This window comes from Dryobates pubescens, chromosome Z, assembly GCF_014839835.1.
Source record: "Dryobates pubescens isolate bDryPub1 chromosome Z, bDryPub1.pri, whole genome shotgun sequence".
Lineage (NCBI taxonomy): Eukaryota > Metazoa > Chordata > Aves > Piciformes > Picidae > Dryobates > Dryobates pubescens.
Window position 1 is genome coordinate 116,043,181 of NC_071657.1, and position 273,882 is coordinate 116,317,062.

Genomic DNA, 273,882 nt, shown 5'->3' on the forward strand with positions numbered 1-273,882 from the left:
GAGGAGGATAAGGAGGAGGACCACAAGCAGAGCCAGTGCTCCAGGTTCCACCATCTGCAGAATTGAGGGCTTGAAAATACTGACTCAAGTCAGTGGGTGCCAACTCACCAAAGCCTGTACCGCACCCTCTCTTTTTGGCATACCTGAAGCAAACACTGAGGAGGTTCAAAATGAGCACTGTACAATCATTAAGATCTACAAAAGGGCTTGCAAGACTCTGTCAAACTGGGTGCTGCAGCAGGAGTTTGGGAAAGACTGGAGTTGGTAGGGTACTTTTGGAGAGAATGCAGTAGGATCTAAGACATTTGGGCATTTTGCTCCCTGAGATTTCTGAGAGAGTATAACATTGGCTAGAAGGATGGACAGACAGACAGCAGTCATGGCCACAAGCACCAATTTTCTCCTACACATTCATCCACCACAGATGCAGCTTAGCAACAAAGCTCTGAAGTGAACATTTAATGGTAAAGCCAGCTAACTCCCCAAAACTCCTACTTCAAATACTCCCCAAAATATACAAATACATATATTACACAGTAAGGGTCAGCAGTAGGTTTCTTGCTGGGATCTGGCCTTGGGGAAAGGAAGACTTCACAAAGGGGAGCAGAAGGAGAAGTAGGATAAACAATTTAGTTTTAGAGATGGAGTGGGGTACAGGAGAAAGGCATTGAAGAAATAATCTAATCAAATTTATACTCCATGAGCTAGCAAGGACTCCCCTCAATAGGAAACAGGCCATGCAGAGCAGAGATTTCCATCCAGAACCAGGAAGGTTTCTCCTATGGACTTTAAGAGGATAATGTGCTACAAAAGGGGTTACAACTCTACTGAGCCCTGTTATGTTCATTGCTGTAGTGAATCAGAAAAAAAGCCAGCATGGATATCAATATAATATACTAATGTCAGCTGCTTTGGGTTTTCCCACTGCACATGCTCGCATCATAGTGAGAAGGACACTAGTCCACCACCACATCCAGGTGTAAAACAAGCAAGTGGACAGGCCACTTCTTCTTGGGAGCTCCAGGACAGAGAGGATATACAGAACCTGAATGTGCAGCGAAGTCACAGAAATGGAAGACACCCATGTCTCTTGGATATGCTGGGTCTGCCAGAGTGAAGATGCCTATTAGATTCTTTTGTATAGCTAATGAATTTGGTAAATATAATTATGAGGAGTCAACCCACATCCACATGTATAGCTCATGTGTCATTGGTCCTCGTTGGATATCCCATACAGTAGAGGGCCAGAGGGCTGCCATTGCCCAGTGGCAAAGCAGCAACTCCAGCCATCTAGGTTCATGAACGAACACCTTTGATAGCTGCATATTTTCCCCTTGTGGTTTGCCAGCAAAGGAGATATGTTCTCAGACATTCCCAGCTATAAAACAATTGGCAGTTCTCTGATAAATTAAATGCCTTGCTCATGATCCTTCCCTTTCAGTTATCCAAAAGTCAGATTGTTATTTTCTATAATGGGTAAAGGCTGTCTGCCCAAGGGGCAACTTGTGATCTCGTGAGCTTGCCATGTAACTAAGAAGTAATTGGTGGTTTAGGGATACTCTGAAGTCTTGTGTTTTACCTTGGAGACATCAGACAAGACAAGAGAAATTATTTCTAATGGTGAGCATATTAATCACAGGAAGAGGGGGTTTTAAGAGCTTCTGACAAATATCAGCCTATAAGGGGTTTAGATAAACCTGTCTTCAGACATATCAAGATCAGAGTAGGTGACTGACTTTCTTCACCCCTGAAGTTTCTTCCCAAGCTATTTACTACATTTGCTAATATTTTCTGGCTTCCACTTCTTTCTGGAGATGTTCAGATACCTTTCAATAGCACAGGAATGCTCATGACCAACAATTCCCCTTTCAGTGGCATCAGCCTAAAGCAAGCTAAAGTCAGGTAGCAGAGGTCATACCCTTCATAGACACCCAGCTCAGTGACTGGAGCATCTCACACAACCTCTGTCTGGAAACATTTCTGAGCCACCCAGGACCTCATCCACAGGGACCAGTTTGCTGCAGTCTCTTGCCACCAAGCTGTACTGCTTAAAGACATAATAAAACAGACTCCTGAAAAGAAGCCTTGACTGTACAATTTTGCTACAACCCCTAACACACCTGCTAAGGCAGCTATCACCCGGCTGTGTGCTATCAAAGGTGTAATAACACGGCTGTATCCTGCTAAAGCTCCAGGGGAAAACTTGAACAGAAAAGCCTTCATAGTCTTAAGGCAAGGAAAATATTATTGCACTCTCATAAAGCAGCTTCCCTTCCTCCAGAGCAACCATCTCAGGTCTTTCATCTCAGAGGGCTCTTGACATTTATTATTTTAGAGCTTTTTTGCATTGAGGAACTATTATTTTTGTTCTTGCTCCGAGATCACTCCTTATTGTTAGTTAAATAAATCAAATTGGTGGAGAAAACAGCAAATGCTTAGCAACAGTGTATTTCATCCAACCGTCTGATCCTGAGGATCCCAAGTATTTATTCAACATGGAAAACCTACTCAGCTGGATTTATATATATATACATATATATAGGTACACAGACATATATATATATATCATAGCTATGTGCACATTCACATGATGGCTACCATCAAGTCTCTCTCTGCTGCTGGAGATGATCATGTTTCTTGAATACAGACTTAAAGGCTGTCTCTTTCTTAGGTAACAAAGAGGTAAAGTCTCAGAGTCTTCCACTGATTTAATTTCCCTCAGGAAATTTAGGTTTTGTCAGCAAGAGTGGCAAGCACTTCACTGGGAAAGGAAAGGAAATGAGATTGTGTTCCATCTGCCTCACTCTGTGCTTCTTCAGCAAAACTTCTCTGCCAAACTTTGGCAAGGATGACATGGATGGTGAATCCTTAAGAAATTAATAATTCTAGGTATCTGGGATACCTGAGAAGTCCTGTACACATTCCTGGATATATCATCACTTCTGGAGCATTCCTTAGTGCCAGATAGCTCTCTGTTGCCTTTCAAATGCAAGGGCTGTGGTTTCATGGAGCAGATGAATATTTGTTTATTCACCCTTTGATTAAGACCAACTCCACCGGCAGCCAGTGGGCTATTCCCTTTTGGATCTGACCCATTTTGGGTTCGGGTTTCTGCAGTAACCATTCATGAATGCTTTAAGGCATGTTTTTGTTTCACATCTATCTATTCACATAACAAATTAGCACAGTCTAGTCTTATGCAAATGGGAGGTTCGATTTCCTTGTGTACATTGAAACTCTTCCTCTGCCTTTACCAGCCAATGTGCAGCTACTGTTCTTTCCCTGCTAGAATGGGTTTTCATTATTAACTGCAGGCTGTAGAATTTAATACATGTGAGTACAATCCAAGTAATCTAAGCATGTGTTGTACTATATACAGAGAGTAAAACACGGGGACATCAGAGAGAGAAGGGGTATAGGGAGAGAAGAGTTGGGATCAGATTCATTTTCTTTTGCATGACAGAAAGCAAAAATAAATAGGAAATAAAAAGCTTACAATGTGATAGTTTGAGAAGAGAGTGTAAATAATTATCTGCACTGAGCTCAGACACAAAATTGCAACTCACCTCAGACTCTTTTAAAGAGAGGTGGAGAGTACCCCTCACATGTGAGAGCAGAGTACAGGGAAAACAAGATGTCATTTCCTTTCATAAGTACCTAGAGATCATAGAATCATAGACTCATTTTGGTTGGAAAATACCTTTAAAGTCATTGAATCCTACCATAAACTGTTAAGTAATCCAGCCATAAACACTGCCAAGTCCCACTAAATCATGGCTCTTAGGGCCGCATTTACATGTGCCACAAAGCTCATAGATCAGTTTTCTAGGAAAAACAAACAAACAGCAACAGCAAAATGTTTATGATGTCCACAGCAGGCCTGGAGAGGGTATAAATGGGAATAAGCAGGAAAACTTTATAAAGTCAGGAGAGAGACTGCAAGAAGACAATTCCACAGCAGACGATGGAGTAGATCCTACAGACCCTAAATCTCAGCTTCAAACTCTGACCTGAAGTCTCACCTGAAGTCTGACCTGAAACAGTCAAAGCTATTTTCTGCTGTTTTCACTTGATTTCAGTCAAGTTAAACTGGGTCCTGATTTCCATGCAACATTATTTTTGTCAGAGGATTTGTAATGTGTTCTTTGCCAGCACAGTTGAAATGCCGTAATAGATGCTATTCTGATGACAGCCATCAAAACAGGTAGATAGATTAACTGACAGATAGACAGAAAGAGTTTGAAAAAAAGAAAGACATATACAGAGAGAGAATGAGAGAGATGGATAGATAGATGAGCAGGAAGAACTGGGAATATAAAAGATTATATAGATAAATAGGCAGGTCTTGGCATAAAGCGCTTGCATCAAGGTGCAGTTGGCAGGCCTGATTTAATGCATCATTTGTTCAAAGTGCTCATCTCCCTCCCTCTAAGTAAAACGAAGTTGTTTGCTATGTGTTACAGAACAAATCTGTGTGTGGGCTCCCTCAGGGTCATAGGATTGCATGAGGTGACAGGCCTGATTCTGCCAAGTTCCCAGCACCCCCACACCCCTCAGAAACGCAGGGTGAAGAAATGATGCCCAACATCAGCACCTGAAATGCTAAATGTCCCAGTAGCCCTGGCCAGTGGTAGAAGGAGTGCCAGAGAGCAAGGAGGAAGGAAGGAGGGTGGATTATGACTTACCTACATCATCTCATAACCTGCCTCAAGATGTATTTAAATTATAAATAAGTAGTAAGATTCTTTCTGTCAACACATTTCAATTTAGGACTCTGGGTTTGGCAAATAGTTTCCCAAGAAAGCTTCTTACAATACCCTAGATGGTGTGAACACATAGGACTCATGGCCACTCTTCTGCATCACAGAGCACCTTTTCCAATTTCACCTGAGAAATACTTCTTGCAAGTTGTTTAAACTTTGAGGCTCTCAGGAGGCTGCCTACCCTTGATTTTCATTAAAAGCAACTATACATTGTTTCTGTGCTGTATTAAACTCCAGCATAAATGCCTTTTTGTCAATCCAATACCATGGCCCAATGCAATGTTTGAACAAAGACAGCTTTATGCAAACCTTGGAGCTGGGGGAAAGAAACAATGCAAATAAAATGCTGTAATTCTCCTACTTCACTTTATTTTCCTTGAGTCCTCCCATTGCCAGTCACTACCTGCTGGCCCACCTCTTCTCTGTTTCAAGGTAGGGGTAAAATTCACCTAGATTTCAATGACAGTAAACATTTTTGCAGCCTTGGTAGGGACTTGACTAGTGACAGGGCTCAACTGTAAAATTAATTTAGGAGGGAAGAATTTGTTTTTCCCTACTTACATCCATGAGCCAGGATCATTCTCTGTTGCCCATAACAAAGATTCAATTTTTACACTTAGGATGGTGAAGCTGAGTGAAAGCTTCAACTCATGGGAGAAGCCCTGCCTCCAAATCTGTTCATGAAGACCCAGAGCCATCTTGAGTGAGCTCTGCAGAAGCATGCTGGAAACCTAACCAGAGCAGACAGCCCTTTGTGGTATTTCAGCACATCCTGCTTCTTGTCCTACCTTGGAGAAGTGAAAATGAAAATATGACTATACTTTCCAAAACCTCAACATAGTTTTGGTGCAAGGGTGGGGAAGGCAAAGTTGTGGTTTTGTTTGCATTGCACATCCAAGAAAGTTCAGATTTAGTGTGATTTTTTAACTTCTACATCAATGCCTGATTAGTGTTTCTGAATCATCCCATACAAGGCAACACTGGGGATTGGAACATATGTAACCAAAAAAAAAAAAAAAAGAAAAAATCATCATTTCATAGCCAAATTTACTTAGTTGTTGCAGTGGTTGTGTCTTTGTCCACTTCACATGGACAGATAATCCCATCAACAACATGGAATTGCCTACTACAGTTTGAGGAGGAAACGCTCCAAGAACATTAGGTTTTCTCCATGCTCAGAAAGCTGATGGTCCAGCCAGGTCACATAAAATCCTGCATTCACTTCATGGCAACAGATTTTTCCCTCAGCCCTGTGTGACAATGTTTAATTAACAAATGCTGACACCTGAGGAAAGACATGAGCGGCTGGAGATGTTTGAGGTGTCTCACCAAAAGTATTTTCAAAAATGTCACCAGTGGTGACTCACTTCAGTGCATTGCTGCATTTTCCAGCAGCGTGGCCAAGCATAATTGTGGAGGAAAAAGAATGACAGAGTCAAAGCAAGGCAAAATGGGAAGTTCGAAGCTTTTTATTTGGCTTTAATGAAACATACAAACCAACAAGATTATCTGAGTAAGCCAAAACATTTTCTTCATCTGAAAATAAAATGTTGAGTATCATTTGAAAGACATTTAAAACTTTTAGTTCTTTCTTATCTTTTTTTGGTTGTGGTGTGTTTTTTTTTCATTTGGTCAATCCTTCAAGGAACATGCCACTTGGAAATGAAAAATGCCAAAAAAATTAATAATAAAATGATGTGATTTCCATAAAGGAAATATTTTACCCTAAAAATATCTACTTGTCAGGAATTTTAAACACTTCCCTTATTTATTTTGGTCACAAATTTCTTCAGGAAATTCAAGCAGTGTTTTAGTCCCTGGTAAAAATGTACTATTTATTAAAAATACATACATTCCCCTCCACACCATGCAGTATAAAATGCTGATTGCTCATTACTAAAAGCTGAATTTAATAATTAAGTAGGAGACAAGTGTTCCAAAACATCACCAGTGCTCTGAAAAAAATACCCAGCAAGTAACAGACCCTGTATCAAACCAATCCATAATGAGAGTGTATTTCATGACCATTATACTAAGGAAGGGGCTCACAGATAGCACGATGTTCACAGGCAGAAATTCAGGATCACCACTGAGCTTGTTAAACTCTACAATATTATTTGCACACCAAAAAAAAAAAATGGTTCCATGTCAAGAAAAAGTGGACAATTCCTGACTTTCACATTGCCCTTTATTGTCCTTGTGGCAGAAAAAATGGTTCCATGTCAAGAAAAAGTGGACAATTCCTGACTTTCACATTGTCCTTTATTGTCCTTGTGGCAGAAAAAATGGTTCCATGTCAAGAAAAAGTGGACAATTCCTGACTTTCACATTGTCCTTTATTGTCCTTATGGCAGAAAGTTTGGAAATGTAACCTGAAATAATCACACTTCCTACAGCCATTTGGACATTTCACCTAATAGAAGCAGCTCTCAGTTTAGTATTTGGATATTTGTCTACTTAAAAGCATAGTGACAGGTAAGGGAAATACTGGAGTGTTGCAGTTTTTTTAACTTCTGGGGGCAAATTTTACTTTTCCAGGTTATGAACAATACCATTAAAATTCTTATTTTTTGTTTAACAGCATATGCTGTTACTATAAACGTGCTGCACAAGGGCAGGTTTACTCTTACAACAGGCTTTGGAGTACTTCTGGCTAGAACAGCCATGTGTGTGTGTGTCATATTGGATGCTGGATATTTTGCCCCTAGGCTAAGGGGCACAACCCACGTATTTCTGCATGTGCTGAAGCACAGTTACCCTGACCACCCTATCAGCCTATCTCATTATCAGCACCTCCATCTGCCTATATATTTTATCTCATCCTTCTCTATTTATTTATATTGCCATGATATCTGAGATCCTGCCTACACTCAGATGCCAACATCTAGAGCTGGTGTGCCGCACGGGAGGGGAAAGCATGAGGAGCGGGTGCAAAGCTCAGCCTGGCTAGACATAGTTGTATAACAAAGGCAGATGTAAAGCACCATCTTGCTTCTGCAAAGTGTAAAATCTGTGTGGGTTTGCCTTTTTTTTTTTTATTTTTTACTTTTGCTCAGGGGTTGTTTTTCTGCAAGGTGATTGCGTGGGGAGGTACAAAAAGGTATGCAACTCACTTCCAAACAAGCTGAGAAATATTAAATTTTTTTTTAAATCATTTTTTTTCTCTCTCTCTGATGTTTCCTTCTCAAAGATTCATTCTCCAGATGTGTGCTTTGCTCATCTCTCTGTGCTAACACGGAAAAGCAACAACTAATTGTGGTTTTCCTGAAGATGCTGAAACATCTAAAATGAATACAGGCTCGAGGTCAGTGTCCTGGAAGTGTCAGCTTTCTTGCTCGGAGGAAGCTGGTGTGAGTGGTAGCTCGTGAATCACTCTCAAGGCTGTATACCTGAGATTCTCAAATTCTGCCTGAAGGAGGGGAGAAACGTGGCTCAAACACTATTTATCACCCCTGTCTTTCAACAGCACTAGCAGAGTCATCCAACATCTGCAGCACTCTGAGAGACTCCCATCCGTGTTTGCAAAGAAGGTCATGCAAAGGTAACTGAGCATTGCTGCTCTTAACCATTTCTTTTGACACAATGGATTGTTTCCCCCTTAAACTCTGAGCACAGCCTGGATGGGTTTCCATGAGAAATATTTTGTGCCAGTCTCTCTAGAAACGGGAGATAAAAGGCAACATGAGAAAACTACTTTGGTGGGCTCTCTGCTGGGGTTGTCATGGTAGGAACAACCAGCTCCATGCTGGCAAAATCTCTGCTAGCAAAAATTTAAATGAAATTACAATGTCGGCGTTATTCTTAGAATAGCATGTTTGATTCACACTGTGTCTTACTTGTAAGACCCAGATGACCTTACAAATATCAGTGAGTTATGCCCCACATCAAGTAGGTGGAGGTATTAATAGTAGTAGATCAAACATAACTAAGATATTAGAGTGGGATTTACACCCCTGTGTTCCTGGATTATAGAAGAGCAGCTGAAGGACTTGTGAAAATACATATCTTGACCCTCTTCTCTTTCCCCACCAGTACCCAATGCCTTGGAAGAATCCAATACCTAACCAGACCTTAACAGCCTTTCAAAAATCTGCCCTAAGACAGACAATGCTCAACCTATGAGCTTAGCATGACATCTACCCTTCAGGATGAGCCTTCTGTAACCATTTTAGATTAGTTCCTGTATTGCACATAGCTGTCCTGGTGCATCTCTTAGATAAGAAACTAGGAAAAACATGGGTGAAATGCTTCCACTATGTTCATTTTGGGGGAATGTCTGTGGAGGTCTATCAAGGGAGAGGGATCTCTCAATTTGTCAGTAGTCTTCTACAACAATTTGATAGCTGAACTGATAACTATGTAGTTGAAATTCTTTAGATTTATATGTCCAAAAGAAGTCCAGCTCTTCACTCTGTGTGTGCGTACACACACACAGAGACACACACTCTGTTTTTACATGGCATCATTATTACTGTTCATCATCTTGCCTGGACAGAAATGTGCAATCCCATTCATGAATACCAGTCAATATGTCACTCAGATAAAATAAAGCTTTCCTTATATTGGATATCTCTATAATGTGTCTAAAGATAGAAAGGGAGCATTAAAATGTCACAATCCCTGTTAATGATGGGATTTATGAAGTCAGGCCATGTTGGCCTAGCTTGATTATTGATTACAAACAGAGCAGATTAAGCCTATGAATGATTTGGGGAAATAAATTTACCCATTGTTAGAAGATGAGGAAGGGTTCTATTCAGAAGCTGAACCCAAAAAATTGAAGACAGATACCATTCATTTTTAATTTTGTGGTGAATTTTTTATTATTTGTAGGCCAAGCCAAAGTATTGTGATCAGCTTGACCCCCTGAATTTTATGACTAATTATTTTTTTCTTGTTTGTCTTTTTTTCTTTTTTGAGTTAGGTTTTTATGAAGAGTACCTTTCACAAAAATAAAATAACATCTTGCTTTGGAAACCCGAATGCAAATACATTTCCAAAAGAGAAACATTTTGAAGACATTGACATTATTCATTTGAGAGTCAATTTCTCCACAGCTTTTTTCAGCCACCTCCAAGCCCAGTTTTTAAAATGAAACTCTACCCCTTTCACATGCTACTTTTTAGTAAATCTGAGAAAAATTCCCAGCTGCAGGGAGACTACAAACTTGTTTGCTCCACCGGCAGCCCAGCTTCTGTGAGAAGGAGCCAGTACAGTGCCATAATCTAACACTGTCTTCAGTAGCCAAAATTACTCTTTTCATTACTGATTTCTAGCTTTCTAAGACTGGCTACTGAAATAACCCACTGATTTCTGCACAGCCCTGATTTGTAGGTTAGCATGCCTGCAATTTAGAAGATCTATTAGGACTTTATCCTCAGAAAAAAGCATTTCTCAGACAGCGCATCACCTAGCTCCTACCATAGCAAAGTACTGCAACAATAAGTAGGTGGATTTTGGCACTTCTGAGGTCACTAATTGGAGTTGGATGGGGTGTATACTGATATGGAAGCCACTTCATTCTTTTCTTTCAGCTTTGAAGCTTTTAATATCACACTCAGAAATGTATTGTTATTCTTGCATAATGATGGAGATACAACACTTTGCATCTCAAATGCTTTCACAATGTTTGATGACATGAAGCTAATTATCCTCATTTTTCAGATGCACAAAAAGATGAGAACCTAACTATTTACAGTAATAAGCATTGGAGCCTAAACTTCTTTTCCACCATGCCAGATAAAGTCTTGAATGCTAATGTGGGCAAGGAAAAAAAAGATGTGTGTAATTAATTAAGGGTCACTTCATAGATTTATGTCTGCCATAATTTTGTAACTGGTTAAATGCACAAGTTAATTTAGGACTCAGAAGTTCTGACTTGATTTTAGTGCTTTAATAATGAAATAACACCCCTTTAAGATGTGTGAAGTATTAATTCTATGTAGCTGAGAATCAAAGTATTTATATGTTTGTTTACTTATACAATGTTATTTCAAGCACCTTTGACATCATTGCTGTGTCTGGGTGCCCTCCAAATGAATGCTCAGATGATAGATAAGAAATATTAAAATCATTTGTGTCTGTAATTATTGCTGCCGCTGCCAGAAGCCCTCTTGATACTGCATCTAAGACCAAAAAGAAAATCTGATTCATGCAAATCAGTTGATCATAATACAGCTAAGAAAGAATCATTGCAGTACCAAGTGCAACACCGACATAAAAACATCAGGAATGGTTTGGGTCTTGGAGATTTTGCTGGCATGACATTTTAGGAGAAGGTTTTTAGACAAGAAGTGATACAGACCACCTTTCTACTCTGCCTACTATAGTCCTTGCAAAACTTCTTGCTATCAAGTAGTGCCTGACCACTTTTAAACCATCCAGAAAGTCTTTTGTGCAAAGGCTGAAGACCAGCACAATCACCCTTTCCTTTACATGAGGACAAGTCTTGCCTATTTTGCACTGATGCCCAGGATGGGACTTAACTCATCTACCTCCAGGTACTGCCGAAGCCTGTATCTTCAGTGGAGCTACTCAGTGAAGAGAAATAGACACTTGCAGGATGTGGCTGACATCCTAAAATGGTTGTCTAAAATATGCATAAGATTCAAACCTTAGAAGTGCCTTTTCTGAATACTTATGGTTGAGAAGCTCAAGACAACTGCATCTATGTAAATGTCTTCTCTGTAGGATCAAAAATTGCCTAGGAAGAAACTGAAGCCTGAAGGAGTGGTCAGGCATTGGAATAGGCTGCCCAAAAGGAGGTTGAGTCACCATCCCTAGAGGTGTTCAAGAAACCTGTGGACAAGGCAATTCAAGACATGGTGCCATGGTCTAGTCATGTCTGTTGGGACAGGTTGGACTTGATGATCCTTGGGGTCTCTTCCAACCTTAGTGATACTGTGATACTGTAATAGAATAGAATTAACCAGGTTGGAAGAGACTTTGAGATTGAGTCCAACCTATCATCCAACACTAATCAACTAAACCATGGCACCAAGCACCCCATCAAGTCTCTCCCTAAACACCCCCAGTGATGGTGACTCCACCACCTGCTTGGACAGCACATTCCAATGACCAATCACCCTTTCTGTGAAGAACTTCTTCCTCACATCCAGCCTAAACCTCCCCTGGCACAGCTTGAGACCAAGTCCTCTTGTTCTGGTGCTGGTTGCCTGGGAAAAGAGACCAGCCCCCACCTGGCTACAACCTCCCTTCAGGTAGTTGTAAACAGCAATAAGGTCTCCCCTGACCCTCCTCTTCTATAGGCTAAGCAACCCCAGCTCCCTCAGCCTCTCCTCATAGGGCTTGTGCTCCAAACACCTCACCAACTTTTTTGCCCTTCTCTGGACACTTTTCAGCAACTCAACCTCTTTCCTAAACTGAGGGGCCCAGAACTGGACACAGTACTCAAGGTGTGGCCTAACCAGTGCTGAGTACGGGGGCAGAATGATCTACCTGCTCCTGCTGGCCACACTGTTCCTGACACAGGCCAGGATGCCATTGGCCTTCCTGGCCACCTGGGCACACCGCTGGCTCATGTTCAGCCTACTATCAACCAGTACCCCCAAGTTGCTTTCTGCCTGGCCGCTGTCCAGCCACTCTGACCCCAGCCTGTACCACTGCATGGGGATGTTATGGCCAATGTGTAGAACCTGGCACTTGGATGTGTTAAATCTCATGCCCTTGGACTCTGTCCAGCCTGCCAAGGTCCCTCTGCAGAGCTCTCCTACCCTCTACCAGATCAACAGGGGAGGTTTAGGTTGGATGTTAGGAAGAAGTTCTATACAGAGAGAGTGATTGCCCATTGGAATGGGCTGCCCAGGGAGGTGGTGGAGTCACCATCATTGGAGGTGTTCAAGAGGAGACTTGATAGGGTGCTTGGTGCCATGGTTTAGTTGTTTAGGTGGTGTTGAATTGGTTGATGGGTTGGACGCAATGATCTTGAAGGTCTCTTCCAACCTGGTTTATTCTGATTCTAACACCTGCCCCCAGCTTGGTGCCATCTGCAAACTTACTGATGATAGACTCAATCCCCTCATCCAGATCATCAATAAAGATATTAAAGAGCATGGGGCCCAGCACTGATCCTTGGGGCACACCACTAGTGACTGGCTGCCAGCTGGATGTGGCACCATTCTCCACCACTCTCTGGGCTCAGCCCTCCAGCCAGTTCCTAACCCAGCACAGAGTGCTGCTGTCCAAGCCATGGGCTGACAGCTTGGCCAGGAGTTTGCTGTGGGGGACAGCGTCAAAGGCCTTGTTGAAGTCCAGGTAGACTACATCCAGAGCCTTCCCCACATCCACCAGGAGGGTCACCTGACCATAGGAGGAGATCAGGTTGGTCAGGCAGGACCTGCCCTTCCTAAATCCATGCTGGCTGGGCCTGATCCCTTGGCCAACCTGTAAGCACTGTGTGATTGCACTCAAGACAACCTGTTCTATAACTTTGCCTGGCACTGAGGTCAGGCTGACAGGTCTATAATTCCCTGGCTCATCCAACCAGCCCTTCTTGTGGATGGGCACCATGTTGGCCAGCTTCCAGTCATCTGGGATCTCTCCAGTGAGCCAGGACTGTTGAAAAATGATGGAGAGTGGCTTGGCCAGCTCATCTGCCAGCTCTTTCAGCACCCTAGGATGGATCCCATCCAGCCCCATGGACCTGTGGGGATCCAAGCAGCTAAGGAGATCTCTAACTACTTCCTCCTGGATCACAGGGGAACTATACTGCTCCCTGCCTCCATCTGCCAGCTCAGGAGGCCAGTTATCTGAAAGGCATTCTGTCCTGCTATTAAAATTTGATGCAAAGAAGGTGCTAAGTACCTTTGCCTTTTCCTCATCCTTTGTTACTATGCTCCCCTCTGTGCCCACCAAGGAGTGGAGATTGTCCTTGCCCCTCCTCTTGCTATTAATATATTTATAGAAGGATTTTTTGTTGTCCTTCACAGCAGTGGCCAGTCTAAGCTCTAAATGGGCTTTTGCCTCTCTAATTTTTTTCCTGCGTGACCTAGCAACATTCTTAAATATACTAGGGGTTACCTCTAGCTGCCTGTAGAATAATTCATCAACTTCTTCATCCTGGTTGGGTGGTCTATAACAGACTCCAACCAGGATGTCAGCCTTGTTGGCCTTCCCTCTAATTTTCACCCACAGGCACTCAACCTGATCATCCTTGATCTTTAGTTCCATGGCGTCTAGAGCCTCCCTCACGTACAGGGCCACCCCTCCACCCCTTCTCCCTCACCTGTCTCTCCTGAAGAGCCTGTAGCTATCAATTACAGTTTTCTAGTCATGTGAGTCATCCCACCACGTTTCTGTGATGGCAGCTACATCATAACTCTTCTGCTGTAACAAGGCTTCCAGCTCCTCTTGTTTGTTACCCACACTGCGTGCATTAGTGTACATGCACTTCAGCTGGGCTGCTGGCTTCACCCCTGACTCCAGCTTACCTGTTGGGGCGACTGGTTTCAGCCCCTTCCCCCTTCAAATCTAGTTTAAAGCCCTGTCAATGAGACCTGCCAACTCCCTAGAACCTTTTTCCCTTTGGGGGATAATGGTCATGGTAGTCTTAGGCTGAGAGACTTGATGATCTTAGAGGTCTTTTCCAACTGAAACAGTTCTATGATAGTTGGCTAGATATACCTGAAAAGGGCATTTCTCTTGCTGGATATTTATCCTAGGCTAAGGATCTAACTCCAAGCATAAGGAAGCAGAGGAACATGCAAAGTTAGCCAGGTAACACAGCAAGCATAGTCAGAAACTTGTCATAAAAGACCTCAGAGGTAAGATTCAGTTATTTTCTGTGCCCAGAGTGAGTCTCACTGGCCAGCTCCCACAGACACTGACGCAGGTTTTGAAGATCAGAGGACACTAAACATGTTATTTTAGAGCAACAGGAGTATTGTTCCTGGATATTGTTTACAAAGAGAGCTCCTATTTCACACTGCTTGACTGATGAGTATAATTCATGATGTAACTTCATTCTTTGGATTAATTCTAGCCTTCATTTCACTTGGGGGCAAAGATGGACTTTTACTGACCACCTAAAAAAGTAAAAGGCTCAGCGCAAAAACTGACCCCAGTATAAATAAGGTGTAACTCTACCTTCTTTAGTTAGAATTCCTTAGTTATAAAAGATATATTAAAAAAAAGACCCACAGAGCAGTGCTAGATGAATATTGGGCAACCTCTTTTCTTCATTGCTTGAAGACAATGTGCTGTGAACATTTTGAAGGAAGCCCAACAGCCCTGACTATCAACTGAGTGTGGTCAAGATTACATCCCAGGTTTGAATCTCCTCCAGGGGGTTTCCTTTTGAAAAGCCTCACACTTCAGGACAGGCAATGGCATTTATTGATCATCTCTGACAGGTTGTCTGTTCCTTTGAGAACCAAGAATGGCTGACAGCCCAGGAAATCTAACACCCAACCCCAGCTCAGGGCTTATCCAAAGATGACAAATAAGGCAGGAGGGTTTCAATCAGCACCAGTGACTCTGGAGATGGAACTCAAGGAAAAGAAAAAGGCCTTTTCAGAAGCAACATCTTCCAGAAGACCAGGATCTGAATTGATTCACATTTCTGAATCAGCTGCTGAATCAGCTGAATTGATCCTGCTGCATTTATCAGGTACATGCTGCCTCTGCTTTGTTAAACACAAGAAGCAGAGCTAGCAATTCTTTGCTCAGGGCAAAGGCTAGAGACCATGGGAAAGTCTTGAGGATAGAGTACCCAAGACACAGGAGTGGACTCAAAAATGAATTAGCAGACACTTGATTGCATGGTCTTTTGAAAAGAGTGCATGCATTTTTTTATATATAGGGAAAGTTTGTCTTTCATCTCATAGCAGGGACACAGATTAAACTATTTTTCAGGTCAGCCTGAAAAATTATATCTGTGGATCCTCATCCACCTGACATATATTTTGATATGCTGAGATACTGTCCTGATTTGAGTTAGAACAGAACTAATTTTGTTTGGTGATTCTCTTCTCAGTAACTGCACTTTCTGAAATTAACAGAAGTGATAATGTTCAGCATTTCCATTTAACACCAAGGACTGGTGAGCAGACCAAGGTCACTGTTAAATCTTGGCTACTAAGTTGAAGGTGCAGAGTAAAGGCTGCACCTGCAGGGAGGAGTGAACAGGACAGGTGACCCTAAACTGACCAACAAGTTATTCCATTCCACATACATCATTGTGGTGGTGAGAGAAAGTTCAGTTCTCCCACACACACAAAGAAACCACAGCTAACTCAGTCAGAGAAGCAAAAATGAATATAAGCTATATTTACAAGCAGGATGAAATGCAGTGAATATATACACAATATACAATATTTACAATATGTACAGAAATATACAGCAAAGAACGTAATACAGAACAAAACTCCCTCCTCCAGCCAGGAGGGTCCCCCACCCTGTACCTCCTCTCTCCCCCTACCTCCCGTTTTTCCCAAAGAGGGTTATAGAGAGAGAAAAGGTAATTATTAAGGAGGAAATTCTGTTAGCTCAAAGCATATGCAAGAATTAGTTTCTTATCTGTTAGTTCAAGTTCAACTCCGTCCCACATAGCTGTTGCTCAGAGAGAGACAGAAACAGGCTGAAAAAGACAGACAGACTGAACTGAAAACTTGAAGTTGCATTCTACCAATGAAATTCGTTTAGAATATCTTGGTTTTGTTCTTCCACCAAAACATTCAGCCAGAGTGTTCCAGCAACTGTCCCTTTCTTAAAGGCACAGCCTAAAATGGTCACAATCATATTCAGTCACAAGGGGATCAAAAGGGTCAAGTTCTTCTCTTCAACAGTGGGCATCCAAGGAGGACTCTTCTGCTTTTGATCCAAATCCATGAGTTCTTAAATCCATGAGATCCAGAAACCAGTTCCCATATGTCCCTGAGTCCAGTCTATGACTTCATCAGTGATGTCAGTGGCTAACTGCCATCAGAAGAGGCTGGGTTTTATTTCAGTTTCATATATATTTGTATATGTTTTCTTCAAGAAATTTTAGTTTTCTAATTCATGTCTCTCTCCCCCAAATTCTTTTTCTGTTCCCCTTTAGGAAGGAAAAGGGGTTAACAGAGAGCGTCTTTCACTCATTCATTGGCTGACCCAGTCCTAACTCTTGACATGTGCTAGAGCAGGCCTGTGAGTCTACCACACATCATTGCTCCTGATCCATCCCTGCAGCTAGGGTGGGCACACATCTCTACACCCAGACGCTATGAAAAAGGATACAATACCCATCTAGGTAATGCAATCCATCCATGTTCTTAAGTCCTAGATCCACCAAGCTGAAAAATGGTCAAAGATTACATTTGAAATTTATTATAGAACTATCAAAAAAAAACACCTAAGAATCTGTATGATTGTTCTACAACAGGAGGAATATGTTTATCTGGATTGATCTCAGCACTTACCAAAATCAATGAAATTCTACAGGCACGATGGATGTTTTCCCTTCCCTGACACTGGATTCTCATTGGCTACAGACTTCTCACTGCCTTAAAGGAAAAACAATTTGTGTTCCTAACCCAGCAGGAGATTTATGGTGGAGAAGACACAAAATTTGGGTTGATAATGGCCTGAAGGGACAATTTAGTCAAAGGAAACCAGTTATTCCTGGGAGTCAGCAGAGAATTAAACTCAACAATTGATTTTAGCAACACTGGGATGAAGACCTCAGCCTCAAGATTAAGGCAGGTTTGAGTTAGAGTTATTCACCCTACACACAGTAGAGATGAATGACATCAGGTCAGAGAAGGGGACCAAGGAAACTAGAGGGAATGGAAAGAAAATTTTGTGAAAACACAGGATTTCCTCATCTCTCCAAACATCATAAATCACATCCAAGTTACCAACACTCTATCATAATCCATCATACTCAAGTAAATCAAACCAGACTGAGGTCTTCATGCCTTCTGACTTCTCAAAGACATACCACTTGAAGGCTTGGAAAGCCTGTTGACTCTTACCTATCTCCTAGTTCAAAAAACACCTCCCAGAGACCAGCTGCTTCCACTCAAACAGGTCAGGAACAGTTTGAGTAGATTTCCTCCACACCATGACATATCTAAAACACGCCGCTGGAGCCAGAAGCTGAGTAAGACATGGGTGTTGTCCACTCTAAGGGCAAGAGCTTAGAGAAGGGACATTTTGAAACAGTGATTCAGAGCAGAGATACTGGATTTGATGCTCAGGGTTTATGCAATAAAGCTTCAAATGAATATTCCTATGAGCTGATAAGGAGAGATGCACTTACCAGACCCTGCACCCAGCTTCTACATCCACTGATGCAGAAGGACAACTCCATAGAGCAAACATAACAGCCATTCCTGTGAGACACTCTCCATGTAGGAGGTTGTTCAGTCTGGAGAAAAAGAGGCAGAGGGTCACACTCTTCCTCTCTACCACTGCCTGAAGGGAGGTTGGAGTGCAGAAGGTGTCAGCCTCTTCTCCTTAGTGCCAAGCAACAGGACCAAAGGAAATTCATACAAGCTGTGCCAGAGGACATTTAGGATGGATATTAGGAAATATTTCTTCACTAAAAGAGTTATCAAACATCGGAATGGTCTGCCAAGGGCAGTGGTGGAGTTACCATCCCTGGAGGTGTTTAAGCAGCATGTGGACCTGGTGCTTAGGGACATGGTTTAGTGTTGACTCTTCAGTGCTGGGTTGAAGGTTGGACTGGATGGCTTTAAAAGTTCTCTTCCAACCAAGTATATTCTGTGTGATACACAACAGGGACAGATAGACATGATCAAATCCATAGGCTTTTACCTTCCTCTCCCATGATCCTTTTAGAAATGGTCTACTAAATACAAACAAGGTTGACAGGTTCATGTGCAAGCATAACTCTTTGTTGATGTGCAGGATTTTTTAAGAAAGCCACCCTAGGGAAGCTAATAGACAACAATGTACAAATTACAGTACATGCAGCATAAAATTTCTTATAGAAAGGTTATCAAGTGTCCAAACAACTTAATCAGATTTTCATAAAGGAAAACATCCTGCCTGCTATTAATGGAAAGACCCTGGGTGACTGTTCAAAAATCCATCATAGGTCCAGTCCCTCCTTCCCCATTTTTGGCACTCCCATGGGTCCTGTTCAATTCCTACTTGAGGATTCACCTCTTTCCAGGCTGAACATAATTTTATATTCCCCTCAACTTCCTGTCCCATACTGGTACTTTAAAAAAGTCTATTATGAAGCAGCTGCAATCAAGAATCATAGTTCAGGACCTGAGTCTATTCATTACTGTTTCCTCAGAGTCCCTAAATATAGTTTAAAATTTATCATAGAATCTATAAATCTGCTCCAGTGTGACTCTGCAGGAAGCAAATTCATCAACGAGCATTGCTGCATGCGTGCAGAAAAGGGATGACCTTCTGCAGCTATCTTGAGTGGAAGAACTTGACCTCTTGGAGAAAGGATGACTCTGGCCTCCCTGGCCAGGGGCAGTCTTAGCTTGTGGGAGAAGAAACCAAGAGTCTCGAGAAGCCAAGATCCTTCAACCCCTTCCTGCATTTGCAGCAGTTCATATTGCTTTCTTCTGACTTAATTCTTCAGCATGATCACAGCTGAGAGAGGAAGCCCTTCTGTGACAGGTGAATATTACTGAAGAGTGCACTTAAGAGCAGGACTGGAGTTGAAGGATTGATTCCTAACCTAGGATAAAGCAAACCAGGTCTGCAGACAGCAGTACTCTCTCCAGCCAACAGGACCACCTCTATTTATGCACTGGGTGATTTTTGTGGCTTAGTAAGAAAATAGTTTTCCAGTCAAGTAGTGTAAGAAGATTAATGTGGTTTTAATACAGAAATAGTTAAGTAAATGATTGCACTATAATATTGCAATACAGTACTAATTGGGAACTAAAGCAGTTTGTGGGCTAAGCCTGAATACACATGCAGCAGGTCAGCTAATTACCCATGTTAGTATGTGCAACACTGGCCCGTGAGGTTCACAGACGAGATTTCCCTGAGCATTTCAGTCACTTCTGTCTTCCCAGAGGATGGGTTTTCTTTAATTATTTCAGTGCCTCTGGAGTTGACAGTAACCCAGAGTGGAAATGTAAAAGGACAGGTTAAATAACCAGGTGTTTTGTACCTTAAAGAAAAAAAAAAAAGGAGTTGAACTTCAGGTCAGAGCCTTAATTTAAACTTATAACAAGGAAAATACACTTCTAAGAGTAATCCAATGTCCACCCAGGAGTCTGCATAGCCTCAGGGAATTATGTGAAACATATATTTGCTATACATGTGTGTTGTGCCTTGGTTTCTGTAGAGCTGTAGCTTAGATATCCACACAGGCACATGCAGAACATCACACAACCAATGAAGACAGTGACATCACCTGCCTTCCAGTTCTGAGTACAGAAGTACTTATGCATATGAATGACACACAGCATTTCTTTTGACAAGGTAAGAAGTCCACACTACCATGAAATCCATACACAGATTTATTTATTTTTAAACAGAACAATGTAGGCCAAAATTGTGCTTAAAAAGTGTGAAGATTAAACAACCACCACTGAAGTGTGAGGGAACACCAGATTAAATTATTCACCTTCCTTCCACCTCCACTGTTTGTTCTACATATGGCAGTCACACCATCTTCTTTCCTTTGCCTCATTCACAGCACAGAGAGGACATTACCCTTCAAGAGCAGCAGACCTGTATTTTGCTTACTTCTCAAGCCTGCACTCCTTCCTGCAGATGGTGATAGGTTTTCCATGGTGCTCAACCTGCATCCAAAGACTTCGCAGGTGAGGGATTTATCTTCACAACATCTCTTTGAGGACAGAAAGAGTTATCTGTTCTCCAGAATTGGTGATGGGAAGAAGTGAAAAAACTTCAGCACTGGATTTGCAGTTCAGGTTGAGATAAACTCCATATTTAACTAATTTGTTATTCTACAAGATTAAGTCCTCTGCCTTAAGACACCACTGCAAGCACTGAACATTTTTTACAAATCAGACTTCAGAGTATGAAATTAGGCATCACCTAAAGCAATGGTCACACCATTAGTGACTGTCCCCATCTGACAAGACTGAATTGAGTCTCCTGATGCCATATAGAACCACTATGAAAGAGGTAGAAATAAACATGACACATTTAAGGCTAAGTTAAGAGGGGCATTTACATAAGAGCTTCTGGTCTGTTATCCCAAACATCCCCCAAGCTCTTAAAAAAAAAGGAAAAAAAAGACAGACAAGTTTCTTCTAGTTGTCTTTTCATCCATCCAGATTTGTCTCCAGACTACAATTAGTCCTGAGTAAATCAGGAGTCCCTGTAACCAAAGCAGAGTATGACAACATGTGGTTTATGGCAATGTGCACATTAGAATCATTGAATGGTTTGGGTTGGAAGGGACCTTTTAAGGCCATCTAGTCCAACCTCCCCTGTAGTCAGCAGGGACATCTTCAGCTAAATCCGTTCTGACCAAGGAATCACAGAATGCATTGGGTTGGAAAGGAACCTGAAAGGTCACCTTGACTGAGCCCCCTCAGTCTCCAACTAGATCAGGAAACCATACTGCATGACCACAGGTGAAAAACTACTGGGAAATCACTTCAAAAGCACAGAGAATCACAGAATGTTAGGGGTGGGAAGGGACCTCCAGATATCATCTAGTCCAACCCCCTGCCAAAGTCTCCAGATGAGGAACCTGTTCAGTGCTCTGTCACCCTCACCATAAAGTATCTCCTCATGTCGAGGTAGAACCTCCTGTGTTCCAGCTTATACCTGTTGTTCCTTGTCCTATCACTGGGCACCTTCATCTTGACACCCACCCCTCAGACGTAAGCTGCTAATCTGAACCTAAATGCAGGTGTAGATGTATCCTAAGACAACTCATATTTTGAATGCAAAGGAGAAAAATAAGAGTTCTGTAGAAAGTATTAATTACAGCATTTCTCATTTTTTCCAACCTTAAAGCATTGAGCCTGGTAATCTTAAAAATATTACTTCAGTATCACATGTGCCTGTGTGCACACATCTGTACTGATACAGGACCAATGCAGCTGAGAAGTTAACTAAGGGAGATAAATCAAGGTGATAACACCGAAATTAATACTTAGACTCATAGAATGTTTGAGGTTGGAAGGGACCTTTAAAGGTCATTCAATCCAACCCCTCTGCACTGAGCAGGGACATCACAATATATTGATAAGACATCTTGTCTTTGAGTTATGAGTTTACTTCATTGTTTCCACTACCTACACTTCAGACAAAGACTAACTTTTTCTGAACAATAGTATTGATATAGCCAAACCCTTTCCACAAATTCAGTGGGATTTTAAATGGTTCTAATACAAGTAATTTTTATTCACTCTTGAATTTCATGTAATTATTTCATTTCTTATGTCAACATACAGGACACCTTATTTTCAAAATAAGGCAGCTTCAAATCCAAAATCCATCAGTTCATCAAAGCTGCCATATTATGTTTTGATTTCTATGTACAGTAAAAAAAAATAAGATGTCCTTAAAGATGATGACTTGGTCTAGTGGAAGGTGTCCCTGCACATGGCAAGGGGGTTGGAACTAGAGCATAGAGTCATAGAATCACCAGAGTTGGAAGTGGCCTCTAAAGGTCGTCTAGTTTAACTGCCCTGCCCTTGGCCCCCACCCCTGCTTCATCTTCTCAAAGCAGCTCCTGCTCCCACCCCATCATCCTCTGCCCTGCCTAAACAGCTTCTGCTCCACCACCACCATTTTTGCACCCATCCCAGAGCTGAGGGCAAGACCCTCAACCAGCCCAGATACCACACAGAGGAGCTCAGCCCCAGTAAGGAGGCCAGCCAGCACCCATGGGTGATATTGGAGTAGTCATCAACCCTATTCCTACCTAACCGGGGGGCCACCAGGCCCCCCGGCCTTTGTTGTCACCACCACCATCACCCAGTGTGCACCATGGGCACTCACCAGCAATGAGAGGAGGATCCCTCAGCCCAGATGGGCTCAGCTTGGGGCTTCTGCCTTTCCTGGCGGGGATTAAATAGGGGAGTGGGAGGGGAGGGCAAAGTGGCCACACCTGGGGTGGGAGGAGGCTCCAACAGAGCCCAGATGCTCCAGGATTTGAGGGGGAAAAGGGGGGGGGGAAATGGGGTGGGTGAGGGGGAAAAGGGGGGGGGAAATGGGGTGGGTGAGGGGGAAAAGGGGGGGGGAAATGGGGTGGGTGAGGGGGAAAAGGGCAGACTGTGAAACCAGTGTTATTGAGAAAGAATGGATATTAAAATAATATTCAAATATGAATTACTGACCTAATGTAATCAAAGATGTCCTTGCTCTCTGCAGCAGGGTTGGACTAGATGACCTTTAAAGGTCTCTTCCAATCCAAACCATTCTATGAGTCTATGATCTTTAACTAAAACAGGTTGTTCTGTCCAATTTGACCTTAAATATTTCCAGGTATGGGGCATCTACCACCTCCTTGGGCAACCTGGGCCAGTGTTTTGGTGCCCTCATAAAAAATTTCCCCCTAAATCTAGTGTAAATCTTCCTTCTTTTAGTTTAAAATCATCACGCCTTGTCCTGTTAATACAGACCCTGCTAAAAAGTGTCCCCATCTTTCCTGTAGGCCCCTGTAAGTACTGAAAGGCTACAGTAAGTTCTCTCCAGAGCCTCATCCTCTCCAAAGCCTTGTCCTCTTCAGGCTGAACAACGCTAACTCTCTCAGCTATTCTTCACAGCAGAAGAGTTCCAGCCCTTGGATCAGTTTTGTGACCCTTCCCTGGAACTGCTTCAGCAGGTTCATATCTTTCTTGTGCTGAAGACTCCAGAGCTGGATCCAATACTCCAGGTGAGGTCCCACCTGAGTTAGACTAGAGCTGCAGAATCACATCCCCTGACCTTCCAGCCATGCTGCTTTTGATGCAGGCCAGGACACAGTTGGTCTTCCGGACTGCAAGTACATGCTGCCAGCTCACGTCCAGCTTTTCATTCACCAATACACACAAGTCTGCTGGGCTGCTTTCAATTCCTTCTCCCCCATCCTGTACTGGTGGTGGGTGTTGCCCCAACCCAATTGCTGGGTCTTGTACTTGGCCTTATTGAAACTCATGAGATTCACACAGGACCATTTCTCAAGCTTGTCCAGGTCCCTCTGGATGGATTTAACTCTCATTGAATTACTCTTTAGGAGCCATTCCACTGATATGAATGGACTTTTGCTTGGATCATAAGTAAAATGTACGTTATCAGACAATATAGATAATCGAAGTGGAGACATGACTCAGAGAGCTTTCCTGCTCCAACCTGCCCAGCATCAGCTCTTTCCTGTAATTTCAGAAGTGAAGAAAGACAAAGCTGTCATTCCCAAGACATTTGCTAAAGATTGCAAGTTCTCAGACTTTCCTGCAATCCAGATTTTTCTCATATGTTAAAGGGAAGGAAGGAAAGAAAGAAAGAAAGAAAACCAAAACCAAAACACAAAATAAACAAACAACAAAGAAACCACCAAGCCAGCAATCAAAGCAATACAAACAAAAAAGGATAATATAACAATACCCACCAAGAAACCAAAATCCTTTAAGACTCCAAAATTCTGGAATATTTGCTCTGGGAGAAGAAAAAAAAACCAGAAACTGGTGTACCACTTATGACAATTTGTTAATTTAGCATCTTGAGCAGGCGGCAGGGGGTACATGATGTGAGAGATCCTATTCATCATGCTCCTGACATCAGAATATAAGAGATGTAAGGACAGTCTGGACAAACTGTATATGTTTCCTTAAGTATCTGCAGACAGAGTGTCTCCATTTGTGTCCTTTTTTGGATGCTCATTTTCTCAGTTGGCCCCAATCCTGCTTCGTTTCAATCAATGCCTCTAAGACCTATGAAATAACATAAGAAGGAAATTGCAAGAAGAAGGTGTTTCCAATTTTAAGGAAAAACAAAAAATGTTAGAGCAAGAAATTCAGGAACTGGCTCCCTCTAAAGCAATTGGAATTGTGTGTAATTGGAACTGTGTGAATCCTCCTCTGGTTTTCACCATTGCAGAGGTTCTGGAATCAATATCTTAGTTCAACTGCATTGTGTTGATGAGTGAAAGGAGGGAAAGGTTGCAGCATCACAAATTAAAAAATAATAATCTCTCAAGCTTAATATCAGCAAAGATGATTATTTCCTTTGATTAGTCAGGCTAATTGAAAATAGCTTTATAGTTCTCAGATGATTAATTAGGGGGCAACAAGATCTCCATTTGCATCTCAGTAATTCTTCATTCTGTTTTATTTCGACATTGAGTCTTTATGCTTAAAATATTCATTGAGAAAGCAGAAAGGTGATTAACATAGGAATTTAAATGTGTGCCATTTGTTCTGACTCCTTTTTTTTACACATTTTTGTCAACAGAATAAAAAGGAAAGAAAATACAACATCACAAAACGATTAGTGCCTGTTCCACTTACATCTGCTAAATCCTCCTTTACAGTAGACATTGTTTATCCAGGTTAATTTCAAAACAAGGGAGAAAAAGCCCAGATAAAGGTCAATCCCCTTTCTCTCCTACCCCATTCCCAAATCAAATGACTGTCTGACCTCTGTATAATCATCCTGAAAGTTTCAAAGTGGTCTTTCTTACATGAAACTTCCTTACTCATGTAAGCCGTCCAGCAGAAAAAGATTAGACCACACCACAGTTACCCTCTTCAGTTATCACTCAAGAGAAAGTGGGTTCAAAATAGCATCTAATAGATATGGTGACATTTTTCCACCCATCTGGCACTGAAAGGCAGGAGTACACATATTTCTAGGTGAAAGAAGTCAGTTATTTCATTCTGCATCAAAATAATTATAATACTACTAATAGTTCATTTGCAGGTCACAGCTGTTGAGATTTTTACATTTAAGGGTTGGACTTCTTGTTTGGCGTTTTTAAAGCATTTTCTCACAGCCTTGGCAACCTCTGTCTTATCACACCATACTTAAATCTTCAACAAATGGAGTGGGATGATAAGAAGTTTAACCCTTTGTTTGGAAAGCAATGTCCAACCCTTATGATGGTATAAAGAAGCTGGAAGAGTAAATATTGAAGACAAAAAGGAGGACCAATTCCTAAGGATTAAACCATCAGAAATCAAATTATAAAAGACAACTTTTGCTATTAACTGTCATAATATTGAGGAAAATGACATTATTCAAGGAAAACTCCTGCAGCAAGGGGCTGGCTGATGGCTTTGAAAATTCTGGGAACTGTCCTCTGTCTACCATCAAAGCCTTTTGTAACAGGTTCTGCCCCTTCCTCCAAGCACAGGGACAGGGTCTGGTCCATTTTAATCAAGATCTCATCTGTAGATCACCAGATTATACCACTGAGAGCCCAACAGGGCAGAGCAGAAAATGCTCTTCCAGGTCCAATCCGAAGTCTCAGCATTTTTCCTATTACTGACCAAAAACTAGCCAGGATCATAAGCACCCTTTGCAATTATCCCAGTCCCAAACTCTTCTCAACATAACTTTGTCACCATGGTGGCCATGGTTGACCGACACCAAAAGGGACCCATCCCACACAAGAACCCAGCATCAGGTGGGAGCAGCAGCTGGGCTGTAGTTTGAGGGAGCACACACAGGACAGTGCTGTTACAGTAACATGCAGTCCATTTATTTCTGAGAGGTTTTTTTTTACTTTGTTCTGTGTTTGTGGTTTGTTTTGGTTGGTTTTAATCAAGCCACTGCAAGCACTGCTTTGGCTGTCAGCATGAGCTCAAGAGACACACATTCCCATGCCCGTGGTATCTATGTAATAAATACCACCAAAACTAATTGAAACAAAAGAAAAAAAAAAACAAAACAAAAGAAAAACAGACTCCTTTTCCCACCCCCAAGCACAAAACACTTTTAAGTCAACAGAATTTAATCTAGTTTATTCTCAAAAAAAAAAAAAAAAGGGAAGAAAAAATATGAAAACAAAACAACAACAAAAAAAAAGAGCAGGTCTTATCACTAGCAGTAAATAAATTTGTACAACCATTCAGTCTGTATAATAGGATGAAATAAATCTACATCTTTCTTATTTTGGTGCATTGAATTATACATACAAACAACAATTACAGGAACTTGTTCACAATGCATATAGACCTGGAGAATGGCTATCTGACAACCCCTCGTTGGCAATGTCCGCATGTTAACACTGATTGCCCGACACCATTGGTACTTCCTATGTAAAAAGGCCCCTTGGCCAGAAATGAATGATCTTCCTACAGGTTTTATTTATTTAGTTATTTATTCAGTCAGTTAGTTAGTTAATGCATCATCAAAACCGTTCTAGCCAGCGCCCTCCCCCTCCCTGGGAAAAAAAAAACCAAATGATAAAAGAAAGAAAGAAAGACACAAACAAACAAACAAACAAACAAAAAAACAACAACAAGAGAAAAAAGAAGAAAGAAAAAAAAAAGTAAAAGGAGAAGACATGACTGGCAGTTGGTGCATTTGTTCGTAAGACCGCGTTTCCTCTTGGTCTGCATTGTTTGTTCTTCTGGTTTTTAAATTGTCCTCCTGTCCTCTTTTTTTTTTCCTTTTCCTTTAAAAAAAAAAGCAAAAAAAAAAAAAAAAAACCAAAACACCAAACCAACCAACTCTCGGAGTCCTTCATTCCTTTTTTTCTTTACAGCTCTCCAGATGCAATAAAGTCTTCCTCAAATGTACAGTATTTCTTACAATATAAGTTATATGCAATGTTCAGCGGTTCTTTATTATTTTTTTTAACTATTTTTTTTTTCACAGCACTAGAGATCCTGTCCAATAGGGAATGCAAGTTCTGAATGGCTTATTCACAAATGGTATCCAGATTCAGTGGGTAAGAATACATAGACGCCATAGTGAGCTCCTTTAAAAAGTGGCAAACATCACTTTTTTTAAAACTTTTTTTTTTACTTTTTTTTGTCCTTTTTTTGTCTTTTTTTTTCTTTTTTGTGATTTTTGTCGTTTTTTTCTGAGATTTTTTTTTTTATATTTTTTCTCTCTTATGCCTTCAAATTTTTTTTGTTTGTTTTTGTTTATTTGTTTTTTATTCTTTTTTTTTTTTTCCCCCCCTCCCATTTGACTCGGGACATCAGGCCCATAACCACACGCCTGCAAAAATGCAAGTATATAAAGTAAATCTCATTTTGAGACTGTAAGCATTCAGCAGGGGAGTCTCTCGCTAACCCATGGCAGTGACCATACTGGAAGGATGGTGAGGTCCAAAGGAGAGGCTGGATGGAGGATGCATCGGAGTCGGCGTAGTCAGCATGTGGCTGGAGTGACTGAAAGGTGAAATGTGGCTGATGGAGGACATGTGTCTGGAGAGGGCAGCGGGGTTAAAAGAGCTGCTCTTGGGAAAGTCTTCAAGGTTGTCATGGACCTTTTTGCACTTTTTGGATTTGCTAGACATTTTTCGGTTTCTGGTCTGGATTCCTTCTTTCTTCATGGTCAGGGGTCTGTTAATCTAAACAAAAATCAATTATTATTTTTTTTTGCGTTTCCATCCCTTCTCCCCAGATCACCGTAGGATTCATGTACCTCATGTCCAGGCAGTCCTGGGGGTGTGCCCAGGACCAGCTGCTCCCCCTCTTCCCCTCACCACAACTACACAACCTCTCTCCCCCCGCATCCCAAAATTCATATCCCACCTGAAAATCCCAAAGCCATTTGAAATTTATGAAGATGACAGAAAATTGCTGGCAGAGCCTCATAGGCAAATGTCATAGAGATATGAAAACTTTTAGCTATCTGCACATTAGGTAATTGCATCATGTTCAGGAAAGAAACCCATCATTATCACCTTGAAATACTTCCTGCAGACATCGTCTCACCCCAGGGCTTCCTGACTGCTCTGAAACCATTAATAGCAAAAGCTGCTGGGATTTCAGTGCTACAAGGGTTCCCAAACTTTCACAGTGGCATTAGGGAGCTGGACAAACTCTTCACAAAAGCAACAAACATTTATCTTACTTTCCTTCTTTGGAAAGATTTTGCTCTGACCCTCTTTCCAAATTTAGTTTAGCAGATATAGTTTAATTTCTTAATCCTTCCAGGTGTTTTTGGAGGTACTAAAACAGGTATCTGTGCTGCCCAGTGGATCATTTTTTCCTTTCATGCAGACTTCTCTACATGAAATCTAAGCATTATATTCTTCTGCATGGGCAAAAGCAGCTGCAACAACCAACCATATACTCATCAGAGTTGGGAAAGGGTAGAGAAAGGTCTGCCGAAGCTCCTGCAAGAAATTCCTGTTGCTGCAGAGAGTCAGCATCACAACATGCATTAGCACAGGTGCTATGAAAACCTCAAAGACCCCACTTGGGAAGGGATTTATGCATCTAATGTCCCTAAACATCCTTTTAAAAGCTTGGGAGCCTACGTGGGGAATTACACATGTCCTGCACTGACTCCTCCATAGAATTTCACCCACAGGAGAGCCCAGCAAACCCCCCAGGTCTGAAGACCATTTTTCATAATAAATGAGAGCACACAGCATTGCAGATGGACACTCTGCAAAAGGGAGGAAAGGAAGTAAAAAAAATAATCTGCTATCCATCAGCAAGTGCTATCTCGTCCCTGGTAATGGACAATGAAAAGAAGCTTCTACAAGGGTCCTGAATACATCTTCATCCACAAGATCTTAAATCAGTGCAAGAGGCAAAAACATTCCCTTCTTCCAGATTGCTACAGGGTTTCACTTGCTCATCAGCTCCTGTTTCCCCACAGCATGGATATCATTCCTGGATTTCTCTCCCCAGAGAGGAAGGAATAAAATATCTTCCTGTTAGATGTGCAGATGGAGGCATGAGGAGAGGAAGGACTAGGCTCATCTGCTCTAGTTTAGGCATCCCTAAGTCTGTCACCTCAGTCTGAATTAGTGACCTCATGCTCTCCATACCAGCACTGATGGGAAACTTCACTTTGTCCTAAAAACATGTAATAAAAGGCCAATTCCTCTACCTCTGGACAAAGGGAACTGGAGGGAGCAGTCCTGCTTGATAACAGTAAAAAGGAGGAATCTGCCCCTGTGCAGCCCAACAACAGCCCTGGGGCAGCAACAAGCAAAAAACTCAAATGCCATAGGCTTTAAATATAACATCAGCCATCTCCCTGGCTTCCTGTCCTCAATGAGGGAACAGGGATACATACACAAGGAAGGAAGGCCCTTTGCTCCAGCTGAATATCCGGGGTGAGAAATCCTTGTCTGGCCTGTTTTAATTTAGACAGTAAGGGCATGCCAGGAGGCAGCCCAAGTGGGCTCCACCAGTCAGCGCTGCTGAAGACCACCTAGAAATCCCAAACTCAGATGAGTCCAGCTCAGATTTGGGAAGGCACACACCACCCCTGGCCTCTCTAGCTCCCAGTGATGATTTGTATCATGACATTGAGTCTGAGGGGCAGACAGAACTGATTTCCATATGAAGCAGCAAAGGTGCAGACACAAAATCTGGCAGTGGCAACAGCCTAGTGTTGGAACTGGGACTGTGCTGACTCTTAGACCAGACACAGGGGTCCTGACCTGTGCAGCATGTTAGTCATGTCCTGCAGGACAATAAGCACTTCCTCAAAGCAATGTCCCTCACATTTCACTCAATCACTAGGAACAGATTAGCCCAGGCCATGATTGGATATAAGAGTTAAAGATGGGAATATTACTTTTGCGCAGGGTGGTGACAAAGTCATGGCCAGACCCACAACTGTGGTCATAGATAGCATCCAAGCTGCTAGCTGGACACATCATCCTATTGTACATGATCTCATCCTCTTGGCAGGTGTCGGACCAAAGTGCCGAACATATAGGACTGGGATAAATATCAGGAGGAGTGAGACCAGCACAGTCACAGCCACAAGCTGGAAATTTTTTCCAGTGACTTCAAAGGCCAGTCACAGCAAAGTTAAAGTGGTCCCCAAACATCAAAGACATAGACCCATCTCTGTTTCTGGGGTAGTGATACAAAAGACCCAGAGGGAAGACCCTCTCCACGAAAATTCATTGTGATAAAAATGACAAACACATGCTAAATAAAATGAACCAGCCCAATGCATGTATATGTGATTCATTAATTGCAGATGGAGCAGATTAATTAGGGGCAGGAATTATGCTCTTTGGTTTATCACAGGCAAAATATCAGCTGCTCTGCTCTGGGGATGCAGAGCCCTGCTTTAGGATATTGCAAAACAGGCCTTTTGTGAGGAATTTTACCAAATCAATTTCAACTCTCTCATTTCTATGGGAGAAGGCCAGTCTGTTGTACACCTCCAGCAAGGTACACTCTCATCCATCACTGAAGCAAGTGAAGCCTCATCCCATTGTTGAAAAGGACTGAAATAACAAGGACGAGAACCTTACATTCAACAGATCAAATCCAGGGGATAGTCTTAAACATTGTAGGTCTGATCTTGCTCTGACTGAAGACAATGGGATTTTGCCATTGACCTCAATAAGGTCCTGTCACTGAAGCGGATTTATCCTTCAGGCATAGTCATTACAATGTTGGGTTAATCTTCCAGGCTAGCTGTATCTTAGAAAGCACTCTGGGATGCCACAGGATGAAAGGCACCATATCAGTGTGAAATATTAGTCATTGTTAATACTGGTGTTAATGGAGCCAGCTCTTGTTGAAGTCAGTAGGAGCAGTGCCAGCAGCTTCACTAAACGCACCCCAAGACTATTATGATTATTGCTCGTATGCTACTGACAAATGGGTTTGCTTAAGCTGTGGGAATCAGCAGTAAAACAAACTGATATAGCCCCATGAGAAAAATAGCACCATGAAAAATCAGCCTGCAGTCATTCACTGCAATCATTCTTCATGTGGACTGAAAAAAAATGGGTAAGTTTCATCTTCAAATCAGTCTATTAAAAAAACCTTAATAATCTAAAGGTCCATTAAAAAAAAATCACCAAACCCAAAGAACAGACAAAATGGAGGAAGAGAGTTAAAAAGAAGCCAAGAATTTGGTACAACCTAGCCTGAAACAAGGTGAAAGCATCTTCCGAGAAGCCCAAGACCTTCTACCAGTGCATTGATGCAACATTTGTGCAAAAACATTCAGCTGTTTGGAAGGGACATGCTACCATGAGCCTCTCTATTTCTGACACCTGCCCTGATGGAGAACTAATGTAGATAAGATACACAAAGGGAGAAGGACCACAGCCTACACATACAACTCTCACATTTTAGCAGGCCAGACCAATTTTCACCAGCCAAGAAACCTCTGGCCATGTGCAGTCACTAAATTTCCTCCCTGCCTTGAGTAGTTTAAAGGATGATGCTTGTGCCATTCACCAGGCAGTCAGCACAGCTCCTGAGTCCTGCCTCCCAGCAGCCAAAAAGGAAAGGCATCTCCATGAAGCTACCACCACCTTACACAAAAACCCCACACCTCTTTAGTTTCTGAAGTACAGTGTGGCCTTTACAGTCACAGCTTCTGAAGTACAATGTGGCCTTTACAGTTACAGCCCCGAAAGCCATTTGGACTGCAGAATAATGTTCCAGCGCTCTGCATCTTTAAAGCTGAGAGTGATAAGTGCAAAGACCCTCAGCTGTGATGTTGCCCATTCATCACCACATTAATAAGCATCATCTTAAAAAGCTAAAAACAAAAGGAACTACCCACTCATAGCCAGATTTTGGTATCCTTGCCCAGTTATATTGCTACACACAGTATCTCAGTCCTCTAGGGGCTTTCTTTTAAGCAGGTCCCATTAATGGCATTGCTCATAAGGCAAGATACTACTTGACTTTGGTAAGTAGCTGTGCTGAGCTTTTAAGCAACTGTCAGTGTGTTTAATTAATGTGAAAATGGTTCCAATGTGCTCAAGGCCTGCCCCATGTCACGAATTTCACGGCTGAATTGGAGTTTCGCTAAACAGTGGATCTAGAGGTCAACCCAGGCCAACTAGGTTCACAATTTAAGTGTGAAAAAGAAAAGAATGTGCTCTTGCAGGTTCATTTCTGGAGAACTCCAGCACCCAGGCACCTTAGAAGAAATTCCTCCAGGAAGATGTCTACAATGCAGGTAGACAGATCTGAACTCATCATCCTGCCAGCTTTTACAGTCACTGGGAGAAAATGCACTGTCTTCAAGAATACAAGTAATCTTATCCAAACACAAGAATCTCCATCAAGCCCAATAAATGGCACCTGAGAAGAGCCTGGTTTCTTCAAAGGGCTTTGCTAGGATACAGGGGAAGGAGCTCAGGTATAGATCTCTTTATGGGTCTTCCAAGATACGTGATTTAAGTCCTAACACTGGTGGCTACCAGGCCAAAATGAAAACATTGCACAAGCAAAGACTCCTGCAGTGAAGCTGGCTGATCTTGTTCCCTTCTTGCCATGGCACTAGCAAACAGAATATTTTCTTGTGATATCCTAGGAGCTTTCACTCCATGTTCAATTCCTTTGTTTGCAGTGATCACACTTGAGAGTTTGATGACAAGTTTGCTTGCCACATAGGACTCAAAACATGCTGAAACGCCTGCCCAGTAAAGAGTAAACACCTTTGTTTTTTCCCCAGGACAGATGCCTCTCACAAAACAGGTGAAAAAAAATAGCCTGGTTGTTGCTTTTTTTCCTTTTTTTTCCCTACTTAATCCAAACTTGTTTACTCATCTCAAGAAACCAAAGACCTTGAAATGACAAATGGAAAGGACTCAGGCACCACAAGGGTTGGGTGCCCCATGAAACCCTATCTGCCTTTGATGTGTTTGCATGGGCAGACATGAGGGCGAAACATAGTCCAAGATGTCTAAAGTCAAACATAAAGCAAATGACCACTAAGAAAAAAATAATTATATCAAAGCAGAGAAATCTAAAATCTTTTCCTCCTTCTAACATAAAAATTATTCTAATGCCACATGTGGAATGAGACTAATAGGAGTAGTCTTAAGACTCCTTTATTAGCAGTATTACTCAGAAGAAGACTTTTCAGATCCCTTTAGTTCTTTCCCTGGGGCACATATCACTGATTCCTGCAAGCTGACTCTGCATGGAGATATTAGATTAAATCTGCCAGCCATTTCATTTCATTTTTCCTTCCCTTCCATGACAGATGCCTTAAAATTCACATCACAGGTTGAGCAGACTCTGCAACTCACTAACTAAATCAAGTCCTTTTTGGTTTAGGAACCGTTTGCATCTACCAGGGCAAACACAAGACCTAAATAAATCATCCTTGGGGACCGGTGGAGAGACAGCCACAAACCCAAGAAAAATCTAAATAGTTGCTGGCACATTTTGCCTTTTTTCCAGAGTCTGCATTTGCTGGAGGAACCAAGCTACATATACAAGGGGTATCAGCTTGCAGGACAGCATGTTGTCTTTTCCAACACACTGAGCCCAATCAGAGGTAGATAATGTCTCTCTGTGTTGATCCACTCCTCCTTTCTTGGCTCAGGCATGGGAAAGTTCTAACATTACCTGTGGACAGCCCTGGTTTATAACTCCCCAAGTTGGATTGGCAATGTTTGAGGGGATACCAACTCATTTCTCCAATTCCCAAGGTCTCCAGAGTTCTCAGCATCACCCAAGACTGGAAACCCTTGAGCCAAGGAAGCAGTTGTACCACGGAGCACCAAAACTGAAGCCCCATGCTTGAGTGTAGCAGTCACACTTACATTGTGCAGCTTGTAGTAGAGCCCACAGGCGTTACAGACCGGATCACCGTTGGCATTTCTCCTCCACAGGGTGGTAGTGGTGGTCTGACAGTTTGCGCAGGACGTGCCCGCCCTCCTGGCTGCAGACTGCAAGGAGGGGGAGAGACAGGGGAAGAGAAGGAGACAGGGAGGGAGAAAAAAAAAAAAGTTACCAAAAAAAAAATGCAATCAGCAAAATTGCTGAGAAAGAAAACATCAACCCTGCAGGACTGACGCACATCGGCAGAGGCCTCCAGAAACTGGCTTGTGAGAACAAATAATAATTCTGAAAAAAATCCCCAAGGTACTTTAATCCCAAATTATATACAAACTGAATCAGGTGCCAAAGGGCATCCGAAAAGTGAGTGCTAAACCTCTGATAGAACTCATCAAAATTAGCATCATTGGCACAGCCCATTCCAGAGGGGAAAATATTATTTAAATGCCAACATGTCTTTCCATCTTAATTCTCTCAGACCCCCCAGGGGTCTAATTCTGCAGTCAAGGCCTGAACCAACAATTGCTAGAGTCAGTGGCATGAGTCACACCAGCTCCAGCAAGCTGAGGGTGAGACCAAGGCTGAGCACGGTGGGCAGCTGCTTGCCCGGTCCAACCGCAAGCACAGCCTGGTCCCGTCAATTCATCTCAGCTTCAAAGGATACAGGCTCCAAATCGGAAATAACACTGTGGCAAGGAGTGAGAATCCCAACTTTTTAATTACACCCTTCTGCAGCCTAAACCTTCATGTTTATTTAAAGATTGCTAATGAGCCCAAAAGAAGAATTTACCATTTCATAAACAGGGAAGAACAAGAAGAAGAAGTCTACATGTCAAGGTGTATAAAGGAGTTTTTTTGTTAGCTGCAATAATGAGTTAACAAAGCCAAATTTAGCAAAGTTGCTCCCCTTTCAGATGCATGAATTCATTCTCATCATATAAAAACTGTAGCTTGAGCAAACAAATTGCCCTTCTGCCACTGAAGGAGGAAAAGGAGTTTGCAAACTTGTATGCTTGTTTGCATGTGTGTAAGTGCCCACAGCTCCTAAAAAAAAACAAAAAACAAAAAAAGACCTTTGGATCCCAGTCCTATCTCTTCTCCATCAATATGACACAGTCCCAGAGCTCTGATTTCATCGTGATGCATTTGCTTTCAGTGGGACTGCTCATGTGCTTAAAGTTAAAACATGTGCTTAAGCGATTTGCCAGATCATAGCAATGCTTGGCACCTTGCAGAACTGAGCCTTTAATGCTCTCTTTTGTGCTCTTACTGTTTCAAATTTACCCCTCACCCCACACAGCCGCACACTGTAGCACATCCAACATTTTAGAAAAAGAAGAAAAAGAAGAAGAAAAAGAAGAAGAAGAAGAAGAAGAAGAAGAAGAAGAAGAAGAAGAAGAAGAAGAAGAAGAAGAAGAAAAAGAAAAAGCAGAAGAAAAAGAAAAAGAAGAAAAAGAAGAAGAAAAAGAAGAAGAAAAAGAAGAAGAAAAAGAAAAAGAAGAAGACAAAGAAGAAGAAAAAGAAGAACAAGAAAAAGAAAAAGAAAAAGAAAAAGAAAAAGAAAAAGAAAAAAAAGAAAAAGAAAAAGAAAAAGAAAGAAAAAGAAAAAGAAAAAGAAAAAGAAAAAGAAAAAGAAAAAGAAAAAGAAAAAGAAAAAGAAAAAGAAAAAGAAAAAGAAAAAGAAAAAGAAAAAGAAAAAGAAAAAGAAAAAGAAAAAGAAAAAGAAAAAGAAAAAGAAAAGGAAAAAAAGAAATACCACATCTTTGGACACCATACAACAAACCCCAAATGCAAATATGGACACTGGCACAGTGCTAGTGTTAATACCAGCTCCTGTTAGGTCATGTTGCAATTTTAATCATAATTGAATGTGGTGTAGGTGGAGAGAGGATGGGTTGGTTTTGTTTTAGATAGAGTGGGATTTTTTTTTTCTTTTAATTAGACAAAAAAGACTGTCTTAGAAATAAATAATATGATGCTTGGGTGCACCAGGAAGCATCACAGAAAGCCTGATCGGACAGCAAGGGGCTCTCACCAGCTGCCCATGGGGACAGTTCCATTGTGCCTGGCCATAAACCACACTGAAACAAGCCAATCTCAAACCCACTGAGACCTCTAGCTGACTTCTCTGTGCTGATGGCAAGCAGGGTCTAGAAATGGCACATGGGTCTTTGGTTACAAAAATCATAGTGCAGACAGGAGAATCTGAAGCAGCCCACCATGTACAACCTTCACAAATGTGCACACATGCCTTGGCCTTGTCCTACTCCAGATCATGCCACGACCTCAAATTTGGTTCTCATCAAATTCACCAGGATAATGAGGGTTTCAAACACAGCACAGACACAACAGCTTGGAGAGCCACGCTCTCATCAAGACTTGGGGGACAAATCTGCAGGTCACTTCCTCTCTGGCTCCCACCAAGCAGCACACATGGCTCGGAGCCTGGATTGAATTTTTCAGTGTCAGTTTTGCTTTTATCAGACCCAAAAATCAAGCCTAAGGAAATTTCTTAAAACCAGTGATTTTTGACTCAGCCCACACAGGGGAAACATCCTCTTTGAAGATATTTGGGGTTTCTACACAGCCCTCACTGTAATTTCTCTCATGGCAAGCACATCTAAAAGTCGCTACCTTGCTACCTTCTAACAAACTCGGGCACTAAATAAACCAATAAATCACAACATCTACTGTGTTCTATACAACCTTTTCCATCTGCCATGTTTCCCCTAAAAAATGAGCACCCATAGCTGAATATTTTAAATTCTGTGATCTTTGGGTCCCAGACTGTGCCTTTTATGCCATACCAACTCATTCTGGAGACACCAGCAGTGGGCAGGAAACAATGAATAATAATGCTATTGTAACAGCTTCCATCAATGGCATCCACTGATGCTACTCACCGACCTGAACCCGGCCATGTAAGTCATGGGATGACTAAGAGGGAGCTCTATATCATCTGTATAACCAGACCTCATGGCCCAGTTGCATGTGAGCAAGGGCATAACTTCAAGATCACTAGCAGTAATGAGAAGGTGGAATTGAGGATGGTGCAGAAGGAACCAAGCACTGATAAAGATGCTTAATTAAGGGGCATTTTCAGTGTCTGGATTTACACAGGATACCTACAAAGCTGCAAGCATCATCTTCCTACAATAAGACTGCATGTTCATGGGCTTTTCAAGAAACTGGAGGTAATCCTTACAAAACCAGCACAGTTGTACACAGAAACAGAGAGCTCTTCATCCACATGGGAAGAGAAGAAAATCAAAAGGAATCTTTTCTCTCAAAAAATCAGTGACAGGGCTGCCACTGGCTTCAAAAAGGGCAAGAATAGTCTCCAGGAGGGCTCTAGAAGAGCAGTAACATGGTACCATCTGCCTGTTCCTGATGCCCTGCCAATATCTCACAATCTTCCCTCTTCTCCACTAAGCAAACCTGTCTGAGTCCCCTTGACCAGCAAGGCTCCATCCATCTCCACTAAAGGAAGCCTTTACAAAGACACCCATTGAATTTAATGAGGCTTGGGCTGGATTCTCAGCATCTAAGGATTTATTTGCCTTCTATCTCCAACCCATCAGAGTCCTGTCATTAGTTTCAGTGTGCCTGGAATCAGAGCCTACAAAACCAGCCCAAGGAAACCTGTGGCAGAGGGAGAGGAGTGTGCACTGGATCCCCACCCTCAGTCCCCATCCATTCGCCACCTTTCCCAGCTCATTTGCCTTCACAAGTCAGGAAAAATCAAGTGAAGCTACAGACATGCTCACACATCTACATCTACACACATGAAATACAAACACTGGCCCAGCTCTAGTGCCTTCTAATTGGTTGATTGGTTCATTGGTTGGTTCTTGAGGTTTTTGTTTGGTTTGGATTGGGTGTTTTTGTGGAGTTCAGCAAGGGAAATAAATATGGATACAAAAAGCACTAGAAATCTTTCTCTTGTTTTTTATCCCAGACAGTGATGGGGGGGGAAAGATATATATATTTTTATATATATATAGATATAGATATAAAATGTCCCCCATTTAGCAAAGGTCACATTCAAAGGAACTTTTTGCAACTGAAAACTTTAACTAAAATGTCCAAGGCTGGAGTGATTATGCAAGACAAGGTCTCTCTTTTATATTTTCCTTTCTCTCTCTTTTTTTTTTTTTTACTCAAGAATGACCTTTTACAATGTATTTATTTATGCAGTTCATTTTACATGTGCTGGGCTGAGGGTGACTCGGGACATTCTTTCACGGTTCCATCAGACACCTTTTGAAAGCTCTTCCCCTCCTTCCCTAGCCGCTTTCCTATTCTGCCTCCCTCTCCACTTGTTTGGATATGCTCAAGCTCCTGTGTGTTTGGGTTGGGGAAGCAGAGCTGTTGTTTAGGAGTTATCTCCAGGGCTCAGATATCCGGCAGCTTTTTCCTAGGAAGTTAACTTTACATATAAAGAGAGAACAAGGAGAAAGGGGGGGGGGGGGGGGAAACAAAACAAAACAAAACAAAAAACCAACCAAACAAATGAGCATATGTGTTTAAGAGAGAAGGGCCAGGGGGAGGACAAGAGAACAAGAGAGCTGCCCACAAAAAAAAAAAAAAAAGAAAATTAAATCCCAGCCTGTACTTCCCTCCCTAGAAAGCTTTTCCTTTTTTCTAACAAGGCTACGAAAGATGAGGGAGGCCAATGTTTCCCTATGTGGGAAAAGCCCATATAGGAAGGCACGGAGAGGTTTTGCTTACGGGAAGTTTGGGGTAAAGGAGCAAACCCACATCTTTCCCAAAATGAGCACAGTCAGAGAGAGCTGAAGCTTCTGTCTCTTGCAATGAACCCCTCCTGGGGCTGTAGCCTGTAAATATTTCCCAGAGCCTATGGGAATAACATCAGTCCAATCTTGTGGACATCTCACAGGTGAGGAAGATGAATCCACATCTAAGAGTTATCAGGCCAAGACCTTGAGCATCCTCATGGGTAACACAGGGCCAGTGAATAACCCTTCTCCCACCTGCAGGATCCAGCCATGCCAGACACAAGCCTCATACAACCAACTGGATCTATCCATCAGCTCAGAAACTCCATGGAGAGCATCTTTCCCTCCACTTTTTGAGCCAGTCCCAGGAGCCCATCCATGTCTTTATTCCTAACAAAACCAATCATGCCTCAATTCAAAACAGTCAATAACTTCCCAAGCAGGGAACATATTTATTTTTTTCCCCACTTGATATAATTTTCCCCTTGTGGTTTGCCTGATTATTTGCCAAATATGCTTCAACACATTTATTTGCCAGACCTTTTTGTGGCTTCCAGGGAAATCCAGAAAAGGGTGGCTGGGGATGCTGTAATGTGTTGCTCATACGTAGTACAGTTGTGAGAATTCCAACTATTATTTTGAATATTTACCTGCACATTTCCTATTCCTTCAACTTCTGTGGCCCTGGGCATACACTTAGTTTTGCCCAGTCACCGGGATTTGTCATTCCCTTGTGTCCTCACTCGCACTGACTCAAAGGGGAATGACACAATTTCATATCCCTATAGCTCACCTATGAATGACCACACCATATTCAAGTGGTACCAGGACCATCAGCCAAGCACTTTGCAGGACCAAGGTCTGTCTGATGTCCCAGTGACACACAGTACTTGGCTTGAGTTCACCTTCCACAACACTGCCAGCTAAGGGGGATGAGATACACTTGGGAAGGCAAAGACAACAGTATGGAGAGCCCAGAAGAAAATCCTTGGTCACTATGTCCTGTGCCTCTGGAAAGACCTATTGTCCTTGGGTTGCCATCCAGAAGCACTGTGAGGAGCTATCTGTCCCATGGAGACCTGAGAGAAAACATAGTTCTGCTTTGCAGGAAGCTCTGGATCTTGATTTTTTTTTTTTTAACCTATTTTGCAGTTTGCCAAAGGAACAGACAGCTGAGGCCCACAGCAGCTGGGAGCACCTCTCCAAGCATGCCACTTTTCAGCCCCTTGATGCAGTGGGAGCAGATTTCAGAGATGGCTGAGCTTCCTTGGCCATCCCAAGCTGCAGACAAGATGCAGTAGGTGCAGAAGAAGGAAAAGAAAGAACCAAAAAGAAGGAGACTCACCAGTCTTCTCTTGGGCTTGATCAGGGGTCGGTTCTGCCCATTCATTTTGTGATAGAGTCCACAGGCGTTACACAAATAGTGCCCGGTGCCATCTCTTCTCCACAGAGGGGTTGAGGTAGCCCCACAGTTTACACACTCCCTGCCTTCTGGAAACAAGACAGCACATAGTTCACTTAAGGAAAGCAGAGGTAACAGGGGCTGGGAAAAGCCCCCCTATGCCAAAAATCCCCAACCCCTTGGGAGACCCAGCAATACCAGACCCTGCCAGTCCTCTCCAAGAAAGGGTCCAAGGCTGGGGAGATTCTGGTGGGGCCAGATCCTGTCTCTCTCCCTAACACCATTCTGCAGGCAACATCAGGCCTGTGTCCCAGAAGTAAGGAAGAGGGATGGTGTCAATGGCAACCCAGACCATTGTCTGGCTTGAGAGGCACCTTGGAGAAGCTCTCTCTTCTCCCACAGGTTCCCCCTTTGAGGGGAGTGCTGACAATTTCCTCTCACCTCTGGATTAAGGGCATATACAGCCCTCCACACCCTGCATTGCCATAGAGACCAGACATACCTTGGCAGGCTTTGCAAGGAGCCTTCAACCCTCTCCAGCCCAAGATGGAGGGATACCAAATTTAAGTCAAGGCCATCCTTTCTGATGTGTATGAGAACACCAGGGTCACTCCTTGAGCACTGCCCCAGCTCTCAGGGTGGTACATGAGCTGGAGGTGCTATTCATTTGACCTTGGGTCAAACCACAGCAGGGACCCCCAAAATAATCAAACAATCAAAACACCTTCTCAGCCCCAGCCAATACACAACCACTCTGACAATACCTGCTATCGATTAATTTGCAATTAAACTGCCACCGCCCAACTTCTGTAAAGTCCTCTGGATTCTCCATCTCATCCACAGCCTGATGGTCCATTCCCAATATTTGGAATTCCAGACATCTCTGAATTTACTTGAGCCCTGATCAGTGTCTTTCCTTCCTTTTTAGTACATCTCTATCCTCTCCCTAGCTATCAGGGGGTTTGTGTCACCCGGCCCACCATCTCTCAGCCTGGAGGAGGGAATTGTGGGGAGGATGTGAACATGCTTCTCAGATACTTTCAGAAGGTTGAGTGGTTTTTTTGGTTGGGTGTTTGATTCATCATTTTATTGAGTATTTTTCTTGCACCTAGCCCATCTGAGAGCAGCAAAAGACCTCAGTCGACCAGAACAGAGCTAACTCAGCCCAGAGCTGGCTCCCCGCTGCCCCAGCATTCGAGTAAGAGGCATCCGCACCCTAACCACAAACGGCAACCGTTTTTCCAGAACCTTTTCACTAAACCCTCTCACACCCGTCAACACCAAAAAAAAAATTAGACATTTGCAGCCCTTTCTCCCTCTTTCATCCTACAAAAACACCTCCTCCCTCCTTTTCCTTCACCACTACCCCTCTTCTCTTGCAAGCTTCCCAGTTTGTAAAAATCAACTTAAAAAAAAAAAAAATTCTAATTGTTGTTGTTGGAGTTGGTTTTTCACGAACCACAGATGTGTCTCTCGAAGGTAAAGTAACAGAAAGTGGCAAAAGGAAAACAAGAGGCGGGGTGAGGAGGGTGGGCAAGCCGGTTTGAAAATACCGCGCAGCCGGTGCCCCGGCGGGTGCTGCGACAGTCGGGGGGGAGCACAGTCACAGCCCGGCTTGTACCGGGAGGACCAAGAATAAACCGATCCCTACCACGACAAGGCACCCGGTCAGTCCCGGAGCCAGGCGGGGAGCGGCTCCCGTTAATACCCCGGTGGTTTTGTTCCCCTCCGGTTAAAAGGGGGCAAGCCGCTCCGGGGCTAGTTGAGTCTCTGTCCCTCTCTTTTGTTTTACTCCATCTCTCTCTCTCCTGCTTTCATGTACAAAACATACAGGTCTGGGGTTTTTTGTCACTCTAACCGCATCCGGACTCTATTAAAGTTCCTGGCGCTGGATAAACAATGCAACTGTCGCGTGCAGCAGTCTGAAAATAATTGGATTAGCTCAAACATATCAGCTAAATAGAGACAGTCCCTGCTCAGACAGACAGAGTAAATGTCACCCTGGAAAAACCCTGAAAACTGATCTCATTCATGCCAGGCAACCCTGCAGCAGCCTCCTCGGAAAGAGGCGGGGGGGGGGGGGGAAGTCTTCTAACTAATCGCCCCTTGCACATACACACATCCCTCGCCTCACACTCTACCCCTCTCTGTACACAAACATCCAAACCAGCAGCCTTCAGCCTCCTGGAGCCGCGCAATTCCCACCCCTTGCTCCGCGGGGTGCGCACAGCTCCGGGACCCCCTCCCGGAACGGTGTGGCCAAGAGGATGCTTTTAGGGTCTTGCACTAGAGGTGGACAAAGACCCTGCACAGAACTGGATGGGGCAGCTCCCTGCCCGGGGCACACACACAGAGCCTCAGAGAAAACCTTCCCGGCACCTTCGGGCGTCGCATGGGAAGAGGCCCTGGGAAGAGTGAGGCGGAGGACAAGCGAGGGAAGTTGGCCGGGATTTGGTACCACTATTGAAATACAGAGCAGATACACTAATGCTGCGGTTCCCTCGGTTTCACTTCCTCCATAGGCACCGCAGCTGAGCGCACCTTAGGTGCTTGGCATAACCGCTCCCGGGGAGATTTGGGCTACTTGGATGGGGCTGGGGATGGGCGCCTGGGGTGGGACCCTCAGCCGGGGTTGGACCCTCAGGCTGGGTTGGACAAGGTGGGAGGTTTGGATAAAAAGTCAGCAGGACAACCTGTAGGGAAAGTAAAGCCGCGTCTGTGTGTCCCTAGGGGCTTCAGCCCCTGCTGCTTTCATCACATGGATGTTTGTGCGCATCCCTTTGTGTGCAAAGAGGAGAAGAGGGCACGGCCCGATCCCTTTGCTCCCCGTTTTCCTTCCATAGCTTCCTCTCTCGAGCAATGGGGATGAAGAAGCCAAAAGCCCTACCTGTGCTTGACCGTGCTTTCGGTCGCGATTTACACCCAAACCCAGTCGGCGATCCTCCTAAGAGGCTACTGGGGGGGAAAAGTCCAGAGCCATATTCTGGGACATACGGTGGGTAGGTAGTGATGGGGTGATGAGCAGAGGAGGTGGCTCCTCCTAAAGAGGCCATGCTGCTCCGAGAGTGAGAGGACTCCAACTTCATGGTATCAGCCAGGGACACCTGGTATTTGATGCATTCCTTCTCATCCTGCCGGGTGGAGCCGGTGGAGCCGGGGGTGGAAATGGACGGATCCGGGGACACATCTTTAGGAGGGGTCGGTGGGAAGGTGAAAAGGTGCGGGCTGGAGTGGCCGGCAGATAAAGTGGAAGAGGAGGCGGGTGGGTAGACGGAAAGGGGTCCCGGTGAGCTGTGATGGATGGAAGTCTTGGAGAAAGGGCTGAGGTTCCAAGGGGAAGCGCTGTGGTGGCTGCTCAGCGCCTTGCTCCCGTCCAGCCAGGGCAACGAGCCGTGCAGCAGCGGTGGCCGGCACACCTGGCTCCCTGCTCGGAGAAAGCACAGCGAAACTCCTGTTACACTCCCTTCGCCACTCTGGCAAGCCCCCAGAAGGGAGTACCAGGCTGTACTCCCTCTTCCCTCCTTTCCAAAAGGCTCGGCGTACCAGGGGAGCAAGACAAAATACATCTAATGCAAACCCCCAGTCCCCTTTACAAACTAAAACTTGAAAGCTGTAATGGTCCGAGGTAGCAGCCCGGATCCATCTCAGAAGCTGGTCTCCGGGTCGGGACCCCCACGGAGCGAGGATGTCAACCCTGGGACACGGGATCTGGCTAGTCCAGCTTCACTCTCTCCTTGTTCCAGACAATTCCATGCAGACTTTGAAGCGAAAATCCTATGTGAAATTGCCAAGCCCCGACTGCAGAAATCATTTCTTTATTTATTAGCTAGAAAATAATAACTAGAAGGCAATTGTGAGCTACAAACCCTAGGAATAATCTGGCCGAACGAAGAAGACCAAAATATGCCCACAGATGTGATAATAACCTTTCCCTCAGAGCTGATAAACCTTGCAAACTGCCCGATTCGTCTTTTTTTGTTGTTGTTCTTCCACGAGGCTGAATATAAATGTTAGATGGCTTTTTGGTAGTGATGTGGCACATGCAGAGAGCACCAACTGCCTCAAAAGTAATTCTCCATCCCCTTCTTATGACAAAAGTTCCTTTGCTTGTATTTTAAAATACAGACCTGGACTTTGCCACAAAACCCAGTGGATTTTCTCAGTCAAATTTGTGTTTGGGGTTTTTGGGAGGTTTTTTGGGAGGGAGGGGTCCCTGTGGTTATAAATGTAATTAAGGGATGGTACCTAATATTTTAAATTAATTTATTGCTAAAAAAAAAAATAGATACAAAGAGTCCAATTTACCCAAATCCAGAGCAAGTTGGGCAAATTGCTGTAAGCTAGAAAACGGTTATTCAACTGGAAGAGAGGGAGTTTGTACCTACTAATGAAGTCCTGGAAAGGTATTGACATATAGAGACATATAGAGGTATTGTGATCTGTGTGTATAGCTGGCTAAACAGACAGAAGGAGAGATGCAAACACAGATCTATAGAGGCACAGGTAGTTGAAGAGCTGGTGCAGGGTGGACTTGTATCTTTGCATGGGAGTTTGTGTGTCTAGAAAATCTCTTAGCCTGTTTTCACTGTGCATTTATGAACAATACTGAAAGTAGCTACTCTAAAGGAAGGGAAGGTGGATTATACGAATAGAAAGGGTCAACATTCATTATCTTCTCCAGGAAGTAGCATAGTAAATAATATTCAAGCTAGATCAGAGAGACCACATTTCCACTTTCTGCTGATATATTGGGGGAAAAGAAATGAAAAGAAAAGAAAATAAAAGAAAAGAAAAGAAAGAAGGGACAAAGGCTGCTGATCCCTAGAAATAATTGTTTTAAAGGGACTAATGGCAGAACAATGCAGTTACTGAGCGGAGCCTAATGCAGACTCGCACTCAACAAGTAGCTGAAGGCTGGGAGCAGCGCCCTAAACCAGGCTCGGCTCCAGCTCCACTCGCTTATCCCACTCTCTTCTCCTTGATGTTGGAGTGATTTCCACAGCAAACCTCGTGTATTTAGATTTCACCACAGAGGTCACTGTCTGTCTTCATAAATCAGCATCAGCTTTTTTCTCTTTTTAAAGAGTTTTCCCTTTTCACTACTATTTAATCATACAGGTAAGCTCCAGCTATAAAAACTGGATCTATCCAATTCTTAATCAAAGATGACACCAAAGCACCCATTCCTCCAAGGACTTGGGCCCCATCGACCCCAGATATTCCAGCTCCTTTCTAAAACTGTGAGTCAGGAACAAAATTCACACTGTGGATCATTAACTTCCTTCAGGACCCTCAGGAAAACACACTAGGTCTGATACCTAATTTCACCCAGAGATTTAGTTATTTTCCTTTATTCCTTATTTTTCACACACGCTGTGGTGCCATTCTGCGCGTGCATGTGCAAACTTTTCAACCACAGCAAAACAAGCTCACCAAGTGCGAATGAAAATAGCCCAAGCGTGAGGACAGCAGGGTCATTTTCACACCCCTGCTCTCCAGTTTGCTTTTCTTCTGCAGAGCAGCTTAATCGTGCAAAAACTAAACACCGTATTGAAAACCCTAACTGTTAACCTAATTAAAAAGATGGGGGGGGGGAGCTCAAGGGGAAAAGAGGGAACGAGGAAGAAAGCAAGATAAAGATGAAAGGGAAAGAAAAAGAAAGAGCAAGAGAAAGGGAGGAAGAGCACAGATAAGAGAGAAGGGAGAGAGATAAGAGGTGAGAGAGAAATAAGTAAAAAGAAAGAAAAATAGAAAGAGTACGAAAAGTCAAGGAAAAAGAGAAAGAAGGAAAAATAAAGAAAGTGAGAAAGAAAAAAAATATTAAAAACAAGAAGGGAAAGGAAAGGAAAGGAAAGAAAGAAAGAAAGAGAAAGAAAGAAAGAAAGAAAGAAAGAAAGAAAGAAAGAAAGAAAGAAAGAAAGAAAGAAAGAAAGAAAGAAAGAAAGAAAGAAAGAAAGAAAGAAAGAAAGAAAGAAAGAAAGAAAGAAAGAAAGAAAGAAAGAAAGAAAGAAAGAAAGAAAGAAAGAAAGAAAGAAAGAAAGAAAGAAAGAAAGAAAGAAAGAAAGAAAGAAAGAAAGAAAGAAAGAAAGAAAGAAAGAAAGAAAGAAAAGAAAGAAAGAAAAGAAAGAAAGAAAAGAAAGAAAGAGAGGGAGCAAGCAAGCCTGGATTTTGATGTATTTCCAGTAAACCAACCCCAAAATCCACCCGTGACGTAGTTTCCCCGCCGGCAGGAGAGGGTCTGCCCGATGGCAGCCGGGCCGGCGGGACTCGGGGCAGCTTGGAGCCGCCTGGCCCCGGGCCGGGCCCAGGGCTGGAGCCGAGGCCGGGGCCGGAACTGGGGCCGCCCCAGGGTCACCCCGGAGGAGTAGGGCTCTCAACGGCGATACTCACCGTGGTGGGCCGTGGGGTATCTCTGCACAGTGGCTCTCACGGAGTTGCCGTAATAGGGCGGGACGGGGTTGCCTTGTCCGTCGATATTAAAAAGTACATCCACTTCCTCGGCGAGAGGATACTGCGTTGGGTCCATGTAGGTATGGCCAAGCGTGGGGTGATGAGAGTCCGGGTGCTGCCCATTGAGCACAGCAGGGTGGTGGTGGCTCACCCACCGCGGCTGGTCCGTAGAGACCTCCATCTTCCGCTCTCGCTGCTCCGCAGCTGCTCTTCCTTCTCCTCCTCCTCAGCAAGACGCGGAGGGCTTGAGATTAGAGGGGCAGACGGTGCTGCGAGTTCTGTCTGCAGGGGTGAGGGAGTGTTCGGAGAGTTTGGGGATGGTTTTGTTTGGTTTAAAGTGGAGGAAGGGGGGTATGATGATAAAGGATCGATTTTTTAAAAAAATCTAATAATAAAAAAAGGGGGGGAGGGAAAACAAACAAATTCAGGGGAAAAAATTTCTACAAAGTGAGATTCCGTCGGTATCTTCCGCTCTTTTGCAGATGTTTCTATTCTTTGATCACCTGTAACGAGAAAGAGGAAAGGGAAGGAGGAGGGAGAGAGAGAGGCAGAGAGAGAAATGTGCTTGAGAAGTTCTGAACTTTAGCACCTGACTTTTTAGGCAGGAGAAAACCCATCCCATTCCTCGGCAGCCATCCCTAGGAAGCGCCTGCTCTCTCCTGGACCCACCTCTCTTCCCCAGCGCCTCTTTCTCTTTCGCTCTCTCCCCGGCTCGGAGCGGAGACGAGCGGCTCTACCCGCGCTCCTGCTGCCTCAGCTATCGCTTGATTTTTTAAATTTTTTTTTAAACTCTTTAGCTTTTTTTTTTTCCCTTGTCGTCGGGATTGTTTATTATTTGCTTCATTTGCACCTGAGAAGTTCCAGTGACTTAAGCCAGCGAGAACTTGTGCCATTTACTGCTCTGCAGCCTACAGTCACTTTGATTGCTCATTAATTATTATACAACCAAGAAAGGGGGGAAGTGGGACAAGAGAACAGGGGAGACAAAATCTGGGAGAGGGGGTAAAGCCATGGGGAAGGGGGGGGGCGTGAAGGGAAGGAACGAGGGGAAAAGGAGAGGGGTAAGGGGAAGAACAAAAAAAAAGGGGGGGGGGGGGGGGGGAGGGGGAAGAGAAAAAAAGCGACAAGTTGCTAAAGAAATTCCGCACAAACCTTGGTGGAGAAGCAGTATGTGACCCAGGAGGGATGAAGCTGAAAGTGCTTGGTCAGATCAGATTGTGCTCGCTCACTCACCCTATTTTTTTCCCTATTTTTTCCTCCCTCTCTGTCTGTTGGTTTTCGGTGGGTTTTTTTCCTTTTTTTTTTTTTTCTTTTTCTTTTTTTTTTTTTTTTACAGGGAAGGCATTCTTTCTGAAAGGAGCAGGATGGCGCCAGCCGGCTCAGTGCTTACAGACAGCTGTGGCGAGACGCAACTTAAGGAGGTTCCAGTGTCATAAGCCTAGGGGAGGCGGAGCCTGTCCCCGCCTGAGGAGGGGACCGCCGGGGCGCACCGGCCGCCTCCGCGCTGCCCCCGCCACGCACCCGCGGGAACCCCCTTCTTCCAACTTTCAATCTTCTTCTCCCTTTCCCCCCACTCTCCCACCCCCCACCCCTTTTTTTCTCCCCTAAATTCTCCCTTTTTAAGGGGGAAAATAAGTTTTCCCTCTGACCGGAAAACTCTGCAGGAGACGGCGAGTGGAAGAGACGGGTTCGGTTCCTCCTTCTCACAACCCGGGACGATGCCAAGAGGAACCAGAGCCTCCCTAGAGCAAGACTGGGCCGAGCTGGCGATATGCCGGCAGGTGCAAGACCCAGTCTGGGGGGCTGACTACTTTAGATCTCCTCTGCCTCACAAAGGAGGGAATGATTATTAGTTTTAAGGATATAAGCGCACAGAAATGGTAGCCTTTGGAAATAATACGATTTGGGGGTCATTTAGGGGTTTTTTCTTTTCCCCCCTCCCATTTCCACTTGGAGGTCCCAAAGGTGGGCAGGCTGAGACGTGCTGAGGTTAGGGGCAGAAGGGGGCTCCCTGGTCGAGATGGGGGTGATGGGGGGAGGGAATTGACACCCGGGGGCGCCCAGGTCTCGCCGACCCCCTGCGGGCTTCGCTCCCGCTGCGCCGCCCGCCTCCCAGCGGGGGCCGCCGCCGCCGCACCGCAGCCAATGGGAGGTGAGAAGGAACCAGGGCTCCGGCCTCGGCAGGCGCTGATTGGCTGTCCGCCCGCGCCCCGACGGCCGGCCCGGCCGCTGCCTTGAGCCAGGGCATCCCCTAGCGGCCCCGCCGGCAGTGCGGCACCGCCCGGGCACGGCGCGACTCGGAACAGCTTGGAATGGTTTGGCCCTGGTCTCCCCACAGCTCGGCACTGGCCAAAGGATAATCCCGGGGCTAGGGGACGGCGGGGAATGGCGAAAGGAGATCGGGGGAAAAGGGAGAAAAATACGTAAAAGAAAGAAGGGATAGGAAAAACGGGGGGGGGGGGGGGGGGGGGGGAGGTGGGGAGGTGGGATGGGGCGTGAAAGGAGTAAAGAGAAAAAAAGAAGAGGAAAAAAGAAGAAAGGGGGGGAAGACAAAAACAATAAAAATAAGAGAAGAAGGTGGAGGAAAGAGACGATTAAAAAAGAAGGGAAGAGAAGAAAAAGAAAAAAAAGAAGGAGAAGGAGAAGGAGAAGGAGAAGGAGAAGGAGAAGGAGAAGGAGAAGGAGAAGGAGAAGGAGAAGGAGAAGGAGAAGGAGAAGGAGAAGGAGAAGGAGAAGGAGAAGGAGAAGGAGAAGGAGAAGGAGAAGGAGAAGGAGAAGGAGAAGGAGAAGGAAGAAAAAGAAAAGGCTAAAAGAAAAAGCAAAAGAAAGGAAAAATAGAAAAAGAAAAATAAAAGGGAAAAGAAAAAGGAAAATGGAAAAGGAAAATAAAAGGGGGAAAAAAGAAAAATAAACAGGAAAAAGAAAAAGAAAAAAAATAAAACCTTAAAAACCCCGACCAGAACAAGTCACTCACTGGGTACCTTTGCTGTCTCTTCTCACTCCGACGAAAGAGCGAATACCCGGGTGTGAGAGGAAGAGCACGGGAGTTTTTATGGGGGGGGTGGTAATTAAAACCCGGGGTTTCACAGTGGCTGCCGCTCCGTTGCCCCCTCCAGGGCGGACTCCGGGACCAGCGCCGTTCCCCGGGGCAGCAAGGCCGGGCTGGGCTCAAACGGCCGCCAGGAAATGCCTCCTGGCCGCTGCGATCGGAGCCGGTCAGATCGGCACCTCGACGGGGTGCGGAGAAGCTGAGCCTCCAGACAGATGCTCCCGGTCCTTGCACCCATTTTAAGCCTCCAGTGCGGCCCATCAGCCGCTGGGCGTGGGGACGAAGCAGCACCGCGGAATTTTCACGCTTCTCGATGGGGATATACATAAATATATTTATTTTAGTTTTAAAATAAATCCCTACAGGGCAAGTATAAAATATGCAAGCAACCAGACGTGCGTTGGGATCTATCTGTGCAGCCCAACCGTGGGGTAGAACAGGGGAACCGGACCCGACTGGGAGCATCGGAGTGGGCGGACAACCCACTAGGAATGTGGGTGGCAGGTCCGATCACCCCCTCCCAGGACCATCTGGGAGATCGGGCTCGGCGCTGCCCCTCTCTCTCCAGCCCCGCCGACGCCAACGGGTCCGAGAACCGAGCTCCGCCGCCCCTGGTGGGGAACCCGGCACAGCTCCCGGCAGCGCATTAGGAGGACGGGGAAAGGAGGGAGATAGCAAGAGAGAGGATGTTCCTGGCCCTCCCCGAGCCCAGGGCTTTAACTTGCTTGGGGAAAGCTCGTGTTTCTCTCCACCACAATCAGAAGCCTGCAGCTTGGTTGTTTTTTTCCAGTGTGCTGTCACCTTTACCCATAGCAATTATTGGGGTGCACTGATGGGGAACCAGCGCGACCACCTCTCCTGATGCGCTTGCCGGAACGCTCCGCCGGCTTCCTCTGCTCCGAGCGGCCCCGCGGCTGCTCTCCTGGACGCCCCGAAGGTAAGGCGGTTGTCCTAACACCGCACAGGTCCCTTGCCCACCGCTCTTCCTTTTTGGGGAGAGATTTATTTGAGAGAAGGAGTACAATAGAGGACCATAATTTGCAAATCATTTATATGCAGGAGAGAGAACAAACTTTCCCTCCCCCTCCCCAAATTTAAGCATTTTAGAGACGTGAGCGTGAAGTATTTTCCCGAGACTTGCCCTTGTATTTCTGCTCCCCAGATTTTCCCAGACATTAAGTACATCCTACGGGAGAGAGTGACCTCCGTTCATTTTAAAAAGAAATCTCTTTTAACATGTGGATAGAGGGGGCTTAGTACTACCTGGGATCTTTGGGCAGGTGAGGTGATATTCCCAACCCCCCTCCCGCATTTTCAGCCCTGGGACCTACAGCCGTGGGATTAGAAGAGGGAAATTTCCATCCAGAGGTCACAAAACTGCTAAACCATCGAGAAAACGTGACTTTCCTCCTGTCCTGGGAGTAGGGGGAAACCACTTCCCTTCAGCTCTTTGGAGGGCACGGAATGGTTAATACAATTAAAAGGAAAAAAATATATTGTATTAAAATATTTTAATTAAATTTAAATAAAGTAAAACAAATAGCTACACCAAGTCTCATAATTGGCAAGAGGGGGAAGAAATGGGAACAGCCCTCAGGGCCCCGTCCTGCCCCGACGGGACGGGATAAGGGGTGGCATAGCAAGACCGTGCGTATTGCCAGCCCCTCGCAGCCACAGCCCAAATTTCAGGAGGAAGACACTCGCTTTCAGATCGAATTTTTTCACCACTTCCCTGCATTTTCACCCTGGCCTCGATAACTGCGATCTTCCTATCCCCTTCCTAGCTAGGATAAATTGTGGTGGTGACAGGAAAAATAACCATCCTAAAAAAAAAAAAAAACCAACAACAAAAAAACCCAACCCAAACACAACCCCCCCAAAACCACCAAACCCCCATAATTTGCCCTCTCTCCTCGGACTAATCTCAGATCCCCGGGGGGGTTGCGAGAAGCTCTGGCCTTGACCGTCGTTTTCCCAGGCTGGGGCTGCAGATCCATCACCTCGCCCCTTCCCCGCCCCGGCAGCCCCCAGCAGGGTTTCCAGTGACAGCTCGGCGTTAATAGGAGCCCATTGTTGGAGCAATTAGCCGCAAGCTCGCCACCAGCCGCCAGATAAGGCTCGGGGGCTCGGGGGTTAATTCTGTTGGGGGAGGGGGGGAATCCAGGATTCCTCCTATCTAGGGGAGGGATTGGGAGGGGGGGAGGGGGGAAATGGGGTTAGTTCTGGTGCTAAAAGGTCAGGAAACGCTTTGACAAAAGTCATTGAAAGTTCCCAAAAGGGGGAAATTAAAAAAAAAAAAAAATAAAATTAAAAAACCCCACCACAACCCAAAACAAACACAGCAAATACCAACAACAAAAATAAAAACTCAGGGAGATGGGGCCGTTACCCAGCCTAGCCCTCCCCTAAAAATGTGGAGTCAAAGGACATTTAACTTGCACACCCCACCCCTCCCTTTTCCTCCTCCTATTAAAATAGATACAGGGGAGGTTTGGGGGGGCCGGGAACCAGGGCCACCCGCTGCCGTTATCCCCATCAGTGCCCACCGCTGGACACCTCGGGGCGGGGACAGGCAGAACACCCCCAACATCTCCTCCCCCCTCTTCCTTCAGCCCCCTTTGAGACGACAATTGACTGAAAGCGGATTAAGTTACGTTTGCCGGGCTGTTGGGTGGGTGTTTTTTTTTAACAGGGTACCAGAATAGTACAGGTAAAGCTGTACAAACAGCCGGGAGCGACGAATCGGAGGGTTATGGAGAGGACACGGCCCAGGGCAGAGCTCCCAAGATTTTTCTTTTTTTTTTTTCTCCCTGTATACAGCAACTTTTGGAGGGAGAAGGAGCCGCCTTCAGCCGGGCCGGGACAACCCCTCCTCGGGGCACGGAGCTTGACAGTCCCCGGGACAGCCCCCGGCGTAAGGGTGGCTGGGCCATGGTAATGCTGCCGAGATAATCTCGGGTTAAACAAAGGCAGAGAGAAAAGGGAATATTGTGTTTTCTCTTTTTTTTTGGTTGTTTCTCTTGTTTACCCTTGGTGGATCAGGCAGAAATTCTGATCTGCTCCCCCAAGACCACTACCCTCACCCTCCTTCTCTCTTTATCAGTAAATTGACAATCAGCATCCCTCCACCCACGAGATAATAATAATAATAATAATAATAATAATAATAATAATAATAATAATAATAATAATAATAATAATAATAATAATAATAATAGTCATCATCATCCCTAGACTGGCATTTTTCCCGTCTCCCCTTTCACTCCACTTCGAAACTAGCCACATGGGTGGATTTTTTTCCTTCCTTTACTCTTTTAATTTTTTTTTTAATATATGCACATCTATTTCCATTCTCTTCTAATAATTAATTTATTTCTTCTTCGCGAATATCGCGAGGAAACATCAATACCCCCACACAAAGAAGCGCCGGGCCATGTAAATTCAGAGAGAACAAATCAACGTCTCATTACACCGGGTCAAATTTATTTCTCCCTTCGTGCACCATTCCCCAGATACACACACTTTTTCTTTCTCAGCGCAAATGATGCTATTTGATGAAAGGGGGAGGGCAGGGGAAGAGAAGAAATTCGAAAAATTAAAATGGAGAAGAGAGAAACTGGGACTTTTCTTTCCCCTCCTCCCCCCCCACCCCAGCCCCCCTTCTTTGAAGCTGAGAGGAGGGTGATTGCCCCGGGACACTGCAGGAGTCAAAAACCCGAAGTCTGAGAAAGATCAAAAACCGGCTCCACGAGTCCCAGAGGCGACCTCTCCCCCCTACACATCCCCCAAACTCCTCGGAGAGGAGCCTGGTAGAGGCTGGGAGGGGGGGCGGGTGTGAGTCGTGTCATCTCTCTACCGCTACCCCGTCCTGTTCCAGGATGGAAGGCAGAGCCCAGCTCCTTGCCCTCCTTCCTTCCTTTTTTTCCCTCCGCAGCACGGCCCTGCTTTCAACCTCAGCCCGGTAAGTCCTTTTTCTCCCTTCTCTTCCCCTTTCTCAGACAGCAAATGGCATGAATTTCTCTTGGCTCTTTTTCTCCCCTTCCCGCTCTCCAAGATCCCCTCTCCCCCGATTTCCGGCAGGGTAGTGGGTATCACTGTGCCCGTAGGAAAGAGCGGGCAAGGACATGTTTTTTACCTGATAAATTAATAAATGAAGAGAAGGGGGGCGGGGGGGGAACCTCCTTAACAGTCACTCTGAATTAAGGCATGGTTAACGAAATGCACATTGGCAAAAAGAAAGGGGGAAAGGGGAGGGGGGAGGGGGGGGAGAAAGAGGGGGGTGAGTCGTTTATTTTGGGTTTCTCGGCGTCACTTTCTCGCCCAGAACCCTTTCAGAGGGTTGAATTTAATGGCGGATTGAAGCCAAGTAAAAGCGGCATTTAAACCCTAACCACCCCTTTTCCCTCTCACCCCAAGCAGAAGATGAAGCTTCCATCATATTTAATGACTGGTTGGTTGGGTTTTTTGGGGAGTTGTCTTTTTTTTCCTTTTTTGTGTGTGGTGGGATTTTTTTTCCCCTTTGGGGAAATGGCGGGGGGGTGGGGGGGGGGCGGGGGGGTGTTGTTTTGGTTTGTTTGTTTATTTTCAAATGCAGAAATTGCCCTGAGACTTAGATAAAGCAGAGAATACAAATCGCCAGGTGGCTGGCGTGGTAAGAGGTGGCGGAATTAACACCAGTTTCCTTGGCGAGGGGCAGGGGCATATCCCTACCTCCCGGGATTAAAACCGGAGCAATTTATTCCTGGTAGCGTCTGACCATCGCGAGTTTAGAACTGTCCTTGCATCCCCAGCATCCCCGAAAATAAACCTTCCATGCCCACCACTCTCCCACCTCCCGGGTGTAACACGGCTGCCTCACACAGTGGCACAAACGTGGGGTTCACACTTACTGTCTCAGGCTCCCGGATAGTAGCTGGGGTGATGGGCAAGATTTGTGCTAATTTGTTCTAATGAGGGAACTATTTTACTCCAAATTTCCCTGACATGCCCATATGGGCACCTCTGAGAAGCTGTTCCACCTCCAATCACCGTCGGCTCTACAGAAAACAAAAATCGCCAAAACATCCCCGGGAGAAGGAAGCGCTTTGTCCCAACCGGGAGCAAAAGGCCGGGAGGGAAGAAATTTCCCTCTCCCTCTGTTCCTCCCCGAAAGGCCCTTTCTCATTTCCCGTGCGCCCTAGGCTGCCCGAACCCTCTTTGTCCCCTCTGGCTGTTCAGGTGACCGGAGATGCCAGCCCTGGTATGCCCGGAGAAGGGGGCACCAGTGTCCGTCCGGCAGGGGCAGCCGCCTCTCCAGCCCCGCAGAGCCTCGTCCCGCTGCGGCACGGCTCATAAATAACGGAAGAAACGAGCTGGGCCGGTGATATTAATTACATTAAACACCGTCACCCAGAGCCCTCTGCCACTGTATGTACACCTGGAGGTAAGAGTTGCTGAGATGGATGGGTGAATGGGTGGATGGATGGACGGACGGACAGAAAGAAAGACAGAAAGAAAGAAAGGAAGGAAGGAAGGAAGAAAGAAAGAAAGAAAAGAAAGAAAGAAAGAAAGAAAGAAAGAAAGAAAATTTTTTTTTCCCCTTTCTGTTTTGGAGCTACTTAGTGATACGTAACGCACAATTCTGGACAGTCCGAGCCATTTTCCTTCCTGAAATATCCCCCCTCCCAGTCCAGGGGGTGGAAAAAATTCCTACATGGAATGAAGGAGATGAGAGAGCTATATCCAGGGATGCCAGGAGAGAGGGGAAACTCTTATTTCGTCTTTCAGCACCGGAGCCCAGGACGGTCCGTCCCGACCCGCGGATCTTCCGGGGTGCAGCAGGCAAGGACCGGGAGCCGCTGGGAAGATGCGGGGCCGGGGCCCAAGCGGAGCCATGCCCGTCCTCATCTTAACCTGCTTTAACGGCCCACCGCCCTTCTGCGGCTAGAGTAGTTGTGGTTTGGGTTTACAAGGTCTAAAAAGAGGAATATATGCGGAACGGAGCAGAATATCGCCTTCGTTATATTCTAATGTAAGGATCATATGCTTGTTGTATATTAAATACTATATATATATTAGCATATATATGCATATAGTGCTAAATATATAGCGTATAGACCGACCTGCCATAACCTAATCAACATCGATGAGTATTATCCGAGGGAACAGCACAGAAACAGCTGCTCCCCGCAGACAGGGGCCCCCGCCCGCCAGCACGGACATAGCTATGCTCAGACATAGAAGGGATACGCGTACGCGGGACTGTGTATACAAAGGTATATGCGCATAGGTACGCTGTCAGGCAGGGAAAGGCCCCAATCCACTGCATAAATATACATCCCCTTCCGTCTTAAGATTAGTATTTCTTATCCCAGATATGACAGTGCCGTGTCCTACCTCCCATCCCCGACCCCATTCCTGCCTCATTCCTTCGACCCTGACTCCTTTAACCAGGGTTAAAACAAATTATTTCTCACTCGCTTCCCAAATTTCTGTTCCCTCCGTGGCCGGGGTGTGCCTTTCCCCAAGGTCACCAGGAAAATCCAGTTCCCACCCACCCCAAACAATAAGAGGGGGGGATTAGGTTGAGTTTCAAGCAAGTGGGTGCTGCCCTTTGAGCCGAGCTACCCATCCATCCTAATTCTCCCCACGTGGAGAAGTAAAACGAGGAGGCGAAGGAAATAAAATTAAAAAAAAAAAAAAAAAAGAAGAAGAAGAAGAAGACTAGTGGAAGAGGGGAGCACATACAGACTCCCAAACTGGAGCGTTCACTGACCTGGGCTGATGCTTTTTATTCAGTCCCGTTCCGCTGGAGCTCTCAGGGCAGAAGTGCGGGAGCAGCGGAGCGGCTGCTGGCATGTCGCAAGCTCCCACCGAGGGGGAAAACCTCGGGGAGCCGCATCCTCTAACCGCCCACCCTTGCCCTCCTCCTCCTCGGGGCTGGGCTGAAGATCAGAGCTCTTCCGGGTTGGGAAAGGGCAGAGAAAAGAGTGAGAGAAATATGATGGGCTATTTCTTTACACACCCATCCTGGGAATCACATGGGGCGGGAAGGTGGAGGAGGTGGAGGGGCGGGGGGACAGGGGCAGGACCGGGGAGGGGAGGGGAGACGCGCCAGGTAGTGGGGCTTGCAGAGGTGTGAGCGTGATGTAACCCGTCCCGGGAGCAACTGTCACTGCCGTAAGCTGCAACGCCTGGGAAGAGAGAGAGAGAAAGAGAGAGAATAATTAAGCTTATGATCATCCAAATAGCGCCGGGGCTCGCTCCGCTTGCATAGAAAGCTTTCGAGGAAACGCGGTGACATGAGCTGCCAGGGGCTGCTGCTTTTCCTCTGTCTCTCCTCCTCCTCCTCGGGAGGGACTTTTATTCACCCTATTTTCCTTTATTTTTATTTATATTTCGTTATCATTAATGTTCATATATGCCTGTGTAAGGCTCCGGGTTTTGGACAGAAATAAAAAAAAATAAAAAAATAATTCCACACGCATTCCCTGGCGCTCCTAGAGCACAGAGGGACACACTCTTGTCTCTGTCTGTCGTGTGTCGTCCCCTGCCCCCTTCATCGGAATGAGGAAGGCTCCTGACTGCGAGCAGGAGTGAGGAATCCCTGCGGGTAGACACCGACCATGGGGGTCTGTCCCAGCCCAGAGGTCTGTCCGTCATCCCAGGGTTTGTCCGTCGTGCCCCCACCGCGCCACTGTCTATACTCCCAAAGCTGGACGGGCTTGAACCCAGGGCCGATCTCAATGAGGAGTGAAAGAGGGAAGCTGCATCCCCCTGCCCTCTTCCCAATCCCACCTCCCTAAGGTGAAATGGGGGTTTTCGAGGTCTGAGAAGTGAACGGAAGATAAAAGCACCCCCCCGCCCCAAACTGCTCTAGGGCCGGAGGAGAAGAGGGCTGTGGTCATGCCGCAGGCTGCGAGGGATGCCCCAGATCTTGCACTGATGAGGAGATGGAGGGTCACACTGGGTGTGCAATTTTCCACGTTCACCTCTTCCACTCATGTCAGTCCCCAAAACCTAATGCTGCAGCCTCAGTGTGCCACTCTCTACCTTGATCTACCCCGTGGTTTGGTGATGTTGTTGTTATTTATTATTATTACTATTATTATTACTAGTATTACTACTGTGATTACTCATTTCTGCAAAGCTCCCGCACCCGGAGAACGGGGGGTTCCTGTCAGCAAAGCCGTACACCACCTCCCCTCAAGGAGGACCAACCCGGGGTGGAGGGAGTCTTTGCCACATAAACCCGTCCCAGGGCTTCCATCAGAGTGGGTAGCTACTTTCACGGGTGGGAGAAGTGGGAAGGGGGAAAAAGTGGGGAGAAGCAAGAGACACACACATACCCCTGCCTCCCCCCCATCCCCTCCATTTAACATCAAACCCCACATCCACTGCTGGAGTGAAATGCTCCCACTGGATTAAACCAGAAGGCTTTTGTTCCCATAGCTAAATAAATTGCCTTCAGCAGTCTCCAGACCCCACGAGCAGGACGGGTGCTGGGGGGGATGCAGAGCCGCCCTCCCCGGCTCGTCTCTACGGTTCCCGGCAGAGATGCCCGCGCATCGCGGCGGCGCTGAGTCCCGGTGCTCCAGAAACGAAGGTGAAAATTGATCACTTAGGGAAAAAAATTAATATATATATTAATGTTCCTGGAGGGATATTGTGGGCTTTTTTCTGCTTACGTTGGGGTTTCGCTATCTCCGCTTCTAGAGTGACTCTGTGAGGCGAAAGGTAACGCGATCGCCTCCCAATTCTATCTTTAGAAAACACATTCAATTAAGATAAAAACTTAAAGCTCATTAGAGCTGCGAAGGAGCCTTCCCGCCGCCAAATCCCGATGGAAACAGCTCGGGCACCCCAACAGCGAGGGGAGGCGGGTTCAGCCAATCTCCCCTCGTCCAGAAATGGGGCTTTTGCTAAGGAAAGGCTTCAGAAAATTAGTGTTTTGAAACCACGAGGCTTGAGCGGTTTCATTGAGCAGAGTGAAGACGACGAGGCTAAATCCTTGAAGGGTATGGGGGGTAGGGGGAAGGGCAAACACAGCTAAAGTCACTCAGAGTGTGTGTTCCCCACCACCAGGCAGGGGAAATTCTGCCCAAAATCGAGATGCAAAGAGGGAGGTGAGATCAACGTGGAAGAAGACGTTGTCGGATCCCTTCCAAACTGCTCAGAAAATAAATAAATCATTAATTTATATATATAATTTTTTAAAGGGGAAGGGAATTGGATCTGGGATGTCTGAGCATATCGTGAAAGCGGGGAGATAAAAAAAAAAAAAAAACAAAACACAACACCAAACGCTTGGGAAACCCATGGAGATGGAATTCCCGCACTATTATCTCTGTTCCCCCGGCTGGGACTTGACGGGGTGGGGGGAGAGAATTTGGGCACAGGCGCAGGCGCATCCACGCTCATAACACCCCCCTACCCCACCCCCTTTCATTCACCCTGCACCGTGAAGTTCGTTTCCATCTATGATGGCTGGCTATCCAGAGGTTAAACATAACTAATGAGGCTTTAAATGGCACCCGGGGTTTATCATAAATATCACAGACCTTCGCTGATGCCTGCAATATACATTAAACGCGAGAGTCAGGTAGCCAGAGGTCATTTATTTAAATACATAAATACATGTGTGTGTGTGTATATATACACACACACGCACATACACACTTCCCCCCACCATTCGGTGTATATACATGTGGAATATATGCATAAACTGTGTGCAACTATCTGTATACGCATGGAGTGTGTATATAAACACACACACGGTATATATATATGGTATGTCTGTGTGTATAGGGATTCCATATATATGGCATATTATATATACATATGGCATATATGGATTTTTTTTTTTCTTGTGTTTTCCACCCTACCCCAGAAGTCTATGATTCTCCCAGTACATGTGGCTAATCCTACGTCTTGCTCTCCTCTGGCACACATCTGGATGCTCACACATCGAAATAAATACCTCTGCATACACATACATCGATTTCGGCTCCGCCTGAACCCAGATTTGCAGCCGTACACTCTCTATATGCAATCCATAGGTTATTGTTAGCGATAACCGCTCCGGCGGCTGCGGGGAGGAGGTAAGGATGTTTTATTCGCTGGAATTGAACTGCCTTGTCTGTCGGGGAAAGAAAACGCACCTTTCTGTGCTCCCCACTCTGCAGAAAAGTTGTCAATAATCAATAATTCCTCACTCCCCGGCTGTCAAAACACCGTCTCAGATATAGCTGATTTTTAATATCACGGCCGCAATCTTAATTTCCAAGGCCGGGGAGGAAGCCCCCTTTGCCTTGATCCCCCCCAAATCAGCCACTTTGGCATTGATCCTGTGCTTTGTGTACGTGGAGTCTATTCGCTTTAAAACGATTTCCATTAAATGCAGCCTCCTACATTGGTAGAATCGACCTAATGACTTTGTGTGAATGGTGGTGAGGGAAAAGAGGGCTTGGGGTGGGGGAGGAACATGGGAATATTAAAATAACCCCCTCCATGCACACGCACACTCCATCCACATCCTCCATTCCCCCACATCAGGAGACTTGGAAATCAAGCCGAAGCCAAACAAACAGCCTCAGTTGCAAATTTCTCTCCATTACAGCCAAGGTGCAAAAAAATATATTTATACAAATATATGAAGCACGTGGAAGTGGGGAATTTTAATTAAATCTTACTGCGGCTCTAACAACATCCAAGTGATATTTCATTCGGAGCCCGCCTCTCGCTTGTGTTTTATAGCGTTTTCTTGCCTCTGACTTTTTTTCTTTCTTTTTCTTTTTTTTTTTCTTTTTTTTTTTTTTTTTTAATATTAGACGAGGTGCAGAATTATAAATGACTCTTCCCTTATCTGTGCTGCTCACATATCCAGGATCAGAGGAGCTGATTAAGAAAGAAGTCAGAGGCAACGTTGGATTCATAATGATTTGGAATAATGAATCCTTATCTCTGCTTTCCAGATTATCACCCTTTCAGCTCCCAATGTTTTGTTACATGGGATAATTTATTGCATCTAATACATCACAATGAATCTGATGGCGGAAAGCGATGGGCAACGTTGGGAAAGAAAAAAAAAAAAAGACACAACAAACCAACTCAAATCCGGGGGTCCTTATTTTAGGTTAGTTTTATCCTGGGGGCAGCGAAACTGGGTTCCCTCCCCCCCCCCCTCCCCCCTTATTTATTTTTTTAAACGTGGAAAATACAAGGTAAATCTGATAATAATAATAATAATTACTACTACTACTAATAAAAAGAAGTATGTGGGGGGAGGAGGCGATTTAATTAGTGTGTCACTTTCAGACCGAAATTAAGAACATCGACCGGAGCTTCTCCTCTCGCTGGCTGCGAGATCCTAATTTTACATGATTTATTTTTTATTTAAGAGGGAGATAATGCATCATAAACATCGAATAAAGCACGGAGCAGGCTTACGATAAAACACAATTTGCATCTCTTTCTCCTTCCCCCTCCCCCCACCCAGCCCTCCTTATTTTTTAAAGGGAGGGCTGCCAATAATGTTCAATTTTTCTCCCCGCCCCGTTGCTGAATAAATACATGGAGAGCAAAAAAATCGATAAGATTTCTGCTAACAGTCTCTCCCCTCTCTCTCCCTCTGTGTCTCTGCCTCCTTTTCTTTTTTTTTTCTTTTTCCTTTATTTTCTTTTTTTTTCTTTTCTTTTTTTTTTTTTTTAAGGCATTTCTCATAAACTGGAGCAACTCCGAGGGTTGCTTTGTATGCAAATGAACGCTGCGCTGTATTTCTGGCTGCAGAAATGAAAAAGGAGGGGGGGGCGTGCGGGGCATTCACCTGAAATTATTGATATTCCCGTGCCTGAGGAGGGGAAGATGTGTTGATATTTTGCTGGATTTGAATGGATTCGTTTGAGTCCTGGAAGGGAAGCATCAGCCGAGCTCTCTCTCCTCACCTGCCCAGGAAAAAAAATTGCATTTCAAACAGTTCCTGTGGCAAATAACCCTCTTTATTCCACTCTAAGGGATGCGGGGGAAGGGATGGGGAGGTGGAGAGAGATTCCTATAGCAATAGCAACCGAGCCCAGAAGTTCATCTCGATTGAACCACAGCGTGGGTTAAATCCTGTAATGGCTTAAGCCATCCCGCAAAAACCCGGACAAGGGGCTGGGAGATGCTCCTGCCCCGTGTTTGACTATCCCTCCACTTCATGTCTTGGACAGCACCGGAGAGAAAACGGTACCCAAAACCCTCGTCGTGGCCAATTTGCTGCGTCTCATTTGCTGGTTGTTTTCAGGGTCTTTTTAAAAATTACTGCTATTGTTCAAATTTTCCCCTTCAGCCTTTTTTTTTTTTTTTTTTTTTTTTTAAATATCTTTTTGCAAAGGCATTCCTGCCCCTAACATTTCTGGGTACGGGTATTGGCAGCTGTGTTCTCTCTTGGTTTAAGTTTCCCTGGCTCCCTCACATCCTTTCTTGGTTCTCACAGCACAGGGACGGTGTTTAATCATTAACCAGGTCTAGCACGGTCCTTTTTTTCCAGGAAGCGGGAGACACTTCTGAAAGGAGGTTGAAAAATAACTTGTTCTTTCCCCTTTGCCTAAAGGGAAAGGCTTCTACCTGGGGTCCTGGATGGGGGTTATCTTCCCCCACAACTGCCCACCCGTGTGCATGTTGCAAATGCCCGTCTTCTTGATATGGGTTCATCATTTTATTTGCAGTGGTTCATAAATCCCATCCAAATGGTAATCTCGGCTTCCTTATTCTTCCTCCACCCTATATTCCGTGCAATATTTGTCAAGGAATTTCAAGTATCAATTATAACCGCGATTTTTGATCCCCTCAATTTGAAGTGTAGATGATTTGATAGGAATATGCATGTATATATATAGTACTGCTTCTCCCTCAGATGAATTTATTGGACCACGTCCCACCCTCAGCTGAACATTCAATATTCCAGCATTATCTCCGCACTTAAACTCTCTTTCTCCATTTCTGTGCCAAGATAAATTTGCATAATATTTGCAGTTGTAATTAGCTGATGAACATCTCCCAGCCTTCCCCTTTGTTTTCCGCGCGTTTGGTCTTCAATTGATGCCACTTTTGATCTTTAATATTACAGTATCCCGATGGAGTATTTTATATCTTATCTGCAGCGCATGAAAGTCACACAGAAAGGGAGCGGGGGGGCGGAGGGGGGGAAACAACAAAAATGGGGAGAAAGAAGACGGAGGAAAAGGCTCCGAACCGAGCTGAACTAATCAGAGTTTCCAAAGGTTGCTTCAGATGCCTGAATCTGCAGTTACGGGGCAAACGAATAGGAATTAAAGCCATTTAAAAGAATAAGGGGCTTGCTCAGGTGAGGTACCGCCAGCATCTCTGCAGCATCCGACAAGGGTAGTGGGGACTCCGGGGCTGGGGACAAGGGATACCCGGGAGTGTGTCCTCCATATCCGAGCTTGGGGGCCTCGCGGGGAGGCACGGACTTTTAGGGATTAGAACACCAAAGTTTGTTGGATTTTGTTTGTTTGTTTGTGGAGTTTGATTTGTTTGGTGTTTGTTTTGTTTTTCCAAGATGCTTTTCTTGAATCAGGAGCAGCCCGTTCTGGCTGCCCGGTACACCCAACCCCCCCCATCCCGGAGCATCTCGAATGAGCAGCCCACTTCCCCTCTCCTCCCCCCCCCACCCCGGGTCACCTCCGCTCGCAGAGCCAGGAGTAAAGGATGTTATCACGTCGGGAGGGTTATTAAACCGCTAATGAATGAGTGTCTGTGAGACTCTGGACGGGCTGGAGAGACTGTGGGAGGGGGGCCTGGGGGGAGAGGAGGCAGAAAGGCTCGATCTTCATGCCAATCTCTGGAACAAATAGCTAACATTTAACGTTTACACCCTGCTTGGCGACGAACTGGCGCTCCACGGACCCCTGATCCAGGCTAAAATGTCCAGAAAGCCTTTGGAGAGAACAAGTTCCTAGCTATCAGGTTCTTCTGATCTCTCTCCTCCTTTCATAGGGCTTTGGTTTCAGGCTGGACTTGTCCAATGTCTGCTTTACCGCTGTGCGCTCCTAAATGAGTGTCAAGGAGGAGAATATCAAATAGCAGAGAGGTCAAGGCGATTTGGTTAACCGTTGGCTGGGCTGATGGCTTTAAACTTGTGTGGGAGGCTGGGGACATGGCAGGGGGGAGGGAAGGAAAGGGGGGAAGGAGTGGGAGTGGAGGGGAAATAAACTTGAGAGAAAGGAAATCAAGGAGGGGGAGGAAGGAAGAGGATAGGGGTGTGGAGATGGTGAGCCCCAAAAAGCAAGGTAAAGGGTTTCATGATGATGGAGGGCTATGGAAATCCTCAATGAAGGGTTTACTCATGGGTAGGCTGGGGGTGTCCCTGTCCACTGTGGGTGGGGAGAATTTTGGCAATGTGCATATTTTGGTGGCATCTATGTTTGCTTACTCCTGGGCGTTTTAGCTGGGAAGCTTCAGGGTGAGGGCAGGTGCAGCCCCAGGGTTTTGAAGACACAAGGGGGCGATTTTGTTGCATGTGGGTGGAGGGACCCCATGGTGTTTGTGTGCAGGGGAAAACCCCAAAATGCATCTGAGAAGGTGTGTTTGTGCAAAGGGTGCACAAGGGCAGGGCTGGGGTGATGAGTTCCTGAGTGTCTGTGGTCCTGGGGGTGATGCAGGGCATGGGTGTCTTGTCACAAGGGCTGTAAGGGTGGTTAGGGAGAGGCTATATGTACAGGTCTGTGTATTAGGATGAGAGAAGGATGTATGGGAGTGTTTCCCTGTGGTGATGGAGAAATGTCAGGATGAGGGCAGGTGAAGAGCCTGTGCATGTATGGAATGTATAAGTGGGGTTGTAAAGCAACTGTAGCTGTAGGTGAAGTGTGAGGTGTTAATCCAGTGTGGGTGCAGGATGATCTATGCAGGACTATCTTACTGTGAGTACAAGGGGCTTGTGCTGTGGCAAGGAGCAGGTGGGAGTGGGATGTGCTGGGTGCTGAACACAGGGAGGAACGTTGGGCTGTGGAGAGATGGTTGATCCAATAATGCTTTAGGGGGCAAATCCCATCTTCAAGTGCTCTTGCACTTCCTGGAATGAGGTGGGATGGGTGGCTCAGCAGGCAGCAAAGAAACCAGAAAGAAATTTTACTTCCCCTGTAATAATCATCTGCTTTTAAAAAAAAAAAATAAAAAAGAGAGAGAATTTCCTGGAAGAGAAAGTTTTCTATTACTGAAGTGGCCAATGAACAGAACAAATACTCGAGGCCTTTGCCAGCCACACTCCTCAGCTCCAAAACTGCACAAGCTCTCCTTTCCCAGCAATTGCTTTTTGCTCCTGACATTAGCAGAAAACTCACTCTAGTCCCAGGCAATGTAAAGCTCCTCAGCTGAATCAAGGCAAACAATTGCCATAGGAAATGTGTGCACAGCTACACATGGCTGAGCAGCACTGGGGGCTGTAACTACCAGGGAGTTTGCAATACCTAAAACCAAGAGGGAGTTAATTGTGATTTTAGTTCCCATACCCTTGACCTACAAGTTGTAGAGCTGAGAAGTGCAACGTTGACAGGAGATATTCAGGTGAAGCCACTGAAGCCCTCATTCTAAAGCTATAGTATCCATATTGCCCTGGCTTTTTGGGGAGTCATTTCCTTCTGCTCTTCATTTTGGAGGTGCATGAAGGACTTCAGGGGGGTTCACCCACTAGGCTGTCTTGAAAGAAGAAGGGATGCCATTGGGGAGAGCTAAATAAAGCCTGGTGAGGATGGGAGAGAGGACAAGCAAATTTCAGGATCAACTATGCATTTTTAAATTATTTTGAGATTTTTCTTTTTATTCATATGGTTTTCATTTGCTTGGCTGGTTGGGGCAGCATGGAGCCCAGTGAGCATGTGGCCACGAATCTTATGGGCATCACAAAGGTGTGTCCCCATGGAGAGGTGCCTCCTGTCTGTGTGTGTTTGGACCTGAACATAGATGTTGTGTGTGTGCAGGGGGTGCCTGCACATGTCCACACCAGTTCTCACAGATACCTTGCACTATATATATATATATATATATATATATATATTCTATATCCTGTTTATATATATAAATATATATTCCATATAAGTCTCAAAGCTATACATCTCTCCATCACGCCTGCATACATCCACATACATACACCCACTACACCCACTAAGGTTGCGTTTCCGGAGACATTCTCAAATAGAGCAGTGTAATTTCTCCGCTGATTTTGATTGACATGCTGTCCCTGGGATCATGTGTTAATCCCTTCTTCACTCAAGCCTTTTCATAACTCATTTCTCTCTGCTAGATGGAGACTCTGATGGTTACCGAGGCAACGATGATAGCACTAAGCCATTTCCCTCTCTGCACGGAGACCATTATTCCGCATGCATAGGCCATTTGCAACAAAGGTCGCCACAAAGTCATCCACAACACAGCACACGTTTATTAAACTTCTATTCTTTTTTTTTTTTTCCCTCCCCCTAACAGAGAAACTAGCTGGCACGTGTGCAATCTCTCCCCCCACATCCCCTTTTCTTTTTTTTTTTTTCCTGAGATCTTTGTAATATAGGTAATAATAACCATAACAGATATTATTGTACCCAAACTGTATATCACACAGATCTGTGGCTTAGAGTTCCTAGTCCAGAAAGATCATGCTTAGATGGTCAGGTTTTGCACCAATGATTTCTACTTGTCTTTTGTTCTCCTACCAAATAGTAACTTTAATAGCAGTTGCAGGAAAAAAAGCAGCCAACAGCAACCATATGAGAGCAATGTGAGGTGAATGGCCCACATGGAGATTTGCTTTGCAAGACCAAGCACCTCCCCAAACCGAATAAGTAAATAACCATTGGCAGTGACCATCCCCTCCCCAGAGTGATTTTAAATTCAGTTCAGTTTCTACCTGGTTCCTTACCTGGGCTTCCCGGCTCTGGATGTAAGGGGGTCCTTCTTGTGGTGTTAGGAGCTGGCTCAAGGGTGTTAAAAGCTCCAGTTGTACGAGGACAAAGGGTTAATGCAATACTGGCAAGGGTCTCACAAACCTGAGGTGCTCATTCCCCACCAGCCAGTCTTTGCCCATATGGGGCCACGCTGCTGGATTTGATTTCAGCCTCATCCTTTGCCTCTGGAGACCAAATGTGATGCGCCGCTATGGGATGGCTTTTAGCAAGCAGCCCTTTCCCACCGTATGTCTTTTTGTGGATTTGTGAATTTAGCACTGAAGCCAACCTCAACAAATGTATGCATTCGGTATCTGCTGGCCACCAGCCCCACAACCACTCAGTGCCTGGGATCGTAAGTCCTTGGCCTAAAGATTTTTATCACCTCTTTCTGGCTCTGTTTTAATCCAGCTAAACATCTCTGGAGGTCTACATTTCCAACTGTGTCAGGACAGAGACCCCCACCCTGGTGCAATGGGTTTTGCAGCTATGATGTCTGATGGCAGCAGAGTTGGGTGAGGGCTGGGTGGCTGGTCAGGCAGTCCCGCTGCACCAGGGTTGCTGCAGATGTGAAAGAAGAGGAGAAGATGGCCCACACTGATAAGCTCCCAGGAAATTTCTATGGTGCCTCCTACTCTTCTCTGTCCAGACAGCTCCAGCACTGCTCTAGGATCTTATCTCTCTGTATTGCGTCCCTCCTACAGTGTCCTGCTCAGCTTGGTGCAAAACATGCTCCTAATTGTACTGGCCTGGCCCAAAGCTCTGATCCCATCTGTGCTCTCCTACTCCCATCACTGGCTTCACTGGTTTTATCACCTGTATTTTTTAAATGCTTGATGTTGTCTCTTCAAAACCAGGCAGAGGTCAGACCAGCCCCACCTCCTTTGCTGTTTCTCCCTTTATTGTATTTTGGGAATTAAAAAATGAATTAATTGACAACCTGTAAACATTCAGCTTCTTCTCTTGGGTACACAAAGCCACTGAAATGACTGGGAAGTCCATGTGAGTCCAGCCTCTGAAGGTGCATGATGGAAGTCTTGAGCTTGAAGATCCACCTAGAGGAAAACATCTCCCAAGAGCAAGCCATCACTTGGAGACTGCCGCAATGGTTTCCAAACCAGGCTGTGTGCTTGTTTACAAAGTTTCTGTTTTGCAAGATACTAAAATAATTGGAGGCAAACAGGAATTTGGGTTAAACCTCCCAATCTGCCACTTATCAGAAGAATCACTTTCTCACTGCAATGCAACCACTGCAGAGGAGGGTGAAACACCATCTGTCCACCTGACACAGAGGAGCATAGTTTATGGTGCTGATTTGGCAGTGGTGTTCGAAGAAAGTACCTGCCCTGGATCTTTGGTGCTTGTTGTCCAAGACCTGTCACATCCACCCCTTTGAACTGATGGAGAGCAAGAGTGAGGCATGCTCTGCTACTGTGACAATACAGCAGGGGAGCCCAAGAGGAACTGAATCTGCAGGCAAAGTCTTGCTGTCAGGAGGAGGCAATGTCTCATGGCACTTTTCATTCTATTCCCAAACCACATCCAGTCTTTCCAAATAAAATCCCATTTCCTTTTCCCCTATTGCCTGTACCATCCAGCCCCCTGGCTGCTCTTGCACTGCTCTTTCTGTGGAAAGTCTCCAGCCTGACTGGTTTGATATTAAAAAAAAAAAGAAAAAAGGAAAAGAAAAAAAGAAGAAAAGAGTGGGAAAAGGTATCTATCATTATTTCTGCTCATAACAAGCTCCTTCAGCTCTTGCAGGGATGCTTGAGGCTGGGAAACCTACAGGGATATTTACTTGTGATGCAGCTCTGGGATGGTGCAGGGAATTTTGAGTGAAGTGTGGCAGGTATTTCCAAGCCCCCTGCACTAATTGATGGGCTCTCTATATACCATGCCAGATAAAGGACTCTTGTGCAGTAAATGCTGATGTTTAGAACATCCTGATAGTGTTTTGTTAACAAGAAGATAACGGGAGAGCAAGATACGTTTGTTTAGCTGCCTATAGATAAACCCAATACAGTCTTTGTTAAGTTTTCATGACTGATGGCAGGTTCTAAATGCGATAAATAATACCCCAGGTCCTGATTTGAGCTACTGTAGCACAAATTATAACCCACAGCACTGACCTGTGAGGGTGATGGAGGGGTCAAAGGCTACCGGAGTGAAGATCCGGGATTATTTTGGGGCAATGATCCCTTGTTTCTTAACCAAAAGGAGTCTGCTAAGGCTTTCCCAACATTGCTGCAAAGTCGTACCCACCAGAAAAGCAAGGGATGACAAAGATGTTGTCAATAAGGATTTTGTGGCAGCAGAAAGACAAAGAGGCTGCAAAAATTGATGGGGAGAGGGTGGCAGCAGATAACCCCAGTCTAAAATCAGCAGTGACCTTTTCTCTAGGGCTCTTCACCAGAATGGAGTGCCTCATACAACGCTACAGGCTTGGGGAGGAGTGTCTGGAAAGCAGCCTGATGGAAAAGAACCTAGGGATACTGGCTGATAGTCATCTGAATATGAGCCAGCCTATGCCCAGGTGGCCAAGAAAGCCAACAGCATCCTGGCCTGTATCAGCAACAGTGTGGCCAGCAGGACTAGAGAAGTGATTGTCCCCCTGTACTTGAAACTGGTGAGGCTATGCCTTGAGTACCATGTTCACTTTTTGGCTCCTCACTACAAGGACATTGAGGTGTGGGAGAACTTCCAAAGAAGAGAAATAAAGCTGGTGAAGGGTCTGGAAAACAAGTGTTATGAGTCTCACAAAAGGGAACTGGGATTGTTTAACCTGGAGAAAAGGAGGCTCAGGGAAGATCTTGCTCTCTACAACTACCTGAAAGGAAGCTATACTGAGGTGGGAGTTGGTCTCTTCTCTTCAGTAGCAAGTGACAGGACAAGAGAAAATGGCCTCAACTTGCACCAGGGAAGGTTTAGGTTGGACATTAGGAAAGATTTCTTCCACAAAAGGGCTGTGAAGCCCTGGAACAGGATCCCCAGGGAAGTGGTGGAGTCACTGTTCCTGAAGGGATTTAAAAGACATAGATGTAGTGATGAGGAATATGATTTATTAGTGGACCTGTCAGTGCTGGGTTAATGCCTGGATTTGATGATCTTCCAAGATCTCTTCCAACCTACAAAGATTCTATGATTCTGAGAGACTTTGGAAATGGAGAGTGAGCAAGGCTTCATCGTAAAATCAATGTCTTGCAAATCTTGAGCATCCTTCTTCCCTCCACCTTAGTAAGGCATTGAGTCAAGGCAGCACCTGCTCCCTCCCAGGTTTGCTTTCTTCAAGGTGCTTATTAACATTTCTTCCCAAACAACCTGCTAATTGCAAGGTGAGTTACTGTCAGCCCGCTTACAAAAGCACAGAATTGTTATTGAGAGGTGATGTGGTGGCCCTGGCTCTGAGTCATGGAAGGAGAAGTGGGTCCGTGAGGTCTGGCCACGATGCTTTCTGGTGATGTCCCAAGGGTGTCCCCACAGATGTGCCAGCCTGTGAGGCCAGGGTTTATGTTAGGCTGCTAATAAACTAGCAGCAGGAGTAGAGCTGCTCAGCAGAGGCTCTCCAAAACTTACAGCTGCTATACCTGTCATGCTTTAGAAGTTAGGCCATGAAACAATCCAATTTCTCTCAGCTGCTGAAAAGAATTATAATTACATGATCTTCAGCACCATCTTCCCTGAAAAGGCACTAATTTTCTTCCACTTTTTCTGTTCTCAAGTCATTTTTGCTTGATTCTTTTAGGAGAGGAGGCTGCAGGAGGTGCACTAGTATCCATGGCCTTTCGGTGCCTTCTTGCTATATCTCACCAAGCAAGAGCTTGGCTTGGTTCTCTGGTCTAAAGCCTCTGGGATGCTGGGAGTCTCAGATCCTTTTCTGATGGAGGTGAAACCAGAAAGCAGCCATGGCACCCATAAACTGGGGCTGGATTTTTGCATGACAGCCTGATGCCTGGCTCAACATTAAGTTTTGGCTCCCTAGGAACTAGAAATGAGGAGCAGCTGAATCCAAGTCCTGGTTTCCATTTAATAAAAGTATCACTGAGAGATGAAATAGGTCATTGGAGAGGTTGTGCAGGTTTGGTGTTTTTTTTTCCCTATCCCAACTCTTCATATGTGTATTTATTTGATGGGGATTTTTAATACTTTCAAGGAGATACAAAAGACTGGAAAAGAAAGCACTGATCTGGGGTAGTGTAATGTCAAAAATTATTTACCTTAACACTGCAATGGTTCCACTTCTGCCCAAGTTGATATCAAGAACTCCTTATTTCTACTCCCACTTCATGCACATCCCCCATCCAGAGTTGGGGACATGCCAACCCCCCCAGGCAAGAATGATCTGATATTCACCCAGCATTTTGCATCCCAAGGGTTCCTCACAAGCACTGCACATGGGGACTCCCACACGAAGGACAAATAGTGTTGATGCAATGCTGCCCTGGTTGAGTAATCCAGCCTGCAGGAGGTGACCAGGCTGGAAACAATGTTGGAAGAAAGAAGGGGGTGATTAAGCAAATTTTGGAGCTTTTCCCCCCTCTTCTTTAGTTTTTCTGGTCATCAATATCAATAGCTAGACCATATCTATTCCCATCCTCTGACCATATCCATTTCAGCGAGGGCAGAAGTAAGATTTCACTGTAGGTCATACAACCATGGAATGGTTTGGAGTGGAAGGGACTTTTAAAGATTATCTAGTCCAACCCCCCTGCAATGAGCAGGGACATCATCAACCACATCAGGTTGCTCAGAGCTTCATTCAAACTGACCTTGAATGTTTCCATGAATGGAGCATTTGCCACGTCTCTGGGCATCCTGTACTTGTGTCTCACCAGTCTCATTGAAAAAAAATTTCTTCCTTAGATTTCATCTAAATCTCCCCTCTTTTAGTATAAAACCATCACCCTTTGTTCTGTTGCAAGAGGCCCTGCTAAAAAGATTGTCCCCATCATCCCTGCAGGCCCCTTTAAGTAGTAGGTGGCAAATGGTCTACTCAGAGCCTCTTCTCTGGGCTGAACAGCCACAAGTCTCTCAGTCCTTCCACATAGGAGAGATGCCCCAGCTCCCTGGAACTCCTGGAGTATATGCTCTAAAACCAGATTAATTTCTAGCTATTGGGCCTCCCCAAACAGAAAAACTGAAAGAGGAGGGAGGCTTTGTACCCAAGGCTGGACTGTACATAAACACTCAAAGCCTGAAAATTTATGGATGGGGAAGCAACTCTTTTCAATAATTATGTGGGAAGATCCCAAATCTCCATTTCACAGCCATCTGCATTGCAGGACTTACACTGGGCTCCTGAGGGAGCACTTGGTCCCAACCTCAGAGCTGGCTAAGAGCGGTGAAGAGTTATGAATGAAAAACTAGTGGATCTTCCTGAGAAAACTTTGAACAGGTATCCAAAAATTGAATGTGTTCTTTTCTAATTAGGAGTGTTTGTTATATCTCATGCCGATCTACAAAACAAGCCACATGCCAGTTATCATTGGTACAAGCACAACAATTCTGACTGGAAAAAAAAAAGTATTTCCAGGCATGTAGGACACAAAAAGTACTAAAGGCATTTTAATGACACTTTAATTAATCTCTAGGCATAGGTTAAACACAGAATATCTAAAAAGGTGTGTATGTGTGTAGGGGGGTGGTGGTGGTGGTAATAACAAAAGTTAGGACTCAAATCAAAAGGTGCTTCAGTACCTTGCAAAAGCTATTAAACATAATTATATTAACATATCCCCACGCACCAAAAAATGGCAAAACAGGGACAAAGGTTGTGAGCTTACAAAATCAAGTCTTACAAAAAAGTATATCAAAAGAATGAGCAAAACCAAATCCAAATAAATTCAGAATTAAGGGAAGACTTAGAAAAAGAAATCCAAAGAAGCTGGGTGTGGAAAATTGTGGTGGAGGCAGCTGAACCACCTCCACTTGAAGGTGTCATGCAATAACCTAAAGAAAAAACAAGTGAAGATTTAGAAACACATTATCCTGACCTGGGACCACAGAAATGGAAATGCTTTTCTCAGATGACTCTTGGCTTACAGAGCTATCACAACCAGTTAGGAGACTCTCATTTCCAGTTTGCTTACCAGACTACAGTCCTGCCTATATGTGTACACCTGTGACAGAGCAACTGGAGAGAAGTGTGTTTTGGTTCAAGAAGAAATGAACATGATTTTGTGCACTTTCTGCCAATTCTTGTAAGTGCTTTGTTGAACTTACCTTGGTTTGTATACCAGTTGTGGCTAGGAGGTGCATCAAGCAGTCTTGAGGGGACCACAGATAGACATCTCATCATGCCTTTGGTTTGGAAGGACCGTGCAGAGGGATGCATTCTTCTGCATGTCTGTTACATGGAGATCTTGGCAGCTGAGGTCCACTTTCAGAATAAAACCTCACTATAAGCTGGTGTCTCTAGTGATAGGTTCATATAAAGGTGCCTGGAAAAGTACCTGGAGAGGTCTCAAGGATAAAGGAGACTCAGAGGTGTATTTTGCAACAAATGTTGCTATTAGAGCAAAGATTAGCTGTTTGAGGAGACCTCTAGCCTGGTAAGCAGAAGAAAGTTTCCCTTGTATTGTCAGGAAATTTTTTTCTGCAGATACTGACTCTCTTGGTCTCAGATGGCTCCACACCAGCCTCTTCATCTTGGAGGCAAGGGGAGCTGGGAGCTCAGCAGTGCCCGTTCGCATCTTGGCTTTGCCCCTGACGTGCTCTGTGACCTGGCACAAATCGCTTCACCGCCCTGCTTCGGTTTCGCTGTTTGTAATGCCAACAGAAAACAGACCAGTCCTTGTTCACAGAATGTGAGTGACGTTAGCCTGGCCCCATGATTTCTCCAGGCACATCTGATGGGAACTGCCACAGCTTTTGAGCCTTTAAGCCAATAAACTAATGCCCACATTAAATAGTGATCTGGTTTTGCTACCCTCTCTCAAGAGATTGTTGGGGGCATCCACTCACCTTGCCCAAACTCATACAAGTGTAGGAATGGCACGGTGGGATGTGTTACATCATGATGGCAAAATCTGAGTAGATGTCTCAGGAGGTCCCATTAAACGCACATAAATATTGATCAATAGTGTTCCCTGTCTGTGGAGTCTGTTGTCAGCAGGGAAGAGGCAGGTTGTTGTCTGCAGAAGCTTCTATGTTCCTGGATACCAGAAGTGTGGAAAGTGTTTCTCCAGGAGATGATAAGAGGCTTGGTCTTGCACAAAGAGGAAACATGCAGTGTCAGCCAAGTAAAAGTGAGGGACCATTGCAAGCAGCAGGACACTTCTGCTTGAGATAAGGGTTACTCAAAAAGGTGATAAACAGTTAAATTCCTAAGTCATTGCAGAAAACTGGAGTAACTTGGAGGAGGCAATGCCAAGAGCACACTCAGCTCTGAAACTATTTCGCAATGTCTGCATCCAAGGCTGGATTCATACCAGAATTCCTAGTAATATTATTTGGTAAGTGTTAACTCCATGACCAATGGACGTGGTCTAGAGGAGAGAAGAAAAACAAAGATATGATGCAGCTCTGCAGCCATTTAAGCTTGGCTTTGGTAAACAGAGCTGGTATAATACTCACTAGAGCCTCAGGCACAGGCTAAGGCACTGCCTCCTCCCTCCACCCACCTGCACACTGGGTGACTGGTACAGCTTGGCCTAGTGGGAGCCTGGCAATTAATCTGGTCCCCTTGTGTCTGCCCATGACCTTCCTTCCCTGACACCAAACCAGTATGCTTGGTTTTGCTCATAAGCACAACTGGACCATCAACCCAGGCCACCTGACATGAAGATTTGGGTGGGAATCTTCAGATCTGTAGCCTGTTAAAAGCCCAGAGAACATTTTCCAGCGAGCTGGTAGAGAGTAGCTTTGCCAACATGGGCACCTGGGTGTGGGAAGAATGCTGGCAGGGCGATGAACTCATTAAGGTGGAGCTCTGTCACCACCTCTCGAAGGAATCTGAGATGAGTCCATCATACCACTGTACCCTTGTGCAAGCGAGTGTAGGAAGGATCAGTCACTGGAGCTCCACACTCCCCTGCTCTACACACTGAAGTCAATGCCACCTGGAGAAATAGGAGCCCTTTCCATGTAAGCAAACTGATCCTGCTGCTATCAAGTGACTCATTAGCACCTTACAAAACTTAAGTAGACCATAGTGTTGCTCTCTAGTAGTGGGAGATTCTTGGCTTGAAAGGAGGATTTGATACCTGCCAAAAGCTCACCTTGAACGTCACCATCATTAGGAATAGCAGATCTGTCCTTGGACATCCAAGAAGCTGCAAAGTTATATCCTTGAAGAATTATGTTTTCCAAAGGCCCAGGGCACACAGTTGAGCTGGACCTGCATTGGGTAAATGACAAACTCCAAAGCCTGCAAGGCAGATGATGAGGGGAAAAGGTAGAATCAAGTTGTTCTTGTACTGGGCAAATGTAGCTGCTAAAACTGTATGTGTTCTTAGTAGTTTGTAACTTTCCACCTTTATCCCTTTCCCATCAAAGCCCATCAGAAGAATTAAAATATCCCATGATGACTAAATTCATTAGAGAAGAATAAATCTCATTTTCTATATTCACAGAAGCCATGCTAAGGAAAATGAGTCCTTGCCCATAGTGCTATGGAAGAATCTGTGTTTGGCTGGACATGGAGAAGAGACTCAAACCACTGGAAAGGTTACTGCCATATATACAGAGGTTGGCTGAAACTTTTCCAACAGCAATAAGGATCATGTAGGAAATACCTGTCTCTCCTGCACTTTTATTACCACAACAATGAAGAGGAAAAGGCATCATGAGGTCCTGAGTGTTGGTTTCATCCTGCAGTCATTGTGTGCTGTGGGTGGAAGAACCAAATGCACTTCACATTTACTCCTTTCAAGGCATATATGTTTTAGCAGCTGCTAATCTAGAGGCTACACAGAAAGGACAAATTTGCCATCAGTTGCCTTTAATATGCTGCTCCTGACTGTATTTCTGTTGACTGTGGCCCAGGTGCATTATTGCTTGAAGGAGAAGGCACATATGTTGTCTTCAAAATAGCTGAACAGCCATCTTAAACACATCTGAATTGGAATCACTGTAACTTGTGAGCACAGGGCAAAAATTGTCCATCCTTCTACCCCTCATGGGCCACACAGACAGACACAGAGAGCCAAATGGAGCAGGATCAGCCTCCAAAGGAGTTGGTAGGCAGGACATACTTTTCTGAACTCTAAGGGACACAAGGGTTTCGCAAAGTAGATCCCTTATGGTCTGAGTAAAATCAGTAAAACGATTGTGCATAAAGGTCAAGCAGAGGTAATGCAATGGTTGCTTGAGCTCATGGTTTTGCCATGTTTGCTATGAAAGCCCCAGGAAGTCTTAAAACCCACCACAGACAGGACATATGTATGACACCTGAAGTGCAGGTTCACTCAGTCTGAAAGACATTTCCCCATTGTAAGCTATCCACCAAGCCAGAGCATCTTCAAGGGTCTGCTGCTGACTCAGCTCAAGACTTTGTCATGGTTATCTTTCCTAAGCATCAGCTCATGTTAGATAGCTATGACACCTTCAGTACGATTCTGAGAGCATCCTTGTTCTGGGAATTTTTAATTTTTTTTGGCCAGGCCAAAGCAATCCTGAAACCAAACAAATGAAGCATTTAACCAGTGACAACTGAGAGGGCTGAAAGGAAGTGCTCCCTCCCAACCACTGCAAATCCAGCTTTTTAGAAAGTAGGTGGCACAAAAAGTCAACGGTTAGGCTGGGTTATTAGATACTGAGGCCAAGGCCTGGATTTTGGGCTTGACTGAGCATCTGTCTTAGCTGAAAGTACAGAGAGCAACTGCATCACTTCATCCTCAGCATCTCAACGCATGCAAGCTCCAAGCACTACCTTGGATATTTCACACCCCACAAAGCCCAGAGAAGGCAGCTATTGTATGAATTATGAGAGGCAAATTTTGATGTCCCTGAAGTAATATTAAGTAAGAAGCTGTTTCTCAGACAAACCTCACCAATTATCACTGGAAGCATAAAAGGTCTAGTAGCAAAATAAGGTCTCAGTGTCAGTCCAGACAGGCTCCTTCCACAGAAAAGCTCAAAATCAGCCAGTGAAATTCATGAAATCCAACACGGATTTGTGTTGGCAAACTTATTGGAAGAGGGTCAACTAAAGTCTGCAAAGCTAAAAGGTCTGTTTGATTCAAAAGTGCAGTAAATGGTTCCCAGCTCCTAATATGAGAACACAAGTGCGGAAGTGTAGAGAAAGGTTCATTTGAGGAGCAGGTTCAAGGACAGCCCCAGCACCGGGGAAGCCTCTCATGGCTCTGCAGTTTTATCCACCCATGTGAAGGGTATTGTTCAAGTTACTGAACTTGTGGGAAGGGCTGGGGTTTACAAGCTTCACATCACCTGAGTCGGAGGCCGAAGCAGAGCTGCCAGGGCAGGAAATGCTATCCTCCTCCTGCTAATGGAAACTGGGACACGGACCAGTCCTGCCCCCAAATGCACCAGTAAAGCCACCACAGAACTGAGAGCTATGGCTAGCTTTCCTGATAACACAATGGTTTTTCTCCCTTTGAATGCATGCAATGGTTACTATGTGGATGGAAGGATTAACCAATTGCACACTATTCCTCTAATTGCACACTCTGATTCCTAATTTGTTTCTGTATAAGAGGAAAAGAACCCTAAACCAAAACAAAAAACAAGCAACCACAAACAAGTGTCATTAGTAAAATTTGAATGCCAAATTAAAAAAAAAAAAATCCACATCAAATAGTGTCCAGCTCCACACTTGGGGAGGAATCAGCTTGAAGGAAGATGACTGAAGGTCTCCCGCACATAGCTAAGCAGCAGCAGCACTGGAGGCCTCAGGTGACACCAGCGTGTTGGGCTGGTGACACTCCATCACACTTGTCATTAGTCCCACAGTAAGCAAATGACAGGCACAGTAAGTTGTCAAACTCACACTGGCTTAGGGAGGAACTGACAGGCAAGACTTTCTAATTTATAACCCAAATTCCCACAGCTGACAGGTGATGAAACCTACATTTTTGGAAATGTGCTTTAAGTCTTATTCTCTCTCACTCTCTTAGGCACTAAAATCATCTGATTATTTTCTGTTTACTTTTACAAATCTGTTTCAAAGCCTTTATGGGAATGCTCACATTGAGAGGACTTTTTCCTCATGTTGTAAAAAATGCATGGAAGGTCTTCCACCTATCTTGGGTTTACTGCAGTTTGCTTTTCAAAAATATTGGCCTCTGTGGTCATAGCTCCAGGCTGCAACATTCCACCAAATCTCAGCTATCTGCACCTGCTTGGTGCTACCAGGTTTGAAAGCCAGTCTCCATCTGTGCAAGGCAGCCAATAGCTGCTGAGCTACTGTGGTTTCAGAACTGACAGCTAGAAGCCAGAGTTAGTGGTCAGGGAACAAACAAGAACTGGAAGGAAACATATGGGGAGAATGTCAAGGGGGAGCAGGCAAAGTGGGCACGGCAGTCCTATAGACTCTAGGTCTCTAGTCTCTCCCTCTGGAGAACATCAAAGGATTTAATGCAAAAGGACACTCCATAAGAATGAAGGGCTGTTGGAATGGACCTTTAAAGATCATTTAGCCTAATCCACCTGCAGCCAGAAGGGACATCAACTAGATCAGGTTGCTCAGATCCCGACCTGAAATGTTTCCAGGGATGGGGCTTCTACCACCTCTCTGGGAAACCTGTGCAGTGTTTCATCACAGAATCACAGAATGTTAGGGGCTGGAAGGGACCTTGAGACATCAACTAGTCCAACCCCCGCTTAGTGTAAAAACATTTCTTCCTTAGATTGAATCTAAATACCCCCTCTTTTAGTTTGAAACCATCAACCCTTGTTCTGTTGCAATGGGCCCTATTTTATAGGACAAGAGGAAATGGCTTTGAATCGTACTAGGGGAGGTTTAGGTTGGACACTGTGAAAAATTTCTTCTCTGAAAGTGTTGTGAAGCCCTGGAACAGGTTGCCCGGGAAAGTGGTAGAGTCCCCATCCCTGGAGGGGACATGTAGAAGTAGTGCTGAGAGACACTTTAGTGGTGGACTTGGCAGTGCCAGATTAATGGTTGGATTCAACGATCTTACTGTTTTTTTTTCCAACCTAAACAATTGAGATTCTATACAAAATCTATCCTCCCATCACCCAGTACAAATCTTACTGAGGTTGAAACATCACCTTTGAGGGAAGGCACAGTGCCATCAGCTGCCATAGCTCATGTTTAAAGGCTTCTGCTCACATCAGCCAGGTATGAGCTGTTTGCTGGCCATAAATCTCTCATTACAGCCTCCTCTGCCATACAGCACACACAGATTAATAGTAGCTTTCTACTTTTTAGGTTACAGCTGATCCAAAAGTCCCCAGAAGAAAGGGAGTTTCCTAAGTAGCATGACTGACAAGTCTGCAAAGAGGGAGTTTATTCAGAGCATTATCTAATTCATTCCCCAGCAAAGGAAACTCATCTACTTTTGAGACTTAAAACTTCTAAAGAAAACTGCTATGATCTAAAGAGATTGGCCATAAAACTATTTGTATTGAAAACTTAGCCAGCATGCCTTTAGTGAACTTCATTCATTAACATTCTTCCTGGCAAGGTTTCCATATCTCAGCATTCATTTTATACTTTAATTTGGTTAGTAGGTCTTTGTTTAATCGTCCTATTGAAAGGAGAACAAAGAAGGTTTAGGTGATACAGTGAAGTAATACACTATATTTTATCTCTGGAAAGCCCAGACAAAGTCAGCAGGCTCTGATACCCTCCGATTCAGGGCTTTTTTTTATTCCCTTTCTCTTCCAGGACATTTGGAATCACAAATCAGTTGCAGAGCATAAAGATCCTCACTGTATTTAGCTGCGGACACCTTCAGAAGAGAAACACCTTGTCAAGCAGAGAAATGATGCTTTGAGCATGACATACAGCCCCTAAGGAAGATTATCTCAGGAAAAGTGCATCCTCATTACTCCAGGGATGGATGCTCTGCATTTATATCTCTGCCCTCTACTAAAAACCAGTAGCCAAGATAGTTTTTTTCTAGTTCTGAGCTTTCTGCTTACCACCTCACTATTAACAGTATAGATTTTTCTGGGTGCAAAACTCATTAACAAGTTGTAACTTTGCCTAATAACTAGCATGATTGCAGTGAGCACCCAGCACTGTCAATTTCTCCAGCAACCTGCAGGCACAGGCTGCCCTGCAGGAGGAATTACAGGATGAAACAGATAAAAAACCCCTCCTTGTTTCACAATAAATGAGCTGCTCCCCAGCTCCAGTGTTGGCCACGCAAGTGGGCAGCTCCTGGGCTGGTGTAAATTGACACAGCTCCAACTGACTCCCAACTGACTCCAGATAATCATCTGGTCCCAGAGTAAAGTCAGGATTCAACAAGCTTTTCTCACGGAATAGCTTTTAAGCTTTTTTCTTGAATATTTGCTACCAATACTGGCTGCACTGCTCAGATCCACTGCATGCGGTGCATCAGTGAAGGGGGGAAATAGTATCTGTCTTCTCTTTATACCATGGGTGGATGGCAAGGTGACTTCTCCTCAGGGAAAACTCTTTATTTCTTTACTTTCTAAACTTTTAACCAGTTCCACTCCAACAACCCATGGAAATAGATGTTTTCCATAGGTAGTGCTCACCACTGACTTGGATGGTGCTGCTCTCTGAGGTAGGAAAACCATTCAGAGACATTGATGTCCAACAAGCCAACCAACCTGCAACCCACCCTCCATGCCCTCTTCCCCTGGACAGCAGTGCCCAAACCCCAAACCTTAAACGGATTCAGAGGAATACAAATGCCCAACCATAAAATTGAGCAGTGAATCAAGGGTACAGCCCTAACTCTGTCAGAGTTTATGGAGAAGAAACACAACCCATGAAGCTGGGTTGCAAAAACAAACATCTGGGGAAGCAGCTGGGCTTGCTGAGCATTGGGTGGTACAAGGAAGGTCCATGCTACATGGCTGTTAGTGGGGTAACTATTTTTGGAAGCCAATTATTCTTCTATACCCGATTCCTGATACACAGCAGCATCACTGATTCTGATACACGGCAGCGTAAGTGAAAGGGGAGGCAGGCTCTGCACGGCTACAGACCAAGGCTGGCTTCAAACCGATGACCTGGAGGTGAAGGGCCCCTTCTCCCGTTACTAATCCCGTCAGCCACACAAGCCTCCTGAAAATGATGCTTTGGTTTTACTGCCACAGGGGTCATTTATAAAATCATAAAACCCAGGCTAGGAAACCAACCCGGCAGCAGCCAGGCACAAGCATGCATAGAAATAGCTGAGCAGCCATCGAAATGGCAAAGTTCAGCCCTCCCCATGGCATCTTGAATAATTTAGTTGATTAAATGTGAGAAGTTCTGATTAAGGGAGGGGATGAGGAAATGGATAAACAACTTACCAAAAGCTATTTCTTTATTATTGCAACCAGAAATGACCAAAGACTCTGTATTTTGCATGTCTGCACATTACACGTGGAGGAAAAAACAAGAATCAGATTTGCAACATCCAACAATTTCAAATAAAACAAAACAAAGGAAAAAAAAAAACAAAAAAAGACCAGACCCAAGAACTTTCCCAACTGGCAATTTAGCAGGGACAGAATATAAATGAGGTGGCATTGAACAAAGAAGGTAACAGTGCAGTTTTAATAAACCAATTTCATCCATATCTCCACTGATTTGCAATTTAACAGTTCTATCAGCAAAGCTTCACTTCCCTAACGAGACTGGCGCTTTTAAAAACATGACTAATTAATTCTCATTAATATCAATTTGGATGCATTTGAGAAATAATTCTTAGTATCTGTGCAACAGGTGGAAGGACCATATCCTCCAACACCAGATGTTTCCTACTGTACGGTTTACAATAGAAATATCCCCAAATTAACCATCAAAGTCTAAATTTGTTTCGGAAACAAAAGGTGTCAATTATTTTCCAGATTTATTCTTGTATTTCCTTTAGCTCTGAGCCCCATTGCACTACAATATCTAACACTGACTTGCTTGGGTTTATTTATTCTACAATTTCCCTCCTCATTTTCAACAGGGAATACAACTTGCATGCACTTTATTGGTCTTTCCAAGAGGGATACACAAAGCTGAGTAATGCATCTTCTGGCCTCGATGCCATTCTGCATCTCCTCCATCTAAATGTGAGCCCTATGGATTTGGCAAACTCACCACCACTTCTAAAAAAAAAAAAATAAAAATAAAAAAAAGCTCATTTCCAGCTACAGATTAACACACTGTAGCTGCCATTAAAATTGCAGAGCCCCCCTGGCCTAAGCTCTCAATTCATAAGGCATTTAAGCACATGTATAACAAAGTGTGGGAACAGGCTCCTTGAAGGCAATAGGATTACTCACTTCTTAAGAAGTTACCACGTTTAAGTATCTGAATCGAGGCCTAATTATGGTGCTGGCCAACTTCTCGTGCATGCACCAGTGGGGCAGATCTCACCAATCCCTTAAAGCCATAGGGGACAGGCGTATGTCGTGTGTGGGCTTCTTAGTAGCTGCTAGGTTTGTACTCTCAGGCTAACAAAAATAAAAAGCCTCAAGCCCTAAAGAAAAAAAAAAAACCAACAACAAAAAAACACAACCAGTGGAAAAAAAAAAAAGAAAAAAAGAAAAGGTACTTTATAAATATCAGGTATTTACATGTGTGAAAATTGTTTAATGGGAAGTGTTTTTACACACTAATGAAATGTACAAGCAATGAAAAGGTACATTGACAAAGACTAAAAAAAAAAAACCAAACCAACAACAAAAAAACCAAAGTATAAAATATATTACAGGTCCACCGAAATAAATTCACACGGAAGAAAAAAATCGACACGATAGAAACCTTTTTGTTTTGTTTTGTTTAAAAATAGAAGATATATCACAAAAGCTTGAACGTGTTTATTTTATGTTAGTACTAAAAATCAAGGGAAAAAGCTTCATATATTCTCGTCACAAAAATATTTACCAGCCACTTTTTTATTTCCACGTTATGATTATCTGGCTCAGCAGGAGTAGAGGCTGAACTGCATCCAGACTAGAGAAATCGTTCCAGAAGGTCTCCTCAGTTTACAACTTACTGCAATTTACATTTCACCCTCCTCCTTGCACCTTACTGCAAAGGTTCGAGAGGGATTAATAATAAATTGAGAAAGAATAGGACAGGTGTCTGTATTTACAACATTCATCTTAATTGCTGCCAAGCCAGAGGAGTGGGAGCGGTACCACAAACTATCAAAGTCTTCATACCGCTCTGTGCAAATTTCCCTCAGTAGGTAAAAGACAGCATTCAGCATGTACCAAAATCCACCCCCCTGTGCTCAGATGGTCTGTAGAACGCAACAGCCCCTGACAGAGAGCATTTCCTTGCCCCTGTTTCACTCCAGAGCCAAAACCCCAACAGCCGGTGACGGAGGGTGCGACGTGAGCAGGCTGGATCTCCCCTGCGACCGAGTCAGGGCAGAAAGTGCCACGGCAACTGCACGACTTCAGTCTGCTGCAAAGCCCTCAGTGTGCCCTGTGCTTCCTCTTTTTGTGTTTTTTATCCTTCTTTTTGTTGGCACACTTGGAGCAGAACCACTGTATTTCTTCAGGTGGTGCAGTCGTAATCCCAACGCAAGGCCTGTGAAGGACAGGAAAATATCATTGTCATCTCAGTGGAGTCACTTTTGTTTCTTACCCAATGAAATGAAACTTTTCAGTGGGAGAAAGGATCTGGCCTTCATATTAATACAGCAATTATCTTAATGAATATGGTAATCAAATAGAAATATATAAAAAACTTTGAATTAAAAAAAAAAAATCAGACACTCAGATAAGAACTGTTATTTGAATAGAAAATACCAGTGCACTTTCAGGTATAAAAAGCTAGATTCAAAATGCTTTCAAATGCTTCTTCAGCACATCTACATAACCCACCCCCCCCAATTAAAAACAAAAGACTTTCTGATTTTAAGTAGTTGTTTTCTAAAACAACTAAAAAGTGATTAATTCCCTCCAGCCCTTTTACAAGAGCTGACATTTATATTACAGTTCACACAATGCTTCATAATTTGAACTGTCAGTCTGTGTACACTATGCTCATAATCCTGTAGTTCTCACAAAGTTACCGGCGTCAGCAATATTTCCCAGCAGTTTCAAAAACAACTCTTATCACCAGTGCCCATTAATTAAAAAGCAACTCTCCCTCACAGCTTAAAATCTGCTTTTTCAAATTCCAGAGAAACAGATAAAAGTATCTTCCAGATCATTACATCTGGCAGAGAAAGCTATTCCAATATTCCCAGCATCACGAACCACAAACAAATAAGAAAGGTTTTAATTATAGAGCCCAAATCTTCCAGGGAAGGACAGAATGGGATGGATGAGAGTAACTTACCAGTGATACCAATCATCGCAGTCATCACAACCTATCATTGGACTGCCATCATCTGGCTTGTTACAGCCAGGACAGATCCAGATCTGGTTACCCCACTCGTCTCGGATCTGGTGCAAAGAAAAAAGGGAAGTTAGCTGGTTTTCAGTGCTAAGCAGGAAGCAAACCTGACAGTTAAAGTTTCTTGCTTATCCAACAAAGCTATTTGGTGGTCATGGTGGTTATTTAGGGATTCTCTGATGAGAAGATCTTGGTGTTATGTCTTCATTGACTGCCCTACTCTGTACATGATGACAAAAGCATGCATTTTTCTGTATTGTCCTGTAAACCAGTACAGCCAGTTACACCACCTGACCCAAGTGCAGGCATTCACATATAGAAGCCAGGGCTTAAGGACACAATTCCTTCTCTGTCTGCACTATCACAGCTTTTTAAATCCTACCCTGTTAATAGCGAGAAGGAACAGCAGCAGCCTCCTGTGTATGATAACAGTCTTATATGTATGTAAAATATACAGGGCCGTATGTGTATATGTTGCTGTATTACTTATTAGCCAAAGTCTTCAACTTCAACAAGCTGATAAGATCAGGATATAAAAAAAGTTGTTACTCAGTAACTTTCCATTCCCCTTATGACATTTCTGTCACAGTACCATTTACTAAAGGGTAAAGGGAAACAAGAGAGGCAGTTCATTTAGAGTGCTAGGCAGCTGCTTACTGGATTTATCATATTCAGAGCTTTATGAATTTCTTTTTTCTGTTTATATCATGCTGGACCCATTATTTGTATTTTAAAATCTCAAGTGGTTTCTTCAACAGTTCTTTGGTAAAAACATACAAGCAAAATGTGACCAAATCCACCCAAAGAAGGGCAGCTAACAATGGAGAGTACAAATTGTCCAGCATATTACCCTGGTTTCATCATTCCTTTATGAAAATGTGCACATTATCACAGACCCTCAAAAACATCAACTGGTTTGTTCTCAGCTTTTGGGCATTTCCACATACCTACGACAGTAACTTTTTGCTATCTGTACAGCTTACAAACACGATATTAAAAAAGTAGATGAAAACCCCCAAATGCTCTTAGGTGAAAAAAAACCCCAAAACCAACCAACAAAACAAACACTACATGGTGGTCTGTACATCTCTCACCACTTTCTGAGAAATCAATAGGAATGTACCAGAGCTGCAACCAACACATCACTCTTGACTGACTCCTCTTAAAGCCCTGATTTTTTTTTTCACATTTTTTTGTGTGGCTTAGAACTAGAAAATAGAAAAACCAGGAATATTAAACTGGGAACAACTCCCCCCCCCCCAGCGATATGGAGTAGTCAACATCATACAATGAATGTGATTTTAAAACTGATTGATTTCAATAATCATTACTATCTATGCATCTAATCTTGCATCTGCAGAGTCATTCTAAGTTGGTAGAGAAGCATCTGGTCCACAGGTAAACTGTGTGTGCCTAGTGTGAAAAGGGCTGCTGTAATTCCTGTGGGGTAATGGAGATGCTGTGCCACGGTGCTGCAGAGGAGCGATGCTGCAGGCTATTGCACTGACAGCTACAGCCCTTCACAACTTGTTTGAGCAACCTGGCTGCACTCAGACCATCCTGCAGCACAGCCCTGGCACTTGGCAGGCACCCCAGGCACTCTAACTAGGCTGCTGCCTGCTTTAGGCAGTGCCAGGTGTAGGCAGCACTGCCTCATGTTCTCCCATTAGAAGATAAAGACCCTAACTCTTCCAAACCCTAAGTTTTCAGGGGGTGTCTATCTGCAGAATACCTGTCTTAGGCTTTCAGGGGCTTGGAGAGGGTGGTCTGTATGCACTGAAACCTCTGCTTGCTTGTTAAACAAGAGCTTGGGCTGCTGAATGAGAAAGTTAAAAATATTGCATAACTCCTCTTTCCTTAATGAGCCAAGGGTCGTGGAAGGAGGGACAGCATGTGATTACTGGATGCTATTTTTGTACAGACCTCCGGGAGTTAATGAGCGGAGCACGCTCAGTGATGTGAGATGCTATCCTACAGGGAGAGCCCACACTGTATCTTTTATTCTTAAACTAGAATGTCCTTCTGTCCTCCCCTGCAGATGGGAGTTGACCACCTCTGCCACACTGGCTCCAATCTTATCTCCAGAAGAGCTTTCCCGTGCGACTCGGGGAAAGCCATTTCATCATTCTGTGTCCTGGATTCCCTTCATGCAAGAGGATAATAATTATTCCCTTCCTCCTTAACCGCTCTCTCAGTTTTTTTGATTTATGAATGTCATCAGGAGTCTCCCTCCCTGTTGGATCCTAATGCAGTAAAGTTCTGGTTTCAACTACAATGTTGTAAAGAAAGAAATAACCTGAAGCCTACATGTCCTCTGAATTAGGTGCTAAGAGTCTTACCACTAGAAGTATCTGGGCAAACTCCTGGGTTTTCCTTCTTTAAACTCACAAAATCTCTAAATTATCTGCTTTTAATGCTAACTGAAGAAAATGGGATGCAGTACAGTATTTTGGAGATGTTTTTATCTTAGACTGAATTTCCAAGCTTCTGGACACTGATATGCAGGAATGACCCTGCATTTACACCTGCAATACAGAAGGTGAGGATGTGCATCCTGTACCCCAAAGATATGCACAGCTCGGTGAGGTTGTCTGGTGCTGTAACTAACTCAGGAGTGAAATGCAGCAGCTGTTTAAATAGAGACCGGTAACATGATCCAACAGTTTAGGTCCAGCAGGGAAGAGCATCTTTTCCATTAGAAACAGCAGGGTAGATTTACATGAGGAATCATGATAAAAACAGGAATTAAAAAAAAAAAGGAGGAAAATCATGCAAACGTTGCAATTAAAGCAGGAAACTCTGCAATAAAAGCAAGCTTTAGGTGTTTAAAATGGATTTTTAAACTGCTATCCACTATAGATAAGCAAGGCGTCACCAACCAAACTGGAATTCAGCCAGGACAGGGAAGGAAACAACATTGCTGCCATTGTTAATGGTATCTGCTGCTTGCTCTTCGATGAGAAACCGAAATTAACCAGAAATGGTCAGGACTTCCATTTTACATTGCATCTAAAGCAGAAATTTTCAGTAGCGCAGCAATCCTACCCTCAGGTATGTCCCAGTTTTTCAGATGGGAGACTTTTCTAATAGAAGGAAGACAGGACAAGAGGCAACGGATTTAAAATCAAAGCAGGTAAATTTAGGTTACATAGAGGAAAGAAGTTCTTTGCTGTGAGGGTGGTGAGACACTGGCACAGACTACCCAGAGATGTTGTGGATGCTCCATCCCTGAAAGTGTTCTAGGCCAGTCTGGATGGGCCTTAGAGCAACCTGATCTGGGGGAAGGTGCCCTTGCTTGTGCCAGGGACATTAGAACTAGAGGATCTTTAAGACCCCTTCCAACCCAACCTATTCTATGATTCTAAGTCTTAATGTCACCAGACAAAGGCCAAGTTCAGGGCACATGTCAAACAGACAAATGAACCAAAGACTTAGTGAACTATTTATGCACCTTCTGAGATGCAGTAACATTTGCTATTTCTGTATGCTGAGGAACTCAGAAAAGAGATTAGTGGCCTCTACACATTTCAAATGAGGGCTAAGTCAAATTCTTGATGTTGTATGAGGGTTTTGTACTTTACCTGACTGACAGCAAAATCTATGGAGAGTTTGACATTTGAGGTTTCAATTCAGATGCTTAAGAGAGCATCTACAAAAACATTTCCACCTCCAAAAATAAATGCTCTTGTTCAGTTAGCAGAAAACACCAACTGGGATATAACAGGACTTGATAGATGAAACTTAAACATTTAATTGGGAGCAAAGAAAATAATCCAAGTAGCAATGATCTGATTAAATTATTAACCCCCTCAAAACATGCATGGAAGCAAGGGCTGGATAAAGTCACTTAATAGCAACATCACGAGGGCAGGTACCATTAGTTTGAGATGATGAGCCACACAGGGGCTTGATGATCCAACAGATGAACGTCACTGGCACTGGGACAAAACAGCAGTGTGTGACTTACCACGTAAGTACTGACGGTCTCGGTCACCACGCTCCTCACTGGAGCTTTGGAGCCTCCTGCTGCAGAGACAGCTGGAGAGGGTGGTGGGATCAGGACTGGTGAGACAGTAGCCTGTGGAGGAGGAGGAGCTGGAGCTGGAGGAGGGGTGACATGAACAGGAGCTGGTACTGGTGACGGTACAGGTGGAGGTGTTTTGGGCCGGCTCACAGGAGTAGCAGGTTTGGCCTCTGGAGCTGGCACCACTTTGCTGATGACTCTGTAGGACCAAAAATAAGAATCATCAGAGGTGATGGGAAAGAAAGCAACGATCAGCCATTGACTAGGCACAAAGAAAATACAGTGCAGCTAATTCACCTCACCTTGAGTCAGCAAAGGGGCTGTTTCAACCCCACACAAGGACTGTTGTCATTGCTACACCCATCCACTGGGCAGGATAAAGCAGAGAGCCATTACAAAGTGAACACTGGGACAGCCTGAACTGCTCTATAGCTCGCTGTCATGTAAATATTCTCTGCGGCTTTACTAAACCTTGTTTCATTAAGTTTTATTACATTAACTCAATTTGTGGGTAATATTAGAAAGGAAAGTTAATCAGCTGTGAACAGCACTGATTTTAATCTTCAAGCCGAGAGACGATATCATCCTCTTAAGATCCTGCATTAGGGGGTTCTCCAAATATTTGCTAGTTTGGTATTTCTTTCCCCAAATGTTTATGAAATCAGCAGTGGATCTAGTCAGGACAAATAAATGACTCAGACTATATACTCAGCAGTTAAAACATTGCTACTTACTTGAGTAGCTGAAGTAGACAGGATGTAGCTCTAGTAAATACACAGTATAGAATAATCTTGCCCAGGAAGGGGGATACATAGAGGACCCGACGTTTACTAAGGAATGTTGACACACAGTGTTATTGATGTGCATGCAATTTAACAGACAAGGCAGAAAAAACCCTTACTGTAAGGTTCTGGATTAGAAGCAGAGAGAGAAGGAAAAGGATGTTTTAGAAAACAAAATGAAAACCCCTCAAACAAAACACAGGCTAGGTCTATTTGTTTTACCACATTTTGGTAAATCATTTAACTAACTTATTTATATTTGAAAGGTAACTGTGGGAGTGCAGTTGATTTGTGATGGGGCTGTAGGAAGAAGGTGTTTTAAAGAAAGGTTAGACATTCCAGAGAGGAGGATATCTTAAGAAAAGTGAAAAATGGAAACATAAATAGGAAAACCAGGAAGGAAACCAAATTCCAACAATTCCTGAGAACCACATAAGCCCAGCTCTACCATCAAAGCGAATTTTACACTCAACTTTAGAGTTTACAGCAATTCTATTATGGTATTGAAAAGGCAGTACCACTATGATGGGAGACATTGTCTGCCATAGGTTTGCTATTCCTGCCTAACTTGCCAACTGCAGTGCCACACCTACCTTCTGAGACCTACTATGAGGGACTAGGGGATGAGCAGAGCAGGATCCAGGTGTTAGATGACTTTCCATAAGACATTTCACATCACTTGATTTCCTAGTGATTACTTCAGGTACCTAATCTGGGTGCTCAGGCTTTGTATGTGTGTCAGAAAGGTGCTAGACTGTAAGTCAAAGTACAGGACTCCTGATTTGTGCTGTCTATAACTTGTTGAAGGAAGGAAGTGCCATTATCAGGCTATCCTGGGAGCAAAACACACATCATCACATCCCCCCTTCTTTCTCCTATTACTGGGCTACATCCAAAAACCTCACTAAGAAAGTTTTCTCTTTGGCTCTGGAATGTCTATGATGTGTTGTTTCTGGTTCAACAAAAGTCTTAGCTTGTGGCTCCCTGGGGCTTGTGGCTCTTCCCAGGCTGGCCACCTCAACTCAGGTGCTCCATCTCTGTATTCCTCCTTTCACTTCTCTCACAGAGAGCCCTGGCTCTGACACTGGAACTGACAACAGTTCCATGGTTTGCATAGTCACTCTCATAACTTGAGAGCCATTTCTCAACAAGAAAAATCTTTGCAAGAATAAAATCTTAGCCATAATAAACATGAGGAGAGTAACAAACAGCAAAATATTTGGCACAGTAAAAGTAATTTGGGTGGTTTCAAACATCATTACCCCTTCCCTCTTCTGTCCCCTGCAAGTAAATGAAGTCCTGCTATGAGTTCTTCAGTGAGTCAGCCCTCCCCTACTGCAGACTAGGAAATGTAACAGCAAATAGGATTTTAAACACAACTCTGCACATAGTATAAACAGTTTTGAAGAAGTATTAGCTAGTACAATGTGAATAAGAGTGATCATGCTCAGCTAAGATATGACATTAAAACACAGTTTCTTGGTCTACATAAAGTCAGCTTCTCCTCCTTCAATAGAGTCTTCAAGCCACTCTTGCTAATAACTGAAGAAGCTATGTGGAACATCACATACAAAATCTTCCAAAACTACAAATATTCATTAGCAGGCAACACACACTCATTCATTGGCTGTTTTGCTCCAAGTGTGCAATTAGGACATGTTCAGTATATAGGGCAGGTTGTTTATCTTGATTTTAAAGCTCAGTTATCAAAGCAGGAGATCAGCATTTCAGAGCACGCTTGGGCCTACCACTCCCTTGGGCTAATAAAGTTCAGAGACTTTAGACTCCAGAGTGGAGAAATGTATGGCTTTGTGCTACACCATTAGAGGTGATGGAGTAATCTCAGCGAGGGTGGTTTAGCCTGTCCTCTGTACTGAAGAAGGGGCTGCATACATGGCAATATGGAGGTGGGGAGATATGAAAGAGAACCAGCAGTCCCACGACTAATAATTAATGTTACTTCAGACTTGGAGAGAAACCTCATATCAAAACACTATGTAAATGATGCCAAGATTTATGAGCTATGTTTTATAGACAGCGAGGCACAGAGCACACTGCAAGTAGGCTGTACTCACCATAGAAAAGCTTCCACCCTCCTGGTACCTAGGTCCCTGCTAGGATGCAAACTCTACATTTGAAATTTCACTTCCTTCTCCACCCCAATCCAAAACCACTACAGTTGAGGATGGATTGATATTTTCTGAAGTGATCAAACACAAATGAACATCAACCACCACAAACAGACTCAGAGTCCTGAGACAAGAATGACATTTCTCTGCAGGCTACTTGCCTGGCAACATATCACAGAACACATTCTGCACTGAAAGGTAAGAAAGCCAGTTAAGAGTTGTTTTTGAATCAAAATCATTCCTCTAGAATGAAGTGGTGTGAGGAAACCCCAGGAAGAGATGCGGTATTAAGAGCTTCCATAAATCATAACTAAAGGTTACCACTCCCTTTAAAACAGAATTAATGTATACACTTTGGATTTAATTGTGTCCAACCTAAATTCACTTTGCATTTCTTTTTAAATGCTAGCAGGAATGGTATTTATCACAGAATCTTGGTGCATTTATAATTGAATGCATGTATTGATGCAACTCTTTATAGGTAGAATGAATGAAGTCCCATTTTCATCATTACACCAGGGCAATCACCTTGTTCACAGCTACAGATCCAAACCCAGAGGATGAAAATGAAGTGTCATCTTGCAGGCAAAGTGCAAATTCTACCAAGATTTTAGGTGTCATGGCAGGTCACTTGGTTTATAATTGGCTCTACATGATGTGAGCTACATGCTACATCTGGAGCAAAATGAGGCTCCAAGGTGTTAAATGGCTTCATATCTTTGGAACTAATTCATTTGATTTCATTCTGATGCTCGTGGCTGAAAGCCCCATTGACTGCTTCATATAAACACAGGGAAAAGACATGTGCATTGAGAGGAAATGGCTTTTCAAAAATAGGATATGAGCTACAGGGCTGAATGATTGCTACAGCTGATGAGCTCCAAAAAAATGCTGTATTGGTACTTTGAAAGGACTAGTAAAAAAATCACAGCAATCTGTTTCGCAGAGGCAGAGCTCCCATGAAGTAGTTTCTCTGCCCAAAGGAAAAACATTTGAAAAGTTCTACATCTTGTCTGAACCCATGACCCATTTTTAAAGCAAGGAACAGGAGCTAAAAGGCTCTTTGTAGGTAGGAAAATGACACCTTCAACTTCATTGACATATTTAAAACTAGTGCAACTCACGCGGATTATTAGAGTGATATTTTTCATCTATTAGTATTGATATTCTGTACTTATATAGGCTACTCAATGATAGAAAATTAAGTGGTGTAACTGTTTTATTACAGAAAAATCTCACACCTGGAACTGAGAATCACGCATCAAAGAACTCCCATCCAAAACAGTATAGTCTAAGATCTATGGGTATGAGCATCAAAAGCACCTAGGGGAATTAGGAAGATTTCCACACGGTTTAGATTCTTCACAGATTAGAGGTGATTCTGAACATTTTATTCCATCCCTGGAGGAGAATCAGTGAAGTTTAAGCTCCATAATGTAGGTTAATTCCCATATTGCTTTTAGAAAGGGAAATTTAGTTTTTATCTTTTATGCCCTGATGAATATTTTATTCTGTGCAAACAAGTCACATTGGGAACACAAGCTCCACAAATACCTGCTAAAACCAATTTGTGTGTTTACAGAGTACCAAAATGTATCAAACCTCCAGTGGAGCTCCCAGTAGTTTTGCAAGACTTCAGAACTTAAACTTGAAATTAAAATATAGAAATATTTTCACAGGATAAATTGTCTGCAAGGTAGTAAGTCTTCTCTATCAAGGGAAATTATCTTTGAACACCTATTGCAAGAGATTATCCATTTTTGTGGACAATACAAATGGCACAATCACCATGGAAGTCTGTTGATTTTCAATGGTGCACAAAAAATCGTAGAACCACAGAATTGTTTTGGTCGGAAAAGACCTCCAAGATGATTGAGTCCAAGCATCAGCATAAGACCACCATGGCCATTAGACCATGTTCCGAACTGCCATGTTCACATGTTTCTTGAACACCTGCAGGGATGGTGGCTCCACCGCTTCCCTGTGCAGTCTGTTCCAATGCCTGACCAATCTTTCAGAAAAGAAAAGTTTCCTAGTATCAAATCTAAACCTCCCCTGGCACAACTTCAGGCCATTTCCTCTAGCTCTAGAATTTTGTGATCAACTACTGATTCATTACCCACTCAATGAACCTACTATACTGATACCTACCCTACTGATACACCTAAGATCAGCTCTATACTTACGGCTGAAGTTTCTATTGATACACTTCAAATGCAAAGCTTTAACTGCAGTTTTTCATTTACTGAATTAAATACTATTTCCCCCTTCTACTCAAGGGTATCCAGCTCTTTCCAGACAATCATCAGATCCTTATTTGTACTGACTTCAACCTTACTGCCAAGAAAAGACATCCATGTTCTACTTCCTTGTGTGACAAAATTTTATATAAAATTATTAAATCAAACCAATCCTGAAATAGATCCTTCAGTATGTTCACTAATAAGCTCCTCCCTGGTTATATCAGCTCTCACACAACTCTCAGTTGCTATCTTCCTCTGAGCTAGATCCGTAATGCTGAGCATCTCCTCTGCTATCCTCACCTTTGTCAGCTTCTCTATGACTGTCCTGTGTGATTGTATTAAATGTAAAAACTACTTTAACTGAGTCTTGCAAATTCAGGACCCAATTCTTCTAGAACTTGGAAGGAAGATTATTCCATCCTTGACTTCAGAGTGTAGAGGCCCCTGTATTTTGCATCCCAATTCATTACGGTGATTTCCACTGCCATCAACCTGCTGCTGTTATCTATCTTGTTCTCAGGAAAGGAGAGAATGAACATAGGACTAGAAGGAAGGTATTTTTTGTTCTTGGCTCATACCTACATTATGTTTCAGCTTCTCCTTGTCTTAATTTCCATGGTCCTCCTTTTTCACTTCTTTTTCTATTTGCTCAGTATCCTTCACAACATTTAATACAGTTCGACTTCTGCCGAGCCTGACTTTACCTCCACAGTCTTTTCCCTTGAAGATGCAACTTTTTGGCTAACAGCCCTTTTCTGATCGAGATGATGCCTATTCTCAAGGTCCTTCTGGAAGGACTTATTCATACAAGGCACTCTGTAGTCATTTTGCTACAAATGCCCCTTTCCCACAGGCAGAAATCATCATTTTTGAATCCACCACTTTTGGTCTTCAGTCCAGCTGCCATTTCTAGATAACTCCTTTGGTTTACAGACATTTGCACTCTTGAATTTGAATTAGAGGTTTTCTACTGTTTATTTCTTCATTATTTGAAATGAAACAGAGTTCTGCCCTTGGCATTCTCCCTCTGTATCTGCTACACTAGGGGATTTCTCCCAACAGCCACACACACCTTTCTGCTGACGATTCCTGAATCTCCCTCTCATTCTTTCTCACCATTCTGACTTACATCTCTGCATGGTTCATCACCAGTCTGACAAAACAGGACTGAGCTGGAAGGGTGGCGTTGTGGTATCCTTCATCTTCTTTTCTCTTTTATCATCAATAACAAGCTATTCAGAGCTTCAATGTAAAAACCATCTGGCATTATCCCCTTTCTGCTGAGCTCTAAACAGCAAACCCAAAAGCTGGTAAAACATGTTTATGCCAATGAACTCTTTGCAAAGTTTCTCTTACATGTTCCTTGTTTTGGGAAACATTATGGGATGCATGATCTAGAACCTTGTCTATAAACCAGTCCTACATCTATCCTCCTTTATGGGAACTAGTGTAGAGCATGAATTTTGTTAACTGCCAGAAAATTATGCCAGCATGGCTTTGGAAACCTCAACAGCTGTATTTTCCAGCTTGTTACTGAGACATGCTTTTGAAAGAACCAAGTGAGCTTGTCAGTCCTGAACTTGGAGGCTCTGTATAGATAATAATCACTTGCTCACAGGACAACTTTACTTTAGGACCATCTTATTCTTTTGTGCCTATGGACGGCTACTTCTTTACAGCCCTCTTGTCTACATCCAGCTCCTTGGGTCTACAGATTTAGACTGGATGTTAGGAAAAAGTTTTTTTACCATGAGGGTGGTGGAACACTGGAACAGGTTGCCCACAGAGGTAGTTGAGGCCCTATCCCTGGAGATATTCAAGGTCAGACTCAACAAAGCTCTGAATAACTTGATCTAGTGAAGGATGTCCCTGCTGACTGCAGGGGGATTGCACTAGATGACCTTTGGAGGTCCCTTCTAAAACAAACTCTTCTATGATTCTATATAGTCTCCTCACTTTTGTTTAGAAGCTTCAATAAAAGACTGAGTGAGAAAGAAGCACCTCTGTCAAAGACCAGAACAAATCAGCACCTTTCTCTTGCAGTCATCTTCTGCGGAGACAAAGTCTATTTTTCAACCAAATATCCATCTGCCTTTCCAATCCTTCACACATATTTGATCAGTTTCTGTTGTGCTTCATAAGGGCAGCTGCTCATGATCATTTACACAAGCAATTCTCTTACATGTCTACCTGCCTGAAGTATTTAATTTTTTTTTTTAACTGTGGTATACAGTATATGACTTTTTATTTTGTTTTTATTTTGGATTTTTTTTTTACTCTTGAGCAATAAGCAGCAAAATCAAAGAATCTTGCAGCAAGCTGTTTTGTTTTCTAATGACTCAAGCCTTTTTATGGATTCACTTTTGGAGTCATCACCCAATGTGCCCAGCAGCAAAATGAAAATAGTTTGCCACAGCCTACCACCTACCATAAACAGGATGAATAATTAATCAGAGTGGATTCAGTAATTACAAAAAAAAAAAAAAAAAAAAAAGGAAGAAGGAAAAAAGCTAAGGACCATACAGGGAAATACAACTCATGCTCAAGGAACTAAAAATTCTTCTAAATTACCTCTAGAAATATAAACAAAAATTATCATTTACTTGTTTTGGTAAAAGGGATATGGTATTCTTCACTTTTTTTCTCCATGCAAAACCCACTATCCTGCAGCAAGGGAGAGGCTCGGGAACCTCCACTGAAGTGAACAAGACTCTTGGATGGATGCAAGACCACACATGGGGATTTTACTGCAGGATCACGGCCAATATGTTCCATTTAGAAGGAACAATCGGGAAAGGGATATGAATCATACCTGAGACAATATCTTCGTTAAAATACATTCAACATTTAAAAAGACATTGAAAATCAGTCCTCCAGCTCTTTAATTAAAAAAGCCCTACAGAACAGAAAAATGCAGGTAGGTATACACACACACACACACACACACAAAGATTTATGAAAGCTGTAAAGATCACTGGAATTCCTTAAGCACACCTCTGCAGCCTTGGAGAGGAGCAAGATCATTTTTCATTACTCTGCCTGCTCACTTAGGTGGTCCTATTGATCATATAAAAAATGATTTCACCATTACATGCTCTTTTCCACCTTACAGCAAAAGCTGGATTGACACCTAGAGCATTCATTCTGTTCATGCACAGTTAGCGCTGTCTTGCTCTGCTAAATGCTACACTGGAAAATAATTGGGATACCCATTAGTCCTGCAATAAACACAGACTTTCACTGCCTGGACTCTATTGTTTAATTCTCCCAAGCAGTGGTTTGCCCATCTACATTTTTCTCCCTGAAGTATCACTTTTTCTCTCCTCTTCAATTCCACCAGAAGTTCTCCTCCAGAGCTTTCTGTTGAATAAGCAACGTCTCACAGGGTAACCCACACCGCCCACAGCTGTGTCCCACAATAGCCCCATGCTACTTGCATTACGTCTTTTGGAGGATTTGGTCACGGTGCCTTAACTGCTCCAAACACTGCTCTTATTCATAAAAACAGAAGGAGTGGCTTCCAGAAGGATTCCTTTACCTGTTTCCCCACCACAAAACAGTGAAATAAATGGAATGGGTCAGGAGCTACTTGGCTGGTAATGCAAACCTATGGCTTGACAAGTCAATAAAAAGCCAATCCTTTCCTCCCCAGCCACATGGAGGAAGCCAAGGCTAGAGGCAAACCATTAAGGGCAATGAAGCTCATGAAGAGCCTGGAGCACATGACCTACAAGGAGCATCTCAGGGAGCTGAGGTTGTTCAGTCTGGAGAAGAGGAGGCCAAGGGGGAGCCCTTATTGCTCTTTATAGCTACTTGAAGGGAGGTTGGACCAAGGAGGGAGCCAGCCTCTGCTTGATGACAAACAACAGGACTAGAGAATATTGTTTCAGGCAGTGCCAGGGAAAGTTTAGGAAATATTTCTTCACAGAAAAGGTTATCGAACATTGGAATGATCTGCTTAGGGCAGTGGTGGAGTCACTGTCCCTGGAGGTGTTTAAGTGGTATGTGGACCTGGTGCTTAGGGACATGGTTTAGTGTTGACCCCTCAGTTTTGGATTGAGGATTGGGCTGGATGATCTTTGAGGTCTCGTCCAACCAGCTATATTCTGTGATTCTATGATCTGGATATGCCTACACAGGAGGTTAATGAACCTTATTATTCAGCTACTGTGGGCAAACACTGCATAATCTAAATTATCAAAGTCTGAGTAGCTCTCCACTAAATAGCACCCAAAGTTCAAAAGCTTCTTCATACTGTCTGATTTACCCATACAAGAACAATTCTATTAAATATTAAAGCTATCATAGTCATAGAATGTTTTGGGTTGGAAGAGACCTTCAAAGGTCATTTAGTCCATCTCTCCTGCAGTCAGCAGGGACATCTTCAATTAGAATAGATTTCTCAGAGTCCAGTCCAACCTGGATGCCATTTAGGTATATGGTTTTTGAAGAACATTACCCTATAATAAACTTGGCAGTATTCCACATGCAGCAGCTTAGATAAAGGTGGTACAGAACTTCAAAAATATGAATCACAGAATCACAGAATATTAGGGGTTGAAAGGAACCTCTAGAGACCATTTAGTCCACATCCCCTGACAAAGAAGGCACAGGGCAAGCCACACAGGAATGCATTCAGGTGGGTTTTGAGTGTCTGCAGAGAAGACAACTCCACAACCTCTGTGGGCAGCCTGTTCCAGTGCTCCATCACCCTTATAGTAAAGAAGTTTCTTTTCGTATTGAGGTGGAATTTCCTGTGTTCCAGCTTATACCTATTATTCCTTATCCTATTAATGGGCACCTCCAAAAAGAGACTGTCACCTTCGTCTTGACACCCACCCTTCAGATATTTATAGACATTGGTAAGTTTTTGTCTCAGCCTTCTTAAGACTCAACAGCCCCAGTTCTCTCAAGTCTTTCTTCATAAGACAGATATTTGAGTAGTCCCTTAATCATCCGTGTAGATCTCTGTTGGACTTTCTTCAACTGGGGAGCTCAAAACTGGACACAGTATTCCAGGTGTGGTCTCACAAGGACAGGGAACCTCCCCAGACCTGCTGGACACACTTTTCTTGATGCACCCCAGGATATCATTGTCCCTCATGGCCACAAGGGCACATTGCTGTCCAGTGGATAACTTGCTGTCCATTAGGACTTCCATGCAGCTGCTTTCCAGCAGGACGACCCCTAGTCTCTACTGGTGCCTAGTGTTACTCCTCCCCAGATGCAGGACTCTACACCTGTCCTTCATGAGGATTGCCTTTGCCCAGCTCTCCAGCCTGTCCAGATCTCATTGGATGGCAACACAGCCTTCTGGTGTACTAGCCACCCCTCCCAGGTGAGTAACAAACTGCTTTACTGAAATTGTTGCCCAACTGTGGTTGCACTGAAAATGATGAATTCTTATGCAGGCAGCAGTGACGAGCTAAACCATGTAAATTTATGGAAAATAAACTCCTCATAGAGTCCAGCTGTGGTGGGGTTGTAGCTTCAAAAAGGAGCTGCATTTCTTACATACTATGAATGCTTTATTGTGATAGAAGTTCTTAGATGGAGGATGACAGTCAGTGTAATCATAGAATCATAGAATTGTTTAGGTTGAAAAAGACCTTTAAGGTCATAGAGTCCTCAGAATTAAACCAGAAAGTCACAGGACAAATTCCCCTGTGCTTTTAGTCTGAAAAGTATGCTTCTGGGTAACAAATATTACACAGAGAGGTCACATCTACTGGTCACAAATTAATTTTGTCTACATTACCACTTGGTTTTGGGATACCCGACAAAGGATGTCAGTTAGCTATGCTGGTGGCTTGTGTCATCACAGAACATTAGGGGTTGGAAGCCACCTTAAAGGGTCATCTAGTCCAACCCTCCTCCCAGAGCAGGATCACCTAGCATAGGTCACACAGGAACACGTCAATACAGGTTTTGAAAGTCTCCAAAGAAGGAGACCACACAACCTATCTGGGCAGCCCACTCCAGTGTTTTGTCACCCCCACAGTGCAAAAGTTTTTCCTTATGTTCACATGGAACCTCCTCTGCACCAGCTTGCATCCACTGCCCCTTGTCCTATCACTGGACATCACTGAGAAGAGCCTGGCTCCATCTTCCTCACTCTTCACATATTTATAAACCTGAATGGGGTCACCCTGCAGTCTCTTCGAAGCTAAAGAGATCCAGCTCCCTCAGCCTTTCTTCATAAGGGACATATTCCACTCCCTTCATCATCTCTGTAGCTCTGCGGATAACATGCAATTAAGTGAGCTTCCAAACGAATATAAGTTGGGTTTTGGACTGGTAACAACCTACCAAATGATAGCAATCTCAGTCAAATGTCTGGGTAACAAATATTTTTCTATCCCTTGATAGTTTGGGATTTTAACTTACAATTCACAGGGCCTCTGATATACATTGACTACAAACACACAGACATACATATCTGAGCGTGAGTGCAATTTGGTTTTGGATAAAGTCACCTATCTGCTCACTTTAAAAATATGTAAGACAAAGGGCAACATCATTAGAGTGGCAGCTCTACAAGTTAAACACTCTTAAAATACTTTTCTTTCCCTTTCTCATGTCTGGTTTTCCAGGATCCCTGTTGACGGCAGAGCTATGATATGACGCAGTAGGAGTCCGGAGCAAATTTGGAGACCTGATTTCACAAAAGCTATATATCCTGCTTCTAAGTCACAGAAGCACTGAAACAACAAACAGCGACTGGTTCTTTGCCTTGTGGTCTGGCACTAGAGTTAGAAGCCATGTGTTTTTCTCTTAAAAGAGATACTTAAATGTATGATACATTTCTCTGAAATATCAAAAATTACAGCACCTACCTTTGCTGAAGTTTATGCCAACTGTGGTGGTAGCTGAAATGTCAACACCCCATCCAAAAATTTGCTTTTTAAAAATGTATGTGTATGAAAAACAATTGTGCTTAAGAAAATTAACTAGACAAAAAGAAACCATGATGCAGATCAATAGAAGTATTAAACCCTACTTATCATTTGCAGTTGATTTTAAATGCGGAAGTGTATACTAGCTGTGGGGTTTGTTTTGTTTTGTTTTTTTACAAGAAGATAGCATCTCTAGTTCCTTCCTATACTAACTTAGTTAGCAATCTACCTTGATAACCCTGGAGTGGAAAAAGAACCCAGAGAAAAATCCTCCCAACATATCATTCGAATCATATCTAAAAAGGTGGTCATAAATATTTTAGAACCCAAGCAAACCAATAAGAGCTAGGCCCATTAAGGATAAGATCTTTTACAACAAATTAAATAAAACAATTTATTGAAGCCTGGACTTGAGATAAACTAGATTTACTAGCTGACCTTTTATTCATTTAAAGAACAAAATTAGCTCTAATTGCATTAGAATGGAATCCAGTAAATTTCTTCTAATGTGGCATCCATGCAAGTATTGCTGCAATTGTTTACAACTAAGATGGAAATGCTTTGATTAGAATCTACTTTCTTCTTGTTTTACTGTGTAGTTAAAAGACTTGCAAAAAAACAACCCCAAAACTGAAGTAAAACAGTTTTGCCAACATTGATTTATCCATCCTTCAGTAACAGTACATTTCCATGTCCATTAACCTAAAATTATTAATAGCTGTCTCTTAGGTAAGTTTGTGGAGAATTGTGTTTTGTGAGACTCCATGCTTCAGCAGGGGAAGAATGGGAGGAATCCCTCCCTGAAGAACAAGATGCAGCAGAAACAACATGTGATGAACTGACCACAACCCCCATTCCCTTTCCCCTTGTGCTGCTCAATGGGCAGGAGGTAGAGAATTTGGGAGCTGAGAATGGGAAGAAGAGAAGAGCAAAGGGAAGATGTTCTAACATTGAATGTTACTTCTCATTATGCTACTCTGATTTGATTTGCAATAAATTAAAACTAATTTCTCCAAGATGAGTCTGTTTTACCCATGACAGTAATTGCTGAGTGATCTCTCCCTGTCCTTATCTTGACTCATGAGCCTTTCATTTTATTTTCTCTCCCCTGTCCAGCTGAGAAGGGGAGTGACAGAGCAGCTTTGGTGGACACCTGGCATATAGCCAGGCTCAACCCACCACAACTGGTGACGCATGACATTCTCAAACAATCCCATGTGAATAAACTCCAGAGACATGGTAATTGAGATGTATTATGTCTATATGATAATTAGCAGATATCCAGAACTTCATTACCAACAAAATGAAATACAAATGTAACTTTCTCTTACCATAACACATCACAAAATCTTTTCTTTCTACTTATTATGAGCTACTTAAAAGGTTTATGCCATTACTACAGTCTTTTCAACTAATAACTTTAAATAAAGGCTCCAGAGGTCCAGGTCATGCACACAAGTATGCAATGCTTTGCCTCAGAGCCACACCAGTCCTTTTCATAATGATCACAGCACGTGAAAATGAAAATATGCTCTGAGTTCAGGCTGAATATTAATTGTTGAGGATGAATGCCAAAGTATTATTAGAGTAGGACAGCTCCAGTGCAATTCCTGCTGCATTAGACTCTGGATTGACACACAACACAGAACAGCTCCCAGAGTCATGTGGTACAAATTTCCTCCTGGCCTATCCAAGGCAAAATTCTTCCTGGATTTTGCCTTGGAAAGCTATGAGAAATCCTAAAATTTATTACAAAGCTCCCTAAACTCTTGTTTGCCATCATCCAGAAGGTGCAACTGGGTGATGCAGCCATTACACTGGGGCAACTTTGGGATGCAGATAGGGTGGGCAATGAGGAGATGTTTAAGGTAGAAGAGAGAAACCAGCAAGCAAATAGAGACGGAATGTTAATGATTCAAATCTTGTTTGGTTATGCATCCTAAAGCAATCTCAAGGATTAATGTCACTTGGAGGAGATGAAGTTCACTTCCTAGGCTCAGTACAGATGCTGCAGAGAGGCACAGCACAACTACTTTTTAGTGTTTCCTAACAGCTGCCTCCAGAACTCTCCCACCCTTGAAGATCTCAATCTTGGTGTGTAATTCTCCTATAATTTGTCTAGAAACTTTGAACTAAGTCAGCTTTGAGTATCTCCCATCCTGGTGTTAGTGTTTAAACTCAAGGTTCTGCCCTCAGATTCTCAGTTGGAGGTCAGGGTGCTACTAAAGATGCAGAAAGGAAACTGAGATAGAACTGCATTTCCCAAAAGCCTACAAACCAAGATGACAGTATCTCTGACCCTCTATAAGCTGGCAGTGATGTATCCATATGATTTGCAACAAGCAGTAGGACTCTGAAGTCCTTTCTCAAAATCTATGTTGGTATGAGAATGACTGGAGCAAGATAAGAGTGAAAGCAAGGCCAACTCTTTGGCGACAAAATATGGCTTCAGAACTTTAATTTAGAATTTCTGCCTTGAAAATATGACTTATTTTTTCTCCATATAAATACTTGTACTCTCCTTAAAAAAGAGGAAGTTAAAAGTATCCTTAGCTCCTCAAGGAGAAAAATAGATTTGTGGGCTTTAAAAAGAGACAATCTGTCCACTTGTGCCCATTTAAATCTGCACAGCAAGACAGAAATCTGTTCTGAGAAAGGTGGAGCACAGAAATTTTAGATCACCCTCAAATATTGTGAAAGGAAGAAAATAGAAATGGCTGAAGAGTGAGAAAGAGTCCTAATAATTCAGCAACTTCGAACCAGTAAATGTGACAGATACATACTGAGAAGGAATAGGACAGCACAGAAAAAGAGAATAATCATCAAAATGTCATTTAACTGAGAAAGAAGAAAACTTGGTAACTAGGAGGTTTAGTTCACAATGGGTACAGAAGAGAAACAACAACATTGTTCTGTAGTTGTATTGCAATATTTAACATGATGAACAGAAAGAGAAAAAATCTGTCCTGGTGCTCACGTTTACCACCAGACCTGGAAGTGTGTTCTGTGTCATCAATAACATGATTAAAACCTGATTAAAAGAAATCCTTCACATACAACACGGGACCAGCCTAAAAAGCCCAGTGATGCATGGTTTCCCCAGCCTCTCCAGCCACCTGCTCATGCTGTGTGATCTCAGGATAGCGATCATCCTATTTATGTTCACACAGTACGAAGTAACTATTATTTGTACAGCAGCACCCAATAATTAGAGAGCTAATGAACCAACACTTAAAATGCGTTAGGTACACTCATGAATAATCATCAACAGTTATAATAAAACAGATGTGTATAAAGGAATTTCAACTGTTATGCTTTAAAACACAAAACAACTGTCAGCTAGAGGGTGTTATGAAACTTAGCTGTAGGTTACACTAGGGAAAACCATCCATTATGGAAACCTCACTAAATGTCACTGGAGGCATCACCTGAGTCTAGACGGAGTCTTGTACTCCACACCTTTGAAAGGCATGGAATGAGAAACACAGTGGAATGGATAGAAGATGATAGGTCCCGCTTGGAAAGTAGAAGAAAAAGGACAAATGTCCAAAACATTTTTGTTACTAAATGTTCTGCTTGATTTTTCATTACAGTGGTCAGAAGGTGTCATAGCTGCACAGATGCCATTTGTCACTGATCTTTAAGCATCTCCCACCAAAAAAAAAAAAAAAAAAAAAAAAAAAAAAAAAAAAAAAGAGCAATCACAAGCCACAGAGGATGAACTGTGGTCAGCATACACCTTGCAGACGGATTTATTGGTACTTACATTTTGTCTTGGCCTGCACCCACTCTTAGTGTCAGCCGAGGAATAACCGGTGATGGAGCTGGAACAACTGGTTCTACCTTTATCTGTACAAGGGAACACAATCATCAGTCAAACAGTCTCCCAAAATATATTAATTACATGAAAGCATTAATGGAGTTAACCAAACAAAGTATATTGGCTTCATGACATAGACCTATGACAGAGTGATCTCTGCTCTCTCACACTTTGTGTTGTGGTATGGGCAGACAGAGTTTGCTGGGAGCTCCCAGATACAGCAAATCACAAAAAGGTATTCTATACTAAGAAATCCATTTTAAATTTCATTGTATTTGTACTTACTCATACACTTTGTTAACAAATCTTCCAGATTTAGTATGTTTCTTAGAGATACAAAACTCCCCAGTATGTTTCTGAACAATAACATGAAATGCTCTGACTACAGTACTCAAACTTGATAGGCAACCATTAGTGTTTGTATTTTTTGTATTTTGTATAGTTTGCATTTTAAATTCAATTATTTCCCAGATTCATCACATAAATGTACTGTGACCTTCTAGAATACAAATTAGACACAGAGGAAGCAAATAAACCCCAAGCACCACCATTGAATACTTTATGAAAGTGCTTATCCACACAGGTATAACAACCACTTTTTTTAAATGCAATTAGGCTGAGGTTTCTAATGGCTATTTTTCAAATGGCCTAGTTTCCAACCTTAGTATCTGGTGGCATTTAGACCACGCTCTTTGAACTGGTATCTGCTAGAACTACCAACACCTGCTGAGCTAATAATGCTTTGCAAGACCTGCACAGGATCATCTTGGATTTTATATAAGACATTGTAGTGAGTCTCCATACATCAAGTTACTCAACTTACATCCCTATATACCAGAAGTGTATATACATTATATATATGTATATCATTATATATATGTATATATGTAAAGAAAGAGATAGAGACTGATCTCATTTTAAGCAAGCGCATCACCATATTTAATAAAACAACCACCTAGCTGAATCTGGTCCAGCAACTTCAAGAGACAAAAATGTGCACACTAAATGGAAACCTAAGCAACTCTCAGTGGGAGAAATCCATTTAAAAAAAGCTTCCGTGAATAAAGGGAGGGCAAACAATCAATTCAAAGCACAGAAAGCAGCGAAGGAGACTGCAGGCCAAAGTGGGAGGACTCCATTAGTACTTACATTGAGGAATGGTAATGACAAAGTCCTGTGCCATGCACCTTGCCCAAAGAATGGAAGCTGCTCATTAGGAGATGTCTGCTCCAGAGACAGAAGGGCTGCAGCCTGAGGAGTATTTGTGTTTTGACACAGTTAACCATGCTTTTCACTAAAGCTCTCCATGGATATGTCTTAGCCTACTTCACAGGCCTCCCTCTAAGCTTTTGTTTATATAGCACAATATTTATGTTGTGTCATTTCCCTGGAGTATTGCAAGAGCTTTTCTCCTCTGGAGCTCCTAATGACTGCAATGATTTCACTGTCACTTTCTACAGGTAAGTCTCTTAACTGCTTTCCTGGCTTCTTAACCTGTAGCATCGTCCACTGGATAAACACAGAATTGAACCCTGGGTGCAGGAAACTCAGTAACATGGCTTTGCACAGACTATGTCGCCTCTTTTCTTGATGGTTTCTCCTACTTCCTAGTGCCTCTTTTGAATTCAAAACCTCCTAGGACAAGCACTGCTACTTAGCTTCCAGCACACAGCACAGGAATACAACCATGTCATCTGTCCTTTGTATAAAGGTTCTTTGTGTTATTATTTGTATAATACAAAGATGTTCCAAACAATGGTGGTGTAGGCTCACATGGTGGAACAAAAGCACATAAACCATTTCTTTATGCTCAGATATCAACATTCCAGTCTGCTGTGAGAGGAGAACTGGGCTCTGCAACAATCCTAAATCTTATCCCTTGGTACAGAGAATATCTTTCTATATTATGGGTTTGTGTGTAGGGTTTGAATGACTGGAACAGAAAGAAAATTTAGGAACATTCACAGTTATAGCCTAGTCTTCCTCTGCATCGATGACAGGATTTTAGTTCATGAGTAAGAGCAGTTTACTTTGGGGCAGGTCTGGTAAGCCCTGCCCTGATGCGAGGATGGCTCCATTTCTCATGAAGCGGTTCCTCAACTACTTTAGTTTACAGCTCAGCGTATTAAGGTTAGCTGAAACTGGGTCAGCAGCTGCTCAGTGAGCTGCTCAGTCACTCCTCCAGCATGCCCAGTAATCTCCATAGTAGAGGTGGGGTGTAACTGCTTTAACGGTTTGCTTTTAATTGGGTACTGCATGCAAGGCAGCACCCCAGCTCACTGTCTCCCTTTCTGGCTCTGAAGGCAGCACCTCAACACTTACTTCAAAACACAGAGATATAGGCAAGCCATGTGAAAAAGCTTCTCATCCTCAGCGTCACCACTAAATGCAGCACACAGCCTTTAGCTTCTGCTTTCTGTCACTGATGCAGAGTACTGGTTGCTGTTCTGTGTTTTCCAGCAGAATGTTTTGGGTTGGAAGGGACCTTTAAATGTCATCTAGTCCACTCCTGCCCCTGCAGTGAACAAGGACATCTTTAACTACATCAGGTTGTTCAGATTATAGGGAAAACTTGATAAAAAGCTTCAACTCCCCAACAAGATGGGATGCATGCTTAGGAAATAACCATAACAATACGAAGACAATGGAAACATAAACAAAAGAGTGACTCAATGGTAAAATACAGCAGTACTAGAAATAGAAATCTGGTATTTTCTATGGGCATGAGAGGCTGAAACTGCATTCAGCCCACCAAGGCATCTTTCAGGTTGTGCTCATGCCTCTGAAGTGGCTGTGCTGCGGAAGGTTAAAGCATCCAAGCAGTAACTTGATCATTTGCTCTCAGAGCACAACTGCTGGCTAAATAAGTAATTGTGTGATCTAAAAGCTAAATTAAGGAAACATGAACTTTTAGGGGTTAAAATGAAAGAGCAGCATTCTGGAGTAATACTGGGAATTGGGGCCAGCAGAAGAGCATTTACAGTGGATTACTAAGCTTCCCAAATCACCAAAGAGGTAAAGTCCAGCAATATAAGACTCCTTTGTAGCTAACTAAAAATACATTGTCAGTGGATTTGTCCAGTTTTATGTATAAGCAATACTTCTTTCACCTGAACTAATACTAGTAGTCATATAAGCCCCTTATTGCCATGTGCTGCATTTTTTTTGCTAATCTTCAAGGATTTAGCTTCTTTGCCACATACCTCAGGGCACCAACTGATAAAGCTCTAACTCTCCATTTTTCCAGGACACCAGCAGTGCGGCCTTGCAAAAAATGAAAATCGCTCAAGAGATTTAAAGGAGAAATTTATTTTTAAAATCCTGACTTGCAGCAAAGAGGTGGATTTAAAAAAAGCTTATCTATCAGGAATCAGTTTAAATTTTAATTCTATCTGGGGACTCTTTCATGCATTCTAGCTTTAAAGTTTATCTTTTGACAGGGACTTTTTGCCAAGGTAATGGGCAGCTTTGTCAATTTAATTTGTCCCAAGTTTTTCTTACAGCTGAACTCCTTCTCCTAATGTATATGTTCAGTCTACACCAAAGCTTTACCAGTTGTATTTGTTTGTGCACCTGTTATATTTCTCTAGAGCAAACTATATAGACAGATTTGCAGAAGAAATGCGAAATCTGATGAAAAAAACCCACAAATAACTCATCTTTATTTTACATACATATGTATTTATCTTAAAAATAAATCCCTGTGGAAATGGTTAAAGAAATACTGACAACACATCTCAGTCATGAGGGGCAGACACAAAATGGGAAATCTATGAAAGTGTTGCTGCAGTCTAAAACCAGACTTTAAATGAACAGGGACAACTGGACCACTACCCTCCTGAACTCATCCACAGCAGATGAATGTTAGTTCTCCAGATCATCCTGATTCTGCACTGGAAACCACTACAGTATTACAGAATAATTCAGGTTGGAAAAGACCCTTGGGATCATCGAGTCCAACCATTAACCCTACTCTGCAAAGTTCACCCCTAAAACATATCCCCAGGCACCATATATAAACGCCCTTTAAACACATTCAGGGTTGGTGACTCGACCACCTCCCTGGGCAGCCTGTTCCAATGTCTGACTACTCTTTCTGTGAAAAAAAAATTTCCTAATGTCCAGTCTAAACCTACCCTGTTGCAGTTAAACATTTGTGAACTTAAAAAAATCAGTCAGCTTTTGAAATCGGCAGTTTGTCTCACGTCCAGCAGGTAGCACAACAGGGTACAGTAGAAAAAGGAAAGTGAGGAATGTCTCAAATCTGAGCTTGTATGAACTGCGTATTACACTCCAAGCAGGATGTAAAGAGCATCTTGGTAAAACCAGAACTTAGTGCTTCCTAATGCTAAGGATAGAGATTTAGGAAATCCTGTATCCAAGGTTATCATACATGGAGACAATCTCTTTCTTTTCTTCTTTCCTCTTCGCTTTTTTTTTTTTTATTTAATATTAACAATTTAATGCGTATTATAAGGTGAAGTGACAAAAAAAGAGAGCACGCCCTGAATTAGGGGAGCTGTTTCTAATGGGATTTCAAATCTGATAACATGCAAATATGCTGGTTTCATTTCTTAAATAGGAAATATATTCTCAAGATTAGGTGATACTGGAAAGAAGAAATTATCTTTGGCTGATGGAAATCGGTATGAGCTGCAGGAGTGGAAAGAGCTTGAACCCACTTGAAAACTAGCTCTTCTCTCTCTTGGGCATAGCACTCAAAAAGAAAGGTGACATTTGAACATTTAGACCATCATTTGAAAACCATTTTCTTACTTTAAACAAATTGTAACAAGACAGGGGTAGTTGTTCTAAGAGAACAGCTCTTCTGAACATCTCAGATAACTGGTGAGCCTGTTCATTTGAAGGCAGTCTGCTCCTCATTTCTGTCTGCTTGGTAATTTGCAGGCTTCTACAAGGTTTGGAACAGCAGACTTTTAAAGATGAAATGTGAAGTTTCTATGAAAGGTATGGGTTTGCTGGCCCTACTAGTGGAAATATACAGAACGAAATTGGTTCACTGCAATACTTCTTCTCTGGAGACTCAAAACCCACCTGGATGTGTTCCTGTGTGGCCTGCCCTAGGTGTTCCTGCTTCAGCAGTGGTTTGGGCTAGATAATCTCTAAAGATCACTTCCAACCCCTAATATTCTATGATTCTATGTATTTGCTCTGTGTGTGCTGTTGTTGACCCTGTGCCTCAGGTTTTCAAGTGAAAAGTGAGCTGAGGAATACCAAAAGGATGATTTCACATTTCAAATTCATAGAACTCGACTTCCATTGCCTTGTATTCCAAAGAGGTGGAACAACCCCTGAGACTCTTGGGGGGTATCCTCCTTGGAGCTATTATTCTTAAAAACCACCCAAACCTGGAACAAATACAAGAATTCATGTTCATTTTTCAAGCAAGTATACCACCTCAACTCATCCAAACAGCCTACCTTCTCATGTTTGTGTTTCTCTTTTTCTTTCTCTTTCTTTTCTCTTTCTTTCCTCTCCTTTTCCTTCTCCTTCTTCTCCTTTTCTTTGTCCTTCTCCCTTTCTTTCTTTTTCTTCTTCTCTTTTTTGTCTTTCTTTTTCTCTTTTGGTTTCTCTTTATCCTCAAACAGTTTTTCAGGAAGCATTGGAGACAAGGAAGGTAACATGCTGGGAAGCCTCATGGCAGCTGGTGTACTGAACAAGGGCAAAGGCATTTCTTTGGGAGGTAACACAAGAGGTGCTGATGGAGCCTTTATCTTATCTTCTTTACTCTTATCTTTAAGTTTCTCTTTGTCTTTCTTATCCTTGTCTTTTTTTCCTTTTTCTTTCTCTTTCTTTTTATCTTTATGTTTTTCTTTCTCTTTTTTGGTATTGCCATCTTTCAACTTAACTTTTGTGTCAGCATCCTCAAAGTCCTTTAGTTTGAATTTATAGGGATCGAGATCATCATCTTTGAGTAGTTCCTTCCACTGAAACTTTGCTTCCTTGTTCCCTTCCTTGTCTTTATCCTTCTCCTTGTTCTTTTCCTTCTCCTTATTCTTCTCTTTGTTTTTCTCTTTATCTTTTTCCTTTTGTTTTTCTTTCTTCTTCATTTTTGTCTTCAGCTCTTTTTTCAATTTCTTTTTCACATCTACCGATGAGGCCAACTTGGTTTTCTCCTCATAAACTTTGATAAGAGGTTCTGGAGTTGGTGGTGAAGCAGAAGGAGAGGAGAAATACGTGAAATTTGTGGGTGGATTGGAGGGTGTCCCCATGTTTGCTTTTCGAATTACCTCATCAATTGAGTCATCCATTGTCCATGAAATGTCTGAACTTGAAGTCCCACCTGAGGGAGGTATTGGAGTAGCTCCTGCCTTATTTGTATTATTGGCAGAAACAGAAGGTTTAGGAGTTGCAGTCTCTGAAATAGAAAGTCTTTTAGGACTGGTAAAAATTTCCCCTTCTGACTCAGAACCAGAGGAAAACTCAAAGGGATCTGGTTCTCGTTCTGCGCATGCGCGAGCAATCACAGCATCGATTGAATCATCAATGGTCTTGTCCATTACTGGTACTTTCTTAGTCTGGTTTTCAATATTTGGCTTGGTGACAGGCTCAGGTGGCATCTGTCCTTGCTTTACTTGAATGTTTTCCTTTCCTATCTTGTCACTTAATGCAGCCAGAGGGGTTCTGCTTGGCATTTCAGGCTTGACAGGTGGTGGCTGTGGAACATGAACAGGAACCTTTGGACTTTTGGGACTTTTAGGGCTCTTGGCGCGACCTGGTGACTTTTTTTCTTTGGATCCAGTTTTTGGTGAACGTATGGGACTTCCAGTTACCACTGGTGAGGGTGTAGTTTTAGGTGATTTTGTCTTTTGTCCTGGAGAACTTGTTTTGGACTTTGTTTTGGGTACAAAGGGCTTTGATTCTAAAGATTTGGGAGCTGGCACTTGCGGTTTTGCAATGGGAGCCAACATTGGTGGTTCTGGTGAAGGAGGGGCTAAGTCTGTACTGTCCTGAACATGAACTGGAGAAAGCATTGGTGGGACCTTTTGAGTATTTATTGAGCTAAGAGGCTCACGTGGTTCCAAAGCTCCGTCCAAGGTATCCCCTTTGGAAACACATAGTTTTGGCCGTTTCACAGGTGGAAATTCCTCAGCATCAGGACTTTCTAATGGTCTCTTGCTCAAGTAGTTCTCATCGTTAATTGCCTCATCCTCTTCCATCTCTCCCTCTTCTTCCAGTGGCACTTGCATGGCCTCTGCAGATGTACCTCCATCAGTAGGCACCTGTTCCTCTTCCTCTTCTGTAACAAAGAATATTTTAAAAAAGCATTAGGATAATTAAAAATGTGTTTTACAGAAACAAACAAGCACCAGAGCAAATGTTCACACACATCTCAGGCCATCACTGACACCTGGCCTAATAGTAGACCAGACAGCTGGTCTGCTTGGAATGAAAATGTGGCATCTCCTCTGTTACATATCAGCCACCATTGCAACTTGCAACTGGCTGGTGCCCTCATTGCAGTGTAATCAAATCCATGAGCAAAGGTGCCAATGGTGGCAGACCTTGTGGAGCAGGTCCAAAGTGCCAGTTCTACCTAAAAACATCCTGATCATTTCTTACTGTAGCTGTTGGGAATATGGTAACACAAACCAGCTTCATTCATTTTAAAAGGAGACAGGTTGAAGCATTTTTTGGCATAACAAAGTAGACTGCAAAGCATATGTGGAAGTAAAAATCACTGGATTTAGGTGTCTTTCCTAAATATCACACATTTTGGACTGCAGTTTAACTACTGGGAAACTGTCTTCTCAAACTTGGTTTGCTTTTCCTGAAGGAACACAGTCTGAAGGTTAAAGCAGAGGACTATGCCCCATTCAACCTGCCAGGTTGTCTCTGATCACATCTTAAGAGCTTGCTGCACATGTTATCTGTTATGAATATATGGGAACACCCCAGCACTGTGTGTATGCATGGTGGTTTGGATCAGGAACATGCCTTTGAAATGCATCCCCCCACCATCCCCACTCACTGTTGTTTTATTTACATCACGAAGGAATCCTGTGCTGGCTTCCTGCTGTAGTGAAACCAAAACAAAAGATGTGTTGCCAGAGGACTACATCTAACATGCTACGCTGGTGAGTGGGCATTTGGGCTATGACCAACAAACAGCTTCTGAAAGTAAGATAAACCTTGAACACGCACGGTGTCGACATCAGGCACCAAGTGTTTCAAGCTAGAGTAGACACCACCTGTGTGATTGCTCCATTTTTTTTCATTTAATAGCAATTATTTCCTTTTTCCTACATATAGTTTTCAGTCCTACACATGTAACATTGCAATGCAGAGAAAGGAGAAAAATCACTTGAGATCTCCCAGCAAATCCACAGTAGGTTTGAGAAGAGAACCTCTGATTTCCCCAACCACAGCCAAGCACTTTATCCTCTTGGATACACTTCCTCACTTTCAAAATGGAATTATCCAAGCAGGAAAAAGGATTCTTAGACTGGAATAAGAACGTCCACAGCGGTGTTAACCTGACACATTTATATTTGCTGTAATTACATCATTACACCTCTGTCTGTTCACATTCCTGTGTAGACAACCCCATGTCTCTGTTTACCCACCTGCAAAAACGCATGACATTTTGTCTAGCAGGGTTTCTGTGGACAGATATCAAGTGCCCTCAGATTCTCACATGAAATATGTAGTAAAAAACATTTATTATGTCAGTGGATAAAACCCAACTTCTTAATGAGCAGGTGGCTTCAAAGAAGCAAGCACTGAGACTTAACACCATTGCACCATTTTAAGCTTTGTAAGACAGCATTCTTCTGAAATACCTCTTTTTGAGGCGTTTATTTTCAGGTTTTCTGTGAGGGTGTTTCTCTACTGTAATGTGTCAATGCTCTGATTTAGGAGAGTTGAGTCAAGAGCCCTGGGCTGCAGCACAAATCTTGCCAGCATCACAAATTAAGTAAAATGAGCTAGCAACTCTGGCTTTTGCCAGGGCCCAGAGGATTTACAGCAGGCAGCCCAGAGAGGAGACTTTGCCTGAGGATAAAGTCTTAGCCTTCCGTGAAAAACAGAAATGTTAGGGAGTTAGGTTTTGCCTGGCTGGGCACTGACATTAAATTTTTCAAACTGCAAAGTTAGAGTATAACTGAGAAATCACTGTGGGCTGAGCCTGCACCTGCTACAGGGGAAAAAAAAATCTGCTTCCAGATCATGGAAGTCATTTCAATCTCTCTTTAAGCTGCTGCAGCAATCAGCTGCCTTCATCTGCTCAAAACTGTTTTGGGGGTGAAGAATTAACATTCATCAGACGTCACACAGCACTGGTTGCTACTGAGCAATTCCTTCCCAACCCCCTTTAACCTAGTTTGCCACTGAGAATTTATTTTCATTTACAGTTTTAAAGATAACATTTAAAACAAACACCATACTTTAAAATCAGGATTTAGAGAAGTCTTCTGCTTCAGCTGTAAGAAGAAAAGTGTATCCAAATTCAAAGATGAGGACAGACAGGGTTTGACCATGCAGACTTTAGAGATGGCAATATAAACCATTTTAATACAAAAAAACATGGAGATAAAAAGAGTCAATAAAGCGGAAGAGAAACTACAGCAACAGTTAAAAAAAAATACACTTACTAGAAAAAACAGAAAGTCATTTGCTAATGATTTCTGCCCAGTGTCTACTTAAATAGCCTCCCTGTGATACTGTATCTCATGGAATAGCACTGCAATATTTCATATTTTTGTAACTCTTTCCCATCCCAAGGTGCTTCTCATGTATTACCTGCATGGGATTGCAGAGTACCAGCAGCTGCTGGATCAAAGGCAAAAAAACAATTTCAGAAGAGGTTTGGAGAACAGGGGCTGGAGTTTTGTACACTAAAAAAAGAGCAATGCTTATTTTTTTTTTAACAAGGCCGAGCAAAGTTTGCAGCGGGTCCACAAAGTTTCTGTGATCTTGTGTGGAGATGCCTGGGAAGGGCAGAAAAGGTTAAAGTGCAGTTTGTAGAGGTGAGACTAGAAATCGGGGTGTCTTGGCTCCAGCTTTCATGCACATTCCTGCAAGCCACAAAGACAACTTAGTGAAGAAACAGAAGCATTACCTTCCCTTTTATATAGACTTGGATTCCCCAAAACATCTGGAAAAAATTGCCTGGGTCAGTCCTGAACAATCCAGGGCCTAAGGAAGTTCACAAACACTTAACTACTGACACACATTCACCACTTTTCAGACATGCTCAGATGACAATCTGGAATCCTATCGTGGTCAAATGAAACCCAAATTTCTCTTGGAAAAAGGCCACGGTCTGAGCCTTGGTGAGCACTGGTTTTCTGCCAGGCAGTGGCTTTCAAAACAGCCCCCACAGCTGTGGCCATGGTAGAAAATAATAAAGCACTTTTTTGTAGGGGTTTTAATTTAAGAAAGTGAAATCTCTGTCTTGCATTCAGGAGTTACAGGCTGGATTGCAGCCCAAAGGATTCATACCAGAGCAGATCAAAATACAGGAAGAAAAAAATCACATTTTAAGGGCTATCTGCTCAATTTTGCAATGAGCATTTAAAACCTTGTGGCCACTTTTTCACCTTTGTCCATCTCATTCGCTCCCTGGCACCTCTCGATGTGCAATACTTTGTGCTCAGGATTGCTTTTTAACTCTCTTTACTGCCATCCCTCCCTATCTCCAGCCACCTTATTAATGATCCCACTCTTGAGTTAGCATCTATAGGTCAAATGGGTATCACCTCAGCCATCTGCCCTAATAACTCTCTCTTGCAATGAAAGGAGACAAAGCTGTTTAGGAGGTTGCTTAAGATAACCGATACATTTTTTGGGGGTGGTTGTTAAGAGAAGTCTGTGATGGATCAATATTAATGCTCACATTGCTAGAGCCATGCAGGGCAATTGTTTATTATGTCAGCCAGGCCCCATGTGCAGAGTCTAGGTTCAGATGATGCTCAGGTTACAGGAGGGATGAGTTCAGCTGCTGCAGCCCCAAAGGTGATTCTGTCCATGTCTGAAATAAACCCAGCTGATAGCTATTAGCATGCTGCTTATGAGAAAACTGTTGGTTAACACAGCTTTCCTCACAGGCGTGTTTTAGGATGTGTATACCTACTTAACAAGGCAAGTTCTTTGCTTTCTTGAAAGGTTGATTTTGAAGTTAAAGAAGGAATCCACTTCTCTTTTGATGTGGGTCTGAAGTGTGATTTGGCGCAAGTCACATTGTGCTGTGTTGTGTGCATGGCCACAAAAAAGGTGAGAGGGCTGGAACACCTCTCCTGTGAAGACAGGCTAAGACAGATGGGTCTCTTCCACCTGAAGGAGAGAAGGCTCCAGGAAGACCTTATTGCAGCCTTTCAGTACTTAGACCTACAAGAAGGATGAGGGCAGTATTTCTAGAAAGGCCTGTTGCAACAGGATGAGGAGTGATGGCTTTAAACTGGAAGAGGAAAGCTTTGGACTAGATCTAAGGAAGAATTTTTTTTTTACCATACAGGTTGTGAAAAACTGGCACAGGTTGCCCAGAGAGGTGGTAGATGCCCCATCCCTGGAAACATTCAAGGTCAGGTTGGATGAGGCTCTGACCAATATGATCTAGTTGAAGATCTCCCTGCTAACTGCAGGAGGAGTGGACTAGATGACCTTTAAAGGTCCCTTCCAATCCAAAACATTCTGTGATTCCGTAATTCCTTTCTGAAAAGTGATGATAATTTCATCTTACAGAGGTGCTGTAAAAGCTGCACTTGGTAAGTACAAGGATCCCTATGTACTCCTTAGGATCTCTGGAAAGCAAGCATCAGAAACCCAAACATGAGTGATGGGGATCTGTCACCACTTCAAATGCTGTATAATTTCTTAATCTGAACAGTTCAGGCAAGAAACTGAAACACCTACATCTTTTTAAGGAAAAACTATTAAAGAAGCACAAAATTTCTTTCTTGGTACATCATGTCCCTGTACCACAGCAGAGACTCCAAACCAAAGGCTCATTGAATATACACCTTCTTAATTTGGCGACGGCTCAGTTTCAGGACAGCAGTACTCAACACTTCAGTAATGAACTTCCAAGTTCACAATGATTGAGGGACTATTTGTCCTTAAAACTGACACAGGGGTACAAAGGAACAGGAATCCTGCCTTTATTACAGAAAAAGAAGTGCAATCACCCGTACCATGCTACCATGCTCTCCTGGCTGCTTCATTAGAGGAGGCTGCACGCATTGCTCCTTCAACAACAGGTCAGGTGAAAGTGAAGGCAAGAAAAGAAGAGAGGCTGAACTATTCTGACTGAAGTGAAAGACACCTATGTACAGGCATTCTTCGAGCAAGAGAGCCTGCAATTTTTCATATACATATATATAAAAACACATACATAAAATTAAATTTGTCATCATCTTGGTCATTACCAGACTTTTTAATTGGTAGCTTGAGAGACAGATGATGTCCTAGAGAACATGGCACAGATGAGTCAGACAAGATCTCTGTTCACCACCTGAGTCTGCCAAAAACTTACCCTCCCTATTGGTTGGTATTTAATTTAAGCAAAGTTCCAATCTCTCTTCTGGACACTGAATTAATATTCCCCTATGTCACAGGGTGGCAATAGGATAAAAAACATCTAAAGGCTATAGACCTGGAGATCTAAGAACAAGCCAGTATTTCTTAGGTACAAGACAAAGCAGAGTCAAAACACACTTGCCTAAAACTGGACACCACCTGCTGAAGAAAGTATAACATGATGTTCCCCAAGTAGAAACAATCACAAATTACTATCTGAGAGATCATGATATTTCTGTGAACTGTAATTGGAAAATGTCAACCTCAGTGGTACCCCAGAGACTTTTTTTCTCAACTGGAGAGAGGAGGGAAAGAGGGGAGACCCATGGTGGGTAAGGATATTCTTGCTGTGTAGAGAGTGGAGAGGAAGAGGGAGTAGACACATGGGGGACACATGGTGGCATATAAGGAAGACACAACAAAGAAACTTTTTGTGATGAGGGTGATGAAACACTAGCACAGGTTGCCCAGAGTTGTGGCAGAAGCCTCATCTCTGGAAATATTCAAGGTCACACTGCACAGGGCTCTGAGCAACCCCATCTAGCAAAACATGTCCCTACTCTCTGCAGGGTGGTTGTACTAAATGACTTTTAAGAGTCCCTTCTAACCCAAATGATTGTGATTCTATAATGCTAGTAACAGAAGCCTCTTACCTCCAGTTCAATGGCTAATGTATTAAGCACAAAGCTCTGGGAGGAAACAGCTCCTGTGCAAGATTTTGGCATTTGGTATTTGACATTAACTTTAGAACAGCATATAAACAGTTACCAGCTATCACAGCAAACCCATTAAAGACACAGTTCTGAGTGAGTTGATGTTTCCATGCAACTTATACATGCCTGTTTTTAACAATTAAATTTCCACAACCATTTTTAACCAGAATTTGAATATTTTTTTTTTAATGGACTTCAAAATGGCCAAATAAAGATCTATCAGTAGATCATGCATTTCTTTCGTGCCCAGTTCCGCTCATATCAGATCTTTCTGCACCTTTGCACTGTATGGTACCCAGCAATTAAATATGGAATTTGAAAGCATCAGGGATTTTAAAGAAAATTAGGCCTCATGAGAGGAAATAATGTAGCAGCGCAAGCACTGAAATCTTCAACACATCTTTCTTTCTAAGCATAAGCTCCTTGGGACCACATAGATATTGAGCTGAAGGTTTTATACACAATCTCTCAAACACAAGAAAGGAAGTGATCCTTCCCACTCAACACAAGAAATCATTTAGTTAAAAAAAAAAGATACCAGAAAACTTCCTGCAGACTTGCAGCATACTTTTTCTACTGTCTAGATAAAGCATGAGATTAAGCCAAAGATGTATTTTGGGAAATGTTAGGTCACTATTTCAACAACTTAACTTCCCCATCATATCCTAATAAGTAGGGGCCTTTGACTTGTGTTAAAAGTGAAAAGACTTCTTCTTATGTCATGACAGGCTTTATGGCTTTACCTTGTAATAACAAAACAAACAAAATGTTCTTGTAGTCCATAAAGGAAATTAATGGAAGAGTGACAAAATTCAATCCTGATATCCAACAGGCCAGTATGCTGGTAGTCTAATGCCAAATGAACATACTAAGGTACTTGGCAATACATTTTGAGCTTAAAATGCCAGATTGTATACAGATACATGTGTGTGCATATATGCTATATACATAATAATAAAGATTTCTTTGCCATATGAACACACTGATCACCAATGCAACTCATTCACCAGACAGATGATACATCAACAGATTTCTCTTTCACTGTACAGAGGAGCTCAACCAGCCTATTACCAGACACTGACATCTTCCAACTGACACGTTCTATGGGAAGAAAGCTGGTAAGAGAGCACCATCAAGGAGCTCATCTTCCACGTCTCAAATTTTTCCACTGACGTTGCCAGCGAGTTCATTCCAGCACCTTATCAGTTATGTTCTAAAATGCAGAAACCACAAACACGTTAAAAAACACACAACAACCAAAGAGCTTTCAGGTGTGGCCAGTAATTTTGCATAAATAACTGGAACTTTGTAAAGAGAATCATAAAGATGCCTGAAGTTAAGCATCCAGACTCATTAGTCACATTGGAAAAATTTGGCCCAAACAGCTGGGTGGTGACTTTAACCATCAGTATTAGCAATGAATGAATTTAGAGGTGTTCATCAGGACTGAGAGACTTGGTGTACACATTTACCAGTTATCCCAGAAGCAGTTATTAACCTAAAAGCTACAAGTCATTGGCACCTCTTCCCTCCAGCCTTACAGACAAAATACATCCATTCATTTTGACATAGGATGATAGCAATAATCTGGTTCAGGACTCACAAATTTCCAGACCAATTCAGTTACCTCTCCACCCTGTGTCATAGTTTGGGCTGGGTGCCCTCTGCTACAGGGGTGTTTCCCTCCCGTGGGGAGGGGATCTGCCCCAACCCATTACACCCTGCTACACGCTTTCGATTAGGCATTTCTTGGTATGAAATCAATGCAGAACATCTGAACACCAGTGTAAGAATAAGATATCAATAGTTTGCCAGAAACAAACCACAACTACTAAAGCTGCAGTTATACTGAACAGTGTTGCTTTAAAAAGAAACAGCCCCATCTTTACTTATGTGCTGGTTCAAATATTTGTGCTGGAGAATGGGGAACTAATCGAGGCTAAAATAGGAAACATTATCTGTTAGTTTGAGCTCAATTCACCAGTCTGGTCTGTCATGATATGACAATCTTTTGGGATAGAACAAGCCAGAGTAAAGTCCTGCATCCCTTTCCTATATCATCACCTTGCTCCTTCTCCACAGTCAAGTGACTTAACAGGTTAATTCAGATGGAAATACATCTGGGAGTAGAATTAAATAAAAATAAAAATAAAAATAAAGTACTCTGTCCAGTTGGCAAAGTAAAAAGCTCACCTCAGGCTCATACAAGCCTAAGAGTGTGGGGGAAAATGAGGACAAGATGCATTACTCTCTGAGCAACAGATCTTGGCTGAGGGTATAATGTGCAACTTTGGCTTCCCATGCTGCTTTAGGATACTGGATTAGCACTTTCAAATACTTACTAGTGGTGGTCCTCACTATGATACTTTTTAGAATGTGCAATGTTTATGAAGCCCAGCTACCTGGGATTCTTAAAATGACACACCCAGCTTCCTGCTGACAGAAAAACAGCATTGGGAGATTGTTATCAGCTACACTCACTACCTCTCTCTCTGACTTGACAAAATATCGGTCCTGCATTTGAGCTGTATACAGCAAACAAAAGTCTGTTTCTGTCTAAATACAAAAAGGAAGACTTTATCTTGGCTTCGACTTTTTAATAGTGGCTCAACAGTTTTTGCAGGAGACATACATCCATGAATAAATGCATGTGCATAGTGATTTGATGCTAATGTACCTGGAGCTGTTATGCAGACTGTAGATGGAGAGTAAAAACAACCACAGAAGCATTTTTAGGAAGTGATCAAGGAAGCAGGTGTGTGAGAACCAGACAACTTCATATGAGCAGGGCTGTCTTGGTTCACACACTTTGGTGTTGCTCTGAATTGTCTGTGATTGAGCCCCTTCCCTGAAATCTGCAGACCAGAGTGTGACATGAAAATCACCACTGTTTGATCAAAATATACACCCAGGAACAGAAAACCTCCCTAACAAAATTTGGACAAACCTACCTTCTTTTTTGTTTTCCTTTTTATTCCCTCTGGGTTGCACAGTCTGCAACAGAATTGGGAACTAGCCCCTAAGTATGTGTGCAAGTGCAGAGGTTTTCTCTTTAAAGGCACAATTTTTACTTCTAAAAAATGAAATTATTAGCAAAGACAAGGTAATTAGGCAGTGACAATTCATAGAGTACAACCAATCAATAACAGAGTACATTAGCAAGACTGACAGAGGTGTGAAGCTGATGGGTTATAAATGGCTCTATACTGACCTGTAAAAATGCAGCATTTCCCTAACATTCGGCACAATAAAAAACTAAAATGCTATATAAGCAAGCCAACCTGAAATGACACCTAGTATTATAAATGGCCTAATCTATATGTTAATACTGTTGTATCACATAACTGCAGCAAGACTAAGATAACAATATGACTTTGGGGTTTCTATGGCTACATCCTGGGCTAACGTGCCTGAAAGGGCTTGCTGCTGACACCACACAAGCTTTCTGAGTGCTTCTCTTTGGTTATTTATGATATGATTTATGATAACGACAACATCTCCTATTTTCTCCCCTCGTCAGATACAATAAATTGCCATCGTTAATCACCGTTCTTGCTTCAGCTATGATTACAGTAGTATAATAGGGCCTAGCTATGGTAATACTGTATTTTAAGGTGGTTTCCCCCACACACCTTTAAAGAAATATGCACAAGTAGATCTTTCTAGCTGATGTCAGTACCTGCAGTATTTTTAATAATCTTCCTGGGAATATTTCTGGATGAGAATTCCTGTTACAACTAAGATTTGGCACCACTCCTTCTTTGCACAGATCAAATTTACGGTCTAAAGACTTAAAATCCACAGGGTATTAGCTGCATTGTACAATTCTCCAATATAATACGAGGGGTTTCTATGTATTTTTCTTGACAAAAGGAAAGCAGTCTTTCCACTTCCATAGCTAATATTCTGGGCTGAGCTTTCCAAACCAAGAAATCACAAATCTTACTAAAATCAAAACCATCAAACCTATATAAACACTTGGAAGGGTTTTACAGTGCCATTCGTTTTACATGCTACAGTCTTGTATAAGAAAATATACTGATGTACCTGCAATAAAATCATGTGCTAGAAAACCCATACTTCTACAAACACTTTAGGAAGCAACAGTTTCAAGGTCCAGCCTGACAGCATGCTGGGTCATCTCATTTAAACAATATTCTTACCCTGAAAGGTTGGACTAGAGGATCCTTGAGGTCCCTTCCAATGAATCTCCTAGCAGAGGAACAAACATTGGGGTACGTGTACTTCTGCCATATTAGTAACTTTTACCTGGCATTGCAGAATTAGTTTGAATCCTTCACAGATTTGCAACATATATGCATTTGGATATATGGATTCGGAAGTGAGAAAATACAGTGATTAATTAATATCTTATTTTGCAACTGAGCTCAAAACTCCCTGAAATATGTCCCAATTGTCCCATAGACATCACCTATTTCTTTTATTGTATTACTCCAGTCCTTGCCTTTTCTTCTTAAAAGTTCAAAATTAAAACCCCAAAAGCTTTGGTTTTGGTGTAATGCACCCGTGGCAGAAGCACTCTGGTTTAGGGCATTGGTACAAGATTTAAGAGTTGTATTTCTTCTCAAGAGTCTGAGACAGCAGGTAAGAGCCAGACACGATGGCACAATGGGGTATTTTGAATTGTATTAATGAGTATGTTTCCATTTATTTTGTTGCTATAAATAAGAGAATATGCCCTTCAACCCAGTGATCATTTGTGACCTGACTCATTACTGGTTTTGTGGCAAAAGTAGAAGAGATGGGAGGGGAAACGGTGGCACAGGGATGATGTTTGATGTGTAAGTGGCAGAAATGGGAACATTAAGACAGTGATCTCTTATCAAGTGATTAGCTCATCTCAAAGTTCAGAGGATAAACACAGACACTTCTCTACTAGGTGTGGTACAAAATCCACTTGGAGAGAGATCATCTCTACCAGACAAGGTCTGCAGTCAGCCACAAATTACCTGTGTCTGCCTGCAACTCACTTTACTCTCTCAAAAGCAAACCTGGGCTATTTTGGGTGTTAATCTGTTATGTACATGCTCACATGATAGAGCTTCTGCAAAAATGCATTACCAGAAGGAAGCTTTGGCTTCATCATCATCATCACAGGCTTTACAGTGGCCTTCCAGTACCTGAAAGGGGCCTACAAGAAAACTGGGGAGGGACTTCTTGCAAAGGCTTGTAGTAACAGGATGTGAGGGAATGGCTTTAAGCTGGATGAAGGTAGATTTAGACTGGATATTAAGGACAGACTCTTTACAATGAGTGAGGTGAGACACTGGAACAGGTTACCCAAGGAAGTTGTGGATGTTCCCTTCCTGGAGGTGTTCAGAGCTAGGTTGCACAGAGCATTGAGCAACCTGATCTAGTGGAAGGTGTTCCTGCCCATGGCAGGGAAAAGGGTTTGGAACTAGATGGTGCCATAGGTTAGTTGTTCAGGTGGTGTTGGATTGGTTGATGGGTTGGACGTGATGATCTTGAAGGTCTCTTCCAACCTGGTTTATTCTATGTGTTCTATGTATTCTATGTACCTGTATGGTCTCTTCCAACCCAAATCATTCTATGATTACTCCTGCTATGTAGGACAAAGGTGCAACTCTCTCATTGTAAAAAGGCTGTGAGTGTTTATATCACCTTCAAATAACTCCTGAGTTCAACAGCTCATCTGGCCATTAATTGCCTTTCCTCTTCTCTTTCTACTGCATGTTACTTGCGATTGCAAGGGCACATTCAAAACCAAATGGTAAGCTGCTGAAGGCAAGAGCCCTATCTGTATTTTACAAAGTGCTTTGGTTACTTCTGGGCACTACCAAAAAAAGCAACAATAAAGCATATGGTTAGAGACTTTTCCACCCACTTGATTGTCTTCACTGGATAAGGAAGAGAAATCAAGTATTTTCTCTGCAATAAAAAAATGTTTTTTATAGAAGTGAAAAACCTATTTTCAATACGTGAATTGCAAAGTACAAAAATCTCAACCAGATCCTGTGCTCTAGAATAAATTGAGAAAATTCTATCTATGCTGTTAGACAAACCCCTGATCTGTGCTATTATCCACACTGGCACAAGTGAATGAATTAAATAATAATTAAAAAAAAAAAAAAAAAAAGAAGTCCTGCCATTGACTGGAAACTCCCACTCATGAAAACTGAATTATTACATCTTCTAAGTGAAAACCCCCCCATGTGTTCATCCTCTCTCTTAATAGAATAGAATAGAATAGAATAGAATAGACCAGGTTGGAAGAGACCTGCAAGATCATCATGTCCAACCTATCATCCAACACCACCCAATCAACCAAACCATGCAACCAAGCATCCTGTCAAGCCTCGCCCTGAACACCCCCAGCGACAGCGACCCCACCACCTCCTCGGGCAGCCCATTCCAATGGGCAATCACTCTCTCTGTGTAAAACTTCCTCCTAACCACCAGCCTAAACCTTCCCTGGCGCAGCCTGAGACTGTGTCCTCTTGTTCTGGTACTGGTTGCCTGGGAGAAGAGACTAACCTCTGCCTGACTACAACCCCCCTTATGTATACACACCATACCCGGAACAGTTTACCAGCTATTCCAGCTGTTGGGACCAGGTATATCAGCTCAATTCTTTAAGGATACCTGCAGTAATAGGAATGCTTTTGCCATCCAGAGCAAACAATTGCTAACACAGAAACACAAACACAGTTCCAGCTTAGGACTTTTGTCTGGACATCATCCAAAGCCCTCACAAATATGTGCTGACAAGGCACACCCAGGGACTTCTATCTGAGTTGTCTTGGTACATACGTGAAACCCCACATTTGCTGGGAAGAATTCTGAGTTACAATATGAAACCCATAACAAATATAATCTTCTTGATCTAGCAGAGAAGGAAATCACTGATGATAAGGTTTTAATAAAGCTTGACAAGCCTCAAAATTAAATTTGCTGAGAAGGGTTCACCCCTGAAACAGATACTTTCCAGTGGTCTTCACAAAAAAAAAAAAAAAAAAAAAAAGGCCAAGGAAAGAATTAAAGAGAGGAAAATGTTGACTTGAAGGGGTTTTGAGTTTTTTTTTCTTACAGCTACAGATCCAATTAGTGATTCTCTTTGTTTTTCAGCCTTTCTGCTTTATTTCGTATGGGAGCACATGCGTGTCCCTGGCTCTCACTGTAACCCTGCTCTGCGAAAAGGTGCCCATAGGCAGAGAGAAACTAATCAGGGCAGTGATCACCTACACAGCAGCACTTTGCTCAGCAGCCACTTGAAACCGGATCGGACAGCCCCATGCTACGGTGGGTTTAAAATGCTGCTGTCAGCACCGCTGGAAAAAAAAGTGCTATGAGAGCACAGGGTGACTGTGCTGAGTAATAATTCTGTGGGCAGCTTCCCACTCCTGCAAGGTGCCCAGCACAGGAGGCTTCAGGAAAATTTAAACCACATCCAATTTAGAACCTCTGCTTTTTTTTTTTTTTTTTTTTTTTTTTTTTTCCCGCCCCCCCCCCAGCAACCTTATAATTTTTCAGGGACAGCTGCTAAAATCTATTGCTTCTTTTCATAGGACCTCGTAGATCACAGTAACATCTTCAAATAAATCTTACTTCCAAGGGAATTCAGAGGCTAAAAGCAGACCAAAGGAGTCTGTTAGATGCTCTCACACAGCCGCAACACAAACTGTGCTTATGCAGTTGCTGCAAGCCTTATAGGACAATTAAGCTAAGCAAAAAAACACAGAGAAAAATAATAAATGAGAGATTCAACATACTAGCGCCCTGCATGGACTAGGGAAGTCTGCATGGACATGCATGTCCTGCATGTACACTAGGAGAGCTGAGCATGAAGGTGAAATGTGCCTCTCACCACAAGAAGGACACTGAGGTGCTGAAGTGTGTTCAAAGCAGGGCAAGGAAGCTGGGTAAGGGTCTAGGGAACAAGCTTTGTGAAGAGCAGCTGAGGGAACTGGGATTGTGTAGCCTGGAAAAAAGGAGGCTTGAGGGAGACCTTCTGGTTCTCTACAACTATCTGAAAAGAAGTTGTACTGAGGTGGGGGTGGGTCTCTTCTCCCAAGTACCAAGTGTTAGAACAAGAATAAACAGCCCCAAGTTGTTCCAAGGGAGGGTGCCCGGGGAAACAGTAGAGTCACATCTCTGGAAGTATTTATAAAGATATATAGATGTGGCACTTTTGGACATGGTTTAGCGGTGGACTTGGCAGTGCTAGGTTAATGGCTGGACTTGATCTCAAAAGTCTTTTCCAACCTAAATGATTCTATAATTTGTGATACAGTCCTTATGGTATCCCTTGCAACTGACAGAAAATAACAGTGGATGTTTTTGTGGGAATATTAGTGAGGTTGTCTCTGTTTAGAAACATTCCAACCCATTTTTCTGAATAAATATTTCAAGTCCACCCATGCCATGCAATGCTGCACTTTACACAACTCATTCTTGAGTATGCAGCAGCCTTCATTTTGATGCAAGGTCTGCCCCAGTGCGCCCAATGACCTTGGCAAAATTCTTACAACAAAAATGGAACCAAAAACATACAAAATCCCCCATTCAGGACCTCAGGCTCTAAAGCTATTTTAGAATTAGCTTTGAATAATTGTCCCACAATAGGAGTTTTCTTGATTAATTGCTTCAGATAAGGCCTCCTTTTCCTTGCTGGCCTCCAGTGACTCCCTCTACTTCCCATAATGACTTTTGTCTCAGTCTCCTGTTCACTGGGAACTGCTGTGAGAAAAATCAGAGATACACCAACTCCGTTACCTGAGGATTAGCAGGGAGATAACCCTGTGTATTCCATTACTGACCATTATTTGAGTAATTATTCAAACAAGTTTAGGCCATGTGAAAGATGCAGTAGTTGTTTTGCAAAGCCTGCCCGAGCTGTGTATCTCAGGGATGCAACTCATGTCCTTTAACAAAACAAAAATGCTGTGCTGATTGCAAAGGAAAATGAGAAGTGGGTTTGTATCGAACTCTGCTTTAAAAAGCAAAAAAACCCAAACAAACACGTAATTAGGCTTAACTAGGAGTTAAGGATCTATTTTGGTCAAGTTTTTGCACGAGCTGGATTGTATCCATGCCTGATTACAGAAATTTTGCAGGATATTGCTTTTCCATCTGAATTGTTTTTAAAAATGGTGCTTGGCTGCTAGTTTTCTATCAGTTTGAGATAAGCATCCTGAATATAGGGAAAACAGGGATAGTGTAGAAACAAACAAAGAGCCAGGAACCAGCAGTCTTAATTTAAACAAGAAACTTGTGCACACACATTAGTCCTAGACTCAGAGGGCTTGATACTCTGATTTAAACTGAATTAATGTCTTTTAGCCAAGTAATATTTTTCTTGGGCATATGGGAGTAATGAAAAAAACCTAAGAAAACAAATTTAGTGAAGGAATTGGCTTCAGCAGGCACTTTTACATAACATTAACTTTCCACTCTGACATTTAAAAAAAAAATAAAAATCCTTCATTTTAGAGTTGTCAGATTCCCATGTAATCTCCATGTAGTTTCATGGACCTGAGACTGGTAAACTACCAGGTGACTTCCTGCTGAGAGAGAACTGAAAGTCTCAGGGACAACACGTGATGCTCTGCAAAGACCTCCAAAGAAGCTACAAACTAAAGGCAACTTCTTCATCTCCATGCATAAAGCATTTGCAGCTGATGCAAGACTAGCTATTTATTTCACAGAAGCACAGAATCATTAATGTTGGAAAATACCTCTAAGATCATCAAGTCAAACCTCTACCCAACACCTCCATGACCACTAACCAGGTCCCAAAGTGCCACATCTACTCATTTTTTGAATGCCTCCAGGGATGGTGACTCCACCACCTCCCTTTATCTTCTTCTTGCTACGCTTTCTAAATTGGTGTCCTTGAAACAGCCAAGCAAAATCTACAGCCTTTTAAAGGCCCATTGAACTTTCAGCTCCAGTAGATCACAGAGATTATTTTCTAGATGTAGTTTCCTCACAATTCTAAGTGCCACTCTGGTAGATGGACATAACCAGCCCTCACTGGCATCTGGAGAGGTAGTTTGACAATTTTTAACCTAGGTGGTCTGATTGTCTTCCAGCTCTTGGTTAATGAAGACAAAGCTTCCACATGGCTTCCCATAAACTCAGACCCTTACCACCTCAGCCTTCATGAGTTTTGGGGGGTGGAAGGGAGATTTATCTGTGGGAGTGTGCACAAACTGTTGGTGTTCTCAGGACTTAGGCAGAATGAAGCGTGCTCAGCTGTGGTGAGGGAGCTCCTTCCAAGCTAGGATTAAAGGCAGTGGTAGGAAAGCTTAGGTTTTAATGGATAAATAGTTGCAGAGTACGCTCAGCCAAACACCTTTGCTGATGAACAAGACTTGAAATTTGGTGAGGAGGGGATTATCTTCTTGCCATAGCATATAATTTTTAAGAACACCTCCCTATTAATCTAGTTACGTGCCAAATAGAAATCATCAGTTTGACCCAAATCCTATTAGCAACAACAACCTGTCATTACCTCCTCTCCCCAAAACGAAATAAGCTCTGGGATGTGTTACAGAGAAACAAACTGAAATGTGGGAGGTTATTCTGCATTAATTTCTCCCACCTCCCAATTCAAATTGCAAATTCATGGGGCAGGGACCTGAATTCTGTTTGTAAAGCACTGCCTTCAAACACACTGCTGCACAAATAAATCACGAACATACACAATACTGAAGGTTTTCTTTCCCATTTCATTGTTTGTTCTTTTTGTTCTGATTCGCTGTTTTCTCTCATCCTTGTACTTTCCTCCTATTGTTTGATCTTCACTGCTTGTCCCTTTCAAACCCAGAAAATGGTAGTTTTTCTGTATGACAGTCAGTCTACCTTTTCCTGTCTCTCACTCTAAGCTTTCTGTTTTGGTAGAAGTTAACAAAAAGTTAAAAAGGAAGAACATATTTACTTTTCATGTCACTTGGGATATTTTAAAAGTAAGAACTGGAAGAGAAAAGTGCACATTTTTCTTTTCATGTCACTTGGGATATGTTCATGAAGGAGACTGGTGGCTAAAGACATGACTGAATCAAAGGGTAAAGGACAAAAACTATCCAGGAAGTGCATGAAACATGAGACTGTAAGAAGCAGTAAGAAGGAGGAGAAAGAGGAGTTACACTAAAAAAGCATTTCAGGGGAAATGTCAAAAAGGGATGTTTGGACACATTGTTAAAGTGGCTATGGAACAAGCCAGAATGTGAGTAGGCAGCAGCTTCTTGCTGGTTTGGTTTCTCCATCAGACAGTGCTACATCCTTCAAGTTTTGGTCCTCAAACACCTGTTTAGAGAGACTGTTGTCACTTTTGAGTTCCTCCATCTCACATCTGTCCTTGCAGATACTGTGGCTTGATTTCTTATGCACATCCAGAAAAAGAAAAAATGCCCAAGGATGCTCTCAGATAAGAAGCTCTTCAGATGTGATGTATCTCAGCAACTATCAAAAAACAATTACCCTCATATTCTCCTGAAGCATTCATTACTTTCAGAAGGGATTTAGGTATTTAACTTCTAGATACATAACTTTTGTAGATCCTGCTTTATTATTCATGCTATAGTAGAAACTAGAAATAGCTGAAGAATCCCAGTGTGGTCACTATGTTATAGATTGTTTTGCTTGAAACGGTGAATTCACTGTCACCATGCCAAGCCTCAAGAATACATCTGTCTAGCACACTATAACCAGGTTGATTTAACTTAGAATCTCTTGGGATTTTCTGATTTCTAATACAATGCTCAAGAAGATGGCACAGCTTACAGTGATCAGGAGCTTGGGACATGGGGTGCTGACACCATCTAATGCAGACTATCTTAGAGTGTGGTTGCATGTTTCCCTTGCTTCAAGCACAGTCTTGCTCTGACATTTGTTCCACAGCATCCAGTGGCTGTGCAGCCTCGGGGTAGATCAGTTCAGTGAGCTGAAGAGAAAGCCAAATTCTCTTCTCCCTCCTCCCTGACAAGTGCAACTTTTAGCCTAACCAACTTGTTTATCTAACTCAAAGGGGGAGAAATGACCAGCCAGAGATGAGAGCTCCTCTTGGCAGCCTCCCACAGCTACATCTGATAAACCTTCTACCCAGCACACAGTAGCATTATTTCTTTTTCCTCAATGGGATCTTGACTCAGCAGAGATCACTCCTTTATTTATCTTCTAAATTTTGTTTTGTTTCCCTCTCTTTATACCACATTGTTCTCCAATAAAGTGGAAGAAAGAGAACCCTTTCCTCTTCCTCCCACCAAGAACTGTCACTGCTCTGAGCTGAAAGATAGCAGAAGAATATCAGATAGTCTTTAGAAGTCTCTCTCAAAGATGAAATACCAATGTAGTATACAAAAAGGACCTGCCAACACTTTTTTTTCTTTCAGGAAGCTAAAGAACCTTAACAAAGAATTTCAGATGCACAAATATTAGAGTTTGTTTCAAGTGCTCCATAAGACCCTGGCAGACATCACACTCTTGTTTTATTTCTGAAATTCTCCCTCTCCTCCATGATTTCTGAACTAGAGATACAAACAAAAAATGCTGGTGTACTTTGTGTACACCCAGGAACCCATTAAGTTCAGTCAGAATGACCTCCAGAACTGTGGGTGAAGTAACAAGAAAAGTAAAGCTTTGGGATTTTTAATACAGTAACTACTCACTTCCCTTTGCCATAAATTTTTTATGGGTCTCCAAGATTCATCTGCTGCTGTGGGATAAGTATCTTGTGCTCTGGCTGTTAAAGGTCTCCTACAAAAATCCAAGATTTACTCAGCTATCTGCACAGAAAGCTGTTTATAAAATCCAGGTGCCTTACACAGAGAAAGAAATCCAACCATAAAATTTGTGAGCAAGAACAAGGACACCTTCCTAATCCTCAGAGCAAGAAAGGTGTTGTTGAGACTTGCATCCATACCTTCTGCAAATTAGAAAAAAAAAAGAGGGGGACAAAAATAAAATCCAACACCCCCACCCCCCAAAAAAAAAGTCAGATATAGTCAAAATATAAGGAATTGGGAGGAGAAAAGTCAGCTAATAATTTTAGTCAAGACACCTGAAAACACACTACATCACCATGAGACAGTATTACCCTTATATATCCTAGCTGTACTGAATGACAAAGGGCCAAAAAAATATAATTTATCATAAGCTATATGATTAATAAGCTCTATGACTGCTCAAGAATAGCAGATATTTAGAGACACAAGATACTTGATACAGGATAAAAGTCTAAATTAATTCTTGATTGGCAACAATATTTTTGCCAAGCCACTGTTTTGGGAATTTTGTACTATTAAGACTAGGTTTTTCAGGACAAGCTGCTCATGGGATAGACACAGAAATGCACAGATGTGTCATTCATAAATGGCAAAGAATTTGCACAGACAAACAAAATCAGGAGTCTCACCTTACAGAGGGGGAAAAAAAGGGGCGGGGGGGTGTGTGTTCAGAAAGGACTAATGATTTCTGCATGACCATTGGTGGCAGAGCTGGAAATCAGAAGCATAGAATAAGTCTGGAAAACTAACACCTACCAGTTCACCTTCTGCTTAAGAGACGGTGTAATCTGGCTAATCAGATATTTTTATACTGTCAGAAAGAAAAAGAATCTGTCACTCCTTGGATTAGGTGAGGTGCCTTAAACAAAAAGGAAGTGGTGTTTGTTTATCTGCAGTATGATCCTGTATCTCTCCTGGGTAGGCGTAAGCTTCTGCTACTGAAACCATTACTAGTTTCTTCTGGCAGAAATAATAGTTTAATTCCTTAAAATTCATTAGCTGCTTTGGTCACTGGGCTATGACTGGTTTGGGAATGACCATCCTGCTATCCCTTTCAGAAAAGACAGTTCTTCATTTGAAAAGAAATCACAGAAGGGCTGTGAGATTTTAACATTCACTTTTGCTACCACATTCTTCTCTCTGCCTCCACCCCCTGCCCAGTGAGGATTAGGACGGGGAGAGGGTTGAATTATCTCTGGAGAACTATAAAAGATAGAATCGATTTGTGGTCAGAACTCCAAGGAAGTTCTTAATACCACCTTATCTTTGGGAGTAATACAGCAATGTTCCTCTGCTGAGTAAGCGTCTATCTTGGAAGCTATCCATGCCAATGTTATCTCTACAGAAAAGCAGCTCTGAAGGATAGAAAATAATGTATGTTCCCCATTGGTTGGAACAGAGTGGTGTCAAAACTTGTAATACAGAGTTTAAGCGCAACACTAGGTATTTCCATAACTTAGGGGAATTCAACAAGTTCACAGCTGTGATGCCAACATCAGGCCAAGATAAGATTTGCCCATCTTGTGTAATGAAATATAGTAACTGTGATGCTCTTCAGAGCACCTGCACAAACCTGATGATGTAACAGCATCAGCCTTGCATGTTAATATTTTTTCTTGCGTGAATTTGTGAAGCTTCTTTAAATAAATTTTCAAAACCCATCATCTTTAAGTATTTGTTGACGAAAGGCAGCAAAGTCTAGGTCTGTAGTGCTGGTTGACAGCTGGTCAAATATGAGCCAGCAGTGTGCGCACGTGGCCAAGAAGGCCAAAAGCATTCTAGAACAGTGTGCCAGAAAGAGTAAGGAAGTGCCCTTGTGGTCAGCACTTGTGAACCTGCACCCTGATTATTGGGTTCAGTTTTGGGCCCATCACTACAAGAATAACATTGAGGTGCTGGAGCATGTCCAGAGAAGGGCAACAAAGGTGGTGAAGGGCATAGAGAATAAGTCTTATGAGGAGTAACTGAAGAAGCTGGGATGTTTAGTCTGAAGAAGAGAAGACCTCATTACTCTCTACAACTAAAAGGAGGATATAGTGAGGTGGGGGTCAGTCTCTTCACCCTAGTATCAAGTGAAAGAATGAGAGGAAATGGTCTCAAGTTACACCAGGGGAGGTTTAAATTGGATATTAGGAAAAAATTTCTTTACTGAAAGAGTGGGTCAGGCATTGGAACAGGCCGCCCAAGGAGGTGGTGAAGTCACTGTCTCTGGAGGTGTCTACAACACATGTAGGCATGGCACTTTGGGACATGGTTTAATAGCCATGGTGGTGTTAGGTCAGGGGTTGAACTTAATGATCTTAAAGACCTTTTCCAACCAAAACAATATAAGGGGAAGTAATCTCTTATTAGACTAGTAAGAAGAGAAGTTAAAAATAGATAGTTTTGGATGCACCAGCTATTTGTCAGAACAGAGGCTTGTGTGCTTCTAAGTTTTTTGGTCTAAAAGGAGATACTTCCTCCTACCAACCATCTGATCCTGGCAGCAACATTATCAACACAAATATTGGATGGTCCCACCTCTAATAACTTAGGTCAGTCCTCCTACCCAGCTTCTGAAGCTTGTGATTCAAAGTTTGTGTTTCCAAGCCAGGCTTATTTAAATATGCAGGAATCTCTGAATGTTAATTTCTTGCCAGTCCAGGTTTATGCTTCTGTGTATATAATACTTTCCTCTTAATTTTCAGCCCTCGACAACTTGCAAGGAGAATACAGACAGAAAGCATCTTGCCACTCCTCTAAAGACTGCAGCCAAGCAGTCTCTCCCAAGCAAAAGAAGAAGTTTTTGGTCATTTGCCGAAGCCAGTAATTCTGTTCCTTGGACTCCCAGGATTTCTGCTATCTGATGGAATATTTAAGCAGAGACTTCATTCTCCCGTCAGAGTGCCGACAGCTCAGCCACTCCACTCTGGTGTTCAATGAGCTCTTGTGTTCTATTACAGAAGAAATGCGATTTTCTGCCCAGCTGGAAAATGATACTTCTTCCTAGTGCAGAGATTTGTACCCCACTCTAACCCCTCTAAATAGGTCACAGTCACATTTTCACGATACTACCAATATATCCTTTCAGAAAATGCAAAAGCTCATTGCACCCAGGGCAAAGACTATCTAGTGCAGAATACTGCAGACTGTCTCCTTAGCAAGGAAAAATAAATAAATCAAACTAAGGAACACATTACATCTCTCTATAAAACCTCTTCCTCTGATCTGGTGTGTTGGAATAGCCCTCCTGTATCTCTTCTACTCATCAGCTTTCCTATTTCAAGCAGGTTTGAAGGCTCCGCTCTACCAGTGACCAGCTTGGTGGTGCTTGACAAGACACAGCTCTGCGCCTTACTCCCATCCTCTATCAAATGAGGGATTATTGGTATTTTTCCTCAAGTGTTTCGAGCTCTCTGAGTGTACCGGGAAGCCTTATTTATTCCTTTGCCTGCCCCAAATGAAACAAGCTCTGTTGATCCTACTGGGCATGATGTTTAAGTGTTGCTGTTCTATATGGTGCAAGCCTGCCCAAAAAGTGGAGATGTTCCAAAATATTAGGAGTTGAAGTCTAGTAAGAAGTCTTGAGGAAACAAAATGCATGATACGTTGTTTAATTTCTTCAGATGTCTTCTGCGCATGCATTTCTTACACTGTCAAATACAGTAATTAATCACTGTTTAAGGAGCCCTTCAAAAGCACATGCTGTTCCCAGCTACCCTGGTGTAAATCTGGACTAAGATTAAAAGAGCCATGACAGTTAAACCCTCCAAGTGAGCCGACTGAAACTTTCAGTGTCAAAATACATTTGAGGCAAAATGAATCAAAACGTGGAGAAAGGGGATGCTCAGAATTGATTTTTCCAACAAGGCATTTACAGGCACTCCAAACACGATCTCCACTTCAAACATAAAATAGTCATTGTGCTGATTTGTTACAGTACAACTTGCTAACGTATTTGATTCCACATTATCTCAAACCCCTACTTATCCGAGGTCTCATCTTCTTAATGGAAGGGAATGTACAAAAGCAGAGTACTCACTTTAACACACAATATATTATCTATACAAATTGGTACTCATTCAACAGACAAACTTAAAAACCAATTAAAAATAAATTATGGTTGACTATCAATTTGATACTCTGCAGCAGAAAACACCACTTAAAACCTGATAGCTTATAAAGCCTCTCAACAACATTTCTTGGCATTATAAAATACCAGAGCTTGACTACGTGCTAGAACTCAGTAGAAAGCTCCCACGAGAAGAAACTTTTTGCTAGTTGGTTGTGACAGCTGAGACCTTACCAAATGGAAAACAAATACTGTACTGTAGGCTAGGATATCAATATTATAAAAACGTTTCTTGGCATAGTACCCTGCTGCTGTGTCAAAAGTAGAGATTTCTGCTGAAGCAACATGCTGGGAATCTCAAAGTAAATGGTTTGGAAGCAAATTTCACAGGCAACCCTGCACCTAAGACACCAATCTGGCAGTCAGTGAGTTCCAACTTTTGTCTTTGCTTTACCACAGCTGCCTATAAGCTAAGTTGCCCACAAAATAAATTCAGACCATTGCCTCAGTTTCCACAATTTTAGAGACTGCAGAACTTACCTGAGAACAGTAAAGGCAGTTCAACATGGGAACAAAATTTGCCAAACACACACAGATGTGCAACAATGCAAAGGGCTTTTCCACTCTCAGGCTTTCTGCATTTAACACACATACTAGAGGTATTTCTATTTATTTAGCTATTTCATGGAATCACAAGAATTGTTTCCGTTGGAAAAGACCTCTGAGATCATTGAGACCTAACACCACCATAGCCATTAAACCATTTCTAGGTGGTAGGTGGTTATAAATAATACTTTCTAAAGCATGTGGGTTTTGCCTTCATGGTTTTAAAGTCAGGGTCATATTCTCAAGAGTACTTCAGTAATTTAAGAATCCCAACAGCTTTCAGCAGAAATAGTAATTTTTATTTCTCATCCATTCAGAAGAGCCTATCTTAATTTGCCACCTCCTGTAATTAAAATCTATCAGGAGTTCTATCTTGCAATCAGAATTCTGCAACAAAATGGTAAATTCCACATCTCATTCTACAGCTTTTCATCAGGTTATTTGCCAGATCCTAGTCGTATAGCACCAGACGTGCCATTAACAACACAGCACACGGAACAGTTTACTGAATAAAAATTCAGGTCCATGGTACAGTGACAGATACTTGGATACTACTGGGCAGTTCATTTTATAAACAGAGGCATTTCTCTTGAAAGTTCAATAAGGTTGAAAGCCAAAACAGTGATACGGCATCAGGGATTTATCATCTAATAATAAAAGAGTGTTTGTTCCTCTGGATCTGCTCCTAACAAGTGGAGTCTCATGCTGAAAGAGCAGGTTCAGTTGGCATGCAGCTTTTCAATTGTATGCTTTATATTAAAAGAAGCAATTTAACTTTTGAGGACAAGAAAATTATCTTGAAACTGAAGTCCTGCCTAAGCTCAAGGCCCAGCTAGAAAAGAACATATAAAATTATTAAAAGGCCTTCAATTATTACTATAGCTGCAACAGTCACAACAGCTTTAACTCAGGGTGCCTATACATTTTAATTACAACCTCCATTTTCAGCAGGTTATAGCTTTCCCTATCATGCCAAAATTTATCAGGTCTGGTCTTTCATAGCCTTTAAAAAAGTGCTCACTGCAGCTCAAATCATGGGAAAGACCAAAACGAAAGGCAACTGCAGTTTCACTGCCCCATGGTTGACATGGAAGCCACTTGAGCAACCGTTCCAACCTCTGTTGGAGTTTTTTTGGGCTGAAAACTAGGTATAATATCATTGAACTCAAAGCACAAAATAATGAAAGTAAGACTGTTCATGGCTGTAAAACCATTATGAAACAGAGGGACACCATCCTCCAAGAGCTGCGTCATGCACACATGTAAATTAATTTGCCCTGCTTCCAAAACAAAAAATTACATTTCCTTCTTAAACAAATCAAGGCTGTAAGATCTTTAAACAACTCCTTAGCAAGCAAAAGTGAACAGAACTGGATTCCGCAGAAATGGTCTAGGACAGCATTTTCTGAACCTCAATTTTCTACTCATGTACTTCCCCTCCCCTACAGTCGCAAATCCCCTTCCACATACATGCAAGCTTTGATGCAAGGCACAACTCTGGCCATGTACAGAATAATCCAGTATGATAGTCTGCAGCCAAAATTAATCTCATGTATGCATTTTGTTTCCCTTTTATATATCCAACAAATTTCACATAAACCCATCTTGAGACAGTGACATAGATGCCTAACTCTCAAAAGACTGGAAGCACTTTGAGTTAAGTTATATATCTTTGGGTATGAGCCCAGCTGATGATCTGTTGGTTGTGGACGCCCTTGCCAGAAGAGGAAAACTAATCTGTTGTCCACTGGTTTACAGCAGCATGTCTGGGGAACACTTGGAAAATCAGAGCAGGCTGAATGACTTGCCCTGGCCAAGGCATCTCACTCCCATTCTTTCCTTTTCCTGGGTCTGCCCACAAACAAGCAGAGACTTCCTCTGTACACAGGACAAGCTGCAAACGCATAGTCAACTTTAAACTGGAAAGCACTGGAAAACTGGGCACACTTGTACTGATTACTTGTACTGCTTCAGCAGTGGGCTCATGCACGTGACACACACTGACTAAATTTTTTCTGTGCTTCTACAATGCTCCTCTGGACTCTGAAATATTCAATGCAAATTAATAAAATTAAAGGAGAAGAGAATCAATACGAGGAGAACCTACAAAACTATACATTAGTGACTAAATTAGATAGTAGGTGGCCGGATGTAAATGTCAAGTAAAATTACTACATTGTAGTATTGCAGTTTTGTAGATTTAGATTTGCCAAATCAAGCTCCAGCAAACCACTGCTCAGACAGCGCAACCTCACAGGAGCATAGAACCACTTTTGGTTGGAAGAGACTTTTAAGACCTTTTCCTGTTTACAGAATTCCGGTAAGTTAAATTTCAATGGTATTGTTCACTTGAAAAGTAATCTGGGAGTGTAACATGCTCGTGCAATAGCATGTTAAGATTCCATGTCCAAATTCATCACTGGTATTTCCTGATTTTTTTGAACTTAACAAGTATAACCTCATACATCTCAATATTTAACATAAGAGCAGCTTTGAATTTATGATTGTTTTAATAAAGAAGCAGCCTGAAGACCCCTGATACCAACTGAACTTCATTGTGGTAGATGCTATCCAGACTTAACCTGGAAAGCCCTCAATCAGAACAGTTTACAGATCAAATACGGAAGACATACCTAAGATGAAGGACAGGAAGTATTACTGTAATAACACTGATTTATGGAGGAAGTGACCTACCTAAGGTCATAAAGCGAGTTTGACCCTGATCTGCCCAATCCCACTCCACTGCACTAATTGCAAACCTGTTCTTTGCCTTTGTCCTGAGATGAGGAACTGGCACAGCTGGGCTGATGCTGCACCACAAGAAATTAGGGTTGCAGTCAGGCAAGGCAACAAAATAGATTTACAGCTGCTGCCAACAATGACAATTTTAAGGATGGGATTGCCTTCTCCCTTTGCCAATTTGTCTCTGTTTTTGTTGTTTTATTTAGAAAATATAGTTCCAACAGTCTGTGGGTGGGATCTCAAAGGGCTTTTGAAATGAAGCACAGGACTTTTCTTGGTTTTATTCTTATTCAGTACTCAAACCCCACATCTATACTGTCCCTTCTACACCCTCTCTCCAGAAAATTTAGCATATACCATTGTCCTACCACCCAGCTGCAAGTTCTATACATGTAATACCCTATTTATTAGCAGGATATGCTGGTGTATAAAGTATGGTTTTTAAGCATTACATCACACCAAGCTGTTAAAACACCCATTTCACAGGTGAAAAAATGGGAGATTGAATGATAGCAGAAGCATGCTTGCTGGATCTGCTGAAGGCTTGACACAAATTCAAAAACTCTTGAAGTGAGACTCTTCATTCACGATAATGAACTTGCAAGATCTGCAGCGAAACCTCTTAAAATGCTTTTAGGAGGATCCACAATACAGAAAACTGCTAAGATAAGTGGTCCAAGAAGTGGCTGAAAAAGATGAAGCTGAAGAACAGTAAAATGGGTCACATTTAGGCTAGTGCAGAAGTAACCATCCTTCCTTTAACTCTTATTTAACTCTCCTGGATGCTGATAGGGCATTTGTATTTAAAATGCTCAGTCCTAGGGAATTTAATACAGTCTTAGCTCTCGTTTCATTGGGAAGACTGATATATTTACGCTGCTAATGTAAATTATCGCTATGATGATTAAACCATAAGTGCCACAACGCCCTTTCAGCAGACACCCACAGCTTGGAAGCTGACAGGTGCCCTTGTTAGTTTATTTTTGTCTCCATCTCCCTGAAAGATAGCAAAAAGCTCTCACTTTGGGTCAGCACAGGATCAATTAAGAGCCTGTTTTAATTGAGTGGAAGCCAAGCTTTCCGTCAGAGTTACATGGGCTGTGAATTGGCTGATCAGACAAATTTCTCCCTTGTGTGACTCTTCACGAAAGTTTCTGTATGTGTACACAGGAGCTGGAGAGACTCAGACCTCAAAGCTTAATTGCTGGGCCAAGTTTTTCTTTCAGGTCATTTTCAGGTACCTTTAAACCTTCGATTTAAAACACTAAAACCAAATAAGAGGTCAAGCCTTCAAATGCAGTACATGTTAAATGGGAGCATTTATAGGGTTACAACTGAAAACCCCAAGCACATTTATACAGGGCTGCAAGAGAAAAGCAACTTGAGCTGAAAGAGGTGGGTAGGCTGAGAAGGGACCATAAAGGCAGTTTTTTGCATCACATGCATATTGTGACTTGTGATTTTTCTGCCTATCAAATGGTAGCAGGCACAGACCTGACAAGTAAAGTTCATCAAGGATTGAAATCACGACAGAAAAACAATCCTGAAAATACAGGGTTGTTATTCTCTGTTGGGAGTGGTGCAATTAGAAGCTGCTGGCATGGGGGAGAAGAAAGGACCACTGAAAAGACCATGCTTAGGAGCTCAGGGCAAGCAATGCATCTCACTAAACCAGAAAAGCACCAGGATATCCTTCCCATTACCTGGACAAAACCCCATTTCATCCCAGGCTGTTGGAGAACAAAACAAGATTTAAAAAAATAAATAAAATCACACAATGTAAAATCCACAAAGTTTTGCTCTTCCTTCCCTCCTCTCCCACGCCTCTCCCTGCAGCCTGGTGCCAGGCTCTGCCCAGAGAACAAAACCCAGGTTCTAATGACTGGTATTTTCAGAGGTGGACTCAGTGAAGGCATGCAGCCACGAATACCTTCTGTTGCAAATCAAGAGCAGGTGGCTGCCATTATTGTTTTCACCCAGTTACATCCTCCAGCCTGTCATCAGCTATAGAAGAAGCCTTTATGCTGCAGTTGTACTGTCCCATTTCCTGGCTTCTGTCAAGCTTAACAAAACCCAAGTACTAAACACATTTTATGCCTTGGAGTATCAAATGTTCTTTGCTATCACTCGAAATGGAGCTCTGTTCGTTTTCATTATTGCTTCATATGAAAATGTTAGCTCTATTCATATTCCATATTCAAGATGTTTAACCTGGGTTCACTGTATGAAAAGTCAATCATGTGTGCATAAATTCAATATATTTTCCCCATTTATTGCAGTACAATGAATATCTCACAGGGAGCAATGTTTGTGTACTGATTCAAAAATATTATCGCTTTCTTTTGCCCAATTTATTTTGTATTTATTTGAGGTGAGGCAGGTATAGTTGGGTTAAATAAGCTTTATCATTGCTCTGGGTTTATTATGTTTAGCAGAAGAAAGAAAGGCAGCGTGAGCGAAGGAAATAAAAAAATCCATCTCCGAAATCATGCCAGCAAGTGGGAAGAAACACTTTTGCTGATAAACAGGAAATATTTTATTTCTAAAGTTAACATTCTTAAGTAAAAAAACAAACACTTCAGCTGAATTTGTGGGTTTTAAAACAAACTGTGGAAAACACTAAGGGAACTAAATAGAAACCATCTTTCAAGATGGTAAAACCAGGACAACTGCAGACACTAAGGTATTAAACAAGCCACGACAACCAACACACTCAACAGCCGATTTTAACACTAATTAAACATATCTGTGATCAACACGTGAAAAAAACCCAATAGTTTGAGAAATGTCAGTCAAATGATTGTGCAACACCATAAACCCTTCACATTACTATTTCTATTTCACAAAGTCACACATGCTCCAACTAGCGTCCAGTGTGCTCAAAGCATCCTACTACCTACTAAAAAGCTAAATAACAGGAATTCTTGCTCCAGAAAATGAGCAGCACAGTCAGTGACTAGAGAAAGCTGGGGTAGAATGGCAGAAGAATGATTAATTGACTAAACTCATGTCAGAAATCCAGTAAATGTTGGTAACATCCTGCCTGGGTTCAGCCCTAACTCTGCAATTGCATCAGTTTTGTGCTGGTCATGGGAGTTTTGATCGAGACACTGGCAGGAGATACTGCTGATAGTAAAAAAAAAAACCATAATCAGAAAACATCGGTCTTTGGCCTTTCCCCCACCTCTCCTTTCTGCTAGTTTACTCAGTAATTTAAATGAACTCTAAAGGGAGTTTTCCATCTCTGCTGCCCTATGCTGGAAGTAAAAACTGGATTTCAGACACCTTTTAATATACAAATCGTAAGGTTTCCTTCTGAACAGAAAAAGCAATTTCCCTGTATTTTTTGCACCAAAAAAATTATAAACAACTACACACAGAGTTTCATTCCATCCATCTTGCCCATTTTATATTTTTTTTCACCTAAGGGATAAATTGAGCACAAGTTTTGGAGTACAGATTAACCTGCAACATGCAGTGACAGCAATCAACAGTCTGTAACAGGCGCAGGTTTCTTAAACATGCTTTTTTGTGCAAGTAAAATTAAGATTGTTATAGGCAGTGTAAAACAACTAGGGTATAAGGAGCACAAGTGACTTTGAAGCTGAAAAGTAAGAAGTAAGTGCTAGGTACTGTATCCCATTTCAGCATGTCATTTCAACAGCTGCTCAGCATAATGGTAAACACAAAATACCTTGAAAAAGGGGCACACAGGTAAGGAAAAGTCAGATGTTCAGCCCCCAACTTCTACCTGCAAAACACTTGATGTGATCAGGCAACACACAGCTGTTGTAACCAATTCATGTTGTAGAGAATGGGCACACGTCCTGGAAGTGCCAACAAACACTCAAAAAGCACAAAATTGTCCTTTAAAACACAGGGGTTGAGTCGGCAGTCACGCATTTTGCTTAAGTGTGGAGCATTAATGGAACTTAATATTCTTGCAAAGAGAGGTGATCTGGAGAAAGCGCTGCTCTAATTTCTCTCTTCTGTTTAGATTCGTACACCAACACCAAGACGTTGGCTAAATCAACACAAACATTATGCCATCATACTATTTACCTATGGGGGATGGGGACTGAGTCTTAACGGGGTAAAAGCAAGTAAGGAAAACTCCACTTCAAAGCAAAAACTAATTATGTGTTTTACTAATTACATTTAAAAAAGATACACAGGGCATTACCAACGAACCCTGCAAAACTGAAAACACAACTGTGTCTCAGGCTGCCTTGGCCTGGAAAAGAGCTCCTGAGAATTACCAAGGGATTCCTGCTTTCCGCAAACACAGCACACTAATATTCTCCAGATTTGCTGGCCCTGCTACGAACCATCTCAAGAAAATGTTTACATTAAAGTTGGGTTCAGCTAGGAGGTCAGCTAACTTTAAGGCTTTAAGAAATCAGCAGCCGTCTTGTCTCCCTGGCAGTGCAGGGGGATGGGGAAAGGGTGGTTTGTTGTTTTTTATTTTAAAGAAAAAAACCCAAATCATTAACTTGCTACACAGACAAAACCTCAGTTTTTCACCGTTTCATTCACTGACAGTGATGTGAAACTTTTGGGGCTGATTTAGTGTTTCTTTTTTATCCCTGTTTTTTAGGTACTCATCAATAAATTGTCAGCCCATTGCCAAAGTTTCTGCATTCTTCCAAGGTGCTTTTAGACTAAGCCACGACGTCTCACATTTTAAACCTATAATGAAAATACCAGGCACTCTCTCACACAATTAGCTGTGATTTTTATCAGGTTTCTGAGTTTGGAACTGCGTGCATATATCAAGTAAACAAGATAAGGAATTTATATTGTACATATGGAGCCTTTACTTCTTAAAAATTGCTTCTATGAATGCTGAGTGGACACCGGATGATTTTCTGTTTCATTCTATTCCACACAAGGATCAATACAATATGGTTTCATTCGAGCCAAGCTCCTAAGCTTACGTCTTATTTACATCTCGTAACTGATAAATGATAGCAATAAAAGTGTGGCATTCCACAGGAAGAAAGTGAGATTATACTTCACCTAATTGTTTAAAGTAGGAGAAACGGTATTCCCACTTGGAAATAAATGCCTTAAAGGTTTACACTGGTATAATTGTATTGCAAAGGTCTAACAACTCTGTGCTGAGCAAGAACAGCTGCAAATACAATGATAAAAAGTCATCTTCTTTCCTTTTTTTTTTTTTTTTTTTTATAGCAGCTATGTATACACGCAAACATGTCAGAAAAATACAACCTTTGTTCAAGGTTTGTAGAAAGAACCAAAAAACTCCTATGGAAGTGTCTGTGTAAGATACTGGTCTTGTGGGCTCTTAATGAAATCAGATGCATGTCAGTGAAGAGCACGAAGGCAACTGTTAATATTTGCTTCTACCACAAAATGCCTTCAGCAGATCCAGGGTTAGACATAGCGTACAACGTGAGATACAGGGTTGCATTGTGGCTGACTGGATTTTTATTATTGTTTTTTTAATATGCCAGAACCAGTTTCTAACAGCACACAAACTGAGGGAAAGGAAATACCTGTACCGTGTTCTCGTTCTGTCTCATTAACTTTAAGTTATCTCTGCGCTAAATGCAACTATTTTACCAAGGTAAAAACCATGAGCACGCATGCGTGAGCTACACAGGAGAAAAGAGAGGTAGAAACAGACAAGTGAAAGCCATCTTAGAAATAATTTGTGTACAGAAATAATCTGAGTAAGAGACTCATTAAGAGACTGAGGTAGCACAAGGAATGGATGCAAAAAACTTTTGGAAAGAAATTCTTACTATCCATTTATAACTACTGAAGTTAGCCCTTCTACAGGCTCTGACTCCTTCAAGCAACTCCTTTTCCTGCTCACTGAATCCCAAAATGATTTCCCAAGCTTTCACTCACTTTGACACAAAGGATACAGGAGACTGTTTAGACTCCTAATAAGCCAGGAGCCATTAGAGCTGCACAGTATTCTTAAACACTGGATGGCGGCAGCCAAGAAAACAATTCCTTGGAGAGGAAAACAACCAGCATGTGCCCTTATGTAGGACTCACATACTAGAGGAAAAGAACTTTTTTGGGCTGGCGTGTGACATGACTGTAAGATGCTCATTGTGCACAGAGGAGGTCCATTTCTCTGGAAAAGGGGCTTTTATTTCAGCCACCCAACCTCACCATCACCTGCTGAAGAACTCAGTGCTTGGCAAGTGCTGATGTTGCTGTCAACTGGTAATGACTAAGAAATGTTAGCGACATGTTAACTTTGAATCATCTGAAAGTTATGCAGAAAGGTTTTTTAATTCCATTAGAAATGTTCCTTTTCTTTTCTCCCCCTTCTACCAGGAAAAGTTGGGCACCCCTTAGGAGTTCCTTAGATGAGCACCATTTTACATGCACCTCTAAAGTCCAGTAATCTATAACTATAGCATAACAAGGGAGAGAGCACAGCACAGTAATTAACACATCACTACCATATTTCTTCCAATTCAGCAAATTTACAGCAGAAAACAATTCCATGTAACCCAATTTAATTACATTAAAAATTATGCAACTTATTTTATTAAAACAGGATTGATTGCTCTACAAAGAATTTAGATCCAACAATGACCTTCTGTGGTACTGTAAAAGGTGTTCAGAACCCAGGGAACATACAGTGGAGGCTCTAAACCAGAAACTAATTAGCTCACACACGAAATATTAAATCTGTTTCACAAATTATGTAAATCATATAAAAAATGAGGTGTAATACCAATGGCAAACTTTATTGTGCCAAAATGGAATAAGCTGTATGTATACCTGCCTTCAAATTAACTAAAGCAATTATACTGTAAAATCATTAGCCCAAGACATAGTTTCAAGTCAAGCTTTAATAACTTAATGCTACATGTATTTTCTAACCACAGAAAAAGCATTACATACATTTACACTTCCCACTAAATTTAGAGGAGGTTATGCTGCATTAAACCAAGGAGAACAAAATACCAAAAAAAGGGGAAAAAAAAACAAAAAAGGAAGAAACAAAAAAAAGGAAGAAAACATGAGGAATGTCAAAAATGTTTACTGCAGAAAACACAAAGAAAATCAAACCATCATTTCCTCTGGAGTTCTGTTGTCCCACAAAAAACAACATGTTACTAAGCTTTTGGAAACATTAGGATGTTTATTCTAACTTCCACCACCAAAAAACCATTAAACAACTCTCCTGAATGATGAGAAAATACAGCACAAATCTGCACAATCCGGGCAGTATTTGTAAATGCCAGTTACGAGGTCTTAAGGATCTCAGTGTCCTCTGGCCTATATTTCTTAGTACATCACATCAGGGTAGGTGGAAGAAACAGCAGCTCATGGTACAAGTGTCTCTGTACCACAAGGTGCAGGGCTACTCTCGAGATCCTACAGAATGGGTTTAAATGTTTAGCTTTTTGCAGATGTGATCAGAGACCCTGGTGCAGAATCCCAGCAGGATTTCCAGCCTGCTTTTCATCCTTATAGTTTCTGTGGAGATTGATGCATCTATGTAGGAGTGAAGGGAGTACATCTAAGGCAAGAATAAACAAGTTTTCTTACTCCACTCAGATGTAAACTTGTTATCGCAATTTTCAAAGCACCAGGGTGTGTAAGACAAAGTCCTCCGTGCCATTGTGTAGGAGGACAAAGTCTGGGGCTGTGAAACATCCACCTGTTGCCTTTCACAGGAGATGGCTCTACTGTATCTTCATGTAGCCTTATGCAGGTGTGACTTTTCAGCTGCTTTGGGATTCCCCCAGCATACACATGAGCTACTGAGTGATTTACATCTGAAAATGAGCACATATAAAATACCCATGTAACACTTTTCCTGGTTTGATTTAAGATGACTATGGATTTTTTAGGGGGTGAAGCTAAAGCCATAAGCACTACTGTGATACATATGCATGTGCATGTACTTAAAGATTACAGCTTAGCTTCAACAAAGAACAATTCAGACATTCTAAAATTTCTTCTAGCTGTTCACAGCTGAGGGGTTACTGTCAAACACTTTTTGGATTGCTACAGGATTTTTTTAATGTAAAAGAAAACAGCCTTTTGTACATCAACATTAAAGCTTTATATCTCATGAACTAGATGAGCTTTGGTGCTCCACACCCCTTCTGAATATTTGCTGGGGTAATGTAGGCAGAACCTAAACACTGCTCTAGGAAGGGATGTGGCTTTGCTCTCCTATAGGGGAGAAACTGCAGAGGATCTTTCAAAAGTTGAGTAGGAAAGGCAACAATTTTTCATCTGTTTCCAGAATACCCATTAATTTAAAAAAAAGTGATTTTCTGAATTTGTTACAGAGCTTTTAATACTGGAAATCCAATGTGAGACTGAACAGCAGTGTGGTCAGCTGGCCAAAGAGGTACAGTAACTACTTTTGTGTGTGTACTTATCTATGATCACTAATCCCATGTAACCAATACACACAGAATTCATATTTAGTAGGGACTGCTATAAAACCAGTTCAGTAACACCTTCCAACAAAGAAGAGTACAAAAATGATGAGCATATGCTGGGAAGAAGTACTTGGGATGAGGGAGAGAAAGGAAAGTATTACAGAAGGAAGAAACTGGGAAAATGTGAGCCATATCTGGGATCACCTGCAGTGAAAAGCAATGATGCCCACACAGTCAACTGAGAAAGGAGGACTGCAAGGCAGGATTGACGATTAAACCTTCTAATAAAATGAAGTTGATTGGAAAAAGTATTTCCTTGCCTCAAATTATTCTCACAGTAGTCACACTATGATAAAAGTTGTCTACTAAATATCAACTGGCTCTTGATGTTGCATGACCACCTCCCTCTCTGCAAACAGAATATATATACTGTCGTAATTACAGTGACTGATGGCATGTAAATATGTAATACTGTTTAGTTTTTGTCTTTAAGATGTGTTTTAGAAAGGAAAGTAAATTAAGTTTCTGGACCTGACTCTGGAACTTAGTTATGGAGAAGAAGTATGGAAAAGGAGACAGTCAAGGCAAGTCATTTTGTCTGCCTGCCACTCTAAATTTAAGAGGAAAAATACTCATGGGTGTAAAATGCTTTTCTAATTTGTCAACATAATTCAAAATTAGATCTTTGTCATCAAAAGAGCTGCAACAAAGCCAGTTCCCTGACAATATTTTATCTATGTCTTTCTGACTTAGTGCTTGAATCTGTGCATGGGCCAAATGTCACAGTACTTGCTAACCGCATAATCTTTTTCCTTTGAAAGTCATCATCAAATGCTCATTTCTGTACAGTTAACGGCACAGTCTTTGTAATGTGTTTTCTTTTTAAAATGTAAATCCAGTGTCTTGGGAAGGTGGGTTTTCATTTAGAAAAAACAACCCCACAAACCTATGAAGTTTCATTCTATGCCTTTAAACAGCAGTGTTAGGTATAACACATGAAAGGAAAAAGATGTCACCTGATTTGAAAATTCCTCAGAGTGTCCTATTTCTCCTTCTACAAACTTCTAAGACACTATGAAATATTTTCTGAAAGAATAAAATTTTAACCTTTATATCTGTGGTTTCAGCAGCCCATAGCCCCTCTTAACTTCATCTCTGAGAAATTAATATTTTTCAGGGAAAAGAAAGAGAATTAATTAATAGGTCATGAAGTACCCTAAAAATAAACAGCAAGAAAAACATCATTTCAGCTGTATCACAGCTCCAATTACTACTTACACCCCATTTTCCTGTGTTAGACTGTATCTTGATCAGCGATATTCCAGCTGGTTTTAGTTGAAAAAGTTTCCATTTCTATCTCTGCTAATGGTGCCACTGATAAAGAGGGAGAAATCCATCACATCTGCAGCAGAACTGAAACTCCATCGAGGGATATATACTCATATACGTGTGCATGCACTGAAACCGTCAAGGAACATATATATTTATGAACCCTTGTCCACACACATAACATCTAGAAATACAGGAATCTGAACGGGAAAGTAGAGTGCAAGAAGCATACAAGTATTAAAAAATATGTCAGGAAAAGGACTGTAAATCTTACGTCTCAAAATGCTGAATGGAAAGTAGGACACTCCTGCAAAGTTAAAGGAGAAACCTCCAGCTTGCTGTGACACAATATTTAATTCCCACTTCAAATTTTTCTAAGAGCACACTGCCTGCAGATACACATGCAACATCTAGACAAAAAGAAAAGAATATATGCAAGGTTAAACACCCTCAAGAAGTGACTGCTATGGTTCAGCTAATCCTACACTGTCCCTCTCCCTTGTTTTCTTGCTCTTCCAATTTACAGTGAAGTGCAGGTATAAAAATGCCTCCAGAGAGGTGGCAGGAGACTATTTCTGCATCTGTACAACTTTGGCAGAGGAGCAAGACATGACAAAAATGTGGTAGCCTGTTTTAAACAACCACTCTCCCCTTACTAGGCAAGCTGAAAGAGTGATCAAATTGGTGCTGATCTCTGCTGTGCCCAGGGACTGAAAGCAGCTGGGGACCTGCAGCCAGACACCACGAGACACACCCTGACTCTCAGCATTCCCATTCCAAACAGTGATCCCACCAGGGAGCTCAGCACATCTCCCCTACAGTCACAACCTGCTCCACCTATAAATTCTCAACATCAGTGTAGAAAAAAAACTCCAAACTGAAACTTATCTGAGGTTTTGCTTCTCTCTGCTTGTATTGAGGTTTTGGGGTGCTTGCTTCCTTCTTTTTGGGGACAGGACAGAGAGGAAGCCTTGGCCAGTGTTTAGAAACGGTACATAAACTATAAACTTTTTTTTCTTTTTAAACATTGCTACTACATTTGTAGAAGACAAAAACAGGAGCATGTAGCAAAGGCTTGGCTAATAGGAGTAAGCTGGAAAGCCCAATTACTTTGACAGGGTCTTTTTCAAATTCACATTCATCTTCCTAGCAAAGCCTGTCTGGCATTTGAGGATTCAACAAGTTGTAGTGTAACTGGGTACTTGTGTGTTCTTAAAATAAACATTTCTTCTCTTTGCGTGGAAATGTCATATCTTTCAATTTACATCTCTGGAAACAAAAGCCCCTGGAAAGGTATACAGAAAAAGCTGGAAAAAGCCCATCCTGGTTTGCAAACCTTAAGTAAGATATACAAAGGAAATGAACCTGTGATACTATTGCTGTAACACAAACATTCTCTGTCCAGCTCCACATTTAATTCACATTAGGTGCTTTTTTTTAATCCCAGGTTCTTCAATTTAGTGATGACAAGCCACATTAAAAATGAAAACTTAAATAGCTGCAGTGCTATACACTGTGTTGTGTTTAAGGCCAAAATAGTCTGCGAGATAAAGAAAGAAACAGTTTTGGGTTGGTTGGTTTTGGTTCCGCCCCCCACGATTAGTATCAATCTTTGTTGGAACAACAGGGGAGGGAGGAAAATTGGGGAGAATTTGTGATATTTATATAATTTTCTTTAGACATCAAGTTGTGATAGACAGTACTTTGAATCATCTTCCTGGATGTGTCTGTCTCTCTGCCCTTTACAGCGATCTTTGATTCCTATTTGCAATCACTTGTCAAACAATTTCTATGTCTATGTTAGCCTGTATTAGCCAGTGTGAATACTCTATATGTTTAAAGTGGATCCTGAACCAAATCCCTCAACAGGAGCAATTTCTATTTGATTTTTAAAAAAGAAACATTTAAGGCTAAATTTCAGAGCTTATGTCTGCCTTTTTATCCAATTAAAGGAAAAGTTAATGAGGTTATAGTCAAGCAACCATATGAAGGCCTGAGAATACACTTTGTAGCATTACTTTGTTCTGGGTTTATTTTTGAGAATGTATTTCAACAGAAACTCCCCTGTACATGCAGCACATCCCCCTCTATCCATCCCAAATGTTCTGTGCTCTTCCACAGGCAAAACCAGATTTCCCAAGCCTGCAGAGTTTGGTGTACAAAAATCCATATTCATGTTACCAAAGCACATAATTTAATTTGTGGACATTTTATGAACACCGTGGCCAAGGTAAAGCAGCTCCCAAAGCCTCCAGCCTGCTCTCCTGCCTTTTCTGTCCTTGTATTTCTACTGCATTATGCTAATAATAATGTTTTCCATTGGATTTCCTCCTGACCAAGGAAAGGACTGACCTGCTATTGATCAGCTGTCCAGTTTATTTGAAAGAGAAATGTGGTATTTGAATGAAGCCCCTGGCTACACCTGAACATCTTCACTCATGTACAAGATCACACACTGCTGGGGTAATTTTTGCTGTGCTGAGTGCTCCACAAACATGTTCGTGTTACACTGGAAGTGAAGATCTGGAGGGCTACAGCTTACTACATGAAAAGTTATCATTTGGTGAGGGGGAAAATGAACACCACAAGCAGCCTGTAAACACACGATGTAGAATTAGTGAAAAACAGCTTGCCAGACCCTGGGAAAAGCCACTATTCACAGCCAGGAAAAAGAAGCCATCCTATGCCATAAAAATGCTCACGGAGCTTGAGGTTAAGAACAAGGAAGCACATTCCAAGAGTTCTGCTTCTGCCCTTCAAATACAGTTTGACAGTCTTAAAAATACATTCTGCAATGATATCTATCCAACACAGCTATACAACTGTGTTGCTCTGGCACTAGTCAGACCAAACACAGGGATACTTCTCTTGGAGTCAGACTTCTTGGAATTGATTAATGGTTTGTACTGCTAGAGAAAAAGCAACAAAAAACAAACCCAACCAACCAACCAAAAACCCCAACCAACCAAACAAAAGAAAAACCCAACAAAAAGCCAAACACACAGGCTCTTACTATTCCTACACATAGCTAAGATGTTTTTGCCATCTTCATTACCAGAGAGGATGCACCTCTGATCTGACTGATGTGGTGAGCAACCACATGTCAGAACCATTATATGGGAATCTGTGGCACCCTATTGCTATAGCAACTGCCAATAACTAAGAACATCAACAAAACTGTTTATCCATCTATTATAACCCTGATTTTGCTTGTTTGGGCTGAGACCTCTGAAGAGATGACTGCCAAAATGAAAAATATGTAAATGTTTGGGTTTTTCATTAAAAATCCTAACAAAACATCAATTATTTCAAAACGATCATGCTCTTTAAGGTCAGGTAAGAGGCCAGGAATCAAGAAATCTTATGTGCTAATACTCGTTTGGCCACTGCTTTGCTACAAAAATTGACCTAAGCTGCTCCAGCAGTGTCTGGGAATGATGCCTGGTACTGCAGTGACAAGTATGATGAATGATACCTGGTATTGAAGTGACAAACATTTATAGGGTGATCTGAAGAGACTCGTCATTATATTAATGAAGTACCTTCTGACATTGTTTTGCTTTAAGACAAATAAGTGCTAATCTTGTACATATGTTCAAGGCAGCTTAACAGGCAAGCACACAATTTAGCAAACACTAAGTGCTGCTATAGAGTTACTGGACCACAAGGTTGGGTTTTGTCTAAAAGACGAAAACTCAGTGTAGTCTTCTAGAGCCACCATCACGGGCACTGCAGCTCAGTGCCCCTTTTTTCCCCCCCTCCTTGCTGCTCTCTATAAACACAGCTTTCCAATCAGGCTGTTTTCTCTAGTTTATCAGCACAGCTATGAAAAGGCACAATGAAGAAACTAAAGTCCACTCAGGAAACCTGAGCCAAGACGAGAAGGCCGACCTAGGAACAACTTCTGTGCAGCATTACAGCATCATTTCCAAATGAAAACTCTGGTTTCTCCTCCTTTGAAAAGTTTTTTGTGCATCAAAGTCTGGTGAAAATGTCACATTTTCCAGGAAAAAGCCACTGTGACCCTGTCCTGCTTCCCCTCCTATCGTCCCACACATTTTTAAACATTTCAGGCTGCTGCCATCGCAATTGGGACCCAAAAGCACAGTTTCAGAGAAGAGAAAACAGGAAAGCACCGAAACAGCTAAAGCTCTCAATAACAACTTTGGGTGCAAAAAAATACCCTGGTGTTTATATCATATTTTATTTTCTCCCTCTTCTGGGGTACATGAAAAGCATAAAAAACCAAGGACCTTTCTTGCCTTCAGTAAACCTCACATAATGTTGGTAGTTTTAGCATTTAGTTTCCTTAGGAGTGATGAGAAAAACTGTAACAGGTCTTTGCTATCTCTGTATTTTAAAGCTGGTCAGAAAATGGTTTCCTGTGAACAACTCTTCCCTGCAAGAAAAAAAAGTTTTCTGGTTTACCACAAAAAGGCAGTTTTCTACAGAAAGTAAAATCCCTCTCAAGGAAAGTATCAGTGCAATTCAGAACCTCATTTTCTTCTAAAGAATAGCTTGCAAAATTTTTTAGCCAGCTGTTACAGCTAAAACTGTACAGAATTGATCATCATCTACTGCTTCCTGCATTATCAAATCTTGCATCTGATGCCCCAAGATTGAGCTTTTCAGGGCAAAAACTGCTCCTTTGTATGCATACAAAGAACTCAGAAAAGGCTGTGCTAAGTAAGTTAGGGAACTAATGAAGTTATGGAAATATGAAGATCATGAACTATTTTTTTAAATTTTTTTGCCACACAGGCCATCTATTTATGTTCTAAACCCGTACCAACTATAACTCTAAAGCAAAATATTAAGCTGTTAATATTTTCTCTACAATAGAAGTAGGCTTTCTGACCTGGAACATACACAGAACAGTCACATTTACACTAACAGTCTATAAATGCTCTCTTTAAATCCTCTGAAGAAACATCTTCTGAAAGGCCAATATAGAATATTAATTTCCATTTTACTGACATGCCATGAAAAATAACCACACAGTGTAATCTGATGCATTATCACCTCAGAAGCTAAATGTGGTGTCAAATTTACTGAGCCAATTTAAATCTGTAGGAAGCTGGAACTCTTTTATTATTATTGTTAAGACAGCTCCATTTTGGTGCAAGTTTCAAGCTCTGCGGTGTATTTGAGGCTCCTCTGCACTGGCCAACAGCAAATCCTTTGGAAGGGAGTCAAGAGCAGAGAGAAAATAGTGTTACAGAGGCACCAGTTCCCAGGATAAGCAAAGAGAAATGGTTTAAACCCAATGGTGTGCTGCTTTCTTTGCACCAACATTTCTGCTTCTCTCTCCCTACACTTTACCCCCAACATTTAGCTAACTCTACTGTTGTCTGGGCAAAACAAGGGACATGCCAGCATGGATCATCCTGTTAGTAGCAGCATTATTTTTCACATGGATATTCATACATGGATGAAGGCAATCACAGAATAGACCTGGTTGAAAGAGGCCTATGAGATCATCCAGTCCAACTCTTAACCCATCACTGAAGGATCAACACTAAACCATGTCCCTAAGTGCCAGGTCCAGACACTGCTTAAACACCCCTAGGGATTGTGACTCCACCATTGCCCTGGGCAGACCATTCCAATGTTTGAAAACCTTTTCAGCATACCAAACTACTGATACCATCTTTTGTAACCCAGCAAAGCCCCTGATCTCCTCTCTGCCTCTTAAAGTAGCAAAGCAGAAGGCCCCATGTCCAAGCTTAGGTCACTCCTTCAAAAAATCATCTGCAAAATCAACAGTTATCAAACACAACTCCAAAACATCTCAAGCCGAGAAAATAATTAGTTCATGCTACAATTGCTACAAAAATGAAGAGCGACTAAATGACTGAATATAGCTCTGCACATGCACTGCTACAACAACTGCAATCATGACTGGTTACGCTGTCAGCCCATGCGAGGCAAAACCCAGTTCTAGTCACTCAAACTTCAAAAGTCATGGTAACACAGCTACCCTGCAGACACAGTGGAGCACAGTGAGGCCTGCCTGCAGCTGCTGGGCACTGCTCTGCTGTTACATTTTAGGAAAATAAAACAACCGGAAAGACGTGAATTCTCTTTCAGCTCAATTGTTTGACACCCATGAGGTCAAAGGCCCCTAAAAAGTAATGCATAAAGCAAAGTCAACAGGAGTTGGACTCAGACTCCTGTAGACTTCTGAATCAAGAAAACATCCGAGAGCAGTTTAGCCACAGAGGTGAGAAGCCCCATGATACCACACCAGAGGCAGTTTGAGCAGCTAGGGATCTGCTTGGTGACTTAATCGGGGAATGAGATACAGACTTGAATCCCAAGTGCAGATCCAAACAGTGGAGCTATGGACGGAGCAGAGAGCAGCTCTGACTCTCATGTCTTCTGCTTACCTAAGTAACAACATGCTGTGTTATGCAGATCAGCTTTTTGGAGCTACTGACAGCAAAGTTAGAGACCAAATTTTGAGCCAAAATGCAACGATCGAAGAACAAGGGAACTAAGAACGCTGTGTATCCATAAGGGGGAAGTGCAGGACCTAACGTATCTGGGCAAACACCCACCACTACCAAGGAATTGTGCTGACAAACAGCTTCTGATCAGCTCTAACCTTTGAAAGAGCCCTGACATAACCTCCAGGCTTGCAGCAGGGTCACAACACAGTGGTGGAAAGGAACGGGAGAGGGAGTCTTCAAGTTAGAGGAATCAAGCAAAAGAGAAAAAACCCAAAACAGACGTAAGGAGTAATTGACGGAGTCACTGAAGTGGTTTCAGTGAAAGGTGATCACCACCTTCTCCCAGCAGCACTTTTAATCATCCTTGATGCAATTTCACTAAAGCAAATTCTATTTAATTTCATTGTGCCTGACCAAGCAATGCAATTCCTACTAGCTGGACACTTTCTAGCCTTCACATCAGGTTTTTGCAATAGCACTCATTCCCTCAAATTTATCAGTGCATTTATCACAGCAGTTCCAAAAGCGCCAGCTCCATGAGGCAGAACCTGGTGCTCAATACTTTATTTGTATTCAGCAGATCGACCTTTGCATTCTGTCCTGGTACGCTGATAATTTCCCCTGTTTCCAGGAGAACTCCAACTGCCCTGCCACGCAATCACTCCCCTGTCTGACGAGCAGAGCACTTTCCTTCACATCAGCTCTGAAGCCTTGCATATTTATACAGCTTTTAGCAGTCCAACCAGCCTCAAGTTTAACCCATAGGCAGTTAATTTTGTTCTGCTACAAAAAACCAACAAAACTCAGCTATTTAGATTACTGGATTTAACAGCAAATGTCACAATTTTAATGGTTCTTTTCAAGAAAAAAAAACCCACAACAATTCACAAAAGACAATCAATGATGGATTTGAGAATCTCCAGATACAGGACGCACCTGAAAACCCCAAGATGTATCTTGTAGCAGTGAGATTTTTACTACCAATCTAAAGACTATCAGACACTCAATAAAAAAACAACTCCCTGAGAATCATTCCCTTGCAATTGTTTTACCGAAGCAGCAGGAGATTAATGATGGAAGGAGATAATAAATGATATTGATGTATATCAATATAGGTAAATAGTATATAGTATATAGGCAAATGTCTAAAAAAAAATTAATAATGATTCAAGCTCCTCTCATGAATCACTCAAAATATATCACCCATCATGTCAGTCCACCTTTCCAAAGCCAACATCTCTTAAAATTTGGGGTTTACACTTGTACCCTTTGCCACCTTCAGAGTAGAAAATGTGACCTACGTGGCATAATTCATCTTTAGCTTGGATTGGATCCAGGTCAAAGTGCTCTGTATTTTCAGCCCATTAGTCATGGGAATTAGAAGTATTATACAGTTGCTTTTAATTGGTAGTTCATGCTCAACCACTGCAATCCAGTCTATGATTGCAAAACTAACTAAATTATATTCTCAATAAAACATCATCCAGCCAACAAAAAACCTGTCCCAAAGCAAACTACATCTCACATGCATAAGTAAAACATAACTAGCTCCACACTCAACGATCATGGGAAAAATGTTGATGACCAGCCACAACTGGCCACTGGAGCAAAGCCCCAGCTCAGTGCCACGTTCCACCCCAGCTCCCTTTCAAAGGAAAGTCGTTCTCAATGCTCGACTGGTCAAACACAACATTAAGTAGCAAGCACTAAAAAGTTAATTGAATGTTTGCCAGGAGAAGTATGCCCCATTTTTATACTGGATAATTAATTTCTTTGTTTTTATAAGAATTTTAAAGAGTGACCAACATGCACCCTAGGGGTAATTATCTTCATTCAAGGGAGACTTCTGACTTTTTGTGACACAGGACTTGTGCTGGGAAACATTCCAAAATTATGCTCATGTAGGTGCTTGCTTTAACATTACACAAACTGTTGGATCTATTCTAATTTAGGAAACCAGTACTATTGTACACCCCTCTTAAAAGAAGACTATTTCAGTTCAAGGATCTCAAAAATTCATTGTTCTTAGGGGTATTTTACAAATAAGGTGACAGAGGTGCTGGTGAAGCACTTTGGGCTGGGGGCACACTGGAACACTATGGATGGCTGTGGAGAAGGGGCTACCTCTTCTTCTAGTCCTGTACTTCCAAAACTACGAGACCTGTCATTTCTCATCTCTCCAAACCCTATTACGTACAATAATGGGGCTTTGCTGTGGACAGTGTGAGCTACTGATGAAGATAAAACTGCAGTACTGGGGTTTTAATTTTTTTCCCCTTAGGTTACTATCAACCTTGTCAGGACTAATCGTTTTCAAGTATACTCAAACTGTCAAAACAGTGCCATATTTAGAGCCAGAAAGGAAATACAGACTATTAGCACCCAGCAGCACAGGCCAAAGCTTCAATGTACCCAGACTTCTGGTCTACTTTTTTTTGGAATAAAAACCCAGAATTATCTTTATACCATGACTATGCCTTTGCTGCTTAGGATGAACATTGATCTAATTTAAAACCTTAACTGTTCCTAGAACACTGCAAACTGTGAGTAATTTTCATTGCTTCTACAAACAAGTACTTCAAACAGTCAAGCCCCTGTACTAAAGAAAATACTGGTAAGCAAACAAGCAATATCATGCTCCTTTCTTCAGACTCTCCTGTGATTACTGCAGGAACTACTGCTGATTACAGCTGTGATGAAAATACACTGGCTATCTACACAGCATTTAAGTTCTTTAGGCTTTGCCATTAAAGATGACCAACTGTGAGAATGACCACAGTAACACCAGCTCTAAAATTTCTTTAAGCTTTCATCTGTTTTGTTTAGAAGTTTGTGCAATTTTTGCACTCTGATTTCTGATTGTCATCCCAACTGCTATGTCACCTAAACCTATCCCAGTTGTTATAATCATCAAAAATAGAACCAGGAGAGGAGACAAAGATAAACAGGATGATGACAAGAGTTTAGCTGCTAACCTGAACTAGCTCCTGCATGTCTCAACATGTCTCCACTCCAGAATAGTCAACAAGCACTCGTTTGGCATTGGCACCTCCAGTATTCTTACTGCTAGCACTAACTAGAAGATGTTACATGTCATCCTGGACAAAAAGATGTCAACCTGGACAGGGTGGAGAAGTGGGCTCAGGTGAACCACATGAGGTTCAATAAGGCCAAGTGGAAGATCCTACACTGAGGTGGGACAATCCTCATTATCAATACAGGCTGGAGGATGACGTGATAGACAGCAGCCCTGCAGAAGAAGACTCGGAGGTACCGGTGGACAAAAAACTGAATATAAACCAACAGTGCACACTTGCAGCCTGGAAGGTAAATTGCATCCTGGGTCACATAAAAAGAAGTGTGGCCAGCAGACTGGGAGGTGATTCTGCCACTCTACTCTGGTGAGACCCCACCTGGAATTCTGTGTCCAGCTCTGGAGCCCTCAACACAAGAAGGACATGAACCTGATGGAGTAGGTCCAGGAAAGGGCAACAAAAGTTATCAGAGGACTGGAGCACCTCTCCTACAAAGATAGGATGAGAGAGTTGGGGTTTTGCAGCCTGGACAAGAGAAGGCTCCAGGGAGACCTTGTAGTGGCCATCCAGCACCTGAAGGGTGCTTACAAGAAAGCTGGGGAGGTTTCCAAGGGCATGCAGCACTAGGACAAGGGGCAATGGGTTTAAACTAGAGAACAGTAGATTTAGATTGGGTATTAGGAAGAACTTTACTGTGAGGGTAGTGAAACATCAGAGCTGGTTGCCCAGGGAAATGGTGGAGGCTCCAACCTGGAAACATTCAAGGTTAGGCTTGATGGGGTTCTAAGCAACCTCATCTAGTTGAAGATGTCCCTGCTTACTGCAAGGGTGTTGGACTAGATGGCCTTTAAAGGTCCTTTTCATCACAGTGCATACTATAATTCTATGTTTAAAGAGGTTTTTCTTCACTGTCTGAGTACCTGTATGAAAGAAAATTTTAGCTATCCACATCATAAAAGGCCAACTGGTATAAAGGTGTCTGTTGACAAAGCATCTTGCTCCTGCTAGCTGGACCTTCTTCTAACTCTCAGCTGGAATTTTGTTGTGCACACACATACACAAATATCTGAGAGCAGACAAAGCTGTTGTGGTGCTGAGGGGCTCACAGTGTCCCACCAGCAGCCCACATAAAGAATTAACTTTACTCTGAAGGACCTACTGGTGGCATCTGATGTCTGAGGTCGGAGTAAGCTCAGGTTTATGTGCCGTCTTCTGTTGTAAAATAAAGCATGTGCACCTATTGATCAAATATGAATTACTTAAATGCAAAAACTTTCAGAGCTGTAGTCATTCCAGACACACTTATATCATGCTACTGCACCATAGTTGAGTTTCAGTTGATATTCCACTCTCACTGGCAATTTTCCACTAACAACAAAACCAAGTCTAGTAGATGCAACATTTCAAAATGCATGTAAACTATTTAGATGAATTCTTTTTATTGACAATCCCTGGGGAATGGAGAGAAAATGATTTGTTTTACCCTCAGAGCTCAAAGCTCTCGAGGGAGGTAATTCAATTGAAATTTCACATTCAGTCTAGCCAGGCAGCGATAAACAGATGCTTAAATTAGCTGCATTACACCATCATCAAATATCTTAAGAGGGGGAAAAAGTTTCCAATAAACAATGGGGGTGGAGGGAGCTTCCCAGTATTTTCAGAAGGAATGTTTTTCATACCTTTGTAAGGCTCCTGCAGTAGCTAGCACTCCTTCAGACACAGAAGCATCTGACAATGTGGGGAGCACACACACAAACACAAACCCCACCGGCATTTCAGAGAGATCTCTCACAGATTAGGCTACCTGCAGCCCCAGCACTTGCTTTATCTATTACACTTAAAAGGCAATTTGTCTTATGGTGTCTGCCACACCATGCTACCCCTTCTCCAGTTTTACCAAAACCATTTCTCTTTATTTAAGCAAACTGTTGCATAAAACACTCTCACACAAGGCAAGCAGATGCCACTGGACTGGTGCTGTTGTTCAGCATCTGCTGAACAACACAAACACCTCCCTATGGCCCCATCTCCATCCCCTGCTTCAACCTCCTGAGCCACCACGCACTCCCTCTCCCCCTCCTTCTTGGTCCTTCCCCACCCTGCCAAGCAGAAAGGCAGCCTGAGCAAGAAAGCCTGTGCCTTGCTCCTGCTCCAACTGCTGGGAATGAGAAATTTCTCAAAAAATAACTAAATGTTTGTTTGTGCCAGGGAGCTTCTCCTTGTTACTCCTGAGAAACACCTCAAAGAGCGTGAATAGTCCACAAGAATATTAATACAAACCCTATACAGTTCTCCCCACTGTATTTCCTAGTCCAAGAAGCTAAGGGAAATAAAAAGGGGGGAACAAATTAGCATTTTTTTAAATGTTACCACTTTTAATTTATTATTTTTTAAGAGCTATTTTGTGTTTCTCTCTGAACTTTGTGTGCAGATCCACCCTGGCTTTCTCTGCAAACCCCTTCTATTTGTCATGGCTGTGATTGTAACATGCTTTACAAACATTCAGAGGTTTCAAAAATCAGGAGGAACAAAATAATCAAGAAGTTTTAATAATCAAGACTTAATCACAGGATCACATGATGTTAGGGGTTGGAAGGGACCTCTGGAGATCTTTGAAACCAAACCCCCTGCCAGAGCAGGACCATATAATCTAGAGTAGGTCACACAGGAATACATCCAGATGGGTCTTGAAAGTCTCCAGAGGAGACTCCACAACCTCTCTGGGGAGCCTGTTCCAGTGCTCTGTGACCCTTACAGTAAAGTTCTTCCTCATGTTGAGGTGGAACTTCCTGTGCTGTATTTTACATCCATTGCCCTGGCCTATCACATGGCACAAGTGAGAAGAGGTTGCCCCTTCCTTCCTCACACCCAGCCCCCATATAATTATATGCATTTATTAGATCCCCTCTCAGTCTTCTCCTCTCCAGAATAAAAAAACCCAGCTCTCTCAGCCTTTCTTCATGAGGCAGTGCTCCAGTCCCTTAATCGTCCTTGTAGCCCTCTATTGGGACTCCCTCAAGAAGATCTCTGCCTCTCTTGAGCTAGGGAGCCCAGAACTGGATGCAATATTCCAGATGGGGCCTCACTAGGGCAGAGTGGAGAGGGAGAACCTCTGCTGGACACACTTGTCTTAATGTAACCCGGGATACTATTGACCTTCTTGGCCACAAGGGCACATTGCTGTACAATGGAGAACTTGCTGTCCACCAGGACAACCAGGTCCTTCTCCATGCAGCTGGCTCTCTAGCAGATCACATCCTAACCTGTACTGGTGCAGTTTATTATTCCTTCCCAGGTGCAGGACTCGGCACTTATCCTGGGTGAACCTCATTAGGTTCCTCTTTGCCCAGCTCTCTAGCCCTCGCTGAATGGCTGCACAGCCTTCAGGCATCTCAGCCAAGCTTCCCAGCTTTGTATCAGCAAACTTGCAGAGCAGACACTCTGTCCCCTCATCACTGTCATTGATAAAGATGTTAAGCAGGACTAGACTCAGCACTGATCCCTGGGGGACTCTTACCAGTCTCCATCCAGACTTGGTACCATTGATCACCACTGTTTGGATGCTACTGTATAGCCAGTTCCTAATCCATCTCACTGTCTGTTCTTCAATCCCACACCTCCTGAGCTTGCTCACAGGGATGTTATAGGACACTGTGTTACTGAGGAGTTTTCAGTTTGGTGCTCACTTGCTGTGCCTCACAGGCCTGCAGCCAGCCCTTTGCATCCAATACAAACCAAATGCCCTGAAGCAGAGGGTCAAGTTAGCAGAGGTCAGGCTCTCAAACACTGTGTGCTTTAGGGTTTTTTCTTTGTTTTGCTTCTTTTGAAGTTCACTGTCACTTTTCCTTATCAGTAGTCCTCCTCAGGGTGGCCCTGCCAGCTGAAGCATTTCCCTGCTGCAACAGGCAATGTTAAAGGGGAGAATGAGATTTACAATTCCAAATGTCCTGGACTCCACACAAAGCAAGCTGATGAAAAATCTGCTGCCTGTTATATTTACTTCAACCTTTAGTAGCGATTCCTGTGTCATAAAAAAACCCATATAAATTAATGTATACATTAAACTGATTGGAAGTTCAGTCTGGTTGAATCATCTTTTGCATCATCACGACTGCAAATTCCCAATTATAAATGGATATTCCTTGGATAGTACTCCTTGGATAACTTGGAAAGTACTAAGTTTTAAGCAAATCCAAATAACAATACTAGGGGAAAATCTTAAAAAGGCTGTCCTTGAGGTCAGCTGCCATCTAAGTTTTTAAACCACCTTTTGGACCAAGCATTTAGTATATGAAGGAGCAGTATGGAGCAGCACACTGAAAAATGAGGCTAAGAGATAGCAGTTACATATGGATAGCTGGATTTTGCTGTTAGTGATTTAAACATTGGGTCAGTATCCAAAATGTGTGTGCTGGATCAAATAAAACACAAAACATTGTATATAGTTTTTCAGTCCATAGTGAAAACAAGCTACATGTTAGATGACAACTCCTATCAGAAGATAAAATAGTGTACCAAAACATTTCTCCTTAAATCACATTACTTCCCATCACAATAGCTCAGGCAAAGTTCTCAACAGCAAAAGAACTGGAAAGGTAAAAGCTCCTTCCAAACAGAGGAGGCAAAACCATCAGATGACATGTATTTCTCTTCTCTTTCATGCTAAATACTCCAGGAAGGAGCTGTGTTGGAAACTGTGACAGCAGCAATGTGTGAGCCCAAGTCAGCAGCACAGGGAGCTCCAGATCACAGGAAAACCTTGATAGACATAACGACAGACCTAGTGCTGCAGTTCAAGTTCGCCTGACCCTTAGGTTACCACCACACTGCAGGCGACGGCTGTGGCGTCTTTCTCTGAAACCCAATGCATCAAAGTTGTTGGTTTTTTTAAGCCATAGCTGAGTTTCAGCTTCATTTACTTACAGGTTTAAGAACATACAGTGATTGCAGCAGATGAAAAAGTAACAAGGAAAGGGTCTTGAATCAATCTTTCCTTTCTATTCTTCTATCTTCCATCTTCTGTTTAAGCTTTTCTAAACGAGATGGACTCCAGGTTACTCATCTCCTAAAAAAGTAATAATAAACCTCCCCAAACCCACCGTTTTCAGGCACCTAATGCTTTTTAGTGCTAATACTTGCAAACAGAACTTCTGGCTTTAAAGAGCTCCAGGAATTAAAATAATGCCATGAGATCAGTCATTGAAGCAATATTTTAATTGGTTCTGACATTCAGGAACACTCCTTAGCATTCTGACCTTTCACTCAAGTGTGTTTCACTCCAATGAGGAGAGCCAGCTATTTATCACTTTCTTTGAAGTTACAAATGAACAGTAGCAAAACTTGCCCCCAAAGAAATAAGGGGAACATTTCCTACTAATCTTACGGAGAACAATATTCAGCCAGGAGAAGCATAATAAAAATTGCTCAAGAACACTACAGTGCCATAGAGGAATGCATCTAGGGAAAGGGCTACAAAACTATTATTGTGGTTGCCTTTTGTAGGAGAGTCTGGAAAAAAAATAATAATAGATAGCTGTTACATGCCAAGCTACATCATATGGCAAGACCTGCAAGGGCAGAACTTGCTGGCCAAATTTGTGACACAAGCATCTGGTCATATTACAAGCTTACTTAAAGAAGGGCGGGGGAGGGAAGGAAAAAGAAAAAAGGGAGAAAAGACAACCTGTATAGGTATAGAGAAGGTAAAAGTCAGTTAAGCATTTAATTCCCAAAGACAACATTGTAAAAGTGCATCCTTTCCCCACCCCATGCCAAAAGTGTTCCACTAAATTCAGGAAATTTATTGCCAAAACCTTCTAAAGTATATAAAAAACTTGGGAATAATTAGATACAAATGACTAGGACTTGTCTCAGCTCTATTAAAAAAAGTTTGGTTTAAGTCTTTATGATTCAGCACAAGCCTTTCTGGGAGAGGTTTGGGAAAATATTTTTTTTCTTTGGGCTAGAATATTCTACAGCAGTCCTCCAAATGACATTCCATACTTTCTGTGATACACTTGGAATTCGCCTATCACACACAGGGTAACAAACCAAATGCTCTATCAGCATACAGACCCAATGGTACCACACCTGGATGTCTGCACTCCTAAAATAAGTTACAGATCTTTTGTCATTCCCACTCCTGCTGACTCCTATTTTCATTTGTGTTAATTACCAAATTCTGAAGAATTTTGTCAGCTTCTGACTCATCTATTGGCTACCTCCTCCTCCTCCAACCTTCATGTGACACACCTTCCTTACTGTTGTCAAATGATTTATCATTTTTCTTGTCATCAGCTCTCTGGAAAACACAGAGCTATCTATATTCACATAGAGCAGTATGAATATTTTAATTTAATTTAATTTTAGTAGCCTGTAAATACAATACTCCAAATGATCCACATATATAATACACTACCTCCTTCAGCAGATTACTTCTAGAGCAAATTATCTAACAGATAAATAATGTTTCCATGTTTTCCCAGAGTGAATACATAAATATTTCCTGAGTGCAGTACAGTACCAGAAAATTGAGCAACAGGGGCAAAAATTCAAGCAAAACGTACGAGAGCACAAAGTCTGCAAAGGTTTATCTGACAAAAGTATGAATACAAATGCACACGTGAAATGTAAGAAGGTATGTGCAAAGCTTTACATTTTCCCTTTAGCTCTCATTTAAAAGTAAAGGTTGTGCTGACAACTTTTGGTTCCTGTACTATCTGCTGTTTGTGAAGCCAGTATTTTAAGCAACAGCAAGTTCTAATCCTAAATTGTTTATCTGCAGTCATAAAAGTATTACTAAAAACTTATTATTTCCAGTTTTACTTGGTTTTCCTAAACTTTATTTTTTTGAAGGTGTGCAATTCACTTTTTCAATCAAGCACACCTAGTTTCATATCAATTAAATACAAGCAGTACTGAAATCAATAACTGAGCATACAAACCCCTTTACTTCTACTACACTATAACTGACGTAACCAGTCTCGAATGAAGAGATGAAAGTTCTCCCCAGTCACATTTCTACCTCATTTCTCCCCGCTTTTTGAGTATCACAAGTCGTCCTAGCTGTTGAGGCAATACCAACACATTCATTTCACAAATGCGGGGTCCATACAGACACTTTAACGATCTTACTTTATACTTCTTTTACCTGCAGCTGCGCCTAGCATGCTTTTGAAACACAAGATTAAAATCAACCGTGAAAGAGAAAAAAATACAATGCAATTTATTTGTATATCTCATCCACATGACAACGTACCTCCTTTGTCTAATCGACTCCCGAGGAATACAAAAAAGAAAAAAAAGGTCAGGAGGTGAGATCTGAAGAGACGATGGCGCTCAGTGGGACGGAGGAGAGCAGAAAGCTCTCCAGACCGGGGCAACACAAGTGAGATACTGTGGAACCACAGGAAGGGGAAAAGGAGAGACTAGAGGTCAGATCCTGGTGGTTTTGCACATCAAACTCGCGCCAAGGCTGGTATTTTGCACAACCAGTTTCAGGCTGTAATCCCAGGACACCAAGAGTTGAGGCATGGATTTTAACAAGGCATGGTGCTGTGTTAGAGGAGCCGAGAATCTCAGGATCTGCCCGAGCCTTGCCCTAAAGTGGGACACAGTCAGGCAGGGGAAACGGGGAGCAAAAAATGTGAAAGAACGCAAACAAGGACGAGAAACGGAGAAAATTAAACAGAAGTGCAGTTTGGCTCTTGCTTTCTGGCCTCATAAATCCTTACTAGCAGAAGAGAAGTCAGATGGAACAAAGCATAAATAAAGTATGAGGTAAGTTTTCACCATTTTTCAGGGCAGGGAGAAGGAAAACTAAACAGACTGCACCTCTCCACCCTCATTGAGATGCAAACCACACGAAAGCGAAAAACTCATCTTGATGCACTGGTAGTTACGCATGTAAATTCCAGTGCAGGGAGCAAGATAAGCCTGAAGAATGCAGTTTCTCTCACCAGAAAGATTCAGCTTTGTGTAGAATGCTGTAGTCTAACTACTGTAACCATCAGGACGACTCTGTTTAATATCAACAAAGTGAGCAATGAATTCGCCTCATGCTAAACAAGCAGAAAACCCAGAGCAACCAATTCCCACAACCTAGAAACACCCATACGTGAAACAGCATCCAACTTTGCTTCGCTGCAAAAAAAATCCCTTTCTTTCCACTTCAGGCTCTTCTTTCTTCACTGGAGCGGCAGAGGAGTCTGAAATGAGAGCCCACCTGTGCAGCGCAACGTGAACCTCAAGTCTCCTCTCCTAGTGGAAAATAAAGTTTTATTTTAATAAGACAGGCTCGTGATGTGCCCTTGTAGCAGTCCTGTACAGCAGCACTGACAGCTTTCTCTTTCCTCATCTCTAGCTATAGCTATCTTCTTAAAAAATTTATTTTATTTTTTAGTTATTTTGGCAGCTACAGAGCAGAGAAATCTGCAGACAGCAGAACACTAGTTCAGCTATCTAGATGCAAAATTTTTTATTTTAACTATTAACAGCAATTATGAAGCGTTTCTTTTGAAAGGCCATAATTAGGGATGACAGACAAACAGTGGATGTGGCAGAAAAAGATAGTACCAGTTCTTTGATAGTATAAAGCAACCCACCAAGGCAGTGTGATAGTACTAGTTTTGTTCCTTTTGGAGTTCATCAGTTGTGAGCGATTGAATTCTGCCTCATGACTGATAAATGCATATTTTGATTTGTTTCCCCTTGAAAGCCAAGTACTCTTTTATTGGCAGGCTGATTAAAGTGGAATTAAAATGTTCTCTGAGGAAAGAGGTGAAAACTTGTCACCTTTTCTGCAGTGCTCTTTTTCCCCCACCCTTAGTAGATAAGGGTTTTTCTGAGTCACAGACACCGGATACTTAGGGGTAAATTAACCAAACTAGTCATGTTTTAAAAGGACAATTGTTCTATTTTTAAAGCTGTCATTTTCTGAATATTTGATTAGGGCTGTGTTACAAAAGATAACTTTTGCAAACAGTCTGCTCTCCACCCCCCCTTATTAATTTTACATTAGATTGCGACTCTCTTCCAGCAAACCCCACGGTGACTCCCTGCTCCACAGAGGCTTCCTGACTACAGTGAGCTCTGCAGGATTTCAGCACGACAGAGTTCAGCTACATCAGCAAACAGGCAGCCAGAAACCTCAGGCCCCAAGATGAAGTGCAGCTAAGCTTGAAAGAAATACAAATATTTAAAGACAGCACAGAGAACTAATAAAAAGCAGGGGGAAAAAAAAAATCAACAAAGCATTTACATGACATAAAGCTACTAGACTAAAATAAATGTGGCCCTCGTGAATTTGCTATACCAGAAGTTTACGCTTCCCTCAATTTAAAATTTTCAAATAAAGAGACTAAGTACAAAGCCCTGGAGAGAAAAATAGTGGAAAGTAATATAATTATGAGAGCAACATCAGCCATTGCGAGTGATATTGTTATTCTCCATCAAGGAAGCAATAACTTTGATGAATAATCCCCTTAATGAACACCAAGATGGGGTTCTGCCTCCCTAATTAAATTAAATTAAAAGTGTCAGGTATCAAACCTCCTTGGTAAAGATGGAGAGAAGCTACACAGCAGCTTCCCAACATGGTATTATCAATCCTGATTTTGAATTTCCAAGTATTAAAAATACAAAGAAGCAATTTTTGGGTGCTCCAGGGCCAGGAGGGCTAGAAAACATACCTACAAAAGATAGTAATGCAGTATTAGTAAAAGACCCAGAATTAGGTGACTTGTAGCAAAGGTGGGAACTTGCTCCTTAACTTAGTCCTTACACTCCCATGGCTGTGTTGCATGATTTGAAAGATCAACTGCAGAAAACAGAGAAAGCAAAATGAGTTCAAGCGAGCCATGCAGTCTTATCAACCAATTATCTGTACTGGATATAAGTCAGATCTTCATTATTACTTTAGTAGGATTTTTTGTGGGTTAATTTTCTTACTCTCTATCTGATGCAACAGAAAAATACAAAGCCTGAAGGAAAATAATCCCTATAATTTGCATTTTTAAATGCCCCTACATAAAATACATATTTAAGTAGATGCATCATAATGGCTGGAATTATTAAGTTACATAAGTATTTAGAGAGATTATGAAATACTTATTGATTTAACTGCATAAATATGTACCCAGGGAAATTTATATCACAAATGAAACTGGCCTAAGCCACTGTGTCAAAGCCAAAACAAAGACAATTATCTTGTCAATAAAAAAATGGAAGGTAAAAGTCAAAAAACTGCACTAAAAATAGAGGAACTTCATAATTATAACAGGTAACTTGGGGATAAGCCTCATAAATCCCTACACATCGACACCCAAGTGAATGGAAAGCAAACACTGATTTTGATTGTGTCCTAAGAATCTGTGAGGATTTAGGGAAGGAGAAGCACAAAGCTTCATTCCTGTTGAAGACCGTAAAGTTGTGTATTTTTTATTTTTCAACTATACCAAACTCTATAACCGCATAGGCCCCATTACAAACAACCATTTAGGGCATCAACACTACACTGACAGAGTCCTACAAGCTTTAAAAATTCATTAACATCTTGGCAAAAAATATTGCCAATGTATTTTACTGTAACTGTATCGATCCTAATGCACTTGACTTATCTATAGAGATAAAACTTATCTTGACCTTGTCGAATACAAACAGTCTGGACTAAAAACCTGCGATAGCCTCTCATGGGGAAAACATACAACAGATAACAGCTACAGAGATGATACAGGAGCAGTACATCAGTAGTAATGTTTCAGACAAAACAAGAATTTGCTTGAGTATTAGCCTATCAAGCTGACACTAATAAATAGGAAATGACATGAAAGAAAGCTTTAAAGAACAAACCTGTACACTTAATTAGAGTCTTCGTGGGCACAATATTAGTCCCCTTAGAAAATGCATACCTCTGGATTGTTACAACCCACTGCACAGCAATATGACTGAGTGTGCTGTGCCTTTTTTTTTTTTTTCTCCTGAGGCAATCTCTGCTCTTTGTGACAGCAAAAGACAGTTGCATTGCACTGCACTGACAAAAAGCAACCCAAACAACTTTTGCCGTTGTTATTCCAAGTTGCTGTTTCCAGCAGCAATCCCAGCAGCGACTGCAGCCAGCGGCATTGGCCTTGAGATGTGGATCCTGCCGCCTGCTGCCGGGCAGTCTGTGGACAGACCCTGAAGAATGCAGGGCCCTCAGCTCCTCACAGACTTGCAAGACCACGAAGGCATCAGATCTGCACCAAGATTAGGCTCTGACCCCAGGATCTCCCCTGGAAGCCCTAGAAGCAAAGAGCTGTACTGATCTGCACCATACACTTTGGTTTCAAACTCTTTGGTGCTCCTTTCCTCCCGACTGCATTTAGCTGATGATAACTTAATTAATATTTTCAACTACCAAAAAGAAAACTAAATAAAATACTCCCCACTATTTCTAAGGCAACAGAGAGTTTTTGAGATGTCTTTTGTGGTTGATTTTTAAAGGAATGTAAGAGTATCCTGCCAGTCAGAGGCATAGCGTATCCCTCGATCTTTAATGCAAACTTCTCCAGGTTGTTCCTGTAACTCAAGCAGTTATGGACAAAGAGTCACTTTCTGAAAGAAAACCAGAACATGTTTTTGTAATTAATCTCTATGTATTTGCCAATTTAAGAGCAAAACACGTCAGAATATTAATAGACTTCTATCTTCTAAATAGCTTTATAAGCAGTAAGAGCATTCTAACGTACTGTAAGCATTACGTCTTAAGATCTCTAGCACCTTGGAAAATTATTTCTTTCTGGCACAATGTTTTCTAGCTGGTCTTCATAAATTATAAAAATATTAGGATGTTTACAGATGTGTGGACAAGCAAACTATTTCTAGGTCACGGTAATTACTTTGTATTTGCAATTAATGAAAAATAACTATGCCTGCTCACTCTGTAATTAATATTTCAATATGCTAAACAGCACCAATGTGATACAATTTCTTGCAAAGATATGGAGGAAAACAAATGGAAGAGGTGAAAAAAAAATCTGCAAAACAAAATCAATAGGTTTCTCACATTATTAAATATTACAGGCTAGCTTATGTATTTTTAACAACCTGCAAGTACTGACAATCCCCCAAAAAATTATAGTACACATTTAGATGCAAAAGTAAAATTATTACGGTGCATTAATTCTGCTATTTCCTGAGCCACGAGCAGGAATTTTAAAGGTTTCCTATTTACTCCCTGCAACTAAATGAAACAAACTACACAGTCTTATATTTCCACCTTTAAATATTGCTTAGGTTTGAGAGACGGCAATAAAACTTTCTACATTTTGATAGGCAACAGTATTTTGCATTGACTGAAGGCAAATAGAGACAAAAATAATACAATCCACAGCAGTGGCACAAAGAATAAGGCTCCATTGCTAATTATACAGGGAACTGAATTTAATTACATGGAGAACATTAAACACTTTCCAAAAAAAAAAAAAAAGAAAGGCAATGGGACTTTCAAGTGCCTTTAATGCTCCAACAGTGCCCTCTGCTGAGGCATCCAAATAATGACGAATTACTGCATGAACATCGAACAGGACACAAAACCTGGCGTTAGTATTTGGGGATTGTTTCTGCTTAAAACTAGGCACCTTCACCAATCGAGTGAAGCCAGCTTGCTGCGGGCTTAACGGGCCCACGCAGCAGTGGGGCAGGCGCCCATTTTGCCATGAGATTGCAAGGAATCTTTTCAAAGACAGTCACAGTTCAAAGATGGTTAAAAAAAACAGTGTCTGAGGTCTGAATTGTTCCGTTCTCACTCACAAAATCCATCCAGTAAGGATATTCCCAAAGACTAATCAGTTTAGGATCCTGTATTAAGGCACTGCTTTCCTTACGATCCAACTTGCTTTGCTTTATGCATTACGACAGATACAACACAAACTAGAAACACCTCTGAAAGCAAACAGGCTACAAAATAATCTAAATCAAATGAAAAAAAACTGTTCCATTTTTCAATATATTTTAATAAGAAAATAGATTTCTTTTTTCTGTATGGCAGTGACCCCTGAAATACTGCTGTCTGCCTCCTGACAGAAAGCCAGCAAACTAAACACCATCTTAAACACCAAGGTACGTATTTTTCAAAATTCCAGTTCCAGGTGGCCAAGTGGAAAAGGGAAAGGGGAATGAGAAATGGAAGGCAAAGGATCTTAACATGACTGCAAAGCATAGCACATAAATTTCTGAGAGCTTCCACATCATTCCTTTTTTTTCTAAAGTGAAAAAAAAGAAAGAAAAGAAAAAAAACCACAAACCACAAATGGCACCTATTTCCCCCCTCCTCATTACAACCAGGATTTTAAAAGAATCAAATAAAAATAAACTCTTCCTGCAAGAGCAGATGTTCCTAATATGGTTTCAGTGCAATCATTCTGATTTTATGTATTTGTCAGAAGCACAATTTCAATGCTAGAAAAAGGGACGTTCTCATGACTGATATCTTGCACACACAAGGTAGGCAGTAGGCTCTCCTTTACAACCCCTTGGCCTTCCTGTCTTAATCAGGGAGAATAAAATGAGAAAAGAGATACTTGCTTCCATTTTAATGTTTGTTGGTTGTTTTTTTTGCTTTGACCAAAGTTTTAAGAATTTCAACTAATACAAATGAACCACAGTTTTGAAAGCCTGAGCATTGCCTTTTCCTCAAATTCACAAATTATTCAGTAGCTCTCTAGCGATTAACTTGCAGATAGTTTTTGTGCCTGCAAAAAAACTACAGCCACAAGCACGCAGATACTTCAGACTAGACAAATGGCCATGAATTGTGTAAACCTGTTTCTTACCAGCAGCTCCCTGAAACTCAGCTGCTCTCCACAGCCGACGATGTGTGCCCTGCTTAAGCAGAAGAGAAGGTGGATCGCGTGAAGTTTCAAACCCACATAGCTCTTAGTGACACCTTTTACAAAACTAAGGAGAAATGTTAATATTCCTACTTTCATTTTAAAAGCAGAAATTAAAAAAACTACCTGGTTCTTGAGAAATCTTACTTTCATGTGGTTTAAAAAGATAGAGAGCGTTCAGTATAAAAAAAGCAGGAGGGGAGTTGAAAGGAGGGGTTTTTTTGCACATACTGTTGATGACAGTAACTTGTGGAAGACTTCTGAGAGGTGGCAACTTATCAGACACTCGTCTAGATGGCTATGCTGGAGAAGGAGAGTAGGATGCTCACTCAGGCTTTCATATGGACACCTTTTGTGATCTCTATCAAGCACGAAGGCTTGAAATCAAGATGCTAAAACTAGGTGTGAACCTTCAGGGTTGTGAGAACCTACAGGTGCTGCTAATTTTAAAGAAAGGAGTACTTTGCAATCCCGACAGCCTTTTTATGTATGATATACTACTACCACCCCTAGGCATTTTGCATCCAGATCTACCTCTTTTGCCTCTCTTTTACACCAGCAAAGCTGGGATATTTTTGGTTAGCTGTGTCCTGGATTTGCTTAAACACAGCAGTACAGAAAAGGCTGAAATCAAGAGTGGGTCTTTTTGAGGTGTCAGGGAACTGGTCTCACACCCCACTGATTTAAATGTCAATTCTGTGTTGTGATTCTAATTTTCACAAATCTATCCTTTTCCTCCTCTCTGCACGGATCACAGCAGGTAAAGCTCCACAGGATATATATTTGAACTCACGTACACCTAAGGTTAAATGGAAGTGATAAAATTAGTTTAAGCCACATCAGTGCAATAACAACCACCCCTCACATTAATATTACACATCCTTGATATTGCATTATTACCATAAGTTTAGGCTAGACAAAAACGTTTAACAACTTGCTTAGTCAAAATGCTATGCAAATGATGGAAGATTTACTGTTAGATCCTCAAGGTCCATTTGATGTCTGTTTAAACCTACAGCCTTACTGCAGGATCCACCTGCTTTTAGGTGGTTTGCTTTTTGCCTTTCTGAAAGGAGTACTAGTTTTGTGCAATCTAAAATCTCAATCCATTGTCTTCCAGTTGTTTTAGACAGGTAGTGCCAGGAGAGATTAACTGTATTAAATTATTCCTTTGCATTCCCAAAAGGGAGATGTTTAAATTCAGTGTCCATTTCTAAGTAAACCTAACAGGCCGTGCCTCACAGAAGTTCTCCAGCACAAGCTAATCTCTGTCAATAAAATTTAAAAGCTGATCACATAGTTTTCTAAATAATCTCGAAAAAAAGAACTGTGAAAAGTTTGACAGTTCAGTGTACAAAATGCTACAGAGGTCTAGCAAGCAATAATAAGAGGAAAATGCTTTTTGCCTGTAAGTGTTAAATTGAGGCTTTTTTTCAGTGACACAGACGCTAAAAATGGGAAGATCAGGCCACCTTCTTTTCATATAGAGTGATTAAGCATGTCTTCAAACCAGTGAGCAAATAATCAAAGAGAACATATACCCCCACTTTAATACAACCCTATCTATTCACTCACCTGAAAATACAGATTTTCAGAAATTCTCCATTCGGGTGCCACAGAAGGACACATCAGCCACCCAAATGAATTTGTCACATGGGGTTTAAGCACTGATAACTTTCTAGAGTTTCCCTTGATCTATGAGCACCTCAGAAAACACAAGGCTCTCAGCTCTCTCCCTTCTCCAGTATCTACTCTGCCAGTCACTACAATAAAGAGAAAATGAGGGCTGGATCACTTGGTCAGGGTATGTTTAGCTTTCTCCTCAATGAAAATGACCAAGAATGCCTTAAATTTCTGTGTGCTAAGCTAGCAGCGTATACAGCCAGCTGCCAATAACTAGAATGTACACTGCAGCTTCCTTGATCACTATTTATTATTATAATGAATCTAGGCTAAAATAGACAAAGCAGATTTTTTTTTTAAAGAGTAAATTCTTTTTAACCATAGATTCATGTACAGGCTCAAACTTAGTTTTCATAGTTACATTCTCCACAATGTGAAAATCAGGGACAGCATTTTAGATCTGATCTTAAAGGCACAGTTTCTACATTCAATAAGCAAATACAAGAAACATCTTCCAAAACATCCTATCTCTAACAAATCACTAAATGGAGAACTTTTTACCTGTAGATTGCTTCTATAAAAGTTAATGGAGTTAGCACACTTAAACTTTGGTCAGTGAGAGAAACAAAGCTTTTTGTATGCACATAATGTTAGCCCAAAGAGATGCTTTTAAATTCAGGGATTAAATTATTGAAATGCACTGAAATTTGATCTCTCTCTCCCCTTAAAAAAAAAAAAAAAAAAAAAAAAAAGGCATTAAACAAACAAACAAACCAGCCCTAAAATGGGACATCTATAGAAAAGGAACAATAACAGCATATTATTTGCAAGTTAAAATGTTAGCCAAATTCAGCAAAGAATACAACCCCAAAAATTCTTACTTCAGAGTATAAATAATTTACATATATGGGTAGAAGACTCTTGCTAAGTAGTGATGGTTGTCAAACAAATCAAAACTAAATCATTATCCTCTGAAAGATTTCGAAAAGATGCAGGAAAAAATTCTGAACAGAGAGAGACGAATCATCAGAAATATAATTTGAAGAGGGGGAACTAAATCTCACTGTGAAAACTTTGCTTAGGCACTAAGAAAGTGTTTTCTACGATGTTTTAATGGAACATCCTACTTTTTTGTACATTAATATTGGATTTGTTCCTTTAGATTTACACACAGTGGTAACAAGTACTGTTAGTAATACAGTCTGCTCATTAGACCAACCTACTCAGAGCACTGCTGCTCTCTATAAGCAATGAAAACAGCAAGAGAAGATGCTCAATTTAAGATCATGAGCCCCAGTGGTAAGAGCAACCTTTGTCAGTCAGATCCAGGTTTTGTATTCTTGCCCACTGTACTGTCTACGCTTCAGAAACCTCATCTAGGATGTGACAGAAATGATGAAACAGGCTGCTTCAGTGGCAACCTTTTCTTCCCTTTTAGACATCTGCATAAAAGTTTGTCTATAAAAAATAAATTGTTCATTAAAAAAAACAACAAAGCAACCAAAACCAAAACACAGACTAACATACTTCCAGTAACAATGGATTTTAAGCATTTTAAGTAATTTTTCCTTGTTTCTTCTGTTCCTTGTATCCTCCGTATCTCACATTGGGCTTTAGCTATCAGGAAATGGGTGAGAGCCTTACTAGAAATTAGGATAAGGGGATGTAAGCCAAGACAAGAACATTTAATAGGAAAATCCACATATATATATATACACATATATATATATATATATGTAAAATAGTAAATATCTATTTATATAAAATAAAAATATGTATGTATTTTATATATAAATATATAAAATAGTAAACCCTCTATTTGATTTTTTAAAAATGCAGTTAGCACTGATGTAAAAGCAAGATACATTTGGAAATTATTTTCATGTTAAGGAGGCATAAACACTGAAACCTCTAACACATGCTGAATTTGGACCCTAGCAGCTATGGAGTTGGAGATAACATCCACCAAACAAATTAACAGTCAAAGACTCCTACACTGTCCAGCTATGCACGGAAAACCATTTATACTTTTTCAGAAGAACACAAACTAGGGAAATAAAAGAAAACCCCAGTGAGAAAAGACTGAATATTATTATATATTTATCCTTTCGCAAGAACTCTAGGAAAAAAACCCAAACATTTCCTGCAAGGGCAGCTGTCAGTTACAGTCACATCTCTGTAACTGCTACCACACACAGCTGGTCCAAAGCCTAAAACTAGGGATGGAGACACAAACTGCAAACATTTTAAGCCTCCCTCTCTCTCTGCACTTTGACTTTTTAAAACTTGTTTCCATTTTCAACTGCTTCTGCTCACATAGTATCTTCACATTTCTATAATAAAAGATATTATATTTTTGTTTGGATTTTTTTCATCCTGGGCAGTCTCAGTCTATAACCATCACTGCCAAATTCCAGAATTGTAAGCATCCACTTGGTACCAACAAGTGTGTACCCCAAACCCAAGAAACCTGCACATAGAAGGCAACGTTGTTTTGATATTCAAGCAAAGAGCATCTGGAACATTTTGTCTTGCTGCTTGAGAAAATTCTTGTCTCAAACTATTGTGCTGCCTCTATCAGGAGTTCATTAATTGCTAAAGCTGCTTGTTGTTACAGTTATCTAATGAATATTATCAGTATGTCCAGATATACATGCACTTCAAAAGAAAGACCCTAACAACTACCACTTCAACCCATAACAGAATTAGGATATATCAAGAAACAACCCCCCCCCCCCAACTACAAGATTAGAAGGAAAAGGAAAAAAAAAAAAAGGGGTGGGTGGGATATAATTGATCAATTTTCAGATTCTTCTGAAAGAATTACAAAAATAATAGATATCTGGAAACTATAATAGAAGCTTTAAAGTTCCGTATCTGTCAGTATCACAAAAATCTTACTTGAAAAGTCTTGGACAAAAAAATTAAACACACTGAAAGAATGCAGACAAGTGGAGAGAGCTGTCTAGTAAAGGAACCAAAAGAATATAATTTCAGCATGCTCTTCTTGTGGCATGTTCTAAAAACAAAGATGATCCCATTTAATTAATCTTGACAGAAAAGTACAGCGTTGAAAGCGTGGTGTGAGTGTTCATGGAAAACAAGAGCTGCATAAATAAATTATTGTGCTTAGAACAATATTAGCTGATCTTGGCACACAGGAAAAAAAAAGTATTTAATGTATTTGAAGAAATCTTCTAATTAGTAAGAGAAGCATGGCATACTCAGCAATGGTAACTACTAGTAAGAGGCATGTACTGGCAGAGAGAAAAAGCAAAGCACATTTAGGTCAGCCTTACTACTACATCCACAATACTGCACAAAAACAGTATAGACCTGCTTTGTCACAACCAGGTTCCATTTCCAGCTGGGAAAATGGCACACAAATTAGAAGGAATTTAGGCAAATGAAAAATTCCAAAATGCATGAAAGACTGAGCTTTGAGGGGGAAAAAAGATTTTAAAATTCCTAAACATGCCAGTTTAGCAAATAATATGTGTGTAAGCGTTGAGATGGGGGAAAAGAGTATATGAGATTTGCAAAATCACTAACAGAGAAAACCAGAACTCACTCAGCACCAACAGCACTTTGTCTCTTTAGTCCCTTTTGGTACCATTCAGGGGCACATCTATACCTCCTCTCCTCTGCATTAAGAGCGAAGCACATTTAAATAGAAAGACTGTGAGATACCATCTGATAGCTCTATTGAATCTATTTTATCTCCCTGAATAGTTTAACTATAGCAAATTGATAGTGACACAACAGTGAAGGCTACCATGCTACTTCCATTTTAAATCATGCCTCAGACACAATGGGGGAATAACCAGTATCTTTCAGAAATACAACATTTTCTGCATGGATTCCACTTAGGAGCTGAATTTCTGTGAGAAAGTTGCCCTAAGACTTCAGCTGCTTGAGTTCACAAAAGTATTTCCTTCCATGTTCCTTTTTTTCAATTGCAAAATGCAACTAAGTCATAAAAAAGCTTTTAAATCAAAGTTTATTGAATACATTATGGCACATCATAACTCCAGCTTTTGTTGCATGTGGAGAAGTGTTTAAAAATAGCACAACTTGCAGCTGTCTGAAAACTACATGTTCAATAGCCTTAAGTCATAACTTCTCTCAACTTGAGGCTTGGAACGATGCTGTAAAATTTTTGCACGTGTGGTATCTGAAGGGAAAAGAATGATACAGACCTTTTGGGCTTTTACACCTTGAGAATTGGTCTTTTCCAGCTAAAACAATTCTATGATTCTATGATTTTCTAGCTTACTGTGCTTTCAGTCTGGAAATTCCTCTGAAAACAGCAATTGATAAAATATATTGGTAAAAACACAACAGTGCCTTCAGTGTAGAAGTTTGAGCCAGCATGATTATTGGATTTGCATTAAGCAGCAAATGAGATATGATAACTATGATGAAAACCCACAGCTATGTTATTGGAAAACATCTGATTGAGTTTTAAGAGCGAAGAGGATATCTAGAGGACTGATGAATGAAAAAGCCAGCGGAATGTGTATTTTCTGTACAATTAGTTTATTAACAGACTCTGAATACTGACTGATCCCCTTGTTTTGCAGGGAGAAAGGACATCTCAGAAACAGTTTAAACTGGAGGTGGTGTAGCTTGCTGAGCTAGCAGAGCTGGTATAGTCCTTTAACACAGCACAGCATCTGGACTGAGGTATTTGCTTCACAGCTGAGATTCCCGCTCTTCCTTGGATATATCCATCCAGGGACATGAAGCAAAAAGACACGAAGTGTCTGAATAAGGAGTCTTTAAAGCGGACATTATTACACATGTGCTTGGTACAAGGGTATTGTGCAAGTTTTGCTCCAAAGCATTCTCCTATATTGATGGGTCAGAAATTTAGTTTGCCAAGCACAGCTGGGCTCAGATTCTTCTCAACAGTATGAACTAACCTGACAAGAGTGTCTTGTTAACATGGCCCTGCTGTTTCTCATACCCATGTTAAGGTGCTTAGCATTATCACCATTCTCTGTCATTGCAACAGACCTTAGGCACACACTTCAAGACAGGGCTTACATCCCTTTCACATCATGCATGAAAATCTGCTGTTACCAACTACACCACCACAAGCTGGTGGGAAAGGTCAGGCTTCCTTCAAGTTATTATGTCTCTTCCCCCAGCATCACCATGTCCTCAGCACCTCAAACTGATGGAGATGCAACTCAAGACAGAGCTGCAACAGGAATGGCAATGATGTGGCTGACAGCTTGGTGTTCCCTAATGGCACAGGTTCAACTCAACTGCAGAAAATGTTATTCACTACCATGGATAGTGTTTTACTTATTTTCCCTTCCCCAAACTCTAGCAACTGCTAGAGCCAAACCACTGCAGCATGTATTCCCCCCCCACCCCCCCATTTCCAAGAACACAGATTGCTAGAAGCAAAGCCCTGGACCTCATGCTCCAAATGGTGCTAGGTGTATCACCCACTAAGCTCTTGTCCTCTGGTAGAAATTACTGCACATTAACTACCTATACAACCTCCAAGAAATGTACCACGACTGTAGTTATCTGATCTCCACTGCTCAAATCCACCTGAAACATTTAATTTTTATTGCCTGTGCTCTTCTGGCTCTTCTCAACTTCCCTCATGAAGTTTCCATTCTGAAAGTCAGTGTGTGCTGTACCAGCAACCATGCTCTCTGAAGATAAGCGCCTTTATTTTGTTTTTCAGCAGGAAATAAGCCAGTAAGCAATTTAAAGTAAACTTAGAAATAAACACATTTAATTTTAATTAATGCTAGCCTTTTAGGGATGTTATTTTTTTTTTACTTGCAAATTTTAATGTAATACTTAAAGTATTTCACTTGTGGAATGCATTCTATAACTAGATCACATGTAGTAATATAAGATGCTATGTGGACTCGGATTAGAGAAAGCCTTGATCTTTCCTATTATTTCCTTTGCTACATGTAACCAAGTTATGCTGTTTTAATTTTAAAAACACATATTTTGCTGTGAATGTTGTAAATGAGACATGCACAGGAAAGGCAACATAAAAGCTAGAGAAAAATTACTTGGGTGTCACAGAATAAAAGTTTCAGCCTGCATTAGCAGGTGTGATATAACTCAAGATATAGATATATAGCTAACATTAAGGAAGTGTACATCCTAGATGAGTACAGTATGAATATGCTCTCAAACAGAAGTGGTGGAAAATAAAACCTTTACAATCTCCACTTCTATTTCTAACTTTCCTTACATTAAATAAGAAGGTGTAACGACAGCACAGTTAAGGTGCCTCACTTTGCAACGAGAGGAAACCAGGCTGAGTATTGCTCTGGATTTTTGCCAGATGTCATTCTTTGTCAGCTCCTGTAATTAGGAATCCAGCTCTCTGCATGAGGAAACAAGACTTTTTCTTTTTTCTTTTCTTCTCCCCCTCCCCCCCACTGCTTCATACAGAAATTGAACTGCCTCAAATACATTCATGTACCATGCTACCTATGACCAGGAGAGATTCCTGGTTTAACAAAGCTTTGACTCATTACAATGAAAAGGTTACAGCTGCTGAAAGAGATGACTACTTTTCAGAGTAAGAATGGTACTAACGCAGCTTTGACTGTTCAAAAAGTAACCCCGACCTTTGTGGGACACTGGGACACTAAATGTAGGAAAGGAAACAAAGTCACCTAATTCTGGAGAAGAGTGTTTAGTGTGTTATCTGATAGCTGGCTGTTCTCTCCCTGTTAATGTGATACTAAGTGGACATGACTTCTTGACGAGATCTCTCACTCTGAAGCTCGTTTGTTCCCTCATCTCACTGCCCTTTCATAAAAGATTATCTAGGAAAACAAAACGAAACTGCAAAACTGGACATTTAGAGGCTACAGTAATTTTGAGTAGTTTGAACTGCAGTCAACCCATGGCAACCAGGAAAAAAACCCAACAACAAAACCCAAAACAACAGGTTTTTAAACCATGTCTGAGCTTTTCTTCATAAACCCAGCTTCTAGAATATTTCCCTCAAGATGCTACCAAACATATTTAATCTCTTCCAAACAACATTAAAAGGTAATAACAGCTTAATGTGAAGATGTGCTGCACTGAGAAACAGACCTAAGCCAATTAGACTGCAGCAGAAACCTCCTCCACTATTTAACAATACTGAATTAAACCATTTTGATTTATTTTCACATAAAAAGAGAGTCAGCGTCCTGTGACTGCATTGATAGGAACGATGTGCACATAATTCTGGGCCTATTGCCTTGAACTAAGAAAAAGGAGGTGGTTCTTTCTGATGCAATGGCAGTACACAGAAGCCTCTGGCTCTGACTTCCTTTGCTCTTGATAAAAGCTTGGAGCAGTGAACTCTCAGGAGATTAGCGTACACGCACACTAGCTCCAAAAACTTTAGGCAGCATACATGTTCCTTTGAGTCTTGTACATGTGTTGTGTATAATGTGGTCTTTTTGATATTAAAAACTAGCTAAGTTGTTCTCAAGCTGGAAAGGGTTTTCCATTTAGATAAGGCAAATAGCTACTGCATAGAAAAAGCATATGTGTAACACTGGAGTCTGAAAACACCGCAAGTGTCAGTTGGTTTAGCAGGGGCTGATAAGAATGATTCCACTTTACAGAAATCCTACTCTAAGTTATTTAACCTCCACACACATTCTTCTGGTGGCACACACACCACTGTCAGCATCACCTTACTACATCACACTCTTGCACAGCATATTACAACCAGTTGTTCTTCTACCTTGCTATGTGCATCTAGTTACTCTAACAAACCTTTTCTATGCATTCACTGCTAAAAACTGCACAGAAATGATCTACATTATGCACAAAAGCAGACCTTACACAGATGTGAAAGGAAGGAAAGTACTTAGAAAGAAAACTATTTTGAAGGAAATTGTTGAAAGAATCAACATTACTGTTTGTCTCAGTTTCTCCAGGACATTCACAGCACCTGCAGATCAGATGTGGTTCTCCCTTCTGCAAGGACAGATTTGACACCAAGATGGACTCTACTCCCTGTCCTGAATGCAACAACCTTGCATTTATTTACCCTCACACACACAGTTCTAGCACTAACCTAGAAAACACACAGAGACTTCCGGATTTAGCCTTAAAAAAAGAAGACAGGCTTGCCGCACACATGCAGTCAAAAGCACCTGGCCTCAGCATCACTTCGATTCCTGCTGAAACACTGAAATTTTGGTGGGAGGACGTGGCGGCTGCTCAGTGGCACAGAACAGCGCTGTATGGTTTCTACTCCATAAATTTGAAACTGCTCAGGGCATTTAGGCTGGCAGAACTCTATAACCCAACTGGAACCCTGCCAGTGAGGTTAACATGCTCCTCCTGAAAAGTGAGCCACTAAGGCTTTCATCACCACAAGTGGCAAAAGCCTAATTTTTCAACTAATTTGAAATATGCCAGTCTCAATAGCAGACCAAGCTTCTCATAAAACACCATCTACTAATCATCTACGTTTCCTGCTCCATTGGACTTGCTGGGATGCCTCCTGTTACGAGTTCTGCAGCAATTCTGCTTGGCTTTCCCTGTGATCTAGAAAAATCATAGCACACTACAACAGGGCACAGGATAAATGTCCCCCCCACAGGACATACAAACCACTGAAGAATTCTAACTCAAATTTCTTCTTATATTCTTTACTTCTAATACCAGTGGAAGCATTTTGTCTTTGACCAGGCAGCAGGTCTAGATTTTAACATCCCAGATTTAAACTGGCATTCCAGCTGTATGAAGTAAGACATTTCTAGAAGACTAGAAGGTGCAGAAGACACCTCAATCAGCTCTCTGCATAGCAGACAGACCAAAAGAAACCATGCAAAGAGCTCAGCTTAGTGAGCTCAGGTGAGAAAGAATGTCTATGTGAAGGAAAAACCTCCTAAATAGATGGGCCATTTATAAAACTGTGGTTAACACTGAGGTTTGAAAGAAATGCAGTATTTCAGTTTGAATCACCTGAAGTTCTAAATAGACATTATACATAAACTGTACTCTGTGAAAATCAGCTTGTGTAAGTGAAGGCTGCAACTTAAACATCAAGATACTTATAACTTTTTAGTACACATAAAGTTTACTTTCCCCAAGAGTCCTAAAAATTACTGACTTGCCAATACATGCAATATTTTGATAGACTCTTCACATGCTGCTGTTTTTAAGTGTAGCTGAACACAGTAACAATAAAATTCCACCTTGATTTTTTTAGCTCATATCAACCAATGTGATTTTATATTTTTTCCCCACCCAAGTCCTTAAAACAAGTTAAGGTATGGTGCCAAGTGAGGATAAATGGATGGCAAAATACCACCAAAATCTATGTAGATTTTTCGCTTGTGATTCTGAAACTTCTTAAACAAACCATTCCAAATCAGGTTCAAGGATAAGTATTTTTAATTCTAGTTTTTAGAATTAAAACATATATATATATGTAAAATAAAAATGTATTAATATATGTGCATGTTTTGATCTCATTGCAAGCATTTGTTAGTAGAATGTTTTGTACAAACCCACACACCAAGAAAAGGTAACGATAAAGCCTGTTACAGAAAATTAAAACTGTTGTGTGTAAGAATGGTAAAATCCATCAATTCTTTTAAAAATAGAAATGTAAACTAGTTATCTCAGAGATTATAGATGAGCAATCATAAGTAGCAAAACTGTGATTTCATAATTGAGAGAAAGCCTCTTTACTGAATGTGTTGAAGTTTCTCATGCAAACCCAAATGCATCCTTGTTTCATATTTAATTTGCAATGGGATACACGGCAGCTGAGCTATGAGAGCTTTTCTGGCTGGTGCCTAGCTGCCTGCTGAGATGGGCTCCATGCTTAGGTTGCACACAACTGAAGACTAAATCCTCACGCTGCACCTCAGCTCTCTTTAAAGTTAGTCTGAACACACTGGACTTGAAAGGAAATGAAAAGTGAGTTTCTCTCCTTTCCTATGGCACCAGGACATCCTGTGTTTTAGTGATTGGTCAAGAACTATTATTTCCTCCATGCTATTCCCAGTTGTGACTGTCAGAGGGAATTAGCCTTGTCCACACACAGAAACAAAATACTTGTTTAAATGCGCTGGAACCAAAATCTCACATGGACAGAAACCTGGAGAAACTTGGAGAATATTAAGATTCAAGTATGCTGTACCTGAACGAACATGCTGCTCTAAACATTCAGAAATGCAAAGTTCATTTGCTGAGATGAATATCCACAAAAATCTATGCAAGATAAGGGGTATTAAAATTATTTGCTCTCCAATTCAGGATGGATTATTTGGCCAATCTGTTAAGCTGTACCTCTCAGACGCACAGAATCAGTACCATCCTCCTCCCCTCAGGGAAAAGAGCTTATAACGTTTGAAGAAAAATATGTTTCTTCCCAACTCTAAGGATACACATGAAACACAGAGTCTTCCTTGAACGCAACTGTTTGGAATGGGAAAGCAGCAGACATCAACAGGGCAAATGCAGAGGGCAAACAAGTTCACCAAAGAAAATAAATTAAGCAGAACGTTGCAGATTGTAAAGTGGCTAGAATAAAGGCCATTTAAGTTGTTATCGGACTGTTTTAAATGCACACATGCAGAGTTGAACTTCAATTTATCTCTCCATATAAAATACCACCTCTGGCAGCGTGGCGTCATCACTTATAACCATGATTGAAACATTAATCTCAAACCAAGTCAGAGAAATTTGTGACTTACTGTGTTACTACCTGAAGACCCTATGTTTTCCAGCCCTGGGCTAAATACAAGCCAGATCCAGCCCTGCTCAAGTTTGACATTGTTTCTCAAAAACACAGGTATGCCATGGTAGCTTTTGCTTAACCCATCTAAACAACAGACATTTATAAACAGCATGCAAATGCAATTACATTTGACCTACTCAATGCAACACACAGCTGTTCAGATGCAAACCCCAAACTAAAGAAAAATATAAAAATACTGTCAAGTCATCAGAAAGCCATTAATGCTTCTAATGAGAGCAACTGCAAAAATCAGAGATCCCAAAGACCCCACTCAGTTACAGATGAACTTTAATTATCCAAGCATCTTGCTACATGAACCAGGGTCATGTCTCCAGATGTCTTCTAATTTGAATTCTCCGTGTTACCCATCCAACTTTACATTTCTCAGGCTCTTGCAGAATGAAGTGGAACTGCCTACACACAACCATGAGCTTTCCTTTCCTAACGACTTACCCCTTCACTAATATTCCCTTTAGCAGAGAGTTGGAGAAAACAGGAACACGTACCAAAGGTGAAGACTGGAAGAAGACACTGAAGTTAAAAGCCTCATGGTAAAGTTATAGTGCTTATCTGTGTGTGGCAAAGGACAAATAATTCAAATGAGCTTTCTTAGTCATAATTTTAAAAATCAGAAGGCAGACTTCCTTGGTCTTCACCTGGACTCTACCACATATTTGTCTGCAGCAACTTGTAATGAGTCATTCACCTGATTAATGAGAGAGAGAGATACGGGTCCTGTAATCCACTAGTGATCTCTGTCTAGACAACGGATTGTTCTGATATCAACATCAAGGTTAGGCTCAGCTACACTCGAAAATGTGCATGTAAACACCACGAAATGCCTGCTCCTAAGTAGCTCCAAGCATGGATATTTTTCACAGGAGAAGATACATGTTTCAGACACTTCAAAAGTGTTTAACTGGAAAAAAAAAATTACTCTGCAAGTAACTCTTCTCTGGACAGTGAGGAAAACTACCTGAAGTGCCAACTCCTGAACTCCAGGCATGGACTATTCGCCATGTCCATGTAGATACTACTGCTAATTCGCAGCAAGAGGATGCTGGCACGGCTGGAGAAACATAAGGCCATATATCTCCAAATCAGATATAGTATAAGGTCTCAAAATATGTGTTCTATCTCCACATCCTTCTCAAATGATTCTCTCAAATACAGGACAAGATTAAGGCTTGCGCAGGTCCAGAGACATTTCTTGGAAAGTTTGACACAAATTCCTGTGCACAGTGGGCTAACAATCAAATCTGTTGTTTTTCTCCCAGTAACTAAAATATTTTTTATGTACTTCTTAAATGCCAAGAATGGTTAGCAATCACCATCACTTTCATTAAATAAAAAGATTTGTGGTGGCAAAAGTCAAAGAGAAAAAACAACAACCACCAACATCTAATGAAAAGAAAAATAGGAAAGGTTCCTATTTTTCAGTGCATGAAAGCACTGAAAAATAACAGTTACAGGGTCAGCCTCTAAAACAGGCCAGTTGTGCTTCTCTATTTTCCAGTTTTAAGCAGTGGCCAGACTTTCGATCTCCCACTCCCTCTCCCAGGGTCCCCAGAAATACTCACTGAAGCAAAAGAAAGTCTGAAACGCTTGAGAACAGCAACACACAGCTATCAGGCGATAACCTAATTTGAAACTTATGCTTTCAAAGGCACGAAGGTGTCTGATGATCCAGACGAAATAAAATCCTCAAGTATAGCAGTTGTAGACAGTGCAGGAAGCAATGGGGGCACTAAACAAAGTCATATATTGTCAGAAAAGGGAAAAACTGATCTGACATGATGAGTCAAGACAAGTGACAAAAGTTTTGCTGAAAAAGGATCAGTAGGAAATTAAAATCATGACAGCCTTTCTGTTGAAAATACACAAGACAATAGAATCCTTTTATCATGGAGTCCCATTTTCTCCTCCAAGTTTTATTATAGTCAGAATGGCAATTTTCACATCACAATGCAGTGAATGACTTTCATTCCCACTCAAAGTAAATAATTCACTGCAAAAGGCTGGCTGTTATGAGTCAACTTCTGCACTGCACCGTATTTATTTTGAATCCTTAAGAATCACTAACAACTTGTAAGTTATCTAAACTTGTATGTCTGAAAAGCAGAAAGAAACCCCAACAAAACATCTTTGTAGGAACATTTTAAAAGGATGATATCCCCTTGAAGAAAGTCACATTAGCTTAATTTCATTTGCTATATGCAACAAATAAAAATAGATAGCTAAAGAAATCCATTTTCCCCGGGCTGAATTTTTGCAGTTAGTATTACTAACTCCTTGTTATTACTCTTAGAAAGTCTGGAGCCAGCATCTTTATAAAACCTGCTTTCTGGTTTGTTTATCTAGGTATAGATTTAAAGAATATAGATTAAGACTAGATATGATTAAGAATTTCTTTACAGTACGGGCAGTGAGACACTGGGACAGGTTGTCCAGGGAGGTTGTGGATACCCTCTCCTTGGAGGTATTCAAGGCCAGCAACTTCTGGGCTTGTGGAAGATGTCCCAGCCAATAACAGAGGATTTGGAACATTTTTAATCCATTCCCTCCATTCCCTACTTCCAGCTTTCACTTCTCACAAAAACAGCAAGAGAGGGTTTTATTTCTTCCCCCACAAAGACACGAGTGATTAGGAAAACTTCAGTACTAGTCTCCTACAAACTATAAAATAGTGTATGCCTCCATCTCCACAGCCTATGGATCCCAGCTATGTGATTTAGTTTCTGCCATGGATAAAGTTTTACTATGGCACTTATTACATTGATTTTTTTTTCTCCCTCCAAATGCTGCAAATTAAATGAAGCTCTTTGATGAAAGGCTATTTAGCTTGACATTTTGAGCTTTTTTTTTTTTTAAAAAAAAAACCCTTCTTCATTAAATCCTTTCTTACAGTATTTCACTGGAAATTATGCATTCGATTATGATACAACTTCTCCAGAAAAGGCAAAGATACAGTTGTCTTCCCAATTACAGCTTTATCAGCACGCCTTCCATGAAAGTTATTTTTCTGTCTAATGGCAAGATTTAAACCAGCCACATTTTCTGTACACTTTTTTTGTTCCTGTCTCATATTTTCCTTTTTCTTTGAAACCTGCCTCTCCTATTGGCTCTTTCCCAATGCTTTTCTTCTGTCTGCATCTCAAGCTTGGCTGCTTTTCTCATTTTGTCTGTTTCTCCTGTTGCTTTCTCCTTGCTAGGCTGATGCATACATGAAGACTCATTCTCACAAAAGCAATCAGCTTCTAACACTCAGCAGACTGCACGGACGGCTAAAGGATGCTTGAAAATACTCAGCAAGCAGGCACGGTTAGCAGCCAGGAGCAAAGTGTTTGCAGTCTGGCAGGGGTTTAACTCTTCAAACTGGTTGACTACACAGTACCTGTTTGTTGATGGGTGGTAGTTTCCTAACCAAGTACACTGGAAAAGCTCTTGAAAAGATTATTGTTAGTTTAAAATCATTGCTGCAGCTGCTAGAACGAAGAAGAGTTAGTCTGTGGGGTTAAAATAGATCTGGGAAAGGGCTGAAAGGCTTAAAAACAAGAGAGACGTGTGTTATCAAAATGGTAAAGCTGATACCCAGTATCCATTTTAAAGCCCATCTTGTGCTAATTTAGAAAAGCAGTATTGCCTTTGTTTAACCCTTGAGGAAGCCAGAGATTGAAATGACACTGGTTTGAGATCCAAGACTTGCTACATTCAGTTCTGGACCACTGCCAGAGAAAGCACTGTTGGACTGAGGGGCCACTGACGATTTAAAATTTGATATATCTAGCGACTGGAGTTAAGACACTAATGCTTTATGCCACCACAACGCTTCATGTTTTACACAACTATAATTCTAGCATCACTAGACTCTTGATAACAGATGCAAAAATCATGTTATTTTGATTAGCACTTTGCTTCACTCCCATTTCCAACATGCTCATCAATTCAAATGTGATTTTTAGCAACTAATATTGCATGAAAAAAATAGAAATATTCCCAGCCAATGTATAACTGGACAGCTGAATTTCTATGCTTCCAAGTGGCTACTAGCACTAGGTTTTGGTGGGTAACAGGTACAAACATCACATGAACAGCAATGAGAGGAAAAGACAAGACTGTAAGAAGATCAACAATTTCATGCTTTAATCTGCCAGGGAAATAAAACACTGACAGAAAAAGCTACAAATAATCTGTAATTTGCTCTGAACTCGATGATCAGAAATACAGTGCCAGTGCTTAACTAGACTTGATGATGCTTGTTTCTACAACATCTTTAAGGAAAAGGAGTTGAACCTCTAGGAAGAGGGAGTGAAGTGGTATGAAACAGAAGTCAGGGGAAAAAGAAGTAGCAAGAAAAAAGGAGGAAGTTTGACTCTCTACGAGCTACCCCTCTCTCCTCACAAAAATTCTCAGCGATGGGGAGAAGACTGCCTCATCTTTCTGATGTACTCCGGCACAATCATAGTGCGAGCAATGAAGGTTTAATGCCAATGTAACAGCCTGTGAACAGCATTGCATTAACTAAAGCAACGATTTCGTTGGTCTTCTAGTCAGATAAACCTGTGACTTCCAAAAAAACCCCAAACCAAGCAACCAACCAAACGAGTCAGAAAAAGAAAACAGCAATAAAGTGATGTTTCTTTTTTTTTTTTTCCTCCTCTTTCTTTCTTTCTTTCAATTTGGGTTTTTTTGTTGTTGTTGCTTTTGTTCAGTTTTGTTTTTATAATACAGTGTTACTGTTATTACTACTATTGTTATTATTAAAAAGGTGGTAACACAAAGAGGCAGCAGGCACCACTAGAAATTCATTCCAGATTGCTTAAAAATAAGGTTACCACAGCACATGTAGGAATCACACTTCACTTTTCTTTCTTTCAGTTATGGAGACTGATACATGTTCTTAAAGCATCAGGACCCAGGGCTCTCAGCATTACCACAAAATTTAATAGTGATTATTATTAGCTGTGGAAAAGCATCTGGGCTTTCTCAACTGGCCTAGTTTCAGCACAGTACTGTTTTGCTTCAAATGCAATCAACAATTTCTATGACGTTGCTGTATTATTGCATACTCTATGTTCTTTTACATTAAAGCACAAGAAATAAAGCATGACCATCATGTTTTGCAACTAATTTATTTTTTTCCTCTTTTTTTAATCTGTCTTACAAGTCTACCATGACATTTTAGTGACAACAGCACTAAAATAACTCAAAAAACAAAAAGGAGACTAATTAAAAATAGGCAGACAGCGAACATCATGATACATTGGCATAAAATTATCCCTTCAGTGGCCTTTGTAAAAATAATGCTAAAAAACCCCAACATTTGCCATGGCAATACTGAGTTTTATATTTTGTTTTATAAAACAAATAAATTTTATATGCAGATTCTCACAGTGCAGGCATTTGGAATCTGTACCAGATGATTTAGTCAGTGCACGTTATTGAAATGAGGCACAACATATTTAAGGCAAGAAAAAATTTTCTACTTTCTTAGGACAAAACTTGTACCACTGAACCAAACTTACAACTGATACACATTACAGATCTTGAAACCCTATTTGCCTTCCTCCTTTTCCCCCACAACTTCAGGAATCATTTAGAGAGCTGTTTCAGCATTTCTTGTTATTGAATACTTAGGAAGGAAATGGCTCTTCTCGGGCTGGACAGAGCTTTGTGCTCTTATCAAGTCTTTGGGAATGATAACTAACACATCCCACAAGCTGCTGGGTAGACTGAATACTCTGAATGGCAGTGGTTCTAGAGTAAGTGAAAATAAGAAGTTAGTTACATGTGCAGAACTGGAGGACTCTGGAGAAGGAGGTTAGCAACACCTACTGGTCATGGTGCATACTGAACACTAGTTTGGTTTGTTTTTCAAATTAACAATAAAAATAAAAAAAGCTTTTTCTTACTGAAGCACCCAGCTAAAATTACCTGTGAAGAGATAATTCTTCTAATGAGATCAACTGATAAAATGTGATGATATTACCTTGTCCAACAAACCTTGTTCTGCTCATCCCCCTAGACTGTCACGGCTACATTACTGCTAAAATACATCAGTACAAGTAATTTCTGAATTCTATCAGTAAATAAATATTCCTAAAATGTGCTGAACTCTAGGCTTCAATACCAAATTGGAAATAACAAGTCATCCTGATGCTTCCTTTAAGTGACTGAAAGATTTATATTATACATCGTAACGCGCAGGAAACCTTCCTTCATTACCGACTTTAGTGCCTACTCAAAAACACTCAAATATTATGAGCTGCACAATCTTAGCAGCAGCATGGGTTTTTTTCCTACTCTATAAAGATCTGAAAACTACTCAAATAGCTTCTGCAGTTCTTCAATTCTGCAATTCTTACAATGCCTTCCTTTAATCACTGAAAGTAAATGCTTTTCTTCCAAATTTGATTTGGAATAATGTACAACAGCTTCTTGAACAACCTCATCTCTTCTAAAAAAGAAAGTAGGATACACAATTTACAAGGAGTATTTTCAGACAACACCTAATCCAACATTAAAATGGTCTTAGCTGTATTTTAAACCAACTACAACAAACCTGCATTCAGCAGCTTTATTTAATGCTTGCTTTAAATTTCCATTAGAAAAATATATTGTATTCATTTTTTTGAAGTTGTGTCTATAGGTCCTCTGATACACTAGCCTCAGGCATCAGAAGTTTTCCTGGTTCTCATCCAACTTTGGAAATAATATCTTCTTGCTTCGGGTGTTAAAAGGATTCATACATTATTTATAAGGACTGCTAAAATCTAACTCCTGGATCTAAGTAGCAAGAGAAAGAGTATAAAAAGTTACATACAAAAAAAAGCACAACTGTCCCCATTTCAATTTTTAGCCTCTCTTTCTATGCCAGGCTGAATCTGCATGACTCTCATCTCTCACTCCCCCTGTTCAGATACTTTTCCACTGCTGCTTTGAGTCTTGGTGGATTTGATCTTTCTTGCGTATTTTTCATGTATGATTTTTGAAGTTAAAACAAAACAAAACCCCAAAGAAACAAACATAAAACCCAAAACAAACAAACACCCCCCCCAAAATGTTGGGTAACTTGTTATTCAAAGATGCAGGATTGCTTTGACAGAACGGTGTTTATTTACCTCCTGAAATACCAATCTAAAGCATTTCAAGAGAGTAGCCAGAACAGGGTAGTTAAAAACCTTATTCACTTCTCCATGTCTTCTTCCTCTAGACTTTTCTCTTATTAATGCTGTCTACATATATGATATTTACATTTTGTGTGTCTCTTCCTGGTTTAAGAGAGTTCATTGTAAGATTTTAAAAACAACCCTTTTAACAAACTTCACAAGGGGGATATTTTAGTATCTCCTTATCAATCCAAGAAAATAGCTTTGCTTTGAACAGCAGTTTCACTTCCTGGGTTATATTAAGGCAGGAGACATTAAAACACTGTTGATTTTTAAAATAACAATGCAATTAAAGAAAAAACTGAAACATAAGGTGTTACAGAGCTTCAAAATACTCACCAGCATGAGCAAGTCCTCACGTTGTTTCTAGAAATAGAGCGTTTGTTCTGAACATGCTTAAAACCATTGTATCCGATGGCCCTTTAGACACTTCAGATACTTGTTCCTGACTGCAATTTCACTTAGTTTAACAGCAGCACATAGTAATTACATCTATCCAGCTGAACACACGCTTGCTACAGCTTAGTAAATCATTGAAAAACTGCCCCATGTGACATGTGCAACAGAATAGCAATGGATTTTGCTGACCCATCAAGGTGATGTCGTTTATGTTCATCTTTACACTGGGCAGAACTTTTTACATATATTTCCATGTGCAGCTTTTGAGATCTTAGATCTTAAAAAAGAGGAATAACAGAGCACAATAACCATTCTGTCCCCATGGGCACTATAAATTAAGTATCTTGTGAGGACTGCACATGTTCATTACACTCTTTTGGAAAATAAAGTTTAGTGTGAAATTTTTGTATGTGGTCCACAAACTTAAATATGTTTATTTCCCCACAAGAAATAGTTGTGTGATGTTCACTGTTTAAAGGGAAGTTAGTCTAGGTCATATTTCTTGAAGGTCTCTTAAAGATTAAAAAAACCCCACCAACTATATTGCTTTTTCCACTCTCACAGTTAACATTTGCAGGCTAACTGCAGCTTGTACAGTTGGTTTCACTGTTACAGTGATCATCAACCCCCTACTATCCACTGAACTTTTACACAAGAAAGGGAAGGAAAGCAGAGCAGTAATAAAGAAATTCTAATCAATGTTAGCAAAGACAATTAAAAGCAAGTGCTGTGCCTCTAAGTGACTCTTACTTCCTTATTTTTAATCTGAATTAATTTTAATTTGAAGAGTTTTGTGTTCTTGGGTTTGGTGGGTTTTTTTTGTTAAATTTGTTCAAAGGAAGAAGCAGCAGCTGTTAGGAGCTGGGAATGCTGTGTCAGTCTTCTCAGCAGTAAAGATCTTTACCATTCTGGCAGTACATATAAAAGGGAGGCTATCACATAAATGAAGAACTCATTCTATTGTCATCCAAAAACATAAAGTATAAATGCATTATAGAAACATGCATTTTGACACCAATTAACCTTTAAGGAAAGTAAAGGAGTGAAAAACCAACTTGCCACAGTACTGCTCCCTGTTTTGAAACTACGCCTGTGTGACACCCAGTGAGTCCTTTCTGAGCGACTGCTACAGGGCAGCACAACTCAAACTGCTCAAGGATGAGAACAAATATGCAAACACACAGAGACAAAAGCTTTAAGTAAAGGATCAGTTTCGCACCTTCTTGAGAGGACACAATAGGTGGCATATAATCAGGGATGTAGTCCTTCCTTTCTTCTGCATCTTTACTTCCTGGCTGGGGAAACTGCAGGACATTGTTCTTGCTGACAGGAAACGAAGGGATTTGATGTGCGAAAGTGACAGGTTCGATGTTGTGTATATAATCTTCAAGCTCGTGCAGGTTAACCCCCATAAGCTTGAAGGCATCACCTACATCATCCAAAATTGGATCTGTGCGGCCATCTGCAACAGAAAGAAAACAACAACAAAAGAACATTTTTGCAAAAATCCAGTTAAAAACAATTAACCTCAGAACCTAGGCTTAGAGATTACAGTGGCACTGCTCACCACTGGTACGGGAGATTCCTGGCCCACAGCTCTGCTGTTGACCAGGTGCTACGGTGTTCTGGGGTGAGAACACACTCTCATTGAAGAGTGTTTTGTTTCCAGCCATATCACTCTGTTTCAATTAATACCATTAAAGAACTGCACCTCAAAAAGCACATCAAGCAAAACCAAGGGAGCAGCAACAGGCAGCTTTAACTTGCAACAGCCAAGAACACCGTGAAACATCACTTTAAAAAGTTTTCAGTTCCTTAACGTAAATTCAAATGAATGAAAGAAGCCCTCAATATGCAGAAAATGTCTTTTTATCAGGATGCAACAGACAAAACTTTATTTTTCAATCTGGAAAAAATGTATTTCATTTTGTTGTATTACCTGTAGTTTACGGGTAGCAAAAAACCCAAACCAAACCAACAAAAAAGAAGGTATCTCATGTATCTCTTGATAACAGAAATACTTCACATAGTATCTTTCAAACAGATGAAATCTATGGGCTTGATAAACTATGAGTCACTTTACCTACCAGATAGATATACCTCCCAGATGAAACACTGGAATATTAAGTAGTGGTCTGATGAGAAGGGAGTATTTTACACTAAACTTGAGGGGCTGATTTCCTGAGATGCAATTTAAGTTTGACTCTACTGGCAAATTTTTCTTTTCCTGATGAAAAGTATGGTGAAACCTTCCTGGATCTTTAATATGATTTCCAAGAAAAGAATCCAAGAGAGGATGCAGTTTGTTCTACACATGTAATTTGGCTGAAAGATTTAAACTGTAGAGTACAGAAGTCTTCCAAGCGACTTGGTTTCCATGACCTGACAGAGGGAAATCCTGCTGAAGGCCTCTGGAGGGACAACTAGGCACCTGGCTTTGATAGTTAAAGCACCACTTGGATTCTCATCTTATCTTTTCATAATAATAACACACACAAAAAAGATGCCTTAAACTCCAAACATGATTTTTTTTTTAAAATTCAATAAACCTATACTGAATTATGAAAACTCTGTATAGTTGGCTTATGAAGATATTATATCCCTACATGATGATAAGCTGTGATTTACTTTAAAAAGTCATTATGGAAAACCAGCCCGTGCCTATTGAAGGAACACAATCACTATTGTGAAGTCCCAGCTTTGGAGGACAGGGCAAGGGGGGGTCTCTTTTGTTTGTCCTTTAACCTAATCTCTTCTCGGTTTATCTCGAAGCCGATGCAGTCGAGCAGGCTGGTTCTCACATCACTGGATGAATTCAACCCCCCGGCCAACTTATGCCTGCAGGTACATTTAGAAAATAAGAATTTTGTTCTAGAATTTCTTTTCTTAGTCTCACAGTGAAGATAAGGATAATACTCAGATTATGGTTTTGATTCTCAGCCCTGCAACACTGGCCTCTTGTTTAACTCTGGGCATGTTGCTCATGTTTTAATTCTCTGCAGCTAAAAGGAGATCAGGCCAAGTTAGCGCCTCTTTTGCCCATCTGCATTTAGAACGTGAACCCCATATGACAGGAACTATCTCAGATTTTGTGTCTGTATATCTAGGACCAGTACAACAGCAGTTTCTTCTGCAAGCACTAGGGATAGAAATGTGGAGCCTTGCATAAACATAACTGAAGGAGGATATCGCCAATCTGCTGTAGTTATGAGATCCCTGTAGTTATTAGGCAGATAGAAGAGTGCTTTCTCCTTAAAGTGAAATAAAATGAAAGTTAGGTAACTGACATAGCTAAGAAATTTTGCATTGTCATTTCTAGTTGCTCTTCAGACTACAGACTTGTGGAACCATTTTCTAAGGTGTCAATACTTAACAGGTACAAGTTGGACAGGCATTTAAAAAGAAAACTTGGGGAAAACTTTTCAACAAGGCCACCAGTAGAGAGCATTTATTCCCCAGACACTCCTGGAATCACTGGCTGTGCTGTCCCCAGGATGATGGGGATTCATACTACTTATTCCCAGGTGGGCATTGCCTAGACCTGGAAAATATCCAGATAGGCATGGACACACACTGCTCATATCCAGATTCCCTTGGAAGAAAACCCACATGCACAGGCAGGAAAAAGGCTGCAAAAGGTTTCCCAGCTTGACAACACAGGGCACAGGACTGCAAGATGCACCACATCCACCCCATTACTAGGGCTGCAAAAATGTGTTTTGAGTACCTTGCCCAGCATGTGCCTCTTGACACCAGAACCATTATGTATTCAGGGTGAAAGTTTAATCCAGTTTATCACTATGACAGGAAAAGACCTTTTCCTAGAGCTGCACATGATCTTTTTAACCTCCAAGAAAGTGTACCAATGTGATTAGCCAGTGATAAATGCTAAAAAGGACTTTGCCCTGCAGGTGCTTACCAAGAACACACGGCAGAGAAGCAACTACGACATGGAACTGAAGTGTGAAAATATTTAAGCAACCATATAATAAAAATCCAAAAACAAACAGGTAATCAAAAAAAATGAAGATGATTCAATTTTTCTGTATTTTTGACATTTGCCTCTAAAGAGACACTGCCAAGTTAGAAGACTATTTGAAGCTACAAAAATTTAAACCTGCAACTGTCAGAGGGATCGGTTAACCTCTTCATTTCAAGAGAGACACCTCAGTGGTAAAAGTGTACCAAAAAATTCAGGTCTGCATTCCTATCTGTGTTTAAATCGAAACAGTTATCAACTGGAAATATACACAGCACAAAAATGCATTAAATATAATTGCAGGTGATTTCTCAAATAAAGGCCTTATGCCTTTTTTTTTTTTTCCCTTTCCCCTTTTAAACAGGTTTTTCTCTGATTTAATGAAAATTTACTAAAAGAGCGTAAGTCAGACACATGAAAGAGAATGCTGACAAACACATAGCACAGGTCTCCCAGTCTTTCATTTAGTTTCAGGCTTTTTTCTATGACTATACTATGTAAGAAGAAGAAAAAAATAAATTAATTTGTACATATTGACCTTGTCTCAACATTCTTCAGATAGCTGTGCTACCCTCAGTTTAAAAATTCAGATGCTGAAGCCTCGTGGTGAAATAATTAATCCAATGTCACACAGCACATCAGTGCCAGATCACAAACAGCTTTGGTGCTTTTGGATTCCAGCTTCTTGCTGTTTTCTGTGCCACAACACTTCAAATACCATCTTCTGTCCAGAACGGGGAAGAGATAGAAGGAGATGGGAATAGTTCATCCAGCAAGTTACAACTCTTCTCTTCACCCCATGAACAGTGAACTAAGAAAACACCTTTCTCATGAGCTTTTAAGCTGTAATATCTCCCTGAATGGAAACTGTGCTCTGAAGCCAATATAACCACAGCAACCAGCAGAGGTAAATTAAGACAATTCCATGTCAAACCAGCTCACCAGAAACCTGTGGGAATGGCCCTGCAGTTATGGTACTCTCAGCTTCCCTAATTCATGAGGATGAACGCTGGGTGAGGAGAAATTTGCACACAGAAATGGATCCCCCAAAAAAGTACGGCACTGAAATGATGGGGAAATCCACATAGAGCTGGGTTCTTGGGTGGAAAGTTGTCCAGCCCTCCACCCTGCTGCTCAGCATCACCTGCAGGTAGAGTTAGCTGCACAGGAGGAAAATCTAACCAAACAGAACAAGGGCAGTGCACTAATGCCCCTTCAAGCAGTAAAAGCTGGCTTTTGGTTTGTACGGAACAGGAATTTTTACTAGCTACTGAAGACTAGTTATTCTTGAGACATCTCAGGAATTCCTCCAGCCAACAAGCTGAATAATGGCCATGTCATCCCCCCCCTAAAAAAAAAAAAAAAAAAAAAGAAAGAAAGAAAGAAAGAAAGAAAGAAAAAAGGGATAGAGTAGGTGAAAGTTAGGGAAAAAGTATCTTACTTTCCTCAGATCAGTTTCAGGAATAACCCCTTTACTTTTTTCAAATTCATGCCCACCAGCTCCTCCTTCCTGGCCCAAAGCTGATGTGAATCAGTGAAAATGTAACGAGTAAGTACAGAACAGAAAAAGATATTTTAGTTTCATGTCAGGTTTTTTCAAAGGGAGCAACTGCAGCTCTGCAATAAATACATTGAGAAAAATTAATGAGTCACTACCCATGCAACACATACAGTTGGTTATAAATAGTTCAGTGTTCACCCCCAGGTCCGCTATAAAAGAGATTTTATTTAAATTTCTTTTTAACCAGAAAATTATCAGGTAGAGCTCATCAATGTTTTTACTACAGACTCAGTCATGGATTCCTTGTGCTCCAGCACAAAACACAACCCCGTCACACATTAAATACTCATGTATCTACACCGAACAGTAATTCCAGGATAACTGTCAAGGAGACAATATACTGTCTCCACCCAGCATCACCAACAACAGTCAGAAGCACACACAGAAGATTATTTAGTAAGCATATATGCCTTACTTGATGGCACTTAAGTGGGGAAAAAGGGTCCTAATATAGTTACCACGCAGGCAAATGCTTTTTTTAGAATCATAGAATCAACAAGGTTGGAAAAGACCTCAAAGATCATCAAGTCCAACCTGTCACCCAACACCTCATGCCTACTAGACCATGGCACCAAGCACCACATCCAGTCCCCTCTTGAACACCTCCAGGGATGGTGACTCCACCACCTCCCTGGGCAGCCCATTCCAATGGCTAACAACTCTCTCAGTGAAGAACCTTCTCCTCACCTCAAGCCTAAATGTCCCCTGGCACAGCTTGAGACTGTGTCCTCTCATTCTGGTGCTGGTTGCCTGGGAGAAGAGACCAACCCCCACCTGGCTACAACCTCACTTCAGGTAGTTGTAGACAGCAAGAAGGTCTCCCCTGAGCCTCCTCTTCTCCAGGCTAAACAATCCCAGCTCCCTCAGCCTCTCCTCACAGGCTGAGGGAGCTGGGATTGTTTCCCATCAGCCTCGTTGCCCTTCTCTGAAGACGTTCAAGTATCTTGATGTCTTTCTTAAATTGGGGGGCCCAGAACTGGACAAGTACTCAAGGTGTGGCCCGACCAGTGCTGAGTACAGGGGCACAATGACTTCCCTGCTCCTGCTGGCCACACTATTCTTGATGGGCTTTTGTGTCCACCTGGGCACACTGCTGGCTCATGTTCAGCCAGCTGTCAATCAGTACCCCCAGGTCTCTTTCTGTTTGGCAGCTCTCCAGCTACTCCAACCCCAGACTGTAGTGCTGTTACTGGTGCTCAGAGTCTGCTTCTTTTACCAGTAACCTCATAAATGTCAAGTAAAAAAACCAAACTGCCCTTCTTTATTGGTAGCCAGCAATAAGTTAATTAGCTTGAAAACATCAACATTTAAGGTTATCAGGACATAAAGAATGTTATGGGCTCTGGATAGGTACTTGTTACAAGAGTCATTCAGCATCAGCACAGGAAATCAGATCATTTAAATTGATCAAAATCTAACACTTTGATAGAGATAATTATTACATACTTGTAAGAGTGAAGTAGCTAAAAAAAGAAAAATGAAGAAAACATACAAAGTAAATTTCACATTTAATTAGAAAAATAAAAACTTGGTTGATGTCAGGTGAATTGTCTCCTGTGGTAATTATGTGGCACTTGATGTCATGGTTTAGTAGTCATGAGGTCTTGGGTGACAGGTTGGACTTGATGATCCTTGAGGTCTCTTCCAACCTTATTGCTTCTATGAAAACACTGGTCTGCTGTTTGCATTCTCCAAAGCAGAGATTTGCTACAAAGAAATTACACTTTCCTTTACAGGAGATTCTGCAGTTACACTGGAGCAGGTTCTGAGCCAGGTCTCTCTTGGCAAAACATTCTGCAAAACCTGTCATTCTTCCTCCTAGTTATAATCTGGTGCTCAATAGATCAGAACATGCCTTTTTAATAGAAATGCAGTTGCATTATTAACATAAAATGTAATATATTATTTATATTTAAGATGTTGTGTATATATATGTATATGATGTATATATACACACACATATATGTGTGTTGTGTGTGTATATATTATAAAACCCCTTAGATTTAGGCAGTCTCTGTGAGGGGCAGGGAGTTGGACTTGATTATCCAGCAATGTGCTCATGGCCAAGAATGCAAATGGTATCCAGGGGTGCATTAAAGAGAGTGTGACCTGCAGGTTGAAGGAGGTTCTTTACCCCTCTGCCCCAGCGAGGCCACACCTGGAGTACTGTGCCCAGTTTTGGGCTCCCCAGTTAAAGAAAGACAGAGATATACTAGACAGAGTCCAGCAGAGGGCTTCCAAGATGATGAAGAGACTGGAGCATTTCTCTGATGAGGAAAGGCTGACCTGGAGCTGTTTAGACTGGAGAAGAGCAGACTGAGAAGGGATCTTATCAATATCTAAAGGGCCGGGGTCAAGAAGATGGGGACAGACCCTTTTCAGTGGTACCAGTGACAGGACAAGGGGCAACAAGCACTAATATGTGAAGTTGCATTTGAACAGGAGGAAATGTTTCTTTCCTGTGAGGGTGATGAAACACTGGAAGAGACTGCTCAAGAGAGGCTCTGGCATCTCCTTCCCTAGAGACTTTCATGATCCACCTGGGTGCGCTCCTGTGCAACTTCCTATAGATGGTCCTGCTTTAGCAAGAGGCTGGACTAGATAGTCCCCAGAGATCCCTTCCAACCTCTACCATGCTGTGATTCTGCAATTTTTATGGCTTCTTTCCAACTGCAGATACTCTATGTATCTGTTTACATTAAAATAATCTTGAAACCAACAGTCACACAATATGAAACTACAAAGCAAGTGTTAAACTTCACTTCCTCACTGTACAGAAATTTAAGTAGAAAAAGATAAAGTCACAGGATATCCAAGCATATGTTCAATGCTGAAAATTTGAGGAGTGGTGGTAAACCCCCTCCAAGATCCAATACATCTCAAAAGTTAATTGTCTAGTTTATTATGCTTCAGTTTTAGCAGAAGATAATTGGATTTTGTCTACCTAGGTGCCTTTAGTGATTACAGTTAGGTAGCTTCTACCTGGTTGCTTTTTAAAGCAATGCAATAGAGAAATCAGGCTTTTGGGAGCATAAATCATAACTGCTTCTCATCCTTCCCATGAATTCACAGAATCAAGGAACCACAGAATGGTTTGGGTTGGAAGGGACTTTAGAGATCATTTAGTTCCAACTCCCCTGTCATGGGCAGGGACACCTTCTACTAGACAAGAGGATGCCCAGGCCTCATCCAACCTGGCCTTGAAGGGGACATCCATGACCTCCCCGGGCAACCTGTACCAGGTGTCTCACCACCCCTATTGTAAATAATTGTACCATCTACATAAATATACTGGGAACTGAACTTTCTTACTGGATGTGCGAAGTCAGGAGGTAAAGCATAATGTATCCTGCATGCCTATAATCAACCCTCCCAGCAGGTACTGGACTGCCTTCACTGGACAGTTCCCCACTGTAAAAAAACCCCAACACATATAAGAAAATCTTAAGCCAAAACACCAGCTGTGCTACCACCTCTATCCAGCCATGTGAAATGTGAGTGCAAAACAAGGGGGCACGTAAGAGAACAGTTCCCTTCACCTCCACTTAAAATGAACAGCAACAATGTAGAACTCTGCTCTCAGAAACCATACAGTCAATCTGTTTTGTAGTTCAGTACCTTAATCACACACTCCACTAGTGTTTTTCAAATACTTTATTTAAATTCTAGGATAAAAACCTCTGTGAAGTGTAAAGCATACTGAATAGGCTTCCTCTTAGAAGCTGTCCACATATTCAAACAGCATAATGTGCTGCACTTAACAGGAAAAACCTTATTTTCTCCCCTGTAAGTTCACTCTCTCCTCCACCCCCAACACTGCATTCAGAAGCATTTCACAGCATCAAAAACATCTCAAGCCTGCTTTGCAAATCCTTTTGCCTTCTCTTTGCAGCCACAGAAGCTCCCATCAACTACAGCTACCACAAATGCAAAGAAACAACAGCAGAAAAGTAATGAAAATCTTAAATGTAGCTCTCCTAATGGGATGTAACAGCTGGAACAAAGATCTAACACAGCTGGGAAAGCCATAATTTTCTTTTGCAACTGAGAAAAATAACTGAACAGCAATACCATGCTTTTCAGAACTGTCTCAGTTACGTCAGAATAAATCTATTCAGTTTTGAATACAAAGATTATGTCCCTCCAGCTGACAACCCTGCTAACTCAAACCCCACTGGTTTGACTCTGAGATAACACACTGACAATAAAGATGCTACAATTGAAATTTAATTAATTCTGCTTATGCAAAACCATGGCAAAATTCAGCTCATTCATCCAGAACTGGGTTTGTGCAGCAACTTATTTTAGGAGCAAAAGGAAACAATTCTGAGAAAGCAGGGAGACAGAAGCAGAGTATTAAGATGTCTTTTACAAACCTTTTACAGAAATAAATACAGGAATCATTTTAAGAGAGGTAATACAAGAAATACCGTATCACTGGCATGAAAACAACATATTTTCCTTCTCCTTTACAAAAGGAAAATAAATTTAAAAAAAACCCAAACTGTGATAATTCATTCTCCACTCAATGAGGGAGAATGAAGCAAGAGAGGGATACCTTAGTTCTATGCACTTCCAATTCCTCAAGCACCAAAAGGAAAAGGTTGTATTTTCACTATGTCTGAGTCTTTTCCTTACAAACATTGCTGTACCTGTGGCAGAGTTGAACTCAAAGAGCAACACTGCTCAACAATTCATCTCTTGCACAGGCAATGATCCAGTTACAAAAGCACCTCCCCGAATTTTGTATTGACCTTTGTACTGAAGGACGGCTCCGAGCCAGCCTACGTTAGCCTCTTTTCCACCCCATAATCCAGTTCTCCCTCACTCTCTATTTTATCCTCTTCAATCTCTTTACAGATAATTTCTGGTTGAACTGACAGAGACTTGAGAGATGTAGCAGCTGCACTGGTGCTGCTGGTTTAATATTGCACAGTTCCATTTCCAGAGTGACCATACACAGCTTCATGTCCAAATCTGCTGAAAGATTTTATGAGTAAACCTATTCCACCCAGAACTCCAAGAGTTTGCAGCAGTATCTCCAAGTGTCCCATAAGCTCACCTTTTCCTCAATCAGCACTTCTGGCAACCAGTCACATTTATCCACCCCAGCTCCAATGCCTGCTTCCTCCAAATGCCTTCCCTGATGCCAGATCTAACTGTAGCAGCTCTGACTTCTGCCCCAGGGGCTCTCCAGGACTTCCTCCTCCACAAGTATATGTGGACATGCAGAGCAGGAGAAACTTACAACCCCACAACTTCCCATGATGCCAAAGAAAGGGAGAACATGTGCCTCTCAGCAGAGGAGGCACAAGTAGCCTACACTCATTCCTACAGGGCACACTCACTACTGCTAGCCTCTCCACTATGTACACCTCTGTCGCCCCTTCATCATGTACACATGCATCAGCAGCAGGGGCAGCCCCATCTCTGCACACATATCACTGCTGTCCTTCCCAGCATGTTACACCCTCCTTGACTCACACAGAAACACAGCACAGTAGCAGCTGGAAGAGACCTCTGGAGAATATCTACTCCAACCCCCTTGCTGAAGAAGGGTCACCTAGAGCAGGTTACCCACTATTGCAATGCCAAGGTGAGTTTGGAGTCTCTTCAGAGGAGATTCCACAACCATCCAGCTCTTCCAGTGCTCTGTTACCCTTACAGGAAAGAAGCTTTTCCTCCTGTTCAGATGGAGCTTTCTGTGTTCCAGTTTGTGTCTGTTGCCCCTTGTTCTGTCACTGGGCACCACTGAAAGAAGTCTGCCCGGTCTTCTTGACACCCACCCATTAGTTATTGATCAGCATTGATAAGATCCCTTCTCAGTCTTCTCCAGGACAGATAGTGACAGATCTCTCAGCCTTTCCCTAACAGAGAGATGTTCCAGCCCCCTCATCATCTTCATAGCCCTCCGCTGAACTCTCTCCAGTAGTTCCTTGGCTCTCTTGAACTGGAGAAGCCAGAACAAGGCAAAGTGCTCCTGAAGTGGCCTCACTAGGGGACAATAGAGGGAGAGACAATCTTTCCTCAGCCTGTTGGTAACACTCTTCTTAATGCACCCCAAGACAGCAAAGGCCTCTGCACGCACACACACACACTCACAACCTTCCAACCATACCAACAGCCTGAGCTACACATCCACCCCAGTGCTCCCCATATTCAGGCCTTGCAACAATCCTGACAGCCTCATTCTCCCCACGTACCACTAACTCCATTCCCTTCCTGACCCAAGACATTTTTACCCTCTTCTTGACATTCCCACACCCAGTAGGCCCCTACCACCCTGTTATCCCTCCCAGCCAGCAGTATTGACTCAGTGAGCAATTGGTCATCCCACTCTCCTATACCCCATATTCTGCAGGTGACCAGCAGGTCATCTACTCCCAGTACCTCCACTGAAGGCTCTGAAGGGACACAGACAATCCTGAGGGACACAAGACTTCACCCTCTGTTTCATTCCCAGACCCAGCAGTGATACTTACTGCTCCTTCTCCGTCCTGTCCACACACTCCATGACCCAGCCAGCAGCCCTCATATTTGCTCTCAAACCTCACTTCTCATCTCTCCTAACTGATCTAAACTCACTTCTTCCATGCTCCCACCCCCGCACAGCCTCACCCCAAATTCAGCAAGGCCCTGGACATCCTGCCTCCCACCATCACTCCCAGCTCCTTCTTCAATTGCCACTGTAATGGCAACTGTGGTGAACTCCAGTCCCTCCCACATCCAGCCAAACCTCTTACACTGTATCCACACAAGGACACATGCACTAAAACTATCCCCAGCCCCATCCTTCCTGTTCTTCACATACATACGCCACACTTCCCACATGCAGCCCCATCATCCTCCCATGTCCCGTGTGCCACAGCTCCATCTCCCCCAAAAAACACTCTAGTGCATCCCTGTCTTCACATGCTGCAGCCCCACCCACCCCCCACATTCCCAGCCCACAGTACCATCACTCTCCTCTCTAAACACACAGCTCAGCCTCATGCACAAGGCCCCATACATATTCCCAGCCTCACATACATGGCCCCATGCTGCCGCCAGGCACCACAGCCACACATCATCCCTACACACATACAACTCTGACCCCAGCACCTCCAGATATATACTAAACCCAGAACACTCCAGACCCAAGATAGCATTTCTAGTCACATCTCTTCCTCCCCACACAGATGACTTCACTCCCCTCAGGCACACCTCTCAGACCCCATGTACTGCAGCTCCATCTCTTCACTATTTCCATGCATTTCAAACACACACATTACACCCCAGCTGTGGGGTTAACACCACCCACTTCCCCATCCCATACACCTAGACCAAATCTTGGGTCCTACTGCTTCAGCACTTCCCCTTGTACTCACATTCTGGACCCCCACATATACATCTCCACCCCACAAGCTCTTCAGCATTCCCTGAGATGGGATGGCCCAGAGATGAGTCAGGACAACACAGCAGCATCTCACCCAGCAAGAGAGCTGGTGGCTACTTCTTCTCTACCAGCACACCCTACTTCCCAGATCTAGAACACTACAGCCCCAGCAACAAGGCAAACAGTCTCATCTCCACTCCTGTACACACGACTTACCAGCCTGCATACTATAGCCAGAGAAACAGGGGCAACAGCCACATCTCCCCACACTCCAGACACACTGCCTTAGAGTTCCATTTCCCTCAAGTCCACAGCCCCAGGTCCTCACTCATGGCCACAGGCCAAACCTGCTGCCCCACAGCTCACCACCTCTCCTTCACACTAGGGCCCCTGTAAACCAGTAATGCCCCACAGCTTGCACTCTCATCCTCTCAGTCCCTACACTGCTCCACTGCCCAGATGTCCTTGATCTTCCCCTACATGTAGTACGCCACAGCACCTACCACTGCCCCGCAGCCTGACCACCCCTACGCCCATTCAGGCCCTCACAGACCACTTCCTAAAGCTCTCTTACCACAGAGCTGCCCCACAAACCACCTCCTCATGCCTCCACAACACTGCCCCATAGCCTATGGTGTTCCTCATGCTCGCACTTCGCACCCACTGCCCAAACCCGATTTCCCTAAGCTCTCCAGCACCGCCCCAGAGCCCACGTCTCCATGACAACCCCCTGCAAAGCACCTTCAGCCCCCTGCACTGCCCTCCCCATATCTCCACAGCCTTCCTCCCCACAGACTCTCCTTCCCACAGCCCACAACACTGCCTCACAGCTTCCCCTCATAGAATGGCCAAGGCTGACACGGTCTTATGGAGGTCACTTGGTCCAGACCCCTGATCAAGCAGAGCCACCCATTGCCGGCATCCCAGGACCGTGTCCAAACGGCAATAACTGCGTCTTTTCCCACAGCCCTTCTCCCCACAGCACTGTTCCCAAACCCCTGCCCGGCTTGCACTCACAGAGCTCGCAGTAGCGGTGGCAGCCCCGGCCCAGCCCCTGCAGATACCGCTGCAGCACGTCGGTGAGGAGGTCGCAGGCCGAGACCTGTACGGAGTCCCAACCCAGCGCCTGGCAAATCTGCGCCACCGACACCCGCAGCAGCCACCGCGAGTAGGTCTCGCACATGCCGGCTCGGCTCGGCGCAGTGCCGCCCGGGCCCGCCGCCCGCCCTGGGCCGGGAGGGCCGAGGGAGACTCACGCACAGCCCGCCGCCGCCGCCATCTTGGCGCCGCGCGCCGCGCCTCCCCTCCGCCCGCGCCAGGCAGCGCCGCTCCAGCACTGAGCGTATCGAGCGGCGCCCTTCGCAAGCGCATCGAGCGCTCGGCCGTCGGCAGGGCGGACGGGGCGGAGGAGTTATGGCGGCCGGCGGGTTTTGGCGCCGAGTTCAAATTCTCTCACAACCCCCAAAATCGGGGTTATTTACAGGAAAAGCTGGGGTCACCACCCGCTCGGAGATCAGGAGGTTGGAAGGCTCCAGTCTGGGCTTCTCCAGAGGCGAGGGACCGCGGCTGCTCCCTCACCTCCGCAGGCCCAAAGTAGTCGAGCAGGGGCCGTGCCCGTGAGGGGCTGATACAGGACCCCGGCCCATTATTTAAAGGATTAGCAATGCCGTGTGTTAGCAAGAATTCTTGGACAAAACAGTTTACTATTTGATGATTTTTTTTTTTTTTTTTACCTTGTCAGCTCTTTGCAGATGTTGCTGTCACTGGGTTTTCCCTCCACTGCAATACAGTATCACAGTATCACAGACCTGAAATGTTTGCAGTGTCAGACCTTGACATGAAATCTTTAGTTTTGGGTGAAGCCCTTCAGTTACTCTTTGTGGTAATCTTGGCAGCTGGTCACTTTTTGGTTTGGAGATAGCAATTTCGGGGTGTCAGGCCCCACTCAGTCATTCCATTCCATGGCCATACCATGTCACATATGGACAACACTGCATCAGCAACCTCCCGTGCTCAGGTGGAAGCTGCAGTCAGGCCTGTGCTTTGAGGAATAGGAATCGAAGAAATGGGAGAGGAAATGTAAGTGTAGCAGAATCCTTTGACTGTGAAGAGTCTCCTCAAGGACTGTAATGGGTTGGGGCAGGTCCCCTCCCCACCACAGACAGAAATAACGACTCAGAGAAACGGATTGCAAAAGTGATGAAAGTTTAAATAGAAAGCAGTGAATGTTACAGAAAACCCAAAGCGCAGTGACAAAGAAAGATCCCATCCCCACCTGAGGGTGCATCCAAAACCCCCAGGGCTCCTTCTTCCCCCTCCCTCTGCTGGGCTAGTCTCAGCTGGCCAGGCCTGAGACTGCCCATCCCCCTGTGGCCTTGGGCCCAATCAGGCCCATGGCCGGGAGATCTCTCCCCCAGTTACCAAGTCTCGGAGAGGGAAGGAAAGAGGAAGTGCCAGACTCCGCACTGGATCTTATAGTGGTGCAAAGAATTATGGTAGGAAATACACAATTTCCTGTGTCCATCCCTCTGGGCTGGACTTCTGGACACAGGAAGTGAATGCACCAGGGGGGCACCCAGCTCAAACTACAACATGCCACCCCTGTATTTCATACCATAACCTTTGCACCCAAACACATCATCAGATCAGAAAACTTCTGATGACATGTCCGGCGAAGTCCACATCTTCATCTGGGCGTCCACTCAAACAGTCTCTCATTCAGGCTCAAGCATCATTCCATTCCAGTTGTTCTTCCTCATGTGATGGAACCTCCCAGCGACGCAGTCCTTCTCCTGCAGTGTGAATTCCTTGTGGACTCCTTGGGACATCCTGGTCACCTGGAAATACCTCACAACTTCTCAGCCAAGCCTTTACTCTCCTATTCAGCGGCAAATTCTCCACCCCTGGGGCAGGCCAGTCGGAACAATCCGGCTCCACGACTGCCTTTTTCAATCCATCCAGGGTGCCGCAGCCAACCGCTTTCATGCGGACCAAAGCTACACGGATGCATGTCAGAGGCACTCCGCACCCCCCGGCTGGGCGCTCGCGTACCGAGGCAGGACAGCATCCGGCTGCACAACCTCCACCCCCAGCAGAGGGAGGAGCTGCGCCACAGCCCACTGAAGAAGCAGGGAGGCGGAGCCAGGTGCTCGGCGCCATTTTCGGAACACGTCCGAAAACACCAGGGAAAGATTTACAGCTGCCGCCGCCGCCTGAACGCAGCCCGGCTCGGGCGGTGCCGCCGCCGCCGCTTGAACGCGGCCCGGCCCGGCCCCCGCCGTCTCTGTCGCCGCGATGCAGAGTCCGAGTCACCTCCAGCAGTCGCTTGCCCGCTCGCCGCGGGTGTCCGCTCCCCGCAGCGGCCGCGGGCCGACCACGCTCTGCTTGCCGCTGCCCCTCCTCCGCTCCCTGCCGCTCCGCAGGGAACGAGGAGAAGGCAGGTCTCGCCTTCTTAGGCTACTCGAGCATTCTTAAGCTACCCTGGGCAGAAAGTCACAGAAAGAACCACCCCTCGCTGTTCCCAAACAACAGGAGGGAATTCCATGCCATCAGCTACGCACCAGCTATCCTTCTGCAGCCCACAGGAGTTCACACAGTCGCCCCGGTAACACAAAACCTGAGCCCCAACTTTCCAAACCCAAACCGACGCCCAGACCTAAATTTAAACTCTCCATCTTTTGCAATCCGAGCTGCAGTTGGCCCCACGTTGGGGCGCCAAAATGTAATGGGTTGGGGCAGGTCCCCTCCCCACCACAGACAGAAATAACGACTCAGAGAAACGGATTGCAAAAGTGATGAAAGTTTAAATAGAAAGCAGTGAATGTTACAGAAAACCCAAAGCGCAGTGACAAAGAAAGATCCCATCCCCACCTGAGGGTGCATCCAAAACCCCCAGGGCTCCTTCTTCCCCCTCCCTCTGCTGGGCTAGTCTCAGCTGGCCAGGCCTGAGACTGCCCATCCCCCTGTGGCCTTGGGCCCAATCAGGCCCATGGCCGGGAGATCTCTCCCCCAGTTACCAAGTCTCGGAGAGGGAAGGAAAGAGGAAGTGCCAGACTCCGCACTGGATCTTATAGTGGTGCAAAGAATTATGGTAGGAAATACACAATTTCCTGTGTCCATCCCTCTGGGCTGGACTTCTGGACACAGGAAGTGAATGCACCAGGGGGGCACCCAGCTCAAACTACAACAAGGACACAGGAAACAGCCTGATTTAAGAGGCTTTAAACCAAAATCAACTTAAATTCCAGACAACTTACAAAGGCTTTTTATTCTTTGCAGAAAAAAAAAAAAAAACAACAAATTACTTTGCTGCATTTTCCTCCTTCATAATTTCAACAGTTCCTCCAAAGCTAAGAAAAAGACTTGTAAATCTCTTTTGCAACTGCAGGTTTTTTCATTGTGTTGGAACCACAAAAGAAAAAGCATTTTTAAGAACCAGTGTGAGCCAAATAGAATTTTTTGATATTTTGAGGAGCACAATCTTGCAAGGTCACCCGTGTAAACAGGTGAGTAACTAATTACATATAAAGCCAAGATCGGGTGGGCAACAGAAACATCAGCTTCGGGAACAGATGGAGCAAAACTGGCAACAATGAAGAAACAGTGTTTATATTTTTTTGGGGGGAGAAACCCCCAAGCAGCAGGGAAAGGATTAAACTGGGGACAAAAAGACAGATCCAGAAACACAAAATAACGGTTCCTGAGTGGTGTAGGAGCAACAGAATTCTTGTGAGTCAGCATAGCTGGATGGCTGTACCAAAAGAGTGGTGATGAATGGAGTTAGGCCCAATTGGTAACCAGACACAGAGCAGTATTTGGGCATGTTCTTAATATCTTTACCAATGATCTGGACTGAGCAGATTGAGTGCAGCCTCAGTAAGTTTGCAGGCAAAGCTGAATTAGGCAGGAGTGTTGATCTGCTTGAGGACAGGGAGGCTCTACGGAGGGATATGGACAGTCTGGATCAACGGAATGAGGCCAATGGTACAATATTTAACAAAGCACTTGGGTCACAACAGCCCTATGCAATGTTCCATGCTTGGGGAATGGCTGGAAAGCTGCCCATCAGAAAAAGACCTGGAGGTGCTGCTTGACAGCTGACGCTGATCCTGCAGTGTAGTCTGGTGGCTAACAGCATCCTTGCTTGTATCAGGAACAGTGCTTCCAGCAGGACTAGGGAAATGATTGTCCCCCTGTACCCTGGTGGGGCTGCACCTCAAATACTGCATCCAGCTTGGGATACCTTACTACAAGGACACTGAGGTGCTGGGGCATGTCAAGAGAGCAAGTCCTGTGACGAGCATCTGAGGGCACTGGGGTTGTTTAGCCTGGAGAAAAGGAGGCTCAGGGGAGACCTTGCTCTCTACAACTCCGTGAAAGGTTGTAGTGAGGTAGGTGTTGGGTCTCTTCTCCCAAGTATCAGGATGAGTGGAAACAGACTCCAATTGCACCAGGGGAGTTTTAGGCTAGAAACCAGACAAAACACGATTTTAAAGGGGTTCTAAATTAAACAATGCTTGAAGAATCACAGGCTTCAGCTTATGAGAACTGCAAACTGCATAGATCAGGGAATGCTACAGTCACAACATCCAATGGCTTGTTTGTCTTCCCATTTTTTAGCACTCCTTGAACTTACCCATTCCAACCAGTGTGCCACCGTGTGAACAGCATCAGAACCACAGTTCCTTAAAAAAAGTAATTAGAAGCACTTTCTACCCATGTAACAAATTTGTTCCAGGACAGTCTCCCATTTCCCTGATTCCACCTTAGGCTGTGAAACTGCTTCCTTTATCCCTGTGTACATTGAGATGTACACACACAGTTGTACAGACCAGGGTACCATCAACACCTCACTTTGTTACCCAGTCTACCTCTAAGGAAACACTAGCTCAAGCTCAGCACTTGATTTCTAGACCAGCTCACTTAGCTTCATCTCAGCTGGAGAGGGTGGCTGTCCCCATGTCATACTCATAGACGCCTTGAAGCTCAAGGCCATTTACAGTCTTCCCAGCTTTCTTCTGCAAACCCTTTGCCTGTTCCCATCATGTACATCACTGAGCTCTTCATGGCTCTTGTTTTGTCTGCTGGAGGGGCAGCTACTCCCACGCTTACACCACACCACTAACTTTTCTTCCTTACACTTCTGTTATATTCTTTTTTTTTTCTTTTTTTTAATGTTTTATCCTTTCTCACTTTCTTGAGCACTTTCAAACACAAGGTGAAGGCAGCCAACCTCTTCTACTCTTCAAATGAAGCATCTCCCCCGGTATGTTTTTGTGTGCCAAATAAAATACAAAATACACAGCACAGCCTTGAAAAAGGATGTTTTGAAGAGTAACCAACTCACATCCAGACACTTAAGAGACCAAGAGCATTTGCTCCATGGAACTACCAAGAACATTTGTTTCATGTTGGTGGTTTATTGTCAAGAATTTACAGATTTTTGGGGCTTTACCACTTCTTCAAAAAACAACAGAATGGCCTTGTTAACACAGACACAGGCAGGTTAAACCACATGCTCAGCAGAGCTCCTCTTCACCTGCAAGGAAAATTGAAGAAAATTAAAACCCTTTTAATTATTTATTTAAAACTTTTGTCTCCTCCAATTTAAATACTTCAAGTCACAAATATTCCTTATCCCCTCCCTCCAAAATATTTTTTCCTTTAAGGTTTGAATATACTTATTTATCTACAGAAACCTCTCTAGGTAGAAGATCTTACACAGAGACATTTTAAAGCCACTGCATAAGGTCAGGACACTATAAAAATGTAAAGAGTAACTCCAAATGAATCCAATAACCCATAAAAAAAACCAGAAAATCCTGTCAAATGTGGATGGACACTCTCATAGATGTATTTTGATTACAATTACTGAAAAACTTTATGTTCAGACAAATTCAAACTAGCACTGGGCAGTTTCCCAGCTCTTTGGGAAGGGATGTTTGACCAATGACACTCAATTGTGACTTCCTCACTTGAGGCTGAGATTTTCTGTGTTAATTCCCTTAAAAACACAATCTAGTTTCTATTTTGCAACATTACCTCTCTTGGATTTGGCTGAACCGCTTTTTCCGATTAATCCCTGGTTATGGTATTACGAGAAAAAACAGAACAAGCAGGTTAGGAAGCAGCTCATGCAAAAAGGCAAAACAATGAACGTATTTATGACCATGGATGTATTGTGAGGAGCACAATACAGCATCTTCTTGCCATATAGTTGGTCTTCTAGGCCTTATGTAACCACACAGGATATTAACACATGTATTTGCATATGAAAACAGCACAGATCTTAACTGTTAGACACAACTTGCATCAGACACATGCAGTTACAAAGTGTGGTCTAAACCCACGCCATTTGTAACCTGCAGGACACACCTCCACTAAACTTCTCATAGAAATAAGCAAAATACTCGACTTACGAGCAAAATACACATTTGGTAGCAACAGAGTCTGAAATTCTCTCCTCTTTCTGACCACATCCCCAAATTCTCAGCTTCTGAATACCAAAACCAGGCTGATTGACCCAAAAGCATGCCAGTCACCTGAGATGCCCTCCCCCACCCAACACTACTGGGCTTTCAGCAGACTAGGAGGAACCCAGGTAGAAAGGAAGAAGGGTGAAACCCTCTTAGAAGACAAAAAGGAGGAAAACCAGGCAACGGTGTGTGTTGAGGCTAAAGATCCATTTTAGCAGCTTTTTTACTTTATCTGGCCAAGAAAGACCCCCAAATTTCGTGCTTGTTAGTAGAACTCTGCAAACTCATAAGCTTGGGAGTCACGCCACAGATTGTCCCAACCTTTCCTGCTAACTTGACTGAAGCAGGATGCACAAGCATTACACCACTTTGCAACAACGCCTGTTTTGCATCTGAGCAGGTACTCACAGAGCAGCAGCACCAGAGATGATCTCAATAAGCTCCTTGGTGATGACGGCTTGACGGGTACGGTTGAATGTCAAGGTCAATTTGTCAATCATTTCAGCTAGGAAAAAAAAATAAGGTTATAATTTAAACATATATAAGCACTCAAATACAAAGTATTCACCAAGCTGTTTTGTGCAGCTGATACACCGGAGTGAGGGGATGCCATCCACTGGGACCTTCAGTGGTTCAAGAGGTGGGACAATGCCAGCCTCATGAAATTCAACAAAGCCAAGTGCAAGGTCCTGTACCTAGGCAATCCCAAGCATGAATACAGGCTGGGTGGAGAGCAGCCCTGAGGAGAAGGACTTGGGGTGCTGGTGGATGAGAAGCTCAATATGAGCTGGCAATGTGTGCTTACAGCCCAGAGGGCAAACTAAATCCTGGGCTGCATCAAAAGCAGTGTGGCCAGCAAGTTCTGGGAGATAATTCTGCCCTGACACTCTCATGAGACTGCACCTGGAGTACTGTGTCCAGCTGTGGGGCCCCCAACACAAAAATTATACGGATCTGTTAGACTGGGTCCAGAGGAGAGACACAAAAATGATTAAAGGACTAGAGCACTTCTCCTATAAAGACAGGCTGAGAGTGTTGGTGTTGTTCAGCCTGGAGAAGGCTCAGGGAAGACTTTACTGCAACCTTCTGGTATTTGAAGGGACGCTGAAGGAGGACTTTTTACAAAGGCATGTAATGACAGGACAAGAAGTAAAGGCTTCCAACTGGAAGAAGCTAGATTTAGATTAGACATTAGGAATAAATGTTTCACTATGAGGGTGGTGAGGCACTGGAACAGGCTGCCCAGAGAAGGCTCCAACCACGGAAGCATTCAAAGCAAAGTGGCATGGGGTTTTATGTAACCTGGTCTAGTCCCATGGCAAGGAGCTTGGAAATAGATGATCTTTAAGGTCTCTTCCAACCCAAACCATTCTATGATTCTATGAAAGAGAAGCTGTACCAACAGAATACCAAGTAGTTTAATAAATCTATGCAGACGATCAAGACTCTTAGGCACTTCTAATTTTTCACCCCCCTACAGATAACACTACTAGTAGACACTCTAAAAAACTGATAATTTGGCTTGAAGTATCAGCATTAGACATCTGAAAAACAGCTGACAGACTAGTAAATACCATGGTATGACATAGCTTATTTTAACTCAATGCAAGCATGATTTGCTTTTAAACACAGAGGGAATCACCTCCTTCTCTAAATGGAATTAAGAGAGAAACCAGCTCATTTTTCACAATTTTGGACACAAAGAACTACACAGAGAAGTCAGTACTTTCATGCTAAGCTACCAAAGCCCCAGGAAGCTCACAGAGCACACTTACAAGCATTCTTGCTAGCGTTGTCCATAGCGGTCATCCTAGCACTCTGCTCGCTGGTGGTGGATTCTTTCAGGGAGTAGTACAAAATATTTGCTAGTGTGAATTCCTGGTAGTTTCTCAGCACATCAGCATCAATATCATCATAGATGCTCAGGCTTTCTGTAAAACAGGAGAGAGTGGACTTGGAGAGGGCCTGCTTCTCTGCTTAAGGCAGTGCAGAGGAATTTTCTCTTGTGTCCTACGTGTACTTCCATAACAAAATTTTAAGTAGCAGAGAGCTTAAATATTTTATATCTTTTCATTCAATTTTAACAACAGGAAAATCAGATTCTGACCAAGGTCAAACACATTATTGGTGTGTTAAGTTTGACCTTCCCATACAGTGCTATTCTGGAGGGTTTTCACTGAGTAGTGCAAAATGACTCAATACCCAGGCTGAAAACACTAACTGATGAAGTTTTGTCTCTCAAACAAGAATTAAGCACTTGTAATCTCAAACCAGGATCAGTTCAACTGTTATTTTTAACCTCCTTGTCCCACAGCACCTTGATAGGTCAGCCTTGTACTGCCAAGATACAACAATCCATTAAATTTACACTGCACACATGATGGCCCCACATTCAGAGCTCTTATTATGGGATTTATCACTTAACTACTGGTTGCTAATTCACAGCTTACCAGATCCAGCAACTGTTTCAAGGGAGAAGATGGGTTTCTCATCAGTCTTGTAAGAGATGACAGACCTGTATAAGAACAGTGTAACAGTTTAGTTGAACTGAAAGAGTTTGAGTGCTTAAGATAAAATTAGAATAGACAAGTTGGGGCATTCCAACTCCACAAAAGAAATCCGTGTTTTCTTGTAATCCTGATGATAATATTTCAGACACCATGTGCATATAAACATGTACTGAGTAAATACCCAAGCATCCACTCAAGTCTAAAGAGAATTCCATTCACAGTTTTTACAAAAGGCCACAAAAACCATCTGAGGGCTGGAGCACCTCTCTTACAAGGACAGGCTGAGAGTTGGGGCTGTTCAGCCTGGAGAAGAGAAGGCTCCAGGGAGAGTTTACTGCATCCTTTCAGTACTTAAAGAGATCTGTAAGAAAGATGGGACAACCGTTTTAGCAGGGCCTGTTGCAACAGGGCAAGGGGTGATGGTTTTAAACTAAAAGAGGGCAGATTCAGACTATATCTAAGCAAGAAATTTTTCACATTGAGGGTGGTGAAACACTGCCCCAGGTTGCCCAGGCAGGTCTTAGAAGCCCCAACCCTGTAAACATTCCAGATCAGGTTGGACAGGGCTCTGAGCAACCTCATCTAGTTGAAAATGTCCCTGCTGACTACAGGGGCATTGGCCTAGATGAGCTTTCCAAATCCCTTCCAATCCAAAGCATTCTATGATTCTAGTGAGAAAAACCTCAAATGATTCTTCACACAAACCAAAACGCCCTCATTCCTCATGAAATGAAGTAAATGGTGACAATTCAGTTTTCATATTCATTTACATTTCATATTTCATTGGGCCAACATGTTCCTTGAAGCCTCCTACCCAGTATTTTCCCAGTGCAGTCTCAGCTGACTCTTACCTGAACCGATTGTAGATGACAGAGCCTTCATCAAATTCATATCCAGAGTTTAACAACTCTAAGGCAATAACCGAAGCATCTCCAAAGCTTGGAGGTCTCCGGCCCACTTCCTTGAATGTCAGCAGGAAATAATTGCCATGTGTCCTGCAGTAATATCAAAACTCTGTTAGAACAAGTAGATGCTCCAAAGCACAACTATGTGGCACCAAGACACAAAAAGTTCAGTAAATTATGAGGGTTCAGAAGCAAGCATTTTGCTGAATTGGATTCTGACATATGTTTTGACTTCTGTTTCAAATTAAATTATTATGATAGCTACATGATACACACAGCCTTGTAGCAGTGTCAGCGGTGTTAGCTTTAAAACTTTTATTCAAAAAATGCTATGCAGTGGTTTCATTAATGTCCAGATGATCAAAAGCCATCTTAGCATGATCACAGGTTTGGGATTTGTTTGTTGTTTTTTTTAAAGAAACACAAAAATGCAATTGCCTGTGAAGCCCATGTGGATTTGCAAGAAATCTTGAAATTTATACCACAGAAAACAGCCAAACCCACCAAACCAAACCCTTCTCCTGTTTACCTCTGAAGCAGGCCTCTGATCTTGTCACCTACTCCAACCACCATAACCTCTTTTCCTGCATTTGTGAGGTTGGTAATCTCATTCTTCAAGGTTTTCGCAACAGATGTATGGATAGCACCACACAGACCTCGGTCAGAGGACACACCAATAAGGAGATGCTTCTTCTTATCCTCAGGTGCCTTTATTTCTGCTTTCTCATACAGAGCTAAAAAATAATAATAAAAAAATGAAGTAGTTATTCAGGGGTGCCAGGAAGCAAATCACAGAATGTTTTGGGTTGGAAGGGACCTTTAAAGCTCATCTAGTCCAATCTCCCCTACAATCAGCAAGGACATCTTCAACTGGATCATGCTGCTCAGAGCCTCACCCAACCTGACCTGAAATGCTTCCAGGGATGGGGTTTCTACCACCTCTCTGGGCAACCTAGGCCAGTGTCTCTCCAGCCTTGCTGTAAAAAAATTTCTTCCTTAGATCCAGTCTAAATCTCCCCTCTTTCAGTTTAAAACCACCACCCCTTTTCCTGTCACAAGAGGGCCAAATAAAGGGTCCCTCCTTGGAACCTTCTCTTCTCTAGGCTAAACAACCCCAACTCTCAGCCTATCCTCAGCAGCAGAGGCATTCCAACCCTCTTTATTATCTTTGTGGCCATCCTCTGGACTCACTCCAACATGTTCATGTCCTTCTTGTGCTGAGCACTCCAGAACAGGACAAAACACTACAGGTGAAGGATTTCACCAGAGCAGAGGGGAAGAATCACCACCCTTGACTTGCTGCCAATGCTTCTTTTGATGCAGCCCAAGACACAGTTGACTTCTTGTGTCCAGCTTCTCATGCACCACCACTACATCCTCTACAGGGCTGCTTTCAATCCTTTCACCCCCTAACTTTTATTGACTCTGGGAATTGCTCCAACCCAAGTAAGTACAGGACCTTGCCCTTGGCCCTGCTGAACCTGATGTTCACATGCACCTGCTTTTCAAGGTCATACTAAATAGGACATATCAAAATACATTTGAAGTAGTCTAACTAAAGTAATTCCTAAAGGCGTTCCAAATCACATCCAGTTTGCACGTGATCTGACCAGAGACAACAAAGAAACAATTCAAGGCCAGACGCACCTCTGATCAGGTATCACACAGTCAGTGTTTTTACTTAGTTAAGTTCACTCTTCCAAGTCCACTGCCTCAAGAGCATGTGCAGCCAAGCATTAGCAATGACAGTATCTGGCAATAGCTGTAGGTGCTACTGAGAAAGGAGCCAACTCCACTGATAGAAGCAGGCCAGAAATTCTGAGTTATTATGCTTTTATGGCTGAAACCCCCCCAAAGTTGAAGACGTAATCAGAAATTATGACTTCCACACTAGAACTCTTAACAATCATAATCTATAAACTACTTACAAGGAACAATCAAGCTAGTCTAGAGATGCAGATTTGTTTGGAATAAAACTACCAAAAGGTTAAAAAAGTCTAGGCATCTTATGACCACCATGAAACCTTCCTCTTCTGCTCCCTGTGCATCACACAGCATAAGATTCTTCTCTCACCCAGTGCTCCTGTTCCATAGATTCTTGCAGGTTTCAGCTCCCTCTCAGCTCTAGCATATTTTGCTGCAGAAACCATCTTCATGGACTTGGTAATCTTCTGGATGTTCTTGATGGACTTCAAGCGCCTGGTAACTACAAGGTTAACAGTTGAAGGTCATGTGCTTTACTGAGCATAAAGACATTAAAACAAGCAATAAAATTCTATCAAAAGTCATGCAAAAATATCTTGCCAAGTTCCTCAAAGAAGGAAATAAACAAACAAATAATGCACAACTAAACCTCCTGAAAGACCTTAGCATTTGTAGTAGGCTGGCAGTAAGGGTAACAATCTGACTAACCCAAATGCCTCTTTACAATAGATGTGTTTTTTCCTTCAGACATAACATTTATTTAATGTTTAGCCCAACATAATATATTTCTACTGTTCTCTTCCCTTCTGCTTCTACCTGTTTCACAAGTATATAATTTGAGGCATATTGTCATCTCTTCCCAGATAACAAGGAGAGGAAACAAAAAAAAAGAATTGATAGTATAAAGAGACAGAGTAAACTTCCTCCTCTACTTAGACTGTGGAAAAAGAGAGATTCATGCAAATACTGATGGGAAAAGAAAAAAACAGGTGCTGCACAGACAAGCACAACTCCAAGGCAATATCCCTGTGGAAGAACCTGCAAGGAATGGCTTAAAGAAGCATTACCAAAATGGTACCATTCAGTCAACCTTTTTTTCCACCAACACTGGATAAACACACAGAGAATAAACATAACAGAACATAGATTAATTCTTAAAGGTGATCAAAAAATGTCTTTTTAGCATTTATGATAGTTATTTTGAAGATAGGAGTAAGACCATAGTGGACTGCTGAAATGACATCTGAATTAGTGCTAAAATCATTTTAAGCAAAGCCTTTTCCGAAAGACACTTGTTCAATACAAGAAATGCTAGTCTCATACAGCAGTGTCATGCTGTATTGTGATCAGTTTACTCAACAGTGGCTAACTCAAATTATATTTTAACATATGGTTTCCCTGCAACACTTTCCCTCTCTCAAAGGCAAACAAAACCAGTACTTACTGTCTTTTAGAGTTGCCATATTCCTGACTTGGCCCCTAAAAATTGAATGCAGGAGAAATTAGACTAGTTCACCAGTTCTCTAGCAGACCAACACCTGTCAAGGCCAGGTCCCTTTCAGAGGGATGAAAATTGAATTGCTGTTTCTGAAAAATCTGTGTCTGGGACAAGCCACTCTAAAACATGCCTCGTATCAAGATCTTCCTCTGTTCTCCTGTGACACCATGTATCATTTAATAAATTACTCGCTGCCTTAGATAATGACACAGTGCAAACGCAGGCTAGACAGCAGGGCATCAAAAGGGTCCAGTTCCAATGAAAACGTAGCTGTTCTATAAAGCTGACTGAAAAGACGCAGAGGTGGCCACACCGTCTCCTGACAAGAGCAGAGTCTCCTTGCAAGGACTGTCGCCTGCGAAGCCGTCCTTTGTCACTTTTCCTGCCTCTCCCATTCACCCCACCGGCCTTTTCCCAATGAGCTCACATCTCCTCCTCGTCCCCCATTCACAGAACGGCTGCTAAGAAGACGGGGCCTCCGTCCCCACCAGGTCACCGCCGAGGGCAGGAGCCCCGCGGAGGCCGCTTGCCCTCAACCTTAAGGTCACCGCTCCTGCGGCCACACAGCAGCCCACAGCACCTCGGGGGCTGACTCGAGCAGCGGCCTCGCCACCCACGGGCGTCTCACGGCCGAGGGGAGCGTCACCCCTGCAGCCTCGAGGGGCTGGCCTCCGCCGCCCCGCGGGGCCGCCCCGCCGGGCCGCCCCGCCGCTTGTCCCCCAGCACCGGGACGCGTCCCCTCGTCCCTACAGGACTCTTCTCGGCCCACGTCCCCGCCCGTTACCATTGCGGCTGGTAAAGCGCGACAGCAGCCCCCCGGGCGAACATGGCGGCGCCTCCACCACAGCCCCGCTGAAGGTCAGCGCGCCCGCAGCGCGCTTGCGCGCAGTCGGGAGTGACGGTGGCGGGAATGGGTTCCGGGGCGCGGGCATCGGTTCCGGGGCGCGGGTGGGCACATCCGGAGGGCAGGCACAGGGACGGCGGCAGGGGAGGGGGCCGGGCTAGGGCTGGAGGGGCAACGCCGCTGCCATGGGGAAGTCAGATTTCCTCAGTCCCAAGGCCATCGCCAACCGCATCAAGTCCAAGGGACTGCAGAAGCTGCGCTGGTACTGCCAGATGTGCCAGAAGCAGTGCCGCGATGAGGTGAGACCGGCCCGGGTGGTGACCGGGCCTGTGGCGGGGGAGCGCGGCGGGCCCCGACCCATCGGCGGGGCTAGTAATCCTCCATGGGGGACACGGAGGGATCCGTCCCTTTGCTGGGGAATCCCAGACCCCTTAAGGAGGTCAGTACTTTTGGGAATACAGAGGGCGTCAGATCTCCTAGGTTAGGGTTCTCAATCTCCTTGTGGGATCTCCGATCCCCCTTGTGAACTTCCCCGGTGCTGTTGAGGGTGACACGAAGGGGCTTATATCGCCCTTGGGGAGAACTGCCGTCACCACAGAGGGAATGTGGCCTCATAACCTGCTAGAGGTCCCCAGTTCCCTAGGGGGTTGAGGTACAGGACTGACTCAGATTCCCTTTGAAGGTGTCCCCGGTCGCCTTAGCAGCGTTCTGATAGCACATGTGCGATGCGATCTCACTAGGGACTATCCACACCTCACTTGCCTGGAGCACAAGGAGCTCCATCTCTTTAGAGGGTCCTTATTTTCCTGAGGGGGGCTGCAGTCCCTCTTACATGGACTATGGTCCCCTTGGGAGCAGATCGATGGGACCTGGAGAGTCCCCTGTTGTGAGGAGATCCTGTTGGCATCCCTGATCCTCCATGGGAGAAATTGTCATCTGCTTTGGAGAAAGTGTGCTGTTGCTGATAACTCTTTGGGGGTGTTCAAATTGACCGATCAGCCCAGGGTGAGAGGGAGCACAGGGTGGCCCCAAAATCACTGGAAGGTTCAGTCCCTCAGATACACCTTGAAAGGCTGATGGGGTTAAAAATTAGGTGGGTCCCATCCACCTTACAGGAGAGTTGAGAGCAACCTTGATTTATGATTTCTCTTGGGAGCAGGATGGTTGCAGCAACATGCCTAAGGTGGTACACACCTGGAAGACTGTGAAATCTCTTTTTATAATGTCATAGAATGGCTTACACTGAAAAGGACCTTTAAAGCTCATCTATTTCAATACCCCTACAGTCACCAAGGACATCTTCAACTAGATTGGGTTGCTTGGAGTTTCATCCAACCTGCGCTGGAATGTTTCTAGGGATGGGACATCTACCACATATCTGGGCAACTTGTGCTGATGTTTCCACACTGTAAAAAAGAAAATCTTCCATATAGTTAGTCTAAATGTGTTTAAGTTTAAAATCATCACTCCTTGTCACAGCAGGCCCTCCTACAAACACTGTCCCCACAAGGCTTCTTCTCCAGGCTGAACAACCCCAGCTCTCTCAGCCTGTCCATACAGCAGAAGTGTTCTAGGCCTGTGATAATTTTTGTGGCTTCTTCTGGACCCACTCCAGCAGGTCCACATCTTTCTTGTATTGAGATCTCCCTTCTGATTCTGGTTCAGTTTCTTCCCTTCTTGTTCGTCTTACAAAGGTATACCTTTTCTCTGAAGCCTCCCCCTTTTTTACACTTGGCTATTCACTTCGACCCAGATGCCTGTGGGATGTTAGTATCCTCTTCCTGGTTTCCATCAGAGCTGTGCTGTAAAAGTACCTTCCCTTGGCCTAACTGTGCTTGTAGTTTTTCATTCTCTGAAAATAGCCTCTTTAATATACTTCACAGAAGTAAAGCATCCTGTGCATGTTTAATTGTATCATTCAAATCCTGTTCTCTTCACAGTGGCTACAAGCAAAAAAAGCTCCATTCCTTTGCAGCTTTTGTAAGGGGGATGTGACTTCTTGGAATGAAATTTGCTGTAGATCTCATTGTATTGTGATGAAAAAGCATGCATTATATTAGATAAAAAAATGTCAGAGGGCTTTTTTTGGGGAGCTCTGATGACTTTAACCCCATGCAAGAGCTGGACAAAGGATCACATCTTGAGCAGTTCAAGGACACCATCCCTTTCTTACATGTTTGGTGTCAGTGTTGGTCAGGTAGGGAAGCAGCAGATATTTCCAGTGCTGTTGCACAAGCACGTGATGGTTTCTTGGTGGACCTGAGTGGTGCCATATCTATCCCATTCGATGAGGGACAAAGATGGCTGCTGGAATGTCCTGGCTCATAACCTCGTTCACAATTTGTGTGGAGGCTTTTGGCTTCAGGAAGAGTTTTTCCTCTGGCTTGTCTCGTCAGGAGGAACAGCCACCCCTGTAGGGTATAGCTGAGTTAAGGTGTTTTCTGTGGAGCTTCCCAGAGAGTTCACTTATAATGTGTTCTTTTTAATACTCTTCATCTCAATGATTTTTTGCAAATTGAGACAGGGTCACACAAAGTATTTATTTTTATTTTATAGAATGGCTTCAAATGTCATTGCATGTCTGAGTCCCACCAGAGGCAATTGCTGCTGGCTTCTGAAAACCCTCAGCAGTTCATGGATTATTTTTCTGAGTAAGTTTGCTGTATATTCTTACCGAGCTCTTAATTCCTGTGTCAGCAGGACCCATAAGGGCCAGTCATGTCCCACTTTATTCTGATACATTTTAGTTAGCTCTTTTTCTGATAGCAGTTTGAAAATTTAGGTGATAGCACTTTTGAATGTATGTAAGAGGTTTCAGAGAGTTGTAATATTTAACCAAATCTTGACAGTTCTATTCCGTGTCTGAGACCTGTTTTAGGTAGATATGTGTTACAAAGTATGTCACCCTTCCACCTTTGTTCAGTGACTGCCACACATGCAGAGTAACAAAGAGGAAAAAGACCCATTACAGAGAGATGTCAGGGATGTGACTAAACTTCCCAAGTTACCCTTAGTCCTTTGTCCAGCTGACCTACATGACAGCTGGGTTGATTGGAGCTGTCTGCAGCATGAGTCTGAAGCGAAGCTTTGTACTCAAGCCCGTAAATTAGCAGCGAGATGAGTGATCAACCTACCCCATCTACCACAGCTGCCCTTTGTCCTGCCCTGGGCTTTGTGTCAGTCAGACTGGGAAGAGACCTGGTAATGAAATACCAGCAATTAGTGGGAAATGTTTAGATTTCATTCTTTCCATTTTTCCCCTTTGAAGGGGCATTATCCTTGCAAAGACTGAACTTGTGTATGCATGTGTATTACTGTGGTTCTTTGTGCCTGACTGCTGCATTTAATGCTGCTGTGCTGAAAAAGGGACATGAGTGTCTGAATTCTGTCCTGCTCAGTTCAAAATAATACTCATGTTTATATGGCAGATATTTAATTGCTAGTGACAATAGAAAAATGACTTTGTGATAGGTGGTGTTTTACTAAAATACTTTTTGTCCCCTAAGGGAATTCCGAAATGATTTCCTAGAGCTGCTCCGGAGGCGATTTGGTAAATATTTTATTGCTTGTTTGTTTATTTTTAATCATAGAAGCATGGAGTTGTTTAGGTTGGAAAAGACCTTTAAGATCATTGAGTCCAACCATTAATCTGACGCTACCAAGTCCACTACTAAACCATGTCTGTAAGCACCACAGCTACACAGCTTTTAAATACCTTTGGGGATGGTGGTTCAACCACTTCCCTGAGCAGCCTGTTCCAGGGCTTGACAACCCTTTCAGGGAACAAACTGTTTCTAATGTCCAACCTAAACCTCCCCTGGCATAACCTGAAGCTGTTTCCTATTATCCTATCATTGGTTACTTGGGAGCAGAGACCAACACCCACATCACTACAACCTTTTTTCATGTAGTTGTAGAGAGCAAGGAGGTTTCCTCTGAGCCTCCTTTTCTCCAGGATAAACAAGCCCAGTTCCCACAGCCACTTCTTGTAGGACCTTTCATTGTCCTTCTCTGGACCCACTCCAGCAGCTCAATGTCCATCCCGTAGTGGGGGGCTCAAAACTGACCCTAGTATCCAAGGTGTGACCTCACCAATGCCATGTAGTGGGGGACAATCTCTGTCCTGATCCTGCTAGTCACTATTCCTGATACAGGCCAGGATGCTCCTGGCCTTATTGGCCACCTTAGCACACTGCTAGCTTGTATTTGGCTGGCAGTTGACTAGCACGCCCAAGTTTCTTTTACACCAGGTAGCTTTTAATGTCTTCTGTAAGTTCAGTGCAAGAAGTTTGGGTTGTTTTCTCCTAGATCCCATATTGTTCTGTTTTTCAGGAACCAAGAGAGTGCACAATAATATCGTGTACAATGAGTATATCAGTCATCGTGAACACATCCACATGAATGCTACACAGTGGGAGACGCTGACTGATTTCACTAAATGGCTGGGGAGAGAAGGTAAATGTGGTTGCTCTGAGTTGGGAAGTTTTAAAATCATTGGGTAATTGCATTGCTGATAAGTGATCAGTAAACATTTATGTTACTTATTCCATCTCCATTTTCTTTCTCCACCCCTCCTCCCCATATATGTTAACAGATGCCCCCGCATATTTTTGTGCTAACCCTTAGGAATTTGCTTATGACAAATGTCAGAAATCTGAGATAAAAGCATCAGTCCTGAACCTTTCCTTCTTTCAACTATTGGTCTGTATTTACTGGAGGAGTTGCAAAATTCTGAATTGACTTCCAACAGTTGCCATTTAAAAATCAAAACTGATGATAGAACATTTCTTATGGTTACAGAATCCCTCTGTATTTAAGGTGACCACAAGCAAGCAGTTGTGTTCATCCTTGCCTAGTGAAAGGGTTAAAGCTTGACATCTGTAGTGTTGTGTTCAGTGGGAGGAAGAGAGATTAAATTGGGCTGTGGTATGACAGAAAGTTTACTTTGGCTCTGATTGCCTGTGCCCTACAGGATACATTTGTGAGTCACCTAGTGTTTGAAAAATCACTTTAGTGAGAGTTAGTAACAATAATGTAGCATAGTATAAGTTTCCTTTAGTGTGATGCTATTAGTGTGTGTTGTTTGTATATGTTAGGTTTCTGTGCTTTATCTTGTGAAAACAGTGGGAAGGAAACTTTTCTTTTCCAATAAGAGAAGTATTTTAAAACACTCTGTCTGCTTTATTACATACTCTGGCCTGTTTCCAAGTAGGAACCTGTTAGCTGAAGGGCAGGAAAAGATATTAAGGACACTACTGCCTAAAATCAATTTTGCCACATCAGTAAGGAGTACATTGCCTCTGGTAAAGTATCTATGGTGTGATAGTGAATATGAACTGTGAAAATGATATTTTCTTTATTCCTTGCTTGCTTTTGTGAGTATTAATCTTTGTCTTGCACCAACTTTGTAGGTCTTTGCAAGGTTGATGAGACTCCCAAGGGCTGGTATATTCAGTACATTGATAGAGACCCAGAGACTATCCGCAGGCAACAAGAACAAGAGAGGAAGAAGAAACAAGATCTGGATGATGAAGAAAAAACTGCTAAATTCATTGAACAGCAAGTTAGAAGAGGTTTGGAGGGGAAAGAACTGGTGAGGAAAATGACCTTCTGCTCAGAACTCCTCTGGGTTAAGTTAATGGCAAATTTGATGCTGCTGGTACCCTTGCACTGCTAATGCCTTTGCACTCAGAAGGTGATGAGTAAGATTGATACTTCAGGTTACAAGCTCATCTGTTTCAGACTGGGGAGCAATGGGCGTATTTGGCTCCACTGCTGTTCTCTAAGCCACAAGGAGTAATCTCCTCCAGATAACTACCTTGTTTCTCTTGAAATTGCAGCCTGTTACATTTCCTTGAGTAAGGAACTTGCTGATGTTTTCTACAGCTGATGAGTATGAAAATCCTCTACAATTTCAAATGCAAAGTAAATAAAAGAAAGCACAAAATAAATAAAGGAAAGCAGAGGCTTCAGCTCATTTTAGATTTGATGTGATTTTGAAATAGTGGAATTCTGCCCTGTGGCCCTGGTGTCCAATCCTGGACATTTCAGACTTTGATTTAGCCTGTCTTCTTCCATACATGAATCACCGCAGCAGTTCACTTACGTTCTGAATTTTCTGTTGCATAGTTAACTTGGATTATATCCTGTTCTGGAGGAAAGCTCAGAGTTATTTTGTACCTGACTTTAGTTCTAAAGGAGTAATAGCTACTGGTTTTCAAGTGATTAGTGGTTTAAAAAAACACTTCTGAATTTAGGAACGCAGAGTGAACTACAGTAACCAGCAAGGCACGCCTTCATTTATAGTATTTCACAACTTCTAGGGCTGCAAATACCAAGTACTTTGTGCAGTGGGGTGGGCTGACATAATCAAATTCATATAGTGAGAAGTTTTATTTGGCTGGTGCTGGTATGTGATTTGGGATCTGTTTATCTCCATGGCTTCCATACATGTTGCCTGGAACTGGAACCTCCCATTTGATCCCAGGTATTGATAGGTAACAGTTAAATGCTGTAGTAAACAGTTACCTTTTTTTCTTAATTTAAAACTAATTGAAATTTAAATGGTCTGAGCTTTCAGTGCTAAAAATTTGGAAAGATTCCAGAATTTCCATCTTTGGTTATCAGTCTTTCCAGAAACCAGTCTGATAATGCTGGTTCAATTGGAAGGCCGCTTTCATGCTGGAATCAAGCAAGTTTAGACATCATCTCTGTAGAGACTGTTAATTAGAGATTTTTACACAGGAGCCTGTAATGAGATAATGTTTTCAATTCATAATCTTCTTACAAATCAAGCCAGGTAGAATATTGCAGTTAGTTGTGATAATCTTACAGTGGTCTGTAAAACTGAGCTAATCAATGATCACCAAAATATGATACCTTGGCTCAGTTTTCCATCTGACTCATGAAATGTGTTTTGTGTTCTTTTTGCAGGAACAGCCAGTCTATACTGAACTGAACAGAGAAAATGAAGAAGAAAAAGGTAACCAGGTTTTGATGTGTGTCATTTTCTAGCACCTATTGAAGCTGATTTTGTGATTAAAATGAGATGAGCACTGAAGCCTGCTCAGTGCCTCCTGAAGTGCTTTGAGACCAGTGATAAAGAGCTGTGGGATATGGAAATACAGAATATGCTTGCTTATAATGTTTAATGTAATTTATTTTAAAAGCTGAACTACACCATAGGTTGGTAAAGTTTCAAATTTATGATCTTGTTCCATTTGCAGATTAAAAAATTGTAACATCCTTCCATGCAGTTTGATTTAAAGATAGAAATAGAGTAATGTCTTTTTATTTTTTAGTTGCATTTAATTTAAACAAAGGAGCAAGTACTTCAATAGCAGCATCTTCCAAAACAAGGTGAGAAAAGAATTTAAGGGCAACCCTTACTGTTGCAAAGTACTTGAATGACAATGGTATTTGTGTGGGTAGGAAGGTGTGTCTTGTATTTGCAGTCTAATATCTCATCCTGTCATGTTATTCAAGAGGGGATGCTGAGTAACTTCATGGTTTCTTTTCTATTTAAAATGAATGAATGGGACTATCTTAAATGAGTGCTGTGAAGAGCCTTGCTGAACTCACTGTGATTTGTGGCACATGCCCATAATGTAACAGGCAGTTACAGGTTCCTCTGAGTAGATTCTGTTATGTGAAAAGGTGGAGAAGGGATCCAGCCAAAGCATTTGAAGTGAATGCCATTTAGTCCCATCTGCCTTCAATGAATGAATATCATGACTTGTTAAATTTGGTTCCTAAAAGGTTTGATTGCCTTGTCTAATTGCTGATCATTGTTTAAGAAGCTAAATCCATCTGATGTAAATATTTCTAAAGCTCCCAAATTTAACTGTCATCATGTAGCAGGACAAAAGGGATCAATAATGCAAACAGTACTGAGTATAGCAGCCTGTGAAGCTGTTGATGAGCAGTACATCTTTTCATGGGGGGCAATGTTGTAATTAAATTTGTTGCAGGTAAAATGAAAGCTTTCCTCTCATCACAAGCTTAGCTCTCAGATAAGGTATCTGATGGGAGATATGCCAGGTATAAAATGAGACAATAAAGTAGTTCTTTGCAATAATAGATACTGATTTCAGGCTTTGAGGAAGACTTGTAAATTATCCCCAAGCATTGAGCTGTGCTTAAGATGAGTCTGAAACTTAATTCAGACCCTCACTTGAGTAGTTTTGGTGAGGAGTACTTAAGGTGCTTACTAAAATTTGGCTGAATGTGAAATCTTGTATCAAGTAGTCTCATTTTTCCATAGCACCTGAGATATACTTGTCTGTAAGCTTTGCAGTGGTTGTGTAGCAGCAAAATTACTTCAGAGTTGTACATGGAAACTGCTTCTGTCTGTCGGTGTATAGATGTGTTCTGCAGCTGGTGGCCGTTACTGGGAATCAGTTGAGTACAACCTGCTGCTCAGCACTCCAGTGTAGCGTGCAGTAGGACTTTATGGTTTTCCATCTTCAGTGATCACAGCACAAGCTACAGAAGCCTGGCACTTGTATCTCCTGAGTGGAGTTCAGAAATAGGACCAGGAGATCGTAGGTAGTGGGTGGCAGAGTTCTGAGGGCGTAAGTATCCTGCTAGTTGGGTGCAGAGATGGAGTTGGAGCCTTACCGAGAAGGGGAGTGAGAGGACAGGTGTGAGGGGTGAGGTGTGCTTCCCTTGAACATCTGTGTGGCTGACATAAAACTGAGATATGAGCCCGGAATCTGAAGCTGCCTGACCTTGAGCAGACTAGGAACTCTGGGCTTACTTTTTTCCCTCAAGAATTTAAATCCTCAAATCCCTGCTTAACTCACTCAGTGGACAAGATGAGAATTACTTCTAATTAAGGAGTGAGCAGAATCTGCAATCAAGGTCACTGGCTCTTGTCTGCAGTACTGCAAGTGTACCAGAGTAAAGTCTCATCCACACACTGATCAGCCCCCATTGTACACTGTTATATACAGTTTCAGTCTCCCCAGCCTTATAGTCCCAAAGTAAGATCCTCCAAGCTCTGTTTGCTCTGATGGTTAGGATCTTGTCTATAATTTCACAGATAAATACAGTTAGAGCCAGTTTACATCAGTTGCTTTCATGTTGGTACAGGTGTTCAACATAAATAGTTCTTTTTCCCCCTGGTGTTTGGACAGTGTCTCTGTAGAGGACTCTCAAGCTGGACTGTGCTGTACCAGAGGCCTGCACAGTGCTGGCCTCATCTTCCCATTCCCCTTATCTGCTGAATAGCCCTTCCCTGTCTTTGCTCCAGTTTCAGCTAATCTTGAACAGAGAAGCTGATTGAATTTGTGTGTGCTGCAAGTGAAATATCACCATGCAAGGCATATAGAAGGTGTTAGTGCTTGTCTGTCTTGCTTCCAAGGATTGCTTTTGACTCTTTCATGACTGAGCCATACTGGTAGCTGTCATCTGTGATTATAGCCTGGCCCCTTTCTGCTTTTGTTGCTCTTAAACAACTTTCAGTAGACAGAAGCTAATCAGAGTAAACTTTTAAAAGCGTGTGAGCTTGCTGTTGAATTTTGTGGGTCTTGAAACATGGTTTTCAAGATAACCCTGTTCTGTTTCCATGGCCATTTCCTTCTTGTGTCCTCCATACCAATCACAGTATAACTAAGGTTGGAAGAGACCCCAAGGATCATCAAGTCCAACCTGTCTCGACAGACCTCACAACTAGACCATGGCACCAAGTGCCACGTCCAATCCCCTCTTGAACACCTCCAGGGACGGTGACTCCACCACCTCCCCGGGCAGCCCATTCCAATGATGAATGACTCGCTCAGTGAAGAAGTTTCTCCTCACTTTGAGTCTAAACCTCCCCTGGCGCAGCTTGAGACTGTGTCCCCTTGTTCTGGTGCTGGTTGCCTGGGAGAAGAGACCAACCCCTTCCTGGCTACAACCAGGTAGTTGTGGAGGGCAATGAGGTCACCCCTGATCCTTCTCTTCTCCAGACTAAACAATCCCAGCTCCCTCAGCCTCTCCTCATAGGGCTTGTGCTCAAGGCCTCTCCCCAGCCTTGTTGCCCTTCTCTGGACACGATCAAGTGTCTCGATGTCCTTCTTAAACTGAGGGGCCCAGAACTGGACACAAAATAGCATACCTGAACAGTGTTGGTGGTCTCTCAATCTTTCCTCCCATGGTCTCTCAATCTTTCTCCCAGGGTCTTTAATGAATACGTTAAATAAGATTTCTTTTAGTATTGACTCCCAGGAATCCTTCGGTATCTATCACAGCTAGATATTTACTTCCTAAATATAGGCACTGCATTTTTTATGTTTTATTTCCATGTTATAGGCACTGCAGTTTTCACGTTTTAATTACATGTTACTCTTCATGAAATGTTGTTTGAAGTACTGGCTATTTGATTTGTGATTTAATGTGCTATTTTATCTAGAACTCTGCTATGCAGATTATCCAGACTTCCTCTGAAACACAGTTTTTCTCTCAATTTTGCTTCTGCCATTTCTGTATCTTCATTCTTGCTACATATCTTCCCTGTGCCGGTACATCCAACATCCTCACCACAGGAAGAACATGGGATTTGTTGTAAGGCCATATTAATACTACCTTGCTGTCCAGCTCCCAGCATCCTTCTCCATCTTACTGGATGAGATAACACCTGTTGTTTTCTTTATACTGCATCGCAGTATCTTTTATAAAAATGGTTTAACTCGAGTGGCCTTCAGGCAGTTCTCACTTTCCCTAGGTGTTCCCTGATCCCCAAGATGTGACTTTTTTGTGCTGATTGTTCTTTTCTGTCATAGCTCGTAGGCTGTTGGCCTGTTTCGAATATGATTGTGACAATGGTGTTTATTTGCAGTGTGTGAAGCCATTTTGTGCAGATTCCCACGTATTTTTTCCCTTGGATGGACAGGTTTAAGTATCTTCGTTTGGGAGGAGCTCTAGATGTCTGTCACATTTGAGAGTTGCTCTATTCAGATGGCTTCTCTAAAGCTGCCAGCTTGTCCTTTCACATTTAAAAACCTTATTTGCAGATTCTCCATTGAACTCAAGTCCCTGATCAACTCTTTGCTTGTGCTCTGGTGAACTGATCATTAGGTTGTTTTCATTCTGCTGGACCGCTTGCAGCAAGCATCACTGGGCATGCAGCCAAATGCAATTCTAGAGAAGGAGGCAGGCAGGGCCTGCAAGGTGACTTGCAGAACTGAAATTAATAGAGCAGCAGCAGGCTGTTCTGCATAACCAGCTCTTCAGATGCAGCTTGGTAGAGGAAACAATGTAAGATCTGCTGTGAAAACACCATCTTACTTTTCCAGCAGTGTCCTTGGACCAAATGCACTGAAGATGGTGGAAGGGGCAGTTAAAAGAAAAGAATCATCAGCTCATAGCTCTGGTCAGTCCAAAGAGAAAAAGAAGAAATCTGCACTGGATGAGATTATGGAGGTAATAATCATGCAGAATGCATGTCTTTGTAACCCCATGTCCGCTTTACCAGGGTATCCCTTTGAAGTGACCTCAGATCTTCAGTTCATGTGGAATTCAGACTTTATATCTTACCAGGCAAAAATTTTTCTTACTCATTAAAACTGGTTTCTATTGCTCATCTGTGCCTATTCCCTAGACCACTGAGATGTTGGAAGTAAAGGCAAATAACAGATTTTGTAACATAAGAAAATATCTAGAAATGCTCAACAAACCCCACATATAAATCTCCATCAGTTTATCATGAATTTACAAATCTCATCAGATTGATTTTTATGCAAGAAGCATGCTCTGACTCAACCTTATTTATGTAGAGGTTTTTTGTTGTTTTGTTTCACACTTGATGTAGACCTGGAGAATGGGTTCAGCTTACAAAGTTGTGGGAAAGCTGCAGTGAAAGGTGGAAGTAAATGTTAATTATTTATTCTTGTTCTGTAGCTTGAAGAGGAGAAGAAAAGAACATCTCGAAGAGACTACTGGTTGCAGCCTGTAAGTGTCTTAAAAATGTTACTATTATACCAGATGCAGCCAGTTCTGTATCTCTAAAGCTGCTTTTGTATTGTGCAAAGATCCAAAAGCAGATTCCAAACTAAATTCACTCTTATTTTCCAAACTGCTAAATGTGACATTTTGCTGTGTCTGGGAGGAGTTACTCCTCTGGTTGAGCATCATCTACAGCCTGAAGCATCCTCAGATGGGATGGAAATCTCTAAAGAGGTGATACTGTGAGTCTTGACAGGTCATGTTTAAATCATGGTCTCCACATAGAGGTTAACTCACACAGAGATGTCTAAGTCAACAGCAGCCTTTGAGCTGGGAGCACTCACCTCAACTTTTACTTTTTGACTGGACTTCTAGATCAAGGCATCCTGCCCGTGACCCATTGTGAGCTGACACATCCTGACCTGAATTCAAGTGTAACTGTATTTGTAAACAACAGAAGAAGTCTGGAGAGATGCTACATTGAAGCAATAATTTGAGGATAAATATAAATTCTTGAAAGCTGAGCCTTTTCTCTGTGCTTCATTCATTCCTTCCCTGTGCTGTACAGCCTGGGGCTGCAGGCAGAGTGACCTGAATGTACATTTAGTTTAGCCTGTGTTGCTCTTTGTGTATTTTGGTATTTTATGTTTGTTTTTTTCCCTAATCTTCCAGGAAATCGTTGTAAAAATTGTAACAAAAAAGCTTGGGGAGAAGTATCACAAGAAGAAAGGAGTTGTTAAGGTAAAGTGTGCAGCAGGAAGCATGTGGCATTGGTTGGGCTTCTCTGCTGTCAGATGACTTCTGAAGTTCTATTTCATTGTATGATCTATTCAGCCTTCAGTCAGCGCTGGCAGGACCTGAAACACCACCTTAACTGTACTAGGACTTCATATGGGCAGGAGGTGAATCTCTGATTTGGTTTGATGTCATTTACTTTGTGATCCTTTCTTAAGCACTGTTTTGTCATGCATATTGTGTTCCTGTTAATGCATCCATCTTGGAGAGCAGTCACTTTGTCAATGTGATGTAACCGAGAGCTGTGCGAACAGGATTGAATCTCAGACTGGTCAGTTTTGCACTGATGTTTAAGGAGGCTTGGGGGATACCTTCTCACACTCTACAACTCCCTGAAAGGAGGTTGGAGTGAGGTGAGGGAATTGTTCTCTCCTCCCAAGTAACAAGTGACAGGATGAGGAAATGGCATCAAGTTGCATCAGTGGAGGTTTTGATTGGACATTATGAAAAATTTCTTTACTGAAAGGGTTGTCCAGCACTGTAACAGGCTGCCCAGGTAAGTGGAGTCATCATCCCTGGAGGTGTTTAAAAGATCTGTAGATGTGGTGCAGAGGGATGTGGTTAGCAGCAGACTTGGTAGTGTTAGGTTACTGATTGGACATGATGATCTTAAAAGTCTTTTCCAGCCTAGATGATTCTGTGATTTAAGCAGCGTTTGAACAAGGTCCCATTTGCATGTGAAATTTTCAGGCTGTTAGCCTTGCTCTGTTGTTTGGAAGTGCTTTCTTTTATCCACTGCCAGTGGAATGATGTACCAGGTAGTCCAGGGCTGAATAGTCTGGCAAGAGTGCCAAAGACAACACCCAAATGTGTTTTGAATAATCGACAAGAGTGGGTAGGGCTCAAAATCACAGCTTTTTTGGTAGATGTGTGGAAGGTTTATGAGTCTCAATGGATGCCTTCCATTGAGCTCTGAATATGACAGGTGGAACATGGTTTGTGCTAGGTGCATAAACTCAAGCCATCTCACTGAGAGGTAATAATGCAGTTGTCACTAGGTGGTTTCCAGCCAGCTTAGTTAGACTCCCATGAGGGAAAGAAACCTCTACTTTACTCTCCATCTCTGAAAAATAACGAAAGTAGCTGACCTGAAGGTTTACAAAGCCTTCAGAAAAGGCTGAGACACTTGGGGCTGGAGAAGAGAAGACTCCAGGGAGACCTTGTGGCCTTTCAGTACCTAAAGGGAGCCTGTAAGAAAGATGGGGTAGAACTGTTGATCAGGGAGTGTAGTGATAGGACAAGGACTAGTGATTTCAAACAGAAAAAAAAGTAGATTTAGGTTAGATATTAGGAAGAAATACAGAAGTACTTACTGTGAGGGTTTGTAATGGGTTGGGGCAGATCCCCTCCCCACCACAGGCAGAAATAACGACTCAGGCAAACGGATTGCAAAAGTGATGAAAGTTTAAATAGAAAGCAGTGAATGTTACAGAGAACCCAAAGCGCAGTGACAAAGAAAGATCCCATCCCCACCTGAGGGTGCATGCAAAACCCCCAGGGCTCCTTCTTCCCCCTCCCTCTGCTGGGCTAGTCTCAGCTGGCCAGGCCTGAGACTGCCCATCCCCCTGTGGCCTTGGGCCTAATCAGGCCCATGGCCGGGAGATCTCTCCCCCAGTTACCAAGTCTCGGAGAGGGAAGGAAAGAGGAAGTGCCAGGCTCCGCACTGGATCTTATAGTGGTGCAAAGAATTATGGTAGGGAATACACAATTTCCTGTGTCCATCCCTCTGGGCTGGACTTCTGGACACAGGAAGTGAATGCACCAGGGGGGCACCCAGCTCAAACTACAACAGGGTTGTGAAACACAGGTTGCTCCAGAGAGGCATTAGGTAACCTGGGCCTGAAGACATTCCACGTCAGGTTGTTTGGGACCCTGAGCAGCCTGACCTAGATGCCCCTGCTGACTGCAGTGGTGTTAGACTAGATGACCTTTAAAGGTCCCTTCCAACCCAAATCTTTCTATGATTCTATGAAAATTAGTGGTCTCATAGACCAGTTATTGATGTTGAAGAGGGACTCTTTTTATCTAGCCTGGATGTCAGAGTGTGGCCAGTCAGCAGTTTGTGGAAGCTGGATGCCTTTAGGACATCTCCAAAGTCCTTGCTGCTTTTGGGAGTGTAGAGGGACCCATTGTTTTGAGTTTGTTAATGTAAAGGTAGAGAAGTAAATGCAAATGCAGAGAAATACTTTATTTTTCTGCTTGACCTCTCCCTTTCACAACAGGAAGTGATTGACAAATACACAGCAGTGGTGAAGATGATTGATTCTGGGGACAAACTGAAGCTGGATCAGACGCACCTGGAAACTGTAATACCTGCTCCAGGTATGGTGGTTTGGTTGATTTTCAGCTTAGGCTGTCACTGCAAAACTTATGTTTCAGTTCTTTTAAACTGTAATTCATCCCCTTGAAAATATCCTAAGAGCCACCTCGCTCTTGGCACAGCCTTTCCTAAGCTTCTCTGATCATTTACCAAATATCTCTGGTTACTTTCTAGGGAATTTTTACATTGATTCTGCTTTCAGTCTTCACAGTCCCTTCTTTTCATAAGAGTTGGTTCTTTTCTGTAAAGACACAAGTGCTTTAGGAATCAGTTCATTTGACAAGATGAAAGCATCTCTCTTCAGCTGCCAGGAAGCATTTCAGAGCCCTGCAGATCTCTTGGTCATATTTATGCTGTATCTTCCTTCCAAAGTCGTGCCTTGAATAGCTGCGGGCACTTGGCAAAGCTTACTTTATCTCCTGTTCGGTTCTTTGGCTGATGGTACACACTAATGTCTGTGTGCAGCATCTCACCAGCAGTTCAGGAAACAGGGCAGCAGTAAGCAGAACGCTGTCAGTGTAGGGGGAAACAGGATGTAGGATTTGGGGATTCACTTTTAAATTTTTTTTCAGTAAACCTGATGCATTCTGCATTTCTGAGCTGGTGAAGAGCTAGCTGATGGTGTTTGTGAGTGCTCTTTGGTATTTGCAGGTGACCTCTGCCCATGCTTACACTGGGATTAATGTCCTAAGGAACTGCCTGTGTGAGACAAAAGGCAAAATCAAAGTGTACTGAGCCACTGGCACAGGGAATGGGATGTGGGAGAAACAGCTTTGGCCTCTTTTTGCCCCTCTACTCTGCTCTGGACCTGTTGGAATGGGTCCAGAGGCTACCACAAAAATGATCAGAGGGCTGGAACCCCTCTGCCATGAGGACAAGCTGAGAGTAGAGAGTGTTCAGCCTGGAGTAGAGAAGGCTCTGGGGAGACAGCCTTGTAGTACATAAAGAGAACCTCTAAGAGAGACGGGCATAGTCTTTTTAACAGGACCTGTTGTGGCAGGACAATGAGTGATGGTTTTAAACTAAAAGAGGGGGAATTTAGACTAGATCTAAGGAAGATACTTTTTACAGTTAGGGTGGTGAAACACTGGCTCGGGTTGACCAGTGAGGTGGTAGAAGCCCCATCCCTGAAAACATTCCAGGTCAGGTTGGATAGGGCTCTCTCAACAGGGTCTAGTTGCACAGAAATGTCATTGCTCACTGTGGGGAGGTTGTACTAGATGACCATTAGAAGTCCCTTCCAATGCAAGCCATTCTGTGATCCTGTGAATCTATGATTCTTTCCCTGACACTATGTCATTGGTTTCTGTTTTATTGTTTCTCATTTCAGGCAAGAAAGTGATGGTATTAAATGGTGGTTACAGGGGAAATGAAGGCATCTTGGAATCTATCAACGAGAAGAAGTTTTCAGCAACTATAACCATCGACTCTGTAAGTATCAGACACTGCAGGATCTCATTTGTGTGGAGTGCTTTTCATCAGTGCTTTGGAGAGCTTTCACAGAGACAGATTGTGTCATTAATCTTACAGATGGGATTTAGGGCAAGCAAAATGTGTGGTCACCCCACACCTATGCCCAGCCAGCCACATATTCCCTGTTGCTGACTAAGGCTTTGCTGTCTGCCTTTGAAAAGATGCCAGGATGCTGAATTTAGCAAGTTTTGAACTTGAAAGAGACCTGCAAAATATTTTGTGTGTTTGTTGTGAAAGTGGCTGTTGTTGTACTGTTTTGTGGGAAGGTAAAAATGTGAAGTATGCAAGGAGGTGGATTTTCTCCTGCTTTTTCCAGTCTGAATGTGAGGCTTTATGTGCTTATTTGTTGCCTTGTTCATGGTTAACAATTCTGTTTGGGTCTTTGTTTGGGGGTTTGTTTGGGTTTTACTTTTCTTTGGGCTAAAATCAGGCCACATCATTGTGTCTGCGTAGTTTCTTGCTGCTTTGTTCTCCTCTGCAAACCCAGTCTTTAAACACATTGGTACAGCAGAGAGGATGCTGGCTCAAGGTCAGATTTCTTAAACATAGCTTGTAGGAGAGAGACCCTTAGGATCCCATTCAAAGAAGGGCTGCAGAAACTCAGCCAGTATTTGATTCTGGAGAATTCACTTGAGAATATGGAGATGTCAGGAGGAGTTTTGGTTGCAGCTAAGGAGATAATGTTGTTCTTGGAAAGCAAGGGTGTCTTTCCTCTAGTTCTGATGCTTGCAGATGTTAGGATTTCCCCTTCCTGCAAGAATTCTGAGTCTATAACTTAAAATGGGTAAAGATAAGCCTGGAAAGCAGTGAAGTCTGTGAGAATTTTCTTACTGATTGCAGAGTGACCAGGATTTTTATATTTAATTTTGAACACAAATTTCTTCTGTCTTTTACTACTTCTTAGTTCACAGTGAATTCATTAAAACCATCTGTTTATGTTTGACCCCAGATTGCAAGGAGTTTAACTAACCCAAAAAGTATTTAAGTGACAAGATTCCTGGAACAGTGTTGAGGCACTGTCATAGCTGGAAAATAGTGAAACACAAAATACTGTGGTGTGAGCAACTCCCAAACCTGCACTTTTTGGGATGCATTCTGCTGTGCATCTCCTGTATGGTTCCATGTGTGGCTTTTAGACAGAGGACTTGAAGAGAAAAGCAGTTGCTGTGCTCTTAATGTTTCCAGCACTGGGTAAAAATGCAACTGCCTGTGATTTCCAGTGGAGTTCATTTTGGCTGTGCTTCTGGAAAGGTGTCCACGTGTGGTGAGATTTCATACAGCCCCTTTAGGTACCTTACTTTGAGCTCCCAATCAAGAATTCAACAAACAAACAAGTTTGTATTTTAATCTTCTTCTACCATGTTATTCTCCAGGGGCCTTTAAAAGGACGCCGAGTTGAAGATATCCTGTATGAAGACATTTCCAAACTTGCCTGAGGCACTGATTGTGAATCAGAGAAGATTTTGGTTCCCAAAAACACCTTTCTGGCATCTTGCAAGCCGACACACGACTCTACCATGTCAGAGTTTTAACTGTGTGTGCCTATGTTTATAATGTATATAGAGATTAACCACAAGCAAACTGGGTTTATTTAAAAATCACTGTGGATTTGTTACATAAAATGTTTGTGGAAGTTTTATCCATGGAGATATTTCATCTGATTATATATCAAAGTCATATTATAATATTTGGTTCAGTTGCCTTTTGTAAAACACAGAGGATAGCTGGAAGCTGGAGTATTTTACTTAATGAAGTACTGTAGCAGGTCCTTAAGGGAGAGAATTGGCTACAAAGAACTGCTTCAGGCAGGCAACCTGTGCTGGAGCCAGTGGAGCCTAAACAACACACTTCTCAGTCTGCAGGCAAAAATGAGTTCTGGCTACAAGAACAAGGGAATGGATTAAGAGAATAGCAGGGAGGTAACAGTGCTGCAAGGGTTTATCCTGGATGTTGTGGGGCTGGTCTTGTTTATTAAGTGCTGTCACCATCTTGTTCTTGGTTAGCACACTGGCAATAGTAGAATGCAGGTCATCACTCCTCCACCATCTTATTTGTCAGATTCCTCATAATGCTGATATGCAATTTGTATTCATATGGAGTTCAAGATGGGTGTTACCTCAGGGTTTTTTTAGGGTGCCAGCCATGGCACATGCAGGTACAAGTTGCTATTTGGATTTATAGAGCCTTTTCTTTTGTTCATGCTTCCATGTTTGCTCTGCCACATGAAATAACATTTGCTCATGCAAAGTGATGTAGCATTGCTCTTCTATTTGCTAAAGAATGTCACATTTTGTACAGTGATTAATTTCTAAAGCAGTTCAGGAATAAACCTGAAGCTTTCTTAGGTTGGTGTCTTTCTTCTCAGGCTTGATGGGGCACTGAGTAGCCTGATCTGCTTGGGGGTGTCCCTGCTCACTGCAGGGGAGTTGGACTTGATGACCTTTAGACATTCTTTCCAACCCAAACCATTCTATAATTTGATGATTCTATGATTCTCAGCATTTTAAACACATGGGGGTGCCCAGCTGCTGTGCTGCCTCATTTGTGTAGAGGAACCATAGAAGTTGTGCTAGGCAATGCAAACCATCACTCGATGGTCCAGTCTGCACCTGGCCAGGTTGTGTGTCTCTGGAGAAAAGAAAACCAATAGCCCACATACCGTTCAGAGAAGATCTCAGCTGAGATAAAGAGGACAGGATGTTCTTGTGATTTGCACCAGTTACACTGCAGTTTAAAAATGCAAGGTCACTGGAAGCAAAAGTTGGTGTTTGTTGTCCTTTTGCTTCAAAGGTTCCTTGTCATGGTGATTTGTGGTTTCCAGGGGACCCCTGCAGGAAAACTGAAAGACTGCAGAGATTTAGTGAACCCTCTGTATTTCAGCAGCCTGGAATAACCTCACACAGGACGTCAAACACCTTTCTGGGCATCCCAGATGTAAATGGGTCATGTAAACAGATCTGCACTTTCCCAAAGAACAGGTACTGAGTTAGAAGAGGTACGTAGGAGAGTCATGAGCATAAGTGAAAGAGCAGCTTCTGTATCACTGGAGATAATTATACCTAATATTCTGGAGCCTGAAAGAGTGGATATAATAGTTCTGTTAAATAACAAATTTGCAGAGAAGACCTGAGAATGATTATTCGCTGCGTGTATTCACCCACAAGCTAAGAAACATTCAGTGGGGTTACTGGATTGGGGGATTTAAAGACCCATCCTGCAGGTTTTTTCTCCCCAGGCAGAGCCTTGTTAAAATGGAGAACTCAGTGCTGCAGGATGTTGTGGAGGCCAAAGCTAATCAATGAGAACAAAGAAGCACTGAATGGTTTATAGGAAAGTTGCTTTTGTGTTTCTGAGAGTTAATTTTAACAGATACTTAAAACAGATTGATCCTCTCACTTCTGACATCATGGCTGCAGGGAAGATCATGTGCCAACCTTTAGTTTGTAAGTGAAGGAGACTGAAGTTCAGAATGGCAAATAGCTTACTTGAGCCCCCTTCCTAAATTAGGTCTGCTGAGAAGAGCCTGGCTAACATTTTTTTCTAAGGTTGCTGGAAAGCAGAGTTTTAAATCACAGAATGGTAGGGATTAGAAGAAACTTCTGTAGATCATCCAGTCCAACCACTCTGCTGAAGCATGATCACAGATTCATCTCCAGCTGTGTTTTGAATCTCTATAGAGAAGGGGACTCTACAACCTCTCTTGGCAGCCTCTTCCAGTGTACTGTCACCCTCACAGGAAAGAAGTTTTTTCTCATGTCCAGATGGAACTTCCTGTGTTCTAGTTTGTGCCCATTACTCCTTATCCTCTCACTGGGCATCACTGAGGAGCGTCTGGCCCCAGCCTCTTAACCCCTGCCCTTTAGATATTGATAAGATCCCCTCTAAATTTTGTCTTCTCCAGGCTGAACAGCCCCAGGTCTCTCAGCCTCTCCTGCAGAGATAGATACTCTGTAGGTACCTACACAGACATACTTGTTTCACAAGTGATCTCATTAATAGCTGAACACTGTTCAAGAGTGTGGCATCTTTTGGGAGCTAATCCTTGGAAAGGAAGTTTTTGTAATGGTGATCTCTGTATAGTCTGAATGCTTCTGACTTTCCAAGATTTGTATCTGTGTAAATTCCACTGTGTTGACATCTTCCCAAAAATCAGGCTGGAGGCTGTCTCAGACTCAGGTCAGTAATTTTCCTGCCCTACTGCAGTATCACCTGTTTCAAGGACATTCCTCACCACTAATTAACTCATCCTTAAAAACTGGAGACTTTGCGGTGCCCATTGTGAAGCCAATATTCCACTTCTGTTAAATTTCCTTTATGTAGAATTACAGAAATGTTGAGGTTGGAAGAGACCTTTGTGATCATCAAGTCCAACTGCTTGCCTGGAGCTCACAATCCCACCCCTACTGCTACTATCACTAAACCACATCCCTCAGCACCACATCCATGCATCTTTTAAATACCTCCAGGGATGGTGACTCCACCACCTCCCTGGGCAGCCTGTTCCAGTGCTTGATAAATCTTTCTATGAAAAAACTTTTCCTAATATCCAACCTGAACCTCCCTTGACACAACTTGATGCCATTTCCCTTTGTCCATGCGTGTGAGAAGAGACCAACTTCCACCTCACTCCAGCCTCCTTTGAGCTTGTTGCAGAAATTGATAAGGTCTCCCTTGAGTGTCCTTTTCTCCAGGATAAACAACCCCTGTTCCCTCAGCTGTTTCTTGTAAGACTTGTATTCAAGGCCCTTCACCAGCTTAGTTGCTCTTTGACCTTATAGTGAGGAGCCCAAAACTGACCCCACTATACGAGGTGTGGCCTCACCAGGGACTCCATGCACACCATATGTTCAACCAGACATGGGAAGTGCTAGATACCTGCTACAGTCCAGTATGTCACTTTATTACAGATTTCTTTTAACAGACAAAGCAATTCCCTAAGAACATTATTTTGGCCAGAAAGGGAACATTGCTTTGAAACACCGGTCCTTTATAGGCAAATGGTGATTAGGTCATCTTCAGCTTACTTGGCTTGATAACCTGGCAGATGCCCTTTGAAAGAGTTGTTTGGGCAGGAAGGAGCAGATAATAATTTTTTTTTGGTCATAATGTGGCTTCATGTTGGAGTATTCAGGGTTTCTTCAGAAAGCTGTAGAGGTGGGGAACAAGGTAATCTTTGTAGTGGCCATCTATGAAACCTTTCCCACTGTTGTGCACAAACCAGCATGGCACATCAGTCCCAAGCTGACGGTCTGTCCTGTAGTCCTTCTGCAATCCCCTGTGAGGAAAAGGCCACCCAAAATGAAGGTCATGGCACGACAGGTAGACAAGGCATCAATAATCATAGAATAACAGAATGCTTTGGGTTGGAAGGAACCCTAAAGATAATCTAGTTCCAGCCTGACTGTGATGGGTGGTGACACTTTCCAGCAGACCAGGCTGTTCAAAGCCACATCCAACCTGACCATGAACATTTCCAGGGATGGGGCATCCACAGCTTCTCTGGACAACCTGTTCCAGTGCCTCTCCACCCTCACAGTGAGGTTGTTCCTAACCCAAGTCTACCCTCTTTTAGTTTAAAGCCAACACCCCTTGGCCTATTGCTACAGTCTCCAATAAAGCATTCCACCCCATCTTTCCTCCAGGGCCCCTCTAATACTGAAAGGCTGCTGTAAGGTCTCCCAGAGACTTCTTTTCTCCAGGCTGAACAATTTCAGTTCTCTCAACCTGTCCTTACAGGGGAAGTGCTCCAGCCCTCTGATTATCTTTGTGGTTTCCTCTGGACTCATTTTAAGAGGTCCATGTCCTTCTCATGTTGGTGGCCCCAGAACCGAACACAGTACTCTAGGTAGGGTGTCATGGGAGGAGTAGAGAAGCAGAATCATCTCCCTCAACCTGATGGTTGCACTTTTGATCTTGCTCTGCCAAAGCTATAAGGACAGAACTGTTCACCCACAAACAAGAGAACCCAATCTATCCCCAGTTTTATCAACAACTAAAGCCAGTTTTTTAGTAGCAGGCCAATAGAAATACACCCCCTTCCCCTTCCTGAGATCCTTGAGAGTTAATAAGCTCAGTCATTGACATCATCAAAAAGAAGTCAGATGTAGAAAGAGAGCAATAAAGCTCATTATTCTTACTTGGTAACAGTAAGTTTGTTGCCTTTCACTTCCATAGTGGCTTGTGGTTTCTCTGGAGCTTGTCCAGGTCTTTGGTGGTGGATATACACTTCTGGTTCAGATGAGAACTGACCTGATCAAAGAGATGTTTAAAGCTCTTTGGATGTTCTAACTTTTGGGGTAAGCTGCTCCTGGGCACTTTTAGAAACAAAATCCAACTGGCTACACAGCAGGCAAAACCCTCCTGCATGGATCACAGGGCACTGCGTCTCCAGCTCTATCAACTCACCCACACTGGGAGAGTAAAAAGCTCTGCTCTTGAGCCAGGAAACTTCTAAGCAAGCAGGCTGGAGCTGCAAAGACTATTTGGGAAAACAACCTCTGCTGCTTAGGATTCCCACATCTTGAAAGGGTGGGTCCAGGGCTTGGAAGGCTGGTTTTCCCTTGCCTTTGTTTTATAACATTGCCAGAGAAGGGCCAGAAGTCTTCTCAGAAAGAACCCTTGAAGGGTTCATTCCAGTAATTTATTTTCAACCCGCAGTGGATTAGCCCTGTCACAGTGTCACAAAGTCTACTCAGGCCTGTTTTGAAACTACTCTCCATGAAGAATAATCTCCTGGTCCTTGATGTTCCACAGTGTCCTCGTGGCTTCCAGGACATGACAGGCATCTCCCCTCTTTTCTATTTGAATCACTTTCACACTTTGCCCACCAGGACACAAACAACAAGCAATTCACTCAAAGATCTAGCAAACCCCCTTTCCAACGCTCCACCATTCCCACCACCCAACCCACAGCCCTTACCTATCAGCCCATGGGCTTCAGGAGAGAACTGGTTCTCAGGGGGAATGTAGATTCCCAGGAAGTCAACATTAACTGGGTGATTCTTCCACACACGGTGCAGCAAAACCATGAAGGACATCTGCTCAGAAACGGTGATAGTAACATTGTTTTCCTTCTTCACAGATATGAGAAGCCTAGCAGAGGTGAACCAAAGAAGGGCTCAGTTCAGCTGCCCACACAAACTCTCAAGCCCCTTGATATGCTCTCAGGCTTTCAAAACAACTGGATGGGGCTGGCAGATATATGACAGGTTCCATCAGAAACCCACAGCCCTGGGAGTGGTGACCAGAAGTCTGGCAGGACAGTGCCTAATAGGACAGACATTGCTGCTAGCTGTTTATCTGCATGATTGTCTCCTGGATGTTGTGTCATGTCTGCTATCATGTTAAGAGCCCTGAAGGTGTCTCAAATAACATTAAGTGCTTCTGTTTAGACAACTGAATCCTGATGTTGGCTAATGCAGTCAGCAGTAGGGAGGGGAATTCTGCTCTTCCTACTTGTGTCTGGCCAGCTGCAACCTGGATCCCAACCAGAGCTGGAGCAGTCCAATGCAAATGTGTTTCCATAGGGCAGATAACAAATGCTCAGCAACTTACTGCTTCCGAATGATGTGGCCCGTGTCAGACCAGGTCAGTGTGATGCTGTAGGATCCGTCTTTCAGTGTTATGGTTTCTGTGGTAATCTCTACTTTCAGACCTTTGCTTTTGAAATAAAACCCAATTCTGCCAAAGTATGTGTTGAGTTTCTTATTCTCAGCTTTCTTGCCCCCAACAAGCTGCCCATTAACCACAACTCCTGCAAAGAGCAGAGAAGCAGATGTTACACGCATCTTGGAGCACAGCATAGACACTTGTAGTTCTGACCTCAGTAGGGAGTACCATGGGATCTGCAGAAACAGGGACTCCTCTGACCCCGTTTTACTCATTTTGTGATCCAAGAGAAGGTAACAAGTTTTTCAGTCACCTCTGTATGCTACTGTTCACTCCTCAATTTATTAATCTGGTGAGAACTGATGCTGGTAGCATGAGCTGCTTCACAAGCCATTTTGTGCCTTGCTCTTTGTGAAAGGCATGAGGTGAATGGGTGGTAGTGAAATGATACCATGATTACAGGCCAGTTTAACCTTAACTCCAAATACTTCATTGCTTCTCACATATATTCCAGAAGTTAAAGAGATGCTGCTAGGTAAAAACCTATGAGAAGTGGCTAATTTCCTCTGATTCCTTGGAGAGCACAGCTACAGAGTTTTAATGCCTGCCACCAGGGATGTCTCCAGTTTAAATTATCTTTGTCTCTATCTTCCACTTTCTTCTTTAAAAGTACAAATGAGAGAGGGGAATACTCACCTATCATGGAGATTTACTCACCTGTCTTTGCTCATCCTCACTGTGTAAGTTATTCCTAATAGCTCAGTCCTATTCTGAATTTCACCTCATGCCATCTTTCTTACAGGCCCCATTAAAGTGCTGAAAGGCTGCAAGAAGGTCTCCCTGTATCCTTCTCTTCCCCATGGTGAACAACCTCAACTATCTCATTCTTCTCTCATAGCAGAGATGTTGCTGCAGTAATTTTTGTGGCCCTTTTCTGGACCTTCTTCAATATGTTCATTTCTTGGAGATGTGTCAGGCTCCATCTTTACCTTCTGTTGATTGTAGGCAGCAGTAAGATTCACTGAAGATGTTCTTAAGATTGTATGCCCTGTGCTCCAGCCCCACCTTGGTGACCACCATTGAATCTAATCCAGTTTGTCACCACTTTTCTTACACTGACAAGCCTCAAACTGAACACAGTACTCCAGATGGGAAGGGAACTAAGCAGTTCTCTCAACCTGCTCCCTATAGGAGATTTCCCTGCTCCCTCTATGCACCTTTTGGACCTGAGAGAAGAAAAGTTTGCCGTACAGTAAATCATGTTTTATGCCCTTACCAGTGCCAGGATCAGAAACCAAGCTTAGGATCTTTCCAGGGTCTGAGTTGATATTGAAGCAGATGTTCCTTTGGCTCTTGGGTAGGTGTACGATGAAATGTGGGTCATTGTCAACTGGAACATAGAAAAGAAACAGCTCTGTGAAGCAGGCCAGTACTTTCCCTAGAGGTAAGCGACACAGACTGAGACACTTTCTTCAGAGGATTTTGAAGCACATTTTGGACCTCCTCATAGTAGGACAAGGGCCCTTTCTACTCCTGCAGTACCTAAGGTAGTTCTTAGAGGCTGCTTGCAAAATTCCCTCAAGCACTTTCTCCTCATATGCTTCCTCTGTTTAAGGAAAGGATGTCTCACTATTGGCTTGAGGAGCTCTGCTAAGAAGAGTTAACTACTGATTTAACTGGTCAGTTGCACATTAAGGTGCCATAGATTCAACCTGGAGTTCTAGAAACTAAGATTTATTCTTTGTGATGGAAGCTAGCCTCTAGGTAAGACCAAGAACCTATCTGAACACCACACAGATAACATATCTTTAAGACCTAGATCTAGGAAAGGATGCAAGGCATGGAAAGCAGGACATGGATGAAATCTCTGTTCATAATTAATATCTACCCTGGCTGTTGCCTGTTCTTAAAGGTGACAGGCTCCCAAAGCATCACTCTTTCAGACACATTACAAGTCCATACCACCATACTGATGTTAGGTAAAGATACATCCTGCCTACCAATTCCCCTGAGGAGTATAATCCAGGACTTTCCTCACAGTGTTTAACACCCTGGTGGGATTTGGCCTCTTAGAAAGTCCTATGTTCCTTAAGATTTGCCTCAAATGAGACAAACGCCTGCACCTATCACTGAAGACAGCTATCTCCATCTTTAAGTGCAAAGCACAGCTCACCTCTTGCTGCTTTGGTGGTGGTTGGCATCTCCCTGTCAACATTGAGAGTCATGCCCATATTCAGTATTGCCCATGGGGATAGCCAGGCCACTTTGCATTCATTCCCTGGTGTACTTCATCTTTTGGAATTGTTTAACTCTTTCCACATGCAACACAAAACCTAGACCCTTAATCAGGAATGTCTTCACAGGAAATGGTAGGGTAGGTACCTTCCAAAATGGGGAAGGAGCTTTTGAATGTGTTGAATTTTTTGAGTGTCTTGATTCTCTGGATTACAGCCATTAATAATTTTTCCTTAGTCTAATCAGCTGCTTGATATTCCTCAATTTTGTGTCAGTGCCTGTTCTGATCAACATTTCCAGGAACAAAAAGGTGGACAGCTAACTTTGCCTGGCTCACTTTCTTTTCCCAGAACTTTCTTGACTAGCTAAAGTCTTAGATTCACCCTTGAGCTATTCTGAGAAGGAGTTTGATAGCTCTTTGTTTGATAGCTACATAAATACACACACCCACACACAGGCAGACTCCCAGAATTATTGTAGTTCCATCAGTTTTATAGGTGATGGTTCTCACAGCTGGTTTGTTTAAGTAGGCACTAAACTGTGGCAGAGGCCTGAGCATTAACTGGATCCATCAGTCATCAAAGCAGTCAGAGATTTTTATCTAACACAGAGCATTCATCTGTAATTTGCACTGGCAGTAACTTTACATTAACATTGCTGCTGCAGAGAAGCTGAATATAAACTCAGTGAGTAACCACAGAGAAGCACACAGCTGAAGATGGGGTCACTGGGATCCTCTTAGAATCCTAGAACATTTGGGGCTGGAAAGGACCCTCAAAGGTCAGCTAGTCCAATCCCCCCGCCCCCTGCAGTGAGCAGGGACACCTACAGCTGTATCACACTTAGCTCATTTCTGGAGCTAAACTACAGTAGTTGCTCTATCACTTGATGACCCCTCCCCATCAGAGAAGGGGGACTCAGGAAAAGAAGAGAAGACTTGCAGGTAGAAATGAAAACAAATTAATGAACTAGCCAAATTAATACCAATGTCAGTACAAGATACATAAAGTTTTCTCTGCTCAGCCAAAGTGCAGCAGTCACAATATCCAGGAGGGTTTTCCTCAACAGCAGGAAGAGAAGCAGCATGAGGAACTGCCAGAAGCTCTAGCAGAAGGCTCTATCACACACCTGGACACATTCCTGTGCAACCCAGTGAAGACAAACCTGCTTTAGCAGGAGGATTGGACCAGATGATCTCTAGCAGTCCCAACAATTCTGATTCCATGAGATTCCTCTTCCCTCAGCAAACTTCCTCCTTTATACTAAGTGTGATGCTCATGGTCTGGGATACACCTGTAGCCAACTCCAGTCAGCTGTCCTGGCTGATTCAGAACTGCTAATGGCCTGCAGGCCATGGCTGGTCCAGGATTGTGTCTCAGCAAAACCAGGACAATGACGTTGCTCAGGGCCCTGTGCAATCTTCCAGGGATGGGGCATCTACCACCACTGTGGGCAACCTGTACCTGTGTTTCATCACCCTCATGCTAAAAAATGCCTTCCTTACATGTAGTCTAAATCTCCCCTTTTTTCAGTTTAAAACCATCACCCCTTGTTATGACAGGCCCTGCTAAAAAGTCTATCACCATATTTCTTACAGACCCACTTTAGCATCTTGTCACAGAAGCTGAAATTCCCACAGTGCCCAATAACTTTATCACCTTTATGTGTTTATTAGGTGATTAGTGTTGCTGTCTGGTGTTTCTTTGTAAAGAAATATCATAGCTTTTACCTCTGTTGATGCTCAGAGACGACACAGGAGGACTCCTTTGCTCAGGCATGTAGCTCACTGGTACAGCTGTGACATTGGCCCAGGCTGGGATACCTTTGTTATTATTAGGTGCATTTGGAGTTAATCCCAGAGTACCTGCTAAATGACAGTCAGAATTATGTATTTGTTAGTGCTGGCATATTTAATGGTGTAATTGTTAAAGCAATGCAGTAGATGAGAGAGCCTGATGTCTTTACACCAATGTAGAGCAGTCACAGCAAAGTTTAAACCAGACAGATTTGTGTAATGAAGCTAGGATGGATTCACTCCAGCATCTCCACCAGAGGAATATGACTTACCAAGGCAGTTGGTGATGAAAAATGGAGCCTGTCTTTTAATCTCTTGTCCACGTGAACAAGCCCACTTTAGGAAAGCCCCCAATGCAAGGGCTTAAGTGTTTTGCCTAATAAAACCCCCTGAATGTTAAAAATTTAATACATGGTGAAAACTTTGCTGACTTGGATCCTGAGTTTGAGGTGCCTGAGAAAAGGCAGAACTCTTTCTGCATGCCCTAAGATGACTCATGTGGATAAAGGTTGCAAATTAGTGAAACTATTTAGTATAGCAGCCCTTAATGTGTTCTCTTCTGCTAGAGGTCTTTCTGCCATGACAAAGGCAAGAGAAAATAATGAGTCCTGTCTCTCCCACTTAGATTATAAAGCAAAACAATCTTAAATAAAACATGCACATTGGTTTGCTTTAATGTGTTGGCCTGAAAATGACAAGAGCTGGAGCAGGGCACATATTCATATCTGCTGGCCCTGCTCTGAATAGGGCTAAAGGGGGAAAAAAAGGAGCTGGACAGAAGATATCACACCCACAGCTTCCAAATCTCTACCAGCATCTTTTTTCTTGAACTTCTAATTATGATCATTGGCTGTTATTACTCAGGCAGTGTAATTTCTTTTGACACGGTTATGTATGAATGCCACATGGATAGTACAGGAATTAAAAACTAGACAGAGACCTCTAAATTTCTGGGTCATATTAAAGTCACAGTCATGCATGAAGAAGCTCTCCCATGCACAGTCCAGTTTAGCAGTAAGTGTCAGAGAGAAGGACAACTAGACAAGCCTTTGACAAGTGAGTGATTTCAGTGGCAGGGACAGTCTCTGTCTATGAAGACAGGACTGCGTGGCTCTGACAGGAGTTGTGCAAGAACAGACAGAAACATCTATTTCAGGTTACTCTTTCCAAACCTTGTACATGCAAAGTTTTAGTACAGACCATGTGTTGCACAATCCTAAGCACAGATTTACTTTGATATTATTTTTACAAGCCCTGTCCTTTGCTGAGGTTCAAGAGTTGTGTCCCACTGTCCCAGGAACTCACAATGCCTTTACTTCAGTTTCAGTGCTGTGACATTTTGACTATTTCATCAAACTCAAAGACACAAGAACCTACATTAAAATAACTTAAATTCTCTGCATCATCTAAATCAATATAATTACAGTCTGAATTAGTTGGCTAGTGCCCTGTATAGTACACTTGAATGCAATAGATGTTATTTCTGTGCTGGACTCCTTGGCAGTTGTGAGTTGTGGTGTGCAGTATGAATAACAGTTATTTAATTTCTCTTTAGTACTCAGCTACAGACTTTATAGTTGAGAAGAGGAACAAATGAATCTAGAGATATTAATTGGCAGACACAGGAACCTCATTTCATTGAGTCAGCATCAGGGCATGTGCATAGATATCCAAAGGCATGAGAACTGGGCATGCTGGATGTGCTGTGAGCATCAGTGAAGTCACAATTACTTCCCATGTGAAATGGCAGGTAGATGATGTTGTCTGTTGATGTCAGGTAGGTTGCTTCTTTCCTTCACAACCAATTGGAAAATGTCCCATTTATTAATAGGTTTTAAATCACCAGCTTCAGTTCAAGAAGTTGATCTTGTACTTCAAGTGCTTCCATTACATTGCAGTGTCAGTGTTTTCCTGAGAGCAAGAGTTGTGTTTTTCCTGCTTGCTGGCCGAGAAGGGTGCAAAAAAGCTCCTGTTAAGTTTGAACAGAAGCACATACAGTTGCTTTGAGTTGGAAGAGACCTTTAAAGGTTTGGTGCCACAGCCAGCTGGCAGCCTGTCACTAGTGGTGTCCCCCAGGGATCAGTACTGGGCTGCATGCTCTTTAATATCTTTATTGATGATCTGGATGAGGGTATTGAGTCCATCACCAGTAAGTTTGCAGATGACACCAAGCTGTGGGCAGGTGTTGATCTGTTAGAGGATAGGAGAGCTCTGCAGAGGGACCTCGACAGGCTGGACAGATGGGCAGAGTCCAACGGCATGAGATTGAACACATCAGTCCAACGGCATGAGATTGAACATATCTAAGTGCTGGGTTCTGCACATTGGCCACAGCAGCCCCATGCAGTGCTGCAAGCTGGGGTCAGAGTGGCTGGAGAGCAGCCAGGCAGAAAGGGACCTGGGGGTACTGGTCAATAGTAAGCTGAACATGAGCTAGCAGTGTGCCCAGGTGGCCAAGAAGGTCAATGGCATCCTGGCCTGTATCAGGAACAGTGTGGCCAGCAGAAGCAGGGAGTTGCCGTCACAAGGACTTTAGAACATGTACTGAAGTAATGGTTTTAAATCTGAATGATGGACTCGGTAGTTACAAGTCAAATTCCATGTGGGCTTGTGGCTGATTGATGACAATTTTAGGAATCTTCCAAGGCTTAAAAGTGGTGATAAAATATGATTTAGTCAATTCTACAGCTCCAGCGCAGGGCACTAGATATATCCGTCCCAGTAGTCATGGAATCATAGAATCATGGAATGGTTTGGGTTGGAAGGGACCTTAAAGATCATCTAGTTCCAACCCCACCTTTCTCTAGACCAGATTGCTCAAAGCCCTGCCCAACCTGGCTGAAGAAAATGTTCAATCTGTGACTTTGTAGACTCACTGGAAGCTTCATCATTGCAATGTTGGCACATTCATTCAGTCCTTACTGAAGCCAATGGCTCCAAGGAGCACTTATGTTAACAGCATGCTCTCAAACTGCCTGAAGATTTGGTCAGCTTTCACTAAAAATACAGCCTGTCCTGTAAGTACAAACTCCTGGAGTGAACAATGAATGGAGCTGTTCTTCCAACAAGCAGAAAAAAGCCAAAATGAGAGGCAGAGCAATGGATAGAAGCACTGACCTGAGCAGCAGCCCTTTCTGGGGTCTTTGGGCTGATCTGCCAGCATTATCTCATCCTTTTCAGCATTTTCTATCAGCATGGCTGTGAAGGGGGTAACAATATGATGGTCAAGAGACATCTGTAGGATGGATTTAGTGATGTTTCTCTTCAAAGCTGCAGTGGGGGCTGTGTTTCTGGTGGAAAATGAAACAGAAGACATGATTAGCAGCTCTACAGGGCAACTGGAATGACAGTACCTCCAAAGAGTGATTGAAGAGCCAAAGTAGGAGGTATTGCAAGAAGGAAAGGCTAAGGGCATGTGGAAATGCACTCTCCATAAGACAGACTATTTTTGGCTTCTGTGGACTTTGACCTGGACTCAAAGGAACTCAGTCCATCTTCTGGTTTCAGCAGAAGACCTCTTCTTCAGAGGGGACTCATTCTGAACCACTCCATAGCTTTTATTGATGCTCCATAAAGGAAATCTGTTTGATCCCTATTCCTTTAATTAACTGCTCCCAAACTCTATTAGCAGATTCTATTCTAAACACACCCTATGAGGCTATTCCAGTGTGATATCTGTGAGTGCTAAAAATAGGAGAAATGTGGCTGAAGAGACCACCTACCTTTATTTTTATTTGTTTACCATTTGAAACTGTGAGGGCAGCCTCATGGTTGTGGTCTCAGAGAGAACCAGATTGCTCTCTAGTTTCTTCCTTCCCCTTCCACATCACATTTCTTCTCACCTTTCTGCCAGCATCTGGTTGACAGTCAAATAGGCCCACAGCTTCCTAGTGAATTCAGGATCTGCATATCTGTCTTTCTTCATGAAGCCATCCAGTTCTTCAACATCTCGCAGGGTTTCCATTACAAGCTCTGCATTTGCCTATGAGATAAAGATAATGGACATCAAGAGATAAAGATAATGAAGGGTGAGCCAAGAGAAGGGGCTGTTTTTGACTTATCTTCTTAGCATGGTTGGCATTAAGCCTTTGTAGCTCTGCCCATGGTCGCTCCTAGCTTAGAAAGTCCCAACTGTTGGCCTAACTGCAATGGGAGGAGAGCTGTAGCAAGAAGGTCTTCCTTTAAAGATACTTTTGTGACAGTAGATTAAAATAGGTAAAGGAGCTGGCAGCAGTTGCTAAAGAGGCTCCACATACCAAAGGAATGGGGTCTTAAAAGACCTCTCCTGTTTTCCCCTTGGGCTTTTTCAATGACGAAATTCCAACTTCTGCTGAGGAACAGGAATCAAATTCTAATTTCTCCCAAAGACCCTTGGACTGCAGTGTTTTGGCAGGAAAGAATATTAAACATGTTTGATTTTTTTCCAGTGACCAACAAATGGCAACTCCTAAGCCCTGTAAGAGGGCAGATATTTTAGTTCCTCCTCAGAAAGAAGAATCTGGGTGTACTATTCCCACCCCATCCCACTCCACCTGAAAAAGGAGCTGTGAAAGCACAGGGAAAGTGTCATCACACGTACCACAAGGCAAAGAATAAAAGAACTGTACTAGGACTTGACACACAGTAGACCCATCAGCTTGAGCTTCCCAGCAGTGGGAAGTTCAGCCATAAAAGGAGCTACTTTAGAGAATCTCCCCTGTACTTCACTCAATATCCTTAGCCTAGCTTGAAATAGAATTTTGTATGGCACATTTATTAGAAGGAAGTTCCTCTGGCAGTCTACAGTGTGCAAGTAGTGACTATTTGTGTCTGTACTTGAAGCTAGTGTGAAACACTGTTTATCAAAGTCCACTATGACTTTTCTCACACTCCCACTGAGAACCCAAGTGGATAAAATACTCTGCTGGCAACAACCTCCAGCAAGGAAATTGTACTCACAAGTGAATGAACCAGCCCAAACCCCAGAAGCAGGTATCCTAGGGACACCTTCACTCACTGCTGTTGCTGTGACAATGCTTTCCAAGTGCTGCAAGTTTTCTGTGTCGACCTTCCCAGCCACTACTATCTCTGAGCCACCAAAGTAGTTGTGGAAGCTGCTCTGTGTGACATCTGACACTGACTCCTGTGGGTAGTTGAACTGAATCTTCTTCAATAGTGGGGTGGAGACCTGGTTGTAGAAATTCTGAGATGGAAGGAGACAAAGAAGTGAGTCTGTTGTACCTGAATCAAACTTACCTACATGTGCCACTTTTACTGAAAACACAGCAGATGACAAAACCTGGAGCCCTAATGGGCAAGTGGGACTTTCCTTGTTCCAGAGAATGCAGACTTCTTTATACTTAGGCCTTAGTACACTTATAAAGGGATACAGCAAGAAGACCTTGTTCAAGTCCTGTAGAAGTCAAAGAATAGCTGGCTTCTGACTGTTGGCTTCCATTCTTTGAGTGCAATGGAGGCTGTGCTCTTCCTAGATCTAAAGGCTTGAGCATGAGTGTTTATGGGCCTGAATTTGTTATCAGGTTGGTCAGCTCTTGGCTACTGTGTCAGACACACAGCTGCTTCCCACCCAGTTCTTGGCAAGACCCTGACCTTATCTCACTTGTATTTGCTTTTGTCCTTTTCTGACCACCTTGTACCAGGCTGATGAGAACTGGGATGTGTGCACAGCTGGGCTTAACATATGGGACCAGAGAGAAAACAAGTACCCATATGGTGCTGTGGATGGAGGCTGTCTAATACTGATGGAGTGCACTCTTGCAGCTGCTCTGCTTGGCACAACACCACGTGGTGTGTCCTGGCATATCTCAGTGTTCTATCACATACCTGTGTTAGGAAAGAGTAAGCCTGAGAAGTCCGCATAGGTGATCATAGAATCATAGAGCATTTTGGGTTGGAAGGGACTCTCAGAAGTCATCTAGTCCAACCTCCCTACAGTGAGCAGGGACATCTTCAGCCAGATCAGGTTGTTCAGATCACCAAACTGACGCTGAATGTTTCCAAGGATGGGGCTTTTACCACCTCTCTGCACAATCTGTATCAGGGTCTCACCATCCTCATTGTAAAAAATTTCTTCCTTAGATCTAGTCTAAACTTCCCTTTTTTTTTTTAGTTTAAAACTTTCACCCTTGTCTTGTTGCTAAAGGTCTGAACCCATCTTTATTATAGACCCCTTTTAAGTACTGAAAGGACAAAATAGGGTCTCTCTGGAGACTTCTCTTCTCTAGGCTGAACTGGTGATGAAACCAGTAAACAGAAGGAGAAGCGTTTGTTCATGAGCAATGGCCGCTCACAGGTTTGGACTCAGAATCTCCTAGAATTCTACTTTTCTTTACCCTGGCAATGTGTGCATTACTATATAGCATTTATATCTAACTAGGCCTTTTGTTAGCACTTAAGGGGCCTAAGGTAAAATCCAGACCTTAATTTTAATTCAGAAAATCTTTTATGGTTAGGACTGTTTTACAGAAGATTAATTCTACACAGAGCAGTAAAGTATGTATTATATATACTACAAAAACTGTTACTAGGAGCACTTAATCTAATACATTTGTCATCTTGAAAGACTTTTCAGAAGAAAAAGTGCTTTTTGTGACACATATCCCCACCTCCCCCACCTCCCACTATTTACCTACAGTAACTCTGTTCTTGGTAGTGGAATTACCCATCACCACAGCTGTAAACTGAACAGGACATTTTCAGAGGCAACGGGCCAGAAACACACCTTCATTTGGGCAGAAGTTTCCTGATTTCCAAAAATCCGCTGGGCCATGCCACGGTTGTCAGCTGCGATTCTCTGCAGGAAATCGTAGTCGACATCAAACCCAATCCCAAGGCAGAAGAGAGAGAATTCGTCCTTTATGGCCTGCTTCACGTTCTTCTGGATCGTCGTCAGCTTGAGCTCACCTTGGAGACACACAAAGGGTGACATCCATCTGAGCAACAGAGGAATTCTCCATCAGGATAAGTACATCTGATTCTCTCTTAATACAAGAGAAATGTAGACAACTAGCTCAGATGCCAAATCTCCACTTTGCAGTGCCTACAGCGACACTGAGCTTCACCTGGGTGGAGATTAACAACGTGTTTCCAATGAAGATGATTCCTTTGAACTCTTTTTTTTTTTTTGGTAGCTGACACACATTCACAGTGTATCCAGGGCTCTCATTAACTTCCCAGGGAGCTTGTTATTATAACACATCTAGACTTCTCTTGGAACTGTGGCTTCAAGCTCCTTGCAGAGTAAGACATCCCCATAAAGATTTTGCTGTGCTTTTCATGCTTAAGGTGTTCTCTGCAACCACAGCGACTGACTTTCTGTTGGGATTTATTTTTAATGGCAGCCTCTTCTGGGCTGGTATCTTGCAGTAAAAGATTGCTTTTGACCTGTACCAAAACCAATCCAAATACAATCCAAATATTGGTTTTCTACTTTGTTTTTCTGATTTTGATGTTGCACTTGGGACTGCATAGATCTGTGTGGATTAAGGTCATTGGAAAAGGAATTTTTTTTCTAAGGTTGTTGTGATTACCTCTCCTACAGGACTTGTGCACCTCAGTAATTACAAGAAGCATTCAACTTGAGTAGCATAATCTACTCATCTTTTGAAAGCTTCTGTGCAAAGCCTCATAGCACCTACAGGATTTGACAAAAGAGGAGCCCAGGTGTTGGAAGGGAAGAGAATTTTTTTAACCTACTTTCAAAAAACATCCATGTGCTGCATGCTTTTTTCAGGCTAATCCCTTTGGTCTTTCTCACCTAAAGCAGGTTCCTTACCTACTGTTGGGTCTCCATCAGACACAAATACGATCATGGAAACTGAGTTAGGGTCCAACATGCCTAAGTTTTGGGCTTCGTTCAGGATGAATGTGGCTCGGAGAAGAGCTTCATTGATATTTGTGCCTGTCAAACACAATGAAGAAAGCAAATTTGATTCTTGTTGAGTCTCTGTAGAATCCAGATCAGTTCTGAGATACTAGTAGAATTAAGCATGGACAAGAGCTAAGATCAAGGAAACAAAATCCCTCCTCTCTGATGTTTACAGTACATCTGCTTGCATTCTGCTTCCACTTCTCATCCCAGGTTATCACCTTCATGTGGCCTCCCCATCCTCCCTCACTAAATCCAGTGGGACCATTTGTGGTGTTGGGAATTACTCGCTGTGGGGAGTGGCAGTGGCTTTGCAGACAGATGACTGAATGAGAACATGAAGAAACTTTATTTTCTGGAATTGCCTGTTCCTTGTTCATTCGGGTTAGAAAAGAAGAGGTGTATGTTTACTCAGCAAGTCTAAATGTGTAGTTTGTGGCACAGAAAAGACAGAGTAAGAAATTAGTATGAGAGGAACAGAAGAAGTCAGTAAATAGGTATTTTCTTTGTCAAGAAAGGAAAAACAAAATTGTTTGCTCCAGAGACAGGATAATAAAATGCTGCATTGCAAACTGTCCTTGCAGGATGGGAGCAGGTCTGTCTGGATGGGAGCTTTATCTGTCAATTCTTTTGCAGTAACAAAATCAGGATTATGAGGCACTTAGGTCCAGCATGATTTCCTAATCCCAGCACACGGATGATCTTGGATAAATCTCTAGCTTCATGTTGATTCTACTTTACATGTTGCTAGTGAAAGCTTCTGTAAATAAAGGTGCTACAGCGTCAGAACGCTCACATGCTGGGGAAAGCATCTACACACTATCAGCGTACAAATAACTGAAGAGCTGAACCAGAGCAGAACTTCAGAAAGCAACAGACTGAAATGATCACCAGCCCCTTCTGTACAAATAGCTCAGACACAAACATTTGAAGCACCCAAAGTGCTGTAAGGCTGAAAAAGGTAACTGTTCTTGTAAATAGACAGGGAGTGAAGGCAGAAAAGGGATAAAGAATTTTGCCAAAGGTGGCATTTAGTAGATCACAGAATGCATTTGGTTGGAAGTGACCCTTGAACTCATGTGGTCCAAGGTCCCTCAAGCGAGCGGGGAAACCTTTGTCTAGATCAGGTTGCTTAGAGCCTCCTCATTTGTCCTTGAATGTCTCCAGGTATGGGGACTCCACCATCTCTTTAGGCAACTTGTTCCAGTATCTCACTACCCTTATTGTAACGGTGATTGTGATGTAGTCTGCAATCTACAGCCAGAGGAGACCCTGGAGTTGGGCTGCTTATGATCTGTTAGGCAAAGGAATGAGGCAGCCTTGGTCTTTCAAGGATATTTGGGATCTGAGAGGCTGGAGGGCCTATAGTATCTGTTATATGGCCTATGTTCTATCTGTTGTATCTTATCCAGTAGAAGGAAATCCATTCCATCTCCTAACACAATAAACTAGAATCCTTGTTCTCCTTTAGCCCTAGAGCATGCTTTTCCCATCTTGGGAATCAAACATTTTGTTAGGATTACCCTGCCAATTTAAAGGTTGTCTGAAGTACCCTTTCTTATGATATCTCATTTCCATGAGCACCTTGCAATCAAAACATCATACCCCCGTTGGGATGGATTGCCTGGATGTACTTCTTAGCATCTTCAATCTGCGCTGGGGTGGCTGACACTAGATTATCTCTCCAGCATCGAACATTGTGGTTGAAGTCAATAAGGGAGAACTGATCAGCAGCACGGAGCTCACTCAATATTGCCTTCATGGCCTCAATAGTCTGAGAAGAAGAAAAGAATTTATGCTTCCTTTTGCTGAAAACATCCTCTTAGCTTTGACTATGGGCAAACAAATGCCTCTGATGAATAACAATGTTATCACTGCAATCCAAAATAGCACCTGCTATCCAGATTGCTCCTTTCTTCCATTTCTTGAGAGAAATTGAACTTACATAGAATACATAGAATACATAGAATAAACCAGGTTGGAAGAGACCTTCAAGATCATCGCGTCCAACCCATCAACCAATCCAACACCGCCCAAGCAACTAACCCACGGCACCAAGCACCCCGTCAAGTCTTCTCCTAAAAACCTCCAGTGATGGTGACTCCACCACCTCCCCAGGCAGCCCATTCCAATGTGCAATCACTCTTTCTGTATAGAACTTTTTTCTAACATCCAGCCTGAACCTCCCCTGGCACAGCCTGAGACTGTGTCCTCTTGTTCTGGTACTGCTTGCCTGGGAGAAGAGACCAACATCCGTCTGTCTACAACCTCCCTTCAGGTAGTTGTAGAGAGAACTTTTCATCAACGAAACAGAAAAAATGCAATCAGCAAGGACAAACCCATGTGACTCAACCCATCCTTGCTTAACTCCTGCTAACACAAAGTGAGCAGAGAGAGAAGCAGTTTGTGAGACATTGTGGTTTAGGAAAGAGAAATTGCTTGTAGCAGCTCAGGAGACAGCTCTGTCATATCAGGCTGGGCAATATCCATGTGAAGGTGAATGATCTATGCCTGTGACAATTAGCTTGTATTCTGGTTTCGCAGCACTGAATGCATAGAATCATAGAACATTTTGAGTTGGAAGGGACCTTTAAAGTTCAGGTAGTTCAACATCACTGCAGTAAGAAGGGACATCAGTTCACTCAGAACCTGTGCAACCTGACCTGGAACATTTCCTGTGATCTGCCACCTCTCTAGGCAACCTGTGCCAGTGTCTCATCACCCTCATTGTTCCTGCTCACTGCAGGGGGATTGAACAAAATGACCCTTGAGGATCCCTTCCAACCTGATGCATTCTATGATTCTGTGATTGTAAGCAATTCTTCCTTATATCTAATCTGAATCTCCCCTCTTTTAATTTAAAATCCTTAGTCCTTGTCTTGTCACAACAGGTCCTGCTAAAAAGTCTGTCCCCATCTTTCTTATAAGACCCCTCTAAGTACTGATAGGCCAAAATAAGGTCTCCCTGGAGCTTTTTCTTTTTCCAGGCTGAACAACCCCAACTCTCTCAGCCTGTCCTCACAACAGAGGGGTTCCAGCCCTTGTATCATTTTTTGTGGCCACACTTCAGACCTGTGCTCCAAAGTCCTCAGCACATGTTTTTCCTGTGCTGAGGACTCCAGAGCTGGCCACAGCACTGCAGGTGGGGTCCCAACAGGGTGGAGCTCAGGTATAGAATCCCCTCCCTTGACTTGCTGGCCATACTTTTCCTGAGGGAAAAAATCTGACAAGCCTTACTATTTACATTGCTCTGAAGCAAATTCAAAATACCCAGATCATAATTGACTAGTGTTTTTCTAGCCAGTTCTTAAAACCCTTCAGTGACACATGATCTGTAGCCTCCTGAACACCTCTCCCAGCATTTCAAAGTTTTTCCTAACATATAATATGGATATGTTCTGTAAAACCATCTGATTCCATCTTAGTCTACTCTGGGTGGTCATGAATGTCAGTTGATAAGTTTCCTTTATAGAACAATTGTTCACATATTTGGAGGCTGCTTATATCTCTCCAAGTGTTTTCTTCTGCAGAATATTGGTTTTTCACGTATTTTTCACCCCATGGGTTATGCTGTCTAAACAATTCTTACTGCTCTTCAGTGAGTTGTCAACAATTTGTCCCTAGCTTTTTGACAGCAGGGATGTGTTATCACCACTGAGACTTTCCCATGATTCAACAGAGAAGAGACAAAAAGGAGATCAGAGCCTTTGCAAAGTGTTTTGTGATCTGTCAATTAAAATTTTATGTTAGAGTTATAATCCATATTCTGATGGAATCACTTCTCCCTTACAACATGGAAAGAGCATTATAAGTAAAGAGCAAAGTCTCTGACTCACCAAATATTCCCCTAAATTCAATGAGACTGTTGATGGAGTAAAGTGTAAAGATCTAGGTTCATGATTTTGAGTGCCAGTCTGCTGCAGAATTGGCACGTGTCAATAGTTGGCAGGAAGTTCATTTTGCAATAGAGGTCAAAAACACTTACTTGTTTCATTTTCAGTCCCCACATTGAGCCACTGACATCTATAACAAATAAAATGTTTTTGGGCAGAGGATCAAGATTTTCTGGAGCAAAGAAGTGAATAAAATAGCCATTAAAAATCTGTAAGAGAAAAGAAAAAAACCACTATAAGGTGAGCTATAGAGAAGATGTCAGAAAACTCAAGACAATAGCAGAACAGAAAATGTTACTCTTCTTTATGGGCCAGTCCTAACTCTCAGTCCTGCACATATCTGTAGCTTTACACCATTTATACTCCATAGTCTTTACTTTTTATCAGGGAAAGCAGATCCTGGTTCTCAGAAAACTGCCATGCACTAGCATAAGGAGGAATGAAAAACGTTTTTAAAAGGGACTGCTTCGCCTGTAATAATTCAACCCCATAACTCCACTTCATGTTAACATAAAAATAGTGATGTTCTGGTTGTCTCATTCTGATGTACTGGTACAACATCCAATCACTCTGTCCTCTGATTCCACATTAAATCACCAGAGTGCTGTAAGGTATAAAAGACGTTGTATTTTGGACAAGACAGGATTCTACTCCTGACTATATGTAGGACCATGTCTTAGTCATAAATTAAGTAAATCCATTCTGCCCACTTGAAATCTCTCTGTTCTTTCAATTGGATACAGAGCTCTTTCTCATGCTTATTCTCCTGAACGATAAAGTTTATTTAGCACAGTTTGGTTAATGACAGTAATTCTTGTATTCACCAATCTCTTGTCCCAGTTAAGCAGCAGCCTTTACCTCCAATTCTCCACCAGTGGTTTCTCTGTTCACGTCATATTGCACCACAAAATTTCCATCCACTGCTGTAGAGGAGCACTTGGGGCACTTTCGTTGTTGAGTCATCGTTGGCTTAAAAGAAACATGAGCCTTGAAATGAGAAGTGAGCATTGGTTAATCAGATGTGTGAAAGGTGGATCACTGAAACAAAGAGAGTCCATCTGTTCTTTCTTCATTTGTACTCTTACTTTAAGCTGAAAATGAACTTTGTCACTTCAAAAGAAGAACAGCACTAAGGTCTGCCTGGATATGTTGGTTCAGCAGTAGCAACTGTGACACAAATAAGATGACCCATCTACAACACAAAATATTTCAATGAGAGCTGTGCAAGTCATTTCTAGCATATAATATGTTGGCTTTTTAACACATTTTCCTGGGTGAAATTGTCCATTATTTTATCAACATTTTTAATAGCTTTTTGACTCATGTTTTTTCCCCCAAAAGGGAGACCTCAGCATCTGGCTGTAAATTGAGTACTAGGAGCCACTTCCGTTAGTCACGTGATGGGTTTTGCAGTCTTAATGACATTATTTCTGTACTTTGAGTGGATACCTTGAAATTTCCTGAGAAGGTAAGACATAATATGTACAGTCACACACTACCTCTGAAATCACAGAATATTGAGGACTGAAAGGGAGCTCTGAGGAGATCAATTGCCCTGCTAAAACAGGTTCACCTAGAGTAGGTTGCACAGGAGCATGTCTGGGCATGTTTTAAATCTCTCCGGAGAAGGAGACTCCACAATCTCTCCAGACAGCCTGTTCCAGTGTTCTGTCACCCTGGGAAAGTTTCTTCCTCGTGTTCAGATGGAACCTCTTGTGCCCATTACTCCTTGTCCTGTCACTGGGCACCACTTATAAAGGTCTGGCCCCATCCTATTGACACCTGCTCTTTAGATATTGATAAATATTGATAAGATCCCTTCTCAGTCTTGCCTTCTCCAGGCTAAACAACCTCAGGTCTCTCAACCTTTCCTTGTAAGAGAAGTGGTCCCATCCCCTCATCATCTTTGTAGCTCTCCACTGGACTCTCTTCAGTAGTTGCTTGTGTCTCTTGAACTAAGGGGCCCAGAACTGGACACAATACTCCAGATTAAGATAGAGAAGGGTAGAGTTAGGTTAGATAAAAGGGAGAAGTTCTTCTTTACAATGAGATGTGACCTCACTAGAGCAGAGTAAAGGGGGCGAACCTCCCCTGACATGCTGGCCATTCTCTTCTAATTTGTTAAACTAAGAATGTGGGTGAATGAGATATAAAATTTAGCCTATCGAGAAAACAATACCTGTATTAGTTGTCTATTTAAGAGTAAGAAAAGCTGTATCTTCCCTGACTCACTGCTGTCAGAGGGTTTGACAGCACCCAAGAGGTATGCTGGAGAAAGCTGGTGTCAAGGAAAAGAACAGTCTTAAAATGAGTCCCTGTGAAGATGCTCTCAGCAGAAACAGAGACTGAAGTTACTCCAGAATGGTTATTCTACTTGGTATTCATCACTTGCCTTTTTCACATTAACAACTATCTCCATGAATTGCTCTTCTAGTATTTCAAATTAAGAGCTTTGTGAAAAGATGGATGGACAACACCCTGTGTCTGAGCTGCTGTTACTGTAGTAGGTGAGCACCTTGTGCATACATCTAGGTATCAATAATGAAGACACTATAATATTTTTATTTTTCCATGTTTTTGCATGCTTCCAAATAGTATGAAAATCCTGCCATGACTGCATGGCAACAAGTGTGAAAATTGAAGCTTTCATGTTATTTCCACTCTGTGACTGTTACCTTTTTCTCTCCCTTGGAGATGGTGGTGATTCCATCAAAGTGATCTCCAAGTGAATTAGGAACATGCACATAGCGAAGTCCTTGTGGCTCAATAATGCGGACATCCACCTAAGGGCAAGAAGGGAGGACATTTAGTATGGCACAGTGACAGTGTTGGACCAGGATCTTATGAACCTCCACAGGCAAATTTCACTTAGTGGATGGGCTGCCCTTGAGAATGCTCCAGCAGAGCTAGTCTCGTTTGCATGGAGATCCATGCAATGCTGAAAGCAGACCACAGTGAAAAGGAAAAAAAAAAAAAAAGAGAGAACTGGGTGGATATAATTGTTCTTCCCCTCTCTCTCTCTCACCTCCTGGGGCTCATGGTAGGGTTGGAGTCAAAGGTGATACCATCATTTGTGTTGAAAGCAATAGGAAGTGATTCTGCTTCAGCACTGCCTCAGATTAGGAGGCCTGAAGGAGCACCTGGTGATGAGTTCTATCCCTCTCTACTTATGCTTTGGACAGCACAGAGAGTAGTTTTTTGTTTGGATTTATAAACCAAAGAGGTTTATCCTGTCATCCTGAGATGAGGCCGTTTCCTGGTTATGTTTCTCGATATTCAATAAAGCTACCAGGGGCAGAACATGGTGCCCTTTTCAGTAGTACTAGCTTGGGCCTCTGGAAGCCTGCACCAAGGATATGTGAGCAGCAAACATTCATATTCAACTTGTGCTGAAGCCATGGAAAGCTGAAGAAGACATTTATGAAACAGGAATATAAGAATGGCCAGATAGAAATGTCCAGCTAGTCCTATATCTTGTGTTTGTTGACAGATGAAGGAGGACATCTTTGGACGAGTGTAAGAAAGAGAATAAGACAAATCTTTGGGCAGAGGTTGTGAAGGGACTGTCATTCAGAGAACATCTGTTCTCATAGGATAGTATCTCATGAAGCTGGGATTATTGTGAAAAGCACTGTTTCAAAATAAACCACCAACCTTGTTTATTTTCCCTTAGCCAGGGGAAGTTTACACAAGGATACATATAGGACCAAGTGGTTTTGATGCAAGTCAGTCATGATTAGGGAGATGCTCAACTGTGTTAGTAGGAGAAGAGGCAGGACACATTTTCTCCTCACTCATGTAGCTACCTAACTCCTGGTTCAAAGTGTTTCATGCTGACCCACACAGTGACTTTGAGTCTATTTGTATCAGGGCCATATGAAAGGAAGGATCTGTAGATGAAGTGTCCTGCTGTGGGGGCTTGCAGCAACCTTGTCTAGTTTCTCAGTGAGGATTCACCTGTGGGATGCTGCCTACACACCCCAGCTTTGCTTTACCTCCAGGTGTTTTGCTAAGCGTCCTGGCTTCACAGAAATAAGATGCTCATAGGAGCTCAGTTTCCTTCGAATCATTTCATGGTAGTGAAGTTCAAACTGGATCCTCATCCCTGGGGGCACGTTCACTTCTGTTTTGAAGTTTTCCATATCCAAAGCATTGCTCCTGAAAAGGGGTTATTTTGAGAAAATACAAGGAATAAGTGTGCGTGTGTGGTGTCTGCATTTTGGGTTAAAGTTATGTATTTATTGGGTCTGATTCTAACCCTGGGCTACATCAGGGAACTGCAGCTGTCTGATAGCACAGGATGTTTTATCAGGCTGAAATCAGAAACACAATTAAGTCCTTGATAATCAAGTATCAGACCTGCTGTAAGCAAGCAATCCTCTTTTCTTCCTAGGCATGCCTGCTCATCTGTCTCCTCTTGGGATGGGCCACTTCAGTTCTCCTGTGAATACTTAGGCAATACCCATATGCCAAAATCTTGGTACCTTACTATTCCAGCAGCTTTGCCTTTGGCTTTTGCTTGAGAGTACATTTTTCTGGCTTCAGATTTTTCCCGAATTTGGCTCGTAAATGTTATCCCATTGATATCCCTAGGAAAGAGAAGACCAGTCAGTTTGTAAAAGAAACAGTCTCACAATCAAAGACTGTTTCTTCACTTTAGAAAAACATCAGTGAAATCTAAGCTGGTGGAAAATGGAATAATAAGGCTCTTGTTGAACCCAAAAGTAATGAAGTCTGGTTTCCACTAGATCTGTATCTATTTTCCCCTACCTGCTTTTTTATTTCAGATAAACACCACTTGTACTCTGAGGAGGATCTGCTCTCCTCCACTTCCTTCACACTTTCCCCATTCTGGGCAGGCAGTTACTGCTGTCACGGCTGTTTCAGAACACACATCAGGACATGTATTCTAGCCAGCAAGCTGCCTGCTGCCACTCTAAATAGATATTGAACCATACTACTTTCTTTCTGTTCAGTGAGAGCTCTAATTTGGGTCTCTCTGTGTCCTTTGATCTGGCGCCAACCTGCACAAGACAGGTAGGAGCTTAGTTTATTTGAGTCTTCTGTCCTTTTGTCAAATTGTGTTGATGTTGGCCAGTGGCCCAATTGGAGAGGAAGAGAGGGACAGACAGTATGATGACATTAGGTTTTTTTCCTTTGAGGAGGCCTGCCAAAATTAACCTGAACCTGAGAAACAGTAAGAGGAGTTTTACTTTTACATATACTTCCCTCCCACCACACTGAATCCTGCCAGAGCACAAGGTTGATGCCTGCCCACTACTTACATGGTAAAGTTGTCAATAAAAGCTCCTTTGGGGACCTGCACATCAAACACTATATGTTGAGGTCTGTTTGCATTATTCACCATTTTGGCCTGGATCATTGTGTTGGCCAACCTTGATGTTATAGTGGATTGAACTTTGTAGCTGTAAAGACCTATCTTGTCATCATCCTCCACCTGTAATTGACAAAATTATAAATTTAGGTCACATCTAGAAAATGTGCAGCATCAATCCCTTTTATAGTCTCAGTGACTTTTTTTTCCCTTTTTTTCCCCCCAACTGCTCCTCCTTATGATTTGGCAGCTAGATGGAACATGAACTCAAGTCCAGGACACCTCCATATTTTACCTGGCAATTTTGCCTATATATTTTGTCTATATAGTTCACTGTAACACTTCAGCTGAAGGTGGGAATTTGTTAAGCTGGAATGCTTTCCTTGCTTTTGACCATGGAACCAGTCCTTGGAATGACTTTGTGGTGCAATCCATAATAGAAGGAAGGGTCCACAGTAATCCTCAACATCACATACTGAGGAAAGAGGTTACATTTTCAATAAAAACCCTAAACAAAGGAGACCTGAAGCACTGGTATGGATCTAAATTTGTAAATGGTTAAAGCACAGCAGTGGGAGAAGAGTATGAAGCTGGTGTATTAAAACGTTGGCTCTGTCTAGTCACTTTTGAGGCTTATTTCTTCATATTTACCATACTCTTCTCCCTCCAAGAGCTGCTGTATAAACTGCATTGTGCAAACAGTACTCTGTTTAAAGAAAATGGGCAATACCCAACCAGCATAAAAACAAGGAACTGAACAAACAAAAGGATTGATTTTTTAAAAAAATGGTTAACTAGTAATCATTTGGTTCAGTATTATTTTCCACAGAGGGAGAAAAATACTCACCAGGTCTCCAACATATCCCCAGTCAGATGTGCTTCGCTGGAAAAGAATAAAAGGATAATGCATTTCAGCAAAGCTAAAAACACAGAGTGTGGCTGTTTACAGACAGGGATCAGAGAGCAGTAACATCCAAAAGCTGCTTTCCAAGATGATGAGAAATGGTTTGAGTTCTTATGCGTAGTGTGCATATTGATTTTGTCTTATTTTTTTATACATGAGATGTTGGAGCACACAATCTCCCAGCTGTGGCTTAGAGGCTATCAGAAATAGAAGGACAGCAATCTTCCTGTGTTTTTAATTTCTTACAGAAAACACTCTCTTCTAGAACAAAAACCTTCCTCCTGAAAGCAAAACATGTTGGCAAAAAGTCATGCTCAGAAACCTTCGCTTTTAACAGAAAAAAATCATCATTTTGCTTTTTCTGGGAAAAAGCTCTATTAGTTTTCATTTACACTATAGAATTTGTTTGTGTTATTGTGCTATATGCAAATGCACGTATAAGCCCCCCTTTTGGTGTAATGGCTATTAGATTTATACACAAAAGTAAAGTCATTTAGATATGCACTGCTTACAGGAGTTGAAGCTGCTCAGAAATTGTTGGAGTTCCCCCCTGCCCTCCTCCTACGAATATTCCATGGAAATTTCTATGAAGAGGTGGTGACATCTTGTGGCCATTTGAATACTTCTGTTTAATTCCCTGTATTCCCTGGCTCACCTAGTTCCAGGGGAAGATGCAACAGTTTAATGCAGGTATTTGCTTTGGTGTTATCATTGCAGCCAGGTAAGCTCAGCTTTTCACAGTCAATGATGCCTTTCATCTGAAAATAGATCTCCTCATTTGGTTTAATGACTCTTGTCCCAAATGGAATTGGCTGATTATAGCAGTGAGTACCCAGTGCCACTGGCAGTGCCCAAGGGTACCACCCTGACATTCATAGGGGTCTCCAGGGGTTCATGAGTCTCTTCTCATACGTGTATGATCCATACATGTAGGCAACTGAACTCACTGAACTCAACTCCACTGTTGATGAGCAGGAACTTAGGAAGAGAACTTCAGATCACAAAACCATGAAATTACTTGGTTTGGAAGAGATCTTAAAGGTCATCTAGTTCCAACACCCCTGCCATGAGCAGGGCAACTTCAACTAGATGAAGTTGCTCAAAGCTGCATCCAACCTGGCCTTGCGCACTACCAGGAACGAAGCATCCACAACCTCTTTAGATAACCTGTTCCAGTGCCTCACCACTGATGACTAAATCAAAAAAATGTACCAAAACATCTCATCTCAGGTTTCAGTAGCATGTGAATCCAAGAGGATCCAAAGCCACAGAAGATTCTCATGAAAACTCTATTAGTCATGTGGTGCATATAAGGCTTGCTCCATACTTACTTACTAAGTTAATCTGAAGACAATTGATACTAGGAAAATCTTGGGCTACATAGGAGACGAAACATGTCCTAGCAAGATCATGTTAATGTGATTATTTTAAGGATCCTTTAAAGCCAAGGGGAGACTGCAGGATTTCTGCCTGCCTGAGAACAAGTGTGGGTTTTTATTTGCTATCTATATAGGCTCAGACCAGAATTTCAGGATCTGAATGTTTACAGCTCTCCAGAGACCCTCTGCAAAGCTTGATGGACTGATCCTTCTTCAATCCATCCTGACATCCCACAAACATCACTGTACAGTGAACTGGATCCTCTACATCTGGTAAAGAACTGGACAATGAAGAATGACTGTTGTCCCCACACGTATGCTTGGCATAAGAAGCACCACCAGAATGAATAAAAATTAAGATTAAATCATCTTCAACTGAGATTAATTTAATTTTGAAAAGATGAAGACTAGGACCTTAGTACAGACATGATTTTTTTTCTTATGGTACTTTTCTGGCTCTCAGTTCCCAACTCACATTACAAATGGAGCTTAAAGCTTTTAAGATGCCCAGGTTTTCTTCCTGTTTGTTTTTGTAAGTGGGAGGAGAAGGGAGAAGCCCTGATGGAAATGTGAGCTTATCACTTGGACATGTAGTGACTCACACTGTTGTTGTTAGAGGTCAGACATAGAGTGGGCCAACCACTCTCTTAGGATCTCAAAGATTGCAGAGGGCAGCCACTCCAACAGGTCAGAAGGACAGAGTTGTAGATAGCTATCCTTCAGGTTTGAGCACTGCTGTGGTTACTGAGACCATGGGGTTTGTAGCAACTCCTGTGGCACATGAGACTTGTGTTATTTCTGGCACAAGGGCTCATGGCTCATCCTTGCCTTTAAACCACATCCAGATCTGGTGATGACTGCACCGCATAGAAAAAGTAACTTGTGAAACATCTAACGTGTGGCAGATTGTTAGTTAGGGTGGAGACCACATGTGCCTCAGGAAATGTTTAAAGATCTGGTCTTGACAGATTCTGGGCCCTATCTTCAGGTACTGTGATCCATCTTCTCACATCTGGGCAAACATCTCCCCATAATCATCTTTGTTCAAATCACTGTGTATGAATGTTGCAACTACTATGCAGTTTACCATCAAGAATATATTGAATACTTCAAGCTAACTTATCCTGACTCCTCCTGTCCCATCCATGGAGGAGGGACGCCTTAATCCTTATAAGAGATTGCATGTTTTACATCATCTGTGGGATGCCTCCCTTGCCTTTGCTTTCAAGTTGCATTTCTGAGGTGTGAATTAATAAAACAAGAAAAGCAGATTCAGATAGGTTATATCTAATACAAAGGAAATTACTCTTCATCAGGGCACAAAAAAGGATGAAAAGCAGATGCCCAGCATGAGAGACAAGAAAGAACATGAGATCTACCTGGCATGTCCTTCAGTTGTTTGAGGTGCTGTTTCCTTATAGATTCACATGTATTCATGGAAGCAATTTCCTAAGCAGATTTTAACACACTACAGTTTCATTGCAACCTCTTCAGACACCTTACACTGAGGTGCAAGAAGAGCAACTTCAAACCTAAGGCTTGGCAGATTTTTTCTTCATAGTGCTGTAGATGGATCCTGGTCTTTCTGATTTATACCCTGGCAACTTGAGGGTCCTCCAGGCAGCTCATCCCACCCTCTCTCTCTTTCTGTATTTCTTTTCTGTACTGGTACAGGAGCAGGTAGGCAGAGCAATAAGGAAGAGGTGTGATCTCACCTGGCTCTGGAGAGCTAGATATCAGGACCAGGACTGGGGGACATGCTGTAGGACATCCTGCCTCATAGTCTAAACAGAAGCTCCGTTATCTCCGAAACAGAGATAACAGTAGTGCACCTCTATATAGAGGTTCACAAGGTTACCTGCATTCCAGCCCATGGGGCCCCCTGTTTCTGTGGTCATGAGGACCATCACATATCTGAGACACAGTATTTCTGGAATTACTCAGGAGAGGGTGTTTTCCACCAGAAAAAAAAAAAAAAAAGGAAAAGAAAAAGACAGACCTAGAAAACAATGATTCCTATTTAGAGATAACCAGTAGGGTATGCAGAGGAGCTCTGTTGTCTTGTTGCCAGTGGGCTAGTGATCTTACTGTAGAAAAATCTAATGCTAAAACAGTAACCTTATTGAACCTCAGAGATGATCAGAGCGGATCTTGTCCTTCACAAAGCTCTTGTGCTACCTTTCTTCAGCTTCTTAAATATAGTGAAAGCAAAAGATCCTCTTGAATAAAGTTGGCTTTCCCAGCATCTTTGAAGTTAAGCACAAGCAAACATTATTCTTTATCCCAAGCCTTTTTGAAAGGGGCCTCAGACAGAATGTAAATGTAATCTACTGAGGCCTAGAGCACCCATTTTACTGACAGGGAAAAAAAGAGAAGATTTTAGCATAAATGAGAATCAAGAGAGCTCACATTTACCAGAGCAGTATTTCATAGAATCATAGAACCATTTTGGTTGGAAAAGACCTCTAAGATCACAGAGTCCAACTATCAACCTAACACCACCATGGCCATTAAACCATGTTCCAAGGTGCCCTGTCCACATATATAAATAATTTCATCGTGATCTAACCAGAAGTCCTCTCTAGCTGCACTTCTTCAGGCCATCATTTCCTTCCAACATCTCTGTATTGGTGCCATATGTAGATGTGCACTTGGGTTACAACAACCCCATACAAAGCTACAGGATTGGGGAAGAGTAGCTGGAAAACTGCCCGATGGGAAAGGGGCTGGAAGTGTTTGTTGACAGCTGGCTGAACACGAGCTCAGGTGCTCAGGTGGCCAGGAAGGCAAACAGGATCCTGGCATGTACCAGAAACAGTGTAGCAAGCAGGACTAGAGAAGTGATTGCCCCCTTTTACTTGACATTGGGTTCAGTTTTGAGCCCCTCACTACAAGAAGGATATTGTGGTGCTGAAATATGTCTAGAGAAGGGCAGAGAAGCTGGTGAAAGGTCCAGAACACAAGTCTTAGGAGAAGGAAACTGGGGTTATTTATTTTGGAGAAAAGGGTGCTCAGAGGATACCTTCCCACTCTCTACAGCTACCTGAAAGGTGTTTGTACCAAGCTAAGGTTGGTCTCTTCTCCCAAGTATAAGGAGGACAAGAGGAAACAACCTCAGGCTGCACTAGGGGAGGTTTACCTTGGACATTAGTTAAAATTTCTTTACCAAGAGTTGTCAGCCTCTGGAACAGGCAGCCCAGGGAAGTGGTGGAGTCACCACCACTGAGGGATTTAAAAGAAGTGTAAATGTGGTGCTTAGAGATATGGTTTAGTGGTGATCTTGTTAGTGCTGCATAAAATGTTGGATCTTAAAGTTCTCTTCCAACCTAAATGATTCTGTGATTTCATACTTTCTTCATGCAGTGTAATAAAAGTTAATATGTTCAAACAACTGATTTCATGATGGTTATTGTTAATTGCTACTGTGCAAAATGCAAGAAAATTTCTACAATGTTTTTCTGAATGTTCCTGTTTCAGAATCCAACAGACCTGCAAACCAACAGCATGTTAGAAGTACATCTTCCCTGGTTTCAGACTCCACCAGCTCATTGCCTGTGTGATGCTTTGCCACACTCTTTTTATTTAAATATGAATGAATGGACCAAACGGTGTCAGCCTACACTGGCAGCGTCTGAAGTCCTTCCCCATTTTCTCATGGCAAAGCCTCACCATTATCAGTGGGATTTTTCTCACACATGAAGTTAGACAGACAAGTATCTCCATTGTTTGTCATCTCTATTATGGCACTTCAGGACAGCAGATACAGAACAAAATCTTCTTGTGCCAGGTACTGCATAAAGGATAGTAGCAGTTTTTATCCTGACCAAAGTTATGAAAAACTTAATGCATAAACAACCTGCTGGTCCCACCTGCTTGCACACTCATTACCCCTGACATGGAGCAAGCCACCTGGAGAGAGATTCCTTTTTGTTTGGTTGGTTGGTTGGTTTTTTTGTGTGATGCATTTCTGGGTACTGTACCTGGTGCCTACTATTTCTCGTCTTGGAGCTTGAAGGGAATCCATCAATTTCTAGGTCAATCAGGTCTTGCACATCCTAGAGGAGAAAGGATGAAAGAAAGAGGTGTTGCTGCTGCCTGTTTGATTTATAGTTTGATTGTTGATTAGCACTCTGACAGTTTCAAAGGGAATTTTCCTCCTCTTGGTGCGAATGAGGAGTAGAGGCACAAACCATCTCAAATGAAAATGTTGCATCTTCACACCTTCAGTTTTCCTCTGTGGTCAGCTAGCTCTAAGTACTCTTATAAGATCATGACCTTTACCACCATTTTACAACCTTTCCTTCCCAAACAAGGAGTAATATTTAACACACTGAAACGACCATAAAGAGCAAGAGGCAGATTATCATCAAGATGGGTTTAGCCATGGTAACTACAGCACTACAGATAGCTATGTCACTTAAACCAGAAATTCAGAGAACTTCTGCTCAAACCAGTTGTGGTGGTTTGAAAGGAAAGGCTCTGCTTTCCCTCCCCCACTGAGAAAGAGACCACGGCTAAAAGAGACCACGGCAGTAGAAATTACATCTGGTTTCTACTAATACACTTGAGAACTAAGCTTGTCCCATTGGCAGCAAAGGAACAGCAGATCTTTTTCAGGTGCAAAGCTGCTGTGATACAATTAGAAGTGTGGTTCTTACAACACAGCAATGCTCTGAATTAAATTTTGTCCAAAGTTAAATTTATGGCAATAAAGGTGTTAAGTACATGAGTTGCTTTCCAACTGATACAGAATCATTGAACGGTTTGGGCTGGAAGGGACTTCCAAAGGTCATTTAGTCCAACCATACAGAAAAAAAAAGTTACACAAAATGAACTTAAATTGTTTAAGCACATTAATGTTAAATTGATATTGCATCTATAGTTAGAAAGAATCACAGCCCTGGAATATTTTTCCTGGAAATTACAAAACCAGTGTAAAAATCTCACTGTGTCATGATATGTGCTGTAAGAAGAAAGAACAGAAGGCTATCCCTGGTTACTTACTCGTTTTGTTCATTTTGCAAAGGAAAAGAAAGCTTCACACTATCCCTGCTGACTTCAGAGAAATATTGCAATATAGCAGTGTGGGAATGGGTATGGGCATCCAGATCTAAGTTCACCTGAGTCTAGGGGTTTAAATTAGGACTCAGCTCCAGAGTCAGAGCTAAACCTATACTTGATTTTACCACTGTGTTATCCTAAAAAATAATCAACTCTTCTATAAATTATCTCATCCCTCTGCTGAGGAACGCACAGTCAATGGAATCTTAACTCCATACTTGAATTCCTCTTAACAAAACCCTGAGTCCATATGAAGCTTTGCTGAAGTTCATAGTGGTCCAGACAGAAGACCCCACGCACAAAAATATCCAGGTGCTGCTTCTGATTATTCCAGGCAAACAGGATATAAAATATACTGAAGGTCTGAACACAGAAGCCCACCTGAATATTTAAAGGTTAAACCAAAAAAAGGTAAGGTTGAGGTGAAAATATGAATCCTGCTGGAAAGGAAACTTGGAATTATGCCCATGCAATCCCAAGTTTAATAATATTAAGAAAGCAACAATACAAATGAGAGGTGAAAAACAATTATCAGAACAATCTCATTTACAGCTAAAAGTAGAAGAGAATTCATGAGATAGAAGCAATGACCCAGTACTGCTCTCAACAAAGCCAGCTGCAGCTTTGCTGTTGAGTTCAGCAAGGAAGGGATATCTAGGCCTGCCTTGAAATACTCACATCTGGGATTTCATCGATAACAAGATCAAAGCTTCCTACTCCAGAAATGAGGAACAAAATCAGGAAGCAGGTCAGATGCTTCATTTTCTTCCTGCTTGTCTCCTGAGAACAGCCCACATAGGTACTAGACACAAGATCTTGTCTTCTCTGAGACAAGTTCAAGGAAACAGCTCAGGTTTATGCAGTATTTTGAACAAAGTTTTGAAACACTGACTTTGTTTAGGCCATAGATAAATATTTGCCTTGTAACGTCAGCCTGAGCTGTGGTGCCTGAGCAAGGGTTATCCAAATAGTGTCTTCACTCACCTCTGCCCTTGATAACATCTGAGGCTTGGATAGGCTCTCTGCTTGCTTTTGTAGCTTCTCATGATGTTTGACTAATTTCCTGCTAGGCACAGACCTTGGAGTATCCAAAACTACAAACGATCAAAGCAAGAACTCACTCCTAGCTTGTTTGTTTATAGTAAGAAGACTGGTTCTCAGAGGGATGGAGGCAGCAGCACTCTTTCCCCAAGAGCACTCCCATCCAGCCATTGCACAGGGCTTGGTAGGGACCTTTGGGTTGGATCCTGACCCACAGAAATACCGTGGGTTTTTTTCAGTCTGGTTGGGAAAGGATCATAGCTGGTGTGAGATAGTTCAAAGTTTTCAAAGTTGGTTGTGTAAAAACATCTAATGATACTTTAAGGCACATGTTGTACACCAGCTTTTGAAACTGTTTTGGTCTCCCCATCTTGTTGGGTACTTCAAGAGGTGGGATGAAGTAAGCTAGCAAAGAAAAATGGGAGAAATAGAGGAAAAAGCAGGGTTTTGGCAAATGGAGATGGTGTCCCTATCACTCTCCTGGGAAGAAGAAAAAATATGTGAGCAACCTGAATGGAAAAGACTGAACTACGTGAACCTAGGGACAAAAGAGCAGACAAGATTTGATTTGATTTGATTTGATTTGATTCCATTCCTTATTATATTAAATACATTGTCTTATCTTACTCTATGCCATGTTACATTTTGATGTTTTAGCAAGAGATTTCTGTAGTGCTAGTTTGATGCTGCACATCTTTCCTCCATCTTTTCAACAGACTGTTTCTTAGACTGGGAACTGAAACTACATTCAGAGGTCCACAAGGAACACAAGCAGAATTGCCACCTTTTGGCTCACTGCTGGGTAAGGTGCTTAGAAGAGGACATAAGAATTGCAACCAGCACATCAGGTATTTTCTAAAGACCCTCCTAGTCACCAGCCACATGTAGCTATGGTACATCCTGATCAGGAGATGGTTTCCATTTATTTAGTAGACTTGAGTGAATTTATTTTCCAAATGCCTATCATCACCTCTGAAGAAACTGGATTAAAATAAATCAGCATTCATAGCATGATGTGACAAGTGGCACACCTTAACTATACACAAAAGAAACCATGCCCATTTGATCACTTTGAACCTGTCACTTGATAGTTCCATACTCTATTTCACAGATGTTATGATGGAAGAAGCGTTGAATAATCAGTCCTGATTTGCTGTCTCTTACAATCTTTTGAGCAGTCTTGGATCTTGAACGTGGAGATGACATAGCTTCAGATATGCTAGAAAGCTTAGGAGTCTGTAAGCTGTACCCAAACTAGTACACAGCCTTCACAGCACTCCAGGTCATTCTCTGTGTTGCATATCCCCATGCAGGTGTGAGAAAGTGATGAACACAGAAGAAAGGAGGAGAAAAAAGGGAGAATAATAAGGTTTGGAGCAGGGTTTTTAAACAATCATAGAATCGAAGAATCACTTAGATTGGAGAGGACCCTTAAGATCAAATCCAACCATAAACCTAGCACTAGCAAGTCTACCACTACATCAAGTCACTAAGTGCCACATTTACACATTTTTTAAATACCTCCATGGAGGGTGATTCCATCACTTTCCTGGGCAGTCTCTTCTAATGCTTGATAACCCTTTGGTGAAGAAATTTTTCCTGGTATTTATTCTAAATCTCCCTGGCACATCTTGAGGACATTTCCTCTTGTCCTGTGGTTTGTTACTTGGGAGAACTGACTGGCTGCCACCTTGCAACAGC

General features: G+C 42.4%; 5 protein-coding genes across 9 annotated transcripts; 1 reads left to right on the forward strand and 4 right to left on the reverse strand.

Moving 5' to 3' along the window:
* Nucleotides 1–27,792: 27,792 nt before the first annotated feature.
* Nucleotides 27,793–47,313, reverse strand: GATA3 (GATA binding protein 3). 2 transcript variants are annotated; one of them, XM_009900257.2, is made up of 5 exons: nt 46,895–47,313; nt 43,392–43,928; nt 40,448–40,590; nt 34,348–34,473; nt 27,793–28,191 (listed from the first exon to the last, which is right to left on the reverse strand). In XM_009900257.2, the coding sequence occupies exons 1-5, from the start codon at nt 47,133–47,135 to the stop codon at nt 27,907–27,909; spliced, it is 1,332 nt and encodes a 443-aa protein (XP_009898559.1). In that variant the 5' UTR covers nt 47,136–47,313; the 3' UTR covers nt 27,793–27,906. The 2 variants fall into 2 exon arrangements, with proteins under 2 accessions (XP_009898559.1, XP_009898557.1); XM_009900255.2 differs by having other exon boundaries at nt 40,448–40,593.
* A 35,376-nt stretch (nt 47,314–82,689) lies between these two features.
* On the reverse strand, nt 82,690–204,900 carry TAF3 (TATA-box binding protein associated factor 3). Its single transcript, XM_009900254.2, has 7 exons — nt 204,632–204,900; nt 191,919–192,161; nt 109,704–111,523; nt 104,209–104,291; nt 88,336–88,591; nt 84,312–84,418; nt 82,690–83,555 (listed from the first exon to the last, which is right to left on the reverse strand). The coding sequence occupies exons 1-7, from the start codon at nt 204,795–204,797 to the stop codon at nt 83,441–83,443; spliced, it is 2,790 nt and encodes a 929-aa protein (XP_009898556.1). The 5' UTR covers nt 204,798–204,900; the 3' UTR covers nt 82,690–83,440.
* Nucleotides 204,901–209,891: 4,991 nt separating this feature from the next.
* On the reverse strand, nt 209,892–218,602 carry ATP5F1C (ATP synthase F1 subunit gamma). Of its 3 annotated transcripts, XM_054178528.1 has the most exons (10): nt 218,491–218,602; nt 217,653–217,687; nt 216,579–216,710; nt 215,034–215,238; nt 214,451–214,594; nt 213,540–213,604; nt 212,865–213,020; nt 211,498–211,594; nt 210,656–210,695; nt 209,892–210,152 (listed from the first exon to the last, which is right to left on the reverse strand). In XM_054178528.1, exons 1-9 carry the CDS (start codon nt 218,532–218,534, stop codon nt 210,689–210,691), a joined length of 885 nt encoding a protein of 294 aa, XP_054034503.1. In that variant the 5' UTR covers nt 218,535–218,602; the 3' UTR covers nt 209,892–210,152; nt 210,656–210,688. The 3 variants fall into 3 exon arrangements, with proteins under 3 accessions (XP_054034503.1, XP_054034504.1, XP_054034505.1); XM_054178529.1 differs by lacking the exon at nt 210,656–210,695; XM_054178530.1 differs by lacking the exons at nt 209,892–210,152; nt 210,656–210,695 and having other exon boundaries at nt 211,494–211,594.
* A 106-nt stretch (nt 218,603–218,708) lies between these two features.
* KIN (Kin17 DNA and RNA binding protein) lies at nt 218,709–237,447 on the forward strand. Of its 2 annotated transcripts, XM_009900251.2 has the most exons (13): nt 218,709–218,849; nt 221,107–221,201; nt 222,057–222,100; nt 222,883–223,005; nt 223,962–224,143; nt 225,484–225,532; nt 225,852–225,909; nt 229,827–229,953; nt 230,431–230,481; nt 231,148–231,216; nt 233,493–233,592; nt 234,921–235,021; nt 236,437–237,447. In XM_009900251.2, exons 1-13 carry the CDS (start codon nt 218,736–218,738, stop codon nt 236,497–236,499), a joined length of 1,176 nt encoding a protein of 391 aa, XP_009898553.2. In that variant the 5' UTR covers nt 218,709–218,735; the 3' UTR covers nt 236,500–237,447. The 2 variants fall into 2 exon arrangements, with proteins under 2 accessions (XP_009898553.2, XP_054034218.1); XM_054178243.1 differs by lacking the exons at nt 234,921–235,021; nt 236,437–237,447 and having other exon boundaries at nt 229,830–229,953; nt 233,493–234,367.
* Nucleotides 237,448–240,189: 2,742 nt separating this feature from the next.
* On the reverse strand, nt 240,190–272,010 carry ITIH2 (inter-alpha-trypsin inhibitor heavy chain 2). The gene is made up of 21 exons (XM_009900250.2): nt 271,819–272,010; nt 270,060–270,134; nt 264,644–264,679; nt 263,747–263,919; nt 262,946–263,050; nt 262,457–262,619; nt 261,137–261,244; nt 259,320–259,448; nt 258,554–258,670; nt 256,174–256,342; nt 254,476–254,601; nt 253,423–253,604; nt 251,698–251,883; nt 250,544–250,683; nt 249,819–249,991; nt 246,636–246,770; nt 243,948–244,061; nt 242,618–242,816; nt 241,983–242,155; nt 241,201–241,312; nt 240,190–240,338 (listed from the first exon to the last, which is right to left on the reverse strand). Exons 1-21 carry the CDS (start codon nt 271,900–271,902, stop codon nt 240,191–240,193), a joined length of 2,847 nt encoding a protein of 948 aa, XP_009898552.2. The 5' UTR covers nt 271,903–272,010; the 3' UTR covers nt 240,190.
* Between the last annotated feature and the right edge of the window lie 1,872 nt (nt 272,011–273,882).

Bases quoted from the DNA above. Each gene is read 5' to 3' on its own strand.
- TAF3 (XM_009900254.2), bottom strand. From the start codon at position 204,797: ATGTGCGAGACCTACTCGCGGTGGCTGCTGCGGGTGTCGGTGGCGCAG. The intron at 192,162-204,631 runs GTGAGTGCAAGC...TTTCTGTTGCAG, and splicing joins CCACCGCTACTGCGAGCTCT to ATGGCCGCACAGATCCAATT. The intron at 83,556-84,311 runs GTAAGTTACTCT...TGTCCTTCACAG, and splicing joins TGCGATGATTGGTATCACTG to GCCTTGCGTTGGGATTACGA.
- GATA3 (XM_009900255.2), bottom strand. From the start codon at position 47,135: ATGGAGGTCTCTACGGACCAGCCGCGGTGGGTGAGCCACCACCACCCT. The intron at 43,929-46,894 runs GTGAGTATCGCC...TTCTCCGAGCAG, and splicing joins ATACCCCACGGCCCACCACG to GGAGCCAGGTGTGCCGGCCA. The intron at 28,192-34,347 runs GTAAGTGTGACT...ATTTTTGTTTAG, and splicing joins TCTACTACAAGCTGCACAAT to ATTAACAGACCCCTGACCAT.
- ATP5F1C (XM_054178528.1), bottom strand. From the start codon at position 218,534: ATGTTCGCCCGGGGGGCTGCTGTCGCGCTTTACCAGCCGCAATG. The intron at 213,605-214,450 runs GTAAGAGTCAGC...GTTCTTATACAG, and splicing joins GTCATCTACAATCGGTTCAG to GTCTGTCATCTCTTACAAGA. The intron at 213,021-213,539 runs GTAAGCTGTGAA...CCTGTTTTACAG, and splicing joins TGAAACAGTTGCTGGATCTG to AAAGCCTGAGCATCTATGAT.
- KIN (XM_009900251.2), top strand. From the start codon at position 218,736: ATGGGGAAGTCAGATTTCCTCAGTCCCAAGGCCATCGCCAACCGCATC. The intron at 225,533-225,851 runs GTAACCAGGTTT...TTTATTTTTTAG, and splicing joins AGAAAATGAAGAAGAAAAAG to TTGCATTTAATTTAAACAAA. The intron at 225,910-229,826 runs GTGAGAAAAGAA...TTACTTTTCCAG, and splicing joins GCAGCATCTTCCAAAACAAG to CAGTGTCCTTGGACCAAATG.
- ITIH2 (XM_009900250.2), bottom strand. From the start codon at position 271,902: ATGAAGCATCTGACCTGCTTCCTGATTTTGTTCCTCATTTCTGGAGTA. The intron at 263,051-263,746 runs GTAAGTAGTGGG...TCTCTTTCCTAG, and splicing joins TTTATTGACAACTTTACCAT to GGATATCAATGGGATAACAT. The intron at 253,605-254,475 runs GTAAGGAACCTG...TGTGTCTCCAAG, and splicing joins TGATGGAGACCCAACAGTAG to GTGAGCTCAAGCTGACGACG.